The 286,552-nt window shown below is 56.4% G+C and overlaps 1 protein-coding gene across 7 annotated transcripts; it reads right to left on the reverse strand.

Annotated features, from left to right (window-relative positions):
* Window positions 1-36,278: 36,278 nt before the first annotated feature.
* TNS3 (tensin 3) lies at window positions 36,279-242,287 on the reverse strand. Of its 7 annotated transcripts, XM_027573535.2 has the most exons (31): window positions 242,166-242,287; window positions 200,989-201,097; window positions 187,242-187,279; window positions 171,094-171,132; window positions 147,657-147,709; window positions 145,759-145,930; window positions 143,283-143,333; window positions 141,484-141,606; window positions 137,850-137,914; window positions 134,634-134,717; window positions 128,716-128,828; window positions 128,328-128,388; window positions 127,668-127,743; window positions 116,983-117,112; window positions 116,639-116,704; window positions 115,855-115,959; window positions 95,502-96,746; window positions 85,767-85,939; window positions 84,858-84,984; window positions 84,687-84,770; window positions 57,952-58,123; window positions 56,067-56,698; window positions 55,388-55,474; window positions 52,850-52,981; window positions 49,222-49,317; window positions 48,504-48,581; window positions 47,719-47,796; window positions 39,274-39,442; window positions 37,815-37,883; window positions 37,687-37,713; window positions 36,279-36,423 (listed from the first exon to the last, which is right to left on the reverse strand). In XM_027573535.2, exons 6-31 carry the CDS (start codon window positions 145,906-145,908, stop codon window positions 36,279-36,281), a joined length of 4,338 nt encoding a protein of 1,445 aa, XP_027429336.2. In that variant the 5' UTR covers window positions 145,909-145,930; window positions 147,657-147,709; window positions 171,094-171,132; window positions 187,242-187,279; window positions 200,989-201,097; window positions 242,166-242,287. The 7 variants fall into 7 exon arrangements, with proteins under 7 accessions (XP_027429336.2, XP_027429337.2, XP_027429333.2 ...); XM_027573536.2 differs by lacking the exon at window positions 171,094-171,132; XM_027573532.2 differs by lacking the exons at window positions 187,242-187,279; window positions 242,166-242,287 and adding an exon at window positions 211,366-211,769.
* Between the last annotated feature and the right edge of the window lie 44,265 nt (window positions 242,288-286,552).

A 286,552-nucleotide genomic window follows, 5' to 3' on the forward strand; every position in this document is an offset into this window, starting at 1 on the left:
ATATCCTTGAGAACCAAGATCCTCAATGTGAAAGAAAGGAGACACAGAGGTGATCTAGAAGAGAAAGCACAAATACCAAAGTAGTCCTGAACTTGGATGGGACATATTAGTATGAACTCATGAGGTGTTTGATCTTTTAAAAAGAATTTTATAGAATGCCCTAGCTCAGTTCATGGAAATGTCCTAGAATAATGACCAATCCAGTAGCAATGAGCACACATGGATGACAGATTGCTGTCCTAAAATACTATTTTACACTAAAATAACTAGGGTTCCTAGAAATCTTGCTGATCCCATGTTGGGAGCAGAAGAATAACCGGAACACATTGTAAAATCTGATAGCAAGGAAGCTACCCAAGACCATTACTATGGTAACATTAGAAGGGATCAAAAGTCAACCTGAAGAGTCTCCTGCTGGTCAAACATGGAGAAGTCAATAAATTAAATAATTGTCATTGGATTGAAGCCTACAATATAAGTTTAATCCAAGAGTTTATTCTAATATTTTTAAAAAGTCATGGATCACTTCCAAAGAATGAAATGGCCCTCATTATCTTGAAAATTAGTAAATTGAGGGGCACAACCCCTTTTTCCTACCTTCCCTTTATGAACTAGACAACAATTGGGCAAATGAAGGGAAGTACATCTCTCTAGAAGTATTCCAACTAAAAAATGAAAAAAAAAATAAGTGCTAGAATTAGATTATCCCCAATTTGTTACAAATTGATGGATGTGGGCATTTTGCATCAATGTCTTTTTTTTTAAGATTTCATTTATTTATTTGACAGAGAGTGACACAGCGAGAGAGGGAACACAAGCAGGGGGAGAGGCAGAGGGAGAAGCAGGCTTCCCGCGTAGCAGGGAGCCCGATGCGGGGCTCGATCCCAGGACCCCGGGACCATGACCTGAGCCAAAGGCAGACACTTAATGACTGAGCCACCCAGGCGCCCCTCGCATCAGTGTCTATTAATAGCATAAAAAGAGATAAGCTGATATTATAGGCTTTGTGACTGAAGAAGAAAATATGGTCGATATTCTTATGGAAGGCATCAAACCTGAGTCTGATCATGGAGCCCCTGGATCCATTGGTCAAGCAGGAAAGACAGGAGGCCGTGGGACTGCACCATGAATGTGCAACCATAAGACAGAGTCCATGGGAAACCATAGGTCAAACAACCGGATTCTTCTACAAATAAATGGCAGGAATAAGGAAGGAACGGAAGGGGACCTACCCATTAGAAGACCCTACAAACACATGTAAATTTTTTGTAAATGTCCACGTCTACACAGTCGTGTCTCGGGATGCACACTGGGTGACAAAGCCATGACAAAGTGGCGGACAGGGGTTACTCTTGCGGGGAAGAGGGTTGTAACCACCATGGACATAGGACTGCTGTCTGGGGGGCTGGCACAGGGCTATTTATTGGCCTGGATGGTGGTTATAAATACTTGCTTTACCATAGCTTGTGAATCCATATATTTGTGGTTGTTTGGGGTGGTTTTATGTATTTGTGTTTTATTTTTGAATCTCCTTTTCCGACAGCGCCCTCCCCCAACATGAGTGGCTGAGGGCTGGAACTGTGTGTGTTTATCTCCATCTGCCTAGTGCGGCACACATTCAGTCCTCCATAGGATTTGTAACAAGAACAAAACAAAAACAAAAAAGCCTCTTAACTCGGGAGTGACTGTCTAAAGCCACAACCAAATACCTTGTTGGGTTCTTCAGCTCTCTCTGTAATTCTTTTGGATGTCTGCCATATGTACTTTTTCTCACAGATTTCCTAACCCCTCAGGAATGGAACACACTGAACCCCATGGAACGGGAAGGTTCTGGCACGACGCTATCCTCCAATGGCCTCACAACCTTGTTGTAGTCTAGCATGCACACGGGAACACGGACCCCAGATCGCATGGGAGTCAGGAGCCTGCCAGGAAGCCTGCTTCGTTCAGGGGTGTGATAAGTTTCACTCCATTTTGGGGGAGCTCCTTGTGCTTTCCCATCAGATGGACCTGGCTCTCCGCACCAGCCCAGCCATGATGAAAGAGTTGTCCCCGGAACCACAGAGGAACACGCATGAGTGTTGTGGTTCAGAGTGTCAGGTAGGAAAGACCACGAGGTGGAAAGACCACAGGGCTGCAGGTCAGAAAGTGTGGACTCAGGGTGGGCTCCATCACATGTAAGCTACGTAATCTGGAGAAGCTGAGTGAACCTCTCACACTTCAGTATTCTCCTCTGGGAAACGAACCAAAGGTACCAAGAAGGGGTCCAGAGGTGACAGTCAATCCATATCCTCGGTAAGGACAACATGCTCTCCGTCTCCCACTCAGATTCTCAACTTCAGACTCTGGGCACAGGTCAAGGGCACCATTCTGAGCAGGATCGGGGCACTGAAGCACTCGCACGCTTCCCAATTTCGCACCCACCACTCCCAGACTTTCTTGGGTGACCATTTACAGTTGTCTTTGCCCCCTCCCGCCCCCTCTTGGGTAGACGCTCTGTAAAAAGTCACCGGAAAGTGTGTGTCCTGACACTTGCCCCTCCACTTGGCAGGCAGAGAAGTGTTCACCCAACCTCTCTGTTTCCTCAGGTTATATTCATTTTCTAGTGATGGAGAAGTCACTCCAAAGTCTGCCTTTTGAACCCCAAAATCCAGGAAGCTGAGAGGGTTAGGTAGGCTCCCCAGAACTCAAAGAAATGCCAGGGAGGTGAAAATGGTTGCCATTTTTAACAAGCAAAACAGCAGAGTTATTATATTTTCAATGCCCATAAGGGATTGTCCCAATGAAATACACCATCGTATGCCAAAACATCTTTTGTAGAAATTCACTTAGCAGTAAGTTTCAAAAGATTTTAAACGTTCAGATCCTTCGACGCATGAGATTTACCTTTCAGAGCATATTCGAAGGCATGCAGAAATGCAGGAAAAAATGCAAGTGCAAGCATGTTCTTACAGCCTCACCTAGAATCATAACGCATCTGGAGACCACACAGTCAAATGCCAAGGAGTGATCAAAGACATGATGTGACCCTCAGCCGATTAAACTGCATTTTAAGGAAAATGTGATAATAGCAGGATTCATAACACTGCATTACCAATTAGGGAAAACTAGAGTTTACAATCAGGCACCTCATAAGGTCCCAACCTTTCTGCATGTGGGGGTCTGTAAAATTTGGCTGTCCCTTACTTAGTTCTAGAAAGCATTTCTGGATTACACAAGTATATAAAATAAAAAAAAAATCACAAGAATTAAAAGTGAGACAAAAAAGAAAAAAAAAAAAAAACACCATGTGGGATGAGGAGGAAAAGAGTTCATATGAAAAATATACAAGGGCCAGGCAACAAGCTTTGCCATAAATTCACCAGCAGCCAAAAAATTATGGGAAGTGGCTTAGGATCTGTCTTATAGCCAAGTTTTCTAATGGGGGAAAAATGCTTGAACAGATATTTCTCCAAAGAAAAGACACAGATGGTACACAAAAGAGAGTAAACAAAACCCAAACAACCTGACAGCCCCAAAGCTGGAGAGGACGAGGAGCAACAGCGGAATTACAAAACCATGCAGATACTTCGAAGGACAGTTTGTTGGTTTCTCACAAAGCTAAATATAATCTTTCATATGACCCAGCAGTCGTGCTCCTAACTATGTACCCAAATGACTCGAAAACAAAAATACCCATTACAAAACCCATGTGTCCAGGCAGAAACCTGCACGTGAATGTTTAGGGCAGCTTTTTAGATAATCGTCGTAAGCGGGAATCCACACCAATGTTATCAAGGTGGTGAATAGATGACATATAACATAACCATGGTACATCCACACTGTGCAATAGCAGCCAGCAATCCAAAGGAACACAGGGCCATGGACAAATCTCAAAAGCATTCTGCTGAGAGAAAGAAGCTGGACTCAAAAGCCTCCATTTCTATGACATTCTGGAAAAGACAGTAGAGTAGGGACAGGCCTATGGCTGCCCAGAGTTGTGGCTGGGAAGAAGCTGGCCGGGAAGAGGTCCCATGGGGCAATATTTGGGGGATGGAACTGCTCAGTGACTTGATTATGGGATGGATACTTAATTTGACTCATTTGCCAAACCTTGCAGAGTGTACACACAGAAAGAGTGAACTTTACCGTATGCAAATTTATAAAAATACATGTTTTTTTAAGTGAAGATGAGCGTTTCGGAGACTTGTGGCAGGACTGGGGGGTAAGTACCCATGACCAGATGATGGGACAGGTGCTGGACACCCACCTGCAGGAGTGTGTCTGGGGACAAGCGTAGACAATGCCCTCGAGCGACGGGCGGGCTTCAGGCTTCAAAGTGCAGGTCAGAAAAGATGAGAAAAACAGGCTGGGAACATGATGAGTGTTCCACAAACATACAAACATCGGGTGATGACTTATTTTGCCCCTTGACCTTTACCTCCAGTGGCTTGAGGACAGGTGTGCTTTGGGGGTATGTTTACAGGGATGGAGTAGCGAAACAAATAGCCGTTATATCATAGACGCGAGTATCTGCACCCCTATGGGCATTCCCTCATTCATGGCAGACGTCGCTAAGTGAGCACAGATTCCTCGCTAAGTGAGCACAGATTCTTTCCCCCAGAATAAGGATGTGGCCCCAGGAGCTCATCAACACCAGCTTCGGGGTACCACTCCCACGAGAGCTCACCAGGCTCATGATGCACAAGTCCTGGGGTGTGCCTAACTTTCTAACAGGTGAAAATCGTTCTTGGATCTTCAAATGTCCTCTGTCCTAAGGGCCTAGTTACATGGGTCTTAGCCATTCCCATAATCTTCTATTCAACTCTAGTTTTTAACTGAAAAGAGCCCTTTGTTAAAGCAATTGCATACATTTGCAATAATCTGACAAAAACATTTTAGAGGTGCATCCCAATTCGGCTTTGGGGGATCGGGCTTTTTCCCATAAGCCTTGGGATTCAAATGTTGTCCTTCACTGGCAAAGGACAATAGTGGCTTACACACGCTCTTGTTCATGAGTCAGAAAAGGGCATTCTCACACATCCAGGATGGGATGCACGTATAAAAATGTGTCTTCATCAAATTGCAATTCTCTCCTTTACGTATTCATCTTCTGACAATTTTTGTTGGCTCAGACTTAAAACAATTTTCCCTGGGCCATGTGGTAGTGCCTGAATTCTATTAATCCTTAATATAATTATACATATCATTAATACATTTTACATATAGACATATTCATATGTCCTTATATATGTTTCCTTTATAAAGTATCCCAGACACTCTCAAAGGATAACATAATTTCGGGCAGGGGGGTGGGGTGCGAGACAGTATATACATTCACAGATATTTCAAACAAATACAAAATAGCCACCAAGAACATCGATGGCATGAGAATTATCATAACAACAGTCACACGGCATTCCAGATGTCATACCCAGGTGCTGCCGTTGCTTGAGTAGATTAAATACCCCAAACAAGGAGGATTCTCCTTGTGTCCTCTGTATATTGAGAATTACGGAGACTGTGCCTCCAGGCCCAGCAGACGTGACACCTCTGCACACGCTCTGTGCCGCATGAAAGGCACTCAATCTTCCAAGGGGTTGAGAACCTATAGTCTCACCTCCCTAAATACCCATGTCCTCCCCGCTCCCCGAGGCTTTGTCGCAGAAGCCCTGCGGACAGGGAACTGAACTGGGAGGTCAGTCCTCTGGGAGGATGTCCCCTTCTGTCACCTGCTTATCCCAGAACCTGAGACTCTTTCCTCAGAACATCATCTGCTCACACCTGTCAGAGAGTCTCTGTCGAATACAACTGTGCACTGAGCCCCTAGCAGCTGCAGAGACTAGCGGTCTTCTTCTAGAGGAGAGAGGCCTTAGTTTTCAACTAGTCTCAGAATTTGATGAGAGATGTTTGCATTTCATCCTTCTAGTAGAGAAGTATAGGAGGGGGAGGGGGAGGAGGTGATGGAGGAGGGGGAGGGAGGAGGAGGGGGAGAAGCATTCAATAATACTAGTAGTAGCTGCTGTTAATATTTTAAAAATACTTTGGATCCCCAGCTATTTTCCTAACACGACTCGGAAGAGCTCTGAGGCGTACTGATCCTCCTCAGCCGTTCACTCAGTTAGTTAGTACTGACATGCACACCAGGAAGACCACTGAGCAGTCACCCACGCAGGGCAGTGCATACGGTCATCCCTTTCTCGCGAGGCGAGCGCTCCGGGTTTGCTGGGCAGCTCTGCAACCCTCAGCCCATGGCTTCCATCTGGGCCCATTTCTCTCCACTTTCTGGCCCATGGGGAATAGGCAAAAGAAAGGAACATGAAACTAGCTTCTTCACAAAAATGAAAAACATAAGAAGAGAGTTGAAACTTGTCAGTATTTGATGATGACATGATTGTTTCCCCAGAAAACGTAAGAGGATCAACAGATTGTTGAAATGTGGAAGAGCCCACCAAGGTCCCTGGATATAAGATCCATATACAAAAATCGATAGCATTTCTCTAATGCAGAAAACGTAATAGAAAGCAAGCTGCACATTCAAAATAGCAACCAAAATGTTGAAACCTCTTGGAATAAAGTGAATGTATTTTTAATCCAGTCAAGCGTTTTTTTCATCAAGATGAAAGTCAAAGCATGAAGGTGCTCTGCTCCCAGCTTGGCAGCCACAGTGAAACCATAGCAGATGCAGCGGATGGAAATGCCCGCTCCATGAGGAGGCAGATCCCAAGCTGCCAGCGAGCTGCCCCTCGGGGTCCCTGCTAGGCCACCCCGACCACACAGGGGTTGCACACCACCCCCCACTTAGGCAATGCTGGGCATCCCACAGGGGAAGACCTAGGCTGGGGGGGCAGGGGTCCCTGCAGAGACCACGCATGCGCACACCATACAGCCTGCCCTTCTAGGGCTCCGTCTGGGAAGCCAACCATGGGCTGCTTGGGGCCAGAGACCGTGAGCCCTGGGACCGCAAGCACTCCTCCTCAGGGCTGGCCGCCCGCGTGCTGTGACACCCACCAGGACGCAGCGCTGGACCTCAGCATGGCCACCCTCCAGGCACTATGCCGCCACTGCGAGTGTCTGAGGATCGGAGCAACATCCTTCTTCCCCTCCGTGCTGTAGTCCCCTCGCTAGTCCCCAGGAGCCCCCCACCCCGCCCTCTCTACGGAGTCAACATCAGCATCCTCCGCAACTTGTCGGCCTCACACGGTGTGAGCCTCTGGTGACTCGGGGTGACGCTCACCCTCCTCACCAGGCTGTGGGCCGCAGCAAATACCACGGACTGGGCCCCTCGGACTTCGGGCGCTGATGGTCAGTTCTGGAGGCTGCAAGTCTGGGGTCGAGGTGCCGGCAGCTCCCATGTCTGGGAGAGCCCCCTTCCTGGTGGTTCAGAGATGGTATCTCTGTCTGGGTCCTCTGTTGTCTCTCTTCAGAAGGACCCTGGTCCTCTAGGATCAGGGCCCCACCCTGTGACCTCATTTAACCTGAATTACTTCCTTGAGGCCCCATCTCCAAAATCATCCATATTGGGTGTTAGGCTCTCGATGCTATGAATCTGAACTTGGCAGGGAGGGCAGACAAATCACCCTGTCCCTAACAGTCCATGAAGACAACGTGGTGACTTTTCTGGTCGTATTTTGTCCCCAGCACCCAGCAGAAAACCTGGCTCTATGTAATTAGTAAGCACGTTGAATAAAGAGACAAAGTCAGCAATCTTTCTTCTAGATGACCTGTAGAATTCCATAATTTTGACAATTGTCTGATCTGCTAAACCTGCCATGGGGAAAACCCAAGCAAGTTTTAGACATTTATTGAAGGCAGCCATCCAAATTCAGACCAAAGGTCTTACGGGCACACTTGCAGCTTGCCGGAATGCCTTCGTGATTTGCTGTGGGCTGTGGGTTGTTAGGATTTTGATGAGAAACGAGTTGAAATAGAAAGATAGTGGCAAGGCTTTTGTCTTATGAAATCTTCAGTCAAATATGTCTTTTTGAGCTGTGCTCAAAGTACTCATCTCCTGCTCTGGTGGTGCTAGCATACATCATGGTATAAATAAAATATCCCAAGATTTCAGGAGGCAGGAAGTCTCCCACTAGTACCACAGCAATGATGACTTATTACTACAGGTGGTGCAGGTGAGGCAAGGGGGCAGAGAGCTGCTTGGCCTGCAGTAACAGTAAGGCACAAACTGTCTAAGACTTTGAACCAGACTGAGAGCCAGAAAACTGGTCTAGTCTCGACTCATCCACAACTGAGCTTTGTAACTCTGGGCGAAACATTTCACCTTTCCATCCAGCTCCAATGTTTTATAAATTTATGATTTTGTTTCTCTATAATATTTATATTGGTGAGTCAAAACACCACATTTGTTTTCCAGAGAAAGCTCCAAACCATGACACAATGACATTCCGAGGGGCAGGCCCTCAGGAGAATGAGGAATTACTGAAAATCACACTCTGAAATGAGTGATGACCGAGCGGCAAGGAAGACCCTCTGGCTCTTCACGCTGCCCGATCCAGTCAATCACAGCAGACTCAGCTGTACCAGTGGGGTCCCTGAGCAGCAAGAAGAGACTGGGATGGTCATTTGACCTTTGTTCCCCGCCTATCTACTCATCTAGAAGTGTCCAAAGAACAAAGCAAACGGTATCAAGGGAGCTGGAGAAGTTTATTTTCCTACAAACCAAACGATTATTGTGATGAGAGGTGTTGAAATTTCATGAGTGGCTAAATTTGTAGTATTTCCCTCCAGAAATACAAGAGCCAACTCTTGGGAAAGAGAGGAAGCTGGAACAGATTCCAGTAGATTCAGTGTCTAGATTATCTCAGGCGGATTAGAACGATTCTAGGTATAATATTCGGGCAGTCAGATGCTCACACAATTTCTGTGATGATGTGGTGGACAGAAATTCCTGCAGAAGGCTTTCTATCATCCCTCCAGAAATATTTATATCCAGGAGGCAATGGCTTCAAAACAAGAACTGAATGTACTTTCACAACAGAAGCCAATCCGCTCACTGGAAATCAACAAGGCTAGCAGGTGCCATGAAGAAATGAAACCACATACATTGTTGGGCCCATGCCGTGTGTCCAGTGATGGGTGCCAGGTGCCCCACATATGTCTTCTGAGTTCACATTCATGCTAGCCCAGTGATGTAAGGACACTCTCCTCCTTTGGCATAGGAGGAAGCAGAGACCCAACACACCCCATCGCCTCAGACGTCACGTCTGACATTAGCCCCGCTGCAAATGCATGCCTTGGCCTCTAGGAGACCTGGAGCACACAGCTGAGCTTGACCCAACTGCATTACTTGGGACAAGAAAAGACCAGCTGCCACCACCCACTTATTAACTCATTCAACACAAATTTTTTTTTTTAAGATTTTATTTGTCAGAGAGAGAGTGCACACAGGCAGGGGGAGTGGCAGAGGCAGAGGGGGAAGCAGGCTCCCGCTGAGCAAGGAGCCCGATGTGGGGCTTGAAACCAGGACCCTGGGATCATGACCTGAGCCGAAGGCAGGCACTTAATTGACTGAGCCACCCAGGTGCCCCTCATTCAACACAAATTTAGTGAGGCCCCCACAAAACCAGCAATTCCCAAGCTGTGGTGTGCACGTGAATCACCTACAGTGAGATCCGGATTCGGCAGGTCTGAATGGTATCTGATCACCTGCACTCAGCAGGGTCCCAGGTGACACCAGTGGTCCTTGGGCCACATTTGGAGCAGGAAGTATTAACTGGCTGGAGAGAATATAAAAATGAGTAAGACACAATCCCTGACCTGGCAACTGTATAGACAACTAGATTCACTAAAATACCATGATCATCAGGAAACCCCAAGCTGTCTGGGGTGATGGAGGTGGAGAAAACTTCCATGGGGAGGCTTTGGAGCTGAGCTTCAGACAGGAAGAGCTGTTTTCTCACAGTAAAGCCTGGGGGCGAAGCTCATTGGTGGAGGGACGTGGAGGGGCAGCTAAGGCAGAGAGAGATAACAGGAGAGCAAATGGCAGAGAAGCCCATCATAACCACAGTGCTATGAACAGCATGAATCGTAAGAAAGCTGGAATCCATAATCCCAGATTAATGATGAAAAAAGTATCAGACAAGTTCAAATTAAGGGGCATTTTAGGGCGTGTGGGTGGCACAGTTGGTTAAGCATCTGCCTTCGGCTCAGGTCATGATCTCAGGGTCCTGGAATCGAGTCCCACATCGGGCTCCCTGCTCTGCGGGGAGTCTGCTTCTCCCTCTACCCTTCTCTCCAGCTCATGCTTTCTCTCTCTCTCTCTCTCAAGTAAATAAAATCTTTCAAAAAAAATAAGGGATGTTCTATAAAATACCCGGCCAGGGCTCTTCAAATGGTCAAGTTCATAAATAGCAAGGAAAAGCTGAAGTGCTGTCACAGACCAGAGCGGACCAGAGAGTAATGACGATGGAGCGCATTGTGGCATCTTTGACTGGATTCGGGAACATCCACAAAAAAGAATATTGAGGAAGAAAAAAGAATATTGAGAGTAAAAGGAGTGAGCTCCAAATAATCAACTTGTCTGTAGATCTAAATTATTCCAAAACAAAACGTTTATCTTAAAAAATTGAAAGCTGAACAGACCATATTAATATTAGGAAAAGTAGACTCAGAACAAGGGCGATGATCAGGACAAAAAATAATCATTAAGGATGAAATCACCAAATCCTAAATACAGATGCACCTGACAACAGGCTCCAACTACATGAAGTGAACGTTCTCAAAACTGAAAAGAGAACTAGATAGAACCCACAGTTATACTTGGAGACTTCAACACTCTACTTGGAGGTGTCAATAGGAAAAGGAAGCGGAAAGTCAGCAAGAATGTGAAAGATTTGAAAAGCGTCATCCACAACCTTGACTTCATGGACATTTGTAGGACGATTTGCTTCATAAAGCAGAATACACATTCTAAAGCACAAGGAACATTCACCGAGGTAGGACATGTCCAGCCCCATGAAACCAACACTGAGAAATGCAAAATACTTGAGTACACAAAACACGTTCTCTAACAAAGGATGGGGTTAACCTAGAAATCAAAAAGAAAAAGAAATCTGAAAAAAAAAAATCCCTCAAACATTTAGAAATGAAAGGACACACTTCTACAACACACATGAACCAAGTCAAGACAGAAGTCTCCAGGGAAATTAAAAATGATTTTGAATGGCATGAAAATGAAAAACCAACATAAAAACACTGGTTGCATGTCACTAAGGCTTGTTTAGAGGGAAATTTACAGCATTCAGTGTTTGCACGAGAAGAAAGATCAGCAGTCTAAGCTTCTCCCATAAAATCTAGAAAAGGAAGTGCAAAATAAATCCAAGTCAAGCAGAAGGAAGAAAATAATAAATCAGAAAGAAACCAGCAGAAATCCGTTGAATTAAAAACAGTGAAATGATAGAGAAAATCAATGAAACAAAAGCTGGCTCTTTGAAAGGATCAGTAAAACCCTGACAAGACGAACAAATAAAAAAGACACAAATTACCAACATTGGAAATGAAAGAAAGGATGTTGCTCAGACCACACAAATAATAAGAGGATAATAATGGGACCATTTTTTTGCCTACACATTTAACCACTTTGATGAAATGGACCAATTCTTTGAAAAACAAAAGCTATCCAAACTTATTCAAGAAGATAAAACCTGAATAGTCCATAATTTATTAAAGAGATTATTTTTTCATTTAAATCTTCTAATCCATGTAGAAAACTCTCAGGACTCCATCCTCAAAACAATATTTATTTATGTATTATTTATTTGAGAGAGAGGGCAAGGGGGGGTAGAGGGAAAGGCAGAGAGAGAATCTCACACTCCCTGCTGAGCACAGAGCCCACGGGTGGGGCTCAATCTCACGACCCTGAGATCATGACCTGAGCCAAAATCAAGAGTCAGATGCTTAACCGACTGAACCACCAAGGCTCCCCCGTCCAAAAAAAATTTTTTTTTATGTTAGAACTGGACTAGCTTACTGACATCACAGGGTCCAGGTCAATGTACAAAAGTCAATTGCTTCTTTGTATACAGTTGACCCTTGAACAACACAGGGATTCGAGTGCCAGCCCCTCTCCCCCCCTGACCCCCTCACAATCAAAAATCCACATATAACTCTTGGTTCCTCCAAAACTTACCTACTCACAGCCTATTGTTGACTAGAAGCTTTACTGACAACATAACGGCCAATGAACACATACTTTCGTGTTATGTGCGTCATATGCTGTATTCTTACAATCAAATAAGCTTGAGAAAAGCAAGTGTGATTAATAAAGCCACAAGGAGGAAAAAATCAACAGCATCAGTTTACATGGTTTGCAGGATGAATCATCTGTCAGTACCTGCATCAATACTGTCACGTAAGATGCGAAACACTGTAGGTGTAATGTGTATTACTAACACTACACATCAAAAATGAAAAGATCATGTTGGGGCATCTTGCTGGCTTAGTCACTAAAGTGTGTGACTCTTGATCTCAAGGTCATGAGTTCAAGCCCCATGTTGCGTGTAGAGATTACCCAAAAAAAATAACAAAGCTCTCTTAATAAAAAATTCTGGAAAAAAATAATGAAAAGATAATGTGAAATAATTATATTTACTTACAGGTATATCGATTCATGCATTGTAAACAAAGAAGCAGCAATATGATTGCTTTATGGTGGCCTTGTGTAATCAAGATGATTGCTTCACAGTAGCCTAGTCTATACACAAACGAATAAATAGTTATAAAATTTTTATGACATACACGATTATAGTCATATTCATATTACAGTATTGAAAATATTAACATTTGGGGTGCCTGGGTGGCTCAGTTGGTTGGGCGACTGCCTTCGGCTCGGGTCATGATCCTGGAGTCCCGGGATCGAGACCCGCATCGGGCTCCCTGCTCAGCAGGGAGTCTGCTTCTCCCTCTGACCCTCTTCCCTCTCGTGCTCTCTCTCTCTCATTCTCTCTCTCTCAAATAAATAAATAAAATCTTCAAAAAAAAAAGAAAACATTAACATTTGAACTTCTAAGCTATGCAGTTCATCTGTGAGGTGTTTTTCAAATTGTCACACTTCCAGAAACTTTTCCAGTACACTTATTGAAAAACATCTGTGGGGCACCTGGGTGGCTCAGTCTGTTGAGCATCCAACTCTTGATTTCAGCTCAGGTCACGGTCTCAGGGCTGTGGGATTGAGCCCCAATTTGGGGTCCACACTCAGTGGGGAGTCTGCTTGAGATTCTCTCTCTCTCCCCCTCTGCCCCTCCCCACACTTTCTCTATCTCTCAATAAATAAAATCTTTTAAAAAAGAAAGAAAAAGAAAAACATCTGCATATAAGTGAACCCATGCAATTCAAACCCATGTTGTTTGAACGTGAACTGTGCCCACAATGAATGATCTGAATATAAAATAAAGAAAATAATTCTATTGACAGTGGCACCTAAAGATTAACACGCTTAGGAAGAAATGTAACACTTTACCCTGAAAGCTACAAAACATTGCTACAATTAACTTAATACCTAAGTAAATAGAAAGTTATCCCATGTTCATGGAATACACAATGTTGTTCCCAATGGCAGTGCTCCGTAAGTTAGTCTTTAGACTTAGTACAATTCCTGTCAAAACCCCAAGAGGCTCTTTTGAGACAATTGGCAAACTACTCTGATGTGCAAGGAAATGTAGAGAATGTAGAATAATGAGACAGTTTTGGACACCTCAGATTTAACTCATGTGGTGTCAGGCTTAAATACATCCGTGACACTTCAGAACACGATCTCCTTACCATGGATCTTACTGAAAACTAACAGGATACATTCTAAACACATTTGGCCTACCTATGTCCATGCCCGGAAACGGCCTACCCCTCGTGTGCCACTCCAGGATGGGAAAGTTTGGGCTCCAGACACCGTGCCTCTGCACGGCTCTTCCCCCAAGGTGGGTGTCTGGTGCTTACACAGCAGAGGAAGGTCAGAGGGTCCTGGGGTGCTGGCTCGTACCCAGGGCAGCACTGAGCCTGAGACGCCAAGGGCATGTGGGAGCCAAGGCTTCATGGGGCACAATGTGGGTATGCAAAGGATGACTCCAGGCACCACGCTTTCGCTCAGGCAGACGGGTGATGAGCAGGAGGCCACAGGCAGAGGGAGACTGGGGGCCCCACTGGAAAGCTCCCCGGGATCCCACGCACCTGCAGGCCTCCTGTCACGACCCACAGCCCGGAGCAAGTCACGCATCCTCCATAGTCACGAGGGGAGCCGAGGAGCAGCCCTCCAACCTCTGAAGCAGGAGAGACAAGGGGCTGGGGCCTAGGCAAACAGCCTCGGAGATGCTGGGCTTTTGATCCCGTGAGGACCAGTCCATTCGCATCACTTGGGAAGGAGGAGGCTCCGGTCACTGGTACCCCACCAGCAGGCCAAAGCTGACCAGGATCCTGCTATGTTTGTTAATATACAAAAGTGTCTGTGGGGTCTTTTCTTTAAGGAAACCCCATCTTGGGTTTTTGATGGTGCTCTGAAGGTTGGCTGCCACTTCTTCATCTTGCTCCAGAAGCTAATCTTCTGAGATAGAGCATGCACCGAGAAATGCATCACTCCTCATGCCCGTGACCATATTTAGACGTTCCACATCACCACAGACGGCCTCCCCGGGGAGGGCCCGGCAGCCTGCACCCTGGGCTGGGCAGAGCAGTGTGGCAGGTGTCCCTGCACCGGACTGGACCCCTTGCCCAAGAACCCTGCCATGTGGGGCAGCACCCAGGCCCAAAGCACCCCTTCCACAAGTCACCGGAGGCCAGAAGCTCCCCTTTAGCATGTTTGCTGCTTCCCTCCCTGGTAGGGCTGGGCTGGGCTGGACAGGGCAGGGCTGGGTGCAGGGCAGAGCAGGGCAAGGCTGGGCTGGGCAAGGCTGGGCTGGGCTGGGCTGGGCTGAGCTGGGGCGGGGCCGGGCGGGGTGGGGCGGGGCTGCGCGGGGCTGCGCGGGGCAGGGCTGGGGAGGCACCTGCTCTGCAGTCGGGAGAGACCAATCCCAAGCAGAGCTGCTGCCCCAGGAGCCCTGTGATTTGGGGAGAATCCCCCAGGCTCCTCCTCAGCGATGCCAGCATCTAGAACTTCCCTGGGCTGGCACAGCGTAAGGAGGCAATGCCGGGTGCCTCAGAAGGTAGCGAGCATTCCTCCCTCTGTGAAAGCTGATGCTAAAGGTCTGCGGTTGGGCACAAACGAGGGCGCAGGGATAACTGTGAGGTTGCACATTGGTGTTTTCTCGGCGGCTCCTTGTACAAAATGACCCTCACACACATTGTTGATCCTCTAATTCACCATCTTCAGATGTTTACCTTTGTTTGGTTTCTAATGGCTATTCTGAAATTGTTATTCCAACTGACCTCCTTTTGGTGATTTTTCAGAGGATCCTCATTAAAAAAAAAAAAAAAAAACAGTCTAGGAAACTTGCATGTGTCCCAAACTAAAGTGATCTGTTATTTCCAAATTTGTTATTTGTAAATGTGGGTTTTTTTTTCCCCCTTCCTAAGCTTTTCTCAAGGGGTTACATTGTTCCAGATGCTTCAGCATTTGGAAGAGCCGAGCGGCGCACTTAACATTCTTCTTTAATTACAGAGCTGAAATAAACATCGGCGCGCGCCAGGCCCAATCGCAGCCGGGGCCGCTAGAGCCACCGGCCAATGGGGGAGCGTGTGGGTCCTGCTGGGCGCGCTCCCGCTCGCTCCGACTGAAGATGATGGATAGCCGCATTACCGCCCTTTGAAGGAAGGACGAGGGAGCAGGCACTCCATGTTGGCAGCTTCTTTGTTTACACAAAAGGGAAGGTCGGGAGCGGCCTGGGTCCCCACAGGCCTCCGCGGTGTTTTGCAACGTCTAACTTCTGCGAAACGCTACTGGGGGAGCGAGGCCTCTGCTCCAGCTGGCGATCGGAGGAGCTTGGCGTCCAGGTGCCACATGAAGGCCGGGCGCTGGGCTCTCTGCCGGGCCGGGGGGGGGCACCGGGGGGCGCGGCCTGGGGGGAGCCCGTGGGTGGTCAGGCGCTGGGGGGCCTTGGGGGCTGTGCTGAGGCCATCGGGCTGATGGTCCTCAGGCATCAATCTTACCTGGTTTCTCCTCTAGTTACAGCACTTTGGGGACCCTCCCCTCCGTCCCCACAGGCACCCCACCGGTTGATGCCTGACAGATCGTGTCCCCCCGAATTTCACAGGACAGAGCCCTAACCCCCAGTGTGGCTATGTTTGGATATAGGGTCTCCAAAGGATAATTAACGCTAACTGAGGTCATTGGGGTGGGCCCTCATGTCATTGGGCTGGCATCCTTCTACGAAGAGGACGTCGGGACACAGACACACAGAAGAGGGACGGAGAGAGACCTCAGGAGGGCCACCAGCCCTGTGACACCTCCACCTGGGACTCCAGCCTCTAGAACCACAAGAAGACAAATATCTGTTGTTCAAGCCCTCCCCCTCCCCCACCTGTGGGACCTGGTGACGCGGCCCTAGCTGACCGGTCAGTGACCGTGAGGACGCCACCCCCCCCCCCCCCCCCAGCGAGGAGCAGAGCGTCTGACTCTCCTAAGTGGCTCCTTCCCTGTGGCAGGCACGGCAATCCGGTGGCGCTACACGTGCTGGTCTTCCTCACGAGCGCCGCCGCCAAGCACAAAATAAGACCCTCCTTACCTCCAGTGAGAAATGTGCCTCCTGGGGCCCCTTCCACCACCCAGGACAGTCGCGTGGACACGTCAGCTCAATGCTGCACACGAACAGAAGGTACCTGGGGGAGAGGATGGATGGGGGGGGCCCGGGCTGCTAGGAGGATGCACCAGCACAGGGATGTGAAGACGCAGGCTGGTGCTCAGGACGTGTAAATGTCCCCCTCCAAGGACTCACAGCCCTCCATCCCCACCCCGGGGGCGTGTCCCGAGGGAACATTCCTCTCTTTGTTCCTTCAATCAACAAACGCCAAGGAGGGCCCAGGGGGAGTCACGGGAGGGCCGGTAAGAAGCAAAGCCAGCTCCGCTCCCCGCCCCCCCCCAGTCCACTTGCCTGTGGGGCGAACAGACAAGAACCGTACAGGACGTGAGGGAGTGATAAACACCGGAAAGGAAAATGAAGTAGAGTCGGGGGATGGGGTGAGGGGGTGCTGTTTTCGGTGCATTTCCCCGGCATACATCTGACTTGCACGGTTAGGAGATTCTTGATCACCGTTCTCCATCGGGATTCCGGACTGGACCGCAGGCGGGGCCGCGTCTGAGACTCATCTCGGCGCCCAGGACCCTCGGGCAGCCCGGCAGCGTTGCTGTGCTGTGGGTCTCCCCCCACGACTCACCCTTCCCAGCCGCACGCCGTCTGACCTCTGTGGCCCTGGCCACATTCAGGGTGCAGGCAGAAACAGGGTCCCCAGGAGCTTTCTCAAGCAGAGAGGCTTGATCCAAAACAAAGAATTCTCTACGTCCCAGCAGACACTTCTCTCTGTTGCACGTTTTTTAAGGGACAAACTGACATAAGAGAACTTCCTTTGCTATGGCCAGAGGATGAAAGGAACTGCGTTTCACATGCTTTATCCCCGGATCTGACTCCCAGAGCTGCCGGAGCCCTTTAGGGGGACCCTCCTGGGCCCCACTTTCCAAACCCGCATCGTGGGAGCAGTGGACTGTCTCCAAATAGAAGAAGTCCTGAGACCGATGCATGGGGTCCGCTGGGACAGGCGTGGGGGGTTGGGACTCAGGCTCTGTGAGGACCGCACGGGCGCAGGTGACTCAGCAAGAACGCATTCAAGACACAGCACAGGGAAAATACTGGCTCTGCGCTTCTGAATAGCCAGTGCGTATATGCAGATCTATGCAATTACACAGGACCAGTTAAAAACTGCGCCAGGAGTGACCTGCCTGCAAGAAGAGTGGTTTGGGTCCTGCCTTGGCACCCAGGACCGTTGTCCCTTCTTTTCCTGATCCTCTGGGAGGCCGGGCCCACTCTCAGTTCAGACTCCAATAGGGCAGCCTCGGGCCTGGCCCACCACACCGCCCCTCGGACCCCGGAGGGTCCAGGGACAGGGGACCGACTACGAGTCAACAAGCAGCAGAGACTTCGGGCCCTGCGGGAAGGGACTGTCACTCTCTGAAGCTCCACTCAGGGAGGCTGCCAGCCAGGCTGCGGTGGCCTGGCCCCGTCGCCACCGGTGGGCTTGAATGGTGACAGGGTCAGCGCAGAGAAAGCAAGGCCCAGCATGGAGGACGGGGCGGTGGTGGTTTGCTCCAGGTCAGACCGCGCAAAGAAGCAGAACATCTTTTGAGCTGGGTGAGCCCCTACCTGGCTCTTCTTTCCTGTCCTTCAGTGTAGCTGAGCCTGGGTCGTCTGCCCCGGCATCCGAAAGGGCGTGTGCAAGCTTTGTTCTTGTCCCCATAACTTGGCCTGCTTGCACAAGGGGACGCTGACCCCTGGGCCACGGCCACGTGCCCCTTGGCTGGAGTGTGTGTGTGTCTCCAGGCCCTGGGACGGTGCCCCCATCGTGTGAACGAAGGGATGGGGACAGGTGTGACAGGTGACCAGCCCTGACTGCTCTGGAGCTTTCTCATCCCTCCTCTGTGAGGACGTGACATCCCAGATGGGGGTCAAGAGGGAGCCCCTTGGTCCCTGGTGTGGAGCGAGGCCACAGTAGTCCCGCTACCTTCACAGCCGACCTGTGGCTTGCAGGGCAGAGCCACAGGCCACCCCGGCGACGGGCGGCGTGAGCAGAAGTTGGCCTTCGTTGGCTTCTCTCCTGCCCACTACGGGCAGCGAGGAGCCCAGTGCGGACCGGTGAACCCCGACCTCAAGCAGCCTGCGCCCCGCACGGGACAGAAGAGCCAGCCCGGCGCGCATGCGCTCTCCTTGGAAGCCCCCGGCCTTGGCAGGCCACCACACTCCCTGGAAGAGAGTCACCTTCAGCTGGCTGCACTGGCCGCATCCCCAGTCAACACTTTGCAGAAACAGGTCGTAAAACGCATAGTTGAAATGGCCACACAATTTCCAGCCCCCACGCTTTTATCATGACAGCAAGTTCTACCATATTACAGTGTGTACGTGTTCAGGAAAATGCCACAGAGTGGTGGCTTGGGGGAAATGTCTGTTTTGGGAGGAGGCGCCATGAGGGCAGGAAAAAGGAGAGGCAGTTACGGTTACGGAGGCCGGAGAGTAAGAAAAAGTAGGGTTCGGCCCTCACACTGGCAGGCTGGCCAACGACCTGTTGGGTGTCATCCACCCCAAGGCAAACCCAAGGCCCCTGCAGTCGTGAGATGCTGTGATTTATAAGAAATACAAAGTTGGTCTTCATTCCCTTTCCTGGCACCTGGCACCGAGCCCCTAAAGCCCTTGAATTCCCTAAGGGGAGGAGCAGAAAGGTGTCTCCTGTGATGCTAACCAGGTGATGCTTGGGAAGCACCTGAGGGTGGGGTCTGGTTGCCAGGGGAACTGACCACGTGGTTACAGGGTGGGACCTTTCAGCCCCACCCCCTGACCTCGGGAGGGGAGGGGCTGCAGGTCGAATCAATCACCAATGGCCAACGATTTCATCAGTCACGTCCTTGTATTGAAACCCCAATAAAATCCCAAAAGGACTGGGGCCACAGAGCTCCTGGGCTGGTGAGCACATGGAGATGTGGGGACCGTGGGCCCTGGGGGCATAGGAGCCCCGCGCCCCCTCCCCAGACCCCTCCCCGGGCAGCTCTCACATCTGTCATTTATTACAAATCAGTGATGTAGTGAGTTATTCCTTTCCCTGAGTTCTGTGAGCGGCTCCAGCGACGTCATCAAACCCAGGGAGGTGCCGTGGGAACGTCTGGTCTGGAACCTGTTGGTGAGAAGCACCGGCGACAACGTGGACTTTGGGCTGGCATCCGAAGGGCGGCAGGGGCAGGCTTGTGGGTCTGAGCCCTCCGTCTGTGGGTCAGCCCCTCCCTCATGACTGTGGCTCTAAGCCGCCCCTAAAATCCCGTCAAAATCCCTCCCACGTAAGTCCGGCTTCTCCGGCAGCTTCTCAGTGCCCTCCTGCCAAAGCCACGAAACCCTGGGAAGCCTGTGATCTGGAATGGCCCGGGAGCCAGCAGGGGGCTCCTGAGTGCTTATGCCGGGAACGTGGTGCCCAACGACGTGAGCTCGCCGCTGGTTAGAGCCCACTGCTCATGGAGGTAATTCTAAGGCAGGGACAAGACGCAGAGCTCGGGTGGGCACCAGGGGGGCCGTGACCCTGGCCCTTCCTCTTCACCAAGCAACCCCCTCTGGGTTTCCCGGCACCCACTCTCACTCATTGCCTGAGGGTCCCAGTTCGCCTCCATGTCTCTGCAAGTGTTCCCAGTACCCACCCCCCAAAATGCCCTGAACACCTCTGCAGTCAGCAACTTGACCCCAAGCCCCTGGCCCCTCCTGCTGGGTCCGTCTCTCCTGCCCAGCCACATAGCAGCCTCCTCTGGACGCCCCGGTGCTTCCTGGGTGTGGTGCTCCCACCATCCCGGATGCTTGGACCCGTAGCCCCGTAGGGATGGGTGATGCTTCCTCCTTCATCTGGGCCACAGACTAGTGCTTCCTGCTGGAGAGCTTTGCTCTGGGCCACGCCCCTGCCCACTGCCTGGAACTGCCATGCCGTGGTGGGCACCACGCGTACCCAGCACCTCCCACGTCTGCCCACAGAGGTTGTGCCTCTGGGGAGAGCTTGCCACATCTGCCTCCTTGCCCGTATGCCCACTCCCAGCAGGTCACTAGGGCAGTCCTAGTGGGCTCCCCGCTAAGTGCCAGATGTGTGTGTGATGTAGGAAAGACGTTGTTAGGTTTCGAAGCCAACGGCCAAGAAAGAATTCTTGAGATGTTTTTGGTGCAAAAAGGTGGTTTTCTTAAAGCACAGAGACAAGACCCGTGGGCAGAAAGAGCCACACAGGGATCATGAGGAGTGGCCCATTATATACTCCCAAGTTGGGAGGGGGTTAGGGAGAGCGTGAGTCTCTAAGGAATTCAGAAGCAAGGTTTCCAGGACCTTGAGGGGCTAGCTATTGTTGGGAAGAGATCATTTATTACCGTCTAATAAAACCCTAGTCATGAGACCCTTCAGATGTAGATCGGTGGGCCAGATGCTTGGGGGATGATTGCCAACATGTATCTTGGAGATTTTAGAGATAAAGGAAGTTTCCAAAGGACTTTTTACACGTTAAAGTAGACTTACAGGATTGGGGGGGGCGGTCAGACTAGAATTGCCTTTTGCCCTTAGCGAAGTATTAACATCGGGGCAGTTGAGTCCCTAGAGGAATGTCACTCTGCTTGTTTCATGAGCCTGCACCCCACCAACTGCTAGTTAGCTCGTTCCTCTCCCTAGATTAACCTGGGCAGGTGCTGGAGGGCTCGGCCGGGGCGGCAGGGGGGAGGTGGTGTCCACAGAGGGGGAGACTCGGGGGTGAGCACAGTGACGGTGACGTAGTTTTGGAATATAAGTGAGGTTCAGTGGAGCCGACGACCAAGAAAGAACTCTTGAGATGTCTTTGGTGCAAAATGGTGGCTTATTAAAGCACCGGAACAGGCCCCGGGGGCAGAAAGACCTCCTGCACCGGGGTTGTGAGGGGTGGCTGGTTATATACTCTAGGGTTGGGGGAGGTCAGGAAAAGGGAGGTTTCCAAAGAACTTTGCTATGCTAAGGAGGACCTACAAGGTATCGGAGGCCTTGCCATTGTCAAGTTAAGGTCATTTCTCCCTCTAGGAAGGCAGTAACATTAAGATAGTTGGGAGCCTCCTGGAAGAATGTCACACATGTCCCACCCAGGACTGGGGGTGAGGGGGGAGGTCACAGGGTGTCGGCTTGTGCTTTGTCTTCAGCCAGCCTTCTGGTCCCTCATCAAATGGAAGGCAGACCCTCCTGGGGAAGATGCACCTGCACGTGTGCAGCAGGCATCCGGCTCACTTTGCAACTCTGTGCGTGCGAGGTGACATGACCTTGTGCCTCTATGTTGGATGTGACAGGAACCAAGGCAGGCAAGAAGTCCATCACTGTGACTGGGGATTCCCTCCCCATGAACCACGCAGAGATTTCAGGAACCACTGAGGAAGAGTCCCTGGCCACTAGCCTACGGGTACCCGGTGCTAACTGCACTTCCCAGGTGTTCACTCCTTGGATGTTGACTAGGGCCCGGGCTTCCTCCAGGTGCTGTCCTGGGGCTGAGGGCCACTGAGCATCCCACAGCATTTCCGTGGGCCGGCCAGGGAGCCTGGCTCTCTCTCTGCCCTGTACGAATCCAGTCCCCAGCCTCATGCTCACCTGGCGAAGTGGAGTCTCTCTACCAAGCCTGGGGGTGCCCCCTCCCATGTGGTCTCCTGGCCCCTCACACGTCAGGGACCACTCAGCCTCACCCTCCAATGATCCCATGCTCTGAAAGACAAATCACATTCGGGCAAATTCAGCTTTCCATTCAACATACAAAATACCCACAAACTCAGGAACACAAATGTTTGGCTACCTTACTGAAAGAGGAAAAGTATCTATACTGTAGAGAACCAAACACGGTAATGGCTAAGTAAATACGCCCCCAAACAGGTTCTGCCCCAGTGCAGGAGGCAAGAGGCCCTCTGGCATTTCCCTTCGAGCTGTCTGCCATCTGACCCAACTAGTGTTCTGGAAAGCAAGGTAAGTGAATTATTTATTCAAAGCAACATGAATGGTGTTTATTGACCATGCACGCCCCAGTAGCTCAATCTCCCCTAATAATGAAATCAGAAATAAATGCCATCCATAGACAGGTGGTTGTAGGGAGAGCGTCCACTGTGCACACTTCACATGTCCACATACAGCTAGACATCCAGAAACGCGCTCTCGGAGCAACCGCAAAGAGATCCGAGACCGACGACCAACTCAAATGGAACACCTGGTCACATAAAAGCGCCTCGAAAGCCCCACTACACTCCCGGCTCTTCAGCATCCGGTCCCTGCGGAGAGCCCAGGGGATCCAGGGAAAACTTCAGGTCTCATTCAGGCCCCAGGGCTCTCAAGATAGAACTCCTCCGGGCGGGGGCGGGGGGGGGGGGCAGGCCATTCCGTATTACTGAAGACCCCCAGACCAGGAGCCAACGTGGGTCTGCAAAACAGCACCAGCTCTTCCTAAGCAGCGTCTCATTAATTCACCACCATTTCAGATGCCAGGAAGCCGGGACACAGAATTGAGCGACCGGTTCCAGGTGACGCAGCTGAGATTGGGGGGCGCAGGAAGTTGGGGGGTCTAGAGCCTGCTCGCTGACTCTGCCCATTCGCCTATTTTGCACACATCACATAAATGGAATCCTACCACATGTGATCTCCTGTGTCTGACTTCTTTTACCAACCTGTTTCTGAAGCTCCCCCAAGCTGTAGTATGGGTCCCCACTCATTCCTTCCCGGGGCTGAAGGCTACCCCACTGCATGAACAGATGACGTTTTATCTGAACCTCAGCTGACGGAGGAGAGTTTGCACCTTCTGGCGATTGTGAGTATGGCTGCCATGAACATTCAACCTATCTGTTCTGGTTGAAATACCTGCTTACAATCCCTTACAGTGTATACCCCAAAAGGGGAATTTCTGGGTCACAAAGATATCTGGAATTGCAATGGCCATTCTGGGGAAACTCTGACTTGGATAAACCACCTTAAGGGGCACCCTCCCTTAAAGGAGAGGACCCCAATCCTCTCAGAGACCGTGGAATGCATTCTTTGGTTGGTATGCAGAAGCTTCTAAAAGACAAAAGGATTTCCAAACTGCTTAGAAAGGATCCTTACAGCATGCAAATACAAGTCTTTAGAGGGGAAAAAAAAAATCTGGCCACCCGGGGTCGCAGGCCTGTGTGGCCACCAGCTCTTTAAGGCTACCCTCTGTCCCCCCCATACCGGGTCCCTGCAGGAGCCCCCACCCCACTCCTGCAGGCCCTGAGCAAGGTGGGGAGACGTCCTCTGCGCTCCCCCCACCCAGGACCGGGCAGCATTTGGCCCAAGATGCATGAGCGCCCGTGAAACAGCTAGATCCCCCCCCCCCGGACCCCTGACCCCTCTTCACCCCCTCTCGGTCCTCCGCACGAACCCCACCCCCCAAACTCTGCCCTCCCGGAGGACCCCGAGACCCAGGCCATCCTCCCTGCAGACCCCGCCCCCCTCCTCAGTCCCCCGGGGACCCCTGCCCGGACCCCCGTCCTCCACCTGCCCCCTCCTCGTCCTCTGCGCAGACCTCCGGCACCCCCCCGACCCCCCAGGACGTCCGCCCCCAACACCTGCAGACCCCTGGCCCCAATCGCACTTCTCCACCGGCCCCTTCCCCGTCCTCTGCGCGGACCTCTGTCGCCCCCGCCCGCCCCACCCCCCCGCCAGAGGACCCTTGACCCCGAGGCCTGAAGACCCCTCCCCCTCCCCCGTCCTCAGCGGGGACCCCTTCCCGGGACCGCCTTCCTCCACCAGCGCCCCCTCGGTCCTCTGCACGAAACTCTGCCCCCCTCCCCTGTCCTCCCCGGGGACCCCCACCCCCGAGAGTCCTCCACCCGCTCCTCCCTGCCTCGCGCGCGTCCGGGAAGGCGCGCACGCCCCCTGCCGGCCGCGCCGGAACCCTGCGCTGACTGCGCGCAAGGGGCTCATTCAGTTTTCCTTACGATAAAGGATTTAAAAAGGAAGGGGAAACTCTGGCCCCTGTGGTACAACTACAGTTACCGTACGGTGTCTTTCCGTCCTCCTGCCCGGCACCCGTGCTCCCACGGGAGGACTGGCCGGCTTGGGAGCGCAGCGGCCAGGGCAGCAGCTGCAGGGGAGGGGGTGCCGCGCCAGGGAGCCCGGGGCAGTTTGCAACCACCAGACCAGGTCGGCAAAGGCCGTGCCCACTTTTTTTTTTTTTCTCTAAATCGAAGTTACTGTGACTCCCACCCCACGGCGCCCTGGTCGTGGTAAGGTGCAGGCTCTGTTAGCTGCCCCTATCACACCCACCCACCCGCCGGAAGTTCTTGGGTCGCACGCGTCCCTCCCGGGCCTGGTCCTTGATGGCCGCTGAGCGGTAAGGAGGGTCCTGAGGCTCCGCGGTCTCTGCTGCTCCTGGCCCACCACGGTCACTGACCTGCCGGGGCTTGCGGGAGATTTAGAAGCGTCGCACACCCGTACGCACATGCAAACATGCACACGCTCACACGCTCTATAAAGCAGACCCAGCAATCCACAATCACCGGGGGCTCACCGGAGGTGGGGGAGGCAAAAGATGAGCAGGGGATGCGCCCTCTGGGCCTGGGGCCACAACCCCCTGCCTGAGCAGGAGCTCCCGCAGAGCCAGGAAGAGGAGGGGTCTCCCAGCCGAGATGCTGTCAGCCCCGCACACCCCCTGATAGAGGGAGCACTGTAGACTTCTCCAAGAAATAGAGAACAAAAGATCTGCAATCCTCCGGACTTTATTCCATGTTCTCAGCGTAGCAAATGTTTGTGTTGCTACAAAGAATGGGCATCCCTTGTCTTATATCTCGGCCTGGGGATGCGAGCCTCTGTCAGGGGCTGCGGGGAAGCAGGAGGGGGCAGAGGCAGCCCTGGGGAGCAGTGCTCAGGCCCCGCTCTCATCCTCTGGGGTGATGTGGGCTCTCTGGAAGCCGCCTTGGGATTTCTCAGCTCTGCAGTGGGGCATGGCTCTTGCTATCCACTTCCCCGGGGTAGTTTTGAGGATTGTACAGGACCGTGCCTGGCACAGAGTTAATGCTTCATAAAGTTTAAACACTAATGTTGCTCAGATTACATATCAGGCCTGTGCTCAGAGCCCACCCCTTATACTTTGTATTTATTTTTTAATTTACACACAGTGAAATCTCTTCCTTGTTATCCACCCGCTAGTGGACAGACATCGGGCTGTTGCCAGTTTTTGGCAGTTCTGAACAAAGCGGCTCTAAACCTCCATGTATGAGTGTTGAATATAAGTCTCATTCCCGTTGGGTAAATACTTTGGCACAAGCTCGTGGGGTGGGATGGTATAAGCACATGAGAAACTGCATAAGAAACAAGAAAGCGTACAAGAAATTTTAAGACAATGCCAAACTGTTCCGGAAGTGGCTACATGGCTTTTGAACTCCACCCACAGCGTGGAGAAGTTCAGTAGCCCCACGTCCTCCTTGTTGCCCTCATTGTTTTAACCACCCCAGGAGAAGTGGGATGATGGTTCATGATGGGTTTAGTTTGCATGGCCCTGATGCCTAACGATTTGGGTGGTATTTTCATGCACCGATGTGCTGTTTATCTGTACATCTTCTTTGTAACGTTCCCGTTCACATCATTTCCGCAATATTTTCCAACCTTTGTTTTTAAATGTAACTGTGCCCATTTTCCACAGATCTTTTCCTGCTTTCTTTTGGACAACTGGAGAGATAAGAGGCCCATCTAAGAGACTGAACACAGGTCAGACACACACACACGGTCATGGTTGACCACATGCTGGAAGAACTAGTAATTTTGCATCTTTGCCAACCATAGCGATGGTGATGGTGGTGATGATGATGGTGGTGGTGATGATGATGGTGATGATGGTGATGGTGATGATGGTGATGATGATGATGGTGAAGATGATGGTGATGAAGGTGATGATGGTGATGGTGGTGATGATGATGGTGGTGGTGATGATGGTGGTGATGATGGTGGTAGTGATGATGGTGATGATGGTGATGGTGGTGGTGATGATGGTGATGATGGTGATGGTGATGAAGGTGATGATGATGATGGCGGTGGTGATGATGATGGTGAGGATGGTGATGGTGGTGATGGTGGTGATGATGGTGAGGATGGTGATGGTGGTGATGCTGGTGATGATGGTGATGATGGTGATGGTGATGGTGATGATGGTGATGGTGATGATGGTGATGATAATGGTGATGACAGTGATGGTCATGGTGATGGTGATGAAGGTATGGTCATAATGATGGTGACCACGGTGATGATGATGATGGTGATGATGGTGATGATGATGATGATGTGATGATGGTGATGGTCATGGTGATAATGGTGGTGATGAAGGTGATGATGGTGATGATAGTGATGGTGTTGATGGTGATGGTGATGTTGATGATGATGGTGATGATGATGGTGGTGATGGTGATGATGATGATGGTGGTGATGATGGTGATGATGATGGTGTTGATGGTGATGATGATGGTGATGTGGTGATGATGGTGTTGATGGAGTTGATGGTGATGATGATGATGGTGATGATGATGATGATGGTGGTGGTGGTGATGGGGATGATGATGATGGTGATGATGGTGATGATGATGGAGTTGATGGTGATGATGATGATGGTGTTGATGGTGATGATGATGATGATGGTGATGATGATGATGATGGTGGTGGTGGTGATGGTGATGATGATGATGGTGATGATGGTGATGATACAGCTGCACCCATGGAAAGCTCACTGTGTCCTAGGCTTTACACGGGCTCTTCTTATGCAGATCCTCACCTTATCTTCATCTAAACCCTTTGAAGACAAGGACTCTGCGGCCCCTCATCACACAGTGGAGACTGCCAGGCCCACCCCACCCATGTGCAGAGCCACCTCTAAAACACTCCGCAGCACTGGACCAACCAGACCAGCCTTTCCTGTTTAACTGACATTGGAACATTCTCATAGTATTCCCTTGATCTGCTTTCTCTTTGTTCTTACGCGCAGTGGGAGCAGCAAGTGTGCCTTCCCAGCTGTGATTTGGTTGATGCCTCTCCACCACCCAGAGAGGTGACTTTCTCGGTATTTCCATCTTATAGAGGAGGAAAATCGTCCCCGCCATTGCCCTCCTCCTCCGCCTTCCAGATGTGCCAGGCCCTGTGCCCTGTGTGTGCAGCATACGGGCTGGGATTGACGGCTCTTCCTGCCATCCGCAGGCCACCACGGCCAAGTAGACGTGGAGCAGGCAGAGTCATGGGGCCACTGCAAAGCCTTCTCCCCTTCTCCCCTTATGCCTGCTCAGCAGGAGCATTCGCTGGTTGAAACCTCAGGCACGCCCCAGGACTTCTCTGGTCATTTTTATATAATAAAAGACCCCACAGTCCCTCACGATTGTGGAAAACAATCCAGTCTGGTGTCAAGGACGTGCAGGTTCCTGCAAGAACTCAAGTGTCTCACCGACTCAGTGTTGTTCTCCCTCCCAGAGAATCCACTGCTGAGCCCTCAGGAGGTGCCTTGGAAGGAAGAGGGAAGGGAGAGGAAAGGTGCCCCTAGCTGGGCTCTGACCCCCCTGGTCCCCAGCAAAGGCTGACCATTCTCCTGATGCCTCTGAGGGTCTTCCTAGCCTCCCCCCCACCCCATTGCCCTGCACCTCCCTGGATCTGGGCAACGTTTTCTTTTGGAAATCACTGTCTCTCTCTTCCGGCTCTGACTCTGCGTGCTCAGGCCTGTTTATCTTGCTGGGTGGCCATAGCAAGAGATCCAAGATCGAAGACCCCCACTACCTGGCTCTCTCCCAGTGCCGCGGGTCTCCCCAACATCAGGGGCTGCACCCCAGGTCCGAGCCCCACCCACCACTTGGTCAAGCCCTGCATTTCTGCCAAATTCACATCAGTCTGCTCTGCTCTGTGGTCAAGAACCTGCCCCCAGGTTCCCAGTGACTGAGGGAGGCTATAGACAAATTGGCTCCTCCTTGTCTGGCCGGGAGCAGAGGTGCCCACCTAAGCACCCCTGGGAATTCCCACCTGCAGAGCGGGATTTCGTAATCTAAGGTGATGTCTTTGGGAGAGTGGCCACCCCATTCAGAGTCCCCCATCATGTCTGGGGGCCAACCTGTCTCCAACCCTCCTGTCTCCTCAGCTGTCCTGCAGGTGCCCGGGGGCACCTGAGCCACAGAGGAGCCTGACACTGGCCTCCACGGGCTCATCCTCAGTAGGCACGTCGTATTTCTTGAAATCAACATGAGCTAGAAGACTGTTTGACAGAGAAAGGCCATTTTCTCCTGCTTCCCCAGTCTAGCCTCCCAGACAGGACAAGGTCACAGTCACTCCTGTGCCACAGGCCAGGCCCCGGCTCCCTCCTCGCGGGGACACACTTGGACCTGAGCCTGTGTCTCCAAGGACTTTCATGTCTGTCTTTACTCTTTTTCTAGATGCTCTTCTGTTTTTCTTTTGTGACAGCGTTCCCGAGATACAATGTGCAACCACACACTTCACCCAGTGGGAGGGTAAGATCCGATGGTTTGGGCACATTTCCTGCAACCCACCATCACTACGGTCAATTTTAGGACATTTTCGTCACCTCATGGAGGATGCTTATTTTGTTTTATCTCTTGGTATTCCTTTATGCCTAAAATCGGAGCGCACGGATGGTGGGGATGTGGCTGGGGGCCACGCGCCAGGTGGGGCAGGGAGGCGTGCGGAGGGGAGAAGGGCACACTGTCCTCCGTTCCAAGCTCGCCAGCTTTGCCATGTCAGCTCCTGTTCCTGCTAAGATGGAGACAGCCAGACCACCACGTTAATACCCGGGACGGGAGGAGTCTGGAGGCAGCAGCCGAGGGTCGGCCCCGGTCTCCCCCGCGTATCCACCCCCCCCCCCCCCGGGAAAGGTTCGCCCAGCCCTGTCCTAGGGCATCACCGCTACAAAGCATAAGCCATCACTTTTGGCACAGGGGAGCCCAACTTGTCAAGGGTCCAAGTGCTGAAACATCCACCAACACCGTTAAGGGACCTAACGGGGATTACAGACGAACAGCTTTTAAAGATAACTATGGCCAGAAATCATTAAGGGCCAGCTCCCTAGCAGGTGCTGAGCCAGTCCGCTTCCGCGAAGTGCCTGAGTTAATTCCCACGGAGACCCCGCCAGGGAAGCGCGAATACGCCCTCCTCTGACAAAGGAGACTACTGGCCTGTTCACACAGCCGTCCCAGCCACAGAGCGAATGTGCACCAGAGCCCAGACTGGACGCCAGGCAGCTCGGCTGGGCCTCCGCGCCCCTAGCCCACAACAACCCATGCCCTTCCATCCCTTCCATTCCTGCTGCCCTTGTCCTGCCGGCTCCCAGCGGACCCAGCTCCGCGGGGTCTTTTATGCCCTGCTGCAGTGAGCCAGGCCGTCCACCAGGGGGCAATGCCGCCCACAGCGCGCTCGGCACCACCTGGATTGAGCCCGAATGCTGGGGCACCGCGGAGTTCAGTTCAGCGGGAACCCTCCCGTCCAAATGCAGGGCAAAGTGCAGCCGGGGGAGGAGCCTGTTCACAGGAAATCGCTCACTGGGGGAGGGCGTGTAGGGAAAGCCTGTGAGGGCCGCAGGGAGGACATGGGCTCCGGGCTCTGGGCTCCCAGGCTGCCTGGCTGGGGCCGGGTCGGAAAGACAACAAACCAAGAAAAGGGCAACCAGAACGACTGGATTCTTCTTTTTCTCCAAGCCTGCACCCTGGACCGTGGCCAAGCTACTGAACTTCTCTGACCCTGAGCTTCATTACCTGTAAATGGGCTCTGCTCGTGGCCACCTGCTCTGTGTGGACAGACAGGCAGGCCGCCCAGCTCTTCCCCACCCTACAGGGCAGGGGCGGCCACTGGGGCTCCGGCACGGGACACGCCCCCGCCGAGGCTATCTGCAGACTCCTCAGCCCGGTCCCTCGAGCCCTCCATGTTGGGTCCCGTCCGGCCCGACGGCAGGATGCTCCCACCCGGCCCACTCGGGTTTCCGTCGGGCGGGCGCTACCTGGGCTCTCCCTCCCAGGGACGCTGGACCCATCAACCAACTCTAACTGCAAGTGCTAGCACCGCCCTTGGCAAACAGTAGGCACTCAATCAAGGTCTCCGCCTTATTGTCCCAATCCACCTGCCTGCCCACGGTCTCTGAAGCCGTGAGTTCTCCCCAGACGGGACGCCCGCCCTTCCCCTTGATCCACCTCCACTTTATGGCTCAGATTATGGTCTGTCTCGGTGAGCGTTCCACTGGAAAAGGGGGATTTTGCTGCTGTTGGGTGGGGGGGCCCCGTATTTGTGCATTCGATCCTATTGGCCGCTCGTGTTGCTGGGGTTCCTGCATCCTGGTGACTTTCAGTCTAGTTCTCCCCGTGGCTAAGAAGCCATAGCTGTGGGTCAGTGGGTCAGTCTGCCCTTCCGGCTCTATCAGCCTTGGCTTCCTGCTCTGAGGCTCTGTTGTTTGGTGGGGGCACGTCCAGGGGGCTTCTGTCTTCCCGGGGGTCTCGGTCCCGGGGGACTGAGCCTTTACGGCTGTAGGGTGTGCATCCTTGTGCCTAGTCCTGTTCTGTGCCCTGAAGTACACTTTGTCAGACATGAATACAGTGGTTCCATTTTTAAAATTAATGTTGGCGTGAAAGCTCTTTTTAAGTCCTTGTCATTTTTTTTAAAGATATTATTTATTTGAGAGAGAGAGCGAGCGAGCACGAGCAGGGGGAGTGACAGAGGCAGAGGGAGAAGCAGGGACTGAGCAGGGAGCCCGATGCGGGGCTCGATCCAAGAACCCTGGGATCACGACCTGAGTTGAAGGCAGACGCTCAACCATCTGAGCCACCCAGGCGCCCGTTTTGTTTTGGTTCTTTCCCCCTGTGTGAACAAGTCTCTCATGTGGTCCTGGAAGCCTTGTCGCCAGGTCATCGCAGCATCTGATTCATCCTGATGTTGGCGGCGGACGACTGTCCTTTCTCACTCGCGTTGCGAGCGTCCTGGTTCTTGGCACACAGGGGATCTTCCATCGTATCCGGGACGTTTTGGCGATCACGCCAGGAGGCTCTGCGTCCCACTTTCATCTGATGTGTCAGCGGACGGTGTCCCTGCTTGGGCTGGAGAACCAGCCACCGGGTGCTGTGCCTGTGCGGAAGAGTCCAATCACTGTGATGCCACGAGAATTTTGTCCCTGCGGTTTACCTGGTGCTGCAGCTCCCACGGTCCTGATGGGGCTGCCTGGGTGGGGGTGCGGGCACAGGTGTCTCAGGGGTAGAAGAGGGGGAGCCGTGGCTCAGCTTCCCTGGCCTGGCCTTTCTCGGGGGGGGTCCCCGGACAGTGGGAGACACAGCGTGCTTCCCCGGGGAGGGCAGGGCAGGGCTTCCTGCTGGTGTTCCCCCACCACCTCACTGTCTCAGATCCATGGGGTCAAAGAGGTCTCATGGACCAGCTGGATTTTCGTGGCAGACGCCTTTTGCGGGCACCCTCCCACAAGCAAAGGGCTTTGGGGGCCCACCCCCCACCCCTACTGTGGCCCCGGCCCAGGCTTGTAAACAGCATGTGGTTGGTCGTGTTTTTTGGTTCTGCTCGCTCTGCTAAGCTCCGGCCTCTGATGTTCCCGGGGCCCCAAGTCCACCTGCAAACTCCGATTCCACTTTGAGTCTGCTCTGTGAGATGTGACTCGAGGCCCTGTGATCGAGTCCGCGATCCTGGTGACCACACACATAACTCTAGGGAAACAAGGAACCACGACGGAGGATAGGACATGGGGTCCCCAGTGGGCAGGACCAGGACACAAATCGTCAACAGACCCAGGGACCCCAGCGGACAGACCCGGGCACCCATCACTAACAGACCCACAGGTCGGGGTCCCGAGTGGGCAGGGCCTGGGCACCCTTCTCCAGAAGATCCACGGCCGGAGGGGGTGGGACCCTGATGCCCATCACTAATAGATCTCGAGCCCTGAGTTGGTGGGACCCAGGTACCCTTCTCCCAAAGGTCCACAGCCCAGGGGGGCCGGGCCCGGGCACCCATCGTTAATAGATCCAGGGACCCCAGCGGACAGACCCGGGCGCTCATCACCAAGAGATCTAGGGTCCCCAGTGGGCAGGCGGAGGGCCTACCGCTAATAGATCCAGGGCCCAAGGGGGTGGACCCAGGTGCCCATCTCCAACAGATCTGGGTCCCCAGGGGAGGGGACCCGGGTGCCCAACAGCAGGACATCCATCAGTAGTAGCCACTGAGTGATGAGCAGGGAGTTAATGCACACATGACAAGCTCCCGTCCAGGCAAGGCCTGGTGGTGGCCGGCACTCCAAGAATCCTCTGGGCCGACTCCACTGTGACACATCCAAACTGTGTTTCTGGAAAGCCCACGCTAGTGGCCACAGGGGATCTGTGCCCTGCCCACCTTTACTCCCTCTGTGACACCGGTCAGGGGTCCAGCCCCGCCATCCCCGGAAACGTCCTGTTGGACGAGACTCTCCCAAGTGGGCCTCCTCGGCCTTATGCTCTTGGCCGGGGCCAGAGCGGTCCCGGCGCTTCAACCACGGGCACGGTCATGCCCCAGCCCTTAGCCTTATGAGCACTGCGACCCCCAGCCTGCAGTGGGGAAGGCGGAGCCTGCTGAGCCCAATGACCGTCCACCCACTGGGCGCCCCGTGACAGAGCTGCTCAAGGGCTTTAGGACACAGTGCACGAGGGCCACGGGTCCTGTGTTCCCATCACCTAACTCGGGAAGGAAATCAGCCAGGCAAAGGGAGGCCAGCCCCAGGAAGGCAAAAAGCCAGCACGATGGGCCCCCACCTGGCTGGGGAGGCCCCCCGCCAGAGGGTGGCGCCGGGCAACACCTGCATCCCTTGAAGCAACCGGTGAACCCACTTTTAAAACTGCATATTCGGGTCCAGCCCCAACGCGGCAGACGCCTGGAAGGTCCCCTCGGGGGCTGAACATCAAAACAAACCAGGTCCTAGGAGGAACAGCACACACTGCAATTAAATTCTTATTCTCTCTGATTATATTTTTCAAAGGTCTCTGGGCGGAAATCTTAAAATATATTCCTAAAGGCCAACCATATGTGAATTTATAACCGAATCCAACGCTCCATAAAAAATCCACTTCAAACTCCCAGTGAAACACGTGCGTGACCCAAGTGCACACACGGGCACACAGACGCACAAACCCTCTGGGCGCTTCCATCCAACACAACAAATGTCTGCCTCACCGAGGCTTTCCCGCGTGTATAATTTTATTATACTCTGAATAGAGAGAATATCTGAAAAGCAGAGAAAATGACTATACAAAGGGTTTATAGAACATTCATTTACATACTGGATATATTCTTTACAATATAAGAAAAGTAAAAATACCCACTAACAAGCAAGGCAGCTAAGGAGACATGAGGTCTTTGACACCGAGGATACACACGGAGACCCTTAAATTCGGTGTGGCTTGCCACGGGTATAGGTTAACACTGGAGGAATACAGCATCCGGTTAATGAGCAGGTTAATAGGACCCTGGCTGTGACGCGGTGGGGACCCTCGACCTCCCCGGGACGGGTTCCCCGTGCCAGGGATCGCGCGGAGTGTCCCCGAGCCTGTGTGGGGGTGGGGGTGCGGCTTGCCCCGGTCTGAGCCCCCAGTTCGTGGATTCCTCTCGTTCTGTGTGATGCACGTGTAACACAGGAAGAAACCCGCCGTACCCGCTCATCAGGAACCGGGGAATCGGCTTCCCTCAGCTCCGCAGAGGGAGCAAACTTCCCGACGCCCTGGCCACTGCGAGGAAAAGCCACAGCCAGTCGGTCCGTCTCACAGGTCAGGGAGTGCGGCTTCTCGAATGCTCTGGGCAAGGACTGCACAGGAGGCCCTGATGCCCGGGTCATCCACCAGGTTGTGCTTCTGGACTCACGCCCGCCCGCGCTCTGGTTTCTAAATGAGCCCTCTCGTCCTTGGTCGGAAGGATGAGGGACCCGACCTGCGGTCTTTGGGTCAAAATGGGTAGAGGCCACCTCGGGATGAGGCGCCCCTTGGGGACGGCACCTCGGGTCCCCTTGGCCGAATTTCTGCCACAAATGGAATCCCAAGATGCCAGCCGCCTCTGCCGAGGACCAGGACCCCTTGGCCCCCGGCAGACGCCGGTACGTTCCCGCACAGCCACACCAACACCCATTGGGGAAGAAGGTCCGCGAAGACCAAGGCAAACATTTGGCACAGAAATGAGGCACTTATGTTTGGTGCATCGATAGGAGCTACAGTGGACCCATCCACCTGCTTTCACACACGTACGACACCCCCCTGCGACTCGCTTCCAGCTCTACCAGTCGGCAGGTCCGTCTCTGATCCGCTTAACACAGAGGACTCACAGCCACGTTTCCACCCCTGGTGTGGTGCCCGCTGGCGACTCGCGGGGGCACCGAAGAGCTGGTCTTGATTTCGGAAAGTCAGGCAGAGTGGGCAGCTCCCCGGGGCCCCAGAGGCGCGGGGCGCCCCGGCTGTGCGGGAGGAGACTGAGCCTCCCGTCCCACATTGTCAGCCCCAACTCCCGCCCTGGGGGACACACAGGAGCCTTGGCGTGACCGGCACCCAACTCGGTCGCCCAGGAGATGCAGAGGAGCGGCCCTCCGCTCAAGAACAGCTTTGAAGGACTGAGATTCATCATCTTCCTCCCCTTCCTCCTCTGCTCAGGAGGCCAGCAACACAGGATCCCAGCGGGGGCCGCAGAGCAGGGGACAAGTAGCCAAGGGCTCAGAGAGAGGGCCGAAAACAGCCGTGAAGAGCAGGGCCGTGTCTCCACCCAAAGGTGACCCACTCTCCAGAAACTTCCTCCCCAGAAAGGACATCACCCGCCGCCGCCTGGACCCGAACCGTCCATGGCAAGGACTGGGGTGGTACTGGGGTGGTACTGGGGTGGTCAGGGCTGCTGTGGCTGGCCTGCCGGGGATGTGGCCCTCGATCGTGGGCACGGGTTCGGCTTGGCAGCCCGCAGCAGTGGGACCCCGTCCTGCCCAGCAATTTATCATAAATAATTTGGCGTAAGTAGAATATAAATTATATGAAAAGACATTTCACGTCCATGTTCCCTCTGCTCTCACAGGCAACACGCCGTTTGGAGCCGGAGTGAGAGCGGAAGCCTGGAGCTGCCACCTGCCCGCCCGGCTGGGGCTCACGGTGCCCCTCCCCAGGGACCGGGTGGCCTTCCTGGTCCTCACAGCCATCACGTCACCCCCTCGCTCGTGCCCCCAGAGTTCCAGGAGGGCCTGACCTGCACGAACCTCCAGCAAACACGCGTCCCCTTCTCGGTGAGCTAGCGTCTCTGTCGTGGAGGAGAGGGGCCTCCTCCCAGGTGCTGGGTGGACGGGGGCCCTCTGCGTGGCTGATGGCGTTGCCGGTCACCCAGGGGCCACCAGTGCAGGGGCCGGGCGCCCTCCTTCCCACAAATGCCGGAGTGCAAGGAACACGGGGGCCTGTGTCCTTGCACAGCCCCTGCCAGCGTGGAGCCCAATTTCCTCCACTCGGGAAGCGCTTGGCTACAAAGACGTGTTGGTGAGCAGTCTTTCAGGAAAGGACAGCAGACTGGGGGGTGCCGTCTGTCCATGAAGCCGGAGAAGGAGCCCCTTGCCCTCCTGGGGCTGGAACGTCAGGCTGGCCAGTTGCTACGCGGGGGACGCCCCAGCCCCGCTCGGGTCTCTGGCTGGGAGGGGCTCAGATCTTCTTAGGGGAGCCGATCATGACCTTTGACACGAAGTTGACGATGGCACTGGCAGGCTGCTCTGGGTCATGCTCCGCGAATAAGTGGCACACGTTGTCCGTGGCGCTGCCCTGTTTCCGGGCCACAAACCCGAAGACTCTGCAACAGGAAAGGGGGTGAGGTCAGAGCGCCAGCATCCCGCAAGGCCCAAGCGTGGGTGCAAACCTCTGTCCACTCCCTCCCTGCACCACCACCACCTCCACCCGCCACTCACCACCACCCAGCCAGACACCTGCCCACATCTGTCCACCTCCCAAACCTCGCAGGTACAGCAGGTGCACGGCCAGCCACCGCCCCGGGCCACTCCTAGCCGGAACCCTGCAGACGCGGGTCAGGGCAGGTCCCTGAGCCCCCACCCGGCCGGTGGCCTGACTCTCCCAGGGGAGGCCGGGCTCCCCAGGTACCGGGGTGGGGCAATCAGAGCATGTGGGGGCACAGGTGAGGGCCGCACGCGGCCACCCTCCCACCCTTGGGGGCCAGAAGCTCTCCTCTCGGGCCTCCCGCACCCCAGTTACCAACTATGGGCAAGTAAGGAACCATTAGAAGAATCGGAGCTGTTCTCCGAATGGGCTTTCGTGAGCCCTGAGCCTCACGCGGGAACTTCCGTTGTCTCCGGGAAACTCTTTCTGCTCCTTCTTAAAAAAAAAAAAAGGATTCTTTTGTTCCAGGAGAGTGGTTTCCCAGCCATGAGAGGGACTGGCTCAAGGAACCCCGGTGGGGTGGCACATTCCACGCGGCCGGGAGCGCCGTCAGCCCCACGTGCCAGAGCATGAGGCCTGTGGGCGCTTTATCAGATCCCGAGACGAACAGGAACGTGAACCAGGGACGCTACAAGCGGATTCTTGTGGTCTGACCTGTTCCTGGCAATCAGATTTAGGGTACATGGAGGAAACTGGGCTGGGCAGCGCCGACAGCTCCGGAAGGTTCTGGGAGCGCCCCTGCCTGGCGGGACTGGCCTGCCGTGGAGCCAGGGCAGGCGGAAACCGTGCTCCCCCTGCATCTGGGAAACGCTGAACACTGTGTCATTCACAGTCACCCAGGGGAAGTCCTTCCTCCACCCTGACCTCGATGCACCTGCAGTCCACGCCCGCCCTGAACAGCCCGAAAAGCCGTGCATTCGCCTCCACACTATTTGCGCCACATACGGGTCTGGGGTAAGTACTGTGCCTCCAGGAAAGAGCAAGCAGCAAAGTGAACCCCGGGAGGCCCTTCCTGCAGAAGGACACACTTTTGTTTGTGTTTATGGCACGAACCCATTGGCACGGTTCCCTCATTTCCCCTACGGGATACCCTCTTTGGAAATCTGTACAGAGATGCACTTTGGACGGTGACAGGAAGGGCACTGGCGTCCTGGGAACCTACCTCGAGCAGGGGCCATCCGTGATCCACCTTACAGATTAAAAAGAAAAGAAGAGTTATGGTCACTTCTTTATCAATTTAACAGGCAAAGGATGCACACGCATCGCTTGATACAAAGAGAGATGTCTTACTTTCTGTCCTGTGGATCCAACGCGCAGAAAATCACGCTGCTCACGGGGTAGTGCTTCCGGAAGAAGAGCCTGTCGGGACACGGGGTGGAGGGGACACGGCTCTGTTAGTGGGCGTGAGGGTGACAGGGACGCACAGCACGGGCTCCCCCAGAAGGAGAGTCGGGCGGAAGCCGACTGGATTACTAGTCACTTGGAGAGAAGAACCACGCGTACGCCCGCCAGAAACAGGCAGATGGACGCGGGGCTGAGCAGTGTTGGAAATGCTGGCTCTTGGCAAGAGGGAAGCATGCAGCAGAGTAACATCGTGCACCTGCCAGGCACGCGGAGGTCGGGACCGAACCCCGGAGCCCTGGCACGGCCCCGGAGGTGAGCCAGTGAGCCCGGCCTTCCTGTGCTTGGCCCGAGAACCGCCGACCATGTCCAGCCACCGACCGTCTCCAGCCGAACTCTCCTCACTGGGGACATGGTGTCCAGTAAGGCCGGCCACTCTCGGGGACCGGAGCCCACATCAGACATGAGGAAGGAGCGGACGGCACACTGCGAACGTACAGACTGGCTGTGGGGTGGGCGCAAAGGGCGGGTCAGGGCTGCCTCACCGGCCGGCGCCACGTGACTGGCCTTGTGCCCTGCGATGCTCCTGCCATTCCCCCTGCCCTTATGGCTGATGGCCCGGCTCTCTTATTAACCACACCGGGCTGTTTCCAAAACAAATGAACAACAAGTGCATCAGAAATGTCTTTGACTCTGAGGTCAGGGGCTCCGCGGGGGGGATGGGGGGCAGGGGGGGCAGCACGCCGCTATCTGTGCATCTGACTCTGTTCCCCGTTCGGGCTGGGGCCCTACTATGTTCCCGGGACACCCGCTAGGTAGAACCCACTCAGGGACAGCTCTGCTGAAAGCTACCGAAATATCATCTAGCATCTACACATTCAAACACCATCTAGATAACATTTAGTATTGTAACGTACTATACAATAGATGGTCATGAATAACTAATATTAGTTGTTCTTAATATATAACTAATGGCTGCATTACAATTAATTATCTAGATACTGAACTAACATCTAGCAAGCTCACAGTGTCACCTGAAATGGGACGACTACCAGTCAGATGTAATGACCTCGAACCAAAGATGGGTGAGTTCCATCACAGTCTCCCAGTGTTTTGACAGAGTCGAGTTAAAAGATTTTTGTGTTTAAAAATTAAACTCGTGTGTGCGTGTGACACTCAAAGGTCCAAAACTCTCTCTCTCTCTCTCCTTTTTTCTTTACAAGTTTCCTGACTCCTACGAAGAAAACGTCTGTGCCGAATGTCCACGGTTTACACGCAGCTCCTGGGAGGTCCTGAAGGACAGGGACGCGTCCAGAGCCACGTCCCAGGGACACGCAGGCTGGCAGGAGGTCTGACCCCGAGTGCGCCCAGAAGGCCCGCCCACAGCCCGGCGCCCAGGCACACTCACTTCCTCTGGTTGTCCGTCAGGGTGATGCCCTGGGCTGACACCTTGAAGTGCACGACCGTGCACAGGGGAGGCGGCTCCTGCACGAGGGTGAGGCTCAGGGCCTTCTGGACGGCCTGGTGGCCCGTGAGTGACTCCATCTCCACAGAGTTCAGGTACCACACGTTGCAGGCTGCAAGACACCCAGGGAAGCAGGGTGTTCACTGGAGGCAGAGCCCTCAGCCCCCCATTCCACAGGCGCGGATGGGGAGGAACCAGGGACACACGTGCCCCGAGGCCCCGTCCCGGAAGCCTCCCACCGCCCCTGCCGCCGTGTCCCCAGTGGGGCCAAAGACCCTTCCCCCGCCTCGGTGCGGGTGTGGGTCCGCGGCACCACCGCAGGTCAGTAAACGTGTGAGAGGGAAGCCAAAACCCCAAAGGCGCTGGAAGCGACGGCGCCCAGAGCAGCGGGGACGATGCATGAGGCATGTGACTCGAGGCAGAGGCTGCGTGACGAAGGCACGGATCGGCCCATCCCGTCTGGGTCACATCCCCGCCCTGCCACGGGGCTGGGCGCTTCTCGGGGCAGGGAGCAAACTGTTGCGTGTGACCAGGGCTTGGTAAACAGCCCGATGGCCCTCTGAGGCTGGATCCCTGCAGCTCACGCAGAAGCTGACGTGGGACTTTGGGGCGCGTGTGAGGTTGGTGTGCCCCAAGACACTCAGACTCTGCCTACCGCTCGCTCCTGGCAGGAGCCACGGCCCCGCCTGGCCAGCTACCAAGAACGTGTCCCTCCCAGCCCTCACCACCCCCAAGAACAGAGCCGCCCGTGCCCCTGCCCTGCCGGATGTCAGGCTCCATGTGAGTGTTGCGGTCCGCGAGCGACGAGCCATCCACGGCCTCCAGGCAAATGCTGCGATTCACAGCTCATCTTCAAAGCCTGGGAAGCTCTGGGGTCTCAGAAGCCCCTGCTTCCGTGAGTAAGCCCCAGGTCTGCACCAAGTTCACCGGAAAACAAAGCTTCGCCCTTGATCCTAGGTTGCTGAGCATGACAAGCATGTTGGCTGGGGTCTCACCGACGTTGCGGGGAAAAGCCACTGGAATCGAATCATTATTGGGGCCACTGAAGAGACCCAACAGGAAAGGCCCAGAATAAAGGGAAGGAGCAGATTCCGGAAAGCCTCCCTGGAACGACGCAGCCTGAGGCCGGTGGATGGGGTCTTTGGTGAGAGCGTGCACTGCACGGAGCCTGCCACGCTCACTGCAGGGAGCTACCCCACTTCCTCTAGAGGACACAGCCCCCGAACTCGCGAGCAGCAGGGAGTTTCCTCCGAGACCCCAGCTTCCCCTACGAAGTTCCCTGAACCACTCCCTTGCTCTCACCAGAAGCAGCTGGAGAACTCACCCCTGTACGGGCTGGAAATGCACTGTGCTGCCAGGCAGCATCTAAAGAGAACTCTCCACCCTGAACACAACCGTTTCCGTGTCTCCGAGCTCTGCCAAGGCTGCTCACTCTGAGGACAATCCCTGTGTGTCAGGCCGTGGCAGACACCTTCCAGAGACTGTTTCAGCCCATCTGCACCCGCCCCGTGGTGGAGGAGGACACAGTGGCCTGGAGACCCAAGAAGTGGTCCAGGAGCCTCGCAGCCAGCCCCTGGGTGTCCACGCCACCATGCCGTGACACCCCATCTCCATACTGCTGCTGCAATGTCCACGGAGAAACTACCGGGTACCGGGCACGCTCGGTGAGAAGCGTCTAATGTTCCCAAGGGTGCGCTGTGGATTTTACAGTGAAGCACGGAGGCTGTGTGCGAGCGTCCCCGGCCACAGATAATGCCCCCTCACAACACCACGTGCCTGTCCTGAGAGCAGATGCACCTTCAGAAGGTCGCACCTGCACGTTCTCACCCAGAGGGGTGCTCAGGGGTGGGTCGGAGTCAGAGATGCACCCGCTCCCTGAGGCTGGCTGGCACAGACCCGAGGGGAGCGGCAGGGCTGGTGGTGACCGGCACTCCCGCTGCCACCTGGATTTGAGGGGTTTACATGTGTCCCTTGGGACAGAACGCATGTCGGCACATTACAATGTAGCTGCCGAGCACCCCACGCCTGCCACGCTCTGATGAAACGCTGGGTCAACCCGGACGGCCCTTCTGGACAACATGGTCATCTTTATCAGGAGGCTCAGAAGGGAAATCTTCCATAACCATGGCGGACGACCAGCCCAGAGGTGGGGCTATGGGAGCCACGTGCTGACTTAGCAGGGAAACGGGGAATGGCTCAATGAACCCCACACGGAAAACCAAGCAACCATCAAGTGGCAGCCACGCCACGTGTACAGCAACAAGAAGACAGGTGGCCACGGCCGACGCTCCCGGGTAGTTCACGGGAAAGTCATGAAGAGAGTGGGTCCTAGGATTTCTCAGCACAAGGAGAACCTTCCTCTCTTTTCCTCTTCATACTGTATCTACACAAGAAGACGGACGTGAGCTGAGCCTCCGGGGGTGACCACCTCACAACTTAGATAATCAAACCCTCTCATCATGCGCCGCAGGCCCGCACAGGGCTGGTACGTCAACTATTTCTTAAACCCACAAAAACATTAGAGGTTGATGGGAAAGCAGAATAAAAACCATATTTGTGCTACGATCACAAGTATAAAAGAAAAAGTGCGTGTGTACGAGCAGGAGATGGATGGGTGCCTGGAAACTTTAAGACCGCGTGATTTTCGGAGGGTGGATATTCTGCCTTTGATTTCATTAGCGTTACTGTGATGCATTTCCCAAAACAAGAAGAGAAGGAATTCTGATCTAACGACAGTGAAATCCCACAAAACGGGCACAGCCTGGGTCTGCGCCAGGACAGGCGGCCACCAACCCGGACCCCATCTCCCTTGTGGCACCACAAATGGCCTTTTGATAAGGAGTCGGGGTTTGGGGAATCTCGCCCCCGGGGTCATTCCTCAAAGCAGAAGAGGGAAGCTGTCACTTGATAAAGCACATCTGGGGGCAGGTCTGCTGAGCACACAGGTCCATCCCGGAGCCCTGCTCTCCAGCAGAGGGAAGATCCGCAGGGTAACTGGTATTTGTCCACCCAGTCTGGCCCCCGTCATCCAATTCTACCTGACACGTGGTCCCGGTGCAGGTGGGGAGGAGCCGCCTTGTGGAACAGGGCTGCCTCCTGTGAATGGGGCCGTGCCCATCAAACGCACGGGGTACAAAGCCTCAGGAACACACGGCCTCACCCAGCCCTACTGTGTCCAGGAACTTGGGTCCTAAGAGAGCAATGCAAGATTCCGAAAAAAGACATAAAGCAGAAGGGTAGCCTCCCAAGGGTTGTCTGTATTATTGAGAAGCCAGAAACAAGCCAAACGAGCAGAGCAACCATAAGGAGCTGAATCACAAGACGGACCATTTCACAGCCACTGAAAACGAGACCTATGTGATGTGCAACAAAAATGGGTGAACTTCTTACTCGAAGCAAGAAAAGGAAAAACATCCAGGGCGGTCTGGGAAACAGGCCTCTGAGCAGTTCACCTTCCCTCTCTCTTCCATGTCTCTTCCCTTTTTTAATAAAGATTTTATTTATTTATTTATTTATTTATTTATTTATTTATTTATTTATTTATTTATTTGTCAGAGAGGGCGAGCACGAGCAGGGGGAAGGTTCAGAGGGGAAGGGAGAGGGAGAAGCAGACTCCTTGCTGAACAGGGAGCCTGACGCGGGGCTCGATCCCAGGACCCTGAGATCATGAACTGAGCCGAAGGCAGGCGCTTAACCCACTGAGCCACCCAGGCGCCCCTATCTTTTTTTTTTTTTTAACTTAAAAAGCTCCTACTACTCTTATAAAGAAAATACATTTCACAATATGGTAAGTTAAGGACTCAGCCCAACACTGCTGGAAAATGTACCAGAGCTCTGGTCCTTCCTCTCAGGATGGACTGCATCCCACAGCTTCAACACCACCAAGGAAGAAACCAAAAATGCCAACAGTCAGAGACTGGAACGAACCAGAAGGGCCTCAGTCACACGAGAGAAGGGGAAGCAGACGACGGACCGTGCACCCTCACTGGGGACGCCCGCCTCTGCTAACGCTCCCGGGTGCTGCTTCCTCAACTTTATGGGGAGGGGACTCCACACGGGACAATTCAAGTCCCGGGGTGAATGAGAACACTCACAAAATTTAGTTTTGGGGAAAAAAATCAGTTTCCTTGAGGTGATCACCAATGGGACAGTCTGACCACCTTCCTGTACTTTTTCCAAAAACCATGGGGCCTCTGCAAGCTCACTGCTACTTTGTTCTCACTCCAGCCACGGATCCGTGTCCCGATTCCACGCCTTGCCTTGTCACCCATGAAGTGAGCTACACGGACATTTAACCCCCTCGATGTGTCTTAGAAACATGAGGCTCCACCCTGTCGTGTGTAAATGCTCAGCTCAGATGCTCACATGAGATCCCCAGGGCCCGTCTCAAGTCCTGGGAACTGCCACCCTTCAAAACATCAAGTCCTCCAGCATTACTGATACCTGCCATATGTTCTTCAACAAGATTATCAAGTGTATCTAATAATGATAAGCCAGAATAGGAGGAAAGACCGTAATATCTAAAAATAAGGGACATTATGGCTCCTAATTAAGATTAGTGAATTCATTGATCTATTTATTAATTGGACATTTATTGGGGGAAATGATAATCATGAAGCTTAAGGAGAAACAACAGACAGCTTGTCATAAGATGATATTAAGCTAAGTACAGAGCCTAGAGGCATGTGGGCTGCAGTGTAACCCCAGGCTGAGCACAGGGCTGCACCCTGGAGATACTAGGGAGGTGCCCAGCTAAGGCCCGTGCAGGGAAAGGGTGAGGCCCCCGCCACAGGAAAGGCCATTTTTCCTGGGCCAGGAAGAGCATTTTCCCGTGCAAACACAGCAGGACTAATATCACCACAACCTACGTGAGTGACCACGTTATGGTTCCCAAGGCGGTTTTCAACATCTGATTCACCTGGTCTTTGCAGCCACGCTGTGGGGAGAGATCATTATCATCGATACGCCGAGATCCACGTGGCTGAGTGTGCTGCCAGAGGTCAAAACCCTGAGTGGCAGAGCCTGGACTTAAACCCAGGACTGACACAGCCACGCTCCTCATTTTGGAGCTTCACGTTCTAACACGTTGCTGTTTGGGGCAAACCACATCAGCTTCATTTTGGACACACAGAATGTATCCCTCAAGGAGGTCTGAACTGAAAGTTCAACACTCATCGCTGTGAAACCAGAGAGATGAACTTTAGCTGGGCAACAGGCATAGTGACGGGGAGTTCCACAGAGAAAAGCTGCACAGAAGAACGATGCACAATGTACAGAGGAAGTAACAAGAAAAGAGCTGTAGATTGCACTGACCTCCAACACGGAGCCACAGCTGTGAAGTACGCTACCAATATGAGGTGCAGAAAGGAGGTATTTCTTGTCCAGGCCCCCAACCAGTCTCTGAAATTCCCTTCCCCAACCTTTCCAAGAGCAAACGTCCACCATGGGGAACTCGGTTCCCTCACGGCTGCAGACCCACAGGAGCCCCGTGGCCTCGGTCTTGTCCACAGCCCTCTTATTCTGGGACCACAGGGGCTGCATCGCATGCTGCAACAGCAAGTAGTGGGGCTGTATTTACAGCACGATGCAGAAAACAAGAGTAATATACAAGTCAATCCCTTTCCTGTCCATCAGCACAGGACAATCACAGTTTGGGATTAAAAGCACAATACAATGTACATTAGCAGCCCCCAAAGTGAAATACCTAGGAATCAATCTAATACAATTATGTACAAGAAACACTTATAAGGAAAACTATAAAACTTTGACAAAAAATATAAGATAGACGAATAAATGGAGAGAGATACCATGTTCATGGATAGGAAGACTCAATTTTGTCAAGATGTCGGTTCTTCCCAACCTGATCTATAGACACTATATGATTCCAATAAAAATCCCAGCAAGTTATTTTGTGGATATTGACCAACTGATTCTAGAATTTATATGGGAGCAAAAGACCGAGAATAGCACAGACTGAACAAGAAATGAGGGAGACTGAGGGAGAAGCACAGAGTTGGAGGACTGACACTACCTGACTTCAAGATTTACTGGAAAGCTAGTAGTCGAGACTGCATTATTGGTAAAAGAACAGACGAACAGATCAACAGAAAACAACTGGGAGCCCAGAAATAGACCCACATCAATAAAGTCAGCTGGTCTTTGATAGAGGAGTGAAGACAACACAATGGAGAGGAGATCCCGTCTTCCACAGAGGGGCTGGGACAGCTGGACGCCCACGTGCGAAACAGAGACCGTAACACAGACCTCACACCCCTCCCAAACCCTGACACAGTGGGCCGCAGACCTGAATGTAAAATGTAAAAGTATGAAACTTCCAGATCACATAGGAGAAAACCCAGATCATCTTGGGTCTGGTGACAAACTTTTCAAAGACAACACAACAGGCGACCCCATGAAAGAAAGAAATGATAAACGAGGGCGCCTGGGTGGCTCAGTTGGTTAAGCGACTGCCTTCGGCTCGGGTCATGATCCTGGAGTCCCGGGATCGAGTCCCACATCGGGCTCCCTGCTCAGCGGGGAGTCTGCTTCTCCCTCTGACCCTCTTCCCTCTCGTGCTCTCTATCTCTCATTCTCTCTCTCTCAAATAAATAAATAAAATCTTTAAAAAAAAAAGATGATAAACGGGATGTCATTAAAATTAAAAATTTCCTCTCTGTGAGAAACAACGTCAAAAAAATGAGAAGACGAGCCACAGATTGGGAGAAAATATTTGCAAAAGACACGTCTGATAAAGGACTGGTCTCCGAAATACACAAAGAACTCTTAAAGTTCAACAATAGGAAAACCACCCAACTAAAAAACGGACCAAATACCTTAACAGACATCTCACCACAGAAGGCGTACAGGCAGCAATGATGGAGAGGTGACCCATGTCACGTGTCATCAGGGAAATGCAGATTAAAACATTGACGGGATACCAATGCACACCTATTAGAATGGCCAAAATCCAGAACCCTGATGACACCAAATGCTGGTAAAGATGTGGAGCAAAAGGAGCTCCCATCCACAGCTGGTGGGAATGCAAAATGGTGTAGCTCTCTTGCAAGACAATGCTGGTTTCTTGCAAAACTAAACATACCAGGGGCACCTGGGTGGCTCAGTCGGTTAAGCATCTGTCTTCAGCTCAGGTCATGATCTCAGCGTCCTGGGATCGAGCCCTGTGTCAGGCTCCATGCTCAGCAGAGTCTGCTTCTCCCTCTGCCCCTCCCCACACTCATGCGCATGCATGCTCCCTCTCTCTCAAATAAAATCTAAAAAACCCACAGAACCAAACATCCTCTTAATATACGATCCAGCAATCATGCTGCTTTTTATTTACACTAAGGAGCTGAAAACTCACGTCCACACAGAAACCCGCACACGGATGTTACAGCAGCTTTATTCATAACTGCCAAAAGTTGGAAGCCAGCAGGATGCCCTTCAGTGGGGGAATGGACGAGTACACTGTGGTCCGTCCAGACAATGTAAGATCATTCGGCACCAAGCCATGAAAGGACATGAAGGAAACTTCTATCACTAGGGGACAAAGTCCGTCTGAAAAGGCTACCAACTGTAATGATTCCAACTCTAAGACATTCTAGAAAGGGCAGAACCATGGAGACAAGGAAGGGGTCAATGTTGCCAAGGTCTGGAGGGCGGGGGTGAGCAGGTGGAGCACAGAGGATTTTTAGGATGATGACAGCACTCTGAGTGATACTCTGGTGGTGGATACACAGCATTATGGATTTGTCCAAAACCACAGAACGAACACCACCGAGCGTGAGCCCCGGTGGAGACTCTGGGCTCTGGGTGATAATGACGTAGGTTCACAGATGGGAACAAATGTACCTTCTGGTGGGGGAACGCTGTAATGGAGAACGTCGCACATGCACGGGGCAGGGGTGTGGGGGAGACCTCTGTACCTTCCTCTTAATGTTCCTGTGAACCTACAACTGCTCTAAAAAATGTATAAAGTCTATTAATTTAAAAAACAGGTGCCCTGGCAAGAGCACTGTCTGGGGGTCTGCGTCACCCTGGGTTGCGGGCAGCGAGGGCGAAACCATTGGCTTGCTGAGTCAGGCCCGTGAGCGCTTTTACATTCATGGCTGGGGGGAGGCCGGCCCCCCACAGCCCAGCTCCCTGCCTTCTCCCCAGATGAAACCCAGGATTTGGCTTTCTCCCGCGGTCTCTGGTCTTGTTTGCAGTGGGGACATTTCCGGCCCGGGGAGTCCTGGTTCTGTCCGCTCACACTCGCTGCCCAACCAGGCCTGGGGGTGCTCCCAGAGAGGGAGCTCCTTCACACACACACAGCAGGAGGAAACCCGCAGACCCAAGGTGACCCCCTTCCCCCCAGGAACTAGGACGGGGCACGTGAAGCCAGAGACTGACCTGCCCCTTGCTTCAGCAGCTCTGCGGCCGAGTTGGCCGCCGTCTGGGGAGAGCTGTCGGCTATCTCCTCCAACGGATCTGCGGGACGGAGCAAGAAAACGCAGAAATGAGTCCGGCTCACCAGAGAAGAGTCCTCACGACACGGTCAGACTCGGGCCTGGATTCCCAGGGGGTGACCTGTGTTGTCTCCTGGTGACAACCCCCGGCCCGCGGACCCCAGCACTGCGTTCTGAGCAGGCGGGGGTGCGACACGGTCCGGCAACATGTCTTTCTCAGCTCTCATGAACAATGAATTGCAAAAGGTAAATCACACTTACCTATATTATAAATTAATCACTATGGAATCTAATAAAATTATGTGAAATTAATACTGCCTAGGAAGCTGAGAAATACGGCCAAATCACGCTGTTATGCAATGGGTGCCTAATTAGATATTTTTTCAAACAGCCATAAAGGCAAAGCAAACAGTTTGTCACCTAAGCTCAAAAATATCAGTATCTTGCTGATTTTGTAGAATTGTACAAATTAATGCAAGTGTGGCCTTGAAGTTCTCTTGATGCAGATGCTTTCTATCCAGGGAAGCCATTCACAAAGCCCATAAGGTGACGGCATCGCTGGGGGCTGCCTCTTGTCGGCCCACTTGGGTGGGCTACACGACACTCTTTGGGGTTTACCCACAGGGCACGGGACAGAGGAAGGTTCCAGTCTGACTTCCGTTGGTGGATCCTCACGGACCCGACATGCACACGGCCAGAAGGAACAGCACGGAACACCCGACCGCGTACCTCTGTCTGGAATGAGCAGCTTGCAGGGCAAAGCCAAGGGCGTGATGGAATGCTGACACACCAAAGCCGTCAGGCTCCCTGCAAACGGATGAACAGCAGAGGGGCGTTAATGCCGCCCTAAACACAGCACTGCGGGAAGGAAGCTGCTGTGGAGGGCGAGCACTTATATTTGTAGCAACTAATACGCTCCGTTATTGCGGGACTTGGCGCAAAACTTCAGTGAAGTGACCAGTCCAGCAAGACAGCTAAGAGCTAGGGAGAGGAACTGCAGGTGATTCTGGCCCAAGACACACAGGCACCAATTTGTAAAGAGGAAGTCAGCTGTCGGCTGAGTCTGAGCCAGCCCAGGTGCCTCCGTGGTCCTTGCAAGGTGCTCCTGGAGGCTAGGACCATGTGTCTGGGTGTTGTCCCAACAAGCCTGCGAGGTTGGGAAGGAAGGGCCCGGGTTCCAGCTCTAACCCGGTCCATGCTCACGGGCCTGCCTGCCAGGGTGCTACCTGCTTGCCATCTGTTTGGTTTTGAGAAAGCCTTCAGAACAATTCCTTATCCAGTTTATCTTGGAGACGATAATCGGGTGAGGGAGCTGGGGAGCCCGGCGGCGGGGGCGGGGGAAGGGCTTGGGGATCCCGGGGGGGTGGGGAGGCCCTGTCACTCGGGGCAGCAGGGTGCTGCACACTGCGTGGGCCAGGACGTCGACTGTGACCTCGCAGCCACTTACCGAAATAGGGTTCGTTGGGGCACCCTTTCAACCGCACTCCCTTCGGGGTACACTCGATCAAAAAGTGCCGAACAAGTTCGTTGGCCAGATCTCCCGCTGTGGTGAGAAATTGAAAAGAAAGAAAAGAGAATTTAAGAATGAGAGCACGGGGGGCACCTGGGTGGCTCAGTTGTTGGGCGTCTGCCTTCGGCTCGGGTCATGGTCCCAGGGTCCTGGGATCAAGCCCCGCATCGGGCTCCCTGCTCCGCGGGAAGCCTGCTTCTCCCTCTCCCACTCCCCCTGCTTGTGTTCCCTCTCTCGCTGTGTCTCTCTCTGTCAAATAGATGGATAAAAATCTTAAAAAAAAAAAAAAAAAGAATGAGAGCACGGGAGGATGGGAGAGAGGGACAGAGCACCAGCTAAAGGGAGGGGCCCCGGAGCCAGGCTGCTGGCCTCGCTGGGCTGCCAAACAGTGTCCTGGGAAGGAGAGCAGAGCCCCCATGGTGACATGCCCGGAGGCGCAGGGGTCCCAGAAGAGACCCTCACACATCCTGCAAAGCATCCCCAGTGCAGGGAATGAGTCAGCTGCTGTGAACGGAAACACGCCCTCCAGCTCCTAACCCTCGTAACGGGAGAGGTTAGAAGGATCTGGATGCAAGGTGATGCCCGAGAGCAAGCCACTGACAAGAGGCAGAAGGGACCAGCCTTGAGGGTACGACTGAGCCAGGAGCCACGTGACAGACCCCCGGGGAGGAAGCCCTCTGTCACGGGCACCAGACAGAACATCGCTGCCCCCGCCAGCCTGTGCATCCGAAGACGAGGCATGTCCAGAAAACCTCCAAACCTCCAAACTGAGCTGGAAACCGGCCGACAGCAGCACCCGCCAGGCTGTGGTGAACACAGGTGTGGAAAGGAGCATCGTGCATCCTCAGTTGTGGGAGGAAAAGGATCCGCGTCTTCCGCACTGAAGGGGACACACGCGCCGGGGACAAGTGTCTCACTTGGACGGCCAGCCGCATGGCTGCCCGGAGAACAGATCCGTCCTGGACATCTATCTGTCGCTGCCCGGTCTCCGGGTACCAAGAGGCGAGATGCTGACTCGCTGGGCTCTTTCCTCTCAAACCTCTCCTTGCACCGTGACACCCCACTGCCAAATCCAGGGCTGGACGGCGACAGGCAGACGGCGAAGATTTCAGCCAGAGGACGCCGGGGACGTCTTGTGACCTTCACCTTAGGGTTGAGTCAAGGTCGGCCTGAGAGGTGGATGCATGCCGGGAGACGAGAACACGCACACAGCACCGTCTTCATTTCCAAAGCGACAGTGCATGCAGGAAAGACCGCTGGCTTGCAGTTCCCATGGAGCCAAGAGCCACCCCGCACGCTCCACAGCAATCCTCGTTCAGGATTGCCGGAGCTTCTCACGCCGGGTTCCTAGCCAGGCTCAGCTAGTCTACTCGATCTGCACGAAGCCTCCTTCCGCTTTGCTTCCAGACAACACCATCCGGATTTGGGGTCTGTGCTGAGTCCCCTGCACCCTGCCCCTTCCGCTCACCCCACAGCAGACACCTAGGTTCCCTGACAGCCCCTCGGCTGGATGCTTCAGCCACCCAATCTCACGTCCTTCCAGGCACAGCTCCGAGGTCACTTCCTCCTGGAAGCCGTGAGCAGAGCCTCCACCCAGGGATTCCCGTCAAGCCTCTCCAGTCCTGGGCGTGGCTCGGGAGTGAAGCAGGCCAGTGTCATTTTGCTCTTTAAACATGTGAGCTCTGAATCTGCTTATACGGATTCCCCCGTTCCCAGTGAGCCCGGCGCCCACACGAGGAGCCTGCTTCCTTCTTGCGCTTCCTGTTGTGAAGTGCAAACTGACCCCTGGTGCCTACCCTGCATCAAGTGACGCTCCTGGAGCTATTTTTCCAAAGGTATTTGCTCACTTCGTGTCTCTGTGTCACATTTTGGTATTTCTTGCAGTATTTCCAGCTTTTTCATTATTATTACACTGATTACTGTGATCCGTGATTACGACAGGTGATACGCTCAGATCGCGGTGAGCTTTTCACCAAAAGTATTTTTTCATCAAGGTGTGTGCATTGTTTTTTTAGACATAAGGCTGTTGCACGCTCAGTGGACCACAGTACAGAGTAAACGTAGCTTTTACGCGCACTGAGAAGCCCCAAAGCTTATCTGACACTCATCATAGCAATACGTGTTATTGCGATACGCGTTATTGTGAATCACATTGTTGTGATATGCGTTATTGCGATACGTATTATCGTGATTCACGTTATATCGTGATTCACGTTATTGCGAGGTGGGGCCTGCATTCATTCCCTGGAAAGCTGTCAGAGGGTAACACGCACGAGCGGTGTTACAAGTAGAAACAATGTATCTTATAACAGGAGCAAAAGCAACTCACAAAAGAATACATACTAGTTTTCTGATATAAAGTTGAAAACAGGCAAGACCAGGATGTTCGGGGATTCCTATTTCAGTGGTTAATACAAATAAGCTGTTAACTCTACCTTCTACTTAGGAGGCCTCCTGTCTGCAGCGGCAGGATGGGTGATCTGAAGGGTGTGTGCCCGTCAGGACACGGAGGAAGGGGCAGGTGCAGCTGGGGACGGGCCTTGTCACCAGGGGAGGGTGGGAAAGGCCCCGTGATGGACTCCGTGACCCCGCGCTGGAGCTGCTATCTGAACCAACTCACCAACCTTTTAGAGTGATCCAGTCCCTCGCTCTGGACACCAGAGAGAAGCAGTCACCCTCGGACACTCCAACATACCCAGCACTCACACGTCTAGGTTCCCAGAGACCGCCCCCCAGCACACAGAAGTGGGGATTCTTGGAGAGATGGTGGGCAGGGAAAGGACAGACAGTAGGACATCGGAAGGACACGGGGCCAGCCCCAAGGGCCTCACGGAGCCCAATCTAGGGGTCGCTGGAATACCCGAAAGATTGTGGGATGGCGGAGTGTGACATGCAGGAGGGGCGTGCAGGGGCCTCCTGCCAAGGTTGTCTCCTGGGTTACGGGCACGGACGTGTTTGCTTCATGGGAACATTTACCATGCACGGAGCCATGGAAACCTTCTCTGCACGTGGTTGTGTCCAAGACGGAAAGTTCACAGAAGAGTAAGTAGAAGATCTGAACACAGCTGTGCATGGTTCATCGGGCAGAGGGCACTGGGGACAAGGGCAGCTTGGTCCCCCACCCCCGGGGCTCCTCTTGTGACTCCAGGCTGACCCCAGCGTCACTCTTCATCCAGCAAAGTGCTCTCCGGAGCGCAGGTGCGAGAATGGTGTGCGCAGGGCACGGCCTTTTACGTGAGGAAAAAGGAAAGTGCCTGTGTACTGATGCTGGAGGACAGTCGGTGAGAAATCACAGGAATTGATTACGGTTCCTGGGGCAGAAGGGGGCCCGGGTGCCTCAGCAAGGCCCGTTTCTACCCTCCTGCCTGCCGAACAAGGGAATGCATCACTCATTCAAAGCAATAAAGACATAAACTTCACAAATCATGAACGATATTGCTTGTACAAGGACAGTCCTGAGTGGACCACACTGGAAAAAGACAAGAGACTCCAAAGAAACTCGAAGCCATGTTTGCACAGACACCGTAGCTGGGTGAGTGCTCCCAATCAGCTCCCGGGTCCCTACCTTTCTTGTTGAGCTGCAGGACGGAAGGGGGAGGAGTGGCCACCTTCATGGCCAGGCCGTAGGCCCCTCGGAAGGAGTGACTGTCCCTGACAATGAACGAGCCAGGCTCCTTGTCCTTCAGCATGGCGATGGCTGGGGAGGGAAGCAGAGACACACACGTTTGCCGGGGTCCACACGGCTTGCCTGCGGTGCCTTTGCAAACTGGGTCGGAGGGAGCAGGCCCGGGTCCCTTGGGGGTAGGGTGGGGGGTCTCTGTGATGATGCATCGTTTTCAAGGGGGGCCTGACTGCAAAGGAGCCCCCCCCACCCCATAAGGCACACAGGACTCCTGCTCGCCCCACAGCACCCGTGAGGCACAGGGGAGGACCCTCAGCTGACCGCCCAGGAATCTGGCCCACCCAACAGCCCAAGTGCCGGGACCAGGTCCCAGTACGCACAGCACTGTACTTAGACGTTTTAGAATGTGTGCTTCCAATCGAGCAGAGGGAAAGATCGAAAGGATGGACCCAAAAAGTTACTGAATGTTTAATGCAAATCCCATGGTTCACCCCAGGGGATGGCAAAAATGTGGCCGTACGTGGCCCTCCGTCCCGTGGCTCCGTGGCCGACTGCATCCAGCCTGGATGGGGCTGTGAGTGCCCTACCCAGTCAGGGCTGATGGTTGGGCCTGGCCGACCTGCCCTCCCATCTTCCCTACGTGAGGCTGGGGGAGCATTTAGCTAATAATGGTTTTACAAATAAAATCCCTACCCTCCACTCTCCAAGCGGGGCCTGCCGGATGGGGAAGGCACTGCTCTCTGGAAGCGGGGCGGGTTTGGTGCAGGCCTGCGAGGGCCTGCGCTTAACCCCGAGGGCCATCCACACGGGTGTGGGGGCTGGTGGGGAGGCGGGCACACACGGGCACCAGCAGGCCCCTGTTAGTGGCAGGTGTCTGCATCTGGGGGCTGACAGTGCATTATTCTGTTGCCGTAGGGAAAAGATCTCTGATAGAATTGCGTGTTTTCCGTCATGATATACCTCACCAGAGTTTTTGGTTTCCCCTTTTAATGTCGTGATCTTATTTTGCTGGGGGGGTGGGGGGTGGGAGAGAAGTGCCCCAGCGTCATGGCCGCAGACGGAGCGGAAGCCGGGGCTGCCCCCCGCCCCCGGAGGGGAGATTGGGGTTAATGTCAGACCCTGTTCTGAAATAGAATGAGGGGGACCCATCCCACAGGACGAGGCCCTGCCCTGTGGGGGCCTCATGCTCCCCTGTGAGGCCGGTGAAGTCAGTGGCCACGTCCCCACGGCCTCCCTCAGCTGGTGTTTCCAGAGCCCACCAACCCTCGTGCGCTTATCAGGTGCCTCCCACGGCGAACCCTCCAGAAGCCGGTGAGGTTGGATCTGCTACATCTGTCCTGCAGGGACCGCCTGGCACTTGCCACCTGCCTCGAAAGTGGAGCCCCAGTTGCTCCAGCAGCCCCTGCCCAGATGCTGCACCAGCAGAGTACGTGGTCTGCACAGAATTTTCTAGAACACGTCACAGGCCCTTCTCAGCCCCTCTGGCTGGACGAGGCGCTGGGGTGCTGGGCTCACAGTCTCCATCCCTGCTGGGCTCACAGCCTCCATCCCGTGCCACGGGCAGGGAGGGGACAAGAATGGAGCACTCAGCCACGCACAGCCCGGACCCGAGCTGAGCAGCACGGCCACAAAGGCCAATTCAGGGAATCGGAGGTCTCTCCGGGCCGCGGGCTCCCCCCCCACGAAAAATGACAATAGGTTCCTTGAGCTCAGGGGAAGAAAGGCACATTCTTACCATTTTTATGAGCTACTTAATTGAACAGAAGAATTCCAAAGAGAAAGCTGAACAGTGCTGTTTGCCAGCCACTTAACTCTTTCTTTCCAGGCAAGTTGGGAAGTAAGCCTCAGGATGACCCCGGATGACTTCCTCCCCGAAGCTATAAGCCGTGTGCGGGCTGCACGGGGGAGCCACGTCCTGCAGCCCTCCGCCTGGGTCCAAGGCACGCTATCGCCGGCCCAGCCCCACGCCCGCCAGCAGTCCCCGGGTTTCCCACGGGGAGGACCAGCATGTCGCAGCGACCCCACGAATCCTGCTGCAGGACGATAGCTGCTTGCCCCCGGGGCTGCCTCGCGGGGCCACCTCCCTCCTGGAACCCTCTTCCGTTCGTTCTCCGGGAAGAAGTGGCATTAGCTGCTTAAACAAACTGACAACGTCAGATGTCTGCTGGCCGCCCCGGGCATGCAGATGCTGCGCAGCACATGTGCGTGGCACGCGGTTACTTCCAACACACGCCCCCTCGGTAACCATGTGTCTGTCCGCCGTGGACAGATACCTGGGTGCTGGAGAAACCTCTGTCCTTCCTCCTGACCGTCGGCCCCTGCAGCTCAGGGCCTGGATGGCAACAGGGAGCATCTTCCTGGGACAATCTGCTGCATTTTCCACAGGGGTGTGTAACAAAGTGTGAGCCTTGCCCTAACCCTTCATCCCGAGGCTGTGACCCTCGGAGGTCCCTACCCCAGGGTCCCATCCTGCCCACGCACCTTGCTCTCTGGAGATATCCGCCTTGTACCAGAATTTGGATGTGTCTTGGACAAAGTTCACAGACACATGCTTATCACCCGGATTATCTGTAAAAGAGAATATAAAAACAGTCACCCTGGACATTTTATTGCAACCTCTCACCTCACACGGAACCCAGCGCTCAAAGTCCAACCCAGGGAGAGGACGGTGTGTCTCGGGGGAAGAGCACTCTCTCTAAATCCATGGGAACTGGCTGGGGGGGTGCGACAGGGAGCAGGTGCTTCTCGACCGACACAGCACAGATGGGGCGCGACACACGGCCGGCGCCGGGTGGCTCTCCACAGACCGAGCAGCGCGGTATGGCTTAATCGTGTCAGGATCTTATTCGTACGTGTTTGAAATACTGCATTAAATTAAATACGAATTAAATTTGAAATACTGAATTAAACTGAATGAATTCACTGAATTGAGAAAAGAAAGGTTATTTTTGAAGAACGAGGATCGCAAGTGGCGGGAGAAACAGAAGCCGATGTGGGTGAGTGTTGAGCAGAGGGGAACGGAGGACGAGGGGAAGACCCCGACGGAAGGCTCTGGGCTTCGCCCTCAAGGTGCCGCCGGGGAATCCCAGGGTCCCCCCCCCGCCCGACTCTGCTGAGTGATCGCACGTGGGGGCGCCCACCACTGCCGACACGTGCCTACCTGGGGAGGGCGCTGCAGCCTCCAAAGGCTTGGGGAAGTCCGGGAGGATGTTTGGGAACGGGATGCTCATGGTGCTCCCGCTGTGCGGGCTGGAAAAGCCGCTCGAGGACGGGGAGGCCGAACCCAAAGACCGGTCTCCCTCTGAGGCTCGCTTCTTCTCGGGAAGGGGCGGCTGCCCAGGCAGAGTCAGGCCCTGGCCCGGCAGTCCTGGGCTGTGGTGGCCACTGCGGTCAGGCGTCACGAGGAAGCCGTGGGACAGGAAGCCGTTGTCGGCCACTGCTGTGGTCCGCGGGGTGCCAGGGGCCTGGGGTGCTCCGTGGGAATGAGCCAGCAAGGCGCCCGGGTCCTCCCCGGGGGGAAGGCCGCTTCCCACGGGGGCCGTGCTGAAACTCAGGAAGGCCTGGCCACTCGGGGGGCCCAGAGCTGCGGGGGGCTCCGCCAGCGACAGCTCGTGGTTGTGGAAAGAGGCCTGGAGCTCCGCGGGCGGGAGGTGGGGCCGCCCAGGGCCGTCGGGGCCAGGGCTGGGGAACTCTCCGGAGCCAAGGCGGCTTCCTGCCGGCCGGCTGCTCCCCAGCAGAGCCAGCGTGGCTTTGGGGCTGCTCTCCACCCACGGCAGCTCGGCAGACGAAGGGCTGTGGGGAGGACACAGCAGTGAGGACGCCCGGCCCTAGGAGACGCCCCGAGATCGGCAAGGGTCCCCCAGTGCTCTGGTGATAGCCTCCCTCGCTCTCCACCCAGCAAAGCCCCTTCCGCTCCAGACAAAACGCAACCACGGCCCCGTGTCCCCGTGTCCCTCCCTCCAAGGGCAACCACACGGTTCACCGTGTGCTGCTCCCGGCAGAGCATCGTTCCCTGGGCACAGACCGTGTCCCCCGCTTTCTCTGTCCTCCACCCCCGAGAGCCAGCATGGGCGCCTGACTCAGTCTCCACTAAGTGCTGGCCGGAAAACCAGCTGATTATGGGATCCCAGTACGAACAGGAGAAGTTAGGGCGCCCGGAGGACTCAGGGGGTTTAGCAGCCGGGGCTTGATCTCAGCTCAGGCCTTGACTCAGGGTTGTGAGTTCAAGTCTCACACTGGGCTCCACACTGGGCGTGGAGCCTACTTAAAAAATAAAATAAAATACAGGTTGTTTAAAAAAAAAAAAAAAAAAAAAAGGATCATGAGAAGTTACCATATCCAAAACCGGGATTTCCCAGATCGAGGGTATCAGAAAGTACCGTAGGGTTAGAAATCCAGAAAGTGAGCCGCCAAGCCAACACATCACACACACCTCACTAACAAACACTCCGCGCTCTGTGTGGGACGTCCTCAGCTGAGCCCCCCCTTGTAAAGAGTCAGGAGGCAGGATGAGGACAGTGAACTGGGAGGCCGTGTCCTTGCCCAGGGGAGCCGCTCAGGAGCCGTTCCTACCCTGGGCCCATGCAGCGGCTCGGTGTCTGCATCCCCCCTTTCTGCCCTCCCAATCCCCCCGAGGGCTGTCCCCGCACTTTCCCGAACACCGGCACAACCTCTACGTCCCCAGGACCACCACCATCCTGCCTGCCTGCCCCTCTGCCCAGTCTGGAGTCGGCCTGGCCCGGCCACCAAGGAGACTAAGCCCCGGCCAGCCCCCCGCATTCCTGCTCCAGCCTCAGCTCAGAGCACGTGGTCACAGACGCCCGGTCCTTAGCTGGCCCCAGACTCCACCTGCCGGTGTGGTCCCTGAGTGCTCAGCCTGTCAACACTGGGGGGGGGGGGGGGCACACAGTCTCCGGGGTTTGTATCTGTGATTACATTTCTGAATCAAGAGCAGCCGGGTGTCAGCTGCAGGTGAAGCCCCCTGCCCTCCCCTCCCGGGGCCTGTGGTCAGGGTCTGCGCTGCGTTCAAGGGCCCGTCTCCCTACCTGTCCCGCTGCTGGCCGGGGCTGCTGCTGGAGATGGTGCAGGAGGACGTGAACGCCCGCTGAAAGGCAGGTGCCGCCGGCATGTCGGCCCGGAGCGTCGCGGGTTTGGGCCCCACGGGGCTCTCGGACATCCCCACCGCGCGATGCAGGATCTCAGCGCAGCCTCGAGTATCTGCGGCAGAGAAAGCAGAACAGAGACTCGCTTACAGGCCTGGTCTCTGTCCTGGAAGGAACGGGGTCACTTCTGGAGATGCGTGCCACAGGCGAGGGGCCGGATTCCACCATGGGCGGGTCACTCTCGCCCGGCATGCTCCCCAAACGCAGGCTGCGGAACACAGGGCCCACGCCCGGCTCTGGCACGCCAGGTGAGCTGAGGAGCGTCTTGCAAGCTCGTTGCAAGGACAAGGGCATGCAGCACACACAGTGTCACCCCCTGAAGGCCTGTGTACTTACAGATGGACCCCGCCCATCCCGCAGGCTGGCTCTCACTTTAGAAAGGGCCAGGCCTTCTCTCTGCACACCAGCAGGAGACCCTCCACAGAGAAGACCCACTTTCCAGAAAGAGCAGGCCCAGGGGCTGTGGCTGGGTGGGTGCTTAAGCTCCATCTGTCCCCAGCGGGTAGCTCGGCCCACACCCTGGGCCACGAGCTTTCCGGTAAACGTCCCACCTGCCGGCTGGTGTCCTTGCCCCCGAAAGGGGCGCAGACGCAGGTTCAGCCCCAGTCGCTCAGGGCGTGCGGTCAAGCACCATGAAAACCTGCTGTTTAACACCAAGTCCACACACTCCACCAAATTTTATACATTTCCCTGACAAAATGCCCATCTGCTTGAGGCCTGCATTGTCACTATTTCTGGATATTTTTTAAATCTTGCCTTTAAAAAAAAAACAAACAAAAAAACAAAAATACTTAGCTTTAAGAACTGGGCAAATCTACCAGGGTCAATAAAATAACATTGTAAGAAATACAGGTTATTTTGGTTTCTGCTTTAGAACAAGGGAGGGTGGATAACAGCATGATGAAGTTTTTTAAAAACTCCACATCACTCATATTACTCATTTCCAGGAAAGGGGCAACATTAGGGTGAGTCACACATCCCGGCCACAGACCCATTTGGCAGCACGTGGATTAGAGGCAGGACCTAAGCCCGTGGTTAGGGCTGTGGAAATCCCACTGATGATCTGCAGAGATAAAAACTGAGGCCGAGCTATGCGGGCAGCCGGGACTTGAGGGAAGTGAAGAACCATTCCGAGCACAGCCTCCCATGCAGGTGTTTCTGACTCCTCAGCTTGGAGAACAGAGCCAAACGCCTGGAACCAAGATGGAAGTGGCTGCTGAGAAGCCACAGAATAAGCAGGGATTTGAGCAGTTTCATGGTGGGGCCGAAAAACAACCGGGGGAGCCCAAAGCACTTACCTAAGATTCAAGGTGAGGCCCCTGAAGGCTACACTGTGGGGATACCAGTGCCAGAAACAGATGAGCCTCCCCCCCCTGCCCCAGATCTCAGTAATCCGTCCCAGAGAATATCTTCCTCTGGAAGTAAATATTACCCTCCAAAGCCTGCTTCTATTATAGATCGATCGATCCATCCACCCATCTATCATCCATCCACCCATCCATCCATCCATCATCCATCCATTCACCCACCTATCTATTTATCTGTAATTTTCAAACACAATTCAAATATTTAATTTAAAAAACTGACCAGGCATGCTAGTAATGGGTACCAGAACACAGAAATGAAAACAAAGAGAAAAAAAGAGAAAGAAGAGAAAGAAGAACAGCCACAGCTGTCTATGCATTGGAGTTAAAAGACACACACTTGAAAAGAAGTAAACGGAAAACATCTCAGAAAAATATAAGAGAATTTCACAGAAGAACTGGAGTGCATTAAGAATAATCGAGTGGAAATCCTAGGATGACGTGAAAATAAAATTAATGAAAAGAAGCAGGAGGCCAACGATTCCACCAGCAGAGGCATGGTGAAGGCGTTGATGCTCGAGCTGGAGGCAAGTCAGAGGAGTATCGAGCCAGAAGCACCGGCAGGAAAGGCACGGGAGACGGGGAAGGGAACGACGCTACGGGGGGCGTGGTGAGGAGTTCTAACACACACGTAACGGGGGCCAAGGAGGAGCGGAATGAGGCACAAGCAAGCCCCGGAACGGTACTTACTGAGAATTCCCCCCTACACACTGAAGAAATCAAGCCACGGGTTTAGGAAAAATCCATGAAATCGAAGCAAGATAAGTAAAAAGAAAACCATACACATTCACTCAATAGTAAAAGTGATGAAAATCAAAAACAAACTTTGAAACAGCACTTTGTCCAATCGCGGAGGAAGCAGGGAGCCAATTTCAGTGTTCGTCTTTTAAACACTCAGGAAACACGTCTTTACCGAAGAGCCCAGCGCTAATGTCGTGTCTGTACAAACTGCACCGTGAGTCCCCAGGCACGGGCACTGCCCCCAGCGTCCACGCTGACGCCCGTGGTCACCACCAGGGCTGCATCTGATCCGCACGCACACCTCCTGCACCTCCAAAGCCCCGGGGCAGTGTGGTCTTACTCCCAATTGGGAGGCACCCCGCATGCCTGGATGACCTTCCACAGAAAACCTCCTAAAACACACGTTTGTTGGGTGCGTGGGTGGCTCTGTCGGTGGCACAGTCCAGCTCTTGGTTTGGGCTCAGGTCAGGATCTCAGGGTCGTGAGATCGAGCCCTACGTCGGGCTCCGCGCTGAGCAGGGAGTCTGCTTGAGGATTCTCTCTCTCCCTCTGCCCCTCCCCGCTCTCTCTCAAAATAAAGTAAAGTTTGTAAATAAATCAGCCAACTGGATGGGCTGCAACCCCACCCTCCAATCCTGTCAAGTGAAGCTGGGATGGGAAAACAAAGATTCGAGGTGCTTCCCTCCCCCTGCAACTGTCTTCTTGGTAGTAAAACGACATCCTCAGTTAGTGCGTCCCCGTGTCCATTTCCCATGTAAGATGGAGCTGCTGAGCGCCAACCACCTGTGAGCACGGTGCTGGCTGCTGGCTTCCAGGTGAGCGTGTTGCCAGAAGGTCAGCCTGTGGGCTTCAGAGGCACCTGCAGGAGACTCTCCTTCTGCCTGAGGGGGGAGCTGGAAGGCTTTCTGGAGGAAGCACATTCAATGGGAGCCTGGAAGTACACGGGTTTCCACTAACCTAAGTGGATGCCATGGGAATGACTGTAACATCCCAGGGCTCTGTGCTCCCAGCTGGGCCCCCACCTCCGGGATGGTGCTACTGGGAGCTTCTCGCACCTGCTATGAATTAATGAATGAGTTTGCAGTGGCTCAGAAGAGAAAGGGAGAAGTCCAGGGCAGGACGTGGGTCTGGCCCTGAGGAGTCAGGGTGGATGTCCTGATCACCCCCAGGCCAAGGAGCAGCACTGAACTTCGGGGTCAGAAGGACTGTTTCTCAGTCAAGCCCACAGTGGGTGACTGATGGTGCTCTCAGGGGTCCTGCTGCAGCCACGGGGGCTGCCCGCTCCCATGTCCCTGGGTCACGGCGATGCTGGGAATGCCATGCCACGCCCGCATGGCGCCTGAGATTGCCACCAGCGGAGAAGAGGCAGGAGGGAAATAAGGTCCTGCTTTGTCCCTGTTACCCTGTCCCTGTTCCAGAAAACAGCAAGCTCAGCGCTCCCCATGAAAGTGGCTTTGTTCACAACTCTGCACCAACGCTGGGGCCATGGCTGGGTTTGGTTCCCTGCCCCGGGCGACAGGACTTAATTAACCCTCAATCTGGACAAGGGCCAGCCAAGGACCTCGGCGCGGGGACACTGGCTTCCCGGCCCCTTCTCCCGCAGAGCCAGGCCCCTCTGTGTGCTCAGGGACGCTGCAGCCCCCACCATCCACCCAGCAGGAGCGGGGGGCCTCAGGGCGAAGGGGGACGGCCTCTGTCCTCAGACATGCAGGGCGCTGGAAACTCGAGTCCAAGCACAGACAAATGCGCAAAGCTTCCGTGTGGACGCACGGCATTCATCCCAGGAAGGGCACGCCGGGAGGGCAGACAGAATGCGTGTGGCCGATCCTGTTCACCGTGCGCATCTGCTCTTCAGTTACGGGGATGCCTCTAAACAGGCTGTCCCCGGGCCCAGCCCCTGTTCCGCGTGCTCAGTGTCCGCAGGCTCAGTCTGGGCCTGGGAGGCCCAGGGGTGCCGTGAGGGCCATCGGGAGTGGGCGAGGTATCCTGTCTGCGAGGGAGCCTCTCAGGCGACACGGCGGCTGTTTTGCTCTACGGTAGGGTGTGTGGCTGCCTCAGAGGGAGCGTGGCCAGGCGGGCTCTCCCGTGTCCCAGTGAGCGGCCGGCCTCAAGCACCTCTCCCTGGGGCCACGGCCCCCCTGCAGGACGTGTCTACGTGTGGGGGCGCTGCGGGGCCGCAGGGGGCCGCTGTGGGCTCTGCTCCCGCCAGGTCCCCGGCGTCCCCCAGGCAAACCCCGTTTGTGTTCCTCCTGACAGATTCTCACATTTCCCCTTCCCGGCTGACACCCAGAGGAGGAGGCACAATATGGTCAGTGTTTGGAAAGCAGGCCCCTGGCTTCCTGGTTTCCTCGGGCAGCTGGCGTTCTGGCGCCTGCATGGACCGAGGACCAGGGGCCGGGCCAGGGAGGGAGGGAAGGAGGGAAGGAAGGAGGGAGGGAGGGAGGGAGGGAGTATGCCTCTCCTTCCAGGGCTCCCAGACCTTCCAGGGCCTTCCGGGCCCAGGCTCCCCTTGGCTTCCCCTTCCTGCACTTCCTTTACCCAGAGCAGGGGTGACGGAGGGTCACAGGCTCTTTTCCAAAAGGAAAAGAAAAAAAGCCTATTTTTAGGCTGCGTTGGAGCTGCTGCAGGAGGTTCCGTGGGAAGCGGGGTAACATCTGCTCTCCACCAGCCATGATTTACATCACACATAAGTTAGCAGGGGGAAGGGGACCCCACATGCTCGCCGCCTGCACAGCCCAGAGCCGGCCAGTCGCTGAGGTCCACGCGTGCACGCAGGGCCCACCACGTCATGCACAACATCCAGGTGTGTGACATCAAACAAATTCGACGCTCCCCGGCCCTCCCACTACAGCAAGAACCCTACGAGGCACAACAATGACTCACTCATCCACAGATTACTGCTCATAATTACAGATTGCCATTAACCCTTCACGTCGTCGTTGAAGACAGATAAATTACACTTAGCGGGGGTCACGGTGACTCCAGCCTACCCCGCGGAGGAAAGTGGAGTTCTGTGGTTTGACCACCAAAGCTGACCTTCAGGCCGTAAGAAGCAGGCATCTTCTCAATCTTTAGAAGCGAGTGTGGATATCTTTAACGATGAGTTCTCATCATCGATCTGTCGTTGATCTGTATCCATCTATCACTGATGTGTATCGATCTATCAGCCACTTTTCCATCTCTGTCCCCCGCCCTCCTGCTCACACCCTGAGACTGTGGAGTTTCCCTCTGCCCCTGGAGAGAGTTCTGCGGAATGAATATTAACACATTTCTGGTCTCTTGTGCTGTATTTCGGTGTGACGGTTGGGGCTGTGGGGGAGGGGGCGCCCAGATCCCAAGGTGCTGAGGTCAGGAGTCACACAAGGACCACTGGCCACGTGCTCAGCCTCCGGGGCCCTCCAGTGCTCCATCTGCAGAATCCCGTCGACAAACATCAGCTTAGACATCCTCTCGCGTCTGTTCAGCTCTACATTTGAAGTATTATTTTTTAAAAGCCAAGACTTTGGGAAGTTCGGTAGCAGTGATTATTTTTTTTTTAAAGGAAGTCCTTAATCTTAGAATGCTTCTGTTATTTGTCTAGGAACAACCGGCCATTTACCCAACCTTCTGGAAAGCAAAGGAAGGACGGCCAGATACAATGAGAATTAATTAGGGAAAACCCCTGAAAGACTGGAAAGGCACACAGGGCGTCTTTCATGGAAGTCACACATCAGCAGCCCCACGGATATGCCGCAAACTCAGGAGGAAGCGATGAACGGCCCGCACGGGGACAGCCTCAAGCTTTCTCTTTTGTAAATCTTCAAGTCAAAACCACAGCACGCGAACGTGTTCTCTGGCCAAAGGTCAGCGTTTTCCGCGAGTAGCAGGAATGCTCCCCCCGAGGTGAACTGGCTCGGTAGCAGGAATGCTCCCCCTAAGGACCCCTCTGCAGACCCCTCTGCAGACCTCCCCCTAAAGACCCCTCTGCAGACCTCCCCCTAAGGACCCCTCTGAAGACCCCTTGCAGATCCACCCCCCTCCTTAGGTCCCCTGCGGACCCCTCTGCAGACCTCCCCCCTGCAGACTGCCCTACAGATCCCCTGCAGACCCCTCTGCAGACCTCCCCCTAAGGACCCCTCTGCAGACCCCTCTGCAGACCTCCCCCTAAGGACCCCTCTGCAGACCCCTTGCAGATCCACCCCCCTCCTTAGGTCCCCTGCGGACCCCTCTGCAGACCTCCCCCCTGCAGACTGCCCTACAGACCCCCTGCAGACCCCTCTGCAGACCTCCCACTAAGGACCCCTCTGCAGGCCCCCTGCAGATCCACCCCCGTCCTTAGGTTCCCTGCGGACCGGCCTGCAGACCCCCCAAGGACCCCGGCATCATTCTCACCCACCCCCCAGCAGAGCTGGAGGTGCCCGGCCAGCGCTAGGGTCAGGGCTCCTGTCTGGGCACAGGCGGGTGACTGTCCCCCAAACTCGACTTACCCCCCATCCAGTGACATGGAGAAGCAGGAGCTCAGAGAAAGCAGCTCATTGCAGCTGGAACCTTGACCACATCCCATTTCTAGTCAGAGGTTCCGATTCAAACACGCTGGCAAGAAGACACACTTCCCCCCAGTTCGCGGGTGCGCTGTAGGGAATTCTAACGTGGAAAATGGTGAGAACGCTTTCTTTCTTCCCCCACGAGAGTTTCCGAGCATTTCCTACTCTTCAGATGCACCAAACGGGGCCTGTCTCTCAAGTACTCAAGGGACCCCCAAGCAACCCACCAAGAACGAGCATCTTAAAAAACGGGCTTTGGCGTGCGCACCGAGGGAAACAAACTGCTTCTTGCTGCAGGACTGAGGGGGGCACGGCATTGGGGCTGCAGGTCCTGAGGATACGGAGACCACCCGGAGCCCAGGAGCTGCTCACACAGCTGAGCAGCAGGCGGGTGGGCAGCGCTGGGGGCGTCCACACTGTGCAGCCCCCCGTCCAGCTTGGCACCTCGGGTCTCCTCCCGGGCCCAAGGTCCTCCCCCAGCCCTGCACCCACCACCCACCTCTAAGGATCGGACACCTCGCAGGACCTCACCCACGTGCAGCCACACTGTATTTGTGCTTCGGAGTCCAGTTTCTGGCCTCAAGGCTCATCCATGGGGTAGTGGGGTAAATATGTCCTTCCTTCTTAGGGCTGATAATACTCCTTTGCTGGATGGGCCAGGTTGTGCTTTATCCCTCGTCCGAGAGTGCACATGTGCACAGGCTCAGCCTTCGGGCTCCTGTGAGTGACTCCACGGCTTCCTTCCGTGTTCTGTTCACCAGTCACATGGGGACTGGTCACTTGTAGCAGCAAGCAGCCCCAGTGATAGGAGATCTTTGCCTCGAAGCTGCTTACCCTTGGGTGGGAGTCGAGGGAGACAGGGATGCCTACAGCAGATGGCGTTGGGCACGGGGGACAGGGCGCCAGGGAGGAGGAAGCACCGAGCAGAGGGGGGCCTGCACACCTGCCAGAGGGCCGGTCGAGGAGGTGGCAGGTGTCCCAGGATTTACACAGAGATGGATGGAGCTTATCAGCAAACACGGACTCCACAAGACGCCGCCCAGGTGTGTCGGCGATGACACTGGCCCTGTGAGCCCTATTTGGTTGAGAGTCCCAAGTTCCCAGAATAATTCCAGTCCCACAATGGGGCCAGGCCACCAGACAAGAAATCTTGATGCTTTCTGCCCTTGGGCACAGTCCCTGGCGGATCTGGCTTTCCTCTGGAAATGCCCATGGGCTTTTAAACTCTGCCACGGACCTTCTAAGGAAAGACACCTTCAGCCCAGCAAAGACCACCACCAAGACGTGGTTCCCGAGGAGGCTTCCACCAGCACGACGCCTTTCTCCCAGCACAACTGCACCACGGAGATTCACAATCACATTCATGGGGCCCGGGGTACAGACCTGCCTCTTGGCCATGACCACAAAACCCCATTTCCCGTGGAAAATCTGACGGACATAAATCCGCTGCAGCAGGCGCTCCCTCCAAGGGAGGCAAGGCTGGACAGCGAGTGTCTAACCCTCTCCCCAGAAGGACTCCCCCTGCAGGAAGCAATGCAGGAAACCGCTCGACTTGCTGGGGGGAGGAATCCAGCCATCGCCGGGTCTGAGTCCCTCCCGACAGACCCGAGTGACGTGCTCGAACTGCACGTTTCCTTCTGTCCAAACACAAGGGCAAATCGAAATCCGTGGCTGAGTACCGGGGCGTCGCTCCCCGTTGGAGGCTCCCAGACAGTGTCCACCCCAGCGGGCCAGGCGTGCGGCCTCACGTCCCTCATCGTCCATTACATAGAACGGTCACGGCTGTCGGGGACCATGTGACTTCTGACCCTCTCGGTCTCCCGGAAGGAGGGGATTCTCCGCGTCTACACTCAAGGAGATGAAGCATGAGCTGCCTGGGGGCCGCGAGCAAGAGCCAGCTTGGCCCCTGGGCACCGGCGCCCGGGGGGGACCCACGGGAGGCTGAGATCGGAATGGACAAGAGAGAAAAGAAATTAGCAGTGACATCTGGGCAGGCACGTGTGGACCTGCACAGAGGGAGGAAACCCTAGACAAGTCGAGGGACGATGCACAGTGTGGAACCTCCACACCAGTCCCGAGGGGTCCTTCCCCTGCAACAAGCCCCTCTGGGAGCAAGCGCTCCGGTCCACTCTGAGGCCTGACCCAGAGCCCCCATGCAGAATCCCCTGCAGACCCCTCTGCAGACCTCCCCCTAAGGACCCCTCTGCAGACCCCTGCGGATCCCACCCCCCTCCTTAGGTCCCCTGCGGACCCCTCTGCAGACCTCCCCCCTGCAGACTGCCCTACAGAACCCTGCAGACCCCTCTGCAGACCTCCCCCTAAGGACTCCTCTGCAGACCCCCTGCAGATCCACCCCCATCCTTAGGTTCCCTGCGGACCGCCCTGCAGACCCCCCAAGGACCCCTCTGCAGACCTCCCACTAAGGGCCCCTCTGCAGGCCCTCTGCAGACCTCCCACTAAGGACCCCTTTGCAGGCCCCCTGCGGATCCACCCCCCTCCTTAGGTCCCCTGCGGACCCCTCTGCAGACCTCCCCCCTGCGGACTGCCCTACAGACCCCCTGCAGACCCCTCTGCAGACCTCCCCCTAAGGACCCCTCTGTAGACCCCCTGCGGATCCCACCCCCCTCCTTAGGCGCCCCCACAGACTGCCCTGCAGACCCCCTGAGGACCCCTCTGTGGATCCCCACAGACCCTTCTACAGACTCCCTACAGACTCCCCTGTGGCCCACCCCCCACAGAACGCCCTGCAGACCCCTCTGCAGACCACCTCCCGTGGACCCCCCTGCAGAACCTCCCTTGGGAGGGGAGGCTGCTCTGGTCCCTGGGGCTCCTCCTGGCCCAGCAAGGGCTGCAAGGGAGGGGGGCCCACGCCACTACACACCCGCCGAGGGCAGCTTTGCACACACCGGCCTCTGGCTGGCCTGTGGGTGGGGACACGGCCCCATGGGGCCTCAGCTGTCCCCACAGAAACCTCAACTCTGCGCACAACTTTTAATACACGGGGCACCACGGTTTACTGGGCACCGTTTTCTCAGTCTTAGTGGTCCAGCAACAGTTTGTCTGAACACCTCTGTGCCTGAGCCCACACGGCGCCTCCCTGTGAGGAGAGAACTCTCTGGAGCAGAAAGCCTTGGAAGAGGAGGCAGGGCTGAGAGGCAGATGAAGGAGCAGGGTCTCCGTGGTGCGGTCAGAGCTGGACCAATGCGCCCCTGACCTCGTGGCCAGTGAGCCCCCCTGTTCCCTCTGCATGTAAGGCTGCCCACGGCGTGTGCTCTGGACAGCTCGTCATCAAGGGGCCTGCACCCCGTGGCCACCCCCCACGATGACCATGGGGCAACACACGGACCCTGCCTGCCCAGGGGATGGAAGATAAGGCTCTGTGTCTTCTAGAAACATGCGCTTTCCTCCTGGGGCTCCAGCTGTAGGAACGCCTCTCCCCTTCTTCCCTCGCAACAGATCCCTCTGTGGTAAGGACAGCAGGTATTCTTCTCTTTTTAGTCTTTTTATTATAAACTCTCCCCACGTTCTACCCCAACCCTTCCTGCACCAGGAAACAGGGCACCACCCCAAGCTCAAGCCTTCATGTTCCACACGGGATCCGACTCTGGAAGGCCTTCTAAAATGCCCCTGCCTGCTAAGACCGTGATTTACCTGCCTGACTCCTCTGGGATGCTTCGGGTTCCTGTGGATGGCTTCTCCGACTGGTGAGTCAAGTCCCCACCTTCGCCTTGGGTTCCAGTGTCTCAGCACAGAGGAGGTATTTGTACAGACAATGTTTACCAAATTAGCAATGCTAAAAACAGTCAGGCTGGGAACTTGTGGTTCCAGCCAAGAGGGAGCAGTCTCACCCTTCCCAGAGCCTCACAGAACAACTCCACCCAGGGTGCCACCCGACCACAGCACGGGAGACCTGGACAGGTGGACAAACAGCGGCTGCCTGGGAGCCTCGGGACCTGAGGGAGGACAGGGGTGCATTCCCTGGTGGCCTTGTTGCCTCCCCACAAGTTCCGGAACTATCACCCGGCACAGATAAACAGCTCCAGGAAAAGCCTGCTCACCTGGCCGAAAGACCAAACCAACTCTACACCCAGGGAAACCCTCACACAGTGGGTTTAGTAAAGCCAAGCAGAAAACTCATGTTTCCTAACTCCCCCACTTCCCGGAGGGAGGAGGCCCTTAGGATGTCCCCTCCCAGGGAGGTGTCGGCAAGGTCCAGCGGTGAGCTGCCCTCCACCCCTGGCCGGTCTCGGGACGGAACGGCAGGGCCAGCAGCAAGGCGAACATCCACACCACGTGGCCGCAAACTGCCCTGGGCAGGAGCACTGACTGCCACAAAAAGGAAACCAGACTACATAAATCCAGAGCCTCCTCAGATGGTCTCAGGAAGTCCAGGATAAAACAGAAAGCCCCCTCGTCACAAAAGGACCAGGAATGTCACTTGGATGAGAGAGGGCAGTGGATGGTGACAGTGTCGACACGAAGCAGGTGCTGGAACCGTCTGGCCAAGATTCTCCAGCAGCTCCTAACCATGCTCCAACAAACTGTGCATTCTCTTGAAACAAGTGAAAAAAAAAAAAAATCTCAGCAAGAACGTAAAAGTTACCCAAAAAGTAGAAATCGTTAAACTGAAAGATACAGGAAGAGAAACGTGAGGAGCAGCAGAGCAGGGCTGACGGGGAGGGGATCCTGGACTCGAGGGCCCAGCAGGAGCATTTACCCCATGTGAGCAGCACAGGCAAACAGACTAGAAGTAAAGAAGCCCAGGGGCCCGCGGGCCAGTAACAGAGGACCCCACGGTCGTGCCACCAGAGACCCAGAAGGAGAGGGAGAGCCGGCTGGAGGTCATGAGAAGAAACGATGTCTGAAACTGCCCCCGCCCCACCGCCAGGCTGGCCAAGGACACAACCTTTGATTCCAGGAGCTGAATGATCCCCAAATAGGCTAAACACCAGGAAAACCCACCCATCGTGATGGGAGTTTCTGAACACCAGGGACAAGGTGCCCATCCTACAAGCAGCCCGCACAGGGGACACCAACCCGAATGTGGGTGATTGTTCATCTGAAACCAAGAGGCCAAAAGGAGGCAGCACCGATGTCCCAACTACCGAAGGAAAAGAACTGTCAACTAGGAATTCTGTATGTGGCCAAAATACCCTTCAGCAACAGGGTAGGAAAAGACATTCGCAGATGATGGAGAACGAACAGGACTTGTTTGCAAACCCACCCTTCACGAATGGCCAAAGCACATTTTCCAGAAAGAATGAAAATCATAGGGCTTGGAACGTACAAAATGAAGGGGACATCAGAACAGGTTAAAGTAACCCAAGTAAGGCAAGAAAAGAAAAGCAGGGGGCGAGACCCAGGGCAGCCAACAGAGAAATGCACACATCCCTCTCCCCACGGAGAACTCGCTTGACGTTTAGGTCCCTGCTGTACCTGCACATGACATGTGCAAACGGCACAAAGGGGCCCACTTTGCTTTTGTCCGCGTGGGAAACTGCCCCAGCTCCCTCTGCAGAGCAGCCCCTCTTTCCTGTGGACTGCACCCCCTTTTCTGGAACCAAACTTCCAGCCACTATGAGTCCACTGTACACCTCCATCTCCTCGAGATCCACTGGCCCCCGCTCGCTCAGTGCCCTGGCTCCCCGGCAAGCCCCCCACCCCCACTGGCGGTACCCCAGCTAACCAAGATTCTTCACTACTGGACTTCCAAAATCACTTTATCGTACTCCCTTAAAATAGACCCGTCGGTGTTTTGATTGGAATTACACCAAATACACACACGAGGCTGCTAAGGTTCGACACCTTTAGGACATTACCTTCCTATCCAGGGACACACGGTCTTTCCCTTCCTCTACCGTATCTTTTTAAATGCCTCCTGTTAAACTTTTAAGGGTTCTCACTGGAACAAGACAAGTGTCATTTTCAACAGTCTGCACGGAACTTTATTACCGGAGTGTTCCTTCTACCGCCACCATCATATTCCTGGCTGGCTTTCCCCCAGCCCACAGGCCACGGGCCACTGAGAGCCTGCTGAAGACAGGCAGTCCTTCTGGAAGGACAAGGGACGGCTGACTGTGCCACATCTGGCCTGCTCCTACAACACACACAAGGACAGGCTCCAAGACCCACATCTCCCACGACCAAACCTTGTCTTTGGGGGACTCTTCTTCTTACCTCCTCAGAGCCATCAAAGAGCTCCATAGCATTCTGGAAGCTTCTCTGTTTGCACTTGGCCACCCGGGGAAGCTGGCTCATCCCTGGTTCCTCCAACCCTATTCTTTCCCACTGAGTTTCTGAAATTCATGTCCCTTTCCTTTATCTGGTCTACCTGGCGCCTGCTCCCCTGTCCCACCGAGTGCCCACCCGCTCTCGCCGAGGCTGAGCACCCATCAGACATCAGACAGAGAACACAGTTCCGGGCTGAGAGTAGCCGGCCAGCTAGTGGCAGGAGGGGAGGCTGCGTTGGTTCCCCGATTCCTTCATCCAGTGCTTGTAAACTTACATCCTGGCAGGATGGCAGTGGGCAGTGGGTGTGGACGAGATGCAGGAAGGGCGTGGTCTGTGCGAGGGGTGGTCTGGACCCCGGCTCTCACTGGCCCGGTGACCCCGTTACCTTCACGTCTCAGGAGAAGGCCAGCAGTGACACCCGTCTCAGGTGACTGGAGGCAAAGTGAGTGGGGAGGGATTCGGCACCAATCCCAGCTGGGCCACCAGCCTCCGCCTGTCACCAAACATCCTTCGGCCACAGTCCTGACTCCAGCTCAGCCGGGCGGCTATGTCCAGCACTGTTATCAGATTTCTCAAAACTGGTTTACGACGCACGCCAACTTTCTTGACTAAGAGAATTACAGAAAGCAGAGTAACAATGCCTTTTTGCTGAGTGCTGACCACCACATGCCCGGCACTGGGCTAAGCCACGTGGAGGCGTCACCCGATTTTATCCTCATGAAAAGGTTTCCATGTGCAGACCAACGGCGTTGCATTGCAGACGGGGACACAGAGCTTCTGAGCACCTAGGGGAACTAAGAAACTCAGTCCAAGGAGACCAGCTCATCTCTGCAACTTGGGAAGCTGTGTTCTGTCCCCGAGGCCACCCTGCCCCACGCCGGGGAGATGTCAAAGTCAGAACCTAAGTGTAAGATCACCCCGCCCTACTGCCTCTTCCCCCCAAATACAACAGGAGGCAGCCTTGGGCAGGACGAGGGGCCTGCGCTGGAGGGTCCCCCCGCTACCATGTTGAGAAGGCACAGGTGCCTGTGAGTCGTCTTCAGCCTGGGACCCCACCCAGCCACCGACACCCATGGAGCGGGGGAATGACCTCTCTCTCCTGGAACCAACAGACCAAAACTCTCGAATCTCATCTCTGGGGTCATAAAAATATCCCCGTGTGACCCGATTTCTAATCTATCGATACACACGTGAAATTCACTGGAAGTGACCACTGCGTACAAACTGCATTAGAACAACGGGTCACGCGGGACCAGACACAAGCCTCCAGTCGGGAGGTGAGGACCCTGGCCATGCTGGGAGGGAGAACACTCAAGACCTGCAGGCAGAAAGAACCAGAAGGCGACCACTGACCAGCTCCAGCTTCACTTTCTCCAGGAGACTGCAGAGCTTTTTCCACTATGAAACATTTGGGGTTTTCCTGTTTCTCCCTCTTACTGGTCCCCATCCTTCCATTCCATAGCACACACGCCCCTCGGTCCCAGGGACCTGCCCACGCCCTGCAGGCTCACCTGGGCCAGGTCGGAGGGCAGAGGCAGGGAGGGACCCAGACCCCCACCCCAAGGCTCTGGCAACATAATGACGTGAGCAGGTTACGTCCTGACTGCGTGTCTTGTGTTAAAATCCCGGGCTCCTTCAGACGTCCTCCCTCTGGCTCCAGTAGCAGCCCGGACAATAGTCAACCTCACTCGGAAACCCCACGTTGCTCCTGGCGCCTGCCTTCCGCCTCGGCTGACAGCCCTCCTCCTCCCGGGAAGCTGGGGCGCCGGGGCGCAGCACCTGGGTGCAGCCCGGGGCCTCTGTGGCCAGGCCAGCCGGCCTCCCTCAAGGCCCTGGGGCGGACGGGACAGCCCTGGAATGGGCAGGCGCGCTTTCTCGGTTTTAGCAAAAGAATGTGCTGTGCTGGGAAGCAGCCTGGCTCCCAAAGCCACACCATCTGTGAGGCAGGCTTGCGTCTGCCCCAGTGAGTCTCGGCAAAGACAAAGCGTGGCTTTCTTCTGGAAGGAGGGGCCCTCCCACCGGGGTCCCGGGCCGGGGCGTCTTTCACAGAGTCTCAGGGCTGGAGGGCTGTCGCCAAATGACAGGGGACACGGGGAGAGGCACCCTCCCAAGTCTGGTCCCTCCCGGGCTCCCTGGCCCTGGGACTCTGCATCCCCCGTCCGCTCCCCCCCCAGCCCCCTCCCCCACCGCTGGGGAGCTCAGGTTCCAGCCTGGGCCCCCTGCAGGCGGGCCTCGGGGCCAGAGAGAGCGGCGCTTACCTGGGCAGTGCGGGGCGCCACTCAGTCCATGCAGGGGCCCGGGAAGTCGCGGGCCGGGCGGAAGGCACTCGGCGGGCTGTCCCAGGCGGCCCTGTGAGTGAGCAGCGTCCCCCACCCCCGGGGCAGGGCGACTCTGGGTTCCGGCGTCCCGGGGGGAGGGGGGGTCGGGGCGGGACGGGGGCGGCCACCTCCGCGGAGGCCCATTCAGAGGGCGGCGGGAGAGCGTGGCCGGGAAAGAATCCGGGACTGCTGCTCGGGCCGCCTGCCCAGTCGGTGCCTCCAGACGCGGGCGGCCCCGCCTGCTCACTGCACGGTCCGCTTCCTCTCCAGTCCTTTTCCCTTTTCCCGGTGCTTTAACCTCTTGCAAACCCCCAGCTGAAACCCTCCCCAGCTCCATTCCAGCCCAGGGGCCAGCGTCAGCCAAAGGGGCGAGCAGGGAGTACAGAAGGACCCCCCCCCCCACCCCGCACAGCAGGGTCTGCTGCCCCGAGACCCGCCCCTCCAACACCACCTCCCCCAAAGTGGACCAGACTCCCTGGGATCCACCGCTCACAATGGAGAGGCCTCCAACAGCCACAGGAGCCCCTGGTCAGTGCTGCCCCGTCTACCCAGGTCCCCTGGATGGGGGCATACTACTCGCCGGGCCCCCACCACCAGCCTAAGCCCTTCACTCCACCCCTGCCCCGGGCAACCGGGGACCTTCCTCCAGCTCAAACCCTGCAGGTGTTCTTCCTGGACGCAGCTGACTCTGACACCCCCCACCCGACAGCCTTACAGAGGCTCTTTCTAGCTCTTAGCCGGGGCCCCTCACCGGCAGCCGATTCTACCAATAGGCTGCTGGCAGACCTGAACGTTCCTCTCTTCCCTTTTCTCTGTTTATGTCCTTCTCTCTATCTAAAAGGCCAGCCCCACCCCCCAAAACAAACTGGTGAAGAACTCCTATACACTCTTCAAAGCCCATTTCAAAATGACCCCGGGGCGCCTGGGTGGCTCAGTTGGTTAAGCGACTGCCTTCGGCTCAGCTCATGATCCTGGAGTCCTGGGATCGAGTCCCACATCGGGCTCCCTGCTTGGCAGGGAGTCTGCTTCTCCCTCTGACCCTCTTCCCTCTCGTGCTCTCTGTCTCTCTCTCAAATAAAGAAAAAATCTACAAAAAAAAAAAAATGACCCTGCATTTCTAGAAAACTCAGAACACCATCCCCAACAGTCAGATGGAGGTATGTGCTCCATCCCTTGTGGCCTGAAACCGGACTGTGACGAGTCCATAGAGCAGAGCAGAGGCATGCGGCCGGCCTTCAAGACCGAAGCTCCGCGAGGCAGATGTGCATTTCTCGGTGGAGGCCCATCAAGCACAGCATGCCGTGGGCACTCACCCCTTGCCTCTCCCGCCTCATGGGTCGGGCACAGACCCACTCATCCCTCAAATCCCAGCACCGTGGTGGAAGCCGACAGGTACGAGCCCCTCACAGGACAGGGGCGTGTGAGGGACCCCCGGGGCCACCTCTCCGAGCTCCTGGCCAGGAAGAGCCCCGGGATGGCTGCCCCAGGTCTGTGCAGGGCACTTCCTCCGGCTTGTTTATGTGCCTGCAGCAGGGGCAGCAAAGCATCTGTCGGAAATGTCTGACCACAGCCCAGCACAGCCTCAGCTGGCGGATGGACGGGCCCTTCCCGTGGCCCGACTCTCCTTGAGCAGAAAGGAAGATGATCATCGTGCAGCCAGGCCCGGGAAGGCGCTCCTCAGGGTGGGCCCTTCCCGTGGTGCCTGGCGGACGCCGCGGGGCTGACGGACATGGGGCAGCCATCGGGAGGGTCACGGGGAAGCAGGACACGCTTTCCGAAGCACTGCTGCTGTGTTACTTTGTGCAAGCATTCCACGACCGGGGTTCCCCAGGTGGGAGTCTACAGACACTGAAGAACCTTCTGGAGATGTGTCTGCCCGGCCTGCGTCTCCTCCATGCTCGGCAGCAGCAACAGGGATGAAACCGATCTCACGGCTGTGCTCCAAAGAAGTCAAGAAGCTGCCCCTTGAACTGCTGTCCCCCGCTCTGCAAGAGCACCTGGGTCAGTGGGAGGACACCACTGAGCTCACTCCCGCAGGGCCCCAGCAGGGCCACCCCAAGGTCAGCGCTCACAGATCCGATGTGGACATGGCCCAGCTGCCCTCCCTCTGTATACTCAGCTCAGAAGGTGCCCACCGGCCCAACGCATCCTCGTGGGGCCTGCGGTTCACCCAGTGAAGCCAGATCCAACGCCTGACGGCGGGGGCACCGTAGGATGGGTCTGAGGACTTAGTGCATGACGCAGCGAGGGAAGTTCGGGAACTTCACAGGCAAGCTGCTGAGACGGGGGGGGGGGGGGGTCACCCGCAGACTGCAGGCTTCTCCCACGAGTGCAGAGGGGGCTCCGGGACCACACGGACGAGATGTCCGGTGACCCACACGCAGGTCTCCAGCAAGGGCTCTGCCCTAGAAACACGGAACTAAGGGGTCTCGGGAGAGCTCCACAGGACACACGGGGGACACGGATCCTCAGGGGGCCCTGCTTTCCCGGGGATCCCCCGCCCGCCAGCACCCGGGAAGGCGTGCTCTGGGCTGCTTCCGATCCAGCCCGATGATCTGCTTTTGCAGAGAAAGGGTGAAGAGCAAACACAAAGCTCAGTTATAGTGTGACTTCACGGTAGCCCAACGTCAGGGTCCTCCAAAGCCCGGTCAGACCGCCTGCGCCTGAGGGCATGCAAAATTCACCCACAAGCCGCCCTCTCCCCAGCACACACTGGGCTTTGCTGGAGCAGCATCGAAATGTTCTCCAAATGACTGAATTCTCATTTCCCTGGCTCCTGGGTTTTCTATAAACTAGCTCTTTCTCTATGTATGCACGTATAAGTGCCTGACTTGTAATAAATGCTCAAAAAGCAAAGGATCCCTCAATCTAGGCCGAATCAGGAATATGCACACGCACTATGTATTCGGGCGTGCTATTCCATGTGCATGTGAACACGTGCAAAAACATGATGGCATTTAAACCCAAGACAGTGTTTCCTTACCTAATCAGGGCGGTTTGGGCAGGGCCTCTCTGGGTCAGGAACGCACCCTAACCTGGGGGCTCAGGTGAACACCCCCGAGGGCTCGGGGAGGGGGTCCACAGCCAGGAACGAGGGGCGGGGGTCCCCAGCCAGGAACGAGGGGTAAGGCAGATGGCATGTCCCCCCGCTCATGCCCTCTCTCTCTCTCTCTCAAATAAATAAACTTTAAAAAAGGGTCCTGAGAGGTCCCACAACCAGACCACAGAGCGCCAGGGAGGCGACTCAGGCCCCCAGGAGCCTGTCCCCCAAGGGCTGGGGCTGCTGGTCCTGCCCTCTGGCTGGCAGGGCTCAGAATGGGGGGACTCACAGCACTCCCAACCAGGGGAAACACAGAAGAACCTCTACTCTGAGATTCAAGAACAGTCCGCCCGAGGGGAAAGAAATGAGCAGATTCAAATAAATTGGGAAAAACAAAGATCCCTCTAAACCAAAAGCAAGCACACAAAGGACGGCATTCATCTTGCCGGGAAACGGTCCGCTCACGTGGGGACACTTCCAGGCCGGCCTGCTGGGAATGAGGTGTCAGCACGGAAGGCCAACACGGCGTGTTTTCAGAGCCACATTCCACCCGAGTGAATGAACGCTCTCGTTCCCAGGCCCAGCTGCACATGGACTCCAGCAGCCCACCAGGAATGTTGATTTTTAAATATAGTTTGAAACATTCAACTTTCCTTTCTTCGTTTTCCTAATCAGGAGCCCCAGGGTTCAGGGGCCGGTGTACCCAAGGCTAACCCATACCAGTTACGTGGGGTCCACAGTCCCCAGAAGGCCTTCTCCGGCACCAATCGGCATGCGCCTGGTGTCAGGGGCGTGCACAACATGGATACTCCTGTCCGGTCCACATGCATGCACCTCCACGTGTAAACACACTACCAGGACCATGCAAACGTGCTTGCCTGCAGGAGCTGCAAGATGCAAAGTCATCGGGGTCTGCAAACGTCACAGCCTGCTCACATTCAGCGCGTGCCTTCATTCCTGTTATAAACATTCTCATCAGAACTTCATAAAGTTTCAAAAGAAAAGCAGAGTTGGGTACAGGAAGGAAAGGGGACTCCTGGTAGAAGTGTTTTACAATTTGTCAAGCTTTGAAGAACGACAACTTTTTTTTTTAAACAAAAATAAAGCATTAGCTCCAAGTACTCTCTCTGGCTCCCTCTCTCAACAAGAAGGTCCTGGATGTGCCCTCTGGCAAATGTCACCCGTTTGAAACCGACTCCAGGGGGGTCCCAATGGCTGCAAGCACACCCTTGTACCCGAGGCTGGGGTGAAGCCCCAAGAACTCCGTCCTTCCCTGGGGAATCAGAATCCCTCCTGGTCAGCAGGAGAGGGGACATCGCTCTCGTGACAGCCTGGGCCCCAGAAGGACCAGCCCTGCTCCCCAGAACAATGTGAAGACAAAATGGAAATTGTATAAAGTATAAAGGTGTCCTCTTTCAAGAAACTCACATTGCCTGTCGATCATCTTCATTGCCACCAATGAAGGGACCGTCCCCAGTGGTCTCTAAATACCACCTGCAAAGCCATCACGGAGGACAGCGGTGTGAAACCTGACAAAGGTGAGGTCCTACACGCCACACGAACCGACACTGAGCTGTTCACGTTCCCGGCAGGTTTCACGTTCTGTGGATTGCACCTCAACTGAACAAATCTCTCCCGGATCAAATTCAAAGCTGACGTACATCAGAGACAAATTTTGTGATGAAACACTCCCTCATTATTTCCCACTTACGTGCTGAATATCAAGGCTCAGTCTCAGGTCAGAAAAGATGGAATAACTGATATTCTGACTGGTCCCCACATCTCCAGCCGTTCACCAAACCTGGAGCTCTTGACCCCATCTTTTTGGGATTTTATTGGGGTTTCATTAGAAGGACATGACTGATGAAATCATTGGCCATTGGTGATTGATTCAACCTGCAGCCCCTCCCCTCCCGAGGTCAGGGGGTGGGGCTGAGAGGTCTCATCCTAAAACCACGTGGTCGGTTCCCCTGGCAACCAGACCCCACCTTCAGGTGCTTCCCAAGCATCACCTGGTTAGCATCACAGGAGACACCTTTCTGCTCCTTCCCTTAGGGAATTCCAAGGGTTTAGGGGAGCTCTGTGCTGGGAAAGGGCACGGAGACCAAATCTGTCTTACTAGAAATCCCAGTATCACAGGCTCAGATCTGGAATTGCTGACAAGTCTAAGGATGGTGTCCCTGCACGCACATGTTTCCCGGGGCGCAAGCCAGGCGGGTCAGGGATGCATTGAACACACCGACTGCCCAGGCTTGTGCTGGAGGGTCCCGGGTGAGTCGGACCTGCAGGTCTCCATCCTCATGGGGCTCACTGTGTCAGACAGAAAACCCTGCAGCACGCCCTCCTGGGTCCAGCTCATGGCCCCACCTGCTCCAGCACCTAGGCCCCATCCCGTCCCCAGTCCTTCGATTACCAGCACCTCTGGGAGAATTCAACAGTATTTGAATTCCTATTTAAATGCTGACTGTTTGGGTAAGTGTTTAAAGGTCCCTCGCTGTCCTGGAGCCGGCGCTGAAAGAGGAGTTTACTGGGGGCCCCGCACAGCCGGTCAGGGAGGGGCAGTCCCAGCTCTGACCACCCCCCACAGCCCCCGGGAACTTGGCTTCTCATTCCAGCATCTGTTTCTACACCTGGGGCACCCTTGGGCATGCTTCCTGATTCTTCTGGTTGTTTAGTGCAGAGAGGCTTGTTTCTGGTGAGGGGTGGATGTGAGGGGCTCAAGGCAGGGGGCGGGCCAGGCAGGCTCTGGGGACACCTGGCACTGAACCTAGGTGGCCAGAGGACCTGGAGGAAACCAGAACAGAGTACACGTGGGCCGGGTAGCAGAGGACACGCACTGCGCCCAGAGTCAGGGTCCTGGGAGCCCCTTCTCCACGAGGCCTCGACCTCGGCCTTGGACGGCTGTCCCTGGAGGGCCCCGTCTTAGCCAGGATTCTGCAAAGTCATCCCTACCCAGCCCACCCAGCCTCTGCCCTTCTGCAGCAAGAATCCCTGCTGGGCCAGTTTAACAAGAATCCCCCTCCCCCTGACATCCATTTTGGGAACTTTCCATCCGCTGACCTGTCCCTTTGCTCGGGGTCTCTACTGCTCACCTGCAGTATGGCTTTCCCACCTTCAGCCGGTGTCCGCCTCTCTTTCTCTGACACCTATCCTGTGGGTTGTCCCCGAAGTAACCTGGCGGCACTGGGTTGGGTTGTTTGGGACTCAGCTGACACCCCGTTATTTTTGATGCAGCAAGACACAGGAAGGGGATTCTGTGCAGTGTGGTGTTGCACTAACTGAGCGCTGATGTGACTGAGACCACAACGGGAACAGCAACAAAGTCAGAAACCTCGATTTCTCCCTTAGCCCAGTTAGCGCGTACGGAACGCTGCTCGCCCTTCAAACTCCAGACCTCCTCACCAGGCAAACAACCAGCAGGCATTGGTTCTCCCCGGTGTGGGATCCCTGGATCGGTCCCTGCCTCTATGTGCTGCACCAGCAAGAGGACGGGGCTGGTGAACGCGAGTGCCCCGTGCACACGTGTGGACCGCACCCACGTTTACTCACCACCAAGGGCTCCCAGATTTATACTTTAACTCCTCAACATACAAAATCCCACACACATCCAGAAGTAGGCAGAACAGTACAATAAAGCTCCACGGAGACTCCACCCAGCTTGTCCAACTGGCAGCCAACATTGTTTCAACCACATCCCCACCCGCTCCCCCAGTGGGACTGACACTGAACTTGTGAGTCTGAGATCATTCTGGATTCATACGCAGAGGTCAGGAGTTATACAGAGATGCCCTATAAACACCGGGGTGCAGGCTTTGGCGCGAGCGTCAATCTGTTTTTTCAGGATAAAAACTCAGGGCTCCTTGTCGAATCACATATATTGGCACGTGTAAGGGTTTTTTTTAAGAAAGTGTCAGATTGTCTCCCGTGGAAAGGCTGCACCGTGTCCCAGCCCCACCAGCAGGACAGGAGAGTTCCAGTTTCTCCACATCCTCACCAGCACGTGGTGCTGAAACTATTTTTTATTTTACCCGTTATGCTGGGTCTGTAGTGATTGCTCGCATTTCCCTGGTGGTAATGACGCTGGGTGTCTTTCATGTGCTCTTCTGCTGTCTGTCCATCTTGTTCAGTAAGAGGTCTCCTCCTGGCTTTTACCTGTTTTCTGATCGGGTTGTTTCTTTCTTTACTGCCGAGGTTTGGAGTGCAAAATCTTCTCTCAGTCTGCGGTCTGTCTGCCCTTTCACCTCTTAGCAGGTTCCTCCTATAGAAAATTCTTTCAATTTTGATGAAGTCCTACTTCATCAATTTTCCCTTTTATGGATTGCACTTCGGGTGCTAGTAAAATAACTCCTGAGTAGCCTGGATCCCAAAGATTTTCTGCTATGTGTTTTTCCTTAAAGTTTTACAGTTTCATATTTGTTTATGATCTCTTTTAAGTTAATTCTGGTATAAGATACAAGACTTTGGTTGATTTTTTTTTGAACGGTGAGTGCCATTTGTTGAAAGGACAGTTTCTCCTTCAGTGACTTGCTTTGCACATTTTCCAAAAGAAATCAGTTGGGCAAATTTGTGTGGGTGTGTTTTTGGGTTTCCCTTTGTTTCACTGGTCTTGTGTCCGTCCCTTGCCCCACACCACACAGTCCTGATTACCGTGGTTACCTAGAAAGTCTGGAAAGTAGTCAATCCATGCCTCCTACTTTGTTCTTTTTCAAAATTATTCTAGCCGGTCTCCTTCCTTTGAATTCCCATATAAATTTTTAAAGTATCTTGTCTATATAAAAAAAATATTGCTGGGATTTTGATAGGAACTGTGTTAAAACTGTACATCACTTTGAGAAGAACTGACCTCTTCAGCAGGGTCTTCCAATCCATGAACATGGTATGCCACTCCATTTATTTAGGTCTTTGATTTCTTCCACTGACACTGTGGAGTTTTCAATGAATGTGTCTTGCATGTTTTCTTAGGTTTACACCTTATTATTTTGCTTTTTTGATCTATTATGAATGGCACTGTATACTTAATTGAGGTCTGTACACATTCACTGCTAGTCTATAGAAATATAATTGATTTTTGTGTGTATCTCTTGTGTCCTGCAACCAGCTGATGCCGCTTATTTGTTCTGGGAGGCTTTTTTTGTACATTCCTTGGAATTTTCTGCATAGATAAATCACAAATCTGCAAAAAGGGACAGTTTTATTTCTTCCCTTCCACTCTGTGGTCTTGTATCTCCTTTTCTTGCATGACGATCCTGTAGAACTTTCAGCATTATGTGTGAGCTGCAGGGTTTTAGTAGATTCTTTCTATAGGTCGAGGAAGGTCCCCTCTGTGCTGTTTTGCTGCGAGTTTTTAGTCAGAACAGATGTGAATTTTGTCAAAAAAATTTTTCTTTGCATCTATTAATATAAAATCATACGGTTTTCTTCTTCATCCATTAAATAGGATGGGTGACATTGATGGATTTTGAAATATCAAAAGAGCTTTGCATCCCTAGAGTAAATCCTACCTGGTGAAAGTGTATAATTTTTATATACACTATTATTTGATTTCCTGGGGTTTGGTTAAGGAATTTTTTGTCTATTCATAAGGGATAACAGCCTATTGTTCCCTTTTTGTTGCCTTTGTCTGATTTTGGTACCAGGGTAACACTGCCTCCACGGAATGAACCAGGATACGTTCCCTCTCCTTCTAGTTTCTGGAAGGGGTTGTGTAGAATTGGTGTTAATTCTTTACATGTCTGGTTGAATTCCCCAGTGAAACCATCGGGGCCTGGAGATTGCTTTGGGGGGAAAATGTATACGTTATGAGTCAATTTCCTCACTAGCTACCAGGCATTCAAAGTGTCTGCTTCACACTGGAAGAGATGTCCCAGGGCAAGCTCATCGTGAACCACTGTGTGTGGCACTGTCATCCACTTCCTATTTGCAGGGTGCTCGGTGAGGGGTCCCTTTCATTCCTGGTATTAGCCATCTGTCTCTTCCCTATTTTTTGTCCTTCTTTTGAGATATTGGCCAACTCTCTCGATCATCTCCGAGAACCTGCTCTTTTTCATTTATTTTTTCTATTATTTTTCCTTTTCATAATTTCAGTGATTTCTGCTTGTATTTTTAATATTTTCTTCCTTCTGGCCATCTTCAGGTTATTCTGTTCTTCTCGTTCTAGGTTCTGGGAGGAGGCGTTCAAACTCTTAATTTCAGATTTTCTCCTTTTCCAAGGTATATGTTTACTGTCATGAGTGTTCCTCTCAGTTCTGTCTGAGCTCTGTCCTACCACCTGTGAAATATTTTACTTTCATTTTATTCACTTCAATATACTTTGTGATTTCCCGTGAGATTTTTCTCTTGGGCCCGTGGATTATTTGCAAGAGTGCGGATTCATTTGCAGGCATTTGGACATTTTCCTGTTACCTTCCTGTTACTGGTTTCTGGTTGGAGTCCCTGCATGACATCCATTCTCTCTGCTCTGCGGAAGCCTGTTCCAGAGCCCAGATGGTGGTCCATCCAGGTTCCGTGGTCCTGGGGCCACGGTCAGTCTGCTTCTTTCCTCCACGGCTCAGCCTCTGGCGTCTGTTTGACATACCGTCAGGTGTGTGTGTACTTCTCAGAGTGGGGGGCAGGGAAGGCTATGTGTAGTCCATGCCAGGAGGCCAATGCCACCCTCCTGACAAGGATTCAAAGCAAATACTCTCATGTACACACACGGTAGCACCCGGTGCTAAATGACACAGAGCCAGGCACTATGTTAGATGCCAAACACATCCCACCTCACCCCTGCACGCTGGTCACAGATGAGGCATTCTTGTATTGGTAGACGAGGAAACAGGTTCAGAGGGTCACTAACTATGAGAGGCACAGTCATTCCGTGACCGGACTTAAATCCAGGCCCTGTCTAACCTGACAATGCGGAACAAAACACCCCTGGCTGGGGGATGACGCTGACCGGCATGTAGTCCTGGCTTTGCCCCCTGCCTGCTGTGTGGCTCGAGCGATATGCTGAACTTCCCTGTGTCCGTTTCCCCACCTGTGAGTGGGACGACAGGGAGAGCGGCTCCCATAATGTGACCACAAGAAGAGAGACATCATGCTGTGAAGACCATGGGGCAAATGTCATCTACACATGAGCTCCTGCAGTCACCGCCCGGGGTGCGCCCAGCACGCGGGACCGCCCCATGCAAGCAGGGCCCTCGCGCTCTGCTGGGCCTGCGGTCTGAAGGTTTGTTCCGGTATTTTCTTTCCTTGGGCTCATCATCCATGTCCCACGGCCATCACCAGCATGTGTCCCACAAAGCTGGTCTAAACACGTGGTCGGCTCAGGGAGGAGGAGGGGGACGGGTGGAGGCAGAAGCCGTGTCCCTGTGTTTGCCACCACCCACGTGGTTCCAATGCAGAACAGACACGTGATGTCGTGCGTGCGTCTCCGTGCTGACACACGCTGGGATGGCGTCTGCTCCCGTGGGACGCTTCCAGAGTGCACAAACGCATGCAACCATACTGCACACCCTCCCCTGGCCCACGTGTCAGCTCCCCCCCAACCCCACGCCAAGGAAGGCCGGTGATTTAACCGCTCTGCTCTGCGCGTAAAGAGAAGCGTGTATGGTCTAAAGCCACAGGAGACCTTTCGGAGAAGGACAGCCCTTCCTGGATATGACACACAGATCTGGGAAAAGAAGGGACATGGCACCAAATGTTGTCACTACGACCTCTCCCGGGTACCTGATGACCCCTCACAGAACCCTCATGGGCCTTCCCCAGAGAGGCAGCGCCAGAAAGAATCTACAAGCACAGAGAAGAAAAGTTTTAAACGCACGCGGGGCTTCGGCTCCATCCCCTCTCCCCGTGCCTGAGGTTGGGCTATCCTGGGCCCTCAAGGCAAGAGGGGGATGTCCCCAGGAAGGGGTGCAGGCTGGCCCCATGGCTGCTGCCGGTTGCCGTCCCCTCCCCTGGGCCCGTGGGCACTCGAGCACCACGCCGAGGATGGGGAAGTGGGCAAGGTCCGCAACACACCCGTCCCAGAGGTCGTCACCCCCTGGGGAGATCCAGGACCACAGGTGGGGGTCTCGGGCGGCCCTGAAGCACAGAGCAGAGAGCTCGCTGGTCTCGCAAGCCCCAGCTCCTCTGTAAAGGGCAGGGCAGGCATTCCAGCTTCTTCTTCCAGCTCCAGGAAACGGTAGGAGGAGCTGAAAACCACAGACACCGCGCTCCGAGCACCCACGACCCTTCCCCTTGCCTGCTGGGCAGATGTGAGGATGCACAGAGGTGCGCCCGCAGGCCGCAGGCCGCAGTTAGCCCCCAGCGGGCCGCACCCCCCGGGCAAGAGCCCTCCGCACTTCGGAGGTGTCCGAGACGGGGCGCCCATGCAAACATGTCAGCATGAGATGCCGGAGAGAAGGAAAGGTGGGGTTCTTACCGTGAGCTCCTCTGTACAGACCGCCAGCGCTGCCCCCCTGCAGCCCGGGCGGGGTGAACGGCGGACAATGTGGGGGTGTCGTCACTGGAAAAGAAAGCAGAGTGAAGTTCTGTTGCTGCGTCCTCCCCGAAGGGGTGCCGCTGTCTGCTGCAGGTTTGGCTTCTGGCTTACCATACGGTGTTTCTGGAGACACGGGAAATGCCGGCGTGGGAGAGGCCGAGTCAGAGTCACCCTTGGTTGGAGTGAAGGTCCTGCTGCTGATCCCGTTGGGGTCTGAGGGGTACGCGGCGGCCACCGTCTGGAATTGGCACAGGGAGTCGGGTGAAGGCCACCTCCTCACGGCGGGCCCGGGCTGACCCACCGTGCAGGAACAGGGGCCGGGTCCCCATGCATGGCCCTGCCACTGGTGGCCACTGGGAAGAGCTTCAGCAACTCAAGGGAAGAGGGAGTCCCCGCGGTCCATCCACCTGCTACCGCGTGGAGCTGCCAGAGACGGGGCGCGGCACCAGGAAGGCAGGCACCCGGTGGAGAACAGGATAAAATCATCCCTGCCCGTGGTGTGTGTGCTCACAGGCAGTGAGACCACAGCACAGAGAAAAACACAGAAGGATTTATCCAGGTATCTCTTTTCTAAGCTATTCTGGGCTCCCACTTTCTGCATCGACCACGATGAAAACACTGGTGGGGACGGGTTCATCGTTCGGGGTTCGACCTATCTTACTGCGTTCTGATGAAAGCCTAGAAGATGCTCCGTGGATCCCACCACGGGGCCCACAGCCACGCTGACCCACTTTCTTCCTGCTTCCCCCCCGCGGCCCAAGACCTTGGGGAAGTCCATGTGCCCCTGGCCACCGCCGTGCACCCACGAGCCACCTGCACGCTCCCGCCTCCCCCCACCACGCAGTCCAGGAGTGGAGGCCCAGCGGAGCCCATGGTGGCCACGCCATGCCTTCTGGGTAGGGCTGCACACCTGGGCTCTCCCAACCACACCCCTGCCTGCGAGACGGGAGGGAGGCAGGGTGGCAATGGGACCGCGATCAGGGAGGGCACCGGTCCCGCTGTCAAGGGGGTAGTGCCTACCTCTTTGGCGTCTGCTGGAGAGAGGAAAGGTGCCAGACCTGAGGCCTGGTCCGCACCGGGGGTCTTTCCCCATCCACATTTGGAGAAGGCCGGCTGCCCCCCAGCATCGTTGTCATACTGCCCAAGGCTCAGCTTCCGGAACCTTCCGCCCAGCGGCTCGTCCCCCGAGGAGCCTGACAGGAGAAACACGTGGGCTGCAGGTGCTTTTCCCACAGCAGAGGACCGAGGCCTTAATTAAGACCTGACTACAATTTCCCAAATTGACACTCTTATTTTTTTCTAGTTCCAGAACATCTTCAGCTCCCACTGCCCGCTCCCCTCCCCCCGCCCTGGTGACCTCTGGTCTTGCCGGTTCTGGATGTTTCTTATAAACAGAATCATCCACCGGGTGTCCTCTGCTCTCTGGCTCTGTCACCGGGCGTGATGTCCCAGCCTGTCACGATTGCAACCCACTTTTGTTCAGTTCCTGCTTTTCCCAGCATCATTCCCAGGAGGGATCTGTGTGCATCTGGTTCCCAGTGACTCGCACACAGCAGGTGCTCAAGAAGCACAAAGGTGAGCCCCTGTCGCCAGGATGGAGCCTGCCCTCCCCTCGCTGAGTGTGCACGGAGGACTTTTGGTGGCCTTTTGGTGGTTGCGACGCTGGACCGCGGCCTGCGCTCTGATATGTATCACTTTTAAAGTCAGAAAAACAAGATGCCTGGACTTCACTTGAGTTGAAGAGCGAGATACTTCAAACCTATTCTCCGAACTGTATTAAAGAATCGGCTACATCCATCTGGCCGTGCCCCCGTTTTTCCTTTTCAGTGAAGAAGTCACATCCAGGAAAGAGGGATGCAGGAGACCAGAGGAAGGCAGGAGAGACTCGAGCTAAAGCAGCACAATGGGTGCACTCAGCCCTCCACAGGGAGGGGTCCGTTCTGAGAAGGGCCACGGGGAGAAGGGGGAACAAGTCCTAGGCTCCCTCTGGGGGCCTCCCGCAGGCCACGGGCCTGGGTACTGAGCCCTGGACGCCCCCATCCCCGTCCCTCCCTGCACAGCCCCAGCCCTACACCCCGGTTCAGACAACCCTGCCCCTCTCCGCCCACCTGCTAAGATGCACCTGCTCCCTGCTGCTTCCCAGCCAGTAGCCAAGACACCGGGACCTCAGCAGCCCCTCACAGTCACAGAGGACGCTGGAATCAATGCAGAAAACACAGCAACCCAGGACCACAAAATCCGCAAAAATCCCCGCTGACCCGCGCATCCACCCACAATCCCAGTCCCCACAGAGGGTCGGGCCAGGTCGGTCTTCCTCTGCTGAGTGCTGTGAGCCTGTCCCTCCCGGTGACCCCAACAGCCCCTCTGCTGGGTGTTCACAGGTCTTCAACTGGTCTCCTTTCCTCCTGCCACCGGACACCACACACCCTGGGCCTCGGGTCTCCCCTCCCCAGGCTTACAGCGGGGCAGGTGTCCCCGGGAGGCCCCCTTGCTGCTGTTCCCAAACACCCACGTATCTCATTTTTGCAAATTCACTATTCCCAGGGAGGGGGCGGTACTGGGGTTCAAGGTCAGGGTACACCTGCTGAGCCTGCAAACCTTGGGTCAGCTCAGCCTTAGCCAGGCTCCGGGAGGCTCGGATTCAGCGTGGGGCGCAGGAGTTTGCAGGCTGGGTCATTCGGTCATTCAGGGGACATGCAGGGATGGAGCCTGGCTGTGACTGGGCCCCGCAGAGCTTACGGTACCAGGACAGAAGCCCCCGGCACGCCCAGTCACCGGTCTAGGGTGGATGCAACTTACCCCAGCCGTCACCAGAAGGGGTGGTGAGGGCCAGGGCAGGGAAATTCCCAGGTGCTGAGGACAGTCCTCATCTGGGGTACCCGGACGCCCCCGCTGAGCCTCAACGGAAGCAGAGCATTCAGGCCAAGACCGTGGGGTGCCCACAAAGCTCTTCGCACCAGGACTAAATTCAGCCTGACCTGGGAGATCAGCATGGTGGTCATCAATTTGCCACTGAGTCAACAGAGGTGCAGGATGTGACTTGCTCCGATTACTCACTAAAAAAACTGGATTAAAACAAAACAAAACAAAACAAAACAGAAGCCCCTTGGCAAGTCTGCACCTGTTTGTAAATACACCGATCGATGGTAATTCAGAACCCACTTGTATCTTCCTTACGCTCCACGAGGGCGATTCAGACCTCTCGAGGGGACTGTCTGCTCTTGTCCACAGGTGAAGAGTTTGACAACTCACGAGGTGGGGTCCCAGCCCCTCCTCCGCGCTGTCGAAATACAGCCCAGACCAGGCGTCACCAACCTGATCCCCCGCACGAGACTCCTGAACAGCTTCCAAATTCCACAAAGGGGTTGGAAACGGGTCGTATCCGAACCTTCAGGCGGGGCTCTCCTGCCTCAGTGAGCGTGGGTCAGCCCTCCAGGTGAGCAGGGTGCACGCCCAGGCAGAACCACAAGTACAAAACAACAGTTCTCAAACTTGGCCACACATTAGCATGGCATTGAAATTCCTGGCACGCAGACCTCACCCCTTCCCTGGGAGTGAGGCCCAGAGCCTGGCATTTTTTTTTTAACAACTTCCCAAGGGCCCCAAAACTCATGACCACGCTGAGCACGGAGGCAGGTTTCAAGCCCGGAGTTCCACATGTGGGGGGGGGGGGGCGTTTAAAATAATTCTGATGCTCGATTCCCGCCCAGGTCAACTCCAAGCCGGCCCTCCGGAGGAGGAAGCCGTCTCCGCATCTGCTAACGTTCCCAGGTGACTGCTCTGTGTAGCCAAGGGGGCAGACTCCGGCCCTTGAGCGTCGATGGAAACCTCTGAGAACACAACCTTTGTCTTCCATCTGGGCCCCTAGAAGGCCAAGTGCCCTGAAGCTATTTATTTATCTTTATACAACCGTGGAAGAATGAAGTGCTGCTTCATAGAGGCATGCACAGTGGGTTCTGGAAACTCCCTTGCATTCCTCGGAGTGAAGACAAACAATGGCCAAACACTGCCCCGCGGTTGGGGGAGGCCTCCCGAGTTCAGCTCATTCAACTGGACACGTGCAGCTTCTCAAGAGAGGGTGGGAGAGGGTGAAGGATCTGCTCAGCGTGACAGTGAAAGTGAAAAAAAAGCCCACCTGCCCAGCTTAAATGTTCGAGAATGGCTCGAGGAGCTTTATTTCTCCCTAAGCTGCCACAGGGGTGGCCTGTCCCTGCCACCTGCAGGGTATATTCGCGAAGAGCTAGGAGACGTTTGTTAGAAATGCCTAGCACTGGCCAACGCTCGAGCCCTCTCCTTCCGGGTCCCCTTCCACCGCCCCCCCCCCCCGGACCCACCTCAGCGCCAGGGGAGCCCGTGGGAGTGGGCTGTCACCGGCACAACGAGGCCAGGGGGCCGAGGAAGGCAAGCCTGTCTTTGGGATTGCGAAACTGCAAATCCTTTTCCCTGGGAAACACTGAAGTGCTCGGTTAGGTCGCATTTCTTCCCCAGAGGCGCACTTGAAAGGGAAAGGGTAAGTCCAGAAAGCTAGAAGGCTGCCCTTCCAATATGAGAAGCGTTGGCGATCCTCTTCCACTGCTTACTCAAAATCAGGTATGACTTCAGGCAAAATGTAAGAAGCCACACGGCGACCAAGAGGCAAGATCACTCCCCGACTCACTGAAGACACATTACCCGCAGAGCTTGCTGCCTGGCTTCGGGTCCCTCTTATGTCTTTGGATTTATTTTCCCTTTGAATGATCTTTCCCCTCCCCAAACCACTAGATCTTGCTGGCCTGCTCCTCAAACACATCATCGTTTAGCAACCGTAGCTTTTTTTTTTTTTAAAGATTTTATTTATTTATTTGTTGTGGGGGGAGAGAGCAAGCACAAGCAGGGGGCACAGCAGAGGGGGGAGGGAGAAGCAGACTCCCCCCTGAGCAGGGAGCCCGATGCGGGGCTCGATCCCAGGACCCCAAGATCATGACCTGAGCCGAATGCAGATGCTTCACCGACTGAGCCACCCAGGCGCCCCACAACCATACCGTTGACCTAGGACGGTCGTCAGAGCTGTCCACCTTCAGGACCACCCTCAGTGGATGGTAACGTGAGCAGGTGCGGCCACAGGCCCAGCTGGCTGATGGGCTATGAGGAGGAAGGAAGACTAGAGCTATGACCCCAGGCCCCAGGCCCACCCCTGCTAGAGATGTCATGACCTCTCTATCCTGACACGGAAGACCTTACCACCCTTTACCCACGGGTTAAACAAACGACAGTTGTCCGTAAGTGATGGCGCATGTGTCCATTAGGGGGTCACATCCATGTGGACCAACCTGTTCTTAGCGCACCCACGGCAAGAGCTTTGGGAAACAAGCCAGCCATGCCAGAGGCCAGGGGGTCTCCAAAGCGAACTTTCAAACAACGGAGGGGTTGGTCCCTCGACACCTTAAACAAAAACGGGCCAAGTGGCCCAGCAGTTCCACTCAAGAATTAAAAACATTCTGGGACGCCTGGGTGGCTCGGTCGGTGAAGCGGCCGTTGGCTCAGGTCATGATCCCGGGTCCTGGGATCGAGCCCCACGTGAGGCTCCGCACTCACGGGGAGCCTGCTTCTCCCTCTGACCCTCCCCCTGCTTGTGCGCTCTCTCCTTCTCGCTCTCTCAAATAAAATCTTTAAAAAACAAAAAAGAACTGAACACATTCAGACTAATACTTGTACACGGATGTTCACAGTAGCACTGACGCAGTATCCACACTGGGATGAATGGACGTACATACTGTGTCCAATCGCCCTGTGGAATACAATTCAGCCTTAAACAGGAATGACGCTCTAACACACGCTACAACCTGGATGAGCATGGAAAAGCAGATGCTCAGCGAAAGAAATCAGACGCACGTTGTACAATTCCATTTAGATGAAATGCCCAGCATAGGCAAACCCAGAGTTGGAAGGCAGATCAGGGGAGGCCAGGGGCCGGGAGACAGGACTGACCGCTAATGGGGATGAGCTTGACTGCAACATGCACTGCACAAGCCACTGAACTTGGGACTTTATTTTATTTTTAAAGATTTTATTTATTTATTTGACAGAGAGAGACACAGCGAGAGGGAACACAAGCAGGGGGAGTGGGAGAGGGAGAAGCAGGCTTCCCGCCGAGCGGGGAGCCCGATGCGGGGCTCGATCCCAGGACCCTGGGATCATGACCCGAGCTGAAGACAGACGCTTAATGACTGAGCCACGCAGGCGCCCCTGAACTTGGGACCTCAGAAAATCACCACGGATCCACTGTGTTGCCAACAACCCAAAATGCAACAAGCACTTCCATTTCTCCTAATACGCAGGATCAGGCTGCTCTGGGCGTGGAAGCTGTGGCCGCCCCCTCCCAGACCTCCACAGGCAAGGCCTCGCTGCCGGGCTCTTGCTGAGGCCCCCTTGCCTCGCGGACTTGCTCAGAGGCAGCCGTCCTGGTGCTGACGTGACCCTGGGTTGCTGCACCTCTGTGGGTCTCTCACATGGAAAACAAGGTGTGCAAGGCAATGATGTCAGGCTGCTTTCTGAGCACCCACATACCCTCCCATTCTCACACTAGATCCCTCTGGTTGGGGTTTAACATCTAACTTCAATGGACGGGCTATCCAGAATCGATGATTTAAAGCTGCTACTTCTCAGGGCACCTGGGGGGCTCAGTCGGGGAAGCGTCCGACTCCTGATCTGAGCTCAGGTCTTGATCTCAGGGTCGTGGGTTCAAGCCCCACCTTGGGCTCCGTGCTGGGCATGGAGCCCTACCTAAAATAAAAGCTGCTCCTTCTCATCGCTCTGAATTCCCCTCAGTATAAACAAGTTCCCTGACTCAGTTGAGTATTAACGCGGTGGATGTCCGCGTCTGCAGACGAACATGAAAAGTGCCGGAAGCAGGGTCCCGCAAACACGATGGGAGGTCTGCCAGGATCCTGTCATTGTGGGCTAGGGTTGATGTAACATGAACAAAATATTTGGCAACGTGAAGCAAGGAGCCCTTGAGGGATGGGAAAAATGGAGCTGGCTTCCTGCCATCCGCGGGATCATACATTTTACAAATTGAGTCATTTCCTTTGCTACCTGGGTATCATCAGGCAAAGTCTCCCCACTTAAAGGATGTGACCCGAGAAACCTACCTATGTGCCGGGCTGCACAGAGGGGTGCACAGCCAGGGTGTCAGAGCAGACTGAGGGAGCCACAGAGACACAGAAACACCCCAAAACCCAACTCCCCCCCAACTCACCCCCTTTCACAGGGTGAAAGCTTTCTGACAGTCCACCTCTGGACGATCTTCCTGTCTGTGGGCAGGGAGAGGCTCCCAACAATGTCCTGCGATGAGCCTCTTGAATTCCGCAGAGCCACATGGGTCCTTGGAGTGTCATCCACCGTCCTGCCAGCACCACACCCCTCTACTGACAATCACCAGTGCCAAGACACAAAGGGGCTTTCTGGCTGGTGGCAGAGTCAGAGTTGAGTGGAATGGGGGCTCAGCCATGGAACGCACAGTCAGGCAGACGGAAGCTCTGGTTACATACCACAGTAGGCATAAAGATCATGGGTGACTCAGAGAAGCTCAAACATAATGCCTGGGACAGCACAAGCGCTCCGAGTGGCAGTGCTTACCATAATTGTTACCGTCATCATCAACACCATTATTACACCAGTGGTCACCACCACCATCACCATCATAACCACCATCACCATCATCGTCACCATCACCACCCTCATCATCATCACCATATCACCATCATCACCACCACCATCATCACCATATCACCATCACCATCGTCACAACCATCACCATCATCACCATCATTATCACCATCACCATCGTCATCATCACCATCATCACCACCATTTCCACTATCATTACCATCATCATCACCACCACCACCACTGTCACCATCACCACTAGCACTGTCATCATCACCATCACCATCATCATCACCATCAGTACCATCATCACCACCATCATCATCACCATCACCATATCACCATCACCATCATCACCATCATCACCACCATTATCACCATCACCATCACCATCATCACCATCACCATCACCATCACCATATCACCATCACCATCATCACCACCATTATCACCATCACCATCACCATCATCACCATCACCATCACCATCATCACCATCATCATCACCATCATCACCATCACCATCAGCATCACTGCCATCATCACCACCACTTCCACTATCATTACCACCATCATCACCACCACCACCACCACCACTGTCACCATCACCACTAGCACCATCATCATCATCATCACCATTACCATTATGACTACAGTGCTGGTACCAAGCAGACTTTCTCAGGAAATGCTTAGCTTTCCCATACAATCTTCCTCTCAGAAATAACCAGACCCACAGTGGGTGTGCAGCCACTCATGAGCTGTCAGTACATGCAGCAGTCCCCAGAAAGAGCTCCGGAGAATGTCACTCCCAACTTCCTACCACTAGGTAACTGGTGGTCTTTCTTACGATCGGTACACATTCTATAAAGAGTGAGGGATCCTACTCACCTCTGGACGCTGAGGTCCCTGCATCCAGGTATTTCCTACAGCGAGGAGTGCACCTGAGACACAAGGCAGACCAGGCAGGGTCTCGCTGGAAGATACAGCACCTTGGAACTTTCCCACCCCTTTCCTATCTGAGCAAGACTCAAGGTGGCTCTGGTCAGACATGTGTCCTTGGGGCCAAGCCTCAGGGACACAGACATGGTGCACGTGTGGGGTGATGGCCACCGTGCTGGGCATGCCATGGCGCCTTTCAGACTCGCCGGTCCTTCCTGGTTGGCCGCATGTGGCTCAGCTCAGTAGCCCTGGCCTCCCCATCAAGGCTCGGGATCTGGAAGCTCTTCAAAGCACAGGTTTCTTGCATCCCCAAACCTGGAATGTTCCAGGACTCAAAACCAGTTGGTTAGCTACCCTGCTGGGACTTCCCCTGCCACCTAGTGTGTGTGGTTTTTTTTTTTTTTTTCTGTCACTGGCTGATCCAGCCAAGAAGTACAAATACTGACATTTAAGTTTTTATATCAAATGGTCCAGGGACACCTGGGTGGCTCAGTCCATTAAGTGTCCGACTCTTGATCTCAGCTCTGGTCATGATCTCAGGGTCCTGGGATTGAGCCCAGCTTGGGGCTCCCCTCAGCATGGAGTCTGCTTGAGATTCTCTCTCTCCCTCTGCCCCTCCCCTGCACATGCATGCTCTCTTACATACATACATACATACGTAAATAAATAAATAAAATCTTTAAAAAAAAAAAAAAAGGGTTCCAGTATTCTCTATACCTACCAGGGAGGGAAGTTGCCTTTCGCCTCAAACTGAATGTCTGAGAGCTACAGACTTGAGCCTTCTTTTGATGGGACTGTTATCAAGACAGGACGTCCCAGAACGGGAGGCAAAGCCTGCCTGTGGGCTGTTGTGAGCACGCCTCCACACTGTCAAGCTCCCTTGTGGCTGATGCAGGGCAAGCCTCAGGCAGGCTGCCTTTCCCCGCTGGGTGCTCACAAAAGCCGTAGCCTCACTTTGGAGCCGCATGCCATGCTCCAACCGTCCCAACGCCGGGAGCCACTCTCTCAGAGTCGGCTCATGGCTGCTCGGGAACAGGCCTCCTACCAGCAGCGGCCAGGGCGTCTGGGTGCAGACCAGACACCTCTTCCTGCTCTACCGTATGTGACCCGTGTGACCTTGGGCGGGTCACTTCATCTACTGACACCTCCAAAAACTCAACTCTAAGACGGGCCTCCGGTCCTGCAGCCAAGGGGCCTTAAGGAGATGAAAAGGGTCCAGAGAACCCGGCCAGTGAATGTTAATCCGTCCGTCAGTGTTACGGGCTCAGCATGAGGCGCGGCACTCAGGGTCAGACACAGAAGGACAGGGAGGTGACAGAACCCTCCTGTCTTCACTCCTACAGGGACCCAGGGAGCCTGCTGACATTCCAACACAGGAGAGCCTGGCCTCACGTGGACCCGATGCTCGCAGCCTTTAGGTGGCCTCTGGGTCCAGGCCCCTGCCTGAGAGCGGACAGGTGTCCAGAACGCAGCCCCCTCAGCCTCCCAGACATCCATGGCACCCCCGCTTGGATGCCCGCCGGGCTCCATCTTCTGTGTGTGGAAGCACCTTCTCCACGCAGCCTTCACATAATGTTCCCTGCCCCTGACGCCCTCCCTCCGTTCCAGCACCCTCTGCCTGCTGGCGGGCCCCCACACCCACCTGGCCAGCTCTCTGGGTCCCCACAGCTCTATGCCTCCCTGACACGGAGAGCAAGTCACAGACCCCATCCCAACACGAGGGGCACCGTCCCTGTGGGGGGCTCGGTGCACCCCTGCAGTGGTGGGGCCGTGCTGACTCAGGAGGTCTGCAGTGCCCTCACCCCTGGAACGTGTGCTGTGGGGGCCAGGGCCGGCAGGGGCGGCTGTAATGGACAAGCAGTGCCCTCCGGGTGTCTGGCTTCATGAACGCGGGGCCCATGTTGGGATTCCCTCATCGCCGCCATCTTTCCCCACTCCTGAGTCTTCCACCCTCTGGGGTCTGCCAGACCCATGAGCAGCCCCCCACTCCCTGCAAAGCCAGCTAGGTGCACAGCTGCTGACCTGTCCCCACCAGGCTGTGCCCAGGGGGCCCCCCATCGTCTCTGCTGCCCTCCCCCAGACCCAGGACGAGCCCCGCACTCCTCTGCAAGGCCCCGTCCCGTAGGACACAGACGCAGACAAGTGCACATCCCGTGGGACTCCCGCTCACCTTGCCGCACGGAGGCCCTGCCCGGGCCCTCTCCCGCGTCCTGTAGGCTGCTCACCCGCAGCCTGCCGCCCACGTTCTCAGGGGGCATGGGGCCATTGGCCTGGCTGCCCGGCATGTTCATGTGGGTGGGGATGGGCTCAAAAGTAGGGTCCAGCTCCAAGATGAGCCTGTTGAGCTGCTCAATGGACTGGTCGATGTCTAGGGTGGGTGAGCCTGGGGAGGGGTCCGTGCTCGGCTCCGCTCCAGTTCCGTTCACGACTCTGACGTCTGGAAACCTGGGCTTGCACGCTTTGCCGGGAGGGGGCCGCTGTGCATCGGGGACATGGGACACGGGGCCCATGCCCCTCTGGAGGGCCACTCTGCCGCCCGCCCCGCGGGTGGGGGTGACTGGAACCCTGGGCTGGGCCTGCACCAGGCCAGAGCCATCCTCCGGGCCGCGGCCGGTGAGCCTGGCCTCGGCATCGGGAGCGAAGCTGTACTGGTGGGCAGTCACCATCTGCTGCTGGTGCACCCAGGTCTGCGTGGAGTAGCCACTCTGTCCGTAGGCCCGCGTCTGGACGGACACAGAGGGCCTCCGGAGCACCGGCTGCGGATGCTTGGAGTCTCGGATCCCGAATGCCCGCTCCCGCTCATACAGGGCGTCCACGCCGAGGCTCAGGTCGGGGGCGAGGCTGCCGTGGGCATCTTCGCTGGGGTTGCTGCCAAACCCGTCCGACAGGAGGGAGTTCTGGCTGCTTTGGTGGCAGGTGAAGGGGCCCAGGAGGGCGGACTGGTGGCCCTCCGAGGAGGACAGGGTCCCGATGCTGTCCACGCTGTGCAGGTCATGGCCGGGCATCTCGTCATCCAGGATGTCCGTCTCCCGGTCCTTGAGTGTGGCGTCCCCGTTCACGTGCACCTGAGCAGGTACGACGTGGCGTGTCCCACTGTACTTGCTGGGAGCATCGGTCATATCCTTGATGGGGCTTCCAGAATCTTCCAGGCCAAAGCCGCTGAGCAGCTGGTCCAGCTCGGCCTTCTCCTGGGGGCTCAGACCCCGCCTGGGCCCCACAGCAAGGTGCTCCTCGGTCCTGATAGAGGCGGTGGAGTGGCCGGAGTCGCTGCTGACCGACAGGGTGTGGTCGCCGTGGTCTGGGCTGCCGGCGGCAGGGATGCCAGGGGGCCCTCCGGGGATGCCGGGATCCGAGGCGCTCTTCTTCCTCACCTTGGCATAAAGACTGCCATCCACGGGGCCTTGCGTGTGCAGCACTGGGGGAAAAAAACGGGAGACGGGCGGTAAGTCGAGGCTGGAAAAGGGGGCTTTGGGCTCTTGGGAGGCATGTGCGCCTCTGCCCCAAAAAATGAACTCCTCACAGACAGCTCACCATAATCGGGGACGAGTACTCCTCTATGACCCCAAAAGTCTACCTACGCCCCGGCAACACAAGCATCAGCAAAAGCAATTCAAATAGTCCAACAGCTTCAGGACCCAGGACCCTTTGTATCTTTTTGTGCAAAGAGAACCATCACTTAGAGAATCTTCTGGATTCTCTGCACTGGGGAGTCATCTTGCCCTGAGGGTTCAGAGTTAATTTTGTCATTTGCCTGAATGCTGAGGACAGCTGAGCTCCAAAACCCCCAGGAGTGAAGAAGCGGGGTGCGGGGTGCAGAAGACAGGGCAGGGCCCTGAATCTCACGGGGGGAGAGGCAGAAACCCATCTCCAGACTTCCAGACTTCTCGACAGCACAGCGTCCCTCCACTGAGAAGGTCCTATGAAGGCACAGCAGGACCCAGGACACCGGGAACAGGTCTTTGTGCACTGGCCTCCACCCGCCAGGACAGTCGGGAAAGACGAGCCAGGCCACGAGAGTGGGGGTGGGAAGATGTGGTTTCCCACGGTGACATGGCAGAGCACAACAAGGGGGCTGCCGAGGGCGGCACCCACGCTCTTTGGGCACCTGGGAGCGACCGTGTGCCCGCGGCAACTGGGCTTCCGAAGGAACCTGCGCTGGACTCGGGCTCCCGGTCCCAGCATGGTCAGCGGCTCCCAGCGGTTTTGGAAATACGGGGGTGACGAGACAGGACCGAGACCTGTGGGGTATCGGGGGCTCTTGTGTGGACGGCATGCGTGACCCCGGGCTTCCTTCCTATTTCAGCTGTGCCCAGGAGAAGCAGGACAAAGACAGTGTGCAACCCCATCGACCCGCATCTAAAGCAGAGCGGGGAGCGGGGGGGATTGACCCACAAGATCCCGTAAATACACCAAGCACCGAGAACAACACCCGGTGGTGGGAGCTCAACAGGCCGGGGCTGCACTCAGACTCCGGGTCATCAGGGTCAGCGTCAGCTTGCTCTGATTATCACAGGACAGCCTGTCTAGCAAACAGACGTGTTCCCTTCTCAAACGTACAGAGCTGACGCTCCATGAGAGTCGGAAACTGGCCAAGGTCAGGAACCTGCTGGGAGGGGGCGCCTGGGTGGCTCCGTCGTTAGGCGTCTGCCTTCGGCTCAGGTCGTGATCCCAGGGTCCTGGGATCGAGCCCCGCATCGGGCTCCCTGCTCCGCGGGAAGCCTGCTTCTCCCTCCCCCACCCCCCCTGCTTGTGTTCCCTCTTTTGCTGTGTCTCTCTCTGTCAAATAAATAAATAAAATCTTAAAAAAAAACGTTTTAAAGGAACCTGCTGGGAGGTGGAGGTGGGACCAGAACCCAGGCCCATTGGACCCTGGGCACCAGCGGAAAGGCGCCTCTGTGGGATCCGCGCCAGAGGACCCTGCAGAGACCCCGAATTCCAGATGAGAGGCCTGACAAAACAGGCGTTCAACTCAGCTTCTGTGGGCGATACCCCCGCCCCCGGTGCCAGGAGGTGCCCACCTCCGTAAGACCCACCAAGCGCACGCCTTCCCTCCATCAGCAGAGCACAAGGCCAGGCGCGACTCTCGACCCGGGCTCTGCTCTGTGAGAGTCAGACCCGACCAGGACGGTGCCGGGGGGCTCGGAGCACAGCCAGGCAGGCATCCGTGAATTCTAGACGTGCATCTCATGCCGCCGCAGCTGTGACTTACGCGTTCTCCTCCCTAAGACCCAATTAAAAGCATGGGCGCCGTGACTCAAACAACAAAAAAGGAAGCCAGGAAGGAGCGGTACAGAAGTTCTTCTAATTTAAAATGGGACACTAGGCAGAAGTGCCCATTAACCGCCCTGAGTTAGAACCCCTTGGCCAGTGCCACGAGGGAGAGTCTGAATGATGTGGTGAAGGGCAGGAAATTCCCTTGCCTGGGGAGTCACAAGTACCCCTATCATTATCTTTATTAGCAGGAGCCATCGTAAGAGAATAACAAACGTGTTAAAGCGATGTGGTTACCGCAGACCCAACACTGTGCAAGGCCCAGAACTCAGGACATCGGATCTGCAGCTCTCAGGGGCGGAAGGCGGGCCACTCAGGGGCCTTCCCATGGGCAGCACCGGGATGGGATGCAGATAAACTCCAGCACGGCCTCCCACCTGAACTCCCCACCATGCACACAGATTACGGGACGCACGTTACATCTCCAGGGAAGGCACAGGATCCACATCCGCGAAGCCCCAAGACAGACCCGCCCAAACCTGCGATCCCTTTGTAGGAGCTCGGACCTTCCCAAAGGCACCGGATGTGCCCCCAGACACACCCACTTGTGATCTTGGGGGGGGTGGCGTCGGCCACGGGACGAGGGAAGGGGAAGGGGCGTCTGGCCCCCACCCTGTACTCCGAGCAAGGGTTTCCATCCACTATCACAAGAAAGAACCGGACTGGTTTTTCAGTGGGAGGAGAGCAATGGCCTGTGTTTCCCATTCTGCACTGATGCTCTGTGCCTTCAGCTCATACTGAGACTGTTCCAGCCCCTGGTTCCTCATTTACAAAATGGAGGGATTGTCCCAGTCTTTCAGGGCGGGGGCCAGCAGGCCATAATCACTAGGAAGAGCTCTGTCCACGGTGGATGGAGCCCAGCACTCCGTCCAGGCCTCATTTCCAGCCTGACCTTGCTGCTCCCAGACCCCACCAGTCACACACCTGCACCTGCCCCAGGGCCTTTGCTCTTGCTGTTCTCTGCCTCCACTGCTCTCTGTCCTGGCTCCCTCCCTCCCCTCCTCAGCAGGGCTTCCCTGGAGAGGGGCGGGGGGGGGGGGGGGAGGGTTCTGTCCTCGGCACACCCACATCCAGACACACTGCAGCTTTGCCCACGTGTTAGGCACCATCTGTGTCCCCCACGGGAACACAGGCTCCGGGAGGGCTGGGGGTTTGAGTACCTATGGTATCCCCCCAAACTAGGGAACAGACCCTGGTACCGGGTGGGCACTGAGTAACTAAGAGAGCCAGTATCCTAGCATGTTCTCACACAAGAAAGACTGGGGGGCTCTTCTGGAAAGTTCCTCTACCTTAGTGGGCCAAAGAACTGAGAACAACCAACCAGACCAAAACAAACACAGAGCATCACGGTGTGAGGGCAGAAGTGCCCGCAGCCTCAGGGCCCCCCACCGAGAGCCTGGCCCGCGACAGCCATGGCTCCTGCCGCGGCCGGCTGGTCTGCACGCGCTGCAGAGGTACCCGAGGCCGCCCACACCAAGGCTCCAGCACGCCCAAGAACACACACGTGCTTAACGTACAGCTGGCCCAACGTGCCTATCAGCAGGCAGAGGGGCCAGACGCCCAAGGAGGTCCTGGGGCGCTGGCACAGGTGTGAGACCATGTGGGGGGCATGCAGTGGGTGCTTAACAATGGCACGGTGTCTTTGCCACTCCCGTCTCCCTTGCTCAAACCTACATAGCTGAGGCTTCCCCGCTAGCCAAGGCTTCCCACCTGCAGGCGGCCTGCCCCTGTGCTGCACGCGGGAACGGACCAGCTCCCCTGCGCGGGGCCACTGCTGTGCTTCCCAGCACCCGGCGTGAACACTGCACTCAGGGGCTCACACAGCCGCCTGCCGAACCCTCCCCAGGAAACTAACAGGAGCCCCGTCCCCACTGTGCAGAGCCCCCAGGGGCTTTGCTCCATCCTTAGGGGCACCCTTGTTTAGTGATGGCAGAGGGCCCCTTGGCATGTGGCCGGGGTCTGGAAGACAGGTGGAAAGTATTATTCCAGGGCCCAGGTGCAGCCCAGACTCCAGCTGTGGTCCCGGGTCCCTGGTGCCTCCACCGACCCCGGGGGTCAGGGAGGGCACGGCCCCTCCAGGGAAGGAAGCTCCGGGCTTCGAAGCTCTGCACCTTTCTCCAAACCCAGTCGCTACCGAGTGGCCCCTGTGCGGTGGGTTTGGGGGCAAGGATGCAGAATTCTAGAAGGTGCAGTCGGGGCCTTACTCTACCTACAGCACTTCGGTTGGGGAAACAGGGATGACAGCCTTCACTGGCCCAGCACCCCCTGCCCCCAGCCATTCCCCCTGCGTGTCACCTTTCCCTTCTCTCTGCCTCCACCCCTCGGGCCAGAACCCAGGGCTCCTTTCAAAAGGAGGCAACCAGGGCCTGGTTAAAAATCAAACAAATGTACATACAGCTCTGATTAGGGCTGCATGACACAGCAGGACGGTTTATCACGTGGAAAAGAACAAGAAGGAAGAGGGACAGAGCAGTGTGGGAGGCCGCAGACCCCACCCCAGCCCCGCCCACCTCCACCTGACCTTGAGAGGGAGCGTTCCCACAAGGGGGGAGCAGGCACGCCCCGCATTTCAAAAAGAACGCAGGAAAATGGGGGAGACCAAAATATGTAACAGATTAGGCAACACCCACCTGTGCATACAGGTGTGTCAAAAATCAGCCAAAGGGTCGGCTGAGTCCCCACTCCGCCTCCTTCCAGGCTGATCTGTGATTGGTTCAGCCGCCTGCTGGTCCCGCTTCCAGCAGAAGTCCATTCCAACCAGAGACCAAACCTGACAGGTCGATTTAGCTCCCTGGACTCTCCTTTCTGTCTCCCTCGTGCTGACCACCGATCTCACCTGCTACTATCGCGTCAGGTTCGCTTACAAAGCCAGTTCTCGTTTCAGAAGAGCTAACGGGCCTCCCTGCAAGTCTTCAACGGAGACAAGCAGAAACTGCCCAAGGCCTGTCCGCCCGAGGGAACCACGCACTCGCCCCAGCTGCGGGCTGCTAACACGGATGCAAGAGGACTCCGCAGAATCCCTAGTGCGCACTCCGGACAAGCCAGGCCAGGGCACGAGGTCCGGAGCAAGAGGTGACAGGGTGGCGGGCACATCTCAGGCATCCGATGGGTGGACAGGGGCAGAAGGAGGGAGCAGGGTGCGAGGAGGCGCGCGTGTCCAGGGCTAGCGGCTGTCAGGGGAGGCTGTGTCTGCAGAAGAACAGAGATGCGGAGATATCCTCCAGCAAACAGGATGATATTCTGAAGACAAAGCCTCTATGTGCAGGGGCGGGGCGGGGGGGGTTGACGCCCCAGGGACGGAGCTCACTGAATTGCCAAAGCAATGCTGTGAAGCAGGAATCGGAAAACCCATTTTGCAGATGAGAACACAGAGGCTCATAGAGGCTGTACAGCATCGCATGGGATAAAGCATTCCGGGATGCACCCCGACTTCTGTCCCGCCCCGCAGCTCCGTGCTTCCCAATCTTCGAAGACAGTGGAATCTTAAACCAACCGCCTCGGTGAAATTAGCAATTAAATTTAGGAAAGGAATTCGCCTGGATGTTTTCTGTGCCATTTCCCCCCACACACTGCACTCCCTCCTCGGGAACCGCCTGGGCGCCGTGCTTTCCTCCCTAGCTCCTGGTCTGCTGAGTCCCACATTCCGTGGCTGCTGGGCTGGCAGTGGCCGCTCTGTGTCCCCTTTCTAGGCTGCAGGGCGGCACGCGCCCAGGCAGACCGTGGGCTCCTGTGTCACAGTCGCGACCGGTTCCCTCCCGCGGCGGCCACGGTCCCTGGGGGCAGGAGCCCCTGGGAAAGGGAAGGCTCCCTCCCTGCCCTGACCCACCTGGCTGGGGACGGTCACCGCTGCCTCCCGCGGCCTGCGAGGCTCTCTCCAGCTCCCCTCCCCGTGACTCACTCAGGCCACACAGCCAGACCAACCGCCTCATCGCCAGGTCCCCACCTGCCCCGTGCAGGTTTCCCGGCAAAGGAGGAGGACGAGGTGGAGTCACGCGCCTCCCGCCCGGCCTTCTGGGGCAGAGAGGGGAGGTGCGGAGGGGCACCAGGGGTGATTCGGGGCCCAGAAACAGCCTGTATTTTGGCTGTGGTGGGAGTTTGGGGGACAGAAACTCAACTGCAGGCTGAAGAGAGTTCGTTTTACCAGAGGCGAGGGACGCCTGGATCAAAACCAGTCCTGAAATCAAGACGGAAGGAAACTCACTGCACCATGAGCCCACCCTATGGCGGCTCCCTCCCCCCACCTCTCCTCTGGGACCTTCCTTCCTCCTCCTAGACCTCCTGAGGTGCTCAAAACGCTCCTCTCCTTAGGATAACTGATTGACAAGCACATCCCCACTCCCTCCCAGGCTTTCTGCCACAATCCATCCGGGCTCAAATCCTGATTAAAAATCCTGACCACAGCTGTGTGACCTTGGGTGAGTTACTCAACCTCTCTGACCTCGCTTTCCTTATCTGTGCAGAAGTGACCCAGCAAAGGGGAGTTCAAGGAGAGCCCCCCTGGAGAGCACAGAGGCGGGTTACGAGACCAACACAAAGGTGAACACTGTCCCTGCACGTCCCCTTCCTGCCCTGGTGACGGATTCCAGAATCGGCCACACTTTGGGCCTGCCTTCTCTGGGCCCAGAGCTTGGGGAGTAAGAGCGTGCCTGGTTAAGGAGTAGGTGTAACTCAGCTCAACCAACCTTATCCTGTGGGAATTAAGTTGAAAAACAGATTCTTCATAGAAATCTAAAGTAAAAGCTGGAATTTTAGAATTTCTCCGAAAGTTCTGTAAGTCATCGTCTGACCTGACCCAAACTGCCAACGCCGACTGTCCTAAACACCCCCCAGCACGGCCCTGTGTCGGAGTGGCTGCCTCGAGCTGTCAGCAGCTGTAACACGGCATCCCGCGCTCAGGTGGTTAGAGACCCAGTCTCCTGCACCTGCTGCCTGGACTCTGGCCATCAGCTGCAGGCGATGAGCTGCCCAGCTTTCTATTCTGAGAACGGACCCTGCAGTGACACCCGCTTGCGTCCGCACCTCTGGCATCCAGCGAGTGTCTCGGGGTCCACTGCATCATGCAGACGGTGCCCCCGGGTCCCAGCCTCTGGGGCCCAGAGAGCTCATCACCCAGCAAAGCACCCTGGAGGGGGATGGGCCCAGAGCAGGGGACCGGGGTGAGCAGGTGGGGGACCACAGGCATCCTCCGGTCCAGAGGGGAGATGCGGGTGGTCTTGGAAGTGCCCCCAGGATGCCTCCTCCCTCGGGGGACTGCGGGGGGCTGAGGGCCACTCTTCAAAAGTGAGAGAAGTGGGTGGCCAGGAAGGTGTCCTCCCCGGGGGTGCTGGGAAGCACCAAGTCACCCACGCAGAGACCTGTCTCTCCTCTTTGGCGTGCAGCACTGCAGCCCTTGTAAACCTCTCCCGAAATGAGGTCTGCTTTTATTTTATTCCAACAGGATCCTGCCTCTGTGCTAATTAAAGGCTGCCCTGCATTTATATCAAATTATTTCTCATTCCAGGGTCAATTAAGAGCCAAAAGCGATGACCACACTTAGGCCTTTGAGACCACAACCTCTCATCCCCGAAAGCAGACACATGACGAGTCTGATATGTCACAGGGTGATATGAAAACCACCCTTTTCCTCTACCTTAGCTTCTGTTTTGCAAAAAGCAAAAGATGCTAGGAACCACAGGGGCACGAAAGGAAACCCGGCTTCTCACCCTGGGCCCCAGAAATACTTACATCCCGGGACGGGGTCTCTCCGGTGTGCCTTCTCACCTCGGGAATGAGCACTGCCCAGGCCCCCCAGACTCAGAGCCGAGCCCCCACCCCCACCCCCCGCCACAAGGCTGGAAGGCGCCTGCAGCAGGAAGGCAGGGGCACCTCGCCTGCCAAGCCAGGCCGTTGGAAATCGCTCCCTCTGGAGCCAAGACGAGCTCTGGCCAAACGTTCTCTAGAAAGGAGGCAGGCTATAAATTCTTGGGGAAACAGAGAGTAGGAGGAAAGAAAAGAGAGAGAGAGAGCCGGAGCGAAGCATTCCAACCGGGAAGTCTGCGCGGAGCCGCCTCTCCGGGAAGGGGCGCGCCCACCGCAGGGCCCAGGCGCTCACAGCCGGGGCCTCCAGGACTCCGGGTGCTCCCGCCTGTCCCTGGGCGAGGCTCAGCGCATTGTGGCACAGGGCACTGGGGCACGCAGCGCCCCCCCCCCCCCACGACGGCATGGCACTGCTCCCAGCCAACACCACGGCGCAGGCCTGTCACGCCCAGGGCGCTTATCTGGGGAGCCTCTGACCCGTTCCCCTGTGGGCACTCCTAACCGTGAAAACACTTTCCAGACCCAGCGGGCCAGGAGAACAGGCAACCGTAGCGACCGAATCAGAGCTCACCTGGGCCGGGCGTGAACCCCCTTCCAAACTACCACTGCCCTACCTCTCCCAGAGAAGACGCAAACAAGGAAGACTCCCACCCGTGAACCGGCTTCCCTCGGCCAGCCTGGCGCTCCACTGATTCCTTCAACCCTGGAGGTCCTGTCTTTCCGGGAGCACCGTCTGTGCCTCTGGTGGTCGGGTTTGTGCATCTCAGGGAAGCACCGGGCTCTGACACAGGTCTATGAAGCCCTGCAGAGGCCACGCGCACACACACACACACACACACACACACACACACACATACAAACACACACCCGTGCAACACGGGCACACACACTCCCTGCTTACCTTCCTTCCAAACGGCCCAGCAGCGTGTCCGGGCTGCACCTGGGGGCCCCACTCTTCCATGCAGAAAGCCTTCACCCCCAGAATAGCAGCCTCCCGCGCGCGCAGAGTGGAGGTGTGCCTCCCCTGCAGGGCCCCAGCCTCCCTCTGGGGCTAGTGCACAAGGTGGAAGACCTTCTGGGCTAAGCTGGGGACTCTGATTCCACCCAAAAGGCCAGGGCAATGTAAACACAAGGGCGGGGTTTTGTGCAATCAGGTTTAGTGAAATTTGAACTCTGGAGGCTGAGGAGGCGGAAAACGGGCTCCCCAGGAGCCACGCAGCCAGACCTCAGCCTTCCACGCCTCCAGCCCATGCGGAGAGCCAGCACCAACCTGCCCCGGCTGACGGCTGACAAACCAGGGTCTGAGCATCCGCTGGTGTTCCTCAAACTGTCAGCCAGCACATCTCTGCCCGGCACCCTTCCACTCCGAGGCTGCTCCTCCCTTTCAAGCTCCTCAGTGCTCATCACACAGGGCACATCCTGCTCGATGTCCTTCCAACCCTCACCTCCCTGGTTCCACCAGATTCCGGGGCTCCGCACCTGCTGCACCAGTTCACGCCCTGTCCTGGCTGCATGGCCGCACGTGGTGGGGCCTCGCACTCCTCCCCTGTAAGCGAACAGAACGCGCCCGCGCAGACTAGCACAGCCCGCTCAGAGCCCTTACCCGTGTCGCCGCTCCGTCAGCCCGAGGCGGGACACCGCCAGGCGGTCAGCACAGACGGGGCAGCGCCCACCTCCCACAAACCAGCTCTCACCGGGGAGAAAGGATCCCTTTTATTAGGACTTAACGCACTCTGAGCAAGAAGATCTCTTCAACCTGGCACCAGGGAAGGACACTGACTAACCCACTTGCCATCAAGGACCTCAGTGTGTGCCCACTCTGCAATTACCACCGTCGCTGTCATCACAGAAAGGACTGAGCACCTAGGGTTTTCTCTTCCAAGAGTTCTCATGGGAAGGAAAGAAATGAGAGCTGGATGTTCTCCGGAGCGTTTGGGGTCTTGCCAGTTTAGAGCCCACTCTGCATCCGGGTGTGAGCGGGGTCCCAGCCTCCTGCTGGACAAGAACCTGGAGACCAGACCTGCGCAGCTCCAAGCTGAGGCGGTCGTGAGGAAGAGACGAGAGGCTCTGTCACTGACCGGGGGGTCTCCTCTCTCCATTTCTGAGGGATGCAAACCGCACACCGTTCACATGTTCAGAAGCAAGAATTCTTTCCATGCTGCTCGCTGTCCTCTTCACGTGGCCCAGGGTGGGTGTCCTTCATGCTTTATAAACGAGCCGCCGCAAGTCTTCGGGAACGCGTGGCGACTGCACCCGCCTGGCTCGCAGTGTCCGTGCAGCGGTCAACATGCAGTCACTTCCCAGCGTTCCCGCCTGTGGGTTCGAGGACACAGAGCCGTTCGGGCTGTCCGCACCCACTTCTGCAACCACGTGGTCTCTGAGGTTCTGCTGATGTCTGACCGGAAGGCAGCAGGGTGGCTCAGCATCTGCAAAGGCCTCAAACCTTTTAGCGTCACAGAGTTGTAACGTTGTGCACAGGGTCCCACATCTAATGCAGGGAAGACGTGGTAGGTTTCCCGACCATCTCTGGAAGCACTTGGTGGGGGGCACAGGAGTCATGCAGGAGGCTGGGCAGCCCCTCGCAGGCGGGGTGCAGGCAGAGAGACCGCCCCACGGGGAAGCTTCGGGACTACCCCTGACCAGACCCGACAGGGACTTTCGGGGCAGCTTCCCTGCTCTCACACCTTGCTTGCTGGGCCCTGTTCCGCATCCAAAGACACAGGATCACTACCGAAGTCTCGCCAGGATTCCCAAGATCGAGGCCAAATATCTGTGGATGTTTGGTCTAAGGGCAGTGAGAATGGATTCTAGTAACAAAGGAGTCACATTCAATATACTGATTTTAAAAAGACCCTACTGAGTTTTCACAGCATGATTGCCCTCAGAATGTTTCCACCAGGATCCCGAATGATTCCTATTTCCTGTAGTGACGTCCCGGGGACCATGACACCACGGGGTGTATCGGGCTATGAACCAGCCATTGCTATGTGAACATAAAGCAACAAAAAGTACATCTCCGCCTCTCAGTTTCGGGAGGAAAACTCCCCCAGGGCAGCTGAGCACCGTCCGAGGCCCGTTTGGCAAGGTGGGCACTGAGTGTGTGCAGGGGATCCCAGGCCGTGGGCAGGGCAGGCCTGGGGGTCCATCGAGATGCCTTCTGCTTGTCCACTGGGATCCGCTTTCCCGGCTCCCGCACCTGCCCACCCCCAGCCTCCACTAGCCTGATGTCAGCCTCCTCTCTCAAACAGACACACCTGCCACCCCGTCACCTACATGCTAGGCGTCCCCACCAAGAAGGACCCCTCTGGGAACAGGGCTGCCCTGAAGCAGGGGCCGAGGCAACAACCCCACAGCTTTGCTCCGAGGAACACGTATCCTCTGTTCGGAGGGCAGAAGTACCGCCCTCAGTGGAAGCCCCCAACCCCACACGCACTGAGCAATCTGAGGGTCCCTTGAAGCTCCCAAGGCTGACACAGGGTCGCACACTGCCACCAAAATGACCCCAACTCCAAGAAACGGCTGGGTACTTTGCAAACCATACGCTCTGCAGTCTGAGCGGGATATGCTAACTGTAACTCCGGGAACAGACACACAGTCTCACGCTTCTGCCTCCCACCATCTACCCTGCCCCTGATGACAGCTTCCAGAACAACAACAGAATAAAACACGGCCATGCCCTCTGTCCTTGGACCTGCAGTGGAAATAAAAGCCTGATTACGTGCAATTGTGTGTGTAAAAATCTTGTTTGTTGAAGATTAAACATGATTCTAACCGTGCACTGTGGCTTCCAACTGTTAAAGGCAGAACCTGGTCTCCAAGTAGGACTTCATGCAGAGTCCCCAACATGACAGATCCAGAAGGCAGGTGGAGGGACAGTGGGCAGAGGGTCCCGGCAGGGGGATGAATGGGTGGGCAGGTGCCTGCCGGAGAGCCTAGAGCCACAGGACACGCAGCCTGTCCCCAGAGACACCCTCACTTCCACCCCCATCACCTCCACGGCCAAGAGGAATCACGCACGGCCGGCTACCTGGCAATACCTGGGGCAGAGCGGGGGAGGGGCGTGAGGAGGCCCGCAAGCTGGGGGTGGGACAGGTGAACACACAGGCGCATCCCAGCCCCACGCTTGTTCCGCTTACCAAACACTGAGCGAGACCCGGCACGCTTTCCCCATGTGGGTGGCCTCGCTGAAATGTCCCTGATGTGGCAGACGTGTCCCCACGGGCCCTGCATGGAAGCCACATGAGAAAGGGGTGCCCTTCCTATTACTGGCGGGACAGAGACCGGGTCTCCCCACAGAGGACACAGAAGGACGGCCTCCGGGCCTGATGTGCGCTCCCTTCACGCAGCCGAAGTGCGTGGAAGGGAAGGCATGCAGGAATCGATGAGACGTGATGTGGTAACAACGTGTCTGCAAGAGTTTCCGGAAGGGGGACAGGGGACAAAGCCGTCACCACGCCACACATGGGGCAGGGTCGCTCCCACTTTCCAGGTTTTTTCCAAGGCCGGTGTGTTTCTTTAACTATCAGTGTTTTTGTGTTTGACGTATGAGAGCTGAATAACTCCACCTTCATTTCCCAGCTCGACGTAAATTCCCACACAAAAACCTGGGACTGCATACGCCTGCCTTCAATGGGCCAGAATCCAACCTGAGAGTCTGGGCAATCAACATCCAAAGTGTTGCTTGCCCTTTCCCCGTAGCAGATGTCCTGGCCATCCTTTGAGAGGTCAGCGGGCCCCCTGACCTCTCCAATACCCGTTTGCCACGAGCCCACCAGCAATCACAAGTAAGCTGCTGGTCCCCAAGGCAGGGCGCCGGGGACAGAGTCCCAACACCACGCTCCAGGGAAGGATGCGGGGCTGGGCAGGAAGTGCCAGGCTGTGTCAGCAGGTACAGTAATCAGTGGGCGGGTGCGATGCCCCCCCCCAGTCATGGATGGCAGGAGGAACGTGGACAAGGGTACACGTGCGCCTGCCTGACTCTGAGAAGCTCCAGGAGCTGTGGTCACGCCAACACGCTCCCGCCTTTCAGACCCCTGTCTGCGTGCACAGGACGCTGTCCCACGCGAGCGCACCCGGGTCCAAGGCTGTGGGGGGGCGGGGTGGGGGGTGAAGACCCCAGCCAGACCCATCTGACCCTCTGCACCTGTGCCCCCCCGTGTAGGGCAAAGCCACTCAACATGCTCAGCCGTCCTGGCGGCATTCACATGAGTTAATGCGGGCAAACTTACCCAGACGTGAATCCTGAGGCAGTTTCTCAGGTGCCCCTTGGGCTAGAAAAGCCATGGGCTCTGAGGAACAAGACAGCTCAGGCCCAGCTGTCACTCATTAAACTGCCTCCGACATCACACGTACTCTCGTGACGGGATCCAGTCCGGTTTTAAGTTAACACCCACAGGACGTTTTTATGGTTCTTAGCCCAGAGAGTAAGACTCTTGTGTTGCAGATAAGATAAGCACGTTGCCCTCCTTCCCAGCTGGTGCCTGCTCTCCGGGGGTATAAACTCTTGGGGTCCCGGGATCACCCCGGAAAGGCAGGCTGGGGGCTGGAGTCTGTAAGTCGGGAGCATGAAGGGCAGGTGCTTTCCCAGGTCTGAGCAGGACTCCCGGGGTCAGACGCTGTCAGCATTATCCCCGCACGCTCCTGGGCTGTGGAAGCGAGCGGTGCTTCCAGAAGCTCGGCTGGGGCAGCGCAGTGAAGGGATGTTCCTGGCTGGGTGCACAGCGACGAGGCGCCCCAGCCCAGGGTGCTCAGTGGGCAGCGTGCCCATCCTGCCGATGAGGAGCTCCGCCCGCCTGGCACGGAGCAGAGCCAGGACTGCCGACTCATCCGCCGGATTCCAGCAGACCCTCCTTCTGCTAAGGGGTTGAAGATCCAAAGCTTGCTTGGGTTTCCAAACATGAGAACTGAACCACAGTTTCTGAGCCACCGGATGGGGAACGTGGACCACGATGACCCCTTGCCAGCTCCGCACACCCTGTGGCCACACGCCTCCCGACCAGCAGCCCTCCCAGGCTGCATGCAAGGGCAACAGGACCGCATGGGACTGGGAAGGTGCCGGGCATCCGAATCTTCCCCCGCCCATTGCAGACCCCGACGGCTCTCAGGGCACCCCCGCGTCCTCTTCCCGGGCCCTCCAGCCAGGTCGCCGGTCATCTGGAGGAAAGCAGTCTCGGCACGACAACCCTTCCTGATGGGACAGGCCTCCCCTCTCCTTCGCTGGTGTGTACTGCTCCGGCACGGTCCCAGGGCCTGCGCCTCCCCCCAGTGCCCTCCCGCACCCCTGCCTGCAAGAGCCTCCTCCCTGTGACTCTCACCAAGGACAGGCTGGGTAGCAGCTTCTCGCATACTTTCCTACTTCCCGGCCCGCATTCCAGTTCCGGCACCTGGGGTCTCCTATGGAGACTGCTCGGGGAGGCAGGTGGGTGCACAGAGCCATACCCACCCACAGCTCGCAGACGCTCAGGTACACATGCACATATAGTATATTGTATGCAGACACACGCGCACACACACATATACACACAGACGCTCATGTACACACGCATAGAGTTCATTTGTTTGCAGACACACGCACACACACATATACACACAGATGCTCATGTACACACACAGAGTATATCTGCAGACACACACACACATATACACACAGATGCTCATGTACCCACACATACAGTATATCTGCAGACACACGCACACACACACACAGATGCTCATGTACACACACTGTATATCTGTTTGCAGACAGACGCACACACACACATATACACACAGATGCTCATGTACACACACAGTATATCTGTTTGCAGGCACACGCACACACATATACACACAGACGCTCATGGACACACACAGAGTATATCTGTTTGCAGACGGACGCGCACACACACAGACACAGACACACACAGATGCTCATGTACACACACATAGAGTATATCTGTTTGCAGACACACACACACATATACACACAGATGCTCATATACACAGAGTGTATCTGTTTGCAGACACACACACATATACACACGCTCATGTACACACACAGTATATCTGCAGACACACACACACACACACATACACACAGATGCTCATGTACACACACAGAGTATATCTGTTTGCAGACACACATACACACACACATACACACAGACGCTCCTGTACACACACAGAGTATGTTTGCAGACACAGCACATACACAGATACACACAGACGCTCATGTGCACACAGAGAATATCTGTTTGCAGACACACGCACACACATATACACACAGATGCTCATGTACACACAGAGTATATCTGTTTGCAGACACACATGCACACACAGACGCTCATGTACACATGCAGAGAGTATATCTGTTTGCAGACACACACACGTATACACACAGATGATCATGTACACAGAGTATATCTGTTTGCAGACACACACATATACACTCATGTACACACAGAGTATATCTGCAGACACACGCACACACACATACACACAGAGGCTCGTGTACACACACAGAGTATATCTGTTTGCAGACACACGCACACACATATACACACAGATGCTCATGTACACACAGAGTATATCTGTTTGCAGACACACGCACACACACACATATACACACACTCATGTACATACAGAGTATATCTGCAGACACATGCACACACATATACACAGATGCTCATGTACACACGCATAGAGTATATCTGTTTGCAGACACACACACACACACACATATACAGAGATGCTCATGTACACACACAGTATTTCTGCAGACCTACGCACACACACACATATACACACAGATGCTCGTGTACACACACAGAGTGTATCTGTAGACACACGCACACACATATACACACAGATGCTCATGTACACACAGAGTATATCTGTTTGCAGACACACGCACGCACACACATATAAACACAGACGCTCATGTGCACACGCATAGAGTATATCTGTTTGCAGACACACGCACGCACACACATATACACACAGATGCTCATGTGCACACGCATAGAGTATATCTGTTTGCAGACACACGCACACACACACACAGATGCTCCTGTACACAGAGTATATCTGTTTGCAGACACACGCACACACACACATATACACAGAGATGCTCATGTACACACAATTTCTGCAGACCTACGCACACACACACATACACACAGACGCTCGTGTACACACGCAGAGAGTATATCTGTTTGCAGACACACGCACACACACACACAGATGCTCATGTACACACAGAGTATATCTGTTTGCAGACACGCACACACACACATATACACAGAGATGCTCATGTACACACAATTTCTGCAGACCTACGCACACACACACATACACACAGACGCTCGTGTACACACGCAGAGAGTACAGAGAGTACAGACACGCGCACACACACACACACAGACACACCGACACACAGACACACACGCACGCACACACACATCTCCCCCACCAGAAGGCCTGCTCGTCCTTCTCTCCCTGAGCTCCTCCCAGAGCACAAGCCTGGCCCGCACAGGGACACCAGACCTCTAGGGCAGGTGGATCATGTGCGCGATGCAGAACGAACATGCAGAGCGGGAGGGGATCTCTGGGGTGATCTCATTGAAATGGGCCATTTTACAGGTCGGGGAAAGGGAGGCTCAGGAATGAGCAGAGACCCCCCCCACCCTGTGGACAGGGCAGCAGGACCGCAGTTCCCCCCTCCCCCACCCGCACAGAGGCCCTTGTGGCTGTCGGCACTGAGATCCACCGTCACTGGCCCCGGGGGCGGGGGGGCGCTCCAAACTCAGGGAGTCCTCCCAGGGCAGTCCTCTACATGTGACACTCGGTGACATTTGGGGATGGTGCACCCACGTATTGCTGAGCGACATCAGTGTGACAGTGACAGAAGAGCCACCAGGGTCTAGCGCACCACAGCCCGCCACCCCAGGCCCTCCCTGGTACGCCCCGGTTTCATCCTGCCATAGTGACTGTCCAACAGCGCAGGGAAAATGGGACCCTTGTGCCCTCCCACAGCCACCTCAGGGATCCCTAGACCTTCAGGCCAGCGCCTCCCCAAGCTCTGGGCTCCAGAGGTGACAACACCGTTACGGGGCCTTGTGACCTGCAGGACTGCTCAGGGGTCACTCATTCAGCAGCTCTGGCTCGGTGACTACTCCCCGTGCAGAACAGGAAAGGGCACAGAGAGGTCAAGGGACTTGTTCAAGGCCACACAGCTCACGTGGAGAGGCAGGAGGTGCACATGGGTGACCCACGCTCCCCCTGGCTGGGAAGGTCCCGGTCACCGGGCCCAAAGGGCACAGCCCCACAGGAGCCTCGGAAGAAAGGAGACAGATTTCAGAAACACAAAAACACCAAGTAGAGTCGATCACCGTCATTCTGAATCCACGTCTGCTAATTCACCTACTCACCCAGAATTGTAATCTCTACCCCTAAACCAGCTCGTGGCATTTTCATGGTCACTCAGTGAGGTGGGCAGAGGGGCCCCGATTCAGAGCCGTCCCACGAGCACGTCCCCAGCTCCCACCCCATAAACAAGCATCCTCCAGTCCCACTGCATGTCACAGGTTTTGCATTTCTATGCTTTTTGTTGGTATTTCTGCTGTTTAAAACGACCCCCAAGGGCAGTCCTGAAGGGCCGTCCGGTGTCTAAGCAGGAGAAGGCCGCGGCATATGCCTTACGGGGAAAACACGTGCGTCAGAGACACTTGGCTCGAGCATGAGTTCAGTGCTGTTGGCCGTGGGCTCGCAGCATCAACAAGAAAGATTAAAGCTGGTGTCTTGAGACAGAATCGCAGGTGTGATGAAGTTATCCACTGACGGGCTTATGAAAATGCTGTGAGTCGAGGCTCACAAGACCCCGACCCCATATCCTCCCCACCGAGAGCAAAGGCCGGGGTTCGCTAATTCAGTGTCACGGAGAATGGCAGTATGGCGGTCCCACAAGGCAGGCAATGCCCCCCACTGCTCCCGGGCCAGGCCCCCCAACAGGACGCTGCAGGACGCCCGCCGCCACCACCCACCCGCTTAGGCGGAGAAGCCTACCCCTGAGTTCCCACACCTTAGGACAGGCTGGGAGGCGTGCTCGCACACCCAGTCCAGCAAGGCACGGGTTAATAAGGAGCGAGGCCGACAGGGGGTAGAGAAGCACAGTGGGGAGGGGAGCTGACGGGTCCCTGTCCCCAGGACCCTCCGCACGCACGGGGCTGCCCCGCCCATTCCAGGGAGCAGCACCCCAGTCGGGCCGGCCCAGTGCAGAAGACGCTGACGCCTGCCCGGCACCCCGTGCCCCTAACAAACCTGTCTCTGCTCATATTGCCCAAGCGGGACTCTGTTCTCTGCAGGCCTCATGCAGCCTGGGCACCAGCGAGGGCAGGGGTGTTCGCTGCAGGAACGAGGCTTGCACTGAGGGGCTTTGGGGTCAGCAGCCTGGGACGTGAGTCCTGTTCCCCCTGCGTGATCTCAGACCCATGTCCCTGAGCCAGCTGCACCTGTAACCGCCAACAGGGCCCCTGGCCGGTCTCTCGGGAACTGCTCCCTACGTGTCTGCCATGGTTACGGGTTCTCGTAAGGATGAAACAGGACGGTGTACGTGAGGTTTCCAGCAGCACGTCCCCCACCCTGTGTGTCCCCCACGGCTCTCTGCTCAGGACAGGGAGCGCCCCACATGCCACGGCGAGAGCGGCCGGCCCCCCGCCGCCCACCAGGACCCCGGGCCCGGGAGGAGAAGTGCGACTGCCCCCAACGAAGACAGGCACTGCCGGTCCACACGCACACCAGACGCCCCTCCCCGGAGACCCTGCAGGTCCCATGACCCATGAAGTGGGCTTGGGTGCTGTTCTCTCCCCGACACCTGCTTCTGGCTTTTGTACATCCGCACGAAACCAATTTGACGAGGAGCTTTTAGTTTTCTCTCCCAAATCAGGCCCCACCATGGGATGGTTGACAGCATTCCTGGCGGCCAGGGAGAAGGCCCCAATCCTTCCTCGGACCCGTGGGAGGTGGCTTCTGTGGGGAAGCCCGGCAGAGCCTCTCCCCCACTGTGATGGTACCCGGGGCCCGAGCTGTTCGTCCCGCGGGCGAACGTGTTAGGTGAGGCGGTCCCAGGAGCCCATAAAACCAGCATGCCAGGATCACAGCAACCTCAACAAAACCAAAGCACCCGCTGCCCAGGGACCCAGGACAGCCGGGAGGCCGCCCGAGAACAGACGCTCAGCGCTCCACCCACGATCGGGAAGCTGGGGAAGAAGGCGGAAAACGGTCCTTGGCAACATGCAGACAAGCATGAGCTGCACCACCCAAATTCCAAGCCTGCTTCTCACAGGCGCCACCAAACTCACAGCGCTGGGAGGGGGGCTCTGGGCCCCGAAAGAGGGCAGGGTTTCTGGCATCCAAGCAGACTGCGAGCAGGCCGCCTTCTCTGCCTTTCCTCTGCCCCGGGCGGCAGCCGCCAGACATACCTTCTCCACCGGCACTCAGGCTCTCGTACGAGTCCCAGCGGATGAGAGGGTCTGCGGTGTTGAAGTCCACGATCACGCCGTGGTCATTGCGCAAGTGTTCACACCCTGCGTGGGAGAAGGTGTCCGTCACAGCCCAAGCATGCCGTCGTGCACCAGCGCCAAGACCCACACGTCTGCTCCCCCGAGGCCTGGCGCAGCCACAGCCGACACTCTGGGAAAGCTAGTGGGGCTCTGACCTCAGGAGCCTTGCCCTTAACCGTTAACTGAATCAGGGCTCTGACCTCGGAAGGAAGGGGACTACTTTCCCCAGCAACAAAAGCCTGAAGGAAAACATTCACACATGTGGACCTCGCGGTAAAAAAGAACCATTCGCCTTGACGGTAAAAGGACAGATTTCTCTTTCGGTGTATTTTTAGAAGAAAGGAAAATCTGTTTTGCACATACATATTTGCAGTCGACTGTGCTTCCAATCCTCTTCAAAAACATTCGATTCTTTGTCGGGGGAGAAGTAAACATTCAGCATGATCTCCCGGACAGACATCCAGGGATGGATGGGGCTGGGCCCTTCCCCGGGCAAAAGTCTAGCCATTTCTGGGGTCTTACTGATGCACCGGGCCCTGCTGTCTCCAAGCCACCCCCACCCCGTGAAAAATAGCCTGTTATTGAAATAACTGTTATGACAATTTCCCAACATGCACAAAGGCGGGGGACCGGACAGGGACCCCACGGGACCCACCACCCCACCAGATGAGCACCAGGCCCCGGCATTTGGCAGGCCGCCTACCTTGAATCTTCTCGGGAGTGGCGGAGAAAAGCAACTCAATCTTGCCGTTATCAGGAAAACGGTCATCTGAGAAAAAAAAATCACACATCGGCAAGTTCAGAGAAGCAGCAGCAAAAAAGCACAGATGAACGTCGGGCTTCCAACCCCGCGGGACAGCGCCCGTGCCCCTGCAGTGGCCAAGTTCCACTGCTTCTCCAGAATGTTCTCTGGACCATGGCTCAGCATTCCGGGAGACCGGTACCGAGCTGTGAGCAGGTTCGCCGTACGGGGTGTGGGGCGAACAGGGGTGGAAACGAACAAGGACCCACGTCCTTGCATGTCCCCCACCGCCGGCCGGCCCTCACCTTGGCTCGCGTTGTCCAGATCCTCCTTCCCGAACACGAGTCCGTAGCCCTGAACGGCCCCCGTGTGAAACTGCAGGCGGAAAATCACATCGCGGGTGGCCGAGCGGTACTTCTTGTGATAGCACTTGACCTGGTGCGGAGAGCGGAAGGGCCAAGGGCCAGCTGTTGGGCAGGCTGGGCACAGGCCGGCCGGCCGGCCTCCCTCCCTCCGACGGACCCCAGCCCTGCAGACGGGCTGCCAACGTCACCACTGCTTTGGTGCTCCCGCGGGACCTACGCTCGGGAAGGGCACGGCCTCGGTCGTCAGACCAACGTATGTGAACTTGCTCTTGGAGGAGGAGGTCTGCGGGATGGAGTCCTGTGGCCCCGTTTTCCTAGCTTCTACGAACACCCCATGGAGAGGATTTTCCCTTTGTCTGAATTCTCTGTGTTTCAACTTAAAACCTTTTTGTTTTCACAAGAGAAGTAGCTGGTCCTTACCATCTGTGGTATGCCAAATGATGTGCAGGCTAGGATTTAAAGAGCGAGGCGGACACGGTGGGGAGGAGGGAGAGACGGGGGGGGGGCAGGGGGTGGGGCCCCGAGATTTAAATCCCCGAGCCAGGTCACCCCATGTCCTGGATGCTCATTTGAGACCCGCCCCGGAATCACCACGGGGGAGATCTGAGCCCAGGCTGTAGCACTGCAGCCCCAGGGCTGGGGGTGCACTGGGTCCACAGGTGCGGCTCTAGGCCTCTGGGGTGATGTGCTGATGTGCAGAGTGGAAGCACCCTTTCTGGGCACGCAGCATTATCGGGGAAGGGTGGGCAGGCAGGGACCCTGAGTGTCATTGCCCACCTTTACATGGGGTCCTTCCCTGCCCAAGGGGCTAAGTGGACGGGGGGGGCCATGGGGAGGGTTTGCAGGAAAGGATCCTCACCAACCCCCCTGTCCCCCCGGCCACAGCAGGGCAGGGGCGCCTTTCCAGGGTCCCCGGGGGCCCAAGGCCAGAAACGGGCTGGATTCTGTTCTCAGACAAGCGGAGTGTGGGCGGCTGGTCCCTCCACTGTGCCTGCCCGGCAGGGAGGGGAGGCTGGAGGCCGGGGGCTCTCAGAGGCAGCCACGCTAACAACAATGACTTTTCTAGGGCAAAGATGGGCTTCAAACATCTGGTGCATCAGAAAGGTCAACGAGAAGCAGCCGCTCAAGTTGGGTCCAGACCAGTGGTGCAGGAGAATGCCCCAGTGGACGGCTCCGTATGGCTGCCCAGAGAGACGCTCCCACAAAGGAAAACTCAAGCCCCAGGAGCCCCTGGGAAATGTGCCCTCTGGGTAGAGGCTGGGGTTGTTTACCTTTGCGCTATCTACAAGGAAAGGGTCTGATAAATACAGGAGAAAATGTAAATAGCCCGTCCGGGGAATGTTGGGTATTGACAAACATGCTGGGGCTGGTTACTGCGGACGCGGGCCCCGGACTCAGGCCTGGTCTCCGGGCCCACAGCATTTGTAGCCAGCCAGCAAGAATTCTGGAGAAATGGGAAAACTGCTGTTTGCTTTCAGCAGCAAACGGACCTTCAGCCCCAGGGTCTCCTCGTGGGGCCGCGTCGGGTCTCTGACCTCTCAGGGGGGCCCAAGCGAAGGCCGGCCTCTGGGCTTCCTTCCAGAATACGCTGTGTGCGTCTCCCCACCCTGCGAGCCCTCACCTGCGCTGACGCCGCTGACCCATGCGGACCGCAAAGACACCTCCAGGGTGGGGCGGGGCCCCCAGCACCCCCATCTCTCCAGGAGGACAGCCCCCCCCCCCCGCCTGGCATGTGAGGGTGACACGTGGAGAAGGGGGGTCTGGGCTCACGCCGGTCTGGTTCTCAAAACTGCGTAAATGCCGAGGGGAACCCAAGCTTGAAGCCACAGTACCAGGAGCTCCATCCTGAGGGAGGCAGCGCAGGCCAGCCCCCCCGGTCGCACCACAGGAAGGAGTGGCCCCGCCAAGCATGGGCGCCAGGGCCTGTGCACAGGACCCCGGATGACCCCGAGCCACTGCAGGTGCTGGGCAGGCCAGCCCCCCGGCCACAGCCCTCTCTCTGGGGGCCTTCCTCCCGCCCCCAGTGAACAGACTCATCCTGCAGCTGGCTCCTGAGGGACAGCTCATCCCCACCTGGCACCCCGAGGCCGGGCCCTACCATCCGCAGGGACCTGAGGGGCTCCCCCTGTGGCTCACCGTGACTCATCACAGCTGCTCCACACAGAGCGTGGCTCAGAGTCACAAATCCCAGCCCCTCCAAGTGGCCGGAAACGGTGGCGGCAGAAGTCACCACACTCTGGGACAACGGAGGGTCAGGGATGGGGGTCGCCCTCCCCAGGCTGCCCGTGGCCGATCGCCCTGGGACACAGTCACCTCCCCAGGCCGAGTGTGAGTCTGGTGTCTGCAGAGTCCTGGTTGTTCCCAGGACAAGGGCTCAGAACGGAGGAGTGGCCAATCCCACTGATACAGAGCAGCGGCCCGGCACGGACGCACGCTCTCCCACGGGGTGCCCGTGGAGTTCTCACAAGCATGCTGGCTGACACCCCAAGTCTCCCCACACACCTCTGTTTGCCGCACACTGAGCTGCTCTGCTCACAGATGGGGCGGCGCCCGCTGTCCCTCCAGCCCGGCCGCGCATCAGGAACGCACGCCAGGTGTCTCCCAAACACACACGACACCACAGGCGCGACCACACACGAGCTGCGGGCAGCCACCGCCCACCCGGCAGCTCCGACCCCGAGGCAGGACCGACCCACCATCCAGAAGCCCCCCGGGGGGTACCTGACACCCCCTGCTGAGCCAGGAACCATTCACTGCCCGAGCCAAGCAGATCTGGTTAGCGCCGGCGGCCAGAGGCCAGAACTACGCTCTCCACACTCGGTGGAAAGAACCGTCGGCAACTGCTCGACAAGAGCACCCCCGATGCCCCCTTTAGGTCTAACGTATGCCAACATGACGGGCGAGCCCGAATGCCCGCACCATCTCCTATGCTGTCAGGGGCCGGAAGCCTCTGGAGAGGGGGCACGTCAGAGGCAAGAATGACCCGAAGGTGCGCGGGCACCCCCGCTTCCTTCAGTCTTGCTGCAACAACCCGGATACCTCTGCTCAGCCTCACCGTCTTGACATTGCATAAAAACCTGCCCGGGGCCCTTGGGGGTACTGAGTGGTCAAAACTCGGGAGCACAGCCCACCCGGGCCTCGGGTGCTCTTGTGCGTGATGGAACGCCCACTCAAACGAGTTCTGATCCATTTGGCAGGTGAGCTAACAGCCCTGCCTAATCCTTAACGCTGCAGGGGTGTGTTTTTACTTCAAACTCTCCAGTGACGAGAGAACAGCACCTTGGACAGCCCCGGGAGCACCTGCGCCCAGGTCAGAGGTCAGCCCGCAGGTGTCACCCCCCCTCCCCGCCACCAACCCTTGTCCGTGGCAGCTCCGCCTCAAGGCCACCTCCCCCCAAATCATCCGAACTCCCGCCTGCTTAATACAAATAGCAGAAGAAGCTCTATGCTCCCCACCAGATAAGAGAACCCCCCTGCTTCCAACCCCCTTTGCTGGTGGCCCCGTGGCTGTCTGGAACGGCCATGAGGAATGCGCGTCCTCAGAGCATGAGCTACAGCCACACACGAAGAGACGGAAAACTTTGAGAGCTAGCCCTCCTAAGTCCAAACCCCCGCATCAGCCAGCGTCAACACTAACTACGATTTCAAAAAGATCAGAATTCATGCCCAAATCCACGGAGAGGTCAGCAGGCACCAGCCACGAACGAAAGCATAGCCACCGCAGAGCTAGGACCACAGGATGGACTGAGACCCAGCCCGGGTGCGGGAGAGTGCTGGCACAGGACGGGAGAAAGGCATGCGCACAGGAAGTCACAAGGCAGCACGGGGACGGGCACACGGAGGTCTGGAAGAACCACCCGCCAGAGGAGAAGAGTCCACAGCGGGAGCGAAGGATGCTTCCAGAATGCCCGAAGCAGGAGGGCGCCGACGATGGTGCTGTGTTTGCAGCCGCTCCCCGAGCAGGCGTCCCCTCCGTTGAGAAGCTGGGTCACGGCAGCGAGGACACACGGCCTCGCAACCACGAGGACAAAATGTAAGCGGCCACAGGGTGTGCACTGCGGAGGCAGCAAGACCAGGCACGCAGGACGGGAAAGTGTTTACAAGCCCATCAAGGCCCTGGACCCCAGCCAGGTTCCCGCTGCATCTGCACCCACGGCATTCCTCAGCGAGGTTACATAACGGCCCCGCTGTGCTCATGAGGGCTCTGCCCTCCTCCCCGAGGACAGCGTGTTTACTGAGAACCTGAGGCCCTGCCCTGTGGAGGGGCGGACCTGGGAGATGGGGGGGTCGGCGGCGCAGAGGGAGGGCGAGGGGGGCAGGCTGGCTGTGTTCAGGGGGTCACACGGCAGGTGGATGCTTCCTGGGCCTCACTGGGAACAGCACCACCCAAGAGCCCCCGCGTTGAGGGGATGACAAACAGAGCCCCACTGTCCCCAGCAGCAGGTCCCCAGCCCGTCAGAGCCCATGTAACCCGATTCCCGCAAAGGGAGCCCCTGTCACCTCAGCTAACGGCTCTCAACATCGCATCCCGGGGGAGAAATGTGGCAAATCCACCTGCGTGCACACCCAGCAAAATGAAGGAGGGGAGCATGCAGAAGAAGAGCTGCCTTCTAGAAGGATGATGACCCAGGACAGGGAGTCAGCGCTGGGAGCAACCCCCGCCCCCCCCCACCGCCCTTCCAGAGCAAACCCCGGAGAACCCAGAGAGAACCCTCTGCCGTTGGCGGTAAACCTACAAAAGCCCTCTCTGCTCCATAGGATCCTTTCCAAGTCACCACTGTCGCCAAATTCCGAGAAAGGAGAATGCATGCGGACGTGGGCCTGGATGAGCAAAGGCCCCATAAGCTGTTCTCCACGTGCAGCTCCCTGGAGGTGAGGTTCGCCCGCGGGCTGACTCTACAGAGGGGCGCGCGGAGCCACCCCACGGCAGCATGTAGGGGTGGGGCAGAGCCACGGTGCCCAGGTGTCCAGCGGCTCATGGGGAGACAGGAGAGGCGGGACACAGGAAGCCAGGGCCTGCCTACAGAGGAGGAGCGGGGGTGGCTCACGCCCCCCTGGGACGCTCCGCCAATGTCAGGGGACGTTCTGCAGCATCTTCCTCCCGTGATGACCCCCGACGTGGATTTTGGGGGGGATCCAGAAGCCCCAGGGTTCAGAGGTTCAGAGCGGCAGCACGTGGACCCCACAGATTATGACCTGAGCGTTGGTGAGACCCTGACCGTCCTCCGGGTCAGCCTCGCCTCTGACACCCCAGGATCCTCCACTCTTCCCTCCGCGCACTAGTCACCCACCTGCTCATCTCACCCACAACAGGAGCGTAACTCTCGGGAGCAGGATCTGCGTGTGGTTCCCGTTCCTGTCCCACGGGCACATACAGCAGTGCACGCACCCACGCGGTGACCCATCAGCACCCGAGGTGCCCGCTGACCCGCGGGACTTCATGTCACTGCTCATCTTGCTGGGACAGGTCTGCTTACTGAGCACGGGTGTTATGGGCTGGATCGTGTCCTCCCTGGCCAGATTACAAATGCTGGGGCCTAATCCCCAGGACCTCGGACGGGCCTGTATCTGGAGACAGGATTCTTACCAAGAAGTGATTAAGGTCAACGAGGCCACTAGTTTGGGCCCTGCTCCGCTCTGGCTGGGGTCTTGCAAGAAGAGGACGTCAGGACGCAGACACGCACGGAGGGACGAGCCCGTGAGGACCCGGGGAGGAGACGGCCGTCTGCACGCCCAGGAGACTGCCCCCCCACTCCCCGCCACGTCCGGATCTGGGGCGTCCAGCCTCCAGCACCAGGGAGAATGGATGTGTGCTGTTTAGCCCCCAGTCTCTGGAGCTTTGTTAAGACAGCTGGGTGGGGGGAGATGCCTGGGGGGCTCAGATGGTTAAGCGTCTGCCTTCGGCTCAGGTCATGATCCCGGGGTCCTGGGATCGAGCCCCCACATCGGGCTCCCCGCTCAGCGAGGAACCTGCTTCTCTCCCTCCCATGCCCCCTGCTTGTGCTCTCTCTCTCTCTCAAATAAATAAATCTTTAAAAATAAACAAACAAAGGCTAGCTGGGAAACTAACACAAGAGGCTCGAGCTCCTTTCAGGTTTCTCGAGACAGATCACCGAACTGAACCCCTCGGGGAGCCGTCTCTGTGATCGGCACAAGGACACATCAGCCCGTGTGATGGAAAAATACGCCTTCCTGGCTACAGCCCGCATCGTCCTCCTTCCATCTGATAACGTGGTGGAAAGTGCAGCGTGTACAAAAATGAATCGTAAACACAGGAAGCATAAATCAAACAATCTTCCAACCCTAAAAATACTCTGGGGTGGGAAAGCACAAAGGTGCAGGAAGCGGGGGGTGGCACTGAGGTGAGTGTCTCCCGTGAAACCAGCTGGGCGATCTTCTCGGCCAGCTTTTCTAGTGGAAACAGAAACCCGCAGACGGTGCATGGGCACCATGCAAAGCGTTCACCCCGAGCCCCACAGCCACGGGACGCCCGAGCGCTGGCGCTGTCCTGTTCCACAGCCACTCACGCACGGTGGCTTCCGCCTGCACCGCCCAGGGCCCCTGGAGCTGCTGTCCCCGCTCACCCGCTCACCCGGGGCCCCAGGAGCAGGCTCGTGGGGCGGCCTGTGGCGGAGACGCGGCCCGCCAGGCTGCAGGCCCGTGGCCCGAGCCAGGGACCGTAAGGTGGGGACGGCGGTGGCGTGCTGGATCGGGGGCCACCCCCACCGACACGCAGCGCGACCGGCTCTGGAGAGAATGGACAAGTCGCCGGCCCTGCACTGAGGGCCTGACATTCTCGAGAGAAGCTCACAGGGGCGCCTATAGATGACAGATCGCAGGACAGCCAAAAGGGGGCAGCACGGACACCCCACATCTGCTGGGGGGCCCCGGGGTAAGGGACATCGGGTCACTTGCAGAACGTGACAGATAGCACAGCCTCTCTGGGGATCAAGGGGGCTGGCAACCCGCGGACGCCCTCTCCCCGGGGAGGACACTGGCCCGCCAGAGAGCACCGCCATGCTCAGACGGGTGACACGGTGTGGAGCCCGGCTCTGGGGACTCGCAGCGGCAGCCCTGGGCGGAGGACACGCGGGTGGGCGGCTGCACTGGGCGGTGGGGGTCAGGACACATTCGGGCGCGGAATCTCCATCACTGATGGCATGCGGGGCAGACAGCAACTGCACACTCGGCATCTGGGGGAGTTGGGGGGTCCCAGAAACCAGCACGGTGGACGCTGGCGGGCTGGCAGACACGGGGGGGCACCTGGGGCCCGGGCGCACGCACAAGTGAGCCAGGGGCAGCTTGGACCTGCAGGGGAGACGGGGAGCGGGAGGTGTGCTGACGGGTGAGAGCCAGGGGTCAGCGGCTCAGCCGGCTGCAGGCAAGGGGCCCGCCGGGCTCGGAGGGACGGCCAGGAGCACAGAGGGCTGCAAGCCAGAGGCCAGGGGGACGGGAGGGAGGAGACCCAGAGAAATCTGGAAGGCCAGGCAGGCGGGAGACCCCGCACCAGCACAGCCTCGGCCCCTCCCCGTCTGTTCCATCTGCGCTCCGGGCCCCGAGGTGAAGCACGGAGGGGCGAAAGGAACCCCGGACAAGCCCCCATGCTCCTGGGGTTGGCCCGCCCCACCCCCGTCCTCCCACCTCCTAACACTCGCGTCTGGCCCCCACAAGTCCCCAGAGCAGGCTTCTCGCTGCCATTCATCCCTCGTTCCCCGTGACCGTGGGCCTGACCCCCGATGACATGGTGTGTGGGCCATGCGGCACAGAGCCTCAAGGACCCATGCGATCCCATGGCCCATTGTCAGCCCACTCCAGACCATCCCGGCTCCCCGCCCAGCCAGGCCTCCTCGCCACAGGGACCCAGGGGCCCCACGCCTCCTTCTGCACCTCACACACCTCATGAGTGCGAGCTGGGAATGAAATTTCCCGAGAAGGGCCATCGGATCACCCTTTCGGACTCCCTGCTGTAGCAAAGGAGGCCCCGGGAAGAGCCAGATGCCACACAGAGTCCCCTCCCTGCTGCTCGACCAAATCCAATTCTAGGCAGACCAGAGAACCACGTGGGCCACGTACACATGGTGACAGGCACCCTTCCTTCAGCTCGGGGCCCAGAGGCATCCTCTGCGTCTGAACACAGTGCGGGCAACAGCGTCCCAAACGCACAGGATGGCTTCCGGCTGGAGGAGCAGCGTGTCTGCAAGCTCGCTGAGTGCCCAGGGCTGGCTCCCGGCCCCAGCACGCGGGCGCGGAATCCAAGGGCCTCCTGCCCCCCCCACCTCCCCTCCAGGACCCGCCACCCAGCTCCTGAGGGCCACACCGGGCCCCCTCCGAATGCCCCCACACTACCTGCTCAGACCACAGAGCAGCTGACCTGCTCCAGACATCTCCTCAGACCTCGAGGGGTGGGGCAGACACACAGGAAGGCGCTCAGGCTGGGGCTTGCAGGGGAGCGGGGCTTCCAGGGGGGAGGCCAAGCCCCCACCCGCACTCACCAGTGGCCTCACCCCGCACCAGCTCACCTAATCCCCCCTAACCCCGTGGAGGTCCTCACTTAGCAGCAGTGGGGGCTTCAAGCTCACAGAGGCAGAGTGACCTCTGAGGCCACCCGGACCCTGCAGGCTGCAGACCTGGTGGGCACCTGGATGCGGGGCTCAGGGCCAGTCCCCAGGGAGCACGGCCATTCCCCACGTGCTACCACTCACGCACACCTTCAGGCTGCCCGGCTTTCCACCAAGGCCAAATCCTGGCCCCTCCACCCGCCCCCGCTCCTCAGGCTCATGCTCCTACAGGGCGACCCCCGGGGTAAGCAGTGTGGTCCCAGGACCCTGAAAAGAGCCTCAGGAACACCAGCTTTCCCACAAGAGAACCACAGCAGCCGAGCCTGCACAATCTGGCTTCGACCTCCCAGGACAATGAATCGCCCCCAGGACGTCTGAGCGCCCCCAGCAAGCCTCTGGCGCCTCGAGGCCTGGGGACGGTTGTGCTCCCAGCCCGGTGCCTGCACCCCCTCACAAGTCCCTTCCGTCTGAAGCCGCCCGCCTGCCCGCCTCACCCAGCATGGCCCATCCTGGGATCCCTCTCCCACAGCAGGTCCGCCGCCCCCACCAGGCTCCTCTGGGACAAAGATGTCACCCTGCCCCGACCTTCCTTCCTGTGCTAGGGCCCCACACAGAGACCCAGAAAGCTCAAAACATTCAAAACAGGACAGTTGCGTAAGTAAATTCCCGGTACGGAAGGAAGGAGGGAGGGGACGGGGAAGGGAGGGGAGGGGGGAGGAGGAAGGAGGAGGGGTGAGGGCCCCAGGCCACTGGACGGGCCGCCCCACTGCCTCACAAAGACCCTGCAGCCAGCAGCCCACAATCGGGGTGGGGGAGGCTCCCCCATGCTTGAGAGTCACCTGCCACATCTCGGGGCTTTGGCCACCTCCCTGGGGTCCTCACAACAGGGAGCCGCCATCCCAGAGACGCAGACTCCCGAGGCGGGGGCACGTCCTATCAGCAGCCCCGCTAGCCTCTCGTGGCCTCTCTGGGTCCCTTGGCCTCCTTGAAAGCTGGAATACTAGACCCAGTGCATGGAGCTGTCCAGCACACAGCAGGTGCCCAATAATGGCTCAGCCCGTTGGCCAATCATCGAGTCTTGGGAGATGCGCCCAGGGGCCACCTGGGCAGAATGCAGAGACACACCCTCCTCCCCCCGCCCCCCCCCCGGTCTTCTGACCAAAGGGAGGAGGCTGGGAGCTGCTCTGCAGAACATCCCAGAAGAGAAAGCTTTCTCCTTGGGGACACAGTGAGCAAATGGGCTGAAGAAATTCATCCGCCACCCTACATACACCTCAGCTCTGCCACCCGTGGCCTGAGGACACCAGCCCCTTCATCTCTAGGTCCTCAGGGACGAGGGACATGCTGTTTGTGAAATGCACCTGCAGAGCCCTCTCGCGGGGACAGTGGGCTTCCCACTGTGGGCTGGACACAGAGGTGTGACACCTACACCCAGACACCAACTTGCATGACCCCACTGACGTGCCTTTCATGAGAATTCGGGATGGGCCGGCCACTGAGAAAGGACGTTGAAATCCAAATGTTTACGGGAATTAATAAGAATCTTCATCTACATCTTGTCACAGGTGCCCCCAGGCCCTGGAAACACTACAGGGAATTACTTCTACACATGTGGGAAGGCACAGGGGCCTCAAGGCTTCCCGTGTGCCAAATTCCACTAAACTATGTTAGATGTACAATTTTTTTCTATATTCAAGACAGAAAAAGGGAAAAACGTAATAGCTCATCTCATCCAAGAAGCAGAACCCCCTGGAATTGAAATTACCCTAGAGAAATCACCGTGGAGGTCATTCACCAAGCCATGATACACCAGCTGGATTTCACACGGGGGGTCACGGAGGACACGTGAGATCGCACGTATGGTTGGGGAACGGGGACCCTCGGAAGCGCAGGGGCCGAGCTAGGACTCACATTTCGGAGAGCACACAGCGAGTGGCCCTCTCGACTCCTTCTGCCCCTTCTAGTAAAATGGCTTTCTCAGAAAATAAGCCAAATGCCCTATGATCAAGGCCACCTGCCACGCTTTCCACGGGCTTCACCAAGGATGAGGGACAGGTGCACACTCACCATGATGTCCCCTTTCAGCAGCTGGGCAGGCTCGATGGCGATGTAGATCCTGCTCTGGGTTTCCGGGCCAACGTTGCTTTGGGACACACAAGAAGGTAGAGCGTGATGCAATTTCATGATTTAACAGAAAGAACCCCTTTTGAGAAAAGCGACCGCACAGGTCAAACTTGGAGAGGACACAAAATATCCCGCGTGGCTCAGGAATGCACCTCCCGGGGGTCTGTCCGGCGTGCGGAGCGTGCACGTCTGTAAATAGCTGACCGCGTGACTGCAAAGGTACCACCCGCGTGCGGGTCCGCCGTGAGTCCAGACACGTCACAACAGCTCATTCTGATCTTACTACTCACTCACGTTCTATTAATGTCCGCAAAACACTGACACAAGCAGAGCAAGAAAGCAAACCAGGAAAGCCCAGAAACTCATACAAATTCTGAGGGCAAGTGTCTGCCCGTTGCCGAAAATGTGCAGGGCACAGAAAGGCACACCGTCACGAAGCTGTGGTGTGCGGGCCTCCTCTCCCTCCAGGCTCCGCGTCCACACCCCTTTCTGGAGCCAACCGTGCACCTGCCACCTGCCGGGCACTCCCCGCTCGACGCCCCCACCCCTTCCCGCGGGACAGGCGGCTCGGGGAGGTGCATTTCCAGTGAGCACAGTACTTACTAGATCCCGGACGTATACACGGGCTGCATGGCTTGGTAGAGCTTCAGAAAGGGCCGGCACACTGAAAGAGAGAGTTGTCCATGAGACGCAGGACCGGACAGACAGGTCCGGTGTCACGATGGGAGTTTGACAAACAGCAAGAAAGAGGCATCCTGGGGCAAGGGGACCCCCGTGCTGCGTCCCGCGCTTTGGGGAAGCAGCAATGGAGTTGGTCCACAGAGTAAGGGATGGTGGGGCTCCGGGGGAAAGGTCCTGCTGCCCCTCCCTGGGCCCCCGTACACGGGGACCAGGATGCTTGGATGGGGAAGGGAGGGAAGGCAGGCCCGTAAAGCACAGGGTCCAGGACAGGCCAGCACGTCTGGAGACACTGCTGAGCACGGACACTCACCTCCACCCGTGTCGAAGTTGGGAGTGCCATGCAGGATGACAAAATGCAGGAACAGTGGCGAGGCATTCATCTTAACCGTCCCCGACAGGAGCCCGCTGAGAAACTGCACGTACCTGCAACGGACAGCGGCTCAGGGCTCCCACAGGCGCCCCCATGGCTCTGAGCCCACGCGGGCCTGCCCGCGCACAGAGGCCAAAGCCTGCTACCCCGGGGAGCTGAGAGGGGACCCAGCCCCACTGCCCACAGCCAGGGGTGTCTCGACCTCCACATCTGATCCTGGAGAGCACAGCCCAGGCATGCGACCCTGTGGGGTTCCCTGGACGCCCCCCATGGAACGTGGCTGAGCGCCCAGTGCAGAACCATGGGTCCTATGCTGGCTCTGCTCCCACACCGCAGGCAGCCCCTCTGCCCCCAACCCAGAGCCACGCGGGGTCAGGCCATGGGGCTATCACGGCCCCCCCAGAGCCACGCAGGGTCAGGCCATGGGGCTGTCATGGTCCCCTGAGAGCCACACAGGGTCAGGCCACGGAGCTGTCACAGCCCCCCCTCCCCAGAGCCACGCAGGGTCAGGCCATGGGGCTGTCAGAGTCCCCCCCCCCAGAGCCACATGGGATCAGGCCACAGGGCTGTCACGGTCCCCCCCAGAGCCACGCGGGGTCAGGCCACGGGGCTGTCATGGTCCCCCCCCACAGCTACGTGGGGTCAGGCCACGGGGCTGTCACGGTCCCCCTCTCCCGTAAGCACCTCACCCCGCTAAAGGCAGTGGGGTCACTCTGCCCTCACCTCCCACCCCATGGGGAGACCCTGGGCGGGCTCTATGCCACTCATGGCCAGGGGCCTATCGCCAAGCAGACATGGGTTTTGTGATGTGGTAAAGGTCACCCTGAGGCTTATAATCAGCATGCCTGTGACCAGAAAGTTCATTAAAGAAAAACTAACCCTATCCCCCTCCCGACTGCAGCACTCCTAAGAGACGGACGCATGACAAAGGTCACTCGTGTATTTATTTCTATAAAGCACGTGGACAGAGTGGAGACTGCACCGTTGTCCCCTCCCTCCAGCTATGACGGTCATGTCCACGGCTAAACCTTTACGTCGATAAGCCCAAGCTCAGCACAGGGCCCGTGGCTCTGCATGCCCGGCCAGGGGCCTGCTCACCCCCAGCCCGGGACACTGACCCAGAGGCAGCACGTCGCACCCCCCTAACAGTCTCCAGGGCCTACAGGCAGCTAGCTGATGATCAGCAGCAAACCCCAAACAGAGCGCTGAGCAGCCAGCAGCCGCCCCCTTACCACATGCCTGCATGCTGCTCAGTCCGCGCACGCCGCCGGCCCCGCGGGTGCATCGCAGTGTGCTAGGGACACTGGATGCACAACCCACATATCTCTCCTCTCTACGCCCCCGATTTTACTCCAGTGTGCACGTCAGGGAGGAGTAAGAAGACATCTCACAGTGAAACACACGCTGAACGTTTACGAATCGTCCACTGGGGCAGCCTTGTCCTCCTGTCCACAAAAGCAGTCAGCACGCACGCAGATGCCTTCTCAGAACACGCACATCCTCTGCAAGCCGACGTGGCAGCTGTGGCCAGAGCCCGCGGCCGAGTTAGCGGAGGTGGGACACGGAGGACCCGTAACCAGGCCACGTGTGTTCGTGGCCCCCGGGAAGCGCCCGTCGCACCCAAGAGAAGAAAATCAGTTCCCAGGTGAAGACAGGAGGAACAAAAGAAAATGGAAGGCTTGCGCCATCAGTTCATCCACTGGGAACGCGGGGTTCACCTGCAGTGAAGGGGGTGGGAACCTGAGAGTTCCCGTGGCACACAGCGTAGGCGCCCTGTCCCAAACAGCTCCTCGGCCTCCCACCCTCTCCTCTTTCTTTGGAGGAAAGGAACTCCCTTTGATGAGTTTTCCACGCCTCATCTCAACTAGAAAGAAGGTGCAGCACGTGCGTCACTCCCGTGCCAGCAACGCGTTCCTTACCACCAGTGACGAGAGCCGACGTTTATAGTTGGAATTTCCTCGAATCTCCCTAAACACATGATCTGCACCTGACACCGCTCAGCTCTCCCTGAACACGTGTGCACGTGCGCGTATCAAAGCTAGCATGACCACGTCACGTGGCTCAACAGAAGGAGCCACTGTAAGGGCACATCTTTTCCTGAGCCCTCCTATCCTCACCACCACAGTGCTCACAGGGGCCTTACAGATGGTGGGGAGACGCGGGCTGGGACCCAAGCTTGCCGGTTACCTAGTGTTGCTCCCCAGAGCTCTCAACCCTGGCTGTGGCAGGAGGCCCAGTGGGAGGGCCACCCTGGCTCCCAGCTCGAGAAACCCGTGGGCCGCAGTGGGCATGCTCCCCGAAGAGAGAGGACGGGTGTCTGCTCGCTTGTATCTGCCCTGTCTCTCGTGCACGTGCTCTTTCAGACACACAAAGTGTCATGTCAAAAGCCAAATAAAGCCATACTGGGAAATGTCCAGCTATCAGACACACCCAGGAATCCTAGTTTCTGCAGGCCCACACCTTTTACCAGGCAGGGTCGGACACAGGAATCACCCCACCGGGGGCCCCCTCAGGATTCCCTCTGCCCCGCAGCCCTGGGAAGGTCAGCTCGTAAGCCCCGTATTAAATAAGTGAAGGCTTGGAGGAGGCTTGCTGTTGAGGCCCCAAGCCTCCCAGGCCACAAACCCCCAGCAGGCTAATTTATTCATTCATTCTTGCCACGAGACCCATTTAAAATGGGTTTCTTGAGCTCAGCCCCTCGGGGTAGCAGGGACCACAGGGAGGGTTCCCATCACAGCATTTATCCCGCAAATGTAGCCCATCCTGGGCTCCTCTGGACTCAAAGCGCCTCCAGGTGTACCGTATGCCCTGACTCAGTCATCCACCTACTCGATAATGGCTTGTGAGCATCTCCCATTGCAGGAGCTGGGTGGACAGCATTCCTGTCATCTGTGGGTGCAGGGAGACTTGCCAAGGAAAGCAGAATAGAACCCACACCACCGTTACACAATGTAAATTCTATAGCTTCCGGTGCACATGGACAGGAAGGGCGTGTGAAAGCCGTGGGCTTGCTAAGGTGAAAAAATGCTTTTCCGTGTTCTACGCTCTTGCACTGCTATTACAAGGCTCTAGTCACTCATAACACAGCAAAAAGAAAATAAGGCAAACATTCTTCCCTGGTGGGTGCTGAGCCTTTTGAGTGGATGGAAAGAATAAAAATCATGATGGATTCAATAGACACAGAAAAACAGTGGACAAAATACAACATCCATTTAGGATAAAAAGTCACAACAAAGTGGGTATAGAAGGAACACCCCTCCATATAATAAAGGCCGTTCAGGACAAACCCACAGCCAACATCATACTCAATGGTGAAAAACTGAAAGCTTTTCCTCTAAGATCAGGAAAAAGACAAGGATGCCTACTCTTACTTCTTTTAATCAACATAGTGTTGAAGTCCCAGCCACAGCAATCAGACAAGAAAAAGAAATGAAAAGCATCCAAATCAGAAAGAAAGATTTCAAACTGTTACAGTTTGCAAATGACATGATATTATACAGGGAAAACCCTAAAGACTCCCCTCAGAAATTGTTGGAATAAATGAAATTAGTAAAGTCACAGGATATAAAATCAATATACAGGAATCTGTTGCATTTCTATATAATAATGCACTACCCAAAAAAGAAACGAAGAAACAATCCATTTACAATAGCGTCAAGAAGAGTGAAATACCTAAGAATAAATTTAACCAAGAAGGTGAAAGACCTGTGACTGAAACCTATAAGACATTACAGAAAAAACCGAAGAAGACACAAACGGGAAAATGCTCCATCCTCATGGATGGGAAGAATTAATACTGTTAACATCAATCTATAGACTCAGTGCAATGCATACCAGTATTCCAACGGCATTTTTCACAAAAACAGAAAGAAAACCTTAAAATTTGTATGGAACGGGGGAGCCTGGTGGCTCAGTGGGTTAAGGGTCCTACTCTTGATTTCAGCTCAGGTCATGATCTCAGGGTCACGGGACAGAGCCCCGCATCGGGCTCCACACTCAGCAGGGAGTCTGATTGAGATTCTCTCCCTCCCACTCCCTCTGCCCCTCCTAAAATAATTAAGTAACTCTTTAAAAGAAATGGGCAGATCTGAATAGACATTTTTAAAAAAAAAAAGACATCCAGATGGCCAAGAGACACATGAAAAGATGCTCAGTGTCACTCATCATCAGGGAAATGTAAATCAAAACCACAATGAGGTATCACCTCACACCTGTCAGGACGGCGAAAATCAACACGGGAAACAACAGGTGTTGGCGAGGATGCGGAGAATTTGGACCCCTCGTGCCCTGCTGGTGGGAATGCCGACCGGTGCAGCCACTGTGGACACCAGTATGGAGGGTCCGCAACAAGCTAAACATAGAAATACCATATGGTCCAGTAATCCCACTACTGGGTTATTTACCTGATGAAACAAAAACACTTACTTGAAAAGACAATCTGCACCCCGTGTTCACTGCGGCGATACTGACCATAGCCCAGATATGGAGGCAACCCAAGCGTCCACCCGTGGACGGATGGATGGATGGACAGAGGGATGGACGGACGGATGAAGGTGTGATGAATCAGCTATAAAGAGAGGATGAAATCCTGCCATCTGCAACAACGTGGACGGACCTCCAAGGTACTACGCATAGCAAAATAAATCAGACAGAAAAAGACACTTATGTGTGGAATCTAAAGAACAGAACGAGTGAACAAACAAATAAGCTCAAGAGCTCACAGATGCAGAGAACAGAGTGGTGGTTGCCAGAGGCAGGGGTTGCTGGATGGGCAAAGGGAGGGGAGGAAGGTGGGGGGAGGAGGGGGAGGGGAGGAAGGTGGGGGGAGGAGGGGGAGGGGAGGAGGGGGAGGGGACGGGTCTGACCGCAAACGGGCCCAGACACTGGGAACTCCCGGGACAAAGGCAGGAGGTGCCCCTTGCGCCTGGAAATCCCTTTCCCAGATGGAAATGTCGAGGCCCAGCTCCTGACCAAAACACGCCCGTGACCGGCCTCCTGGATGTGGAAGCCTCCATCTCCCCTCCATCTCAGCCACGCCCGCGGGCACCCGGGGGAGCAGACGGAAGGGTCAGGCACACAAGATGGGAAAGCATCCAGGCAACCGTCCTGGCAATCCTTGGCCAATTCCTCGCTGTTCGCTTTAACATAAAAGTGCGCCGACTGCATGCTTGGCTCCATGTCACCATGGCCAAAGAGCTGGGTCTGGGAGGAGGGCAGCTAGGGCCTTCCTCAGCCGGGCCCGGAGGGCGCGTGGGCTCACCTGGGGGCGTACGGCAGGAGGAAGTCTGCTCCCCAGGGCCCTTCAGAGCACCGACTGAGCATCTCCCAGGGGCCGAGCCGAGCTCCAGCGAGGGGGTGGTGGGCGGGCCAGGGAGGCCAATGTGAGGAAAGGGCCCCGGACCTCAGGGGCTGACAGCCTAGCGCAGGAGTCGGCCAAACACAAACCTGCCCATGAGGCCACGTTCACTGTCGTGGGTCCGCCACCGCTGTGACAGAGACCACGTGGCCTGCGAGGCCCAGACCAGCCACTCGCCAGCCCGTTACAGACACGGTTCGCCGACCCCCGGTCCGGCAGACAGAACCCAGTTCCAACACCATGGTATGAATCCATACCTGCCCTGAGCGTGGAGGACCCAACGTGGAGCGTGGAGCACGTGCGGGACTCCTGGGTCCGCCCCTCAGAGTCGGCCAGGGCCTCCCATGCCACCCACATGCACGGTGGCTCTTCTTCGCTGCTGAGCGCCCACCAGCTGTCCCCGCCTCCTCTTGGCTGGTCAGGGGAGATGTCCCTCTCGACCCCACTTTCTGAAATGTAAATCTCACTCTCCCGTTCGACTGGCTCGGGGACACATACATACCGTTTCTGGGAAGGCTGCATTAAAGCTGAAACTTTATCATCGTAGAACTTCTTCATCGCAAACCTGTCGAGGGCCTGGTCGGCACTGGGAAAGGAGAGAGAGAGACGCAGCGTTCAGCGTGGACGCCGCGGGTGGCAGGGTGACGGGGACAGGGGCTATGGCCCGCAGGCCTGGAACGCCGTCCAACACAGCGGCACCCTCTCTCCAGGTGGCACAGCTCCCAAGAGAGCCACCTGCCAGCTCCTTCCCATAGGCGGGCACGGGGCTGGCATCCTGAACTGTCCCATTGCCACACCGGCCCCATGGCAGCAGGGAAGTAGCAGAGGGCTCTGCGTGAGTGTCGGGATCCCGAGGGTTTGGGGCACACCCGGAGCACCGCAGTTAGTGACAGCCAGCAAGCCCCCGGGAGCCAGCTCAGGACCCACAGGGAGTCACGACTCTCAGCAAACGGCAGCGGCCAATGAGGGTGGCGAGCTTCCAAGCTCTCACAGCTGCACATCGTGGTCCTCAAGTTTCAGCCACAGGCAACCCTGCTCCCCAACAACCCAACGCCCACGAGCAGAGTGCACTCGGCAGGATCCTCAGGAGACCCAGTAGCTGGGCATTCACAGGTCTGCCTGATCTGACTTCAGATACATCGTGGGACATGGGTGCAAGAGGTCACAGCAACTGAGTCTTGGTTGAGCCCAAAGCTTCCCTGAAAATCTGATGGCAGCTGGGCCCTCCCCTTGTAGCATGCATGCACGCACCCCTGCAGAACACAGGGATTCACCACATGCATTTGTCCTGGGCTGCACCGGTGGGGCTGTCCCAGAAAGAAGGTCCCCTTCAGCACTGAGCATTCACCGTATCGAGGGCATATGTTTCTAAGCTGAAAAGTATGATTACATATGCCCACCCTCACTTGTAAGCATTCCTCTTCCCGGAGCTCACGGGTCTTACCAGCTGACAATGCATTTCTGGCGTGTGTGTGTGTGTGTGTGTGTGTGTGTGTGTGTGTGTGTGTGTGCACATGCACGCGCGCGTTCAGGACTAACATCACTGTCAGCATTAGGAGTATTCCCGCTGACGGTCTCCCTGAAAACTCGGCTGACCCAAGAACCTTCCTGTTACTTGCTGATTTCTAGTTTCTGATGTGATCTCGAGCACGGTTAATGACAGAGGTTTTAGAAATGTGTGCTCCCTGTGACGGCTTCTGGGAATGTCATCTAAGCAGGGGAAGTGGAGAAATGATCGAGGACACATATATGTGTGAGAGGCTGGCCATCACGGCAGGCTTCGAGCAGGGAATCATGAGAAGCTACCTCGACGGGGACAATCCACCCGTGCCTACGACCTAACACCGCCTCCACGCACGGGGCTGGGCCACCACCGACACGAGGCCGGGGTGCACATTCGGGAGAGTGGCAATTGAGAAAAACCAGGCCGAGCCAAGCTGCTGTGGTGGAAACGTGAGGGCGACACTGAGCAGGGTCCGCCCATCTGGGCTCAGCTGGGGGACTCAGTGTGAGCAGCAACCTCAGGCTCTGGCACACACACAAACCCTTATTATCACCGAAAAGGGATCTGGGTTTCATGGGCGCTTGGGTTTCCTCCCGGGCAGGCACCAGCTCCACAGTTTGTATCCAGAGAAAACACTGGAAAGTCAGATTTCACTCCTTGCTGCTGGAAAGGGCAGGATTTATCGGCTAATATGAACAGGGCCTGTATGTCCTCAGAGTGGAGCGGGCCTTGCCTCACAATACAGCCATTGAAACGACAGGGTAAATGCAAACCCACAAAGAGCGATATTTCTGGACTGGATTTCAGTGGGAGTGAGATGTGTGCTTGGGGCACCATGCCTCGGGGGGCACTGCGCCTCTGGAGGCACCGCGCGTCCGGGGGCACCGCGTGTCTGGGGGGCACCGCGTGTCCGGGGGAACCGTGCACCTGGGGGGCACCGCGCCTCTGGGAGCACTGCACATCTGGGGCCCTGTGCCTCTGGGGGCACCGCGTGTCTGGGGGGTACTGCGCTCCTGGGGACACCACACGTCTGGGGGCCACTGCGCCCCTGGGGGCACCGCATGACTGGGGGCACCATGCGTCTGGGGGGCACTGCGCCTCTGGGGGCACCGTGCTTCCGGGGGCACCATGTGTTCGGGGGCACCGTGCGTCTGGGGGCACCGCGCATCCGGGGGGCACCGTGTGTCCGGGGGCACCATGCATCTGGGGGCACTGTGCGTCCGGGGGCACTGTGTGTCTGGGGGCACTGCGTGTCCGGGGGCACCGTGCGTCTGGGGGCACCGCGCATCCGGGGGCACCATGTGTTCGGGGGCACCGTGCGTCTGGGGGCACTGCGCCTCTGGGGGCACCGCGCGTCCGGGGGCACCATGTGTTCAGGGGCACCGTGCGTCTGGGGGCACCGCGCATCCGGGGGGCACCGTGTGTCTGGGGGCACCGCGCATCCGGGGGGCACCGTGCGTCTGGGGGCACCGCGCATCCGGGGGGCACCGTGTGTCTGGGGCACCATGCATCTGGGGGCACTGTGCGTCCGGGGGCACCGTGCGTCTGGGGGCACCGCGCATCCGGGGGCACCATGTGTCTGGGGGCACTGCGCCTCTGGGGGCACCATGCGTCCGGGGGCACCGTGCGTCTGGGGGCACCAGGGATCTGGGGGCACCGTGCCTCTGCAGACACCACGAGCCACCCCAGCACCAGCAGGTTCCCACTAGCCTTGCTGTGCCTGCCATCCCAGCCCCCTGTGGGCCGGTCCCCTGGTGGCTCTTCCACCTCCTGGGGACCAGATGAGACCGGGCTTCCCGCTCACAGGTTGAGAGACCATTAGCACGCCTGAACCTCGGTTTTGTCACCTGTAAAGTATGAGCGGTGGCAAATGCCCCCTGGGTTACTCCAGAGGATTGAGGGAGAAAAGACTAATCTGCAGAGCACTTCCCGGAGACCCAGGGCACGCAAAGCACGGCGGCCGTGGCCACTCGGCTTTATAGGGTATGAGGCGCTCAGTGAGACTGCGCCAGTCTTGCTTTTAGTGCTGGTCCCGCCCACCCCTACGACTTCTGTTAGAGACGAACAGTGAGCTCACTTTACTTCCGCTGCTGCCACCAAAACGTCAGCATGGGGCAGACAGAGCTGCGCACCCTCAGCTGGGGCTGGCTTCCCGGCCAAGCCTCCCACCCCCAGACCTTCCGGCGCCCCCGGCAGCGCAGACGCCCCACGTACCTGGCCGAGACGTTGGTGAAGTGCATGTAGGAGGATATGACCACGCCGATGCGTCCCTTTCCGCCCTGCAGGAGACAAAAGAGGGACTCAGTTTCTCTCGACAACCGTGGCAGAGGTGGAAAGCTCATTCACTCGGGATGACAAAGAGCTTGCTTTGCTGGGGAGCCACCGTCAGCTTCCTCTGGTCCTGGTTCCGGGGGACGGCCGTCTGTACCCAGCCCAGCAGGCAGCGGGCATGCTGGGAGCCCGCGGCAGGAGCCGGTGCTGCCTGGGGCATCCGTGGGCACCCCGAGGGCAGATCTGCACAGAGGCGGCCGGTCAGCTCACCAGGTCCCACCGGGGCCACAAGAACACGCCGGGGAGAAAGCACTTAGCGTGATTTCACTACAGGTGACAGACCTGAACGCCCGCCTCACGGACTGAGGGGTCTGAGTGCACGCAGCCCCAGAGAGCCCAGAGCGCATCACACCGCTGCCCCTGCTAACCCAGCCCTGCCCAGTTCCACCGGGACCATGGCCCCGACATGCAGGGCTCAGCCTGCGACCACAGACACACGGCCCAGATGGGAAGCTGCCAGAACCCCAGGCCAACGGGACCCACAGGAGGGCGTGTGTGGAAGCAACATGGCCGTGACAGGCCACCACACCCAGAGCTGTGGACTGCCACCTTCTGGAACATACTGCCAACACCCAGATCAACGCTCAGCAAACCACAGTCCACAAGCCACTTCTGCCCACCCTGGGCCCTGCAACCTGCGAGCCACGAGTTGTCATGTTTTAGAACAAGGGAGGCAGAATCAAAAGAATCAGAAGAATACCCTTCCGTGACACACGGCAAGCATCGAAAGCTCAACCGTCACGGTCTGCAAATAAAGTCTGACGGGAACACGGCCACGCCTGTCTGTTCAGGCGCACTGGGGGCTAGATCCACAAGCAACGGCAGGTGTGAGCAATTACAACCAGACCCTGCAGCCCCCAGAGCCCAAAATATTTGCTGTCTGGGTTTTTCACAAAAAGTTAGGTAACCCAGATAGAGGAGCGCACGAAGCCAAAACGGCAGGGCCACCGACGTGCCCGTCCCCACGTCTGTCCTGGAAAAGAAACAGCAAATCCAAGCCACAACTCCGAGGGGCCCACGATGGTGTGTGACCGTCACCCAGAGCACCTGCCTCTCTGTCCTGTGCACGTCAGGCTATGAGCAAACACCTCCTCTGTCATGTTGGGCACGCGTGGGGCGCACACGGCTGCCCCGCTCAGGCAAGTCCCTGTGTTTCTGGTGACTCCTGAGAGGCTGAACTCGAGCAGGACCATTAGAACCACTGATCGCACCACTTGGCCGAGGGGGTGTCCTTCCCCAGCAACTCAAAACCAAACAGCATGGGGGACGAAGCCTTCCAGAGGAGCTGCAGACTAGGTGCGCTCAGGTAGTTGCCAGCAGGTGGAGGTGAGGGGGCCCGGCGCAAAGCCGCACAAACCCGCCCTGCGCAGCGGACAGGAGGGCAGGGCCGTCCCCATGCTGGGCCTGGGTCTGCCTGCCCCCTGGCCAGGGGCCCAGCTCCGATCCCGTTCCTGGCACACACGGCAGGAAGCGCACCTTCCTCGGAGCTCACGGGTTTGGGCAAATGATCCTGATCTCACCCCTGCCATGCACGAACTAGATGGACTTCTGTTAATGTCGACATCTGGAAGTTCACATTAAGTGAAGACTTCTCTCTCAGGGCACGTTTTCTAGAACGTCTCAGGAAGGGCTCGCATGTCCCCAGAACGGAGCAAGAGAGGAGCAAATAGTTTTCAAGAACTCCCGACGTGCTCCTGGTAAATCCTGCTAACAAGACTTGTCCAGGGGCGCCTGGGTGGCTCCGTCGGTGAAGCGTCTGCCTTCGGCTCAGGTCATGATCCCGGGGTCCTGGGATCGAGTCCCTCATCAGGCTCCCTGCTCAGCGGGGAGCCTGCTTCTCCCTCTGCCCCTTCCCTCCTCCCTGTGCGCATGCACGAGGCACACACGCTCTCTCAAATAAATAAATAAAATCTTTAATTAAAAAAAAAAAAAACTTGTCCAGAGAGCCAAGCGTTGGGTAGGACCAGCACGTGTTTTGGAGATCTCTCTGCAGTGAGTCTATCACCTGTGATGCAGATATTGTAAAGGATACTATAATCGACTTCATTAAAAAGTGAAGTCAATGACCAAAATGGGACAAGTGGTTAAGGAGAGCTTCTCAAAGTCCGGCATGCCGGAATCTTCTGGGGGCCCCGGCAGGCAGCAGGTCAGGGTGAACGGGACCTGCATTTTTCACCTGATCCAGGTAGCTGGGCTGCTCCAGCCCCCACTAGGGAATGCTGCTCAGAAAGCCTTGTGCACTGAGCTCCGGGAGAAGCATCCTCACAATCACCAGGCCGAGCCTGATGGAAAGCAGTTTGTTTCAACGGACAAGAACTGGTTTAAAAAAAAATAAATAAATAAGTCTATCTTCTTTTGAAGTTTGCACCAAAACACAAATCTGGAGAGAAGATCCTTAATATAACACGACCCTAAAAGGCCCCAGTGAACATAATTTCGCAAGAAAACGAATGGCGGACCCGGCTGTTTGCTGGAGAAGATAATCAAGTCAGGTGTGAGAAGAAGCAAGAAACGCAGAAAGAAACAGCACACCCGTTCGTGTGAACCTGCCAGGATTTGCTCAGGGCCGGGGGCCCGCCGCACACCGTGACCCAGGCCCACCGCCTTCCTACAGACCTCATGCGAGCGAGTCTCAGAACCCCTAGGGGACAGTGGCTCGGACAGCCCAACATAGCTTGAGGGGAAGGGTCTCTGCACCTCAACTCCACAAGGCAATGGATTTTCCTGCAGCTTTTGAATGTGCAAAGATCTGAAAAAGAGACATTTCGAGAAGGAAACGTCAACATGTTTGAGATGTTCCGAGGGTCAAAGGAACACGGTGTGTCACGTACAAAGTGAAGAGGGGCACCTTCCTTCCTGGGAGCACCGTCTCTTCCCAAAGTGCCTCCCACAGGCTGCACCAGCACACGGCAGGTCTGTGTCCTTCATGGAGGGTCCAGCCCCCTGGGCTTCCCCACGCGGGACAGTGGTGTTCCGTCGAGCCCCATTCTCCACCCATCAGACCCGAGGACTGGGAAGTGCAGGAAGGCCGCGAGAAACCAGAGGAGTAAGATGAAAGCTCCCAGGTGGTTGGAGGTCAGGTGCAGCCAGGACGGAGGCACGCCATCCCCCCAGCCGGCACTGGCCACCCTGCCAGGGGGCGGCCACCTCCCATCCCCCTCAAGCGGCCGGCTGGGCAAGGACCACGCATTCACAGCATACAGCATCCTGCCCCCAGGCTCAGATGGATCAACTATAGCAGGACTCAGACAGCCCCATACGTCCTCGGCTGCTCCTTCTCAAAAGGGCTTTCCGTAAAAAACCAAACCGCGTAAAGATAAAATGGTTCACTATCGTCCATGCCTTTCGTTCATTTCAAAATGTCCAGCTATGCGTTCATTGACCCGAGGCCTGCAAATTCTAGAGCCAAACTCCGGGAGGGTGAGGACAAACACCGGCAGATCTGGACATGGGCGTGAAAGGCGGTCCCCGCGGGGCCCCGGCGGCTCCCCCAGCCCCGAGCACCGGGCACACTCACCCTGCAGTGGATGACCACCACGTGCTGGGGGTCGCTGTTCAGCCAGGACTCCTGCGCCTTGCAGATGGTGCACACCTGGTCCAGGGGCGGTGCGTGCAGCTCTGGCCAGCCCACGTCCAGGATCTGCAATGAGAGACGGGCTCTCTACCAAAACCCTGCCGCGAGTTCCTTTCCTAAAGCCTGGTGGGAGTTGTGGCCAGGAGCCTTCACCGGGAAGGAACGCGGGGCAGATCCTGTTGCCCCCGTGAGACGTCCATCCCTGTCTTATCTGCTCTCCAGCAGCTGGGACAGCTATTCTAGGAAGGGCTCTCGGAGCCGCTAATGGGGCACGGCTCGTGGGGAGGGCCGAGGCCTCGGGCCAGATCTGAAACGGGAGTTCTTGGCCAGAGCTGCTGCCAGAATTCCTCTGCACAGACTGAAATCGCAGCCTGGGAAAATGCAGGGAGCTGTTCCCCATGCACCAACGCGGATGATGTCTCAGAGAGCGGCCTGCGTTGCTTGAAGAAAACATGGAGCGTGCCCACGAGGGAGGAAGCGCCGTGAGCCCGGATTACAGTTTGGAGCAGGAACAGACAGTCCTCACCGTGTGACATGGAACACAGCGCGTCCTTGCACGGTAAACAGCCTCCCCGAGCAACCTGACACCCTCCACCACCCCCCGTGCTGAAGCCTGCCCAGCGATGCAAAATACGTTCTATTCCACCTTCCTTTTCTTAAGGGGAGAGGCAGAGGTCTCTTCTATAAAAGTAACAGAAATAGTGCAAAATGATGGGAAAACTTCAGAAAAATGCCAGGAAGCTGGAAAATATCGCATACCCCCTCCACCACGTAGGGGTAACAGCTACAACCCTGATGAATCCCTCAGATTGTTTTTTCTATGTGTCGAGCAGAGCTGAGATGCTATTATCCAGGACCTCTATATCCTGCTTTTGTTACCTAGCATTGAAATAGGCAATTCACCAATGCACCATATATTCTTATTCCAATGGCTGCAGAATATCCCGACATATGGAATGCATATACCATATATACCCTAACTCACACGTATACAGAAGCTTAAAGATTTCCCCTAAATCTTTGCTACGAAAAAGATGAACGCATGGAGGGGAGTATGTGACAGGCAGCAGGAGGGAGATCCTGGAGGTGGAAATGGTCTGTGGAGCCCGCCAACGTCGGCTTCTGGCACTAACACTTTATTACTAGTTAATGCGTGGTATTACCACTGGAGAAGACTGGGTCTGGGGCTTCGTCGGATCGCTCTGTATAATTCTGCAAAGTCCCGTAAATCTATAATTATTTCAAACTAAAGAAATTAATTTAGGGGTGCCTGGAAGGCTCAGTCGTTAGGCGTCTGCCTTCGGCTCAGGTCAAGATCCCAGGGTCCTGGGATCAAGCCCGGCATCGGGCTCCCTGCTCAGCGGGAAGCCTGCTTCTCCCTCTCCCACTCCCCCTGCTTGTGTTCCCTCTCTCACTGTCTGTGAAAAAATAAATAAAATCTTTAAAAAAATTTTTAAAAGAAAGAAATTAATTTAAAAATGACCCACAGGGGCACCTGACTGGCTCAGTCAGCAGAGCATACAACTCTTGATCTCGGGGTGGTGAGTTCGAGCCCCATCATGGGTGCAGAGATTGCTTAACAATAAAAAATCTTAAAAAAAAAAAAAAAGCCCACCGGTAAGGACAGTCCCTGATACCCCTTACGAGGTCACATCCCACAGAGACTTGAACTGTTTTTGCAGGAGCAGATATGCCTTGGGGACATTTGAGAAAACTCAGAACATAAAGGGTTAAGGTCGTACCTTTGGGTTAAGCTTCGTAAGGTCATATCTCTTTTCAGAAAGGTTTAACACCTGTGAAGGGGAAAGAAAAAGCCATCAGACAAGTCCGCGTCCTCGAAGGGCAAAGAGGAAACAGTGTTCACACTTCACATGCCGTGGGCCTTCCAAGGACCAAGGATTCTGAAAGATTGAAACGTATATAGAAACGTTATTGTCATGGAATGAAACACAAGTAGAACAAATACATAAGGACGGCAGAAGGAATTGTGCGGGACCAGCCATCCCTGGGGAAGCCCGGCTTGCTGGGAGGTGGGGATGGGGGCAGCAAGGGCCAGAGCTGGCGGGGACCCCACCATGCTGCAGCAGGCCCGGGAGAGGAAATCAGGTCCCCTCATGACAAGACAGCTGAGCGCGGGGACCCGTGCAGGTCTGCTTGGGGTGCGTGGCTCTGCCCTGACCTAGGTCCATAGCTCCTCTAACTGGACCAAGCAAGCTGCTGCACTGTCCCATTTAAGGACCAGGCCCCTACCTTCCGGGACCCAGGGCCCTCCCGGGTATCTGGGGACAGTGAACGGAGGGCGGACAGAGAGCAGATGCAGGGACCAGGAGAGAAGTGACCCCTGGGCCAGGCGTCCAGAGGAGGGGGACCGTTTCTACAGAGCAGACTGCCCCAGGCAGAAGGGTGCCGTCCTGAAGATGCCAGGCCCCCAGAGCAGAAGTCTGGGTTCTGGGCTGGGACACGCTTTCCCTGCCTGCCATCAGGTCATGCTGAGGGCTGGCATCCAGGGAAGCGGCAGGTGCTCAGGGGCCAGGAGAGCGCTGCTCGGGCCGCACTGACCGCTCAGGCTGACACAGGCTGCTGGGGGGCGTGTGGCCCTCGGCTCCGCTCTGCCTCTGCGCCACTCTTGCAGACAGTCATGTAGTGATCCAAAAGGGTGGCAACCACAGTTTGTCAGGCAGGGCAAAGATCAGCAGCTTCAACAGATAAGGAGGCTGTGCGGGGGCAGGTGCAGACGAGGCGCGGGGACTGTGCTTCAGCGCGTGGTAACACCGGGACAGCCTGGGGCCGCCACTGCGGGAGCACACCGGGCAGCCGGGGGATGCACGGACACTGGCCCACACTTCTCCCCAAACAGGGGCTCCCTCCGACCACGTCCACGTGTCCCCAGGACACAGCGGCTTCCGGGCGCCCACCATCTGTTCTCATGGTTCAGGTCAGCAGGAGGGAAAGGCTGGGCTTTGACACCAGGGATGCCGACCCCCACTGGGGCCGACGGGTCTGTCTGATGCTCAATGCCAGCCACACCCCCCAGGGGGGCTGCCCACCCTCAGGGCGCCCAGGGGCAGTGGCCACAGGCACAGCAGGCGGTCCCCTGCGCCGGCACAGGTAGCACGGCGAACGAGAGGCCCAGTGGGAGGGAGTCCCAGGGCACCTCCGTGAAATGGGGGACCCAGTGGACCAGACGCGCAGAGGCAGGGGACCACGTCCCCCCACGGACTCAGCAACCACCCCGAGACACTCAGCGACTGCTTCCCGTTTCAGCCAACTCACTGTCTTCCCAGTTACAGTGCTCCGTGTCTGCCACTGTCCCCTCGCTCAGTGTCCCATCCCGTTCCCGCGCTCACTGTCCCCCCAACACTCTCCCCGCGCTCAGCACCCCCCCCACTGTCCCCGCGCTCAGCACCCCCCCACTGTCCCCGCGCTCAGCGTCCCCCCACTGTCCCCGCGCTCAGCGTCCCCCCACTGTCCCCGCGCTCAGCGTCCCCCCACTGTCCCCGCGCTCAGCGTCCCCCCACTGTCCCCGCGCTCAGCGTCCCCCCACTCTCCCCACGCTCAGCGTCCCACTCTCCCCGCGCTCACCGTCCCCCCACTGTCCCCGCGCTCAGCGTCCCCCCACTGTCCCCGCGCTCAGCGTCCCCCCACTGTCCCCGCGCTCAGCGTCCCCCCACTGTCCCCGCGCTCAGCGTCCCCCCACTGTCCCCACGCTCAGCGTCCCCCCACTCTCCCCGCGCTCAGCACCCCCCCCACTCTCCCCGCGCTCAGCGTCCCCCCACTCTCCCCGCGCTCAGCGTCCCCCCACTCTCCCCGCGCTCAGCGTCCCCCCACTCTCCCCGCGCTCAGCGTCCCCCCACTCTCCCCGCGCTCAGCGTCCCCCCACTCTCCCCGCGCTCAGCACCCCTCCCACTGTCCCCGCGCTCAGCACCCCCCACTCTCCCCGCGCTCAGCGTCCCCCCACTCTCCCCGCGCTCAGCGTCCCCCCACTCTCCCCGCGCTCAGCGTCCCCCCACTCTCCCCGCGCTCCGCACCCCTCCCACTGTCCCCGCGCTCAGCACCCCCCACTCTCCCCGCGCTCAGCGTCCCCCCACTCTCCCCGCGCTCAGCGTCCCCCCACTCTCCCCGCGCTCAGCGTCCCTCACTGTCCTCACAGTCGGTGTCCCCCCGCCGTCCCCAGCCCCCTCTCCTGCTCAGTGCACCCCCCCCCCCCCCCCCGCTCACCAGGTAGTTGTCCCCGTGTTTGGACCTCAGCATGCGCGTCACCTCCTGCAGGCTGTGCAGGTAGGACTCCTCGGAGCAGCCGGCGGGGAAGGACACCGCGATGATGCGCTCAGTGACGTAGGTGAGGTCCAGCTCGCGTCCGTCTTCCATGGTGGGGCTCAGCACGGCGGGCCTAGGAGAGGGGGGCCGGTCAGGAGCGGGGCGGGTCCCCGGAGTGGCGGCTGCCGAGGCGCCTGCCCGCGCTGCTCCTGCAGGAGCCTGTGTAGCCTCTTCCACGTGGTCTCCGGTCACAAGAGCATACGAGCGCAAACGCCCTGCCTGCTCCTGCCTGCAGCACCACCAGCAGCCCCAGCGCATACTCGGGGGGGCGGGGGAGAAGCACACTGCTCCGCTGCAGAGGGAGCCCCTCGGGAGGGACCCTGCGGGGAGGAGCCTGGTCGGCGCCAGGTCGGGGGGGGGGGGGGGGGGGGGGGGAAGCGTAGGCGGGGGATGCGGAGAACAGAGGCCACCGCTGGGTGGCACCCGTAGGGGCTCCTCGGGTCTCCATGTCCCGTCCTGGGGCAGCTGTGGAGGCCACGGAGGGGACCCCCTGGGAAGGGAAGTCGGCAACTGCATAGACAGGGTGCCTCCCGTGGGAAGGAGAGGCGGCCGGGTCTACAAGCAGGGCTGTGTGCGGGCTCTCTGCTGAGGACACCTGGGGGGGGGGGGGGCAGCAGGTGGGAGGGCAGGGGTGCAGAGGCAGGAGGACCGAGCTCTGGACTGCCAAGTGCACTGGGCCTGCAGAGGGGAGGGCCTGCCCACGGGCCGCAGCTGCACCTGCATCACTAGGACGTGCTGTGGGGACCATGGCCGAGAGCCTTCCCACCCCTCCTCCTCCTCCTCCGGGAGGACAGGCCCTCAGGCCTGAGGGTGTCTGGGGACAAGGTGTCGGGTCAACCCCAATGGGGTGACACCCCACGGAGAAACCATGGAGGGATGCAGGACACACACAGGACGCTGGTTTTGGTCCACGACTGTTGCTACCATGAGCTCTGGGGGTTTGTGACTGTTGTCTGTTTATTTACTGCTCCTTTTCTATGTGTTTCTCTCCTGATTTTGGAAAAATTCAAAAACATAGAAAACAAGTTTTGCAAACCGCTATGCACCCATCATCCGACTTCAAAATTACCCCACATGCCCCCCACGCCCTGCTCCCTCCACCATCGCTCTGTTTTGAAGAAATCCCAGACATTCTATCACTTCACTTATAAATACTTTAGTATTTCTTTCTAGAAAATAGACGCTTTTTAGGAATACCTACAAGGTCATTATCATATCTAAAAGAAGGAACATCAATCAGATCCAAGATCATAAACTTAATTTTTAAAGCTGATTTATTCAAATCAGGATGCAAACAATCACCAAGATTTTGTTTTGTCTACCTTATGCACTACAGAGGGACACAAGAGTCTTGATTACTTTTAAAAAAATAAATCAGGTTTTTTAAACACTGATCTAAAATGTCACAATGCACGTTCTCCGCCAACCGCAGCTCCTGAGGGACCGCCCCGCAGGGAGCGCTGGATATGGCCGTCCCAGCAAACACCTGCCGGGGTGCAGGCAGGCAGAGCTCAGTGCACCTGCTGGGTTCAACCCTGGAAAGCCCCCAACGTTCGCTTGCACAATTACGCCACAGCTGTGAGTGGAAAGAATCGCTTTCCCACAATCTGGGCTTTAATGCTGGGAGGCTGCACCCAGAAAAAGAAAATAAATAAAAACTCGATATGTACCGCCTTTGAACATTTATTCCTAAAGTCAAAAAAAAAAAAAAAAAGTTATCTGACTACAGAATAAAGTCACACCAAGCTGACCCCAGGCAGGGACACACGGATGAGCTACATACGGGGCTAGCCACTCACCTGGGTGGTCTGGCACGGCAGAGAGCAGCAGACGGTGCAGAAACCCCCGGAGCCTGCAAACGACAAAGCATGGGTCATTCTCGGTCCCCCCGTCCCCAGCCTGCAGCCCGCCGAGAAAGAAGGACACCGCCTGTCCTAGTTTAAGGTGGGAAGTCAAACGCGGTGACCGTGGGCTCATCCCAAGGCCAGGGAGGGGATCCGGCATGTCAGGGCATCTTGGCCTGGGGACTGCGGACCCCCAGCCACACGCTCCCAGAACAGCCTGCGGAACAGGATCCACGGTGGGATGGGCCCACAGGGACGGACCTGTCCCTGAACACAGGCGGCGCTCCACCAAGGTCACGGTTACCATCAACTTCACCGCTACTATATACTTGAAAATAAAAGACTAATGACTGTGTCTATGGTTTAAGAAGCCCATCAAACAGGGAAAAGCTCCAGCTTGCTTTACAATGTCCACGACCCTTCCGCGCGTGTGTGTGTGTGTGTGTGTGTGTGTGTGTGTGTGTGTGTGTGTGTGTGTGTGTTAACGTGATACCCAAAGGCTGCATATGTACGATTTCGGGAGACACGCCCAGCCACCGCGTGAGTACGAATCACTTCCCCATTCCAGCAGCGGGGGAGCCAAGGCTTAAGAGGGATGTGCAAGGATTTGCCCAAGATGGCAGAGGCGAGGAGAGCCCTTCCCACGACAGGGCGGCTCCTCTCTGGGGCCTGCCGCGTGCCCTGGCCCCGTTCTGCGGACCAGCCAGGGCACAACCCCCCCCAGAAGGGGGGTGATGCTGGGAACGTGCACGGCAGGACACCCAGATCCCCCAGCCCTTCCTCCTGCTTCCCGCCGATCCCGGGCCCGGGGAACCCTTCACAGGCTCGGACGCCCCACTTCACCAGCACCCCACTGGGCACCCGGTTCATCCTGGCTCCTTCGGGAATGGAGACGGACATTCCCCAGAAGTCACACCAACACCGTGCCTAAGCCAACGGCAAACCAGAGGCCGTGATCCGGGCCCCAGGCAGAGACAGGACCTGGAGGGCGCCCTCCTCCGCGCACAGGATGCCTAGAGAGTTTGCCCGCTGGCTGTCCCTGGCGGACGCATGCCTCTCTCCTACGTGTCCCCTTACAGACGAGTCTGGGGGCTGACTGAGCCCGCTCCCTTCGTGCCTGGACCCCAAGCGGAACAGGACAGCAGCCCCGGGGAGGTCAGGGAGGCTGGGCCCACTCTCCCCGAAGCAGCCCTGAGGGGTCCCAGCAGGCCCCCAAGAATCCCCGCCTGCATCCCTTGGCATGGATGGATGGCAGACGGATCCATGACAGATGATAGGCTCATAGACACAGAGACATGTGCATAAAAGGTAGAGCGCCGAACACACACATGCACGTGCACGCACACACACACACACAGCGAGGGGAATGCCAGGCCTGCCCACCCTCCCACGGCTTCTCACGCCTACCTGCAGCCACTGCACTGTGCCCTATGCCAATTTAGACCAAACGGATGTGCACAGACCGAGAACCACCAGACACGGTCCACGCACGTAAGTGTGTGGACAAGGCACAAATACCTTTCCAACCCTCCCATCACCCAAGGGGACGACAGAACCACCACTCAACGCCCACACCCCCAGCCCTCGGTGATGGCTGCAGCTCAGCGTGGAGGGGCTGGGGGTCCCCGCAGGGAGGGGATCACCTGAAGGGAATATGTCTTGGGCAGAGCACAGCCGGTGCCCGAACCCTGAAGTGGCATCATTCTGCACCTTGGGGACAGCGAGGGGACGGGCGTGGCCAACAGGTGCGTGCAGGGGAAGTGACGGGGGGTCCCAAGGACAGAGGTCAGCCAGCCCTGGACCCCGGTTCACCGTTCCACCAGCACGGTGCCCTGTGAGGGCTGACTGAGGTCAGCAAGCACAGCCACACCTGTGGGGACACCTGGCTCCCAGCGGAACCCCAGGAAAGCAGACGGGACTGTCCTCGCTGCACAGCCTGGGAAACAGGCATTTGGGAAGACAGTGTTATTAGCAACTTCTCACACCAAACTTGAGACTTTTTCAATCCCCCGGCCCTGGTGGCCCATAGCCCGTGCTGCCAAGCCTGTCCCCGGGCCAGACCAACATCAAGGAGGTCGGGAGAGCTTCTCCTGGAGAGTCAGTCCAGTGGAGCAGCCAGGCTCTGAGACTCGAGGTGCACCACCATCCCCCAATGGGGGGAAACCTGGCCAAGCAGACAACGCACCAGTGACCGGACCCCGGGGACGCTGCGCTACACTGGGACAGCAGCCCCTCGGCTGCCGGGAAGGTCCACCGTGCAGCAGACAAGAGGCAGGCCCACACCAACTGGACAGGGCACAACTTTCCCGCACACGGCGCTGGTCAGAGGGGGCCACGGGGCTACCCTGTCTCTGTGCATCTTCACTCAAAAGCAAAGAATCTACCTGCTCTCGGGGCTCAAAAACCAGGCCCCCGTTTATACACCACAGCACAGTTCGTGGCTTAGGAATGACCCAGAAACCAACTTAGTAAAAGTTTACTGAAGAAGGTCCCTTGCTCACCAGAACCCTACACCCTAACCACGTTTGGGAAGTTTAAGAAAACCTCTCTTGCATGAAGACCCCAGGCCTCCCAAGCTGCACGTTTCTCTTGTGTGCTTTGGCAAGAAAAGAGCGGCCCGCCCACCTCCCTCGGAAGCCTTCCAAGGACACGCCACTCTTTATGGACCGACACCACGTCTGGAGAGATAACAGGTGTTTCCTGTACTCCCGTCTGGTCCCCACCTGCCTCGGCCCAGCCCAGCCCCCTCCACCCGTGGCCGCTTTGGCGCGCGCTTATCGCAGCCCGCACCTTCTAAAGGCACCTCGAAACCCGAGGGCGAGGGGGGGTGCCAGTGGAATCTGCAGCAAAGGTTACACCCGCAACAGGTAAACCGCAAAGCGCACGCTGCCGCATCTCCGAAACGGCCCAGGAGCTCCTCCACTGGACCCCAAAGCAGTCCTGGGCCCCCGGTGAAGTCACTGGCCTCCCTGGCCATCTAGGGCCAGCCCCTGCGGCCCGGGACACACCGGCAAGCAGCCAAGCGGGCGTTCCACCAGGTAAACAGTCATTCCATCGGCCCAGAGGGGCTGTCTTGCTCAACACACTTTTGCAATTATCGACCCTCATTTCTTTGGCTAATGATGCAAATTTTATATGAGAAACAGGCACAGGAATAGCAATTTTGCAGCCGTGGGACATCAACCCACACCACCTTTCGGGAGGGGACGGGGACCACCGTGAGATCTGCATGCAGACACAAGTGTCTTTTATTCAGAGAGGCCCACCGAGCCCAGTGCGCGCTTCCGAGTCGGTTTCCCCCAGGGCAGAAGGCAGGGCTGGATGCCTTTTCTCAGGTGGAGCTGGTCCAGGCTCTGTCAAGGGACGAGGCTCCTCGGGCGACGCGGACTCGGCCACTTTGCTCCCTATGATCATGGGCAGGTCCTTCACCTGCCCCAGCTTCAGCCACACTTGTCTTCCCAGAACAGGAACCCCAGTCCCTACGTCACCTGGGGGTGAGGGACCACGCAAGGCTGGCAGGAAACACCTGCTCTTCATATGGTGACCCCACACACCCCGTCCTCCAGAGCCCCACACCCAGCACCCCGTCCTCCAGAACCCCACACCCTGCAGTACCATGGCTTCGCAGCTCATAACCTGGCCCCTCTCTAAGAGGACAGGCCCGTGGCGGGAAGGCTGGGGAGCTGTGGGACTGATCGCTGATCTTGTCTGGGACCTGATCAGCAGGACGGCAGGGAGCCCGTCACCCCTTCCCCCTCTCCATGGGCACCGCTGGGTCTGTAGCTCAGGGACGCCCCACGTCAGGCCGTGGGGGCACAAGATGAATGCTCTGAAAGCCTTACTGTAAGATGCAAGGCCTGCGTCTCAGGAAAGAACCCACAGGGCACTGGGGTCGGGGCACCGCATTCCCACCTAACGGGACTGCTGTCCAGGCCAAAAGACGCGACGGACGTGTGGGTCTCCCCGTATCATATTGCAGCGGCAGCCGATGCGCTCCCATGGGCTTCTGGGAAAAGGGACACCGGACAAACATCTGCACCCATGCCTCATGGCTAGCAGAGCACAGAGGACCACCGGCTGGCTTACAGAAGGACCGGCCCGGGGGGCAGGGGTGGGGAGGGCAGTGTGGACACACGTAAGCCCCGGGCGGGAAGGCAGAGAGGGAGGACACCGACAGCAAGCCCCCGTCACACGGCAGGCAGAACCACACCACACCCCTCCGGGCGGCTGTGACCGCAGGGCCACACGGGGACGGCCAGTCCTGCAAAGGAAGGAAGGCCCGTCTCTAAGTGTCCGCGTGAGGACTCCGAAGGCTCCGGCTGTATGACCTTGGCAGGTGCCTCGGGCTCCTCATCCATAAAATGGGCTACTAGGTAACAGCCAGCCCTCTGCAGGGGCACTATGGGGCCAGAGCAGGGTGGGCGAGGAGCAATGCATCGTTAGCATCTGCGATTCCTGCATGTTCTCTGGCAAACCAGGAGGACGGAGCAGACCTGCCTAAGGAGACTCACGCAGTGGCAGTGTCCCCATGCGGGCTGGCGTGGGCACCAGTCCTGCATGTGGACGGGAGCTAATGCTGGTGCCGTGCCCCCATATCCCACCGCTGTGGGCAAAGGGCGGATGCCTCTCTCTCTCCACTCCTGTCCCACAACCTTCCTTCCAGTCCCCCAAGCACACTCCACCCCTCCTGCCCCAGGGCCTCTGCACATGCCCTACGGGTCTGGAATGCTCCCCACCCACTTACGCAAGCCTCATCTGGTTAGCCCCTATTAATGCTAGACCTCTCAGCTCACACATCGCCTCCCCAGCAAAGCAGCCCCTGATCCCTGGTCCTGTTTATAGTCCTGTGAGGGCCCAGATCGCAGCTGCACAGAAATAACTGGCTGTGTGCATTCTGTGCATGCTCTGCACCCTCTGCCATGAAGACCCGCAGGGGCGATGGCTCCCACGTTCCGTTCAGCCTTTGGGGCCACATCCTGTCCCTAGCAACAGGCGGAGCACGCGGTCTGCAGGAGGAAGGAGGGAATAAGCCAACCGCTAACCTCAACGTGTCTGACGGATGATCTGGCTGTGTCAGAGGCACAGGGATCCTGCTTTTGCGTTTTGGTAATAAGTACCTGCTTAGCTTTCTTCTTAGGATAACAAAAGTCAACATACCCGAGGGGCCTGAACAGACTTACCACCTCAAAGAGGAGCAGAGTGAAAAGTAGTCTGTGCGTCCTCCTTGGCAACGTCACGACACGGGGAATCGACGACATTGGGGGAAAGAGCCTGTCCCCTGCCGAGCACAGACCCCCGGAGACCGAGGAAGGCTCACGGACAGCATGGCTCCCCAGAGCTGTCCAATGTGCGTTCTGCTTACGGACGGGGGGCCACGCTAACAGCATTCCCGCTGATGCTCTCCCCTGGAATCTCCTGCAACCATGCTGTGCGCAGCCTCACGGGAGCATCCCCGTGCCTGAAGACAGGGACCTGGGGCAGGGTGTTCTTGGCCAGGCAGACTGCTGAGCCCACCAGGGAGCTTACCCCTCGCTCCCGCTCACATGGAGGGGAGGGCAGCACCAGGGCTGGAGATGAAAGGCTGCATGCACCCCTGCTTCCCGCCTCCCCTCACCCTCTCTGGCTTTCGGGGGAAGAGCAAAGAGAGTCCCTTTGCAAGGTGTGAAATGCAGGGAGGACGCCAGGGGCCCCGGAGAAGTGGGGCCCACCGAGCTGACGGGCCCTGAAACCCGCAGCGGGAACAGTTCCGTAAAAAGGAACAAAAGGGACGATTGCGTAACTGAAGCCAGATTTACAAGGAAGCAGGGCTCCCAGGCCGGCGACCGGGCAGGGAGCAGGCCGCCTGTGCCCTCGGGAAGGAGGCACCAGCGGAAGCGCACCACTCGGGCAAACAGAAAAACATAAATGGAAAACCCTTTTCAGAAGCAATCACTGCCACACCTGAAGGTTATGTCACTCACCCACGGCCCAGCAGGCAGGCTGCAGGGGTCGAGCGCTTCCCACTCCGAGGCCGGGGTCTGAAGCCAGCCCTGCCTGACCTTGGAGAGACTGACGCAACCCTTCGTGACTCAGTTTCCTCCTCTGGAAAGTGGAAGTGTCGACAGGATTCGATAAGGAAATAGGTGTATAGGGCTGAGAACAGGAACTGACCAAACACAAGCACTAAATAAACATCAGCCGTGCACACGACCATGGCATTTGGGAGCCAGACTGGCCCCCGAAAGGCAGCCCCCCCCACCCCGGGAAGTCCACATGGAACACAGCACCCGGTGCGACCACGGAACCACCTGTACCACCCGAGAAACAAGACGCCCACGAGCAACCTTCCCAAAGCCAGCCAGCCAGCCAGCTACTTCTCCCTTCCAGAAGGAGAACGCCAGAGACAAAGTCACTCTCAGGAGCGCCCACCTTGAACTGTTCTTAACGCTCTCAACCCCAGGCGGCAGGTCCTGGGAACTCTCCAGGAAAGACATACGAGGCTCAAGTTAGGAAATGACAACAACGTCACTTTCCCCAAGCTCCTCTATGAGAAACAAGGTCTCGCTCAGTCTGAGATTTTATCTGTGGTAATTTGTCACCAACTACTCAGAATTCTGGGGTGTGTAGGCTGGTCTGCACCATACGGATGGACGCAGGACGCAGGACGCAGGACGCTGGGTGGGGGGAGAAGGCCCGCAGCAGGGAGGAAGGAGGTCTGGGGCGCAGGGGGGCGGGGGACCGAGCTCTCACTCACCCCCGTCTGGGGTCCCCAGCAGGGGAAGCGTCCCACATGGCGCCACGTGGAACTTTTACTGCCCCTTCGCTGCACAACAAGGACACGGGCGAACAGAGGAGGGGCGCCAGGGACCGACCCAATGCCAAGAGCACGCGGCAGCCCGTGGGGGGCCCCACAGAGCCCTCGGGGAGGAACTCACCGTGCTGCCGAGGGGCCGGCCAGGGCTTCTCCTTCCTTTCAGAAGCAGCTCCCTCCCACCGCTTCGCCCCTTCCCTGCTTGGAGTCCTGCACCCTCTCCGAGCGCCTGGCCTAAGGGGGTGGCAGGGCCAAGAGCAGGTGGGACAGCGCCCGCCCCGCTGCGGCTGGGGAAGTCTCAAGGACAGCAGTGCCAACGCCAGCAGGCACGCCCAGCCCACAGCGGCAGCACGCATGCCTGCACGCAGGGCACAGGCACCAGCTGCCCAGCCCTTCCGAGGCCCCGCAGGGCCCACGGCCAGCAGGACAGCCCTCACCGGGTGGGGGCCGTGTCCTCAGGGACTGACACCTGCCCTCCGGGGGGGGGGTTGTTGACATAGGGGCACAGAGAGGGGTCTCCTGTGTCCAAAGAGCCCCCTGCCCCAAGACCAACCGACCACGGATTGATTCCTTGGGTGGGCAGGTCGCTGGCCAGCATCCTGAGCCTGACAGGTGCCTGGTTCCCGCCCTCCGCCCTCCCCCCACCTTCCTTCTGCCCCTTAACATTCACACAAAACCACGAAGCGAACACAGAAACAAGGTCAAAGTGTGTTGCTGGACCAGAGAAGGAGCAGGCTTCTCTCCTAACACATGCCCCTTGGGCTCCCAAATCTCCTGGAGGCCAAAACAGAAAGAGAGATGGGGCTGGACGTCTGGCAGACAGTGGGACAGGCACCTGGCCTGAGGCTGGATGGACCGAGGTCACACGTCACTCGGAATCAAGAGAGGAGGGGCCCACGGCAGAGCACCGTCCCCCACCGCCGAGGTCTACACTGGCAACCAGCCAAATTTCATTAACCTATGGCCCGTCATGTCCCTTAAATTCAGAGGGAGACCCAAGTGGGCTCATCGATAATGACGCCTCACACACATGGATTCTTTTATTTTAATCGATCACTTCATGAGAACACCTGTCCTCATAAAGAGGACACGGGGAGGGTGTGGTGGGTCCCTCAGGGCCCTCACAATCCTGGCCCCGGCGCCAGGACCCAGGGGCCCTGCTGCAGAGGGAGCCACGCAGGGTGTCTTTCCAGCCCCGACGTTCAGGGAGCCCTTGAGCCCACAGGCCGGGGTCTCTGCCCCAGGCGGCTCGGCTCCTGCAGGACAGCGGGGCTTCCCAAGAGAGAACGTGCGGACAGCCATCCCTTCACCTGTCCGGTCAGCAGACCGGCAGACAAACTGCATTTCACTCTTGGGAGCACCGGTCCCAGCTCTGCTCCGAGGCCCAGGCCTCCCACCACGGTCGGCCCCGTGGAAGAGCCAGCTCCGAGCCTCCGAGACCGTCAGAGGCTGACAAGTGTGGACCAAGAGGGAGGACCCCCACCCCACCTGGACATCCCAGAGTGAAGGTCTCATGGTCCTGGGAAGGGGGCCCGGTGCGCCCACCGAGCTGCCCAGTCCAGGACCATAGCTTTGCTGCCATGAGAAGGGCACCGCAGGGGTTCCCAGGATGGCCAGCCCATGCACCTGACCACTGGCACGGAGACCAGGGCCTTCCGGCGGCCCCGTCTGTTCTCACACACGCCCAGGACGATCCAGCGAGCATCCTCCCCGGCCAGCATCGGACACGCGTGCTCCGTCCAAACCAGGCCCACTACTTGGGATCACCGCAGCACGATGAGCCACACAGCTCCCGGCGGGGCTGGGTGGCAGGCCTGGAAGTGCCACAGAACAGCACAGCGGTGACAGTGGTGTGTCCCTGAGGGGCTGCAGGATAGGAGTCCTGTCCAGCGGCAGAAACAGCGGGACTTCCAGGGTGGAGCTGGGCCCGGAGGAGCCAGGAGCACCTGGGGAGGTCGGGCCTGCAAAGTGCAGGGCCAAGGGAGGCAGGGGTCAAGCGGTAAGCCAGGGCTATGCTCCAAAACGCCTGCAGGCCACAGACACTTGACCTCTGGAAGGCGCCGTGTGCCCATCTGCACACTGGGGATGGTCAGAGAACATGACTCCGTGCAGAAACGTCGGGTGAGACCACGCTCCCCGGCCCGAGGCACGCCCTCGGTAAGCGTCCGCTTTATTAGCGGGTCCTCTTCTCGCCACCAAGGCTGTCCACGGAGGCCAGGGGGCAGGGGAAGGACCCTTGTGCAGGCAGCTGCTGAGGCCAGAAAGGGGGTCTGGGCAACCAAGAGAACAGGAGAGAGGAGTGGAACCCACAGAACCTGGTCCTGTCGCTGAGGAGGGAGATGGTGCGGAGACAGAGTGGGGATCAACGGACCTACACTGTGGGAGCACGTGGGCAAGCCACAGACAACACAACCCACAGGACATGGCCCACGGGACCTGACTCACTGGACACAACCCACAGGACACAGTCCACGACCCACAGGACAAGACCCACAGGACACGGCCCACTGGACATGACTCACTGGACATGACTCACTGGACGTGACTCACTGGACATAACCCACAGGACACAGTCCACGGGACACAGCTCACAGGATACAGCCCACTGGACACAGTTAACGATCCATAGGACACTGCCCACAGGACACGGCCCACAGGACCTGACCCACAGGACACAGTCCATGACCCACAGGACACGGCCCACAGGACACGGCCCACAGGACACGGCCCACAGGACACAGTCCACGACCCACAGGACACGGCCCACAGGACACGACTCATGACTCAAGACATGGCCCACAGGACACGACTCAAAGGACACAGCCCACAGGACCTGACCCACAGGACACAGTCCACGACCCACAGGACACAACCCACCGGACACGACTCACTGGACACAGGACACAGTCCACGGGACACAGCCCACAGGACATGGCCCATAGGACATGACCCATAGGAATGATCCACAAGACACAGCCCACAGGGCTCCTCCACCACCACCCAAAATGGTGCCTCTGCCACTGTCCTGTCACTTCAGCGTGAGGACCCCAGGACAGCACCTTCGGCAGGAGAAACTGGGCTCCAAGCCCAGCTCCGTCTCCACAGACAGGTCGTCCTGGTGGCACCGGCACACCCTGTCCCCTCGGGTCCTCACCCGTGAGCAGGAGAAGACATTCAGCCGGGGCGGTCCTGAGCCCGGGCGAGCTCCTGGCAGCCCAGCCACAGACAAGCTTTGCCCCGAAACACCCTGTCGGCTTTTCTAACCAAGCTGTTCCCACGCTGAGGAGACTCCACGCCCGAGTTATTCTCCGACAATTAAGAGCCAGGCACAAGAGCGAGAGGACAACACGGTGCTGGACCCAAAGAACACAGATAAAATCAGGAAAGAAGCTTCCTGGGGTGGACCCTATCCACAAAGTCACCCCAAATAACGTCACCCTACCTACTGCGTGCGGAATAGAACACGCTGGACAGCATTCACACGTGATCTTATTAATTCCTCACTCAAATGTTGTTTCCTTTTCACCTGTGAGGAAATAAAGCTCCTGGCACCTGCCCGTCCCGACCTGACTAAGGGCACACGGCTGCCCTAGGTCCCGGCCGGGGACCCGAGGCCGGCTGCCCCTGCTGAGGGACCCTCATGGACAGACCGACAAGACACGGACTGGGACTTCCGCCAAAGCTCAGCTTCGCCGGCACCGCGAGTCCCGCTTCCCTTGATGTTCAGGCGCGGCCTCTACACTCCAGAGTTTCAATCTGGGAACGCATCATGGGCCGATGACCAGGTTTAGACCAGCAATGCCTTCTACACACACCAATCTCTTTTCTCTCCTTTCTACACTCCGGGAGGCCAGATGTCCAGCCCGGGTTGGATCCGAAAGTTTATAATCCTAAACTTTACAATACGGTCCTCAAATTTTCTCCCACAAAGTAATTTTTAACCGCTGTGTGGTATCCGGAGTCCAGCTAGAGCCCAATTTCCCATACACCTGAATGTTCGTCTCCCGCAGGTGGTACATGTGATAAACATCCCACAGTTTGCAACTTCTCAGCATCTTTAGTGGTTGCCTTGGGATAATCACCTGCAAGGGCAATTTCTTTGCAACTCTTGTCGGGAGAACTTCCTACAGCCCGTCTCTTGGAAGGTGTCCTGTAATCTCCGGGACTGCACACACCTGTGCTCCAGAGGGGACAAAGGTCCGAATGGTGAGGAGCAGACCAGATGGAATCGCCTTGGCAAACCTGAAGAGGGACTCGAGGTGTCGGGACAGGGGAAACCGTGTCCCCAGGAGTGGAGCAGGTAGGAGAGGGACATGCCTCGGGGCTCCTGTGGATGCGTCCCCCCCATCTGCTCCCCCAGGTCAGAGCTTGGAGCAAAGATCGAGTATCTCCAGGATGCTAAATCCGTAACAAGAGAAACAGCAGGGCCCTCCTGAGCGGCCAGGACATGCACGGCGCAGCACCTGGCGCTCCAGAGGCTTCCCTGAATGCACGCGTGAGGACCGAGATGCCGGCCCACTGCTCCCGGGGTCCCCCTGCTCCCTCCCAGCTTTGCCCTCTCCCTGCAGGAAGTGTAGGCTGACTGTGTGCAGCCAGATGGGCATGTGGAGTCCCAGATGTGGAAAGAGCCCCCTGTTCAGAAGGGCACCTGGGACCCCACAAGAGAGGCTGTCTCCCCTTCCCGACGGCAGGTTAAAAAGGCTGGGAGAACAGCGTGCACAAGAAATGTTCATGTGCAGAGGGAGACCGATGGAAATGCAAAAGCGCGGGGTGATCAGACGCTGTGGCAACTCCTCCATGAGGATGATTCCAGCGTAGCTGAAGTCGGCACTGTTTAAAGGGGTCGTAGGAGTAAGACTGGGTATCAGGGAGTCCACAGGTTAGACCCTATAATCCCCACGGACACCTCCCTGACAGAGGCAATTCACTGAACAGCTAACTTCAATCCCTACCTTGCCCAGCACTTACCATGTGTGTGGACCCCCCCCCACACCCCGTAAACGGTGGAGCCGAACAACACAAAGGGGAAGATGTACGAGGGCGGGTGGTAAACATAAGACTAAGTGTGGAGTTACATGCTGGACAGCAAGGATCGCAGTCCAGAAAAGACAGATGCAGGACACCTGGGTGGCTCAGCCGGTTAAGCATCTGACTCTTGATTTCGGCTTTTAGGTCGTGATCTCAGGGTCATGAGATCGAGCCCTGTGTCAGGCTCTGCACTCAATGTGGAGCCTGCTTGAGATTTTCTCTCTCTCTCTCTCTCTCTCTCTCTCTTCCTCTGCCCCTCCCCCACCATCCCCTCTCTCTAAAAAAAGAAAGAAAAGACAGATTCATGTCAAATTCAAAACAGCAGGTGAGTTTTGGCTGGAGCCAGTGAGAGCCCCCTAGAGGTTTGCTGATTGGGCTTAAACCTTATCCTGCCTTCTAAGAACCAAATGAATGAGACCACTTTCTTTGGATAAACACCCAGTAGTGTTATTACTGGATCACGTGGTATTTCCATTTTTCATCTTTTGAGGACCCTCCATACTGTTTTCCAGAGCGGCTGCACCAGTTTGCATTCCCACCAACAGTGCATGGGGTGTTCCCCTTTCTCCGCATCCCCGCCAACACCTGCCGTTTCTTGTCTCTTTGATACTAGCCATTCTGACAGGTGTGAGATGATATCTCATTGTGGTTTTGATTTGCATTTCCCTGATGATGAGTGATGATGAGCATCTTTTCATGTGTCTGTCCTCCATTTAGATGTCTTCATAGGAAAAATGTGTATTCCGGTCATTGGCCCATTTTCTTAATCAAATTATTTGTTTTTTTGGTGTTGGGTTGTTCTTTATATATTTTGGATATGACCTCTTATTAGACACAGCAAAATACTAATTTGAAAAGCTGCACGCAGCCCTATGCTTATTGCAGCCAAGATATGGAAACCGCCCAAGTGTCCACTGGTTGATGAATGGATAAAGAAGTGGTATACACACACACACACACACACACACACACACACACACACACACACACACACACACAGTGGAATATTACTCAGATGCAGGAAAGAATGAAATCCTGCCATTTGCAGCAACATGGATGTACCTAGAGGGTATTATGCTGCATGAAATGATTCAGACAGAGAAAAACACCATATGATCTCACTTACATGTGGAATCTAAAAAACAAAACAAACGCACAAACAAAAAGCAGAATCAGACCCATAAGTACAGAGAAGAAACGGACGGGCGCCCGAAGGGAGGGGGGAGAGGGGGCAAACGGGAGAAGGGGAGGGGGCGGCACAGGCTTCCAGTGATGGAGTGAACAAGTCACGGGATGAAAGGCACAGAACAGGGAACACAGTCAGTGGTGAGGTGACAGTACCTACAGATAGCAGGGTGAACATGGCGTGCGTAATGTATAGACCTGTTACGTCTCTCTACGTCTGAAACCAATGCAACCAATGTAACGCTGACTATATTTCCATGAGAAAAAAAATTTAAATGATTTAAATAAATGAAGTCACCCCAGGCTGCCCTACTGGCTGGACACCCCCTTCGTTCTGGAAGACTGATGCCTGCCACCCACTGCCCCTGGCCAGGCACTCGGACCTGCCTCTCCGATCCTGTACCACATCCTCCATCCCCCTGCACAGGGACCGGATGTGGACCGGACATGGACCAGACACGGACTGGACGTGGACCAGACACGGACTGGGCGCCCACTGTGTCCACTCCCAAACCTGTTCTGGCCAGATGCACTGGCTGCCGTCACCGCAGAGTTTAACAAAACACTGCACAAACCGACAACTCGTGAGCCTAAAAGGGCAGAAACCTGCTGCAGCTCTGAAGGCGGGTCCGTGTCCTGGGAGGGCAGGGCCCCAGCGCCCTGGCTCCTCTGGACCGCACAGGACAGCTGCAGGGTGGGGCAAACCGAGAGCAAAGGGGAGGTGGGCCGTCCCAGCAAGCTTTCACAACACCTGGAGGTGGCCAAATGGGCAATTTCGGAGGGTTCGCTGAGAACAGGAGAACCCCAGCCCCGGGACGGGACGCAAAGACAGACGGACACGGCCGTCCGCTTCAGACGCAAGGAAGTGTGCAAGTGAGTGAGGCTTAGCATTCTGCAAGGCCACAGGCATTTCGACTCAACAACCACCTACAAATCCCAACCATTTTTTAATTTTTATTTTTTTAAGATTTTATTTACTTGTCAGAGAGAGAGAGGGAACACAAGCAGGGGGAACAGCAGAGGGAGAGGGAGAAGCAGACTCCCCACCGAGCAGGGAACCCGATGCAGGGATCGATCCCAGGACCCTGGCACCATGACCTGAACCCAAGGCAGACGCTTCACGGACTGAGTCACCCACGCATCCCAAATCCCGACTATTTAAAAGGACAGGCTGAGTGAGTGAGAAGTGGGTGGACAGCGTGTGACACATAACTGTTGCCATCCTAGGGAGAACGACATGGGTCACAGCAGCACGCACCCACACTCAGTCCAGCCCAGGGGCAGAAGCCTGCCGGGCGGGGACCCTCCCGAACGCACTTGGCCGAGACTGAGTGGAGGACCAGGCTGGGCACGGTGGGGCACGCAGCAAGTGCACGCAGCAGGGCTGGGGCTCGGGATCCCAGGGAGCTCTTCTGGTGCCACAGTAACAGCCTCCTTCCCTACTCCCTGGCACCCCAAAACACCACGGGAACTGCCCACCACAGGCTCACCGGGAGGCGGCGAACGCGGGCTGGGGTCCGCGCTCTCTGATGGGCAGGTCGGGGGTAAAGGGAGTTCTTAGGCGCCAACACGGCAACGGAACAGCCTGAGGACCTACCATCAACACCTTATCAGTGCACTCGAGTCCTGCTATGGCAGGTCGTGAGGTTCTCACCGTCACCGTGACCACTGGCCGCACAGCTTTCCTGTGCTTAGAGCACCAGACATACCTATGCGCACATGGTTCCATTTCCAGGTGAAACGACCCACAAAAAGCACAGAAATGCAAAACCACGTGTCCCTGCACACACCTCGGGAAGGACAGGTGTTCACACAGAGCAGGAGGGCTGAGGGAACGCCGCCCGGGGTCTGCCTCAGCTGCGGATGTGCTCGGTGGGTCCTGCGCGTGTCCACGAGTGACCCTGGATGCAGAGGGACAGCGGGTTTGGGATGACAAACACATTCTAGCAAGGTCGCAGATGTGCACACACAAAATCAACGAATAAGGAGGCTGGACCGCAACTGAATCGATACGAACCCCTCGATCATTCGTCTCGGGTTCACGCCAGAACATCTGGAAAACCTCCCCATTCTAACGGCCCCACACAGCACATCTGACACAGTAACGTTTCAGAAGGAATCACAACCACAGTCTAGTCCAGTTGTATTTTTAAGCATATGGCCCCGTCTCTTTACGTGGAGGGACACCTTACGCTCCTGGAGGGCGCTAAGCCTCTGGGCCCCTTCCTCCTCGCCTGAGGAAGGTCAAGGCCGTGGTAGAGATGGGCGGGCACCTTGTCTTCCAGCGCTCCGGCCCCTGGGGAAGGCAGACGTGAAGCCAGCACTTCTGTACAGAAAACACTGTATCAACCCCATGTCATGTGCTGATGAACTCAGCAGGTTTTCAGTGAAACTTCGTCATGCGGACTGGTCTTTCCAGATGTCAGCCGTCCATCCGGAACGCCACAAGGAAGACGCTCGGGCAAGCCTGATTAGCTCGTGGAAAACCAGGGAACGCCTGCGGGCCGGTCCTAGGGTAATTCGACACAGTTCCTGGCCGGCCCTGAAGCCCCGAGCTCTGCGCTCCCACTTCACCTGCATCCTGACCCAGCTCCGAGCTCCAGATGCCACCTGCTCACCGCCGCCCACCCCACCCCTCCCGCGACCGTCACAACACGAGCCCCACACAGCCCTTCGCTCCCTCTGCAAACATGTCAGCAGGCATCCTCAGCAGAGAAACCAGGTTTTTTAAAACTTCAACAGAACACCACTACCCTGAGCAGTGATTCCTTAATACCACACCACATCGCTAGTCAACGTTCAGATTTCCCTGTCTTACAAGCTTTTGGGGTTTGTTTTTTGTTTTGTTTTTCTTTGTTACAGTCAGATTGTTGGAATTGAGCTCCCAATAAAGTCTGACGATGTTTATCTAACATCTCTTCGGTTCCTGACAACAGAGACCCTTCCTCCTCCTCTGTGTTTTGGAGATGACCGACATGCTTTTCGCCCAGCCAAACTCCCCCCTCCCTCCCGGAGAGTTTGCTGACCCCCCTGGAAGGCTTCCATGGGGCTCCGACCCTGTGCTTCCTGGAAGCCGTGGATGGGCCTGGGCTCAGGGTGGTTCTGGTCTGATTTCGGGCCTCCCATGACGCCCACACGCGCGGCCAACTTCCCTGGAGGAGACACATGACCCCACCAGCTTCCTTCTGTGACCCAGGAGGTTACGGAGGGTCACGGCTGTTCGGTTACTTGCGGTCTGCAACTTGGCACATTTTAACTCTCTCACTTTCTCGACATTGGCCGGCCAGAATTCCTCCTGACACGGAACTTTTGCTCTTAGTCTATTTTTAACCCCAAGGAACAGGCCGCCCAAGAAAAGAAGATTAAAAGCTTGTTTCTCTTTATTTAAAGTCTGTTGCAGAGGGGCACCTGGGGGTCTCAGCCGTTAAGAGTCTGCCTTCAGCTCGGGTCATGGTCCCAGGGTTCTGGGATGGAGCCCCGGACTGGGCTCCCTGCTCCGCGGGGAGCCTGCTTCTCCTTCTCCCTGTGGCCCTCCCCAAGGCCCATCCTCCCTCTCTCAAATACATAAAATCTTAATAAATAAATAGTCTGTTGCGGAGATCAGAAAGCGACATCTGAACCCAAAGTCACAAAGCCGACAGCCCTTACAACAGGATCCAGGCCCGAGTCTGACTGGTCCTCAAGCGTCTACCGTCCAAGACTCCGTCCAACCCGAGGACAGGCCACCGCGCTTGCCACACGGCTGGACACACAGGTGGAGGGCCAGCATGGGGACTGTGCCCGGTCACAAGCCTGTCCCCAAACTGGAACGAGCCCCAGGCAGCCATGCGGGACTTTCCTTATTCTCTCTGTACGGGGGGGGGGCCTCCGGAGGGGACACGGTTTCCACCAAGGACGAAACTTTCTCCCTTTTCTTTTACAGAATTGTTTACTTTAAAAAAAAAGAAAGATTTTATTTATTTATTTGAGAGAGAAAGAGCACGGAAGAGAGCGCGAGTGGCGGGGAGGGGCAATGGCAGAGGGAGAAGCAGGCTCCCCGCAGACCAGGGAGCCCGATGCGGGGCTCGATCCCAGGACCCTGGGACCATGACCTGAGCCGAAGGCAGACGCTGAACCGACTGAGCCGCCCAGGCGCCCTACAGAATTGTCTCCTGATGCTCAACGGAAAATAAACGTGGCAAACAAGGCTGCTTGCTGTAAGTACCCCCCGGGGAGGAGGGTGATGTGACCACAGTGGGGAAGCCAGAACTGGCCTGGCTTCTGGTGTTCAGGATGCAGACGCCCCGCCACCCGCACGCAGGACGCGCCTCGAACAAATGGGGGAGGCCTTCCAAAAGCTCAGAGGCACTTGGGGAGACCCGAGGAAAACCGTGCCTGAGGCTCCTGGCTCTCTAAACAGAGACTCTCTGAGCAAGGCCAGGATGCCCCAGATACGGCACCAGCCAGGCTGACACCCACATGTGCTGATAAGAAAACAGGAGTGGGGACCCCAGACCACAGAGAACCTGGGGAGGAGTCGGATTCCAGAACCCTGGGTCCCCAAACCGGCAGCCAGGGTCCCTCTCCCGCACAGACTTACATTTTCTCAGGAGGCTGGGGGGGGGGGGGGGGCGGGGGCCGGGGATGCTGTCGTGTGCTATTTTTTTTAACGATGACCCCTCTTGCAGGTAAAAATGCACTCAGGCAGGGGCGCCTGGGTGGCTCAGTCGTTAAGCGTCTGCCTTTGGCTCAGGTCATGATCTCAGGGTCCTGGGATCGAGCCCCGCATGGGGCTCCCTGCTCGGCAGGAGGCCTGCTTCTCCCTCTCCCTCTGCCTGCGGCTCCCCCTGCTTGTGTTCCCTCTCTCGCTGTGTCTCTCTCTGTCGAATAAATAAAATCTTTAAAAAAAAAAAAAAAGAAAGAAAACGCACTCAGGCAACAGAAGCCCTATCAGAACGACATCTCTCCTGACGCAAATTCTGTCCTAACTCAGGGCATTAAAAAAATAAGTGCTCAGCTTCCCCTTCCACAATTAACTGCGATGTCCCCGCGATTCCCACACACCCACCGGCTTCAAGGGTCCCCCCCACATTCACGACCTGTGATTGCTGTAGAATCCACGCCATCAGAGGAGGGGGAAAAAAATGGCACGCTACCAGAACTTTCTTCTCTGTGGCAGATTCCAGTGTTTGGACCTGGGGACATTCATTCACTGGAAAACATTTGCCACAGCCCTTGCCTGGGAGATGCCTGGAGTGCCGTGAACGCTGGCTGGGGGCTCCTCCGTCAAGCCCGAGCCGCAGCCCCAAGCCCACCATGCAGTCAGAGGCCCGGGTGGTGGGAGCTCAGCGCCCTGAGCCCGTGTGCACCACGCGGCTGGCCGTGGACATGCCCAGGAACAGACACGGGCCAGTCTTCACCGGGGTGACCAGCCAGCAGCCAGCGTGGCTGTTAATCATTAGCCAGGCTCCGTGCTCCCCGCTGGAGGTAAGCTGACACCAGGCCAACGTGTCCCCTTGCTGTGTGTCCCTCCACCTGTGGCCAGGCCCACCAGCAACATCTAGCTCGGCCCTGCTTCCAATCCAGGCTTACTGGGTGAGGCTCAGCATGCGGGGGGGGGGGGGGGGTTCTCTTAATTCGTGGAGGGCCGTCTCTCTTTCTCAAAGGGTCTGTGAACCGAGGCTCCTGTTTGCCCACCTGCAGCTCCCACGTGGGAGACGTGCACCGGGCCGCCTTTCCCAGAAACGGGGGCAGTCTCTCCCTGCCAAGGTTGAAAAAGCTGAAGGCCTGCATGTTATTTTAGGTGCAGGAGGGAATGGTGAAATCAAAGCAAGTGTGGACCAAAGTCTGGCCTGTGGTTAGAACGGGGTGGGGCAGGGGCCCCGGATTTCCGGAGAAATCTACCTACGCACCAAGTTTTGGAGATGGCCCAGGGGATGCTCTACCTGCGGCAGCAGTCGGAGGCCTGGGGCAAAGGTCAACGCAAGAGGGTCCCCCCCACCCACCTGGTCAGCAACGCAGGCTTCGAAGGCCTTCCCTGAGAAGCTCCGGGGGCCTTGGGTTCCCAGCCCTGCCCGATCCCCAAGCCCCCTCAGAACCTGAGGGCCTCCTTCAAACAATTTCCACAAACAGCCTCCCCCATTCCTCTGCACGTCTGCAATGTCTGTCCGGCCCATGGGGTCTGTGGCAGAGCCCAGAGGGTCACGGCCAGCCCTGCCAAGCGCCACTGAGTGCGCTTAGGCCCCAGGATGGCCCCATCACAGGTCTGTGGCCGAACCTAGTCCCAGAAGTGCCGGGGGGGGGGGGGGGGGCGGTGCTGAGGCATGCTAAGCAACATGAAAGAGGTAGAGAGATGGACCCCATGCACTGCTCCCCTGGGCAGCCACGCAGACACGAAGGCCACGGGGCCGCATGCCCTCAGGAGGCTGCGGGAGGGTCCCCTCTCTGGCCGCCGCCTCCCGTCCCTAAGCCACATCCTCCGCTCTGCTCGTAAGGACACGAGTCCAGCCTGACCTCCCTCCCCACATCCGCATTCCAAACTCAGCCACATCCCGGGTTTCTGGCAGATGGGAATCTGGGGGGCACACGGGACATCACCCCCACCCCGCAGGTGCCCACTCCATGTCTGTGCCGTATCTCAGAAGCCCGTTGGGATCGGTGCACAAAAACGGCCCAGGCCCTGCCCCCATCCACACGTGCTTTGCTCCCTTCAAGAGCAGGTTGTCAGAGGGGGTGAAATGCACCATTAAGAGAAAGGGAATCTGAGCAAAGTTTGGGATCCTAGCTTCCAACGCCATCACCCGGGGCCCGCACACCTTAATTCAGATCCCAACCCTCACAAAGGACCCTGAGGACCAAGGTAAGCACGGCAGTGACCAGCTCTGCACCAGCGCAGGGAGCCCAGCCTGCATCCAGATCAGAGCCACAGGGAACCTCGGAAACATGGCTCCATTCAGGTGCATTCAGCGTTTCTTGAACACTCCCCACTCTGCCTCAAGTCATAACACCGGGACCCTCCGCCTCCATGCTTGCTGAGAAGACACAGAGCCAGGCACGGGCGCTGACGCAGCACCACAGGCAGCCTGAGGTTCTGAGGAGCAATGGCAGGTGCTCCAGCAGCCCTGGGGACAGGATGAGGGCACCAGAAGCGCCGGCCTCACACCCGCCCCCGTCCAGCTTGCGGTCCAGGCCTGCCCTGGCCCGATTTCTGGTGTGCTCACCAGGCCTCAGTTTTCCTCACGCCATCCACATCACATCTCCCTTTAAAATGGGCTCCTCTGGGGGCTTCTCTGATGCCCCATTGCCGAACCGGAGTATGGCTCTTGGATCACTGAAGTTTCAAGGTGAAAGTCTGGGAATTCAGCATCGTGTATGTTTTTATTTCTGGGTCTCACTTGGCTTTTACCAAAACCATAGGTGTTAAGTTTGCACAAGTGGAAGGCTCGACGACGATGTGGCAGGACTCCTGAGACTTTTCTCTGCTTCCTGAAGATCGGAGGGTTAGAGAACAAGGGTGTTTGCAAGTCTCTGCTGCCTGCAGCAAGGGAACGTCACCAGGACAAGGTGAGGATGCTCGCGTGAGATGCTCAGACCCGGGCAGGCCAGCCGTGGGTGCAGACACAGCACCCGGAGTTTGTGACTTCCAGAAGCAGAAACGATCACTTGGTTAAGACCCTGCTGCGCTGGGGCAGATCTGCATCTGTGTTCTGATGGGTCCCGCAGCGTGGGAACAGTCCGTGAGCAGGAATATTCCGCACCCAACCAAAGAGCTGCACTTACTGAGGACAGTTCACACAGAGGCCGCCGTGGCCTGGAGCCAGCGGCAGAGGCCGAGCTACTCCACGCGCCCCACTGAACCTTCTAGGCCAGACCCCCCCACCCAGTATGTGACAGGTGGAAAGCCTGAACTCTGTCGTTGCTACCTAATTCTGCAGTCAGGTAAAGGGAGTATCGTTAAAGGGGATTCGTTTCCATCCATCTCAAACCTCCAAGTGTCCCATTCGATGGGCAGTCTTTTGGAAATAATCCAATGCCTTTGGGAGACCCCGTCACGGCCCCTGGTAAGGAATGTGACACAGACACTGTTTGCTCAGGGGCACGTGCCCTCAATAGTCACAATGCCCTTGTGTTAACCTCACCACCCATGATCACTTCCTCCAGCTCCGTGAGTTTAAGCAAACCAAGGCTGAACGAGGTCCCAGCGCACCCACGCGCACGCCCAGGTGCAGCCAACAGGGCCCGGTCTGGAAACTCTGGCCTCGGTCTGTGTAACCTGACGCCTAATGTCACCTGCGTCAGAAACCACCCATTGTCTTCACCTTCATTAAACAAAGAGTACAGCCCGGAGGAGCTCCCTCAACAGGTGACTCAAATTTCAGAAGCGAGTCTAGGCCACGCCTCCTCCAGTGGGAGAAACCACAACAGCCATGCAGAAACAATCTGGGGGTGAGCGCCAGCAGCCAGGTGAGGGCTCTGCGTAGCCTGGAGCGCCCGCACGCATGGCCACCGCCAGGCGGGGACACAGCCTCTTGCAAGGACGGAGGCCACTCTCAAAGAGTGAACTTCTCCGAAGCAGGGCCGCCACGCTGGCTGCTCACAAGGCCGCTGTGTGCTGCCCGGGACCCCTGGCCACGCAGGGAGTCCACACCCACCGGACTGAAGGGTGTCCCCCTGAAAGCCACACCTGCACCAGTGCGGGTCTGCTCCTGCACTGGTATGAATGTGCCCTCTTGGATGGACAGTCAAGGACGGAAAGCACCAGCGACACTCTGCCTGCAGCGCCAGTCAGTGCCGTGACGCACGTCCAGCTGTCCATGAGGCCGGCCGCGGGCAGGCCCGCAAGCCCCCTGCGGGCTGGGGCTCCCCCGCCATGTCCCGAGGTGGGGGCTCAGAAGGAACAGGTCCCGGCACCTTCACCCTCGCAGAGCATATGGCACGCTCTGGAACCGATCAAACTGGTTCTCCCCGACCAGATGGCAAGAGAACAATGGTCAAAACCAAACAAACCGGCACAGGCCGTGGGTACCAGGGGACCTCGACTGCCCCCTTGCATCCGCCCAGTGAAGAATAAGGCTCTTCCTCACCCGGTGCTGCAGCCAGCACCCACACTGTCCATGTGCTATTCCATCCTCTCCTCATGGCCTGCCGGGGAGGTGGCAGCGTCCCCACGGACGGAGGAGGCAAGTGGGGCCCAGATGCAAGAGGGCTCCATGCAAGGTCACGTGGGTCTCCGGGTATCGTCACCTGGATGGACCCCGACCTGACGCTGGCACCGAGCACGCAATCACTAACGTGCTCTGCACCTGTGTGTGCACGCAAGCACGCGTGGTTGATACGCATGCACATGCGCATCTGCAGAAACACTGCGAACAGAGCAACAACCCGGCCTGGGAGGACCTGACCGCCACTCCCATCATGAGTGATCTGCTACCTGGAAAAACCGCAGCACCTCCCTGTCATGACCCAGCAGACCCTGCTCCACAGGGGCCGTCCCAACGTGACGCCAACAGACAACAAAGCCACGGACACGCTTCTCAATTCTCAATGCCGCATCGACGGGCAGAGCCAGAAAGAGCCAGGCGAGGCTGCCCTCCAGAGCAGCGCCAATCTGCCCCAGGAACAGACCCGGCAGCTCACAGTGGGAAGGAGCCGAGGTGAGGCCATTCCAGAACCTCTCGGAAGGGCTCCCGGCACTCGGGACACCTGCAGAGCCGGTGAACGCCCCATCGGGGAGAGGCCCCGGAGCAGGACGGAGCAGATGGCGGCCGGGTCAGATGCACGGAAGGGGGTGCTCACAGCCCACAGCCGACAGCCTGAGGCGGACGGGAAGGAGGCCACCTGCTCCCACACCTGAAGACTGATGAGTCACCACGAGCATCAGAGACAGAGCACAGAGTGGGAGGGCCACGGGCACACAGAGGACACGGGCCCCAGGGATGCGTGGACTGGCCAAAGGGCACCTGCCATCCGAACCCTGCTGGTCACTTTCCCATTTATGAGCAAGGCCTCCTTGGGGAAGGCATTCATGAGACCCACCTCCACAGACGCCCTGCAACACGGGTGCCACGGGACCACGACACACACAGATGCCTTGCAACATGGGCACCTTGTGGCCCACGTTCTACCCCTAAGAAAACGGACTGAGACATCTTCTGTCACAGAGAAGGAAACCCAGGCTGAGCACAGGGACCCCTGACGTTGGGGATCTGAAAGGCAGGCATGGCTCTGGTCACTAGGGAAAGCGTGCTAGGGCGAGTGCCTGAGGCCCGGGGTCCATGCAGAGGCTCTGTGAGTGGAGTGGGTCCTGTCTGAGGTCCAGAGGGAGCCTGACAGCCCCAAAGAGGGTCCCACATCAAGACAGAGACAGTCCCGCATGACAAGCCGGGGCCCCAGGGAACAGCGAGGACTTACCTGTCCCAGGTACACCTGCACACCGCGGCGAGTCACCACCTACAATGAGAAGACACAGGGTAAGCAGATGGGTCCCCAGGAAAACTCCACCCGATGTCCACTCAGGCATGACCCCAGAGCTGCACCTGTCTGACCCCGCTCACGGCCCCAGCGTTCTAGCATCAAAGTCAGACAAGACCTGCAGTTAAGAGAATCCAGATTCTTCTTCACTTTTCTAGAGTCCAACTCCTTTCACAGGATTTCCTGCAAACCCTGGAGCCTCCCCCGCAGAGAAACGCCCTGTGCTCATGCACCGAATAACCTCTTTGATTTCAAACGACCAGTGGACTCCAAGGCTAGGAGCTTGGGAGCTAGCGGGAACCCCTCCCGGCCACAGGGAGGCGGGGGCTCTGCCTGGTGGTCTTCAGGCTGCCCCCACCACCACACCCAGCACTCTTATTTCTTACAAAGTGGGCCACCTTTTCTAGAACTCTTTCCACAAGTGGGACAGAAAGCAGATGAGTGGCCCCAGGGCTCGGCCTCCCCATCTGAGCGAGGGAGGTAGGAAGAGCATGGGTGCTCAGAACAGGACGGCGCGGGGCAGGCTCTCACACTCCAGGAGCACAGACCATCCCTGGGCAGACAGGGCTATTGGCGGGTGAGGGGGTCCCCCCAGCCTCGTGTGGTCCTGGGAGGCCAGGATCTTGGCACCTGCCAGTGAGATTCAGCTCTCCTCCCCTGGGGCCCCTCGCACCCCTATCCTGAAGTAAAAACATGCACAGGAAGGGAGAGACCCCCAGGGATCTAGCTGTCCTTGTGGGTGGCAGCATAACCTTGACTCTTGCCATGCAGACTATTTATAACTGTTGCTTATCTTCCGAAGTTCTCAGAGAACATGACACATGGTCATTCATTCGTCTGGGACATACATCGCTCCAGCAGGCGGCTGACTCATATACTCGCCTTGGGCAGGGCCCCGTCTCCTGGCACCGACCCTCTCCCCGCCTGCACCCCCTCCCCACACACAGCCCCTCACTGCCCAGCACCGCTGACCCAATGGCCGGCTTCCATGCCCTGACCGACACACCCTGGGAACGGGAACACATCCGCACGACAAGCACCTGTCTATCAAAGCCCGATGAGTGCAGGAGGGAATACATGACCAATAAACATAAAGCAAAAACAAAACAAAACAAAACAAAAGTCTCTGGAAATAGGGGGAGTTATAGACCGGCGCCTACAGGGTGGTGGCGGCCAGCCAGGCAGGCCCACAGAGCTTGGCGGTCCCCCGTGCACCACTCTATGGGACACGAGGCAAGGCCGTGCAAGGAATCAGGGCCCCCACCTTTGAAAAATCACTATCTGCATTCCACGCCACGGAACATTATTCAGCAAATAAAAAAAAGAAAAGATCCAGAGGAACCTCAAATGCATATCACCAACAAAGAAGCCAGTGAGAAAGGCTAATACCAACTCTATGACGTTCTGGGGAAGACAGAACTGTGGGGACCGTAACGAGATCGGTGGCGGTCCACGGTGGGGGCTGGGGGGGGGGGAGTATGCAGAGACAGAAAGTGTTTAGTGAATACGTGATGCTCTAACGGTGGACGCGTGTGACCCATCTGTCCAAACCCACAGAACGGGCAGCACCAAGAGCAAAGCTTAATATAAACTGTGGGCTTCAGTTAGTAAAATGCATCTGTATTCGCTCATCCAGGTTAACAAGTGCACCCTGTTACTGCAACACGGTAACAGGGAACATCTGGAGGGAAATGAGAGTATCTCAATAAATCTAAAACTATCCTTAAAAATAAAGTCTATTCGTTAGGTTTCAATTCGCTGCCCGGAAGCGGGTGTTTGTCGGCTGAGCAAAAGGAAAAGTCCTATGCAGTCTCAAAACCCACGAGTCTTTCAAAGCTCAGACAAAGTCTTCCGTCCAGAAGGCAGGTGGGTCCTATGCCCACGTGCCTCCCAGGCCAGAGGGAGGTGGTGACACTGCCCACCTGTCCCCAGGGTGTCCTCCAGAGAATGAGAGCAGGCTCCGAGCCAGGGCTCCCAAATCCCACGCCCGCCCCCTACCCCCCACCCTCCACAGCCCCATCCCCGGCTGAACTCTGAGGAGCTCGGCCGTTCTTCATGGTGGCCACCTGGACAAGCCATCAGGGAGGAGACGTTTGTCAACACAAACTGCATAAGCCACGGTCTTTGCTGGAGAGCAAGCAGGGCCCCAGCTCAGCAGAACAAAGGACAAGCAACAAGGCTCAAGGCTTGCACGCCAGCCAGAGAGGAGCCTCGGATCCAGAGAACTGATTACAACCCTGCTGTCTGTGTTCACCAGCACCGTTACAAAATGCAAACAGAAAACGTGGAGGGCTACAGGGAATTTGCAAATGAAACTGTACCAGAAGCGCCAGGTCAGAGAAGAGGGTGTGGCCGAGGGGAGAGCCACCTGTCGGCAGAGAGGAAATGAACATTTACATCAAGAATGGCGAACACCTAGTTTCGCAAAGCCCATCCTCGAGTGGACATAGTGGGCACGTGTCCCTTGGATGTGGCTCACGCCAAATCCCAGGACGGAAACTCCAGGAGAACATACTGGCTTGCCTTGCTCCATTTCCTCCCTTGGAATAAGACAGAGGATGGCAGTGGACCCCAGTCTGGCAGGGCTGTGGTGGAAGGGTGCAGGGCGCACGCGTGGGCCACCCTGCCTGGCAGCCGGGATGTAAGCAGCCATGCAGAGCACCCCCCTTGCATGTCCTAGACACTCAGGGGTTCCTTCCAGCTCTTCAGCCAGACCAGAGAGGCACAGTTCCCGGCTCCCAGGCTCTCCACCAGCCAAGCACCTGTTCCTCCCACCCACGGCCTGCTCACCTCCCCTCGGGATGGAGACACCAGGTAAGCCAGCCACGGGCAGCTGCTTGGGGTTCGGGTCGGGTCAGTAACGGCAGAGGCCGCTCACCTGCTTTCTGTCCCCATCTTACTGCGACCTCAGATCACACGCCCAGAGGGCCATCTGCTCTGCTCACTTCACCAAAGGAAATACCGTGTGGTGCTGGATGGTTTCCAGGTGGGCCTGGCCTTCCTTGTCATGCAGGGGCTGAGGCTCCTGGATATTCAGGATCTGCAGGAGCCAGTCCTGTCTCACTGACGGAGCTAAAAACCTGGCGGCACCTGCAACGCGATTCAGGACCGAGGGAGTGTCCCGACGTGGCGCTGTTTGCAGGGGCCGTCCTAGAGCAGGACGCCCACAGATCCCCGAGTGCACGGCCAGCGCATTAGAGGGAGGACACGCCTGCACCCTGGGGGTCTGGGCAGTGCCTCCCTCAGAGCTCCTTCCTGCTCTGGGAGATGGCCTGAGCACGGCCGCAGGAGAAAGGGGCCCAGCGGCCACCACCAGGGTGCACTCACGGGGATGCCCACGGCTCATCCAAGGGGCATCTTCACGTCCCACGCGCTGTGTCAGCGGGTCCTGCTCGCTGGCCCTCACTGCCACCCAGAAAGCCAATGACCGTCCCTTTGGTGCACGAAGTGCTGAGTCCCACAGCGGCCGCGCAGTGCGGGCAGATCCCACCGGGTCCAAACCACGTTCCTCCCCTGAAAGGAACGGCTCCACTCTCTCACTGCAAGTCCCGGGGGGGGGGGGGGGGGTGGGCGAGGGGCGGAGCCCGCAGCGGACGGGGAGGACGAGCGCCGCCAACTGACGGCGACAACCCCAGAGAGATGGCGCGAGGTCTGCTCCGGGGCCGTTTTGTGGCTGCATTAGGGGCCAAGTCACCGTAACCAAGGACGACCATAAACAAACAGGACTGCGCCCCAGCCACACCTCGCTCTGTTGCACCTGCAGCACGAGGGACTGAAAACTCCCCCCAAGTCAGCAGGTGGGCAGGCGACCCAGACAGAGGGGGCCTCGCTCCCGGGGGCGACTGTGCCTCGGGAACAGGAGTGTGGATGCGAGGGCCAGTGTGCCTACGTGTGACTGCGTGTGTGAATGGAGCATGCACGTGTGTCCGTGTGCACACTCACGCACACAACCCAGGCCCAGCCCTGCAGCTGCACCTCCCCAAGGGCACCAGGGCGCCCTGGCTGACACCCCCGAGGGCTGACCCAGGCGAGGAGGCGAGGAGGCGAGGCTCCTTCGGCAGGGGAGTGAGACGGCCTCACAGGGCCTGACTCGGCCCTCTGTTTACTTCTGGAAATTAAGGTCCTGGGACAGAAATTACGGTTCATCCCTCCCCGTGCCCTGCAGAGATCGTTTCCCTCTCCATTAGCTCAACAAAACAATGAACTCAGCATTTGTTGTTGCCAATTCTTACCAAAGTTTACGTCGAACAAAGCCACACGAAACGGCACAGCAAGGCTCTCTCCAGAAACGCGCGTGTATAATGAAGCCCCGCACAGCCCGTGTGCGCAGGGGAAAGGTAAAGCCGAGCCGACCTTTCCAGAATCGTGGACAAGCCCAGTTGTGCTGGGCCATGTGAGCGAGCGCCACAGGAGCCCATGGAAGCTGGTGCCCTCAAGCATGTGGCACGTTCTCACCCAGCCAGCTGCCCCAGGGAAAGCCGGCCATGTTGCCCACCAGTTTTCCAGGTAATCCTGCCCATGGGTAAATTCTCCCTGGGCTGGCATGGCGCCGGCACAAGCAAATACTCATGCCTGGATTCTGGAAGGGTCCGTCCGCTCAAAGGAACCAAGGTATGAAGACACATTACATCAGTGCACCCACATGCTCACAATAAACCCATCCACCATCCTAGGTGCAGTAAACAAGACAACAGGGTTGTGGGCGCCCGACTCACCTTGATGGCTTTAGAGGCACGTTCCTGAAGGGAAGCCCAAGGAAAAGGTGCAACCTTATGCCCAACTGCACCATTAAATAAAATCACATCGTTTTAAAAAATCACTATAATGTTAAGTCCAACAGAGGCCCCGCACAATGTGGCACGGGGTTGAACTTCGCTTTATCTCTGCAAAGGCGATTCTTTACGAGATCGGAAGGCAGCACCTACCGCCCCCCACACTGAGCACAAAGCCCCCCTGCCCCCTCTCACGCCCTGTGCCCGGCTGGAGAGACGGACGTCCGAGCGACGTGTCCGCCGGCCCCAGGGCTGCACAGAATCTCGGGGAACCCTGCATCTCTGCACAGAGCGGCAGTCCCGAGGGAGGGGGGCAGGGCTTTCTCTCAAGGGGCAGAATCTTTCGTATTCTCTTCATCTTTTATTATTTTACAGCTTTGACTTCTGGGGCTGTGTGTTACTGACCGATAAACACAAGATGTTTTTATTCGCCCATTATGTAAGATGCAGAAGAGATCAAAGTTTAATTGTGTTTATAAGAATCGTTATGGTGGATCAGAAACAGGGAGCAAAGACAGGAGGGAAACCGCTCTCCCCGGCGCTGACATCCAGAGAGGAGCTCAGATACCACCCGTGTCGGTCACTCGGGACGAGAGCACAGTGCCACAGACCCCGCACCTCGAACAGACATCCCTTCCCTCCCGGTCCTGGAGGCTGGAGTCCAATCCGTGCGTGGCACGAGAGCCACGTGTGGCAGGGCCAGTGCCCCCGAGGCTTCCCCCCCATCGGAACGTGTCCACGGCCGTGTCCTCCCTGTGTCCACGGCTCGTCCCTCCGTGTGCATCTGTGTCCCGTTCCCCTCTTCTTCTAAGGACGCCAGTCCTGTGGGGTGACTCCAGCCACATCACTGTACCTCCATCACCTCCTTCGAGGCCCCAGCTCCACAAACAGCCACATTCTGAGGTTCTGGGGCTCAGGGTTTCCACGCATGGATCTGGGGGCGGGGGCCCATGCAGCCCGCGGCACCCACCCTCAGAGGTCTTACCGGGCCAGTGGAGAACCCATGTCAACACGGGACGTTCCCACAAGTCCAGCAGGAGCCGGGTCCTCTAGGCCCAGAGGGCTGCCTCGTGGGCAGGTGACTCGGCTCCTCGGTCAAGTCTGCCTGGCAACGCTCCTCTGGGGGGGGGGGGGGCGCCGGCAAGGGCGGGGGGAGGCCCAGGGGCAGATCTGCACACTGCTGTCTAAACAAGGACAGCATCAGTGCAGAGAGATGGTTCTACAAAATGCCGACGTCCCAGACTCCATTAATTTACTTGCTTCCTTCAAGCTCTCCCAGGGGGTAGGACAGCCCAAGTCACCTGTGTAACCCCAGGAGAAAACATGCCCCCCACCAGTCCAGCTAAGCCCTCCCTCGAGGGCCTGCCTGCCCCATATGGGGGCAGAGGGTCGGGAACTCACCGGGATCCTTTCAGTACATTTCTCCCTAAAGTTAGCAAGGAGCTACTGAAGGTTGTGTTTTCTCTTTTAAACAAAGAAGAAAGGTAAGCCCCAGATTTTGTTGGCTCTCAGTCCCAGCTCCACTAGCTCTGCGATTCTAGTAACTTCTAGAGCTAAGGACAGGGGTGCACACCTGCCCCAGACGGGCCTTATTCATACGTGTACGCTGATTGCGAGTGTTCAAGGGGGCTTCCTGACCCAGTTGAGGCATGAGGTCCCGGCAAATGCCTGTCAATGCTCACACGGCACAGAAAAGAATTAAATTGAGAAAACCCGGCTCTGCACTCGTCTGGTTTCCCATCTTCGCCCGAGACCAGAAATCTGTGAATCTACTACTGGAACGATGTTCCAACCGTGCTTCTCCAGGTGGCGGGGAAGGGCCACTGAGGCCCACGATGGGATGCCTCCTCAATGGACAGCTCGCACTCCTGTGCCTCGGTCTGTCTGAGCAGATCAGGCCGAGTGGGAGGGGGCCTGGCACCTTCTTGAGGGTCTCACTTTCCAGGGGAGGAAGCCGGGGGCCTCAGAGGTGAAGTATCATGTGCAGGACCCCTGGAAATTAGACAAGACCAGAATCGAGCCCCACAGACCCCCTGGGGCCGTCACCTACCAGATTCCTGTGCCTTATCTTTGTGAAAAGAGAAAAAGAAAATGGCATCCGATAGCTTAGTAAGATGCCGGTGGCTTGCCAAAGAACCAGAACAGAAGAAAATCTCATAAATACAACGTAATTGCAGGAACATAAAAAATATATATATGTAAAATTTAAGAAGCCTTTGAAAAACTGCTTTTACTTGTCTGGTCGTTTAAAACAGCAAAGACTGAGACATAAGTGCACCAAATTCCCAGACCCCTTTCCACGAGAAAAATCCAGGTCTCAAATTCAAGCCACTCCTCACCAGTGTCACCGTGGTCGGCCTGCAGACCCATCACGAGTGACCAGAAATTGATAATAAATGAAGCACCCATACTGGCGAGTAGTTTACATTTTAATTAATTAGAAGAAACGGAGGCCTGTACCTACCCTCTTTTCAAAGCTCCCCCCCAGGAGGAGCGAAGCTGGTGGTGTCTTCAAGGCGGGGGCACCAGCGGCCCTTTGGCGGGTGACTCAGCGGCGCTCCCACCAAAGGGAAGACCAGAGGGCAGGCTGGCCCCCAGGAGATGCGTCCTTCGCTGTGCCCCAACGGGGCAGTGGGGGCATGTCCCCTTTCAAAGCCCAGGACAGCAAGGATACCGCTGACGTCAGAGCAAGAAGACGTGGAGACGATGACGCCCGGGTGTCCACCTGCTTCAAGGGCAAAAAGGCCATGAGCCTCGGTGGCGGCAGGTGGGCGAGGGGCCCTGGCAGGGCAGCGGGGTGCGGGACACACGGTCCCCCCACCTGCCTGGTCACGCCCAACTGTCCACTGTCAAAACCATCAGACTGGATATTTATGGCATGTGACTTTTCTAATCGTGTGCTTATTTTTAAAAAATTACTTTTTAGACATAATAAATACAGTTTTTCAAAGGCAGAGTCGGCTGGATAGCACAGAAAAGTCCCCGGACTTTGCCTCAGAGGCTCTCCCCCTGCCCTCCCCGTGCCCCGTCCTCGCCCTGCCCCCTGCCCCCCCATGTCCTCTCCCAGGGACCTGGCCAGCTCAGGTGGCCCCTCCTCTGTAAGCTCAGTCCTCCTCAACCATGCAGGGGACATAATAACCCCTCCTTCCTCTACCCCAACCAAACCCTTCCTCCCCTTCTCCTGGGGAAAGTCCCTCCCCCACGGAGCCCCGCCCCCAGTGAGCCCCGCCCCTGCCAAGCCCCCCAACACTTTCCATGAACAAGGGTGTGGTGGGAGGTCTTTGCAGACAGGGAGATGGGGGAAGAATGCCCCCCTCCCCAGGCTTGGATGCCCACCCCAGACCCGGGAAATAGCAGCCACTGTGCTCAGGGTGCACGGGGCCAGGACAATGTGAGCTGGGCCAAAACGTCCCTACCAAGTGCAGGCTTTTGTTTCTCTTGAAGAGAGGAGCTCAGGAATGGCACACCCCGCCCCGTGACATTTTTAACACCTTCCTTCTTGCAACAGAAAGGAAGAAAAGGCACAAACACACTGCAGTCCTTTAAGGAAGGAAATGGTACGCTCCACGGGGGTGCTCAACAGTACTTCCCCAAAAACACTCCATCCACAGTGTCTAAGAATAACACAACGAACAGTTCGGTTTTCGCCAACTGTCCTGTGACCCAGGGAAGGGAACATGACAAATTCTGACAGCTTGCAACTTATCACCAAATCTGAAAAGAAAAAAAATTAGCTTTGGTGTCGGGTGGCCAAGAGGCAGCCTGCCCACTCTGAGCATCCACAGAAGCGTGTGACAGAAATGCTCATGGGTTCGCCCCGTCAGAAGCTAATCTTCCATTCACAGTTACAAAATCCCGCTGCACCCAGGATCCCGGGGGCAAGCCCGAGACCGGCCTGCAGCCCTGGCCCCGTCTGCCGAGGTCTGCCCGAGAATGCAGGGGTGACTCCCCGCCACCCCTCCGCGTGGCCCCCCGCTCTCCCTGGGCAGCACAGAGCTTTCCGACAGGCCCCCGACGGCCTGGTCAACACCCACCACACGCTTTTTAAACATCCAGAAAAAGCCCCTAAGAAGACAGAAAGTGACATAAAGACTCTGGAATCAGCATTCTGATTCCATAACCAGTGCCAGCCTCTTAGGCGATCCGTCCTCCCTGCCCCCCGACGAAGCCGCAGCCCGGGGTCCCCTCCTGCAAAGATGGTGAGCAGGCCCGGCTGTGTCGAGGCAGAGGGGACGCCTGTGGGGTCTGGAGACACAGGAGCCAGTCGTGCGGGCTGCTGTCCAGGTGGAACAAGAGGGCATCTGCGAGCCATTCCCAGCCTGCGGGAAAACGGGAGGTCAGCGCTTCCCGAATCCCTGCTCAAAATGAAGAGCTTTCCAAGACGAAAAGCAAAACACTGAGTGAAACGGAAGCTGTCTTTTACAAATGGGAACGTGGAGATGGAGACTCTGATGCTCAGTTACGGGTCGTCGTCCTGCCCCTGAAAGTGGGCAGATGGGCGTTTCACTCCAAAAACCGGTCCTCCGGAGTCACCGCCACGAGAAAGCTGGCCCCGGGATGGGAAATGCTCCAGTCCGGGTGCAACGTGAGCGATTTCACACGGGAGGCGTTGACATGCCCCTCGGGGTCCCGCAAAACACTCGGACTCACACCACGGCCACCCGAGGGGGGAGCGCACAGGCACAGTCCCGGCCCCCGCGCTGGACCTCCGTCCTCGAGGGCCTGACCCTGGTGGCCAGGTTGTCCAGGGACACACGTGCTCTGACGGCATGGGGACGGCGTCCGGGGGTGGCCACCGGGCAGAGGGCAGTTTGCAGGTGTGGGGGGGACAGCCTGAGGACCAGGCTGCAGGGCCCCCCAAGGCCACCAGCACATCCTCCCCGACGGGGGAAGAAGGCGGCAGGGAAGTCACCAGCAGGGGTCTGATGCACCTGCAGCCTGAGGGCAGGAGCGAGGGGTCCAGGAGAAGAGCGTTCTGTGAAGCAGCAGGATCGCCAGGTGCAGGCAGGCTGGGGAGGGCTCGGGGCGCCCCGCAGCTGGGAGGACCCCGCCGAGCCGGGGAGAGGGGTCGGCCGCACAATGCAGGCAGAGAGGACAGATTCTGAACAGTTCAGAAAGTGCACAGTGGCCAGTGAAAGACAGTAGTGTGTCCGGACAAGGAAGTCAGGAACAGGGCATTCGCTCACAGGGAACGTGAATGAAGAATGAAGAGTTAGCATCTTCCAGAAAGAAGCCAGGGCCGCTGTCGACACAGGCAAGCAGCAAGGCACCCCAGGAGAGTCCAGAGCTGTCTGCGGAGGGGACGCGGTTTCTACGACGGAGGTGATGAGCAGGCGACCCGGAGCGCACGGGAGCCAAACGAGGCAGTGTCAGGCGTGTGCGAGCTGAGCCACGGCACGTGGGTGGCTTGGAAGGAGCCACGGGGGTCCTCCCAGTAGGGAGGTCAGCAGGTTGTAAAGCTCCATCTGCACGCTGCTGAGCGGAGCCCACGCAGAGAGGCAGGGGGATCACGCTGCCATGCCATAGGGACAGTGCCACCCCTGAGAGAAGACAGGTGAAGAATTCCACGTGTGCCCATGCACACGGCCAGGCACACCCACGGCCGCCGGGGTGGGACAGAGGTGGAGGGACCCACTCCTGAGAGGTGGGCGGTCACACAGGAACCCAGGACCAGGTAGGTGGTGGAATCCGAAGGGCCCGCTCTGCCCTGGGTCCGGGCACTGCAGGACCACACCCAAGGGGACCACCAAAGTCCACCCTGGGGATGCGCCAGGGCTGTGGCCAGCACGTACCAATGCAGGATGCTGGAGTGGCCAGCCAAGTGGGAGGCTGGGAGCCCACCTGGGAGAAGCCACAGAGCCAGCCAGGTGGTGGCGGCGGGCGGGGGGGGCTGGGTTACAGAGCCGGCCAGAGTCAAAGCCACACACGGACAGGCAGGAACCTGTGGCTCTGGTCTCAGGAAGCGCCGAGCCCACTCCTCTGCCACCGGCAGTGTGGAAGCACCTTCAGGTTGGACCCACACAACGAAGCCAATTATATAGCATTTGTCTGCTTGGCAGGGAAGATCCCATTCTCCGGAAGAGAATGTGGAGAGTACACCATCCTTTCGTGTCGTTTAAACACTTAGGGAATAAGATGCACTCTGATTTGTGCTGTTGGCGGGTCGACACTTTGTGAAACAGCTGCGTTAGTAGGATAATGACCCTGACTGCAGGTAGAACAGTCTCCAGAGAAATGTGCTTGCTCCGAGGATGCAGGATGCAAGTTATCCAGAAGGAGGGGCTGCTCCCTCCGGAAGCCCCGGGGCTGGGTTCAATCCGGCTGCTGAACCGGGTTCTCGGAACCCCTCATGGAAGACATCTGTGTTCTGATTTCGTAGAGAAAGAAACGAAGGCCCGAGTGCCTGTGGCGACCGCGGGGCAGTCAAGCTCAGATCCCGGGGTCCTTGCCCTATGGTCTCACGGGCTGCTTCCGACCGCCACGCCTGGAAAGTTCCACTGTCTCCGGTTCTCCCAGAAGGAGGGCAGGCGTGAGGAAAGGCATCCCCAGTGCAGAGTTTCAGGGAGTGGTGATTCCCGTCACTAACACTCAAGGGAAGAAAATTGTTCACCAAGCGCTCCTTCTTGGGTTTGTCCACATTCGAGCCTGGGCTCAGGGCAGCCCGGCCTCAGCATCCCATCCCCCACACGGCATCGGGCAGCTGCACGCTCGCACATCTGCTACCCTCGTCACTAGAGGGATGTCTGCCGAATGGAGGGGTCTCCTATTCGCGGGTGCCCTCGCTCTGCCATCGGAGCCGGGCTGCCCGAAGTCGGGGGGCATCACGCTCGGGGTGCCTCAGCGAGCCGGCTGGCTTGAACCGATCCGCATGCTCCCAGCTCGTGTTGCAGGCAAAACCAGTGACCGAGGCAGGAGCAGGAACCTCACCACAGGCTCACGCCCGCGATGCTCGAATTCATCACAAACCAAGCCGTCCCCCAAGGCCTGGAGGCCTGCCACCAGTGAGGTCCCAGAGACACGCTCCTAGCTCTGCCGGCATTTCCAAAGGAATTCTGAGGAGCCTCAGCGATGCCAAGAAGCTGCAGCTCCCTCGGGGAAGGAAGGACCCTGGGAGGAGCTGGTGAGTCCAGGGCTCTTGGGCAACCTTCCTGGTGCAGACACAGATACAGAGTGGGGTGGGCCACAGGCTCCGGCCTGGGGAAGGGGCAGAGGGCATGAGACGGGGGGTCTGGAGGCTTCAGAGCAGGGATGCCAGGAGCACATTCCGGCCCCGGCTCCACAGTGGACGCACAAAGCATGCACAGACCTGGACTCTGAAACCCGATGCCCCTGACCGCTGGGACGCAGGGGCCCTGTAACAGTCCCCGTTTGCTGGACCGATGCGGGGAGGGGCCGACGGACCACACCTGGGACACGGTGGGGAAGACAGCTGTGTCTGGAGATGCAGGGGAACCAGCAGACGTAAGCTCCTGGCTACAACTCCTCACTTACGCCGGCGGGCGTCGGCTGTCACCAGGACCCGCGTCCGTGGCGGTTTCTGAGGACGCCGTAGGCTCTCGTGGCAGAGGTGCCCACCTAGAAGACACAGTCTCGGGCAGGTCACTGTGCCTCCTGCACCAAACACAGCCAGAACTCGGGGGTCACCAGCACATGAGGCCAGCAGAGGCGGCGGCAGGAGGGGGCTGACACTGCCTGGGGCCCAGACGTGGGAGAGGCTCTCGGGGGGGGGGGCCCCACCTGGCCGCGCCTCAACCTTCAGAGAGAGGAACGGCGTGCCCATCACAGCTCGGCTTCTGTTGGGAGGTTTGAAGCTTCCCAGCTTGGCCACCACATGACAGTCACACGGGGACAGAGCAAACAGAGGCCCCTGCAGCCGCCTGGGACCCCCTCCTCTCCCGAAGGGGGCTCCCACCTCACCGAGGGAGGCAGCCCTGGGGTCCTGTACTTTGTCTCCAGCGAGGCACCCGTCAAGGCACACCCAGAAAGAGAAGAGGCGAGCTGGGCATCCACGTCGTGCAAGGGACAAAGCGGCCTGAGGACAGAGCCCTGACTTCGGAGACAGATGACAGGGGGCTCAGGGTGAGCCCGGCATGGGGACCCTCCACAAGATGATGGCTCCATACCACTGCAGGTGGGTTCCAGCTCCACCAACTCACTGCTCTGTCCCTATGTGGGGGCCTTACGTTTGCAAAAAACAAAACACCCTATCTGGAGGTCGGCATAACATGTGCTCTTGAACACGTCAATCCCTGACCAATGGCTCCTTTAAGAACAGGTGTGCGGTCTGGGCCGACGTAGAAGGACCGTGCCCGGGGCGTGGAACAGCGGATGCGGCTCCCCACTTCTGCAGAGCTCCCGCCCGCTCGCCAAAGCCCACTGGGACCCCGCCTCTGCCATATTTGGGGGGCCCCACCAGGGACCCCATCGCCCGTCTCCCTGCAACGGCTCTCTCCTACTTCCCGTGGCTCATGCCCGTGAGTCAGCCAGCAGCTGGGAAAAGCCAGCTCACGCCACCCAGGCAGCTCACGAGGCTCCAGCGAACCAGCAAGGCCTCCCAGCGAGCAAAATATTTGCAATCCCAAACTCCCCAGCCATTATACCTAAATAATTTGCCTTCCTTAAAATCTAAATAATCAAGATTACCATAATTAACAGCCAAGAGAAAGCTTTCTTCACGTTGGACTGTGGACGGATCACTCACCCATTTCACACATAAAGAAACCGGAACCCCAGGGGACTTGCTGCAGCAGACGAGAAGCCCCCACGGGGATCACGGCCCCCGCAGGGATCATGACCCGGGTCTCTGCTTCTCTGTGCCCTCTGAGCCCAAGGCCTCCCCTGAGGGGCCACACTGCCCATCAACTAGGAAGACCGTGACTTCAGTCCATCAGGGCTGTGAGCGAGGCCCCAGCTCATGACTCGACTTCCCTGCCCTCATGAGCCCCCAGGCCCCAGCCCCTGGCTCGGCCGTTTCTGCAGGATGGCTCTGTCCTTGGTGATGCCGGTACAGCGGGGTTCACCGCACACTAACACGCTCCGGGGAGGGTGCCACACACCCCTGGCCTCTGTTACTCCTTCCGAGTCCCCACCAGGCCTGCGGATGTCACAGAGGGAGCCTGCAGCCCCCGCCCTCCCCAAGTCAGCAAGCAGCCGGACCGGCTCGGACGTTAGGCCAAAGCATCACGGTTGTGTGTCAGGAAATCCAGCGAGCCCCGGGCACCGAAGGAGCCTGCGTGTTACACACACACACACGTGCTAAGGAAGGACCCACGCTGTCTGCGAGAACCGTGTCTCAGCTCCTGGCAGACGGAGCTGCCCCGGCTTATCTCCAGCGGTGGCTGGGAACGTATGGCCCTTCTGCGCCCCACACTCATGGTGTTATGGTTCTGGAATAAGAAGGGGCTTTGTTATCGCTGGTGGCATTCTCTCCTGCCACTCGAAGCTGGGTTATCGAGAAAAATGAATGCGGATACATTTCCCCCAACCCCGATCTACTGAAAACGCTTATCTACCTCTCAGCAAAATCCAATTACTGTGGCCAGAAATGCCATCATCGGTGATAGCTAAGACTTCTGGAATATTCTTGGAGCCAAAGAATTCAATCCTCTAAGGAGCCGGCTCTGGGCCCCCCTTGAACACACGGTGCCAACAGCAAGGGGGCTCAGTTCTCCGCTGCCAGCCAGGAGTGGCCAGGCCAGCCATACACATCTCAACCCTCCCGGCGTGGGCGCGGGAGGACCCTCCTGGAAATCCAGAAAATTCTGTGCTCCAACACAACCACTTAGAAGCACACCACACGCATGAGAGAGGAGCATATTTGCAGGCAAACCAGAACAAGGAGAAGCCAAGGCTGGAAACGAGCCCCCCGCCCCCGTGAGTGTGTCTGAGCAAGGAACAGCTGGCCTCAGCCAGAAAGGGGGCTCCTCCAGAGTGAGACCAGAAAGGAAGCAGACAGGCCCTGAAGCCCCACCAGGGGCACCTGCTCCTAAAACAGCTCAAACGCACATCCCGTGACATCTCGGAGAGGCAGGGGACCCAGGGCTTCGGAGGGGACGGCAGGAGGGTTGCTGGCCACGGGGCTGGGTGGCGGTATAGCACGAGGCTCTGTATTGCACTCTGCGCCTCTCCCGCATTCCAAATCCCCCGTCGTGGGAAGTTTACAAAGAAAAGGCATTTAATCTCTTTCTTGAAAAAACACACACGGCTGGACTAGCCCATAGTTCTTGCCGACTGTGTGTATGCGTGTGCGTGCATGTGAGTGTGCAGGTGTTTGTGTGCGTCTGTGTGTGAAGTGTGCGCATAAATGGTGCGAACTGTGAGTGTGCATGGTTGTGTTTGTGCTTGTGTGAGTGTGTGCTCCTGCACGGGGGTAAATCGTGCGTGCGTGCGTGCCTGTGTGGTGGGGAGGGTGGAGGGATTCAGGATCCCCAGTCCCCACACACAGGACCCACCGTGAGGAGCCAGCTCACAGCGCATGAAGCATGCCTCCAGCACACACTTCTGCTCAGAGCCCAGAGCCAGTCGGAAATTCTCAGCAATAGCTGACCCAGGAGGGGTGCACGGCAGCAACCAAATCCCAAGACTCTCTAAAACCCCATCTCCCACGGGGGCGGCCTGCAGGGTATGTGAGAGGCTCCCTCTGAGGCCGGGCCGGCCAGTCAGAGGGTCGATGCACGCACTACAGGAAAATGCGGGAAGTACGGACACTGTGACGGGGGCAGAATATCAGCCCTCTGTCCCGCGGTTCCCTCAACTGCCCACCTGCCAGGTCCAGGCCTCCTCACCGCCCCACTGGTCAAAGTCCTAACCCCCACCAAGCACCCCAGGCCTCCAGCGCTCCTGGGGGCCCTCGGCAATGTAGCCCCTCCAAGGAACTCAAAAACCAGGACAACCTTCCCCAATTCAGGGCCCCGACTTCCGTGACAGCCTGACAACCCCACCAATCTAAGAACAACTACCCTAACACGAAGCTCCCCAAATCCTCAAGGCCAGGCATGTGCCCTAAACGCTGTGCCTACGCCACCCCGACCTGACGATATAATCCTGAGAGAGAAGGGGGCATCTGCTGGGGGGCCGGGGGGTGGGGCCAGTCATCGCATTCTTATCTGAAACCAGATTCTTGAGCGTCACGTTCTACAGTCAAGAGCAGAGTGCACAGCTCTTCAGCTTACTCCTGAGATGAAACGTATACATCCCATCGAGGCATCTAGCAGCCTCTTTCTTGTGTGTTCCACACCCATGGCCACAGGCCAAGGCGGCAGAAGCCACGGCCCAGGCCACGGCGGGGGCACAGTCCCCGGGGAAGCAGCAACTTACCTTAGGTTCACATGGCTTGTGGTAGCAGTACCTGCAGGCTGGAAGAGAGAGAGAAAGAAGGGGTGTCCGTTGAGCAGGCTCGGCAGCAACACGTCTCACAGCTGCAAACCCCGTCCACACCCTCGAAGGCAACACGTCTCACACCTGCAAACCCCGTCCACCCTCGAAGATCAGCAGCGTGCGGGGTACAGGTGCGCCTGGTGCGCAAGGCCCCGGCCAGGACCCGGCGGTTGGCAGCGGCCAGGAAGGCGCCGAGCCATAGCCATGGGCTCTCTGGGATCCCTGGGGGTGGAGAGCTGCATGGACTCCGAGCTGTACCAAGCTTCCATGTCGGCCTGGGAATCACAGCTTCTCCCCCCAAGAGGGACGGGAAACCCTAAAGTGCCCCCTCCCCTCCCCCCCAGCATTAGGACTGGTGCCTTTCTTTCTTTTTTTTTTTTAATTTATTTATTTGAGAGAGAGAGAGAGAGCATGAAGTGGGGGAGGGGCAGAGGGAGAAGCTGACTCCCCACTGAGCAGGGAGCCCGATGCGGGGCTCGATCCCAGGACCCCGAGATCATAACCTGAGCCAAGGGCAGGCGCTTAAAGAACTGAGCCACCCAGGCGCCCAGGACCGGTGCCTTTCCAGTAGTGACAAAGCCACCTGTTGCGCTCCGCATGCTCCCGGCCTGGGAACGGACCGTCAGAATAAATCCACGTCTAAATTCCCGCGGGGGAACCGCAGAGACATGCGCCCATCCAGAGGCCCCGAGAGCGCAGACTTAGAGCCAGAACCCAGGGGGATTTCACAGGCCCGCCCTCGGGAGGCTGGGGCCTCAGCGCTGCCAGGGGAACCCCAACAGCCCCCACGTGGCTCGGGCCCGGCCAGCGCCAGATGCCAGGCAGAAGGAGTAAGGCGGGAAAGGCAAGGGTGCAGCTGGGGCGCGGGGGAGGGGGCCCAGGCTGGGCGCATGGGGCCGGGGACCTTCACAGCCCTCCACGGCCATGCGGCCCTGGGCAGGACCAGTGAACTCTCTGGGCCTCAGCTGCTTCTCCCAGCGTGACCGGGACGCCATCGAGGGACCCTGGTTTGAGACGACAAACACAATTTATCAACATGCACAAGTGTGGGGGATCCTGGAAGAACCAGACCTGGGAGGGGGGCCGGGGAGGGAGGAGCCGGGCCCTAAATCTGGCTCAGAGCTTCAAAGCCCAGACTATCCCCCCCCAACACACACACACACACACACACACACACACACACACACACACACACACACACACACACACCCATCCCTCTCCGTTCTAGAGCTGCGGATGGAAACGCTGAACTCACAAAGGTCCCTGCAGGACTGAAAAATGATAAAGCAGACAAAGTAACTTGGCCCCTGGCTGGTGGTTACAGGAACTCCAGCAGAGAACAGCCAGGAGCGTTATCTTTGCAAAGATCTATTTTCTGAATGGTCTTTCTATGCCTCTGAGGTTTGTGAGATTATTCACAAAGACAAATATTTACTCTACATCTCCTAATGGGTGCACTGCACAAAGGCGATGAGTGACTTTCTAATCAAGATAGACTTGCCTTTGGAATAAAAAGGGGCTTCCGCGCCAGACTAGAAAGGCGGATGGAAGCGCAGCTGGGTCTGGAGGCTGGCGAGAGATCCCGAGGTAGAGAGGACATTGTCAGAGGCCCTTGGCCTTCGGGTAAGCAAGAATTAGCAGAAATGCAGGGAAGAATTCCCCTGGCCCCAGAGGATGCTCTGCCCACACACACACACACACACACACACCGAGCCGGGCAGTTGGTCCGCTCGCAGCCTGGGACTGGGGCACAAATCTCATGACCGTCAGACTCCATGATGGCCCGAGTGACCCATGCGCCCATGTCCGCATGCAGTCCCTCCCATGGTGGCTCGGGGCTGGTCTGCGGGACCAGGCGGTGTGGCGGAATGCAGGGCTTGCAGGCTCCGCTCTGACCTCTCGAGCCAGCCCTGCTGAGGACAGCCAGGCGCTGGAGCAGCCCCGCGGAGAGGCTCACGTGGGGGAACTGAGGCCTCGCACCAACAGCCAGCACCAGCTTGCAGCCGCGTGAGGGGGCCACCTCGGGAGGGGCGCTCCGGCCCCGGGCATGCCTTCAGATGATGCAGCCTCTCAACAGGCCTGGAGCCGCACTGCCCAGCCACGTGACTCCCAAATTCCTGTCCCACTGAAGCAGTGATAAATGACAGGTGCTACCACCACACAGGGCACTAACTTCTGGAGTATTTCGTCATGCAGCAGGAGGTACTCGCTACAGTGGGCGAGCTCAACCCGGAAAGGGCTCGGTCAGTGGCCAGGTCACAAGCGGTGTGACACACTCGTGGTGGACGGGACAGCCGACTCAGCCACAAGAGAGCCCCCGGCCATCAGAGGGCAAAGCCATTACGTTCACAAGGATTAACTGATCACAGCAACCTCACGTAAACCACCCAGGCACTAAGGTGGAGATCCCGAGAGGTGGACCCACTGTTTCCAGTACATAGGCAGGCGACCCCCCAAGTTTTATGGATGGCCCCTCAGGTTTTCCTTAGAGTAGCGGCAGTCCAGCGGACAACCTGCGGCAGTGTGCCTCGCCGTGTGCGCCATGCTTCCCCAGGTGCAACTGCGTGTGGTCCTACAAGCATCCCTTTGGGGAAACCACGCGGGTGAGGGGCCCAGCGATGGCCCATCTCCACCTGGCTCCCCACCCAGCCACACGTGGCCTTTCCAACACCTATAAATGCCTGAAGCAGACACAGTCCAGGCCAGGTTTCCAACCCTCTCGCCTACAGACAAAACGCAGCTCCTCAACACGGATCCGACATCCCCCCGTGCCGTCGCCGCCAGCCCCACCCGCCCTCCCATCCCCCGGACCCAGAGCTTCACTCACACCATCTCCACGCACCCCCTTGGCTCTGCTCCCCTGTCTCCGTCTAGAACTTCCCACACACCCTTCTGTGTCGAGCTGACATGTTTCTTTCTCCAAGACTGAAGGCGGCAACCACCTTCTCCACCAGGAAGCCCTCCGTCGCTCCTCCTAGTCTGGGCTAATGCGCTCCAGAAGCCCCTGGCCTGCCTTCCTCTGCCTAGCCTTCGTCCCACTACCCCTCACTTCACAGCAATCTCTGTGTCTGTCTCCCCCCACCAGACCAAGCTCGTCAAGGACGGTGTCCTTTGTTGGGAATCACCAGCCTCTTGTAACAGTGGTGGGAATGGAGATGGGCAGCTGATACCGACGGAGCGCCCACCGGGCACGAGCTGCATGGTGATAACACCTTCCATCACACAGGCTGGCTGGATTTTCACCATGCTCCACAAAACAGCCACCGAACTTCTGCATGTCTAGTGATGGGAGCCTGGGGTTCTTGCATGACCCCTCAGGTCTTATCTGCCCTGGGTCCGCTTTCAGAAGCTGGTGCACACGGGAGGGGCCCTCCCTCCCTGACCGCCACTCCATGTGGTGCAGTCTCCAGGGAGAAGGGAGGCTGCAGAAAGCACCAGAACTTCCCCAACAAAATGCATCCCTAAACTGCACACGCCCAAAAGGACAAGGTGTGCATGTGTACTCTGACCACCGGTCTCTCCCCAGCACAGCAGCTCATGCTTTGTTGTTTGCTTCCAGCTTTCCTGAGCTATAATTGACAAAATTGTATATATTTAAGGTGTTCAACATGATGATTTGATACATGTCTACATTGTGAAATATTTGCCACAATCACGTTAATTATCACATCCATCACATTACCCGGGCGTGTGTGTGTGTGTGTGTGTGAGAGAGGGAGGAAATACCTAAGATGTATTCTCTTAGCAAACTTTAAGTATCCAATAAAGTACTTTTAACCACAGTCATCATGCTGCACATTAGATCCGTAAAACTCATTCATCTTGCAACTGAAAGTTCGTGCCCTCAGACCAACATCTTCCCATTTCCCCCAGGTTCAACCCTGGAAACCACCACTCTACTCCATTTCTCTTTAGTTTGAGATATTTGGGGTTTTTTTAAGATTTCACATATACGTGATACCATAAAGTGTTTGTCTTTTTCTGACTTGTTTCACTTAGCAGAGTGTCCTCCAGGTTCATCCATGCTGTTCCAAATAGCAGGATTTCCCTTTTATGCGGCTGAATAATTTTCCCTCATTTATATACCACATTTTCTTTATCCATTCATCCATCGATGGACACTCAGATTTCTTCCGTATCTTGGCTATTGTGAATAACACTTTTACGAGAAAGAGAGGACAGATACCTCTTAATGATCTGATTTCCTTCAAATACATACCCCGAAGTAGAATTGCCAGATCATAAGAAATTCTAGGTTTAACTCTTTGAGGACCCTCCATACTGTTTTCCACGGTGGCTGCACCAGTCCATGTTCCCACCAACAGTGCATGGGCATTCCCTTTCTCCACATCCTCACCAACACCTGTTATCTCTTGTCTTTTTCATGAAAGTCATTCTAACAAGTGTGAGATGGTAACTCATTGTAATTCGCACTTCCCCAGTGACGAGTGATATTGAGCATCTTTTCATGTACCTGTTGGGCATCCAGATGTCTTCTGGGGGAAAGTGTCATTCAGTTCCTCTGCCCATTTCTTAATCCCATTATTTTGGTTGTCTGCTACTGAGTTGTAGGAGTTCTTCATTTACTTTGGATACTAATCCCTCATCAGACATATGATTTGCAAATATCTTCTCCCCTTCTGTGGGTTGCCTTTCCATTTTGTTGATAGTTTCTTTGGCCATGCAGAAGCTTTTGAGTTAGCTGTAGTCCCACTTCTTGATGTTTGCTTTTGGTGTCATATCCAGGAAATTGCTGCAAAGACCAACATCAGGGAGATCTTCCTCTGTTTTCGTCTAGTCATTTTATGGGTTCAGGTCTTACATTTAAGTCTTTCATGCAGTTAAAGTTAATTTTTCTGAGTGGTAGAGACATTAAGTGCAGCTTCATTCTTCTGCGTGTCATTATCCATCTTCCCAGCACTGCTGTTGAAGAGATTATCCTTCCCCTGTGTGTTCTTGGCACGCTTGTCAAAGAATAGTTGACCATACGTGTGCAGGTTTATTCCTAGGCTCCCAATACTGTTCCACTGGTCTGTTCCACTGTATTTTTATGCAGTACCACACTGTTCTGATGATGACAGCTTTGCAATATAGTTTGAAATCAGGAAGCATAACGCCTCCAGCTCTGTTCTTTCTCGAGTTTGATTTGGCTATTTGGGGTCTTTTGTGATCTCATCTGAATTTTAGGGTTGTTTCTATTTCTGTAAGAAATGCCATTGGAATTTTGATAGAGACTGTGTTGAATCTGCCGATTACCTTGGGTAGCATGGATGTTTTAACAATATTAATTCTTCCAATCCAACAACATGGGAATGTTTCCATCTATTTTCCAATGTTTGCCATCAATTTCTTTCATCAATGATAATTTTCAGAGTACAGGTCTTTCACCTTACTGGTTAAACATATTCCTAAGTATTTTATTATTTGTGATGCCACTGGAAGTTAGATTCCGTTCTTAATCTCTCTTTCAGATAGTTCACTGTCAGTGTCTAGAAACACAACTGATTTTTGTATGTTGATCATGTATCCTGCCACTTTACCAAATTCATCTGTTAGTGCCAACAGTTTTTTGGTGGACTCTTCAGGGTTTTATATGGTATTTTTTTCTAATACTGGACTTTTATAAATTCTAGGCAACATTTGATGTACAAAGAGTCCTGAATTACTGTGTTAACAAAAATCATTTTTTAAAAACTCCAGCGGTCCCCGTAAGGAGCAGAATCTGTGCAGGTTTTAAAATAAAGAGACCCTATGCTCTGTTCCCAGATAAAAATCAACATGTTAATCTCAGTATTTCTGGGCCCGTCACTACATAATTATCTAAGGCCATGACTCTGCCTCCTAAAAACCATTACTGATGGTTCTAAATATGGATGGTATCAAATGCATGCATTACACAAATATGTTCATTGCAGTTTCCCCGGCATCTCATTACTTTCACTTACATGAAAATGAAAAGAATCCTATTAATCCTAAATGCAAAAATGTCCCTTTCATCAAAAAACAACAACACACACTTGCCTCATTATTCTCATTACCTTTCGCTCCATCACAGCCCTTGTCCAATTTCTTCCTGCTGAAAGCATCAGCACATCCTCCAAGCTGAAGTACAGAGGCCCCACATGCTGGTGCTCAGTTTCCTCATCTGTGACACAGGTGGTCAGAGGACAGAATGCACCGTGCAGAGCAGTGCCAGCTGGGAGCCCGTCAGATGCACTGAGCACGACCACTTCTACTACCGTTCCTGGTCCAGGGTCTCTAAAGACGCCACGGAAATGCGCCAACTCTGTTCTTCACACACCTCCTCCTTGTGGCTTCTCTGCATTACAATGTCCCTAGCTTCTGGGCGCTGAGCACTCAGTAAACAGCAAGGCTGGAATCTTCCACCCAAGGCCAAACTCACAGGCCACTGGGACGTTCTTTCTGCTTCCACAGACCTCTTTCCACATAACCCTCACGTGACCCTGTGTCCACGTCACCCCGAACTCTCCTCCAGCAACTGCCCAAAGGCCCTTACAATACAGCATGAGTGCCTACTCTCCTGTGTTTTCCCCTGTTTTGTGCCTCTGGGTCACATCTCATCACCGCTTCATACATCGGCCACCTCCACACCTAAGCCCATGACCCGGGGAGACTGCATGCGGAGCAGAAGACCCCTAGCGTCTCCTGAGAACCATTACGTACTCCGTACATAGTTCCAGGACGTATTGCTTCTCCGTGTGGAATACAGCACTCACTGTCCGCTGCGTAACCAGTATTCTCTTCTTGCGTTTTCACCTTTCCGTGAGACCAGCTGGGACGTGAGCACTGAGTACTTCTCTGCACGGTGGAGCATGGTACAGCTTGGGAGAAGCACCTGTGTGGGTGGGAGCAGGCAGCTGACCTAGCTGCCTTCTCAGGAAACACCGTTTTTGTCTGAAAGGACTCCCAGGCAGACAATGCCTGGCTATTCAGACTTGCACACTCATCAGTCTCACCAATGAACAAAGCGTGCCTGTCACGGTGAAGTAAACAACTAACAGCATTTGGCCGATGACAAAATTTGAGATTTCAAGTGAAGTTTAGAACTTGGGGAGACAGGTATCCATCCCCATGAGCTTGACAACTCCTAACACTGTTCTGATAGAATCGACACTGAAAAGAACAAGTATGGGGGGGGGTTTTCTTGGTATTTTATAATAAATGTGTTAACATCGAGAAAAATCTGCAGAACTCGTTGAACCACTATTTTCCAAATGACCACTGCCTGACATCACATGGTCACGCCTGGCGAGAACATACTCTCAAAGTGCTAGACAGCCTCATGGATCTTAACAGAACAGAGTAGGCAAAGCTCATCGACACAGTTCCAGACCCCACACCAAAACTAAGCTTTAAGAAACATCGCTTGAGTTTTGGTTTGGTATCCATAAAGAATACCCTCAATAATCTGAAAAGGTTATCAAAATGCTTCCTTTTCCAAACACATACCTACGTGAGGCTGGATCCTCCCTGAACCAAAACAACGTGTTTGTGATGGTTCATTTTACGTGTCAACTTCACCAGGCCACGAGATGCCCAGATATCTGGTTGAACGTGTTTCTGGATGAGCTTAATATCTGAATCTGTAAGCGAGAGAAGCAGATTGCCCTCCCCGGCCAGGGTGGGCCCTCATCTAATCCAGTGAGGAACTAAACAGAATGAAGGGCAGAGTAAGAAAGAATTCTCTCTGCATGACTGTCTTTGATCTGGGACAGCCAGTGTTCTCCTGCTTCTGAACCTGGACTCGGACTGGAGCTACACACCAGCTCTCCGGCTTGCCAACCACAGATCTTGGGCCCTCGCAGCCTCCTTAACCAGAGCCAACCCCTTCTGACAAATCCCACTGGCTCTGTTTCTCTGGAGAACCCCACGTAATACAAGGTTGAAACAGGTCGAATGCAGAAGCAGACAGGAGGGTCCAGCCTCCCTATTATGCCTAACAGAAGCACAAAATATACACACATATACACACACGACACCATTACTCTTCTCGTTATACAGAACGAGAAGCAGAACAAAGTGATACCAAAGATTCCTTTCTGCATGAAAAAAAAAAGACTTTACGAAAGCAATTAGAAGAATTGTATATCCATAAATAAAATATTGGGTAGCTGTTGAAACACTATGATTTCTAAAAACCTAACATGTGACGACATTTATAATAAGCAAGATGAAGAGATGTAAAGCTATGTACAGTACAAAACAAACTAAACGCTGTAAAAACAGACATGAGCAATGGTCTGATCCACACCTGAGAACTCTGGGCAGGACGGAGGTATCATCCCAACTCGGATAAGCAAAGCATGGGGCATGCAATATGTCTCTCACTGGGAAAACCAGCTAACTCACAAAAAATAACAGAAATAGTGCAAATTCCAGATGAATCAATCATGAAACTGGATCAGAACTGGAAAAGCAGAAGGAATATTGGAACAAACCATGCAGAACAGCCTTATGGCCACAGAGAAGGGAAGGTGCCTTAAAAAACAATCGAACACAGGGATTAAACGAAGTGATGGGTGGGTCTGAACAAGCCGGACCTTAAAACTTGCCCGAGGTAAACACTCCACAGACAAAATCAGACAAACAACTGCCTGGAAGGCTTGCCATGCAGAAGGTCGAATTGTAAGAAATTCACACGCCTGTGGGTCCAAGTCCATCAAAAGTTGGCAAATGTTCTGCCTGATGTAATGGATAAAATGATTCGTATTTGTAAGATAATGAATTCTTCTAATTCAAGAAGGAAAGATAATATAGAATCTAATTTTTTTAAGATTTATTTATTTATTTGAGAGAAAGAGAAAGCGTGTGCACAGCGGGGGGGACAGAGGAGAGAATCCCAAGCAGAGCCCGCACTGACAGTGGATCCCGACACGGGGCTCGATCTCACGACCCCAAGATCATGACCTGAGCCGAAACCAAAAGTCAGACGCTCAAACAGCGGCACCACCCAGGTGCCCCAGTAATCTAATTTTTTAAATGAGCAAGGGATCTGACAGGCTAGCTCACTAAAATGAACACCACAGACATCTTCTCTGTGTCTTTTATAGCGGCTATCTCAAGTAGTAACAGATGAATTAAAAATACAATCAAGGGAGATACCACTTTTCATCCATCGATTCGCAAAAATGGAAAGCCGCCAAGCATCAAGTGAGAGAGCCAGTGGAGCTCAAGGCCACAGGGTGCAGGGTGGGAGCCGGTTCCTGCTCCACACTCAGTGGAGCCCCGCGTCCGAGAGGGTCCAGGGTCCGTGGTGCGTGTGCTTCTCACAAGTATTCCAGGCCTTGATGACACAACACACATCCAGTCCGTTGGAGCACCGTCTCCACCGCCACACATCGGCTCCCTTGTCACACAGGGGTTTCCAAAGCCTGGGGTAAGAATCCCGGCTCCCAGTACATCAGCCCTGGCCCAGAGCATCTGGCTCTGAAGCGCCAGACATTTTTACATGTTGTCTTGGAACTGCTATTCTTCCAAATGTCTGCAGGAGCCTCAGAAATCCAGGCCACTGTCTTACAGGCCCGTCAGAAGCTTTTACACGACACTCTGCACATATTTACCAAGGGAGAGATGAGCCCTTGCTTCTCCGCTACTCGCCCGTCTACACTCAAGTTCACCAGCCTCTCTGGGTTCCCAGGAACCGGCTACACAGACAGGCGGGGACCGGAGGCCCCAGCACAGGGCAGCCTGCCCTAACATTCACTGCTCTCTCAGCTGACTTGTTGGTCCTAACTGCCCGCGTGTCCTAGGGTCGTAACACAGCATCTGGCACAAAGCAAGCCCTTACCACGTATATCTACCGATCTACCATCTACCCAAGTCTTTATCAATAATCACTTAGTATACCATGGACCGTGATGGCCTCACAGACAGGACGCCTCCCTCAGACTGTGAGCCGCTCACAGACAGGACGCCCCCCTCAGACTGTGAGCCCTTTACAGACAAGATGCCCCCGTCAGACTCTGAGTGCCTCCTCACAGACAGGATGCCCCCTTCAGACCATGAGCCCTTCACAGACATGATGCCTCCCTCAGACCGTGAGCCCCTCACAAACAGGTCACCCTCCTCAGACTGTGAGCTCCTCACAGAGAGGATGCCCCCCTCAGACTGTGAGCTCCTCACAGACAGGATGCCCCCCTCAGACTGTGAGTGCCTCCTCACAGGCAGGATGCCCCCCCTCAGACTGTGAGAGCCTCCTCACAGACGGGACTCCCCCTTCAGACTTTGAGTACCTCCTCACAGAGGGGACTCCCCCTCAGACTGTGAGAGCCTCCTCACTGACAGGACTCCCGCTTCAGACCATGAGCTCTTCACAAACAGGACTCCCACCTCAGACTCTGAGTGCCTCCTCACTGACAAGACTCCCCCCTCAGACCGTGAGCCCCTCACAGAAGGGACTCCCCCCTCAGACCGTGAGCCCCTCACCGACGGGACTCCCCCCTCAGACCGTAAGCCCCTCACTGACGGGACTCCCCCCTCAGACCGTGAGCCCCTCACCGACGGGACTCCCCCCTCAGACCGTGAGCCCCTCACCGACGGGACTCCCCCCTCAGACCGTGAGCCCCTCACAGACGGGACTCCCCCCTCAGACCGTGAGCCCCTCACTGACGGGACTCCCCCCTCAGACCGTGAGCTTTGAGCTCCTCATACACAGGGCACAGCTTTCTCATCTTCTCATTCTAGCAGGTGCTTAACACACATTTTGTTTACTGAAGAGGAAAAGTCATCATCCAACCTTCCTTACAAAACTCCCTCATTCCATTTCCCTCTCCCTGTTGCTTCCTTTCTCAACCCTCATCTCCTCAGGTTCCTCCCAAGCGGGTCCCTCTTTGCGGCATTCCTTCACGCTCTGTCACTTTTCCATTCCAGTCTGTTCTCTCCTATTCCATGATAAGATCCAGGCAAAGCCTTTCCAACGGGATCACTTCTGCTCGGTCTGACCCCGCACCCTCCCAGACCATCTCCCTCTGGAGGCTAAACCCCCCGAACTCACATCTCTCAACACCCGCTCAAAACCAGAACACCAGCATCACCTGCACCCCAGTCTTCCACTGCCTTATCTAAAATATGACCAGGCTGGGTTCAGAAAAGCATCATCAGTGAAAACTGAACCATTTTAAACCACCCGAGGGAACCTGGTGGAACAGGTTACCACAATGCCCTAACCGGCGGCGAGGGCACAGAGCTGGGGTGCCATCAGCACGGTTCTGGGTGGCATGACGTGAGCCACAACCACACACTGAGCCCCATCACCCACCCTCACTGCCATCTCTGCCTTTCCCTGTAAGGTTCCAGAATAAGGATTAAGAAAGACTCTATGTCAAGCATCACAGCTTTGTAAAAATGAAGCTTTTTTTTCTAATCTCGCCATATACGAGATATGAGGTAAAACGGGGGGATAAATGTGAAAGTAAAGGACTTGAAGGTCAAGAATGAGCCAGAACAGGAAGAGCAAAAATAGGAGCCTGAGTCACAGAATACACCCCTACCTTTCTCTACCATCACCATCACCACCACCATCACCAATGTCATCACCGTCATCATCACCACCTTCTTCCTCATTACCAATGTCACCATCGCCACCATCATCATCATCACCAACACCATCAACATCACACCATCATCACCGTCACCATCATCATATCACCATCACCACCATAATCAGCATTATCACCACCATCACCATCATTGTTAACAATCATCATTACCACCAATGCCATCACCAATGTTACCATCATCATCACCACCATCACCACCACCACCATCATTACCACCATCATCACCATCATCATCATGACCATCACCACCACCACCATCATCTTCATCACCACCACCACCATCACTAACACTCCTGCACACTCTCTCGAGCCAGTCAACGTTCTGTGTGTTCCACGTGTACTTAATCAGTTATTCACAGTAACTCTAAAGGAAAATTCAAGCAAAGAGAGGGAGAACGGGAACCCCAGGAGCCTGGCTCCACCGTCCACGCTCAGCTCCAACACACCTACTGCTTCTCCAGCAATGAGCCTAAGAAACGGCCCTTCCACCACAAACTCACGAAGCTGGCGTGCATGACCGCTTAGATGATGTCTGTAACGGGCGTGCCTCATTGTCTCCAGGCGGCACGTACAGGGGCTCAACACGCAGATGCATGTGACATGTATAAGTCACAGGAGACAAAACTACTCGTGGTCCCTTTTCATGGTCTCTACAGTTTACTGACAAAAGGAACAGACCATAGAGATTAACCACATTTTGTCAGGGGCAGGCAACAGAACCATGGAAGGGCCACAGTTTCCTCTGAGCAGCCAATCACAGTCACCCACAGCGACCCTGCCGGGCCCCGTCTACACCCGCGGTGACCCTGCCGGGCTCCTGACTCCAGTTCTGGGAGCAGCATGCCCACATCCTGCCCCCACACGTCTGCAGGTGTGTCTGTGGGGCAGGAGAGATACCCCAAGTCTCACATTTTGATCCCAGTGAGACTGGTCCTTCCACAGGCCTTGTTCGCCTGACAATGTCACCAGGGTGCCCATCGTACAGTCGTGTTTGGAGCCATCAGAGTGATCCCTTAAGACAAGAGCACTGAGTCGTGCGATGCAAGACCTCTCCAGCCCGCGCAGCAGCTCGTGGGGGCCAGGTGACAGGGAGCACCCCCAGGCTGTCACACAGGCTGCCTCCAGGGAGAAGGGAGGGGGCCCACACGTCCAGAAAAGGACACAGAGACACTGGGGGGTCAGGTAGGGGAGGACCCCGCCGGCAGGCCCCCTGCGGCCGCAGCAGGAAAGGAATGACCGAGATGGCGGCATGCTCATGGCCCTGGGAGCACCGTCAGCAAAAATGACACAGGTCCCTTAGGTGGAGCAGCCACACCAGCCCACCCACTCTCAGGCCCTTTCCCTGCAAGAGAAACCTTAGAGGCCCGGGTCCCCCCTCACCCCGCTGAAGTCTGACGCTCCTCCCCCACAGCCCCACCCCAAAGCAGCCCACAGGGACTGAGTACAGGGGTCCTCGGGGAGAAAGGGGAGCCAAGAGGCAGTCCCAACACCACAGAAGCCCACTGGCGACACCACAGGGCCACCCTGTGCCTCCTCCAGGGCCCAGTCCCCCAACCTGCCTGTGCTCTGTGACGTGGACCCCCAGCCCCCAGCCAGGATTCTAGGGCTCAAGGGAAACGAGCAGTGTTGTTCTCACAGGCCCACTCTCCGGATTTATTAACACGCAAACACACGGACTGCCTGGGGCTTGAGCATCAGAGCCCTGACTCCAGGCTGAAGGGCCCGCCAGGAGAGCCCTGACCCTGAGGTGCAGAACATTCCATTGTACACTCACTAAGAGGTCAGAGCGCAAGACTGAATAACCCAAGTCACAGACCCCCCCAGCATGGACGGAAGAGGCAAGTCACAGTCGCTCACTGCTGTCCCCTCGCCCACATCAGCAGCTCTACTCCTTCTGGAAAAGTTTCCTCCTGAGCATGAATCTGAGTAAATACAGTCGGTCCCTGCCCCAAGAAGGGCGGGGGGTAAACACCAGCTCGGAAGGGGAATTCCACGATTTAACTTTTGGAAACTCCCAACTCCTGAAAGAAGCTTCTCATTTGGGTTTTTGTTTGTTTGTTTGCTATGTTTCGTTTTCATTAGCAAGGGAATGATAAACGTGCACTCACCTCGGCATGAAATCCCTTGGCTGTCAATAATCTGCTTGCAAACCCCACAGACCTTGGGTTTCTTAAAGGCTTTGTTCTTAAAACTGTGCAAACTCGTTAATTCTTCTGGCTGAAAAAGCGAAGGGAGAAACTGTCAGCTCCACGATTCATAGTTTGTTTGCCTTTTCTTTTCTCTTTCAGGAAATAAGGCGTCTAACAGAGTTTGGGAAAAGCTAAAAAGGAACTTTACCCATTCAACAGAGAAGAACAAGAAGCCATCCAGCCAACACTGGGATTCCCCAGGGGAGCCTCAGATACCCCGTCAGCATTCTCGATGCCAGAGCCCCAGAGGGAAGCTCACACCCCCTTGCCCCCCCTGGCTTGCAAATCCCCTTATAAATGGGTGAAGAGCGTCAGGAGCGCGGCACTAATCAACACTGATAATGTGATCCTGTATTAGCTTCCACCGACATCCACGACGAAGTAATCCATAGGCAATCCCAGAATCTTAATGCTTCCTCTGGAAGCAACGCTCAACAAACAGCACAACCGTGTTCAGAGGGAGCTGGGTGACTGATTCTCCTGGGCCCTGGGCCTTTCCAAGTGAATGTGCACCTCTGCGGACCGAGAAGCAGTCATGTAAGACCAGTATGTTAAGATATGCGGTTCCTCCCTCAACCCGGCACAGCACTGAATCCACGACACACACGGTACTAGAATACCTGAGCCACTCATCTACCCGGTTTACAGGGTCAAGGTTCACGGCTGTATCCAATCATCTTACAAAAATTCAATTTGCCTTAGAAACCAAACACCATCGTTCTACCCCATTGGTGATATTCAGCAGCGTATCCTCCCAGCGCCTGGATCCACGAGGCCCGTACTTACCACCAGAGGCAGCCACAATTCCCTGGAAGATTAAACGTTAGCCAGAATGGGAAACAAATGGTACAACTATAGTTTCTTACACATGTTTTTAGAGCTACACCAATCCTGTGACTCAGCAATTCCACTCCTGGAGACACCCAACCGAAGTAAATGCATATGCCCACGAGAGTCTTGTGCAAGAATGGGCAGAGCTGCCTTATTTAAAAATGTCCCAATCAGGAAATAACCCAAATGTCCACTAAAAGGAGACTGGATAAACAAACTGTGATATATTCCTATGACAGAACACTGTTCAGGTACACGCAAGAGCTTGCTACCATTACACACTACTAATCATGGATGAGCACCTAAGGCGTTATTGTGCTGAGCAAAAGAACTCCGACACAAAAGCACACAGTGATGACTATTTACATGATGTTCATGAACAGGCAAACCAATCTATCTAGTTCCTCAGAGGCAGAAAACCAGTGGGGTGAGCTCCATGACTGCCCCAGATTCCTGCATCAAGGAAGGTCCCAGAATGCAGAGAAGGAAGGGGACCAGTGTACCACCCGGGACTGAGGAGAAGGTGCTAGGCGTCCAGGCAGAACAGGGCAGCAAGAGTTCACTCATCAGAGCACCACAAAACAGGGCTGCACGGAACCCCTAAGATGTGCACAAGGGCCCTCTGAAACATTAGCCGAGCGCTGATGAGCACATGCATGCGGTATATGCGCACATCACAGTACAAACTGCCCAAAATAAAGCACAGAAAGAAGGGACCACCTAAGTAAACACACAGATCAACAGAGCATCAGCGAGCTGTGGAAAAGTTCAAGCAGCCTAACACATGTGTAATTGAGGTCTCTGTAAAGAAGGTAGGGGAATCATGAAAATATAATGCCTCGGGGCACCTGGGTGGCTCAGTCGTTGGGCGTCTGCCTCCGGCTCGGGTCATGGTCCCGGGGTCCTGGGATCAAGCCCCACATCGGGCTCCCTGCTCCGTGGGAGGCCTGCTTCTCCCTCTCCCACTCCCCCTGCTTGTGTTCCCTCTCTTGCTGTGTCTGTCAAATAAATGAAATCTTTAAAAAAAAAAAAAAAAGGAAAGAAAGAAAATATAATGCCTAAAACTTTTCCAAAATCTGAGCGAAACTATAAACTCATAGACTGAAGAAACTCCGTAAATCCCAGGCACAAGAAGTGTGGCAGAAATGACACCAAGGCATATGATAATCACACTGCTCAAACCCAGTGATACACAGAAAATCGTAAAGGCCCCCAGAGGAGAGGAAAAGACACATTGCGACAGGAGACCAACTATTAGCACAACAGCAGATTTCTCCTGGAAAATAAATCTAGTGAGAAAACAGTGGAGAGGTATAGAGTGCCAAGAGAAATTCTGTCACCCTGAAAGTTTGGACCCAGCAAACACAGCATTCAAAAATTAAAGCGAATTTAAAAATTCTTATGATATACAAAAGCTGAAATATTTCATCACCAGCTGACACGTACTACAAGACAAGTTAAACATAGACTGAGCACAAGGAAAATGGTCACAACTGGAAAGACAGCTTTACACGGAAGGAACAGTGCCAGAAATGCTAAGTATGTGGATAAATACATAAGATTTTCTCTTATTATTAAAAGCTCACTACAAAATACTTAACTGTTGAAGCAAAAACCAATAACGATGTAAAGTGGGGTTCAACAGACATAAAAGTAAAATTTATGATAAAACAGCACAAAGCCAAGGAAAAGAGAAATGTAAGCATTCTACTGCAACACTCTCATACACTATCATGCGAAGCAGGCTGTGATAAACTAGAGAGATGTACTATAAACCCCAAAGCAACTACTAAAATAATGAGTGATAGGTAATAATCCAACAAAACAGATAAAATGAAATTATTTTTTAAAAAGTTCAACTAATCTAGGAGTACCTGCCTGGCTCAGTCAGTAGAGCACAGGACTCTTGATCTCAGGGCCATGAGTTCAAGCTCCACATTGGGTGTAGAGATTACCTAAAAATAAAATCTTTAAAACATTAAAAATAAAAGTAAAATAAAAGTTCAATTACTCTATACATGGCAAAAAAAGAGAAAGTAGAGCGAAGACTAGGTGAGAGAAACAAAACAAATAGCAAGATGATAGATTTAGACCTCACCATATTAGTAATCACATTATATAAATAGTTTAAATGCTTTAATTAAAAGGCAACAGTTGTCAGATTATATTCCTTTAAAAAAGAAAAAAGACAGAAAAAATACACAAGGATAATGTTAAAGGAAAGCTGGAGTGGCTATATTAATATCAGGCAAAGTCGATTCCAGATTAAAGAATGTTACCAATGATATGGAGAGGGATTTCACAATGATAAGAGGGTACATGCATCAAGAGAACATACAATCATGAACATGTATGCACCTATTAACAATACTTACTTTCAAAATACATAAAGCAAGAAATGATAGGCTTGCAAAGACATAAATAGGCAAAAGTGTAAATATGGTCCGAAACTTATTTATCCCTCTTTTGGACTGAACTATGTCCCCCTGAAATTCATATGTTGAAGACCTAACTCCCAATATGACTGTTTGTAGAGATGGGGCTCTTAAAGAGGTGATTAAGGTCAAATAAGGTCATAAGGGTGGGTTCCTAATCCAGTAGGACTGGTGCCCTTACAAGAAGGAGAAGAGACATTTGGGGGGGCTTGCACACTAAGGAAAGTCCATTTGAGGAGGACTCAGTGAGAAGGTAGCCATCTACAAACCAAGGAAAAAGGCCTCAGGAAAAATGAAGCCTGTCAACACCCTGATCTTGGACTTCCAGCCTCCAGAACTGTAAGAAAATACATTTCCGTCGTTTAAGCCCCCCAGTCTGGCATTTTGTTATGGCAGCCCCAGAAAGCTAATATGCCCCTTCCCAATGACTGATAATTATTTGTAATCAATAATAACAATTGATAATTATTGCAGAAAATAATCAAAGATACATTAGATTTGAACAACATTCTCAAAAGACTTGACCTAATTGACACTGATAGAATGTCTGACCAACAGCAACAGAATGCACATCCTTTTCAAGTGCATATGGAATGTTTACTGAAGCAGACCACAGCCTGGGACATAAAACAAGTCCAAATAAATTTAAAAGTATTCAAACCATACTAAATATGTTCTCTGACCACAATGGGATTATATTAGAAACCATAAAAGAAAAGATCCTTATAAAATCCCCCAAGTATTTAGAAACTAAACAACACACTTCTAAATAATACATCATAGCAAACAGGATTTATCCCAGGGAGGCAAAGTTGGTCTAACATTCAAATACCAATCAGTAAACTAAAAAAGAAACCTACACAATCTTTCAATTCATCGGGGCGGGGGGGGAAACTCTGACAAAATCCAACATCGATTTCCTGATAAACACTCTCAAATCAAAATAGAGAGAGACTTCCTCAACTTGGTAAAATCCACCGCAAACCCCAATTTAAGGACAACAGACAGAATGCTTTCCCTTTAAGCTCCAGAACAAGGCAAGGATGTCTGCAACCAACATTTCTATTTAACATTGTCTTAGAGGTTCTAATCAGTGCAATCGGGCAAGAAAAATAAATAATAGGTATCCAGTTTGAAAAGGAAGAAGTATAAAAAAGTTTTTTTTTTCATGAAATGTACAAAAAAGCTCTAGAACTAACAAGCAAGTTCAGCAAAGTTGAAGGACAGGAGCTCACTGACTGTACAAAATGTATTTCTACATCCTAGCAATAAACATTCAGAAACTGAAATTCAAAGAACATTACCATTCACAGCATCATCAAAAATATTAAATCCTTAGAAATCAATCTAACAAAAGATGTGAAAGGCCTATAAAGTAAAAAATGTAAACCATCTCAGAAAGAAAGTGAGGAAGACCTACAGAGGCAGAGGGATATACCATGTTCATGGATGATAAGACTCGCTTTAGTCAAGATGCAGTTTCTTCCATAAAATCGACAGATTCCACGCCATCTGAATGGAAATCCCAGCAGGCTTTTTTTGTAATTGGGCAGATGGGTTTTTAAAATTCAGGTTTACATTCAAAGCACAAAACAACTTTGAAGTTTGCACATATTCAAGTGTACAATCTGATTAAGTATTCAGACCCCAACTTCTCCCTCCCTGACCTACAGCAGACGTAACTGATCATTCACAGCTACCATCCCCCGTTGGCCTCATAAGGGACTGGAACTGGCAGAGGGGTGATTCCAATGTGAACACAAGCTTTGGCTGTTCTCATCTTCCCTGCTACTCGAGCTCTCTGGAGGGCAGGCAGCTTACAGCTTTCCACCTGACCAGCTCTAGTCCTCCTCTCCCCCACAACCCACCTGACCACTTCCAGTTCCTCCAAAGTCTTTGCACCATCATCAGGCATCTCATGGTGTTCATGTGGATCTTGTCAAGCCTCTGGAAGGAGGCAAAGTGTCATGCACCCAGCAGGACTCAGGTTCTGCTGCCTGCAGTACAACCTCTGGGACCCTGCGAAGTCACTAGGGACTTGGAGACACAGAGGATACCTTCCCCTCCTGCCTATGAGCAGAGCTACTGGAAATGACCAAATGCTACATATATACCAGGCACGAGTTGCGTGCACCAGCAGCCCACGGGAATCCCTTGCTCAGCTTTTGAAACCCCACCCAGACCAGTTAAACAGATCATCTGCAGGTGAGGCTAGAATACAAACTTTTTTTCAGAACTCACCCTGTGATTCCAATCTGCAGCCAGGACCGAGAGCGGCCACTACATAATGGACTATACTATAAGGATCCTGCATAAACATAAGGCACTGCTAGTATATCCGTGTTCATCCGTTTGCTACAGGTTTTTGCATGACACTAAACTTTTGGAGAGCAGGGCTCCCGCACTCAGTGCCCGCAAGGGAGGGACGACGGTGCTCCTCCTGTGAAACTCCGGACACCCACAGGGTCCTCCTGTACCGTAACCATGAGCACCGCGGACCCACAAACACGGATGGGAGGACTCGAAACAAACCACAGAGCAGAAGTTAAAGGCTGTGGGCTCAGACCCTGTCTCCACCCGTCTTGCGCTCAGACAGGAGCAGGCATTCAAGTATCTGAAAATACAGTCCTCGTAGCAATGCCCCAGTTGGCACACACTTTTCCCCCTCGTGTGTGAGTTATTTGTTTATCCGCCTTCTCTCCGATGCTCCATTGCCATGTCCCAGAGGCAGGATACAGGGCTCTCATCCATGTGTCTCTGAGCCCCCTCTGCACAGTGCCTGGCAGACAGAGAACCTGAGACCCTCAATTAACATTTGTTAACGGGATGAATTGGCCCGAGTCTTCGGGCCGACGGGGGACACTGTGACCTCTTATTCCTTCCAAATACCTTTATTCCAACCAGGGAGAAAGAGGCACTGTGTTCCTGGGGTTTTCTTGCCCGCTGGGCCATAGCTAGAAGGCTGGAGGGTAAACAGCAGAGGTGTTGGGGAGGGGGAGGAGCTTGAAGCCCCGTCTGTCCGCCCGCATCCCGGAGGAACTCACTCCGGATAGTGTAATAACATCTGCTCACGCTTCATCTGTACAGAACATCTCCATTGTGAAATGAGCTAGACGGGATTAGACGGCCTTTGTTCTCACCTGATACCGAGCTTTCATTTCGCCCAGAGAGGTGGGGCCACAGAGTGCACGGGGGAGGGGAGGCTTCCCTGCTGCAGCATTTAGCAGGCTCAGTTCAGGAATCTAAATTGCATTTAATTGTTAGGAGCAGACAGTTGGAAGGGCAGTGAGCAAGGCTGCCCGTTCCACAAGGACTCCCGGAGGGGCACCCGGTAATTAGTGCTGGTCTTGATTGTGAGGTCTCTTTTTAGAAAGAAAAATCTCTGCAAAATTGAGCAAGGAAAAGCTCCACGTGAGCGCGGGTGGGTACAACTCTGCTCTGCTCTACTGAAATGCAAAACTGCACAGAACTCTCTGTGGGTTCTCTGGGCTAATGTTACAATAGCAAAACAGTGACCCACACAAAGGCTAAATCAGCACAGACCGCGCTCTTTTCCTCCCCGGGAAGAGGATTTAGGCCTGAGTTCTGGTACCTGGGAAACCGGCAGGCAGCATTCCAGAGAGCAGACCCAGGGCAAAAACACAAATCAACTTGACCCTGAAGTTAAAGGGCCACCAAACCTGCCTGCATGGACAGAGTAGCCCCTAAAGCTCTAGGATGACGCCCACAGAGGTCTCCACCCTTTCACAGCCAGAGGACACAGGCGTCCAGACACCCCCCCCCCCACACGACACACTGTCCCCAAGCTCCCCAACAACAGCGTTTGGCTGTTAAACTGATTATCAGAATGCAGGGCGACAGAAGTGATGTGAAGTAGCTGACACTTCGACTTACTCATTTCTCAGAACCTTAGAAACGTTTCCGGTAAAAGAATGCAATAAATGCCTAATTATTGGGCTCAGAGAAAGGGCTGCTCGAGCCAGGGGGCGGGGGGCATCTGCTCGGTTTAATCCAAAAGCGGTGGAGGACGGTCGCATGGACCACGGACTGCAACGTGGCCCTGGCGAGCTTGTATTATCGAAACACACCATCAGCACAGAGCTAGGGGCCCTTTCCCTTTGAAAGAAATCTGGGCTGCGCCCCCAGTCCAAGGCCAGTGTCCTACTTCCATTCTCCGGAAAAGGAGTCCAAGGAAGTGCGTTCAAAAGGCAGTTGGATTAGAAAGTTAACCCTGAACTCTCCCACTCCATGTGCGTGCGCTCGCTAGGGCGCCCGCCTCCCACCAGGCAAAGGCCGGCTTCCCCGCTTCCCCTCGTCCTCCCCTGCGCGCGTGCACAGAACCACGCGCGATTGGGCGCGGACAAGGGCGCACGAGCACGGGCACACGTGGGCATAGGGACACACTCGCATTACGCGCGCGCGCACTGGCCCGAAAGCGGTCCGCTCCGAGAGCCCCTGCGCCCCCGCTCCCCAGCTCCCCAGCTCCAAGCCCCGCGCCCCCGCGACCCCTCTTCAAGTCCCGCGCCCAGCTCCGAGAGGCCGGTGCCTTCGCGCCCCCTCGGCCCTGCGCCCCTGCGCCCCCTCGGCCCTGCGCCCCCGCGTGCGCTCGCACCCACTCACCTGGCGCCGGTGCCGGCGCGCCCGGGCCCCACGCGCGCACCCTCCAGGCGGCCCCGAGGTCAGAGCGCGCAGCCGCATGGCCGCCCGGGCGCCAGCGGAGAGCTCGGCCCGGGCCAGGCGAGGTCGGCCGCGGCGGGCGCTGACCCCTCTCCCGCGGCGGGGCCGGGCTGGGATGCCTCCTGGGCCCCTGCGCCTCGAAGTCCCAGGCAAAGTTCGACCCCGGAGACCCGAAAGGGCGCAGCCGGCACCTCCAAGTCCACTCTACCGTCAGAAGTCAGACGCCTGGAACAAAAGCCGGGCGAGCGAGCGCACGGTCCCCGGGCGCCCCTCCATCTGACACGAATTAGCCCTCCCTCCCCCCGCCCCAGACCGCAGCTCCACAGAGGAGGCAAAAGGCTTCTCAGCCAGATGCAGGCAAAGTGGAGAAGAAACGCCTCCCAGGGCAGGGCGGCGGGGCAAACCTTCCGCTGCCCCCCGACTTAAATTACCCACGCCTTTGGCTGAGGGGGGGGGGTGTCAGCTTGACTAGGCTTTCAGACCTCTCCAAGAATGCCAACCGAGGGACTTAAAGTCAAACCTGCGGGCTCAGGCTTTCAGGATTTTAAAATCTTGACCGTGGTCCAGTAAACCTGCCTCTGTAATGCTCGGTATCATTGGTAGTCTACCTGGCTGGCACACCGTGGGTTGGGAGTGCAAAGAAGGGAAACCCCAAGGCAGAAGGGTTCTCTTTCGAATGTGCCTCCGCAACCAAGGAAACCAGGGAGACCCTCCTTGCTAAAGGGAGGAGGACCAGCTGGGGGTCCCAGCAGGCTCAAAGCTCAGGATTAGGGTCCTTCCACAGCTGGGGGGCTGGGATCCCCGCGCTCACCCCCTCCCCATCCTCAGGGCCAGACAGCCGCTGGAAAATCACAGGTCCCGTTTTCCTCCCTGGCTCTGTGATCCTGGAAGGGAATTTTAAAACCTGGAGCGTTGGAGCTGAAGGTGACCAGGAGGGTGGGGGCAGAGTGTCACATGAAGAGGAAAGCAGACACCTGGAAAGTGGAAGGGTCACTTAGCCTGAGGGACAGCCCAGAGCGAGGGAGGGCACGATCCGCGGACAGAAGGGCTCTTTCCTTGAGCAGGTCGGACCCCCGCTGGACCGAGGGGACACGGCTGCCATTGTGGAGCAGTGATCTCAGCTCTGGTAGCTCCTGGGAGGAGGGAAAGGCTGCCTTGATCATGTTTGGCTGCAAGAGGAGGGAGCAGAAGGGCTAAGGAGGCTTCTGGCCTCAGGCCGCTCTCCTAGTGCCCCCCAGCCGCAGGCCCCTGGTGACCTGGCCTGCTCTGTGCCCAGCCCAAATGCGCCGCGCTCAGACCTGGGTTGGGCCAACACTCTGACTTCCTTCCCATCTTTCATTCCGTGAGCAACTCCAATGTCTTAGCTTTGGAAGCAGCCGGGGTGGGCTAGAGCGAGGTCTTTATGGCTAACACATGTGCGAATTCCAGTGGTGGATTCAAGGCCAGAATTAACCTCTCGGGTTCTGGCACAGAATATCCATCTTCCCGTTTCTGCAGGGGAACGGCAAGGCTCTTGGACTTTCAGCCACAAAAAAACAAACCAACCAACCCGGCATCATGCCATCCTGGTACAGACACCCATTTATTCTCATGGCTCCCACCCCTCAACTTAGGTCACTAGTCGTCTTTCTCTTCATTCATTTTCGAGATTCATTCATTGCTTACTCATTTTTCTGGGGCGGATTCAGACTTTTTAGATTTGCAAACATTTCTCAGTCCCGTTTCTACTACACATCCCTCTCCCCCCACGGAGTGACACAGGACCCGAGATGCCATCTGTGTCAAACGTGTTTCTGATTCCCCGACATCAAACACGAGATGGGGCACGGAGCCGTGTCTACAAGCTGAGCTAGAAGCACATCATTCTGCTATCTGGGGGCACACAGCACACACACTTTTTCCAGAAATCAGCTGGATCTACCACCAGCCTTACCCACAGAACCAGCAGAGGGGACGTGAATCCCAGCAATCGGGAGACCCCTCCCCAACGTGGTAAAGTTCCCCAACATCGAGGCCGAGCTCCACACTCTGTGGGGGCCCCTGCATAGGACCGTCAAGAGCGCGGGAACATCCCAGGCCTGCAGATCGCGAGACAGATGCTTGTTTTCATAGGGACACCCCAAATCTCTTATTTAAAAGTCACCTCGTTCGAGCACTTGGGGGGCTCAGTCCATTAAGCATCTGCCTTTGGCTCAGGTCATGATCTCAGGGTCCTGGGATCGAGCCCCGAGGCGGGCTCCCTGCTCAGTGGGGAGCCTGCTTCTCCCTCTGCCACTGTCCCTCTGTGCTCTCTCTCTTAAATAAATAAATAAAATCTTTAAAAATAATAATAAAATAAATAAATAAAAGGTACCTCGTTTAGCAAATTGCCGTACTTTCTTACTCCTCGTGGATCAGATGCACGCGGTCCACGTCACAGACGACAACCAACAGAGTTGTCACGACACCCGGGTGAGACTCAGCAACCCAGACAGGGTCTTTGGGTCAAAGTCCAGAACACTACAGCCGGAGGGAACTTCCCCGAACGCAAAACTGGGAGCCCTGCCGGGGCTGCCCACTTTGCAGGCTGCTCTATTCTCCTGCCGGCCTCCCCCAAGCCCTCCTGCAGCGTCCCCCAGCCTGCGTGCACCCCGGAGCTCCTGGGCTCTGTGCCCTGGTGCGTGCTGGGGCTTCGCTCAGGCCTTCTCGAAGTTACCCGATTCTCCTTTGGGGCTGAAAACTGCTACCTTCCTGGGCTCAGCCCAGGACCCCTCTCCTGCCCGGCCTCCCCGACTGCTCACCAGCCCACACCCAAGCCCACCTCCATCCCCAGGCCCTCTGTCTGTGCCTCATCCATCCAGCAAGATCTAACCTTTGCCTGGGGTTTTCCACACGCAGACGGAGCAGGGACAATAAATGCTAGGCAGGAATGAAAGAAATCCGCTTTCCATGACGTCAATGCTGGTTAGAGCTCAGTCTGTCTCAGCTCACCCTCTGCCCGCCTTGGGAGCAGGCTGAAGCACAAGGATCTGGGGGCAGCTCAATCTGGGGATCCCTGGGGAACCCAGAAGCCGGGGCAGGTCCTGTCCTCCGGGCGCAGACGGCCCCACCTCGCCAGGTTCTCACCCACAGCCCCGTCTTCCCCTCATAAGGCCACAGCAGCCTAACACAGGCTTCTGGCTGCATGAGATCCCAGGAAAGAAGTGGTTCGTCCTGCAGAGGATGGACTTCAGGGGTTCCGCCGGCCAGTCCTCGAGGGCAAGCTCCAGCTCTGGGCCCCGGGCCGCATCACCCACCTGGGTGATGGAAGCCCAGACCAAACGGGGGACAGGAGCCCATGCCGAGGCCGACGCTGACACAGGATTCAGGGCTCACGGGGGGAGGGCAGGCCTGCTCAGACCCCGTGGGTCCACGTACTCACACTTGCTCATCGGTCCAGAAACATCCCTCGAAAACACAGATGGGGAAAGTTTCAGGAAACGCCGTGCTGGTGTGGCCCAGTTTCCATGGAGACACAGACTCGGACGGACACACACGTGCACACATCCCCTCCCACACCCCCAGCTCTGCCCATGGGGGCGGCGGGAAGAGGCTGCCCCCATTAGCAGTGGTCAGCACTCGATTTACAATCCGATTTCCCAGCAAAAGAAACAGAGAAGGCTGGCCATGCAACTCTGTCCCAGGGTCGGAGTGACCGGGCCCAAAATCCGTGGCCCCCAGGAGCGGGATGCGCCCTGGCTCCAGCCGTGGCATCTGCGGTGGGGTCACCAAGCACTCTGGGCACATGACGCCTGTCTTCACCACCACCCCCAGCACAAATACCACTGTCACAGGCCGGTCACTGGTCCACGGCCGGTCCACAGCTGGCCCGTGGCTCCAAGACCCCGAGTGCCAGAGAGCTTCCAAGAGCCACCTGAGGCACTTTTTTTAAAAGCACTTGGCCTCTGAGGATGGGAAAGACTCTAGTTTCAGGACTTGGAGACCCGTGAGCTGTTGGCAGCTCTCATCTGCAGAGGCCTCTGTGCATGGCCTTCCCTGCTGGTGCGGGGACAGCGACGCCGGCCATGCTGGGCATCGGAGGCCCGAGGTCCACCTCCGTGGGCCGGTCTCGCACCTAGGCCTTTCTCAAGCACGGACCTGGGGCAAATCCTGGCTCTCACGACATTCCTCTCCCTCCGTTCCATGCTCACCCTGCCTCCATCCTGCCACCAGACAGGGGCAGGATCCAGTGAGCCCCCTCAGGGCACTAGCCACTTCAGTACTTCCTAACTCAGCAACACCCAGGGAGCCCTGAATGTCCCCCTCACTGCCACGGACAGAGCCTGGCCCCAGACAATGCCGGCAGGGGGAGACGAGCCACTAGACAGAAGGGGAAACTGAGTCCCGGGGCATCCAGGGATGCACGGGGACCCAGAGCACTGGAGAGCCAGAGAGCTGGCTTGCAGTGTCCCCCAGGGAACAAAGGTGCATGGCCCCCCGGGGACATTTTTGGGGACGAGGTCAGATCAAACGTGCTACGTATTTGGAGCCTGACCCTCAAAGATGGTCAAAGCCTAAGCTACTACTCAGGGGGAGATGCAGGACTGGCCGGAATTCCTCGCCAGGCTCTGCCCTTCACATCCCCCATTCTCGCAAGTCACAGCAGGTGCTCAGGAAACCCGTGAGGCACGCCTCGCGGCGGTCATGCAGTGCAGCCCATGGAACTGAAATGTCCTCGTTGGCGGCAGAGTCCAAGGCAAGTCCCTGCCCGAGCTCACGGCCCGCTCGCCACATCTGGTGGCCTTTCTAAGAAACAAGGTGCTGACCTCTGGCATCCTTAGCACAAAGTTTCTCGCCAATGCTGAGAAAAGGGGCATTTGTTTTCATTTCCCCGTGCACTCTCCCCTGTCGTGCATTTGCTCCCCACCTTCGAAACGTCCAGAGAAAGGGCTTTGTCGACAATAGCAACCTCGGATGTGTGGAGGGATGCTTCTCCGCTCAAAGGCAGCAAGGGCTTCGCGGAAGACCTGGACCAAAGGAAGGGTTAGATGGAGGGGGCCCCCACCCCCACCCCCTGCAGGCGCACCCTGCCCTGCCTAGGCTGACCCCACTGTCCTCCTGTCTCTATATGGGTAGCAGCGGTGGGATGGGACGGGATGACAGAGGGGCCGTGGAAGGCAGGGGAGGGGTCTTGGCTGCTTCAGCTGGCTGAGGTGGGGAGACGGGGAGGCAGCCCCTAAGCATGAGGGCAGGGAGGATGGCCAGCGGGGCCGGCAGAGCCCGCACAGACCCCTGCATGCCACGGACTCCGGGCTCTTGCCAAGTGGACACCACGGCCTCAAATGCAAACCTAAAAGGAGGAAGCAAACCCCACTGGGCACATCTTACCTGCCTCTACCCCCAACCAGCACAGGACGCATCCTTCACCAGGTGAGAGCAGACCCCCACCCAAGCACGCAGGGTCTCCCCGTCCCCCGGCAGACCAGGAAACAGACGCCCAGTTTCCCTTCCTCTGCACTGAGATGGTCCAGGGGAGGGGAGCTGTGGGCCTGGGGGGCCCTTGGGGAGCCTTTCTGTCCCTCACACCCAGAGCCCACCTGAGGCCGAGGGGCCCAGCAGCCCGAGCCCAAGAGCCCTGGCCTCTGGTCCACGCTGGGTGTCCGCACGGACAAGCCAGCCACCGCCCCATCCTGTCCTGGTGAAGCTGGGAGCCGGGCAGGAGGCTAGCTAGCGGCCTTTGTTAGGCAGGGGGAGACAAGGCTCGGGGGGGGGGGTACCTGGGGGCTTTGCCTCCCGTCCCCACCAGCTTCTCTGCATCATCACCTGATTCCAAGTACCAGGAACCCCCCAGAATGAGCTAGTTCCTGAGCAAAGCCACCAGACCCGCAAATGCAGGATGCACTCTGCTCTCAGCTGGGAACCCCCGGAGGAGAGGGAGGAACCTTCGCTTCCTTCCAGACAGGGCAGGGCGTGCCTCCTCGACTCTTCCCCAGTGATTTCAAACTGAGGTACTTCAGAGGGAGTTTTATTTCACACAGAGGAAAATCTAGACCCTCACCCAAGCCTGGTGAGGGGCTTCAAAACGCCAGCAGTGGGCTGGGCGCTCTCCATCCCCCAGAAATGCTCTTTCTGGGGGTTGCCGTCTCCGTTTCTTGGAGACAAGTGGAGGCTCTGGGAAGTTAGGACGGGGACCCCTGCCCGCCGCCCTTCTGCAAGAGCACGCCGTCCAGCCGCGCCCCTGTTCTCAGGGCCCCCCCACACCTCCCCTGGTCGCCCGGGTCGGGGGGCTGGCTCCCCCAGTGAGGGTGAGGAAGAACGGTGCAGGCCAGGCTGACAGAGCACCTGCTGGGTCACCAAGCCTCATCTGGAAAACCCTTGAATTGCCCTCCGTCCTTCCACGCCCCTCACTTCTGCTCCAGTGTTCCCAGCATGGAGCGACCAGGGTCTTGACTGGGCCACATCCAGACCTCCGGACGGGCACTCTGCCCCACAACAGCCTGTCTCCACCTGGAAACATACAGTCCTCAGCTCACCACCTCTGAGGGACCCCCAGACGCCGGGATTTCTCCCCCGCCCCCAGGCCTCTGACCCACAGCCGAGTTAGGAAGCACTGGACAGTGAGATTTGGCAACAGAGCACATGCTCCGCCCCCCTGCCCCGGCCCCCCGTGGCCTGGAGCATCATCCCCCAGGAAGCTGGACCGGGACAAGCCGTGCAGACGCAGAAGACACAGCACCAAGGTGTGCCCTGGACCCGCTCTGCTATTCGCTGTGTGTCAACAGGTTTATTAGTAACCACTCTGAGCCAGTTTCGTCTCCTGCCAATGGGGACAGCAAAATCACTACCAATGTCCAAAAATCCTGGAAACGTTGACTCCAGGTAATGCACACAGGGGCTTTGGTACCATGCCCACCACGGCCGCTCAGTGTGCCTTCTTCCCTGCAGAGAGGGCTCCCTCCCGGACGAAGATGGGAGGAAAGATAATGTCACAGTTCCTGAGGAAATTGGGCTGTTTTCATCAGTATTCACACATTTTAACTACTCATTCCCAAAGCTGTTTTTTGTTGTTTTTTTTTAAGTTGAGCGTGGAGTCCAATGTGGGGCTTGAACTCAACGACCCTGAGATCAAGACCAGAGCTGAGCTCAAGTGTCAGACGCTTAACCGGCTGAGCCACCCAGGCGTCCCTACTTATTCCTAAGGTTTTTAAAAAGCAAAAGTTGTTTGTGTTTATCATTGCCAGTGTGAGTCAGTATTTTTAGTCTTGGGCAGGTGTTGGGGCAGGTGCTGAGGCAGGCTGGGCTGGATGCTCCCCCCTTGCTCTGAGGAAACAGGGACTTTGGGGTGACTCTCCTGGTACGGGCTCACCCTCAAATTCAGTGAGGCCATGAGTCTTCCCAATCTCCCTCACCCAGAAGCTGGGAATGCACCCGGCCCCATCAAAGTCTATTCACAAAGGGAGCTGATAATTAAATCCTGTGGTTTGAATTTCTGCAGAAGGCAGCCCGTCCTTCCAACCGATAGGGACTCTGTTCCAGGCTGCCAGTGACGCACGCTCCTGCCTGCAAGCAAGCCCCATGGCACCCAAATCTGGCCCCAGGAACTTCCCAGCACGTGAAACGCACATTTCCCGGAAATAACCTTCATTGCTCGCTGCGGCTCAGAAAAAAGAAACAACATCTCTGTCCATGCCCAGAGAGCAGGAATGGAATGTCCCCGTGACCAAGCAGACCAGCACGGCCCTCGGCCACACACCTGGCAGGACCCCGAGCCTCGGGCTCCCCAGGACGTGAGGACCACCCACCTGGCAGCTGAGTCAGGAGGGGGAAGGGAGACAAGCATGTAGAGCCCCTGGGCAGAGTAGCCAGCATCACACTCCAGGGACCCTGAGCCACTGAAGATGAGGCGTGTAGGCCGAGACCCCTGACCACCCCAGACACTGCCCGGTCCATCGGATGCACAGTTAACAGAGATGGAGCCACAGGATGGCAAAGAGCGTGCCACGCTGGCTCGTGCCACTCTGCCCCCTTGCTGATACAGCCTGAACACAGCCAAGCACCCATGATGCCCCAGATAGGTGCACACGGACAGCCACACACCCTCAGAATAAACCAACAAGCAGGTGCTTTGGATCAAGTCTCACGGATCCACGAGCTGAGCTCCATGGTCACTGCTCAGCCTCCCACCTGAGCCGCCAGTCCAGGGACGCAGAGCCAGGTGGCCATGGGCCCTCGCGTGCGGACCCAGGCCTCACTGTTCTGGAGCTGGACTGAGCCTCCCTGGGGACAGCTCTCCAGCTCACTCCTGCTGGCTCCTGGCCCGTGAGCATCAGCCACGACCAGCCAGCCCGCGGGGGCCAGGCGGTGGGTCTGCCGGGGACTGCTGTCTGTTCCCCAGCTTCCAGGATGGTCAGTCGTGTTGTGCTTTTAATTTAAAAATCTTCACCTTAATAAAGCTTTTATATTTTAGCACTATAAAAAGTTAAAAAGTTCCTTGATTTTCAAATGAATACTTTATCAGAGTCCTAACGTTCATAAAATAAATTCGTGTGCATCCTGGAGTCCTCAGATTTTAAAACCAACCAACACTTTCTCATTTTTACAGCTAAGATCTATAAAGAAATTCTGAAACTCCAAAATGCTGGTGCAAGTGCTCTGTCACTCAAACTACGCATCTAGAACGCGTTTAGTCTACAAATCTAAATAATCCCAGTTAGATGAATTTCAGGCTTGGGTCTTAACGAGCTAGCAGCAACCATTTATAAAAGTGCCACAAAGTACTTTAATGGAAATCATTCAATTTAATGCCACAAGCATGAGCCCGTTATACTCTGGAAACAAAAGCTAAATGTCAGAACTACATCCAGCAGACGAACTTGAAATGACTGCAGCAAGAACAGATGGATGGGTGCCGGACAGTGACTTCTGGGTGGTGACGTACATTAACAAGACAAATTGTGGCGATCGTTTTGCAATATATACAAACAGCAAACCACTATGTTGCACACCTGAAACTAATATAATGTTATATGTCGTTATATCTCAATTTGAGAAAAGCAGAAATAAAGCTCAGAAGAGTTTTTAACCAGTTCCACTGGGGAGAACAGAAAATCTACAGGCAAAGGGACGTGTAGAAGGCAAGACCACGTAGAAATTACCTTGAATGGCTTTATTTACCTCCTCCTGTGATTATCTGAAAGACCCCGATGAAGGAAGGTTGAAGAAAAGCATTAAAAAGGAAAGAGGCCGGGGCATCCCGCTGGCTCAGTCGGTTGAGTGTCCAACTCCTGATTTCGGCTCAGGTCATGACCTCGGGGGTCCTGAAATCGAGTCCCATGTTGGGCTCCACACTGAGCATGGAGTCTGCTTGAAGATTCTCCCTCTCCCTCTGCCTCTCCCTCTCCCCCCACGCCCCGCTCAGAAAATTTTTAAAAAATTTAAAAGGAAAGAGGCCATATACATTCTGGGCTTGAGCTTACAAAAGCACAAATTCAGAAGTTAAGAGAGTATGTTGTCATGCTAGATCCATCATCCTCTTCAGGATGGGTTACTCCAGGTCAGTGCCACGTCAGCACGGGGCTTCTGTGGCATCACTGTCTGTGCCCATCAGACAGAAGCGGCACTGCCCAAAGGGTCTGTGGCTGGTGTCCCTGCAGCTGCTGTCCCCACGTGTCCCCCTGCCCCGCGTGGGCCAGGACCAAGCGCCTTCCCTCCCTGTGCACACCTGGGGCACCCCATGCTGAGCACACCAATCCTGGCAGAATGGGGGAGGGGGGTGAGTCAATACAGACAGACGCCAGGTTTGAAGGCGGCGGTCACCGGAGGCCACACCCTGCGGTCACACCCAGGCTAGGCCTTGGAGCCTGTGGCCTCCTATCTGCTGCCCTTTGATTTCTGATTAGTTGAGTGACAGTGATTCACGGCCACCATCCCCCCGCCCACCATTTGGATCCCAGTTTACTGTGTGGGAGGGACGGGGTGGGGGGAAGATAGCGCCCTAAAGGAGGTGGTCCTGGTGGCGCTGGGTGCCAGGCGCAGGGCGGGACTCAGCCCTGGTGAAAACAGGGCGTTGGAGGCTTGCAGCAAAGGGGGAGGGTGGGAGACGGGGGCCAGCAGACCCCTGGGGAACAGGCCAGCAGGGACCTATGGAGATGGCAGCAGGAAAGAGGGAGGCCACCTCCAGGGGCTCAGAAGGAGCCTGGCTGGGCCGGGGATTAGGAGCCACTTGGGGCAGGAACCTTCATGGGGAGGACTGGGGGATCCGGGTCTCGGACGGGTCGCATGCTTTCACTGAAATCTCTCACCATGAGGGAGAGAGTGCACACGGGCCGGGAACACACCCCTACGTGCGGGCTCGGGGGCTGTGCTCCGCTCTCAGGGTCTCCTCCGCATCAGCACAGGCCCACAGGGCCACCTGTCCTTCAACCAGCTGGCCAGGTCCACGCTGTGCACCTGCTATGCGCCAGGTCAGGAGGGGGAAGGTCAGGGGCACAAGCCAAGGTCCCCACCCGCAAGGAATGCTCCGCGTGGCCTCCAGGAAACCTCCCCGCAAGGGTGGTGCGTTCATTCATTCATTCACTCCTTCCTTCCTTCCTTCCTTCCTTCCTTCCTTCCTTCCTTCCTTCCTCTGACCGCCCACCACCCTCCACAGTCCACCTGCTCTGCCCTGGGCACACAGGAGCTCAGTGCTCCCGACAAACCTTGACCCACTGCAGGCCACCCAGTTCACGGACGCCCACGTCAGCTATAACCCAAGAAGCCCAGCAGGGCCCCCCACCCGAGTGACCCAGCTCTCGTCCTCGCGCTGTTGAGCTTCGCCAGCTTCTTCCCCCCTACGCTACCTTCCCCAGCAGACCCACACACCCCATCTTTAAAGACAGCCCCCCTGGGCTTGGCCCACACCACCCCTCCCGGCTGCTGGCCCACTTCCTGCCCCCCTTCTAGGGGAGCTTCCTCGAGGGCTGGCTACCGCCAGTGCCCACTACCCGCCATGCCGTTCACTCCAGGACCCCCAGCAACCGCCCACTGGAACTGCCCACCAGTCCCCAACCAGCCACAGCGTCAGACGCACAGGTGACTCTGCTCCTGTCTGTGCCAGTGTCCGGCTGGCTCTTTCCTCCCCTGAGGACCATGAGCCTGCGTCCTGGGCACCTCCCGTCTTCCCAGACCGGCCCTCATTCCCCTTGAAGGGTCCTTGCCCCCTGGGCACCACTGAGTGTCCTGAACCCTCCTCTGCATGCTCCCCATCAGCTGTTGCCTCCAGCCCTTCCTCCCAAACTGCTGAGCTCTGGGTACTCCTCACCTCACCTCCACCGGGCTGTCCTCAAGGCATCCTTAACCTCAGCCCTCTGGGTCAGAACTCCGGGTTTTCTCCCCAGACATGCTCCTCCCCACCCCCTCTCTCCACAACTAGCACGCAGCCAACCCATCAGCACACCCTACAAAACAAATACCAAAAGAGACCTGGCCCCGGTCTCCAGTCCCACCAGCAAGCTGACGGTCTTGGCATCTGCAGGCCAGCCAGATGCGCCATGGTGACCAGGGATCAGGCCATGACCACACTCCAGCTCTCCCCATCTTTTGCAAGGACGCCTTTAACAAAAAACCCCAAACTTCTGATCCAGGGCCCACAGACCCTTTGAGCCAGCCCCTGCCCACTCGGACCTGTTTGCCTCCCTGCTCTTCTCTAACCTGCTGGACTAGCTGCTGCCCCAGGACATTTGCAAGTGCAGTTCCCCCTGCCTGCAACTTTCAAATGTCTGCCAAGGCACCACCCCCTCAGAGAGGACTTGCCTGACATCCTATGGAAAACAGCCCACCTCCTCTGCCCGTGCTCGCTCCCCTTTAGGCCACATTTTCCTTCGGGTCCTTATTACTATCAACATCCTACGCTGGGGTGATTGTGCACGGGATGGGCAGTCGACCCGTGCACCCCTCGCTCTAAGGGCACAGCCCAGCCCAGTCGCTGTACCTGGCTCCTTCCAGCAGGGCACCCACCCTGTGCCTCGGTCTCTGTTCCATCTGGGGGGGCACTTCACCCCCCAAATGCCCAGCAGGGCCCGCTCAGACTTGGCCTGCAGCCCAGACGGAAATGGAACCACTTGGAATGGTTTGAGCAAAGGAGATTCTGTGATGTGGCTTGAAATGTTTAAAAAGGTTCCTCTGGCTGCCTTGTGACAAAGACACAGGGGACAGAGGGGGTGGCCAGGGACGATGTGGCTGGTGGCTGGCACCAGGTGGGGACAGGTGCCCGGGGAGCGGCAGAGGACAGGATGGTTCTGTCCCACTGCAGGGTTCACACAGCACTCGTGAGATCAGGGGGGTGTGCAAAGCCTGGCGGTAGGCAGGTGGCACCTCAGGGTGTCAGAGGGATGGGGGAGCAGTGGGGCCCGGGCTCCGGCACAGCTGCCAGGGGCCGAGCGACCCTCTGGCCATCGGTGTCGAGACCCAAAGCCAGGACACCCCCTGTGAGAGCCAGTGCTTAGCTGGGGTCACACATAGAAAGTGACTGAGGACCACAAGAAACATCCATGTTCCCAGCCCTACACCCCTGCCAGCCCAGCTAAGGAGAGGTCTGAAGACAGAAGTGCCAGGCACGAAGGGGTGACCACACTGTCCTCATTGACAGCAGGAGGGACCCGAAGTCCACGCACCAGGAACAGGGCGACATGGCATCCCCAGCACCCAGCACAGGGGCGCATCCCCCAGACAAGGAAGAATGAGCCAGTAAGCAAACCCATAAATGGAAATCTTTCCTAAACATCAATCCTCTCCTTGCACAGAGGATACAGTAACAAAGAATGCTTTCTGCTAGGGCCCCTTGAGGGGAGAAAACACAAACAGGGTATGGGAGCAGCTGAGCAGAGGCAACAATGTATCTCAGTCAGGGAAGGTCGAGCCCTTCTGATGCCCGGCGCTCCTTGCTCTCTCCCCCACTCTACAATCTAGGACCGGGGACATTGGCACAGACCCCGCAAAGGAGCAGCATGCCCATCTGTTTGCAGGCACCCCATCCGAGGCACATTTTTCGGACACACCTACTTCATTTCTTTTTTTAGTCGGGCTCCCCTGAGGCTGTTTTGGCTATAAGATAGATTCTAACAAAATCACAGGGATTTGACAAATAAAAAACTACTTAAAGATGAATTCACGTTGATCTTGCCAAGCCCGGAAGCAGTCTGCCGGGCAGCGAGCGTGAGAAACAGCTTGCCTGGGAAAACACAAACAAGAGCGGGGACAAAAATCCTGCTCTCTCTGCCTCCATTCCAAAAATGCACAACATGCAGACGCCTGCACACAGACCCAAGCACGCACCCACACACGTACAAGGGGACACGTGCGTGTGGACACACGTGCAAGGAGACGCACAGAGCCGCATACACACACACGTGTGCATGTATATCCACAGCACTGTGCGTGTGTGGGCATGTGCCCATACAGGTGGGCCTGGCACCCCCAGGTACACATACAGACACACACAGGCACGCACAAAGCGGGAGGCGGTCAGGCAGCCCTGTGTGTGTGAAGCACGTGTGCAGATCTTCCTGAACCGCAGGACCCTGTTCTATAAGATGGGCCACTAGTGAGTGGCTCTGCGGGAGATCCTGAAATCAAAACGTGATGTTTTATTTTTTTTTTGAGATCTTATTTATTTATTCGAGAGAGAGAGAATGAGAGAGATAGAGAGCACGAGAGGGAAGAGAATCAGAGGGAGAAGCAGACTCCCCGCTGAGCAGGGAGCCCGATGCGGGACTCGATCCCGATCAGGACCTGAGCCGAAGGCAGTCGCTTAACCAACTGAGCCGCCCAGGCACCCAAAACGTGATGTTTTAAAATTTCCTTTTATTTCATGAAATGGAAGTTGGTGGCCCTGACGGGGTCCCCTGGTTGTTCTCAGATCCACGTCCTGGACACCGACAGCCACGCCCCCCAGAAGGCATCTCTCCTGGCCCGTCCGCAGCCACGCTGCGCCCCACTGACGCCGTCCTGCTCACTGCCCACCCCGGAGCATCCGGGGTCGTCACAGGGATGCTTGGTACAGTGAGTGGGCAGGGGACGGCCAGCTGTGAGGGACCTCGGATCCAGAGGCTCCAAGCCTCCTGAGAACACCCTCCCTGGAAAGGTCTAGAGCCGACCAGGGGCTCCGGTGTGTCTGGGAAAGTTTCGAGCCCCTTATTCAAGAGAGGGGCAGGCTCTCTGCTCTCCCTGAATGAGGAACGCAGGATGCCCGCCCCCCCATCCCCGCAGGGCCCTCCGGAAGCAGGGACCACCGTTGGCTTGACCACCACTCGCCCCTGCCGACTCTGAGCTCACAAAATGACCTTTTCACCCAAACGCAGGCTATTTTAACCCAATCCCCCACCCTGCCTGTCTTCCATCTTTTCGTCTTTCAAAAATGGGAAATGAATATCCACGATATTGGAGAACCAAAAAGGCCACCTCATTGTTCTCATCCCACTTCCTTTTTCCCGGTACTGACTTCTCCGCCCACCAGCAACTGGGCAGGTCAACGGCATCTGGAAACGTACGGAATCCCCGACTTTGAACCGTCACCACAACTGGGGTGGCCGCTAGCTTCCAGTAGGAGCCGGTAGGGATGCCATGAAAATCCTCGGGCACGACCTCCAACTAAGAGTGCTTCCGCCTGAGACGGCCGTAGAGCATGCCCTAAGGGATGGCATCCAGTGTTCAGAAACCTGCATCATGGAATTTTCCAGAGAAAGCCAAAAACCGGAAGGGCGCCCTATTTTTCAGAAGGTCCCGGTAGGAGGTGGACAGTGAGCAGGCCAGGCCCTCAAGACGTCTCCTCTGTCCGTCCGTCCGTATGCCTGTGTGCCTGCCTCTGGCCCACTCCCACCCGCATGGACGAGGCCCAGCGAGCCCTCCCGCTGCAGAGGGGACAATGCTTCCAACAGACAAGAAGGGAGAGGCGCTTGCGTCCTCGGAGCGCCCAGCGCTCCCGCTCCCGACATGAAAGGGGATGGGGAATGTGCCGCAAGCTGCAGCAGGCCCAGCGCACCCAGGATCAAAGTGGCCAACTCCCTGGGCCAACTCCCGCAGTTCCTGCCAAGAACATGGCCTCGGCTCCCTCCCGCTGTTTTTCTTCGCTTTTCATAGCCCGCGGCCACCAGCAAAGCTCCCCGGCTGAGCTCCTGGCTGGGCTCCTTTGGGGCTGACAGCATGCTCCCCGTGGAGGATCCACGCCCTCAGCCCCAGGCGCTCCCAGACTCTGGGTGCCCCCAGCTTCCCCAGAAACGTCCGTCGACTTGAAAGCTCAGACGGAGCACCCCTCCCCTGCGGCGGGCGAGGCGGGGTGCGGGGGCAGGGAAAGGGCGCCAGGCTTTCATCCTGCCCTCCTCCGGAGGCGGGGCCCCTGCCACCTCCGCCTTCCCCTGCTTGCAAATTTCCACCAGCTCTTGTTTTCTTGCTGCAGAAGTCAGGACAGAATCACCCCAACCAATGCCACTCAGCACAGGGAGGTGGCCTCTCTCCTGGGCCTGACCTCTCCAACCCCTGCACACACCCAGCAGGAAAAGCCAGCTCTGGAACCTTCCTCACAGGGTTGGAAGTTATGTCCGAGCCAGGGGGCAGGAGGGGCTTTGCACGACCCTCAGGGGCCCGTCCATGGACCGGGGCTTGGGTAAAGGATCGGAAACCCGCCAGAACCCAAACTGCCCCTGGAGAGCTTAAGGGACCCCAAGAAGCAAATGCCCAACTCCCACGCAGAGAGGCTGCTCACTTGATGCTTCCACATTGAGTGCCTCCTTCAGTAAACACGCGACACCGGGGACACATGCTCAGATTTCAGTAACGGGAGCAGAGGTCCCCCAGCGCGGCAGAAGCAGCATGATGATGTGGGCCACTGGTGAGCTCCTCGGCTTCCTGGCAGAGCGGTGACTCAGATCCCAGGGCCGTGCACCAAGAATGGAGACCCCGAGGTTAACACCTACTAGAACTCGGGACACAGCACAGCCACGGGAGGGGACACCAGAGGAGAGCTGTCACCAATCGGGTGCGACCCTGTGGTCGTGCGGGCCCAGAGCCTGTGCCACGGGGGCACACAGCACGTGTGCGGGGAGGGGGTCAGCAGGGAGAGAACACAGGGGGACGCGGGTGGACAGAGGCAGAGAAGCAAGGAGCACATTCCTGGAGAGGTGAAGTCCCGCATGATGGTTCTAAGGCTACGCTCCCTCTGCTCTGCACACTGTTCCAGAATTTTCATAAGAAGTACTTTTACCAAGGAAGCAAGCCCTGACACAAACAAGCACCACACTCACCCTCGGGTGTGCGGCGTTCCCGCTCAGAAAGCCCCTTCCTGTAGCTCAGGGGACGTCCCGACACTCCGTGTTAGTAAGCACAACTGGTACATGACAGTTGCCCCGTTGTACAGCTGGGGAAACTGAGGCTCAGGTGGACAAGAAGAGCAGGGGCAGGCAGGACTTGAAGGGGGCGGGCCTGGCGGCTGCCCCTGCCCCCATATCCTCAAGTGCGCCCTGGCCGTCTGATGAAGCCACAGACCTCTGACGGCTGTGGTCCACACACACCGGGGCCCCCAGCAGGACCCCAGGCCTGGACCCCCGTCCCCGTGCTGCACTGGAGGCCTCGAGTCTACGGCTCTGCATCCCAGGACTCTGCTTCCGTGAGTCGCCTGCCCCAACCCCACAGGCTCCTGTCATACCTCCTGGCATCACGGCCCTTCCGTGAACCACCCCGAGAGCCCCTGAACGTTCTGTCCCCACCGCAGCCTTCCATCCAGCTCCCGCCGCTTCCCCGAATGGAGCCTCACAGCCCCAGCCTGCCGCTCGGTGTGCCCCCAGACGTACCAGCCCAGCACCCCAAACCCGCTCCTCCCTCAGCTGCAAGTGTCCCCTCAGGCCAACCCCTAACCTCTGACCTCCGTGTCCGCCCCTGGGGACTGTGGGCTCACCTCCCGTGTGACTTCACCAAAACATGACACCACCACGAGGACACTGGGGGTCAACTCTGTGGCCAGGGTCACACGGCGAGGCCACCGTGGGGCGGGATGGTCGGCCCGTGTCTCCTGAGGGGGCCCCACACAGGGGAGATCCAACCTCGGGCGTGCTCGGAAAGTATGTCCCTGCAGGAAAGGCCTGTTGATCCGTGTTGGGCACCCTCTCTCCCCGTGACCCACCTCCCGAATCAACAAATAAGAACATGGCCAACGTGGCCCACGGAAGGCGGCACTGTCCACTCCAGGTTAAAGCTTCACTGGAAACAGGGGGGACTGCCCGGAACAGCAGGGCCCCCCACCTCCAAGATTCCCAAGGATGCCTGCCCCCCGGCCTCCCCGGCAGCAAAGTGACAGAAAGCTGAGAACCTACAACTGGTGTTTCACATGCCCAGGACGCTGGCCCCGAAGTCCACAGTGCTTGTGGACACAGCTCTGCCACCTGCCGCTCCCGTGGGACAGGGGCCGCACCCGAGCCCGGGCACAGGACGGAGAGGGCCGTCGGAGGCACGGCACACTGTCCCCGAGGACCAGCAGCCGCGTCGGCCCTGTGTCTGCACATCCGGACACCCGTGGACCCGCCCTGCCTGCCGGACACGCCACGCAAGCCACGCCAGGAGCTTCCTGTTACACAGCAGCTGTATCTCATAGAAACGGGTGAAACTCACTGTACTGATGTCTGTTATTTACCCCGGTATATCCGACAGTTATCATTTCACCATGCAATGGATCGGAAAACCATCAGGGAGCGAGTTCGCCTTTCCTTGTATGGTCTTCAGGATCCTGTGTGTTGTACGCTGTCAGCACAACTCAACTTGGCCACTAAATTTTCAAGTGGAAGGAAAACGCAGTCTTGCCCAAACCGCAGCTCTTGGTCACGCATTAAAAAAAAAAAAAAAAAAAAAAAAAAACCTTAATCCTGCTATATGTATTTCCGCATGCTTAAACTTTTAAATTTAAGTTAATTATCAGCCGCAGAAAATTTGGCATTGTCTTCCCTGGTCACCCGCCACATGCCACGCACGTGGCCAGTTTCTGCTCACGGGACCGGAGAACGCGGCCTCGGTTCAGAAGCAGAGGGAATCCACGAGGACTCACTAGGCCAGCACTGTGGGGGCCCGTTTCTGTCAAATCACAGCAGTGTGGCCCCCACGGCGCCCCGGGGAAGCCACCGTGGGCAGAGAGCACTCAGAAGGCACGGCAGAGGTGAGATGGACGTGGCCACCTTTGTCCGAGGGCGACACCGTGGACCCTTGGATCCCTTGGACGTTTCCTCCTACAGTCCTGCATTTTTGTCCCCGTGCCCGTGGCCGCCACAGAGGGCGTTAGAGACCATGTGCTCTGCCTGTCCTCTGTGCCGGGTGTACGGTGTGGTCGAGGGCCCCCCCCCCAGAGGCAATTCCACAGGATTCCGTCTCAGAAACATCTCTGCTCTCCGGAGTAACATACTTGTTTCTGTTCATGCTGTCTCTCGTTACTCAGTTAGTTGTATTCCGTGGACATGACGAAGCTCTTGAAAACAATCTGTTTCCCTTACTGCCCTGCTTCCAGGAGGCTCCCAGCCAAATCGCTACGGTCCCCAGGGCTTTGTGGCAAACCCACCGGATGCTGACCTTCCACGGGCTCCACAGTCCCGTCAGATCTTTAGTTTCTCTTGGTCATGCATTAAAAAAAAAAAAAAAAAAAAAACAAACCTTAATCCTGCTATATCTATTTCTGCATGCTTTTCAAATCCTTTTTGGGAACTCGGCAGGGTATGAAATTATGAAAATAAATTATAATTCTGTGGGTTAGGAGAGTCACTGGGGCCCAGAGGGCACCGTGGGAGACTCTGAACTCACCTCCTCCACAGACACACTGAATCTACGCCTGCACACAGAACAATTCCTCCTGAAGAAGCACCGAGGGCCACGCCGACAGAGGGACTGCCCAGAAAGCACAGGGACATGGTGATGGGGGGACCCAGCGCATACTCCCTGCCCTGGGATACGGGGAGAAACCCGGCTTAAAGGGCAACGAGGCTGTCAGGGAAGGAAATCCACTTCCGAACCCTGGAGCCTCGGCCAAACAGGAGAGGAATGTGGAAACTCTCTCCAGGGTTGGAGGCACCATCCAGGACCATTTTTTTACCTGCCCCCTTTACCTTTAGTGCAGATGTAAGCAGGGTCCAGGCACTCTGCCAGCCCTGCTAGGACCCCCCAGCAAGTCCAAGCCCCTAGCCCACACAGGCTCCAGCTGTCCCACCAAGACAGCGGTTTGCCCCAGGACCCCTGGCGCAGCTTGCCTTGAGACACAACCAGCCTCCGTCTGCTCCAGGTCCAGCCGATCCACCAAGGTAAACCAAGTGACGCTCACACCGGGAGGCCCTGATCCACACCCACTCCAGCTCCAACTGTCCCACCAAGGCAGCCTCCACACAGTACACCCCGGTATCCTTAGAACCACACCCACACCAGCTCCAGCAGACCTGCCAAGATGCCCCAATGAAGGGCACACGGGAACCCCCACCCAGGCTGCACCCACTCCAGACAAACAAAATTGGAAACATAATGGTCCAAAATCTATGGGATGCAGCAAAAGCAGTTCTAAGAGGAAAGTTTATAGCAATACAGCCAACTTCAAGAAACACAAAAACTCCCAAATAAACAATCTAACTTTACACTAAGAAAAACAAACAAAACCCTAAGTTAGTAGAAGGAAAGACATAATAAAGATGAGAGTGGATATAAATGAAACTGAGACTTTAAAAAATTAGATCAGTGAAACTAACAGCTGCTTCTCTGAAAGTATAAACAAAATCAATAAACCTCTAGCCAGACTCATCAAGAAAAAAAGAGAGAGCACAAATATATAAAAACAGAAATGAAAGAAGAGAAGTTACAACTGACACCCAGAAATACAAAGGATCAGAAGACACTACTACCAACAACTATACACCAACAAACCGGAAAACCTAGAAGAAATGGACAAACTCCTAGAAACACATAAGCTTCCCAGACTGAATCACGAAGAAATAGAAAATCTGAACAGCTGATTACAAGTAATGAAACCGAATCAGTAACTTTAAAATTCCCAAAGAACAAAAGTCCAGGATGAGACGGCTTCACAGGTGAATTCTACCAAACATTTAAAGAAGAGTTACTACCGACCCTTCTCAAATTATTCCAAAAAAGAGAAAAGAAAAGAATGCTTCCAAATTGAGTCTATGAGGCCAAAATGACCCTGATATCAAAACCAAAGACACAACAAAAAAAGAAAATGATGGGTTAATAACCCTGATAAACAAAGAAGCTAAAATCCTCAAAAACATATTAGCAAACCAAATTCAACAATACATTAGAAGGATCATTCACCGTGATAAGTGGGATTTATTCCATGGATGCAAGGATGGTTTGACATCTGCAAGTTGGTCAATGTGATGCACCACATTAACAATATGAAGGCTATGGGGCACCTGGATGGCTCAGCCGGTTGGGTGACCAACTCTTGATTTTGGCTCAGGTCACGATCTCAGGGTCTTGAGATCAAGCCCCGAGTTGGGCTCCACGCTCAGCAGGGAGTTTGTTTCTCTCTCTCTCTGCCTCTCCACCTCCCCTGCCCTGTCACACACGCAAACTCTCTCTCAAAAAATAAGTCTTTTAAAACAAAGACGATATGAAGGATAAATATCATGTGATCATCCCAATAGATGTAGAAAAGGCATTTCACAAAACTCAACATCCATTTATGATAAAAACTCTCAACAAAGTGGGTACAGAAGGAACATACCTCAACATGATCAAAACCATGTTTAAGAGGCTCACAGCTAACATCATCCTCAACAGTGAGAAGCTAAGAGCTTTTCCTCTGAGACCAGAAAAAAGACAGGGATGCCCACTCTCACCACTTTTATTCAACATAGTTTTGGAAGCCCCAGACACAACAATTACATAAGAAAAAGAAATAAAAGGCATCCAAATTGGAAAAGAATTAAAACTGTCACTATCTGCAGATGACGTGATATTACACATCGAAACCTCTGAAGACTCCAACCAAAAAATTATCAGATCTAAACAGTACACCAAAACAAATTATGTAATATATGGTGATTAACATAACAATAAAAAAATTTTAAAAAAAATTATCAGATCTAATGAATGAATCCAGTAAGGTCACAGGATACAAAACTAACATACAGACATCTGTTGCATTTCTATACACCAATAACAAGCTATCAAAAAGAGAAATGAAGAAAATAATTCCATTTACAATACCCAGGAATAAACATACCCAAGGAGGCGAAAGATCTGTACACTGACAACCATGAAAGAAACTGAAGATGACACACATAAACAGAAAGACATTTCGTGCTAATGGATTGGAAGAGTATTGCTAAAATGTCCAAACTCCCCAAACCGATCTGCAAATTCAATGCAATCCCTCTCAAAATACCAACAGCATTCTTCACAGACAGAACTAGAACAAAGAATCCTAAAACGTGTTTGGAACCACAAAGGACCCTTCATAGTCAAGGCAATCTTGAGAAGAACAAAGCTGGAGGTATTGACACTCCCTGATTTCAAAGTGTACCAAGCTAGAGTAATAGCTACAAAGCCATAGTCATCAAGACACTATGGGACCGGCACCTTGATCAATGGGAGAGAATAGAGACCCCAGAAATAAACCCACAACTATAGGGTCAAAGAATCTATGGCAAAGCAGGAAAGAATACGCAATGGGCAAAAGTCTCTTCAACAAATGGTGTTGGGACACTGGGCAGCCACATGCAGAAGAATGACACTGGACCACTTTCTTACACCATCCACAAAAATACATTCGAAATGGATTAAAGGCCTGAGAGTAAGACCCGAAAGCATAAAGCACCTAGAAGAGTAAGTTCTTTACGTTGGTCTTAGGGATATGGATTGGACCAGTCTCCTGAGGCAAGGGCAACAAAGCCAAACTAAACAAACGGGACCACATCAAACTAAAAAGCTTTCACACAGTGAAGGAAACCATCAACAAAATGAAAGGCAACCGAGGGCATGGGAGAAGATATTTGCACATGACATGTCCGATAAAGCATTAGTATCTGAAATATATAAAGAACTTACACAACTCAACATACACACACACACACACACACACACACACACAAATAATCCAATTACAAATGGGCAGTGGACCCGAATAGACATTTCTCCAAAGAAGACATCCAGAGGGCCGACAGACACATGAAAAGATGCTCCCCATCACTCGTCATCAGGGAAACGGAAATCAAAACCACAATGAAATACCACCTCACGCCTGTCAGAATGGCTAAAATTGAAAAGACAAGAAACAACAGGTGTTGGTGAGGATGTGGAGAAAGGGGAACCCCCCACCCCCCGCCCCGTGCACTGTTGGTGGGAATGCAACCTGATGAAGCCACAGTGCACAACAGTATGGAGGCGCCTCAAAAAATTAAACATAGAAATATCATACAATCCAACAGTTCTGCTACTGGGTATTTCCCCAAAAAACAAAAATACTAATTTGAAAAGATACGTGCACCCCTATGTTTCTGTAACATTCTTTACAATCGCGAAGCTATGGAAGCAGCCTAAAAGTCCACTGATAGCTGAATGGATAAATCGGTGTGGAATATACACACAATGGAATATTACTCAGCCATCAAGAAAGAATGAGATCTTGCCTTCGGTAACAACTTGGATGGACCTGGGTGTTACGCTATGTGAAACAAGTCATTCAGAGAAAACAAATACCATATGATTTCTCTTCTATATGAAATTTAAAATAAATAAATGAATAAACAGACTCAAAGAGAACAATCTGGTGGTTGCCAGAAAGTAGGGGGGGTAGGAAAGGGGATTAAATGGTACAAATGTAAGTTATTTTAAAAAGGGGGGCCACCTGGGTGGCTCAGTCGTTGGGCGTCTGCCTTCGGCTCAGGTCATGGTCCCAGGGTCCTGGGATCGAGCCCCGCATCATCGGGCTCCCTGATCGGCAGGAAGCCTGCTTCTCCCTCTCCCACTCCCCCTGCTTGTGTTCCCTCTCTCGCTGTGTCTCTCTCTGTCAAATAAATAAATAAAATCTTTAAAAAATAATAAAAATAAAAATAAATTTTTTCAAAAAGACACTGGGATACCATATACAGTCTGGGGGCTACAGTAACTAATATGTAACCACTCTGTATGGTGACAGACAGTATCTAGATATTTTATAACGCATATAAATGCTGAAACACTGTGTTGTCTGCCTGACACTAATATAATATTGGATGTCAACTATACTTCATAAGAAAAAGAACTCAGTAAACATGAAAGAGGAAGGAAGGAAGGAAGGAAGGAAGGAAGGAAGGAAGGAAGGAAGGAGCCCCGGAGCTGGGTCTCCGGTCCCTGGGACACAGAGGTCTCAGTGGAATGAGCAGGGGTGCACGTGTCTGAGGCGAGCCACACAGGTCCGCAGGGGCAGGTGCAGAGAGGACTCGCTCCCTCCGATCCCTCCAGCCAGCGGGGCGGGTGACATCGCCTGCTGGCCTTCGAGAACGCCTCATGCCAGCCGCCACCCAAAGAGGAAGAGAAGCCGGGCTCCCCCGATGCTCTGGCCCCCACCACCCGCTGGTGTCCGCCCCCGCGGGGCCTCGGCGTGCGCTGGGACCCCACGGGGCCTGGGGACTCCTCTCAGGACCTTCCGGAGGTGGGAGACCAGCCGGGCAGTGACAGCGCTCGGGGCCCCTAGGAACACACCACCGCAGAGGGGCAGACCCCTGGCAGCCGTCCCTGCACCATCCAGTCCACCCCCGCCAGCAAGCCAGTGGACCCTGCTGCCCCCTTCCTGCAGCGTGGTGACAGTGACGAGCCCTTGGGGCACGGCCGGCGCTCGGTCAATGTCAGGTGCATGAAAGCGATAAGCAAGGGAGGGAATGGGCAAAAGACAACTGCCTGTTCTGGGCCACGCGCCACATCCTCATCAGGCTGGGACCAGAAGAGTGCATTGGGGAAACAGAGGCAGGTGGTGGAGTCACACCGCGGCCCTCCAGAGGGTCGCTGTCCATTTAGAGAAGGGTCGACAGGCCAGTGGACGGGCAGAGACGGCGTGGCCCGCGAGCACGGTCAGCCTCTTGCTGTCACCTGGCCCATCACTTCTCCCAACGGCGAACTGTGGGTCTCTGGCACCATGCGTCCCATGATGCAGATGGAAACACCTCTCCAGAATTTGGATAGTTTTTGTGCGTTTTTTTTAATGCACTCAGTCCCAGAGAAAGACTTTGTGAACGTGACCTTGGGCTGGCAGGACAGAAAGCCGGTAAGTGGGACGGGCGACTCTCGTCCGTCCTGGGTGCCCAGCACTTTGCCAAGAACAAAACCCTCGTTTAAATATTAGACAAGAGATTACACATCCTGGTCAGTCTGCACCAACACTGGATCCATTTTGAGCAGAAGACAAAGAAAATAATTCTTGCCATTTTTACAGTGTGGGCTGCAAGGAAACCCCACCACTCGCTCTGTCCAAAGAGAACATTCTTTTGTGCTCCGAGCAGGGGAGAGTGTTTGCCGCTCTCGTCAGGGAGCCTGCATGGATTCCGAGCGGGCACTTACTGGCAACTTTCCATAACAGGATAACTTGAAATGTGGCTGTTTTCCAGGAAATTAACAGTGGGCTAGATTCTCAAGTCTGTCAGAGAAGTGTCAACGGGCCTCGCCTGGAAGTTTAATGGAGTAAATTGCATAGAGAACCTTCCAGAAAAAGGGAAGTGGTGGGGCTGGAAAACTTACTGAAACCCTGAGGAAACATGCAAGCATGTCCCTCTCTCCCAGTGAGGAATCAGCTTCTAGAATGTTCCCATCCGGGCGTGGAACCGTGTCCTCGGTTTGTGATGCATGTGGGGTAGGCTGTGGATGCAGGGGTGACACAGAGGCTCCGGGGACCAAGCGACCTGAAAGCTCTTATGTTACAGAAATGAAAGCAACAGGCTTTGTTCTTGTCCTCGGAAGAGCTCAGATTTGAGGAGAGCGAGACTCCCGACCCCAGAGGGCATCAGGAAGGACACAGGGGGCTGTGGCAATGGGGGCCTACAGCCCACCCCCTCCCCAGCTTCGTGTCGGGGGAGGTAGGGGCTGGGCTGGAGGGAAATGCTTCGTTTGGACTGAGGCTCCTCCTAAGGCTGAAGTAGCTGAAGAATAACAAGGAAGGAAAATGACAGCTGGTGGGTCCCCAGGAAACCCCCGGTGCACATCGTCACCAGGGAGCATCCTCAGGGCCACCCACCCCCGCGTGTTTAGCGACGCTGCAGAGGGCCTCCTCTGTGCTCAGCACAGGACACGGACATGCGAATGTCCTCAAAGCCCACGGGTCTGACACCAGGCCGAACACAGCAGAAACAACAGGCTCAGACAAATGGAAGGCAGGCAGTTAGCCCTGAACTCCATGCAGAGCAAACAAGAGAGCTCACCAGTGGCCAAAGACTCCGACATCCGACAGCTCCAGCCCAGTGACCCAGCCCCAGCTTGGCACCAAACACGGGAAGCTGGGCCTGTCGGGGACCCCACTGAACGCTCTGGGCTGCAGAGCTGAGCTCAGCCCCGCAGGTCCTAGCCAGACAATGACCAAGAGTGCTGGTCACAGAGCCTCAGGGGGCCCCAGTTGGCTGGACTGAGGCTCCGGGGCCCCCCATCCTGCCGCACGCGGCCAACTACAGCTTCCTGTGCCCCCTGCACGTGCTGAGCCTGGGACGGGCACAGACAGAAGAGCCAAACCAGTGTGTGAAAAAGCAGTGGGCTCCACCCCGCAGGCCCTGGCAGGCGACGCGGACCCTGGGGCAGGACGGCCCTGCCTAGCCACCGCGGGCCGAGGCTGCACACACCTCCCCGTGGGCCTCGAGCTAAATCAGAAACGCCTGCCGACAACCCCCCAGAGCTGCAGCGGACGTGTTCCTCCCCGGAGGAAGCTCTGACAAAGTCGGCCCCGTGGTGGCCCGGCGCTCGCTCCCACCTGGCGGGGAGGAGGAGGTGGGCGCGCGGGCGGGGTTGAAAGCGAACGGTGCCCTTCCGGGTGACCTATACCTCGGGCCTTCCTAGGTACGGGGGGTGGGGAGGGGTGAGGACAGGAGAAACCGACTCTGTCGCTGCCCCCATCTCAGGCGACCATCTCCTCCCATTAAAATCGCAGCCTGGCAGGTGGGCCACCAGGAGGGCTCATCCACCCTCCCTCCTGTGCAGCTGCACTGCTCACTCGGGGACGTTCCGGGGCAGCTCCCCATCCGTCCTAGAGCTCCCACAGGCCCAGGAGGTGGCCGCAGCAGCCGCAGACCCCCCAGCCCCGCCAACTGGTTACACAGCATGGAGAGTGGAGGCTTTGACACCTGCCGTAGTTTAACAAGTGCATGCCCCATCCTGTGGCTTCTTGCCCCTCCCTGCCCCAGAGACACACCAGGAAGCTCCCGCCTGGGGCCTCTGCCCACAGTCCCTCCACCTGAGGGCTCTGTCCCCAGAGCCCCCAGGACGTGCCCCCTCCCCAGCTTCAGTCTAGCTCGGAGATCCAGCTTCAAGCCCCTCTGAAAGAAGGCGCACAGGCCCAGGCTTTAGAGAGCCCCGTGCAGGGGCCTGCAGCCTGCCTGGCCTCGGAAGCTTCCATCATCAGACCCGCCTGTAGCCTGTTAAGAGTGTCTCCCCCTTCCGCATCCTCCAAATCCGACTGATGCAGCAAATGCAGCAGATGCAGCAAATGCCCGTGTCGGAAAAGATGCTGGTAAGTCTGGTCCAGCTGGGAAGTGGGGTGGGGTGAGGGCCTGCTTGTTGGCATTCCTGACGTGAGGCTGTGAACACATTCTCGGAGGATAAAAATTAACCAGCGACCACCAGGGTGGGGGCCCTTGCTCCCGAGGCGGCCACCGCCCCACCCCCACCCCCCGTAGGTCCTGCACACCAGTCAGGAGGGCTGCCCCCCGCCACCCCCTCCCCGGCACAGGGCGCTCATCACCACCACACGGAGGCCAGACCAGCGTGGGGCCCAGGTCCGTGTTCCCTCCGAAAAACCACTCAGGGAACTCTGGGTAACTGCACTCATAGATCATAGGCTCTGGCACGCAGTTCCCAGACTGAACTATTTATCCAAATTAAAACCATTCTCCAGAAACAAAATCAGACCCTTTTAATTGAAAATAAAACCAAGCAACCCTGAAGGCTCTTTTTTTTTTTTAAATGAAAGACATTCTTCCTGCTTTCTCATCCCATTAATCACAGAGTTTACACGATCTGTCAAAATAGCTCAGTAAGAAGCCTCCCTCTTCCTTAGCCTGCAGGCCTGGTTTTTAGCCCGTGGGCGCCGGCGTTCAGGGACACCGGCTGGACCCGGAGAGGCTCCAGTGAGCACTTGGTTTCTCCAATGCAATATGTGGGGGGACTTCCAAAAGCCTGTGTCCCCTCCTGGGTGTCCACCCAAAAGGAGCAAAAGCAGGGGTCAAAACAGGTACCCGTGCATCCTTGCTCCCAGAGGCATTACTCAAGACGGCCAAACTGAGGGAAGAGCCCGAGTGTCCAACCACCGACACACAAGTCGCAGTCCGTCCACGCAATGGAATCCTATCCAGCCTTAAAACGGGAGGACGCTCTGACACCTGTCACGGGACGGCTGAAGCTGGAGGATGTAAGTGGAATAAGGCAGAGTCACAAAAAAGACAAAGACTGAGTGATCCTACTTCTGGGAGGTCTCCCTGGAGGACCCACCCCCGGGAGCCAGAGAGTCGGGGGCTGGGGACGGGGGCTGGGCGTGGGGGAGGAGAGCGCGTGTTTCACGGGGACAGAGTTTTCCCTTCACGAGACGAAAAGGGATCCAGGGATGGATGGTGGCGTTGCACGGCAAGAATGTGCTTAGTAAGGGCGCCTGGGTGGCTCAGATGGTTAAGCGTCTGCCTCCGGCTCAGGTCATGATCCCAGGGTCCTGGGATCGAGCCCCACATCCGGCTCCTTGCTTATCGGGGAGCCTGCTTCTCCCTCTGCCTGCCACCCCCCCCCCCCCTTGTACTCTCCTTCTCTCTCTCTCTCTCTGGCAAATAAATAAATAAAATCTTTAAAAAAAAAAAAAAGAATGTGCTTAGTACCACTGATCTGTACACTTGAAAATAGTTAAGGGGCGCCTGGGTGGCTCAGTCTGTTAAGCGTCTGCCTTCGGTTCAGGTCATGATCTCAGGGTCCTGGGATCGAGCCCCGCGTCGGGCTCCCGGCTCCGCAGGAAGCCTGCTTCTCCCTCTCCCTCTCCCCCTGCTTGTGTTCTCTCTCTCGCTGTGTCTCTGTCAAATAAATAAATAAAATCTTCAAAAAAAAAAAAAAGAAAGAAAATAGTTAAAATGGGAACTGTTATGTTCTATGCATTTTACCACAATAAAAAAAAAAAAAGTTTGTGTTCTTTGACCTCTCGGCCAGACTTGGAAGTGCTTCGAGGAACATGACCAGCCAGAGTCTTGCTCAAGAACCTCCGTGCAAGGGTGCACGCAGGTGGCACCCGGCCGGAGCACAATTGGTCATCACGTCCACTACCGTGCGTCCACGTCCTGGGGCACCGTGCAGCCATCGACCCCCACGCCCACGCAGAGGTGGTTACAAGAGGGGACATGCTGTCACTGCCCTGTTGGTGCTGAAATGCCAGGCACAGAGTGACACGCGGGATCTCGGTACAGTCAACTCAAAAAGCACGGCTGGTACGCAGCATCATTTCTCCAAGTCTACAGCCGCCAGAGAGCACAGGAAAATGGTTTTGCAGGAAAAGACTCAAAAATCAGCTTAAGAAGCTCAGACCTCCATTACCCGGGAAGCTTCTCCTACCCCTGAGCAGTATAGATGACAAGTGCCCCTCCCCTCATGGGCCCCGGGACAGGAGGAAATGCCCCTCCGGCCTCGCTCAGCCCCCCTCCCAGTGGAGACAGCACAGATAGGCCCCCTCCCCTCACCCCCGCCCACCACCCACCGGGCGCTTCAGATCTTTTAGTGATGAACTGGAAACACACCTGTCCCGGATCAGCAGGACAAAGGTGCCCCACCACCTCCTCCGGTTATCACAGGGCTGGTCCCCCGTGGGGGATCAGATAGCGCCTCCAAGAATGAGGAAGTGGTGTTCCAGCAGGAGACCCCGGGGGCTGTGGACATTCAGCAGGACCAGAGTCAGCAGTGGCCAGGGAGGGACACCCCAGCACCACGAGTCACACAAAACAGCCCCGTGGGGCCTGCCGGGGTGAGTCCCGCGAGGGGCAGCGAGGCCCCAGGCTGCAGGTGGGAAACCCCAAGGACACTCACGGCGACAAAGGGCGTCTTTTCCCCAAGCCTGTGGCCGCCAGAGCCCACTCTTTCCTCCCAGCGGGCTGCCTGAACCGCGCCTTTGATCTGCGTCCAAAATCACCAGTGGGGAGGGAATGAGCCTCCCGAAACCCCTGAGAGGTGATGAATTCGGAGGGAGGAAGGCCAGGACCGAGTCAATGGAGCCCTTTTGTTCCGGGAGCCAGCACTGCAGCCCCAGCTCCGGGAGGAATGTGCACAGAACGCAGACGCCCCGCTAATGGCCCGGCCCGGCCCCAGGGCGCCTCGCTGGCCGGCCAGATGTGGGCCGGCCCCGCTCCCGATGAGTGACACGCGGCACCCTGCAGCTGTGGGCCACCAGCAGGAGCGGGGTCCTGACTCTGGCAGGCCTCCCCTGCAAGCAGCCACCGGCCGCGCCCCAGAGCACTTGCCTGCTCCCATGGCTCGGAGCTACTCAGTCGCTCTCGGGTCTTCCAAACCTCAGGGAGTGGTTGCACGGCTGGCAGGCCAGTTTCATAAAGTCTGCGCTGAAATGTCACCCGGGCACACCCGGCCGCTGCCTCTGGGCACCGCAAGTGCTGCCGAGACCCTCAGTGGCCTGGACGGTGCCCACGGGCGCAGCACGGATGGTGCCCGTGGATGCAGCCGGCCCCGGGGGCGGGAGGGGGTGAACCAGCTGCTTCCCGCTTGGGAAGCTGGAACAGGGTCCCACAGACGTCTCCTAACGCTGAAGAACAAAGCCGGCGCTGCAACGGGTGCGGAGCATAACCATCTCTCCAGAGCAGAGGAAGAAGAAGGCGGGAGCCCCCCACGTGCCACAATGAGAGCTCAGGGAGGAAGGAAGAGAGGAGCAGAGAGAGACACAGCCTCCCTATCCGAGGAAGCAGCTGCAGAGGGAGCCCTGCCAACTGGGGTCACCTCGCCGGCCCCTCACAGGGAACCGTGGGGACCCCTGGACTCGGGAAGAAGTCCCAGTACTGCAGATGGGCCTGGGTTCCATTCCGGGAAGCCCCCCAGGACCACGCCACGCCATCCACTCACAGTCTGCAGCCCCTGGTGGCCAAGGCAGGACAGGTTCTGTCCCCAGACCCACCAGCCCCATGACATGGGCAAGCTAGTCAAGCTCGCTGAGTCTCAGGGCCCAGTGTTGGAAAATACAGACAAAAACCACGCCTTTGCGAGGCTGGGCGAAGATCAGATCCCGTCCAGCAAGTGCCCCGCGTCGGTGAGCACAGCTGTGCATTCAATGGGAGTTAGTTGTTCTTGCAAGGTCACTAGGCTGGGTGCAGGGGGAAGCTCCCGGAGAGAGGGGGCCCCCAGGCTTCCTGCCCAGCCCAGGAACGCCTTGGAAAGGCTGCTCTCCCGGAGCTGGTGGCCGCGAGGAACACCTCCCTTCCCTGATCAGAGAATGCTCCACTGGAGGGAATTTTCCTGATTACTGACCATGACTCCTTAAACATAAATTTGTCATTAATTTAGCCCACTCAGGACAAAATTTATTAATACCAGATCACCGCCTTCTTTTTTAAAAAATTAACGTAACTCTTTTCAAAATGTGTAGGGGTCATCACGGATGACCCTCATCCCCTCAGTGACACAGGGGGGCACTCTGGCGGTTTCTAAGGTTGGCCCCAGGTGGTGGTAATCCTCGCCTTCACTGGCCTCCTCCTCCCAGTTCAGCACAGGCAGCCCCCCAGGAGGGGGGGGGTTTCCAGAACACTCCGCAGGACTACACCAGCACCAGACACACAGCCGAGACCCAGACGTCCCCAAGTGCACAAGGAGAGGGACAGCGCGACGTGCCTGCAGGAGGGCCCGCCTCATGGATGGGGCGGACCCCCAGAGGACCCACACGTAGATGTGGGCGATCACCAAACACTGTCCCCATAGGCAGGGTCCCACAGGAAGTTCCAGAAACCTGGAGATTCACGTTTCCTGCTTTTACAGGAAAGGAACAGACATCAAGAAGTAACTGTTCCTAGCCTGAACAGTTGTGGGTTGCGGTGACCCAGCCCTTAGTTCTAAGGACTCAACCCAGTAGAACAGATTCGTAACATTTACCGCACCTAAAAGAAGCCAAGTCCCGTTCAGCAGCACTTTGATGGAAGCGATCTTGAATGCATGGGGGTGGGGGGCAGTATGGCAACAGTGCCTTTCTGCAGTGGCCTTTTCTTGCGTTTTTGCCTCCTTCCCAGGCCTTTTTATTTTTTTTTTAAACCTCCCCCCCCCCCCCCCACCCATCAGCAACATCCCCTGCAGGAACATATTTCACCCTGTAACCTTTAGCTCCCAGGGTCTCATTTGTAAGTTGCTCCATCTGAAACCATTAGGTGCCAAAGCTACACTTTGTAAAAGTAGTCAATTGCATCCAGGAGCACACAGTTCAGCTGCGGCTACCACTTTTTCTGCCTTCTCAGAGTTTTGCAAAGAATTCCTCTGCTGCTACTGTGAGCTTTGGCATCTCAGCTGAGGAATCTGCTGTCAGAATATGCATCCACTCGGTCAGGCATGCCGAGCCCCTGGGCTGCGCCACCCCGTTTCATCAACTTGGACAAGACACTTAGCCTGTTCTTTGCCTCCGTTTGCACACCCGTAAAATGGGGCAAAATCGCAGCTCCCTCTGAGGGTTGCCATTTGGAAGAAATGCAAAAGGAACGCATGCAAAGCATTTAGCACAAGCACTCAAGAAGTACCTGCTCTTACTGCGCTATACTTTGAGGTCACCGCTCCTTTGCAAGATTGCAAAGTAAGTTACTATTACTTTGTCTCTGAGGTCAGGAGTCTGGCCTCCTGCCGGTTCCCAGTCAGCAACCAGTGCACAAAGGTCCCCTCATTCCCTGCGGCCCGGCCCTGCTCCCTCCACCCACCAGCTGCAGAGACTCCGGGGCCCCTCCTGGGCCCCTCCAGACCTCTCCACAGAAACGCCTTTCTTAATACTTGTTGATTGATTTGCAAATATAACCTCCCCGGCCCTAAAGAGGGGAGAATCACAGGACAGCAAATCTCTTTCAAAGGGCCAAGAAGTACCGCACTTCAAATACAGCAATGGGGGCACACAGCAAATACACCAGAATGTCAAAACGGCTAGTTCTGAAAGCCGTTTCATCAGGCACTGAGATATTAATGCAATATTCATATTAGTGCAATGAATGCAATGAAAACTTGCACGTTCTTCTCAGTATATTTTTAGTCTTGGAAGCTCACGCATTCATGTCACAGGTAGTGAAAACCCCCAGAAAGTCAAAGTGTGTGAAGGCCTGGGACACCCCCCCCTCGGGATGGGGGCTTTTGGGTAAGTAGGCAGTGACCACCCTCAACAGTGCTCCCTGCTGGCCCCACACATCCCAGGGCGCTGGTATTAACCACCGTGGAGGGGGGGGGTGTCACCCTCTAGCGCTGTCTTAAGAATCGAGTGCAGCTCTGGAATCCCTTCCCGCCACACATTGATCTTCATATCACTTCAAGCAAAGCCCCAGCGCCCTTGTCAGGCCGCGGTGCCCACCCGCACGCAGACCCCCGCCCGCGCCCAGCGCGCCCGGACCCTCCCCCCGGCGGCTTGTCAGCGACCGGGCCGGGGGGCACGTGCCACAGGTGGCGCGGGGCCCGCGGATCCTGCTCCTTCCGAAGGAGGGAGCGCCCGGGGACACCCCCCCCCTCCCGCCCAGCACGGGGACGGGGACGGAGCCTGCTTGCCGAGATCGGAGAGGGCCCCGAGCTCGGCTCTCCTCCCTGCAGTCTCGGGACGCGTCCCAGAGAGCGAAGTCCGCCGGGCGCCGCTGCGCAGTGCCGCTCCGGCCGCGCCTCCGGATCCGGAGTCCGGATTCGCGCCGCCGGCCCAGCGCCGGGTCCCGGGACCCCGGACCGGCTCGCTCCCGCGCGCGCCCCGAGCCCCTCCCCGCGCCCGGCGCGCATTCGCGGGCGCCGGCCCGAAACAAAGCGGGCGGCGGTGCGGCCCCGTACCTGGGCGAGCGGCGGGTCTGGCGGGGCGATGGCCGCAGCAGGCCGGGCGCCGAGCAGCGCAGCAGCGCGCGGGCAGGCCGTCCTCCTGGCTCGCCGCCGCGCCCGCCGCAGGGCCCCCTCGAGGCGGCGCGGGCAATCGCCACCGCCGCGCCCGGCCGCCGGTCACCTGGCCTCAGCGCCCAGCCCTGCGGGCGCCGGGCGGGCCCGCCCCCGTGCGCCCCGGGACCTCCCCGCCGGGCCCGGAGGGACCGCCAAATGGTGGACTCACTCGGGGGGGCCCCTGCTCCGAGAGTTCACGCGCCGCAAGTGGGGGGCGGAGGGAGGCTGCAGTCCTGATCCCTGCAAAACCGGCTAATTCATTCACCCCCTCACTCATTCACTCATTCGTTCATTCATTCATTCATTCCGCGCTGTGATTACTGTGCTCTTGGGAACCCAGGCCTCGCTCCCCGCCTGTAGCTTACACTCTTAGCAGGGTCCTGCAGACATAAAGCCGCACAGCCACGAAGGGCGAAGCGCAAGATGCTCTAGAAGTCTCTGGAAGGTCCGGCCAATGGAGGGAGGGCTTGGGGAAGACTTTAAAAGTCAGGTGACTTCTTAAAATGAGCCAGGAGAAACCAGCAGGATTTAGGCTGTCCAGGAGCATTTAGGAGAGCAGGTCCCAGGCCAGAGGGATCCTTGGGAGGAGAGGCAGAGAAATTCCAGCATCCCCGGAGACCCAAACATCCTGCAGTCAGTCTCTCAGCCTCTGTTTTCCCATTAGTGAAATCCGGGTAATGGGCAGTACCCTCCGAAGATGCCCCTGGGAAACACACAGCCTTCTGCAGAATTAGAAATGCTGTTCCTCATAGGCAAAAGAACAGTGTCAACAAGAGTGTGCGGGAAGCCCCGCACATGAGGAAAAGCACATGTGAGAACACACCCAACCGACATCCTTCAGAAGAGAGACAGGGGTTGTAGCCGCCCCTGGGATCAAATTCTCTTAGAATCCCACCTGGGGAGGGCTGCACACATCTTAAGGTGCGGTTACCAGGCCCCGCCCCTGATCGGGGATGGACACCCAAACCTACGCGGGCCCCCCTGTCCTGCCTTGTGGGGACCCTCCTCGGTTCATCACTGGGAGCAGAGGTTGAAGCCCGCTCCAATCCCACTCCTACCCTGCAACGCCTCTTGGAAAGACCAGCAACCCCTGCCTTGCTCTAGAGGGTAGCATGATTTCTCAAGAGGTCAAAAGCCATAACTCTTCCTCAGACGGAGCTGGGCATTCATGTCCTGAGGCAAATGCTTCCAGAGCACTCAGGAATAGATCAGACCTTTTTCCTGCCCTCTAGGAGACCCCAGACCAACGGCCCGCAGGACAAGGCAGGGGGTACCAGAAAAGGAGTCTCAGCGGAAGAGGGACCCCTAAATGGGGCGGAGGCTGGTGTTCTCACGATCCTCTTTGTACCCATAGAGAAACAAGCTGAAATTGTAGGTAACCTGCCCAAGGTCACCCAGCTGTTCAGCAACAGAACATGATAACGATCCAGAACCATCAGGCCAACAAGCTTCTCTTAACTTTCTTCCACGCTGCCCTGTCCCGCGCATACGTCCGGCACCGTTGTGCCGACTCGTCTCTTTGCTGGGCCATCCCCAGGGCCGAATACGGCTATCCATCCTGTGTCTCAGGCTCTGTTGCAATGTCCAGGTCCCTGTCGGCTGAACGACTAAGTGAACTTGAACTTCAAAAGATACCAGGGGGTCCACCTGCAGGGGCAAGGCCAATAAGCTTGCCCATGATTGCACTGCTGGGAAGCTGGGGGTCTCACCCTTGCCAGGCAGCCTCTCGTAAAATCTCCCTCCTCAAATTGCTCTCCCTCAAAGCCGAACGGTCCCACCCACCCTGCTGCCCCTTGCCAGCTGGTCGGCCCCAACCACCCCCTTGTTTCTGGGACTGTGGACACTTGGAGGCCCTATTGAGACAGTGTCTGTCCTCATACATCCCTCCGCAGAGCCTGAGAGGGGAGGAGGCACACTGGACCCGGTGTTCTCGTGCATTCGCCGCCCGAGCAGTTGGCTCCCTGATCCACCGAAGTACAGATGCCCACACCTGCCCAGAGGCTGGCGCAGGGGGCCTTCCCAGGTCCAGGAACTCCCACTTTCCAGCCCACAATTTTGAGTTTCCAAGAACTTGAACAACAACAGGGCATGCTGCAATTATCTGAAAAAGGGACACACATTTTCCATTCTTACCCATCCAAAAATATCTCAAATCTGAAAACAAAAGTCTCAGACCAAGACGGCCACTCCCTTCCCAGCCCTGCAGAGGGGGCAGGCGCGGGTCTGGCCGGGCGGCTCGCCGCATCTCCAGTGCCCAGAGCCCCTCTTGTTCCTTCCCACGGGAGTTCTGAAAGAACTTTCTGGAAGCTTGTTGTTACCACGAAGATGGCCTTGGCCACCACCAAAGTCTGACTATTCAGTATCCCTGGATCAAAGGCAGCATGTGGGCAATGACGTGGATAATTTTCTGATTTCCTTGCCCTGAAAAGTAACATTTTGCAGGTAGCCACTGGAAGGGGCAGCAGGAAGCAGGACACGGGAGGCACTTACCCGTGGCGCTATGGCCAGAGCGGGACCACAAGCCGGTGTGATGCATTTAGGTACCGTGCTCCTCTAGAGCTTGCTGGGACAGGGCCCCCTCGCCTCCCTAGGCTTCTCTCCCCAAACACCCAAGGCCACAACCCAGCACCTCAACTTTTCTGTTCCCCGGAGACTTTCCCGAACCTGTGGAATCTTGGTACCCTCTCTGCCAAACTGCACGCGCACACCATCTCCTGCAGCCACAGCCCCAGGAGCCCCCAACCTGTGTCACTGCTAGAGCCACGGACGTGGGCTCTGAGATAGATCTGAGCAGGGTCGTACCCCGGGAGGAGGGAGGGAGGCATGCCAAGCGGGTGCCGGCGCTGTGGGAGCTGTCCTGGAGCACATGGGTCAGTCTCGGGTGTGGGCCACCCCGGGAAGGCCACCCTTTGCCCCTGAGGCCATCCCCAAAGGAAGCTGACAGCCCGGGGCCGCCTCCCAGCAGCCCGGCCATGTTCACTGAAGGGATCTGGACGGTTATTAGAGGGACCTCGAGATCCCACTGGGCTGCTTTGTCCCAGAGCTGGCATCAGCTCCGGAATGACTCACCGGCTCTCAGTTGTCCTGCCGTGGTTAGAACGGGAGGGTAGCTGCCCCTGCCCCACCAGCAGCCTCCGCAGCGAACCCAGCTGGGCTCCATCCTGCAGGTGGCCGGGACTGCGCTCCCTCCTGATGGCCCCTCCCCAGGTGGCACTTAGAGCAGGAGCCCAGGAGACCCGAGGCAAAGAGCACGAGGACAAACATGACCACGGCCGAGCGGAAAGAAAGCCGCCACGAGGCGGACTAGCTCGGGACCTCTGGGGCCCGTCTTGGAAGCCCTGACGGCCGGGTGTTCTGTTCCTGCAGCCAAACGCATTCCTAGTGGAATCAGGGCGCAGGAATCCACCTGCTGGGGCTTCCAGAGAGGTCTGAGCCAAGGGGTGATAACTGGCGCCGCCTGAAGGAGGAGCTTCTTGGCAGGTGTGGAGCAGGTGGGCGTGGCCTCCCCCCCATCCCACCTCCCTCGGCCTCGGGCGCCAGCACCTCCTCCTCCCGCCCTGCAGGCGCAGGGCCCACCTGTCCTGAGCTCCTACGTCCAAGCAGCCCCACCGAAGGAGAACCGCAGTGGTCCTTGGCGCTCCCACCTGCCTTCTCCCTGGTTACGTCTTTGCCTCCCCAGTCGCTGAGTGCACGGACCTCAGCGAGTCTTCGGTGAGGGTGAGTGTTGAATAAATGGGTGATCCCGGAAGAAGGAACAACTCTGAGGGATCCGGAACATCCAGGAGTGCTAAGTGACATTTAGCCCAGTGCCCTGAGGGGTGAAACATGCTCTCCACACCTTCGAGAATGTATGGACTCCACCCTCCGTGTTCAGAAGAGGGTCCCAAAGTGGGAGAAGGCGAAGGTGCCTCAGGGAGCCTCCGGCCCAGCTCCCAGTCCAGAGAGCTGAGGTGACTGCCCGCGGTCACACACAAGCCGGCAGCCTTCCTGTGGAATGCACTTGACCCTTTATTTAAAACACCACCAGAGGGGCGCCTGGGTGGCTCAGCCGGTTCAGCGTTGACTCTTGATTTCGGCTCAGGTCATGATCTCAGGGCCGTGAGATGGAGCCTCACATCGGGCTTCGCGCTGGGCTTGGAGCCTACTTGAGATGCTCTCTCTCCCCCTCCCTCTGCCCCTCCCCACCTGCGCTTGATCGCTCTTTCTCTTAAAAAAAAAAAAAAAAAAAAAGTTAAAAATAAAATAAAACGCCCCTGGAGAAGACCTGGAAGGAGTGACCCCAGGGACAGTGAGCAAAGCCAGCCCCTGGGCCCCCGTGCTAATCCTGCTCCCCACTGACAGGAGCCGGGGCCTCTGGGAGAGGCGGCCGGTTCTGGGTCCAAGCAGGAAAGCCATGAGCTGAGCCTGGAGCACCATGTAGGGCCGGAGAGTGAGGCCGTGCTCAGAGCACAAAAGGCTTGAGGCAGTGCGGGGGACACGGCCCCCAACACGAAAGAGCTCTCGGTGGCCAGACCTGGAACAATTTGAGCAACAATAGAAACAGTTTCGGGTTATAATTCAAAGTATAAATATAAATACCCATGAGTCCATACCGATGGATTGACTGATTGAAGGAATGTATCAGAATAGGCAAATCTCCCTCACAGATTTCCAAACGGTCCATGGGGCTAGCTCCCCACCAAGGAGACAGGGAGGCAGGGCTTCCTCCCCAACCCCGAGCATGGCTGCCCCCGCTGAGCTGCTCCTGCAGAGAGAGCAGAGGGTGGGGGTCCCGGACCTCAGCCAGGAGGTCAGCGTGACGGTTGAGTGGTGCTGGGAGCAGGTGCCCTCGACATGAGGTGCTGGGGATGGCACTCAGCCTTTCTGTTTCCCTCCCAGCCCACCCTGAGCCCCAGCCTACCCGGGAGGAAACGCCAGACAATCCCAGCTGAGGGGCTGGCGGTCCACAAAACACCTGACCAGTGCTCGTCAAAACTGCCAAGGTCGGGGCGCCTGGGTGGCTCAGTTGGTTAAGCGACTGCCTTCGGCTCAGGTCATGATCCTGGAGTACCGGGATCGAGTCCCACATCGGGCTCCCTGCTCAGCGGGGAGTCTGCTTCTCCCTCTGACCCTCTTCCCTCTCGTGCTTTCTATCTGTCATTCTCTCTCTCTCAAATAAATAAAATCTTAAGAAAAAAAAAAAAAAAAAACTGCCAAGGTCGTCAAAAGCCAAGTCTGAGAACTCTGGTGGCCAGGAGGACCCCGAGGAGACACAGGACTGAATGTCTCCTGGTGTCCTGGGCGGAGTCCTGGGACAGAGAAAGGACAGTGAGCTCCCATGAGTGAACTCCGAACATGCCGTGGGCTTTAGTTAAGCGTGATGTCCCAGCCCTGGTGCCTCAGCCACGACAAGGTGACCGTGTAAGGCAGGGTATTGATGGGAGAGCAAAGGGGGGGGGGTGTCTATCCAGGAACTCTGCACTGTCCTTGCTACGTTTCTATACATCTAAAGCGATTCTCAAATAAAAAGTTTATTTTAAAAAATGCTATCGGAGCTAGAAGGAGGAAACGCTTCCCTTACGGATGCAAGCACAGCCACGCGTCCCCGACCACAGATGACCAAGAGCGAGATGTCACCGCGGACCGCCCCTCTGCACCCTGGAGTGAGCCGAGCGCCCCCAAACTTCTGTGAACTTTTGGCTACAAAAAAAAAAGTGGTCCCCCTTGCTCGGGGAGCTTGTCCAGACCTGAACTTGTGGACGTGTGAAGTTCTTTCCCTCTGTCTCCTCTTCACATCTGCGTCCTTCTTAAGCTTCTTCTTTTAGTGAAATACAGGTTTATTCCGAAAGAGATGAAATTTCCTGGATAAAGCCTCGATAACACCCGAACTTCATCCTGTGGACATAAGAGGGGACAATAATCCATTCACCTGGTGCATTACATGTTACAAAACCAGACACACGGGATTTACGAACAGTGCTTTATAATACAGACTGTGATCAAAACACACATATTACCATCCTCTCTCCTTCATGCTGTGTGTGATCTAATCGGCGAACCCACGAGGTTACCGAAATGAGTACCAACCCCTGATGCTCCAATTGCTTTTTTCACATTCAGCACCGAATTCAAAAGCACCATGGGGTGCGCGGTGCACAGATTATGATGCGGATCTCAAGATAAGCAGTGTTTCCTGGGGCGCCTGGGTAGCTCAGTCGGTTAGGTGTCTGCCTTCAGCTCAGAGCGTGATCTTCGGGTCCTGGGATCGAGCCCCGCTTCGGGCTCCCTGCTCAGCGGGGAGTCGGCTTCTCTCTCTCCTTCTGCCCCTCCCGCCCCATGCACACACACTCTCTCTCTCTCTCTCTCAAATAAATAATTATATAAAATCTTAAAAAAAAAGATAAGCAGGATTCCTGCACAGAGCTGTGGCCAGGGGTCCCCAGAAGACCCAGGAGTCTCCCCCACAGAGGCTGGGCAGGGAGTGCTGACCCTGGGCAGCCTCAGCACCCGGGAGGCTCTGGCGACTGTCCCAGCCAAGCCTGGGACAGCAGAGAAGGGAACTTTGCTGAGGTCAGCTCCCCAGCCGTGGCCAACAAACCAAGGGCCAGGCCAAGCGTGCATCTCCTGACCACAGTCCAGATGGACCACCCGGACGGTAATATGTCCCCACCAAATCGTACAAGAATGAAGCTGTCTGGACACGGAGAGCACTTCCCTAGAGACCCACGGACACGTGCGCACAGCCCCACCTGCAGGGCCCCAGACAGAATCCCAGTCAGAGAGGGGGACTTCAGTGGCGAAAGCGGGCTCCTGCCCTCATTGAGCCCATGTGTTTGGGGTGGGGTTGGCGGGGGGCGGGGGGGAACCGGGGAAGGTCTGTTTTCCTGGAAGCCAGTCTGCAATCCCAGGCCTGACACCTCAGACGGGAGCAAAGACGGGGACGGGAGTCTGCCAAGACTGAGGACAGAGGAGACCAGGTCCCTGTGGCCACACAGAGAGGCCCCCCCGCCCCCCTCCCCACCAAAACCTTGCAAACCAATGCGGACAAGAGCCCCGCTTAGGGCTCCACGTGTAAGAGGCCATGTGGGGATAGCAGGCAAGAGCTCACCTGCAAGGAGCTTGAGGGGCAGCTCCCTGTGTTGTGGGGCCTTCCCTGCACCCTCAGCCACACGCTCCTTCAGCTGTGCTGAACTGTGATCCCCCAAATTCATATGCTGGAGCCCTAACTCCCGGGACCTCAGAACGGGACTGTACTCGGGGATGGGGCTTTAAAGAGGTGATTGAGGTAAAACGAGGTCACCAGGGTGGGCTCTACTCCGGTGTCACTGGGGTCCTCATCAGAAGAGGACGTCAGGACGCAGACACGCACGGAGGGACGAGCCCGTGAGGACCCGGGGAGGAGACGGCCGTCTGCACGCCCAGGAGAGGCCTCGGGAGGGACCGGCCCTGCCACGCCCGGATCTCGGACCTCCAGCCTCCAGCACCGGAGGAGAAGAGGTGTTGTTTAAGGCACCCGGTCCACGGTGCTTTGCCGTGGGAGGCCTCACAAAATAGGACAGAAGCCCCTACTGCTGGCTTAAAGCACAACCCGGAGGTCATCGGCGCATGCATTCTCTCACTCATGCATTCATGCATTCACGCATCCAGCAAAGGTTCAACGAACACAAGCATCAGCACATGGCAGTGAGATGCTGTTAGATGCTTTGCTGAACCTGCATCTGCAGGCCTTCGGGAGTGCAGATCTGTCCACGCGCACGTCTGCTGGATCCTGCGCCGTACAAACCTTTCCTGAGCCCTCAGCCGGCGTGAACCCCTGCCTCTGGGATGCCTACAGTGAGACACCAGGGCCCGAGATCGGTGGCAGTGGGCCATGCCAGGCAGATCAAGGATTCCAGAATGTTCCGGCTGCAAAGTCCCCGAACTCTGCCTTCCATACCAGGACGTCCGTCCCCTTCGCAGTCCCTGACACACGCACCAGGCTCAGCTTGAAGGCTTCCAACGCAGGGGAGCTCCCCTCCTCGGAAGCGTCAGCCCACACTCCCGAGGACAGAGGAGCGAGCAGTGGCTCCGGCTGATTGGAAGGTCTTCCTAGGAAGCCGCGATGATGTGAAGATGCCCCCCCACCCCCCGCCACCCGGAGTGTGCAGGGCGAGTAACCCTTGGGGGAAGACGAAGGAGCAGACGCTGAGGCCCAGAGGCCCAGCAGGAGCCCGGTGTGGGGGCATCCAAGGAGGTGGCCCCGAGGGGAGGGGACAGCTGGAGGGTCCCTGGCTGGAGCGGGAGAGTAGTCAGAGGTGCAATGCTCAGCTCAGGAGTCAGAATCTGGACCTGCACCCCGCCACCTCCGGCAGCCTGGGTTTCCCGGTCTGTGAGTGGGGGCCGTGACAATGACACCCCAGGGCCTCACAGGCCGGCAGGTGGCCTCCCTGCGGCCCTGGGCTCTGGGCCTGACACGGCGGCCTGGGCGGGACTCGGTGGGTGGCTGGAGGTGGAGCTGAGTGCCAGGAACCCTGGGGTGGGGGGGCAGGGAACCCAGGTCTGACAACCATGGGGGGGACTCCCCACAGGGTCCGGAGGCCAGGGAGAGGACCCAGGGAGGCCGGTGCATTCTCCTCTTCCTTTTTCTAGACAGCAACACAGAAGTAACAGCCGCCGGACCCGGGGCCTGGGGCTTTGTTGTTTTGCTTGGAAACAGTGATAAATTACAGAAGGAATCGCTCTGATATTTTGTGATCACTCAGCGCTCTCCACCGAGAGGGAACCCCAACCCACGGGCCTGCCCCGCATAGGAAGGCTCTGTGGCCATGTTCTTAGGTCTGCATCCGGCTGGCTCCCAAACTCAGCAGCGACCCTCCCGGCATAGCCTGCGGTGGGAGCAATTAGCAATGGGAATCTGAGCGCAGAAAGGCGGCACCAGGGTGGACGCTGCCCCCCGGGGTGCTGGGGGGGGAGGTGGGAGGGGAGGGGGCGCCTGTGAGCCCTCCCCTCCCCTTCCTCCTCCTCCCGCCCCCCAGGCAACAGAGTCCAGGAATTATTTAACAAATGGTACTAGTTTACAAAGGATTCGTCAATGTAGAATTCTTTCTAAACATACTTCTTTGAAAATGTAACATAGAATTTATTTATAAAAACCCCACCTGCCACAACTCAGGAATGTCTGTTGCTTGCAGTGAGGGCCGGGCGCATCCCTGCATCCCTGGTTCGACGCCAGCTGCAGGTCACCCCTCCGGAGCAGGCAGCCCCTCACATTTCCCTGACCTCAGGCAGGGGGCTCCAGCGTTGTTTCTGGTTCTTAAGTTTGCAAGCCTCCCTAGGCTGAGCGCAACTATGAGAAAGATAAAGCCCAACGGATCTGGGTCTTCCGTTGCTCAGGTGCCTCTCTGCAGGGGGGGGGGCCTGCACACCCCCCCAAGTGGCACGTGCTCGTTCTCAGGGGGCCCCTCAGTCTTCTCCACCTGGGAGCTCCCTGGGAGCACAGCTGGGAGTCAGGCAGGACGCCTGAACTTGAAACCCTGGTGTGGCCAATGATGCGCTATGTGACTTCGATAAGTTAATGAACCTCTCTGTGCCCTGGTCTCCTCTTTTGTAGAAGATGGGGATGATACTAGAACCAACCCCATCGGGCTGCTGTCCGGTTCCGAGATCTGTTTAGAGCCTTCACCTTGGTTTCTCCACCCCCAAGCCAGAAAAGAATCTTCTGCCCGAGGAGTGGCTTTCCCAACCTGCTGATCACCAGAATCACAGCAGGGGTGGGGCGGGCGGATACGCCGCCAGATTCCTGAGCCTGGGCTCCGAATTCCAGGGCTGGGTCCAGGAATGTGCTTAAAAAAAAAAAAATCCGTTTTTGTAATTACTGCCTAAGAAGGAGATATGTATATATTTAGGAAGAGAACTTTGTTATCCTGAAGCATTATTAACCAGCACCTCCTTTCTATTAAAAATTGTCTTTTGAGGGGGGTAGCCTGTAGATTTTAAACTAGTCCAAGAATGTAGGTGGGTGTATTCCCAGCAGATCTAAGGGAGGAATTCCGACCTGCAGGATTCCTTAGCCCGATCGCCTGTGCCCTGGGGCCTGGTGCCAATCCCATCCAAGGCATCCGATAGGGCAGGAGGGGTGGGGGAGCAAACCTTTGGGAGCTGAAGATTCTGATGGTCTGAGAGGAACCCGGGACACTAAAGGTTTTCAGAGGAGAGGTGGGCAGGAGCTCCCCTGAACACACCCACTTTCCCCCAAGGGCAGAGGAGTGTCTGCGGTGCACGTCCCCTCCCCCAGGCCTCCAGGACATCCCCGGTGCACCGCCTCCCCCCCCCACGGTTCTCTGTCCTGAGTCACTCCTGTCATTCCCTGGGGTACCTGACGCAGGGTCCCCCCAGCCTAGAGTGGGAACAAGTGAGGACAGCTTGCACAGAGGAACACCAATGCCCCCAGGGTTGCCCCCCAAGAAACCCTGTGGCCCCCAGATTGTACCCCAAGACACTAGGGTCCTCCAGAATTGTATCCTGAGACCCAGGGGTCCCTTAGATTGCACCCCAAGAAACCCCAAACCCCGTCAGATTACACCCTGAGAAACCTTGGGGCCCCCCAGATTGCACTCCGTGAAAGCCCAGGACCCCCCACTCCAAGGCTGCACCCCAAGAGCCCCCTAGGCCCCCAGGGCTGCTTCCGATTATTTTGTGAATGAGATTTTTTACTCCCATGAGAAAACATCACGTCACACTGCCTGGGTCCACAGCAGCTGTTCTCTGCTCTGCAGACCTCAGGGGACAGACACCCGCGTGTCTCCATCTGCGTCTCTGGAAGGGAGGCTTTGGATGGCAGCTGGGGGACTCTGCCTGGCCTGTCCTAACCGGGCCAAGAACCAAAGGGCCTGGGGGCTGCTCTGGTTTTCAGCAGCCATCATTTTTCTTCCTAAATAAGTAAGTAGGCGGCGGGGGACGCGACTGTTTTCCTTCCTCGTGGATTCTCCAGCGTCCAGCGTGAAGACACACGGTCCCCCCTCTCTGCCCCATCTAAAGTCCCCTTCAAGAAGAGCAGTGAGCGGGCGCCTGGGTGGCTCAGTTGGTTAAGCGACTGCCTTCGGCTCAGGTCATGATCCTGGAGTCCCGGAATCGAGTCCCGCATCGGACTCCCTGCTCAGTGGGGAGTCTGCTTCTCCCTCTGACCTTACCCCCTCTCATGTACTCTCTCTCTCATTCTCTCTCTCAAATAAATAAATAAAATCTTTAAAAAAACAAAAAAGAAGAAGAAGAAGAAGAAGAGCAGTGAGCAAGTCCTCAGAAACCAGACACCTGACATATGCCCATCACCACTTGGGAAGATGAAGCCTGGCCTTCCAGAGGTTTCCGAGGGGAAGCCGGGCAAAGACCAAGGTTAAGACACGTGCATGAGGCCGAGGTGTGGGCCAAGTCCAGGCTGCGACTCTAATAAGTCAAACATTGAAGAAAGACAAGCCTTTGGATAATCTCCTGATGTTTAAACTGAGACTTCCTTCTGGGCCCAGCAGGTTCCAGGGTTCCTTTTAAGTAGACCCCCGTTCTGCAAAGGAAAGCCACGAACGTGAGACCAACAGACCACACATCTGCCAACAGCCAGCCTGGGGACCAGGCTGTCCTCACTCTGCGATCCCAAGACCACAACCTGAGCCAAAACCAAGAGCCGGACACTTAAGTGACTGCACCACCCAGACGCCCCATCATTCACAGGTTTTATCCTCTCAATAGGTATTGCTGTCCCCACTTCATAGCAAAACAAAACGGAAACCCTCAGATGGCCGTTGGAGCCCCAGAGCGCTGGCTCCAGGCCCGGCCTGCCTCTCCGGGGGACCTCACTAGGGGCTGGAGATGGAAACCGGATGCCAACATTTACAAGGATGGCCTCAAAGAATGTTCTCAGCTAGAGCAGACTTTGCTCACACTGTCTGAAGCCGTGTGGGAGAGGCATGCTTCCGTACATGAAAATGTGCTCAGAAGAAACCTAGCGAGAAGGAAGGGTGTTACGGGGGGGTGAGCGGGGCCAGCTCTGGGGCGTAGGACTGCCAGCAAGCTCACCTTGCACTTTCCCTGGTTTTCCCGGATTCCACCGTGGGCTCACATCACTTTCCTAATGTGGGACAAAAACACATTTGCCAGTATTTTAAAATGATGTGTTCTTGTAATGCTGGCCCCGTCATTAGCTTCTGAGACCTCGCCACAGAGAGTGGGGCCGCTGTGTATTTCCCACCCCTTGCTTGCTGTCGGTGTGGAGACTGTTTCTCAGCAAAGCAGATTTCTCTTCTCCAAACAAAATGACACAAAGCAGCTTGTTCACCCCAGCTCTTGCCACATATTTGGGATGCCAACATTCTTCCAAATAGCCTGGAAGGGCCCCAGTGACCAACCTAGACGTGCACTTCTAAGTAAATAATTTTCCTTGCCAACATTCCTTTCTGGGGTGAATCTTCCAGCTCGTCCGCGCCGCTCAGTCTCCCTGCCCCGCTCAGCCCTGCAACAAGCACAGCACCTCCACCTGTGGTCACTCTGAGTTTGTCACTGCGATAAGCTGCTAAGATAAGCATGAGTTCCTCAGCAAGTAACAAAACAGCAGAATCAAGGTCACGTGGGCGGGAAAGTCATCCTCATTCCAGATCACGTTGATACACGCATGTGGGCGGAAGTCACGGGTCAGCATGCACACAATCCTGACTGCACCCCTGGGAGGGCTGCCCATCATCGGCCGTGGGTGTTGCACTGGATTGAAAGTTTGAGTGTCCCAGGTAATGAATCAAACATTGAGGAAGGAGCTTGCCCTCTCCAACAATCTGCTAAAATGGCGTGCAACCTGTGGAACAGGTAGACCAGATGTCAGCAGGTGTGCCCCCCCCCCATTTAGGGGCTGATTTGCTGCGTGCAGGGGGTGATGGCTCAGCCCAGAGGAGCCAGGGGTGCCATCAGGGGATCTGGGAGACTGGGTGGGCTTGCCAAAGGGGTGGGCTGTGGTAGGGAAGACCCAGAAGCCAGCAAGAGACACATGAGAGCAGCTTGGTGATCAGCTGGGGAGCCTTGTTTTCTGCTGGACCTCAGCCTTATTGCTGAACAAGGGTGAGCCAGAGCCACGGGTGGGGACCACAGTGATGGGCATCAACATCCAAGGCTAAATCCTGTCTCTGGTCAAGGTGGGGACAGATGTGTTAGGGTTCCTATTATAGATTCCTATTGTCTGCCATGTGCTTATCAACTTTTTACAATTATAAATGGTATTTTATTAAGAAAAAGAAGACTAGGGATGCCTGGGTGGCTCAGTCAGTTAAGTGTCTGCCTTCGGCTCAGGTCATGATCCCGGGGTCCTGGGATCCAGCCTCGCATCGGGCTCCCTGCTCAGCGGGGAGTCTGCTTCTCCTTCTGCGAACTCTCTCTCTCTTTCTCTCTCTCAAATAAATAAATAAAATCTTTAAAAAAAAGAAGAAGAAGAAGAAGAAGAAGAAGACCAAGACATTGCTATGGGCTGAAGTGTATCCCCTGAAAATCCATATGTTGAAGCCCTACCCCCTCCAGGACCACAGGATGTGGCCGTATTTGAATATAGGACCTTTGAAGAGATGATTAAGGTACAATGTCCTTAAGGGGCTTTAGTCTAATATGACTGGAGTCCTCATAAGGAGAGGACATCAGGACACAGCCGCGCACGGAGGGACGAGCCCGCGAGGACCCGGGGAGAAGACAGTGTCTGCACGCCCAGGAGAGGCCTCGGGAGGGACCGGCCCTGCCACGCCCGGATCTCGGACCTCCAGCACCAGGGCTGGAGGGTGGGGGCTGGGAGGGGCGGAATCAATCTCTTTTGTTTTCAGACGCCCAGTCTGTGTACTCACTTCTGTTGGGTTGAGCTGACTGATACAAACATGAAGCTTTTTGGGGGAGGCTGGGGGAAGGTAATTCCCTTGCTACGTGCGCTCCCAGTCAGCCCGCAGTGACTTTCCCCAGCCACACACACGGTTTTGCGTGTGTGATCCTGAGCATCTGGGGCTCCATCAGGGACACCTGTCTTGGGGCCCCACAGTTCTCCTTTGCCATCTGCTGTACACGTGTCCTCCAGAGACACACGTCGAGTGCTGTGTTTGCTGACCCTGCGACCTCAGAGTGGGCGCCACCCTGACCTAATCAGAAACCTACAGCCAGTGCTCCTTAGAGAGCCCTAGTCCAGCTCCCTCATCTCTGGGCTGGTCTTCAGAAGAGCCACTCCGCGTGGGACAGCCTGATCAACGCACTGACATGTCCTGTGGCCTTACGGAGCTAAGTCGCAGGTAGGTGGTCAGGAGACTGTCACCCTCAGAACAATAACATTTTGTGGAGCAGAGTTTGGTCTGGCCTGGGGGCGGGGCATGTTCTCCGTGCCACCCCCCACTCCCTGGTTGGCCAAGAAACCACTCTCTGATAGGTGGGTGGGTCTAAAGACGGAAGCACGTTCCAGTGACCCGTGTCAAGCCCAAATAGCAAAGCTCCTCCTTGACTCACAGAGTCACTAAGCTGTAAGTCTGCACTGCAGTCACATGCGAGCGTTATCGGTCTACAGAGCACGCTGTGCCCGAACCAGGTCAGGGTCACTTTGCTGCAGTGCTGTCCAAGTTGGTAGAATGCTGAAAACCAGACCCAACCCTTGCGTGACCCCCTTTCTCTTTGCCCCCTGTCGGGAGGAGCGAAAGCCCTTGCGAATGGTCGGGGAAATCAGCAGGTGGAAGAGGGTAAAAAAGGTCAATCTACGATGTTGCTGAAACTTGTAACACTCGGAAAATTGGAGATCATCTTCTAGATTTTTTCGGCAAACTTTCTCTCTGATCTAAACTAGCTGCATGCCTCCTCTCTCTCAAAGGCAGGGATGAATGCATATTTAGGAAGCACTTTCCATGTGCGAGACCCTGTATGGCGTGCTCACAGCTCTTGAGCAGAGCACATGGGGTGACAGAGAGTTTGTGTGCCCCTCGCGGAGCAGCCCCGCGGCAGGATCTCCCCCCCGCCCCGGAGCGCCGGCCCACCCTCCACGGCCACGAGGCTGAGTCCCCAGGGAAATGATCCCTCTCTCTCTCTCTCTCTCTCTCTCTCTCTCTCTTGCTAATGTTCTGAGCCGTGGCCACGTGGCAAGTACCTGTGTGGATCAACCTCGCTGATCTCCAAAACCAGCCCAGGAAGAGCCTCTCACTGGGACGCCCCACGGTAGATCGAGATCCTGGAGAGGGGGCACTGAAGACCCTCCAGAAGGTCGCTCTGCTGGCGGGAAATCTGGGGCATGGACCGGGAGCTTGACGCGGGGCCCCCTGCCTCTCCTCCGGGAGTTCAGCGACTGAGCCAAGTCGGTTGCCCGCATCCACAGTTGCTCGCAGTCGAGAGTGAAAGCCCCGCGCACAGCCCTGGCGTGGACCTAGCAGGATGTTCCAATGAGGCCCTCAGAGAGCTCAGACGCGTCCAGGAGAAACGCCAGGGCAGGGGACCCTGGAGGCGGAACGACAGGCTGGACGGCCTGGGGTATGCACAGTGTGAACCTTCGGGAGGAAGCTCCTGCTTCTGTCCTCACGGGCAACACTGCCCGCGTCAGACATAGCCAGGGGTCCCCTGGGTGCTCCAGACCCCCAAGCCAGGAGGGAACCCCCCCATGTTGCTGGGACAAGCTGGCTTCCCAGGTGGGGGGGGCCACTCCTGCTCCGAGGCAGCCAGGCCGGCAGCCCCCAGCTCGCTCCTCCTCCTCCCTCCCCACCTTTGTCGCTGCACAAGCGAAAGAGCCCCGCGTGGTCGCTGGTGCCCCAGCAGGGGGTTGTCCAGTGAGAGGAATTCCATCGCAGACTTGGGCTCCCCACCCAGCCCTTCAATGCCGGGTCAGGGTCCTGCCGGCACCCGTGGCCTCGGCCCCACAGACGCGTGCCACTTCTCACGGGCCACCCCGAGCACTCCCGGTGTCGCGGCTCTGCGGCCTGCTCTGGGAACGTCTGCAGCGCGTCCTGTCTGTGGGGATCCACCAGCGGGCCCCTCTGCCACGAGGACACGCGGCCACTGCCCCCCGCTTGCCACCCCGTCTTCCAGCCCCGGAAAGACGAAGCCTGGGGGACTCCACGGTGACAGCTCCCCGGGAGGAAGGCTGCAAACCTGTCCCTAGCACTGAGCTGTGACAGGGTCGCCGTCCCCCCAGTAACTCCCAGCAAAGGGTAAGCGACAGCCGGGACAGGCCGCATCCGCAGACACTGCACTTTTCTGGGAGCCTTGGAGGTCTGTCTCTGAAAGAACAAATTCCCTAGATGTCGGTTTGGTAGCTGAGGGGGCTGTTGGAGAACTGGGAGCGGGTTGGTCGTTAAAGGGTAACCGCTTTCCGTGGGGACGGAGTCCCATCCCGTGTGGTGGCAAGTGACATTCGGGATGAGTTTGCGTTCCCACTGGGACCCTGCTCCCCGTCACCGGCAAGATCAGCGCGGGCGTGGTTAGCAATTGCTGAGGGAGCAGGGCCCACCCAGGTCTCGGGGGCTGTGGCGGCCGCGGGGTTCGCTGACGGCCACCGTGTGGGCAGGTCTCACCCCGGCCTCTGGTGTCCGGTGTCTGGAGCAGCCCGTGAGGGTCCGGAGCTCCGCCAGCCGGTTCTCCACGGGCCTCGTTAAAAGTGAAATTATATCGGGGCGCCTGCGTGGCTCAATCATTAAGCGTCTGCCTTCCGCTCAGGTCGTGCTCCCGGGGTCCTGGGATCGAGCCCCACGTCGGGCTCCCTGCTCGGTGGAGAGTCTGCTTCTCCCTCTCCCGCTCCCCCTGCTTGTGTTCCTGCTCTCACTGCCTCTCTGTCAAATAAATAAATAAAAATCTTTAAAAAAAGTGAAATTATATAAACTTAAATAAATCACATTAAAAAAACAGGCCGTCAGTTCTCAAAACCTATCACTCCCACCTTGTTCGGCTATATACTGGTATTGGTTCTGCCCCTGGGCTAGCCCCGTCTGTTGGCTCGGCCACATCGTGGCCCGGCCTCGTGTGTGCTCATAGGCACCCCATCGGGGGCTTGGCTGAGGCCGTGCTGCAGACATTTACACGCAGAAACTGGCAGGTGCTGCAGACCAGGCGTGTTGTCCCCGATAGCCTGTTGGTGAACATTTACCAGCGCCCCAGGGGCCGTCCTGTTTTGGAGGCTGGTGGTCACGCGCACGCGGGGTGGGGTGCACAGGATGGAGCAGGCCGACTTCGCAAACTCCGATCTGCCCCAGGGAGAGAGATAAAATGGATGTAAAGTATTCAGCTAGGACCCTAATTCCTCACAAATGCTTCTGCTCTGTATGGCAGATATGCCCTTCAGCAGGTGCTTACGGCTCACCGCCACGTGGCGACCTGCCCGGGGAGAGGGCTGTCTTATTTGTGCACCGTGCACCCCCAAAGCCCAGCATGTAAGACGCAGGCTCACAAATGTGTCTTGGATGGAGGAGACACTTGCTGGCCATCTCCAAGCTTGTTCAGAGCAGTTAAGGGAGGCCTTCCGTGTTTACAAAGCTGTTAATAATGAGCACAGCAAGCCATTCCGCAGGCGGAGTCTCTGGCATGTTCTCGTGGGTACTCGGGTACCCGGCCCTTCTGTGCCCATCCAGGCTCTGGGTGAGCGACTGGCCTTCTAGGCGCCCACCCCGGCTGCGCAGCGGCTGAGGTTGCTCAGACCCCTCCTGCTCTGAGGGCCTCAGCCCCGGTCTCCGCTCTCGCACTGCTCAGCCCCGCCGCCGCCTGCCTCGTCCTGGCCTGGCCATAGCACTCTCTGACGGCCCAGCTTCAGCTCCTTCCCACCCCAGGCTGACTGCGAGGCCCCGCCTGGCTCCTGCGGGTCTGCACCGAGCCGCAGGTGGACCGGCTTCTCCACTGGACTCGCCTGCAAGGGACAGGGGTCAGCCACTGCCCGCCACGTGGAGGGCTCCACGGGGGCCCGGAGACTGGGCGGCCCCGCCTGGTCGCCAACAGACCTGCGGCGGCTTTGGTCCCACCCCGCCCCCCCCCTCCCTGCCCCCCCCCCCCCCCCCCCCCCCCCCCCCCCCCGGCTTAGCAGCCAAAGACCCCGCACTTCATCACACACCAGAGTGAGGAAACGTGCCCAGAGCCTCCGGAGCAGACTTAACCTGTACCTCACTGGTGAGAGCCCGACACATGCCTGTCTTGGATCGGCCAGTGCTGGGGCAGAGGACCCACCAACCTCTTCACCCAGGGTCCTTGCTGGGGCCGGTTCCTGAACAAAGTGGGGCAAGGAAGGAGGGGTGGGCTGCTGGGGCCCCGGACGGTGGAGCCAGCCAGGTCTGTGGGGGCCAGACGGTGCTGCAAGGAGCCTCGGGCTCTGCCCCAGGGGGTGCAGGTGCCCCAGTGAGCCGAGGCAGAGAGGCAGGACTTTACAGGGGGTCCCCTAGGGTGGGCGCCTTAAGCCCCCCAGGAAGGACAGATTGATTTCCTACTAAGTAACTGGGGGAGGGGGGCCGAGAGGAATGCAGGGCTGAACAGAGAGACTCTGGGGGCCTGAGAGCGGGCCAGGCAGGTCCTTGTTCAAACAGGGTTGGTGCTTGAGAAAGTTCCCTTACGTACCAGCTGCAGTGCATTTCCGTCCCCCCCTCCCTCTCTCTTTTCTTTTTAACGAGATCTTTCAGTCCAAGCATTTTTCCGGGTGCCAAATACTAAAATGGAAGGAACCCATTAACCCTTTCCAGTGCTGGGCATTCCTGAGCCCCAGACCCTTTTAGGTTTTTCTCGCAACCCTCGAGCGCTTTTTAAAAAACGTGTTGGGTTTGTAACAGCTGAGGTCAGGAGGTGCCCAAGGACGGAACGGTGCGGAGGGACCCCCAGCGCTACTGCAGGACCCAGGACGCGCGGCCGGCATCGTGCGACGACACCGGGCTGCTTGAAAGGATCCAACAGAGATTCAACTGCAAAAATAACTCTGTTCCGTGTGGTCGCTGTTGGACGTGGGGAATGCTCTAAAATCGAAACCAGCTGTTTCGTCCTATTGAACCGTGGGGCTGAGCTCCCCGGACTCCCTGTGGGAATCGCAGAGCCGGGAGATCCCTGCTTGGAGGGGTGGGGGGGGCCCATGCCCAGCACAGAGACTGCGGGCCCTGCTCGGCAGCTGTGTGCGGTAGTTTGCCGAGCGCCCCTGAGTTCTTGGGGACAGAGGCGAGGTCACTGACCTGGGCTTTCCAGGAACATGCTGCTGCTGAGCATCTGGCACGCATGGCCGGGGCACAGCCTCCCCTTGCCCTGCAAGAGGGGACCCTACAGGAAGTGCCTCTCGCTCACGTTGAGATTCAGACCAAGAGCTGTTTTCCAATTGCTTTTGTTTTCTTGTAAAAGGACGGCTCGCACACAATAGGAGATCCAACGTTCCAGAAGGGCTCTGAAGCCCCCTCCCCTGCACCAAATTCCCAGTCTGTCTTCTCAGACCCTACAGCCCCTCACTGTACCCCGTGCATCCCTCCAGAAGTTTCCCAGGGACCGGGAGCTCGGGAGGCAGGGTTGTGAGTTTTGGGGACTGATGGCCTGGGTTTAAATCCTACCTTCCTTCATGTTTCTGGCTGTGTCACGTTGTCACCTGTGAACTCAGGGCCTCCGTTTCCTGTTCTGTGAAATGGGCACAACTTCCTAACTCAGAGGGTTAGGTGAGGAGGTGCATGGAGAGCTCCTAGCACAGGGCTCGGCATGCATGCTAACTATCCGTCTATTATGACGGCACTGAGGCACCAGGCAGCTCAAGGGGCGTCCCCTCTTTAACTCTTTCAAAACCCCCGGCCCCCCCGCTGGCCACACCTGTGCATCACTTTGTGCGTCCGTGGGGTCCCAGTGCACCCCACCCCTGCCACCAGGATGGGAATCTGAGATCAGATCAGGACGCCTGCACAGTCAGCTGCCCGGGGAGGGCCCTTTCCTGGTGAGCTGGTGTGCAGACGGCCCCCCTCTTGCTGTGTTCAGGGCCTCTGCACATGGATGCTGGGGGGACACAGACATTCAGCCCACAACAGGCATCCTGTGTCTCGAGAGCTAATAAAGCAGAGGGAGAAGTGCGTGTTCAGGTGGGAAGACTCTCTACCTGAGACCCTGTCTGCCCCTGGGCGGGCGGCGTGGGCTCTCCCTGCTGGACCTAGGGACCGTGCAGCCGCTTCTGCCCACGACGGCTCAGTCCACACATACTCCCGGGGAACGCGCTCTGGGCGACGGCTGTGTCCACTTCTGAACGGGAGCCCCCAGCTCCCCGGGCACGGCCTGTCCGTGGTCCCTCGCTGGGCCCGGTCTCAGCTGCCCCCAAGGAAGGAGCTGTCTCTGAGCTGTCTGCAGCCGGGGACCCTCGTTCTGCAGTGCCCCTGGGACAGCGAGGGGGACCGGCGGGTAGCGAGTCCAGGGTCCTCGTCTCTGAGAAAAGCAGCCGCAGGAGGAGTGACGTCCAGGACGGTGCTGGTGGAGGGTTTTTGACCCCTTGGAGCTGAAGGTGGCCACCACTCCGGAGTCCACTGGGAAATGCTGGCTGCCCCTTGACCGGGGAGCTCAGAGCCAGGCAGCAGCCTCTGTAGAAGATGGCCTGCAGGAGTCCGGCCCTGGCTAGGGTTCTGTCCCTGAGGACACATGGCCTGGGGCCTGGGGAGGCTCTGAGTAGAGCATGGGAAGTCCACGGGAAAGGCTCAGGCTGGGGGGGGGGCAGAGGAAAGGAGGGGGGAGGGGGGAGTGAGGAGGAGAAGGGAGGGCTGTGTGATGGTGGAGATCGGGGTGTGTGATGGTGGAGGTCAGGGTGTGTGATGGTGGAGGTCAGGGTGTTGATGGTGGAGGTCAGGGTGTTGATGGTGGAGGTAAGGTGTGTGTGATGGTGGAGGTCAGGGTGTGTGATGGTGGAGGTCAGGGTGTGTGATGGTGGAGGTCAGGGTGTTGATGGTGGAGGTCAGGGTGTGTGATGGTGGAGGTCAGGGTGTTGATGGTGGAGGTCAGGGTGTTGATGGTGGAGGTAAGGTGTGTGTGATGGTGGAGGTAAGGTGTGTGTGATGGTGGAGGTAAGGTGTGTGTGATGGTGGAGGTCAGGGTGTTGATGGTGGAGGTCAGGGTGTTGATGGTGGAGGTCAGGGTGTGTGATGGTGGAGATCGGGGTGTGTGATGGTGGAGATCGGGGTGTTGATGGTGGAGGTCAGGGTGTGTGATGGTGGAGGTCAGGGTGTGTGATGGTGGAGGTCAGGGTGTTGATGGTGGAGGTCAGGGTGTGTGATGGTGGAGGTCAGGGTGTTGATGGTGGAGGTCAGGGTGTGTGATGGTGGAGATCGGGGTGTTGATGGTGGAGGTCAGGGTGTGTGATGGTGGAGGTCAGGGTGTGTGATGGTGGAGGTCAGGGTGTTGATGGTGGAGGTCAGGGTGTTGATGGTGGAGGTAAGGTGTGTGTGATGGTGGAGGTCAGGGTGTTGATGGTGGAGGTAAGGTGTGTGTGATGGTGGAGGTCAGGGTGTGTGATGGTGGAGGTCAGGGTGTGTGATGGTGGAGGTCAGGGTGTTGATGGTGGAGGTCAGGGTGTGTGATGGTGGAGATCGGGGTGTTGATGGTGGAGGTCAGGGTGTTGATGGTGGAGGTAAGGTGTGTGTGATGGTGGAGGTCAGGGTGTTGATGGTGGAGGTCAGGGTGTGTGATGGTGGAGGTAAGGTGTGTGTGATGGTGGAGGTCAGGGTGTTGATGGTGGAGGTCAGGGTGCTGATGGTGGAGGTCAGGGTGTGTGATGGTGGAGGTCAGGGTGTTGATGGTGGAGGTCAGGGTGTTGATGGTGGAGGTAAGGTGTGTGTGATGGTGGAGGTGAGGGTGTGTGATGGTGGAGGTCAGGGTGTGTGATGGTGGAGGTCAGGGTGTTGATGGTGGAGGTCAGGGTGTGTGATGGTGGAGGTCAGGGTGTTGATGGTGGAGGTCAGGGTGTGTGATGGTGGAGGTCAGGGTGTGTGATGGTGGAGGTCAGGGTGTTGATGGTGGAGGTCAGGGTGTGTGATGGTGGAGGTCAGGGTGTGTGATGGTGGAGGTCAGGGTGGTGATGGTGGAGGTAAGGTGTGTGTGATGGTGGTCACCGGGGACAGTGATGGAGGAGGTCCGGCCCCAGGTCTAGTAGAAGGTGTGACTTACACTGGTTCAGGGCACTGCTAACTGGAATGAGTCCGTGGGGAATCCTGACGCAGTTGGCCGTCAGTGTGGGAGAGAAACTGCGTGTTAGAGACCGGAGCAGGAGTCCGAGGGCGAGGTGACTTCTCAGTGGCCGGAAGGTGGGGGAGGAGGAGCGTCAGGAACACCTGCTGCGGGGGCCGCCTCTGAAGGCCTGGAGCATGGAGAGAGAGGGAGGAAGGCCCTGACAGTCCCTCTCGCCCCTCTGTGGAAGGCCTCAGGCAGACGTAAGGGGAGCAAAGTCCAGGAGGCTCGCCGCCCCTGGGACATAAAAGAGATACTTCTGTTTGGCTGGACCTTAGGGCCGGCATGGCAGGTGAGCAGGAACGGCAGCTGACACAGGGGCCGCGCTGCGCGCTCCCTGCATGTCCCCGCGGAGGACCCGGGCCCCCGGCTGGGAAGTGTCTCAGCCCCCCATCCAGCCCCGCACCCCACAGGGGAGCCCGCGGCTGAGCAAAGCCACCGGCCTCTCTGACAGAGTCATGAGCTCCGGGAGGGCCTGCCCCAGTGTTCTCAGGCCAGGGGGCCGCACATGTCTGCACAACTGGCGGGGGGCCTCCGGGTCCTGGCAAAGCACACACTTGGCGAAGCACGAGACTTTGCTGAGAATGCGAGAGAGCAGGTCTGGGAGAGCGGGCAGGGCTGAGCCCGGCTGCTCGCCCCCATGGGACCCGGGGCCTCCAAGGACTGGCAGGAAAATGGGATGACAATGTAGGGCAAGCTCAGGGTGGTGTCTGGTCCATGGAGGAGCCTAATGGACCTCCTGCCAACCCCCCTCTCTTGCTGCCGCCTGTGCCCCTGTTCAGTGGAGTCCGGCGTCCCTGGTGGGTGGCCTGGTCTAGGGGTCCCCCTCTGCCGCACAGCCCTCCAGGTCACCTGCTCACTGGCTCAGTCCAGCCCGGGACAACCCCACCCCCGCTGTAACCCGAGCCTCCTCTGGAATGCAGGACCCTGCGAACAGAATTAATCCTCTTTACTTTGGCAGCTCGGGCTGGAAAAGAAAAGTGTGGGGGTGGGGTGGAGAAAAGCCAGAGACCCCGGCTCTGCTGTCCCTCAGCAGCTTAACAGGAAGCGGTTAGGGGCCTTGGGCTAGGCCCAGACGTTTTCCTGTGGATTCTGCAGGATGGAAAACGACAGGGCCTTCCAGTAACTCATGTGTGCCGTGCCCAGACCCGTGAAGCTGGGGTGCCAGCTCAGTCAGCAGTCATCAACCCAATGGGGCAAGAGGGGGTTGTGGTTCAGCCCACGTGTGAGACGGGTGTGCCTGTCCCGTCTGGAGCAGGGACCCAGGCGCCCGCTGAGCCAACCACCCACGGTGCCCCGAACCTGCCAGCGACGCACAGGGGGGCTGTCCCTCGGGCTGGGGTGGCCAACGGTGCCTGTGACTTGGGCAGATGTTAACATAGATCCTCCCTGTACACCAGCTAAGCTTGTGGGATGTAGAGACAGAGCCGATGAGCGTTTTGGGGTAACAGGGAAGAGCTTGGGATTGGCCCAGGCCCTGCCTCTCCAGAGACGGCTGCAGACGTCTGGGAGCCACAGTACCGCGGGCCTGGCCCCAGACTTCACACCAGGTTGGTGACAAGGCCACCTCCTCGGGAGTGCCCTAAGTGGAGTCTTCATCATCCAGAAGAACTTGGAAATAGTGTTAAGACAGACATCTTCGTGAAAAACCCAATACGGCAATGGAAGGAAGAGACCCTGCCTGAATTGTCCTCAGGGTCAAGGGCAAAGCTGCTCTGGCCGGCGCCCCTGGCTGGCAGCACCCTCCCCGGCCTCCTGTGCTGGCCCCAGGAAACATTTCAGGCGAGGGGAGGGCCAGTGCCCCGTTCTGTTTGTCTCCCATGGCCAGTTTATTTTAGTCTTTAAAATCTCGCTCATTCCACTGAGGCTGTCTAATTAGAGGGTCCCACCGGCCCCGGTCTCACGTTCTGGACAACGCGCCAAGGGACAGGAGCTGGTATGTGTCTGGATTGTGAAATAGCCCCAAACCAAAACCAAAAACAAAACCCACAAAAAAACAAAGCCCCAACCACTGCAAACAGGAATGACTCCGGGTGCATCCTTTCCCAGGCCAAGCCAGGGAGACCAGAGTTCTGGGAAAGTCTCAGCCGCACAGGAGGGTCGGGGAGGGGAAGGGAGGGGCCTCAGGGCTGCGTGCCTCCGTGCACCCAAGATGCATGTGTGGGTTTGAGGCTTCGCGGAGACTTTCATCAGACCAAACCACGGGAGATAGATGGGTTTTCACTCTGAGATGCCTCCCTTGTTTTCGTTGCGAGAGCTGTACTGACATTTAAAAAATCGATCCGTGCCTACATCTGAAGAGTCACCTCATTCGTGAATACATTCAGGGTGGTTTGAGGGGATGAGAAAAATGGGTTTTGAGAGAACGCGATAAATGAGCCACCTCTCCCACCGCCAGGAAAACTGACACAAGATTATCTCAGGAGAGAGACAAGCTTTAAAAATGCTGAGTCAAGGGGCCCGATGCTGGACACTGGATGCTGGACGCCGCGCGTAGCGGCTCCGCCTTCCCCTGGGGGAGCAGACGGCTGCATTCGCCCCCCCACCCCGGGGGGGAAGGGACCACATTCTACTTGTCTTTGCGATGTTCGGTGTTGGCTAAATCGGAAGCATGAGGCCTTCGTCCACCAACCAAGGAGGCTGCGCTCTATATCCGTGGTCACCTCCACCTACCGAGGGACGTGACCGCTCCAGATTCCCCCGGGGGAAGCTTGGCTGGTGGGCTTTTTTGCCAACCATGGGGGTGACTGGGGTAGTTTCCCCGAGGCTGGAGTCCCTGGTTCCCGATCTGGGGCAGCTGGGATGTCAGTGCCCTGCTGGCTTCAAGAACAGCCCCCACGTGCTACAGTTCTTCTGGCCTACAGCCCCCCATCCTGCACAGTCTGCTGCAGGGACTCTGGTGGACCCCCTAAAGGCTCCCCAGGTACACCTTGCTCTCTGAGGAGGGACTGCTCCTGAGCCTAGAAGGTGGACGGGGACCAGGGTCATCTCCCCTCCCTGGGGACAGGTGGCCAGCAGGGTGACATGGGAACCCAGCACGCTGGGTGTTGGGCCCCTCTGCCTCCTGTCCGTGGAAGAGGGGGATGCTCAGCCCAGCTACCCCGTAGCCCTCTTGGGGTGCGATAAATGTCCCCAAGCTGTGCCCGGAGCTGAGACCCCCCACGAGCCACAGGCCAGCTCGTGACCCGGGACACGGGGCATGTAACAGCCACTCTTAGGCTCTGTGTCCTCAACCTCAAGAGGGGACAAAGGTGCCCTTCTCAGGAGAGCATGGCCGCTGGGAAGCAGACAGAGTGGCGGTGTCTGGGGTGGAACCGGGTATTGGGTGGACGTGGTGTCCCTCCAGCACAGCCCGCCTGGCCATCTCCTGCTTCCCACCAAGGTGTCAGGAACTAAGGGCTCTGCTGGGCTTGTCCCTGGCTCCTCCTGCATCCTGTGGTCCCCTGTCCCCCACTCCTGGGCGGGGACCCTTGACCCGTGATGTGGGTGTCGGCAGATGGCCCCGCTTACTTGCCTTGCCCAGGGCCTTGGCTGACCCCGGAGAGATACTTCCTGCCCATTGTCCCCACTCCCTGAAGCTCAGGAGAAATTCTGGGGTATCCCCAGTGCCTGCCTGGGAGGACAGAGGCTCCCCTCACCAAATTCTGTCATCATCAGTGACATGGGTTGGTGGCGGGGGGGTGGCGAAATCAACCCCATTTAATGGATCAGAAACTGAAGTTCAGAGAGCCCCACGCCCGCGGTCACACCGCCAGGATGGGCCGGTCCCTGCCAGGGCGAAGTGACTGACCAATTGCTTGGCAGCCCCACGGGCACACAGGGCCTGGAGTGACCCCCGCGTGCCCTTCCCTGTCCCCCCAAATATCCCCAAGGACAGCAGGCTCCTGGATGTCACGTCTAGAAGCTTACAACTCTCCTCTGGCACAATATTGTGATTTCAACACAAAACGGCAACATAGTCCCATGACGAATTCCGGACCGAATGCGTGATTCACAGGAATGTCATAAAACAGATCACGGGTCATCTAAAGCGTCTCAGACAAATGCGGTTGTTGGTTGGATCCCATCCCAGGTCGCCCGGGGAATCAGAGGCCCTCTGGGGGTGACGTCGGACCCTGGACAGGTGAGAGGGGCGCAAAGGCTGCGGCAGGCGTGTGATTCGAGGCAGGGGGCGTCCGGGGTCCAACCCGGGTCTGGCCGCGCGCCTCCGCGGCCCCCGGAGCGCACCGAGGGTCCCCAAGACTCAGTTTTCTCAGCTATAACACAACACAATCGGTAACATGACTTCTCCAAGGACACTCTTGAGATTTCCGTTTTCCCAAAGTACCCGTAAAAGCTCAGCCGGAATCCTAGGTCCTTTGGGTTTGCCTGTGTCTGTGGTTTCACCTAAAAATGAATCGAGTTCCAGGCTAAATTAAACAAGAAGAAACAGGCATAGCCAGTGGGGAACTACTCGGCCTCCTCTCTGATGAGCTAATTTCTTGTTTTAAATTTCCAACCTCGTGCCCTGTGGGATGCAGCCCTCCAGTGGCTCTAGCATGGTCCACGTGCCGAGCAGCAGGCCACCCGCAGCCCCACGGGCTCCAGGAGCCCCTTGTTGTCCAGGCATGTCTCCTCCTCACCTCCCAGCTCTTTGACTCACTGCAAGGGGAAGCAGCTCACCTGGAGATCAGGAGCTGAGGGTCACCAGGTGCGGTCTGCCCCAGGCTGGCTTCGCCCAGAGACCCACGCTCCTGGAGGGGAGCACCCGGCAGGTTCCTGTCCTGTTAGATCTGTGGTGGGTACTTAACGCCAAGTCCACGAGTCCGTGATTTCAAAGGGATAGTGTTTAAATCATGGGGGCTCACAGGATGATTTAGAGCTGCTCCATCTTTTGGAAGGAAATCGCTGGATTGAATGGATCGTTAAAAAATAAGAATATGACAATATTCAAAGTGCCCAGTGTGCTTGGAGGACGGGTCAGGCCATCGCCACGAGATGCTGTGCCCACTGGATCTTTCCTAAAATCACCCCTGATGTCCCTTTCACGCTGACTACTGGGGTGATTTCTCACTTTACCCACAGACTGTTAGGAAGTACATTTTTTTTTCCTTCGGGTGAAAATAAACATGAAGGCACAGGATGGTTATTAATGCTTTTAAAGGTTTTAAAATAAGCCCCAAACAGGCCCTGGACCCAGTCTGCCCCACCCCTCCTCCCCCCACCGCCAGTCATTGCAACATTCGGGATTTAAATGGCGACATTGCAAAACATCCGTGTTTCCACTTTCTGAGCACAGGTCCCTCAAATAGACGTGAGGCCTGAAATTATAGGCCGTCAGTGGATGAGGTTCCCATAGGCCGAGCCCAGGCTTCCTGGAATGTGTGGGTGTGAGGAGCCCAGTGCACCCTCGCTTTGGGGCGATCGGGGGGTTGCCTGGTCGTGCCCCACTTGGAGGCTGACACAGGTCATAAGTCATGGCTGTCACCCATGCCCTGGGGCCACCCCAGGGAACCTGGGAAAAACCCAAGGCTGGGAGTCTCGGCAAGCCTGCCTTGGGGTGTGGTGTGTGGGGTAGGCTGTGAGCTCCTGGCTTCACCCCTCCATTCCCGGGCAGTGGGAAGGCAGGGTGCTGACAAAGTCAACAGAAGAGGGCAGCTCTGGGAGGCGGCTCTCGTGGTCGGGACAGCGGCTATTTGTGAGACCGGGCAGGGTGGGCTCTGGGAGGACCCACGGGGGGTGGTCCGGAATCCTGGACCACGCTGATGGCCTGGAATCCTGGACCACGCTGATGGCCTCTCCCAGACCCGGGAGGGGGTGCCATGGGTGAGTCCACTTCATGATAACTCACCAGGAGTTTGTGCACCCCTTTCTGTATATTTGTGATTCACAAAGGTTTGAAAAACATCGCAGGGCCCAGAGGGAGGCTGTGCCCCCAGGATGGCAAGCCTGAATTGCCACCAGCCTGGAGCTGGGAGGGCTCAGGGCTGCATGGAATTCGTGGAAAGCAAGTAAGGAAGCTGGATGTGTCTTGTGTAAGGGAAGGAGGGGTCTGTCCAAGCCTGGGGCCTACAGCTGCTCAGAAAGCAGGTGACTTCAAGCTGGGGCAGCCACTCCGGAAAACAGTATGGAGGGTCCTCAGAAAGTTACAAATAGAGCTACCCTATGACCCAGCAATTGCACTACTGGGTAAATACCCAGTATTTACCCCAAAGATACAAATGTAGTGATCTGAAGGGGCACCTGCACCCCGATGTTCACAGCAGCAATGTCCACAATAGCCAAACTGTGGAAAGAACTCAACTGTCCCCTGGCGGATGCACAGATAAAGAAGATGTGGTTCATACATACAGTGGAATAGTACTCAGCCATCAGAAAAGATGAATACCCAACATTCACATCGACGTGGATGGAACTGGAGGGTATTATGCTGAGCGAATAAGTCAGTCAGAGAAAGACAAATATCATATGATCTCACTCATGTGGATTATAAGAAACAAAGCAGGGGACCATAGGGGAAGAGAGGAAAAAATAAAACAAGATGAAACTAGAGAGAGAGACAAACCATAAGAGACTCTTAATCATAGGAAACAAACTGGGGGTTGCTGGAGGGGAGGAGGTGGGGGGCTGGGGTAACTGGGTGCTGGACATTAAGGAGGGCACGTGATGTAATGAGCACTGGGTGTTATATGCAACTGATGAATCCCTGAACTCTACATAGGAAACTAATACACTATACGGTAATTAATTGAATTTAAATAAAATTGAATTAAATTAAAAAGAAAAGAAAACCGGTGCCTCCAGGCACTGCAGGAGGCTGAGCTGCCCGCGGGGCTCCCGCCATCATGTCATGTCTCATGTCACGTCAGTGTCACTGTGTGCTCAGGATCCGCTGCCCCAGCCGCTCTGTTCTCCCAAGGAACACCCCACGGAGGGAGGGCAGAAGTGGTCAATCCAGTAACGCTGAGGATACCGCTATTAATCTCATCGAACGTTTACTATGTGGCAAATCAGAAAAAAAAAAAAACCCAAACTTTAAAAAAAAAATGTATAAAGATGGTTTTTCCACTTTTATTGAGATAATTGGCCTGTAGCGCTAAGTTTGAGGTGTCCAGCATGATGGTTATAGAACCTCATATTCTATCATACAGATAAAAAAAAGAAAAAGAATTCTCTCCTTGTGATGAGAAGTCTTAGGAGCCCCCCCTTAGCAACCTCCCTACACCCCCCAGCACAGCGCTGGCTACGGGCCCCGTGCCGCGCATCACATCGCTGTGTGTACCCTACACCTGGATGTTTGTGCCCTTCCTCCCAGTACCTTCCCACCCCGCCTCTAGACCCTCAGATCTACTCTTGCTTTACGTGAGATTTGTGCTCGCTTTGTTTTAGGTTCCACGTAGAAGTGAGCTCATCCGGTATTTGTCTTTCTCTGACTTACTTCACTTAGCATGATATCCTCGAGGTCCATCCATGGTGCCCCAAGTGGTAGGATTTCCTTGTTTGTTTGACGGCTGAGTAATACTCCATGGTATACGGAGACCGCAATTTCTTTGTCCGTTCCCCCATTCGGGGGGCACTTAGGCTGTTTCGTTGTCTTCACCCTTATAAGCAATGCTGCAATAAACATGGGGGTGTAGATATCTCTTCCAGATAGTGATTTCATCTCTTTGGATAAAGACCCAGGAGCGCAATTGCTGACTTGGATGGGATTTCTATTTTCAACTCTTTGAGGAACCTCCATACTGTTTTCTGTACCAGTTTGCGTTCCCACCAGCAGTGCGCGAGGGGTCCCCTTTCTCCGCATCCTCACCGACATGCGCTATATCTTGCTGCTTTGACGGTAACCATTCTGACTTGTGTGAGGTGACATCTCACGGTGGTTTTGATTTGCATTTCCCTGATGACCAATGACATTGAATGTCTTCTCAAGTGCCTGTTGGCCATTTGGAGGTCTCCTTCGGAGAAATGTCTGTTCAGGTCTTTTGCTTATTTCAAAACTGGATTGTTCGCTGTTTTGCTATTGAGTTGTAAGAGCCCTCTATATTTTGTGTATTGACCCTTATCGGATAGATGGTCTGCAAATATTTCTCTTCCATTCTGTAGGTTGTCTTGTCACGTTGTCCTTAGTTTCCCTTGCTGTGCAGAGCCTTTTAGTCCGAGATAGTCCCACTGGTTGAATTTTTATTCTGTAGCCTGCGCTTTAGGTGTGATTTCCAAAAAACCCTCACCACCACCCATGTCAAGGAGCTTTTTTCCTGTGTTTTCTTCTAGGAATTCTATGGTTTCAGGTCTCCCATGCAATCCTTAATCCATTTAGAGTTAGTTTTGTGAGTGGTGTAGGATCGGGGTCCGGTTTCCATTCTTCTGCATGTGTATGTCCAGTTTTCCCAGCACCACTTACTGGAGAGACTGTCTTCTCCCCACTGAGTATTCTTGGTTCCCTTAAACAATTTTTACTGGGATGTTTCACCTCCTTTTTTTTTTTTATAAAAAAAAATCAGGTTAGTTGGTTTGTAAAGAGGTTAACAATTTCTGTTCATCATTGGCTTTATTGACAAAAGTCTCACTACTCGTTGGATTCCCTTCTTGGTCATTTTCTTTATAACACATCAGATTTCCTGATGATGGCGTACTATTTTAAAAAATTCATATACCAATTTTTCAACACCTATGAGGAAGGTGTCTTTATGAGCCCCATTTCACAGATGGGGAGAACTGAGGATTCAGGGGACTTGGCCTGGGTTGTGCGGCTGCCTTTCCCCCCTTCAAAGCCGGTCAGGGACAGAAGAAAGGGAAATCCTTGACAGGCCTGTCCTGTCCCAGGGGCTGCTGCCTCCAGACCCTTCTCCCCATTACTGTAGGCTCTGCGGGGCTTGGCCTGGGTGCCCCAATCCCAAATCTGCTCATGAGCTTCAGGACCGTCCGTGGGCCGGCCGGCCTGCCATCGAGCCCCCTTACCCCTGCGAGGCCCTTCCTGTGTCCTCCCTTCCCTCAGCTGACCCCAGCTGACCCAGCCATAGCCAAGGCCTCCCCCGTGCACCCCACATGGGAGAGCTTGTATAGACATGCGCAGCTGAGGCTGGTCAAAAGTGCAAAAGCCAGTCCATGGCGGAGAACCTTTCTAACAAGTGGACGCTGGGGCAATTCGGGCACCCCTGGAGAAAAACGGAACCTCGACCAGAGCTGCATACCCTGTGCAAGAATGAACTCTAAATGGGTCATGGACTTACCAGTAAAACTATAGAACTTTCATTTAAAAAAATAGGAAAAAATCTTTGGGATTGAGCATTAGGCAAAGGGTTCTCAGGTTTGGCGTTGATGCTTGGCGTTGATGCTTGGCGTTGATGCTTGGCATTGAGCATCTTGTCATGTCTTAGGGGCCGTTTGTATGTCTTCTTTGGAGAAGTGTCTTCTCAAGTCCTTTGCCCGTTTTTAAATCAGGTTGTATTTGTTGCTTTTGTGGAGTGCTCTTTTTATATTCTGCATATTGATCCTTCATCAGATATGCAAGCACATGCTTGCAAATATTTTCTCACAGTTTGGGGGGTGCTTTTTCCCCCTCTGTTGATATAGTCTTACAGTGCACAAAAATTTTTAATTTTGATCAAGTCCAAATTGTCTATTTTTCTGTTGTTTCCTGTGGCTTTGGTGTCGCATCTGAGAAGTCTTTGCCAAATCCAACATCATGAAGTTTCCCTGTTGTATATTCTCCTAATCATTCAATCGTGTTAGTCTTAACTTTGATCCATCTTGAGACAGTTTTTGTAATGGTGGTAGGTAAGGTCCCAACTACATTTCTTTGCTTGTGGATCTCTGATTACCCCAGCATCATTTATTAAAAGACTGTCCTTGGGCGCCTGGGTGGCTCAGTTGGTTAAGCGACTGCCTTCGGCTCAGCTCATGATCTTGGAGTCCCGGGATCGAGTCCCACATCGGGCTCCCTGCTCAGCAGGGAGTCTGCTTCTCCCTCTGACCCTCTTCCCTCTCGTGCTCTCTATCTCTCATTCTCTCTCTCTCAAATAAATAAATAAAATCTTTAAAATAAAATAAAATAAAATAAAAGACTGTCCTTTTCCTATTGAATGGTTTGGCAATTTGTCAAAAATTATTTGACCATATACATGGGGATTTATTTTTGGGTTCTCTATTCTATTCCGTTGGTCTGAATATCTTTCCTTACATCAAAACTACACCGTTTTAATTGCTACCGCTTTGTATTAAGTTTTGAGATGAGAAAGGGTTAACCCTCCAATGTTGTTCTTCTTTTTCAAGGTTGTTTTGGCTATTTGGGGTACCCTAAGTTTCCATATGAATTATAGGATGGGTTATTCTATGTCTTCATGAAATGTTGTTGGGATTTTTATAGGGCTTGTTTTGCATCTGTAGATGGCTTTGGGTAGTATGGACATTTTAACAGTATTAAGCCATGAACATGGGATGTCTTCCCATTTATTTGTATCTTCTTCAATTTCTTTTTTTTTAAGACTTTATTTATTTATCAGAGAGAGAGAGAGAGTGCACAAGCAGGAGGAGAAGCAAGCAGAGGGAGAAGCAGGCTCCCTGCTGAGCAAGGAGCCTGATGCTAGACTCGATCCAAGGACCCAGAGATCATGATCTGAGCTGAAGGCAGATGCTCAACCAACTGAGCCACCCATGCATCCTTAGTTGTATCCTCTTTAATTTCTTTCACCGATGTTTTATAATTCTCAGTGTACAAGTCCTTTTCCTCTTTGGTTAAGTTAATGCCCAAATATTTCATTCTTCTTGATGCTGTCATAAATGGAATTGTTTTCTCAATTTCTTTTTTTGGATTGTTCATTGTTACGGTCTAGAAACGCAACCGATTTTTATTTTTATTTATTTATTTTTTAAAAAGATTTTATTTATTTATCTATTCGAGAGAGAGAGCACAAACAGGGGGAAGGGCAGATGGGGAGGGAGAAGCAGACTCCCTGCTGAGCAGGCTGTCTGACGTGGGGCCCGATCCCACGACGCTGGGATCATGAGCTGGGCCGAGGGCTGACGCTTAACTGACTGAGCCACCCAGGTGCCCCGCAACTGATTTTTATATGTTGATTTTGTATCTTGCAATTTTGCTGGATTTGTTCATTAGTTCTACCAATTTGTGTGTGTGTGTGTGGTGGGGGGTGGGGAATCCTTAGGATTTTCTACATATCAGATCAGGTCATCTGCAGACAGAATTTTTTACTTCTTCCTTTTCAAATTTGAATAGCATTTCTTTTTCTTGTCTAATTGCTATGGCTGGCAAATAATATTCTTGAAATGAAAAATGCTAGAAATGGAGAGCAGATTTGTGGTTTCTGGGGGTTTGGGAAGCGGTGAAGGGAGCTGGGTGGGTGTGACTATAGAAGCCCCAGGCGACATCCCTGTGCTGTTGGAACGTTCCATGTTTTGACTACATGTAATCATGCCAGAATCCCAGATGACGTGTTGTACTCGAGTTTTGTAACATGTGCTCTTAGGGAATGTGGATAAAGGGCACATAAAATCTCTCTGTATTAGGTCTCACAAATGCACATAAATCTGTAATTATCTTGGGGCACCTGGGTGACTTAGTTGGTTGGGCATCCAACTCTTGATTTCGGCTCGGGTCATGATCTCAGGGTCGTGGGATCGAGCCCTGCGTTGTGCTACGTGCACAGTGGGGAGTCTGCTTGAGATTCTCTCTCTCCCCCTCCCCGCACTTGGGGAGGAGTCTGCTCTCTCTCTCTCTCTCTCTCTGTCAAATAAATAGATCTTTAAAAAATGTGAATCTCTCATTATCTCAAATAGTAAAAATTTAATATAAAAATCTGACCTTATACTTCACATATTTTTCTTTCCTTCATTTCATTATTCTAGATTTTTATTTTTGTTCTATTTTATGAGTATTGATTGGTATGTGATGGACTAAAACTTATAATGGGGATTGATCTTCCCCCGCAGGTAGTTTAGAGGCTGTGCTTTCGCACGATGCTCAGCAAGATGGGAAATACATATTGGCACAAGGAGGGAGTCTGGGCCCTGGGAGCTGGCTTTGGGCCACCTGGCATGATGAGGGAGGCGTGTGCAGGAGGATGAGGAGAAATGCCTTCTAGGGCCACTTGATTTCAGGGGTCCTGCCAACCTTCCTGAGCTCCAGTGGGCTCTCGCTCAGGAGTAGGGGTTTTAATCTCTCGAGACAGGTGATGTGCTCCTTTCCGAGAGGCAGCCCGTGTCAGGCTTTGGAATGGCTCCCACTGGGCTCCAGGCTGCAAGCAGGAGGGACAACCTGACAGGGGGACAACTAACCTCACCGCTCAGCTCCAATCCCCCCATCAAAATTGTTGTCACCAGCCCCCGCTGGGTCGGACCACTGCTGGCATTCAAAGCCAAGCACCTGGAGGTGCATTTGGTCAGAACCACTCGTGCTGGATGCTCTATTTGTTTGCATCTCTATTGACTGTTGAAACTAGACTGATCTGAAGGGCTGAAATCAAGTATTCTGACATTTCTACTGGACCCTCTGCTCCGGGCTCGCGCCACCACTCAGGAAGCCTGTGGAGTCTGTTCCTTGCACTCCGGTCTTTCCCACCACTTTTCTGTGTGACTGAGCATGAGCTGCTCTCCCTCTCTGGGCTTCCATGTCTCTGACTCACCGAACGCCTGTGCTCTCAACTGCAGACACGGAGCGAATCTAGTCATGATTTGTGCGTCTTGGTTAAAGCCCAGTGAGCTCTGTGATAAGTTTAGGGAAAAGGGAATTCTTGGCAAGCAGCTGGCTTTCCGGCAAAACAGACAGAGCTTGGGAGTTAGGAGGTTCGGCTCTGGAACAGAAAATTGAATTTTCAGTTGGGGTTTCTGGTGCGAGAGAGAACCAGCTTCTGGGAAGCACAGATTTCCTAGTGCACGTTTTTGCCTTTTCCTATGGGGAAGTGAGCAGGACTTTGGAAGCTGACATGTCTTCACGTTTCTCTGGATCTGTCCCTCCATTGGCCTTATGCCTTTAAGCTTCTTGCCACTGTACCTGTGATTCAGCTGTGCCTTCTGTCTGGAATACCTCTCTGTCCACAAAATCCCATTCACGCTCCTACACCCAACCTGCTGGTGACGCGCTGGAGTTCACCCCTCCTCCTCTGGAGGCCCGGGGACTTGCCGATCTAGCAGCAAAGTCGAGTTAGCACAAGTGGCTAAGGACAGGGACGAGGTGCCCCAACTCTGCCGCCCACTGGGGTTCGCCCTTGGAACATCCCCTGTACCTCACTGTCCTTATCTGTGTGATGGAGTTAATAACTGTGGGTTCCCGGTAAGGTCAGCGTGATAGTTAAGGAAGCTGACATATGGGAGGTACTCAAGAGCTGGCACAGGCTAAGTACTAGATAAGAACCGGGAGTTTTTATTGCATTTATCACTTTGTGTCCTGGCCCCTGGTGCTCCCAGACCGTGGGCTGCCTGCAGGCAGAAGCTGCGCTCACTTTCATATCCCTGGTGCCCTTTACAAGCACACAGCAGGTCCCCAGAACGTGATCGGGGGTGCGGTTCTGGGCGGCATCGTGCCAGGCCGTCTCTCCACTCCCTCCCGGGTCTAATGGAAAGAGGGCTCCTCAACTGGATATCTCAGATATTCCCATTTGGAGATCACAAGAGAGGCTCCCCTGCTCTTTTGTGGGGTGGGGGATGGGGGCAGGGAACAGGCACTAGGCACTGAGCACTTTTTTTTTTAAGATTTTATTTATTTACTTATTTATTTGAAAGACAGAGCGAGGTGGGGGGGCAGAGGGAGAGAGAGAATCTCAAGCAGACTTTGTGCTGAGCACGGAGCCCGACGCGGGGGCCCGATCCCATGACCTGAGATCCTGACCTGAGCAGAAAGCAAAAAATGGGACGCTCAACCCACTGAGCCACCCAGGGGCCCCGACACTGTGTTCTTCCACTTAAACTTCTTCCAAACACACCGTGCACTGCTTGCATGCCCTTTTTGTGGGTGAGCAAACAGTTTCAGAGAAGTTAAGCCACTTGCCCGGGGCCACACAGCTGTTCAGCAAGAGGCACTCTCTGCATGCAGGGCGGGAGCCAACACTCTGTCCCTTCACCGCCTGCCGTACCCTTGTTTGTCAATTCTGTAGGCATGGGGGACTCGTCCTGGAAGCAGGTGGGGGTTGTTTCGGGATTTACGAGAGCCCCTCTTGCCTTCACACACAGCAGATACTGAGGTTCTTGACAGGATCGTGCACAGCATTTTGTGGATGCCAGGAAGCGTTCAGAGCCTGCTGGGAAAGCAGGGAGCACTGTTTCGGCTCAAGGAAACCAGGGAGAATCCGCGGGGGTCACTGTTAAGGAGGCCTGGGGCTTGGAAGGCAGTGGAACGCGCTTGGGTTCAGGCATGCTCAGGGCAAGGAGCTCACAGGACGGAGCCCTTTGATCTCCAGTAACAAATAAACATGGGGAGGCCCTGAGCGGGTGGAGCGGAAGCAGGCCCATGGCGGGACCCTCTCTGTTCCCACGCCCACACGTCCCCACCAGATCCCAGAAGACGGAATGTCCTTTATTAGGACAGAGGTCATTCACCTCTGTAGCCCCGGGTGTCCTGATGGACTGATCTTCAGAATGGTCCCCGCAGCGACCCAGCTGTCTGTCCCAAGATGAGCGCTCCAACCCCCATGCCTCCCAGGTGCGTGATCGCTAGCCCCTGCTCCGGATGGGGACCGAGCTCAGGCTGAGCTGGCAGGGGCCAGAGCGGGCAGCCCTGCCAGGCCTGCGGTTTCTGATCCCAGCGGGGGCTGGCTTCTCTAGCTGCTCAAGGCCTCCCCCACCCCAGCTCCCCCCGTGCACCTGGCTCAGCCTCTTGCTGGAGGAGGAGGAGCCTGAGCACCTGACAGGCTTACCTGCCCTCCAAAGCCCAGGAGGCCACAAAGCTGGCCCTGGTCATCTGCTTTTGCTCAGGCCCTTAAAACCCCACCAGCCAGAGGGGACCCCGAGCAGGGGCTGTTCCTGTGCACCTGAGTAGTGACAGCACCCAGGAGGGCAGTCCCTCCCTCATGCTGGGTGCCTCCCACAGACACCTGCACCCACCCCACAGGAGCCTCCTACTCACCCGGGTCCTGGCCATGCTGAGCTCTGCTCTCCGGGCCTGGGGAGTTGGAGAGACCCAGCATGGGTCCTGCCCCGACAGGCCGGCCTCAGCCCCGGGGACTCCTGGATCTGTGTGCCTCCCCTGTGCACTGCACTGGGAAGGCCCCACCCCGTTTCACTGTCCCCAGAGTACACCCCACCCCATGGCTGGCCTTCTGCTCCCCTCCCGTGATACCCCCCATTACACCCTCCCTGTTCTCTCCCCTGGCCTGTTCCCCCCAGTTGTGGCCTCCCCTCCCCAGGTGCATCCTGGGCACTGGAGGCCTTGGAGAGGTGGGATGTCCATCCCTTAGCCCAGTCCCTCGGGGCAGTCCTGACTGCACCTTGGATGCAGCTTCCAGAGGATTCCGCTACGTGGGGGCAATTGCCCCGGCCCCCAAAGCGTACAGGTTGGGGGTGGGGAGAATGCCCTCTGGAAAACCCTCAGAAGCAGTCGATTTGGGACAGACTTTAAAAGAAAAATATGTTTATATCTTTTTCAAAGATGCATCCCAAGCAATTCGCTCTTCACAACCGAGGCAGACCGTGTCTGTGTAAGACCTGTCTATGCTGCGTTCTCCCCCGCATTTCATACGAGAACAGCTTCATTATTGCACCGGAAATTCGGATAACGGAAAAGCTCCCTGGGGCCCTGTGTCCCACGGCCGCGCGGGGAGAGATGGCCGCCACTCTGCAAAGGTACTCATCCCCGGCGTGCGGTGCGCATGGGGCCCCATGTAGTCAAGACACAATCTTTCCTCGGATCCAATTCCTGGGACTTGCTTCCTCATTTCTTCTCCATGTTGCTGACAGCTCGCTTCCGAGTGTTGGCTGTTAGTGACATCACCGAGAAGGCACTGTGGTGACCCCTTCCCCGGGCGGGTGCTCCCTGCAGGACACAGCCGCCCAGAGTGGACCCCGGGCGCCGAGGGACACTGACTTTGCTTGTGACGTTTGCAGAGCCCCAGGCGAGATTCCCAACTCCACCAACGATAGATTCATCGATGCCTTGTGGTAAAGGGGACCATGTGCGCCGAGGCGCGGGCCTCACTCAGGGGGACCCGTGTGCCAGGGACTGTCCCGTCGGCGCCGAGGAAAGCGCGGGTTTCAATTCCATGTCCGCTCTTCAGTCTTGCTTCCTTGTAGTGAGAAGGACAAAGAAGGTGTGTCCCACCATCTTCGGATTTGTAAAAATGCAATTTAATTGTTCAAGTTATTTCACTTGTGGAGAGAATTAGTCCACAAATGGCACAGAGCTAATGACAAACAATCCTGACATCATTTTAGAGAGGGTGACACCTTGACATTGCAACTTTCTAAGGCCCATAGAAAGGGTTTCAGGATTGAGGTGCCCGGCGGCCCCTCTGAGGCCCGGTCCCAGGCCCCTCTCCTCCAGGACAGGGCCCCGCCTTTCTCTCTCCCGACATCTTTCTAGGACCCCGTGCAATTGTTCTTTTACGTGGTTGCCTCCCCAGCAGACGTGAGCAGGAACTCATCTAGGTGAGCTCACATCCACACACACAGTCATCCAACAAACAGGACTCTTTCCAGCTGAAGTCATCATGTGAAGTCTGTCGGCATTAGAACGAGAACGGCCCTCCCCTCCCTCACAGTTGCACGTGGCTGAGCTTTGGGCCGGGAGCTGGGGCTGCAAACGAGGCATCGGGAGCCCGCAGGGCTGGGGCGCTTCTCCTCCGCGCTGAGCTTCCATCAGGACGAGGAGGGGGACAGCAGTGGCCACCCCTGGGAGCTCTGCCCCGGGGGCGTGTCCAGCACGGCCTGGGAGCTGTATCTCCCGCACTGCGTGCCTGCACCCCATGTTGCTGAACGAATGAAGAAATGAGCTTAGAAGTGGACGGTAGGCTCTGAACCACGTTACAGGACTCTGCTCCCCTGTCGGGGCCTCGGTGTCCCCAACAGCAAGGACATCCCTTCCTGCCCCGTCAGGCTGTGTCCTTTCCTACCAAAGACTAGCCTGAAGGCAGGTTTCTGGGGCGGGGGGAAGGGTGCACCCCCAACACAGCCCTCAGGTCACCCACCTGTCGGCTGCACATGGCTGGGCTGCACCCTTGCAGAACAGGAGTTCTTACTACAGCCCTGGTGATTTTCGGGTGTGACTCACAAACGTTTCACATGTTTGCTGGGTTCACCGGACTCCAGATAAAGGTCTTCCAGGTGCCCGAGGCACCTGCGTGTGCTGGCTTTCGGCCCTCCCCTCCCGCATCAGCCAGCGAAAACCCCTCCGGGCCACTCCTCCGACCCTCCTGCCTCCGTGTTCTGCACACAAGGACCCTCCTGACTACGGGATAATCCAGGGTCATCTCCCCATCTCAAAATCCTAATCCCTCTGCCAGAGCCCCTTTGACACGTGGAGTCACAGTTTTCAGGGATTGGGACGGGGACATCTGTGGGACGCCGGCCGCAACGTGCCTCCCCCAGATCTAGAGTTGGCCCAGCCCCTGAGCCCTGCCGCCCCCGCCCGCATGCTCCCCTGCTCCCCGGCCTGGGGGCTGGTGTGTTCTCAGCTGGAATCCTGCAGGTTCACCCCCACGCTCCACCCGGAAGCCTGGACCCGAGTGTTGCATTCCACTTTCTTCCCTTCTCGAGGACCCGCTCCGGGACCCTCCCTCTCACTCCCCGCCCCCTCCTCCTCCCTTGACATTGGGGATTTATTTCCTGCAATGCCCATAGTGGCCGTGAATCACCCTCACAATCAGAGGGCCCCAGGTTGAGGGAGCAGAGGACACCCCCGGACACAGCTGCAGGGCTGGGTTCCCAGGTTCCTTCTGGGCCCCGGGGCACCCTCCAAGGGGGAGCTCCTCAAGATCTGCGTCCACAGTGAAGAAACCGAGGCTCGGGTAACAGGTCGGACAGACAGGTGAAGCCGGACCACGGGCTTCCTCCCCACCAGGGGCTCATCATCTAGAAGGCCGCGGAGCGGTCTGAACTCACCGTGTTACGTCTCGGGAGACAGAAGCTCAGTTGGGAGGGATTGCGTTTCTGCTCGGCCTGCCTTTGGCTGCGTGAAGCCCGCGGCTCCGTGCATGGACACGGGACCCAGCGTCGCTGGAATTGAGTTTTCCAGGCAGTAAACCGAAGCTCAGGGTTTACCAACTCCTGAGACACTCAGATGTTCCCCTCACATAGGACAGGCCCTCCCTGTCTTCCCAGTCTCTGTGCGGCTGAGCGGGGAGCCGGAGGCTTGCGCTGGACCCAGCCCCCCCCCCCCCGATCCAGGTGAGATTTTAACCCCACGCGTGTTGGTCCTAAGGCCTGCCCCCCTCTCACTGCCTCTCTGGGGAATGCTATAATGGAACAATTTCAACTGTAAAATTCTTTGCACTTTTAAGACATTCAAAAGTGTTTATCAGCCCGAATGCATTCGTTTACCCCCCTACCAGTGGCACAGCACCTCCCAGGCTGCTTACCAGATGCCGAGGGTGCCCCGATGATTAACACGAGGGTCTCAGGTCCAAGGGAAATGGAGACCATGACCCCCTCCCAACACAGTCCAGCCTCTGTCCACGCATCCTACCTCCCACCATCACTTGTGAAACCCTCGCTCTCTGCCAGACGTGCAAAGGCCCTGGGGATAAAAATGGGAGGGCATGCTCATCACCTGCCAGGAGCCTACCTGGGGCAGGTGCTGGGGCACAGAGGAGGGCATGTGGGGCAGCCGGGGCGAATGGGGGCCTCTGTGGTTCTGGACTGCGCCCCGGGGGAGGTCTCAGCAGTGCAAGGAGACCAGGGGACATGACCAGTGTGCAAGCCAATTCTCCCCGCCCCACGGCTCTCTCTGCACATCCCTTTATTCGGGGCAGAAGGAGAGAATCACCCTCTCCTCCTGGCCTCCGCCAGCTCTGAGTGGGGGATGCAGTTGGGTGTGGGGTCGGGCTCCCCATTTGGGGTCTCCATCTCTGCCTCCGGCCCTGCTCTCTGGCCTGGTGCTGAAGAACCGGGAGTTTTCTGGATCATTCTTCGGTCAACGTGTTCGTTCACGCATGGACGGTACGAGCAGCTATCAGGGACCAGACACGGACGACGTGCAGACAGGAAACAGGTGAAGACTGCCCTGGCTCCCGGGAAATGCCGACAAGCGTGGTCCCAGCGGAAGGGCTGGTGGGGGGATGGATTAGAGCCACCTCTGCCATCTCCCCTCTCCGGCTCATCTACAGGGCCCTGCCCACAAGACGGTAAAGAAAACAAGAGAAGCCCAGAAACCTTTCCCACTAACCCGACTTAATGTCACAAACGGGATGAGAATGCTTTCAGGTTGCTGGGGGGGAAAGTGGGTAAGTGGGAAGGAAATCCACTGAAATCATTCTCTGAGGTGACTCCTCAGGGGGGCTGTCCCCCCAGCCAGAGGCGGCAGCGGGAACGGGCCCCGCCGAGCTCCTGGGGCCACAGACCCCCGCCCCCCTGTGACCGGTCATCCCAGTCTGGGCTCATCGGAGGGTTTTCTCTGGAAACAGCTGTGGGGCGCCCAGCTCTGCCTTCCTTGTTTCTCGGGGACCAGCGTTGCGACCCTGGCCTCCTGCCAGACACCACTGCTGAAGGCCCTGGAGCGGGAAACTGAGGCAAGGTGCAGATGCGCACCTGCAGGGACGCCCGGCCCAGCTGGCCTCCGGCTTCTTCTAGTTTCCAGCTTTCGTTTTCAGTGTTCATTTTATTCTTAGCCGGAGCGTGACACTTCCTGTCTACAACATGCAAATGTGGGCCTGCCACAGATGTCTGGAGAGTTACAACGCCCACGTTGCTGATAGTGAGGGAGCGTTTGCACGGGGCGGGGGGCGGTCTCATTTTCTCAAGCTTCTGTGACTATGGTTTTTGGGTTTTCCCCTCATTTTCTAAACCTTCCATGACTATGGTTTTTGGGTTTTCCCCGGGCGGGCATTGCCTCGGGAGGAGGACAGTCCTTCACACTATGCTCTCTGAGCAGGAGGAACGCCGGCTCGAGCCCCTGGCTTCCGCACCTGACAAGTGGGGCCGGACTAGCCCTTCCTTCACCAGGCCAGTTAGGGGCCTAGCTTACAAATGTTACTGAGCATGCCTGCGGCCCAGAGGCTGGGCCCTCGGGGCCGTCAGATGGGGGCCCTGCCCTGGAGGGGCTGGCAGGGAAGAGAGAGGTTTCCAGATGCAAGGAGAATTCAAAATGGCCCACATGGTGGTGGGGTGGGGGGCACTTCCTGGGAGCAGCTGAAGGAGGGGTCCTCTGGGGGGGCTAGAGTCGTTCAGAACGGGGCCAGGGGCTTCCAAGTACGCAAGTACAGAAGGATTGAGAGCCCGTGGCCCTCGGGGTGGACACAGGTCCATGGAGGGTGCTGCCCCCTCACGTGGGGCAGGGGGTGAGGGGTGGCAGCCGGCTCCGTAGGACCACGGGTTCATCGGTGAGGCTGAACCACCGGAGCCCCTCAGCAGGTCTGGGTTGAAGAGATCTCTCTTCCAGAGCAACAGCCAGAGATGCCCGCTGGTCAGGGTCAGCCTCACGGCGGGTCACTGTCTCCCGGCCCCACAGCAGGGACGGGTCCTCGGCAGCGCGTGGTGCCGGCACTGTTCCCGCTGTAGCTGTGTTCTCTGGCTTCACCTGAGGAGCGAGAGTGCAGGCGGACCCAGGACCCCACACCCCCAGGTAGCGGAGAAATGCGGGCCCCTGGGAGCGGCCTCCCCGCCTCTGCTGTCCCCTCCCTGGGCCCATCTGCAATGAGTGACAAGCTCGTCCTAATGAGAAGCAATAAAGGCTAATTATCCCCAGAGTCTGACAGGTGTTTCTCAACACTTCTGCATAAAAAAAGCAGGGCCACCCAGTGGGCCTCTGGAGAGCAGCCTGCAGGAATCCACCGTGTTGTTTAAACAAATGGAAAAGGGAGCACCAATGGGGCCTTTTGCGGGCGGGGGGGGGGTGGGGGGGGTGGGGGCGGGGCTGGGGAAGCGGGAGCTGGGGGTGACCTCCTCTGCAGGTGGAAAGGCAGGTGGAAGGGAAGCCACTGGGTGGGTGGGGGTGGGGGGGCCCGGTGGCTGGCCGCTTCCATCACACAGAAGCCGGGCTGACGGACACACGTCGTAAACAGGGACACGGAGCCACACACACATGGAGGGGTCTAAGGAAACCCATGAGCAGTGGGGAATCAGCCGCGCCAACATTTAGCTTTCTTATCTGGCGCCTTGGAGGCTGGGGATGGACGGCATCCCTAACGCACTGCGTGCTCCCGTCCTCCTGGTTTGGCTGCTTGATGCTCTCCGGGGGCCTGGGATCCCACCCCTGACGACGCCGGGCCCTGCACAGTGTGCTCTTGTGTTCCCGGGGCCTGGTCCGAGGAGCGGGGCTGGAAGGATGAAGGAGGAAAGTGACTGGGGGCTCAGAGAGACCCCTGAGGGGCAGAGGCATGTGCCGCTCGCACTCACCTGGTCCTGGAGAGCAGCCCAGACCAGGACCTGCCAGGCCGCGGCCTCACCAGCTGGTGCTCCAGCAGCGGGGAGATGGCAGTCGGCACAGGGGACATCGGCAGTCAAGAGAGCGCTGGGCGTTAGTGCGGGAAGCAAGCAATGCCCGCGTGCAGACTCAGAGTCTGGGGGCCCGTGGAGATTCCCGGGGGCTGTTGGCTCTTCCCGACGTGTGCACCTGTCCAGGACAGGGCAGTGCGGGACTCAGGCACAGAAGAGACATGACGTCCTTACGGTGTCCTGGGCTGGACAAGGGCTGGCATCAGGGGGAGGAGGGCGGAGGGGTCCAGCCATGCCAGCCAGGTCCCCTGGTGAGGTGAGCGGAGGTTCTAGCGGGCAAGTAAGAGTATGGGGTCAGATTCCAAAATAAAGCAGCTGGTGCTGCGTAGACAGGGTCTGTGAGCCACAGGACCGGTGAGAGAGCGGAGGGGTAGAGCAGGCCACACATGCTCGCACACGCCTGTGCATGCACGGCACACACCGATGCACACGTGTGCACACTCACACCCACTCAGACACTCACACCCATGCGCTCTCACACTGACATGCATGCACAGGCACATGAATGCATACACACACATGTGCAGCACACACCGATGCACACGTGTGCACACTCACACCCACTCGGACACTCACACACATGCACT

This window comes from Zalophus californianus, chromosome 12 (genome assembly GCF_009762305.2).
Source record: "Zalophus californianus isolate mZalCal1 chromosome 12, mZalCal1.pri.v2, whole genome shotgun sequence".
In the NCBI taxonomy this organism is placed as follows: Eukaryota; Metazoa; Chordata; class Mammalia; order Carnivora; family Otariidae; genus Zalophus; species Zalophus californianus.

Excerpts from the sequence above, each read along its gene's own strand:
- TNS3 (XM_027573536.2), bottom strand. The coding sequence starts at position 145,908 with ATGGAAGACGGACGCGAGCTGGACCTCACCTACGTCACTGAGCGCATC. Across the intron at positions 143,334-145,758 it reads AACACGGGGACAACTACCTG|GTGTTAAACCTTTCTGAAAA; the intron begins GTGAGCGGGGGG and ends TCCCCTTCACAG. Across the intron at positions 84,771-84,857 it reads GTCTCCAGAAACACCGTATG|TGACGACACCCCCACATTGT; the intron begins GTAAGCCAGAAG and ends TTTCTTTTCCAG.